This window comes from Oncorhynchus tshawytscha, linkage group LG04, assembly GCF_018296145.1.
Source record: "Oncorhynchus tshawytscha isolate Ot180627B linkage group LG04, Otsh_v2.0, whole genome shotgun sequence".
NCBI lineage: Eukaryota > Metazoa > Chordata > Actinopteri > Salmoniformes > Salmonidae > Oncorhynchus > Oncorhynchus tshawytscha.
The window spans coordinates 63,961,671-64,205,463 of NC_056432.1; the positions used below are offsets into that span (position 1 = coordinate 63,961,671).

At 43.5% G+C, this 243,793-nt stretch overlaps 7 protein-coding genes across 19 annotated transcripts; 3 read left to right on the forward strand and 4 right to left on the reverse strand.

The window, feature by feature from the left end:
- The first annotated feature begins 16,574 nt into the window (after positions 1–16,574).
- Positions 16,575–42,982, forward strand: LOC112249170 (hepatocyte nuclear factor 4-beta). Of its 3 annotated transcripts, none has more exons than XM_042321048.1 (11): positions 16,575–16,924; positions 17,027–17,170; positions 20,316–20,481; positions 30,829–30,923; positions 33,453–33,559; positions 34,342–34,497; positions 34,703–34,790; positions 35,025–35,177; positions 40,776–41,066; positions 41,358–41,480; positions 42,208–42,982. In XM_042321048.1, coding segments are annotated over exons 1-11 (1,452 nt in total). In that variant the 5' UTR covers positions 16,575–16,923; the 3' UTR covers positions 42,336–42,982. The 3 variants fall into 3 exon arrangements, with proteins under 3 accessions (XP_042176982.1, XP_042176984.1, XP_042176983.1); XM_042321049.1 differs by having other exon boundaries at positions 16,577–16,924; positions 40,776–41,039; XM_042321050.1 differs by having other exon boundaries at positions 16,576–17,170.
- A 28,444-nt stretch (positions 42,983–71,426) lies between these two features.
- Positions 71,427–88,682, reverse strand: LOC121846378 (cysteine-rich secretory protein LCCL domain-containing 2-like). The gene is made up of 13 exons (XM_042321051.1): positions 88,482–88,682; positions 86,136–86,521; positions 83,118–83,236; positions 80,053–80,185; positions 78,132–78,247; positions 77,386–77,648; positions 77,138–77,265; positions 76,919–77,049; positions 76,748–76,791; positions 76,562–76,634; positions 76,088–76,163; positions 74,378–74,508; positions 71,427–73,266 (listed from the first exon to the last, which is right to left on the reverse strand). Exons 2-13 carry the CDS (start codon positions 86,409–86,411, stop codon positions 73,215–73,217), a joined length of 1,542 nt encoding a protein of 513 aa, XP_042176985.1. The 5' UTR covers positions 86,412–86,521; positions 88,482–88,682; the 3' UTR covers positions 71,427–73,214.
- A 7,975-nt stretch (positions 88,683–96,657) lies between these two features.
- On the reverse strand, positions 96,658–132,257 carry LOC112249172 (ubiquitin carboxyl-terminal hydrolase 10). 2 transcript variants are annotated; one of them, XM_042321052.1, is made up of 15 exons: positions 131,951–132,257; positions 121,307–121,375; positions 120,776–120,821; positions 120,329–120,388; positions 118,118–119,377; positions 114,632–114,723; positions 114,400–114,509; positions 114,102–114,160; positions 113,904–114,007; positions 112,166–112,265; positions 111,782–111,959; positions 110,517–110,682; positions 109,427–109,571; positions 108,361–108,426; positions 96,658–97,922 (listed from the first exon to the last, which is right to left on the reverse strand). In XM_042321052.1, exons 1-15 carry the CDS (start codon positions 131,975–131,977, stop codon positions 97,735–97,737), a joined length of 2,670 nt encoding a protein of 889 aa, XP_042176986.1. In that variant the 5' UTR covers positions 131,978–132,257; the 3' UTR covers positions 96,658–97,734. The 2 variants fall into 2 exon arrangements, with proteins under 2 accessions (XP_042176986.1, XP_024274649.2); XM_024418881.2 differs by lacking the exon at positions 120,329–120,388.
- A 5,188-nt stretch (positions 132,258–137,445) lies between these two features.
- Positions 137,446–137,937, forward strand: LOC112249574 (MARVEL domain-containing protein 3-like). The gene is given in 1 exon segment (XM_024419372.1): positions 137,446–137,937. A coding segment is annotated over 1 exon segment (492 nt).
- A 474-nt stretch (positions 137,938–138,411) lies between these two features.
- LOC112249173 (PH domain leucine-rich repeat-containing protein phosphatase 2-like) lies at positions 138,412–190,430 on the reverse strand. Its single transcript, XM_024418883.2, has 19 exons — positions 190,122–190,430; positions 184,742–185,022; positions 181,082–181,215; positions 167,300–167,490; positions 166,761–166,886; positions 161,753–161,907; positions 160,361–160,507; positions 158,053–158,283; positions 154,996–155,198; positions 154,813–154,873; positions 153,102–153,197; positions 152,217–152,372; positions 151,081–151,281; positions 150,689–150,851; positions 147,971–148,101; positions 147,688–147,801; positions 146,673–146,867; positions 145,942–146,173; positions 138,412–145,775 (listed from the first exon to the last, which is right to left on the reverse strand). Exons 1-19 carry the CDS (start codon positions 190,302–190,304, stop codon positions 144,486–144,488), a joined length of 4,290 nt encoding a protein of 1,429 aa, XP_024274651.2. The 5' UTR covers positions 190,305–190,430; the 3' UTR covers positions 138,412–144,485.
- Positions 190,431–193,933: 3,503 nt separating this feature from the next.
- On the reverse strand, positions 193,934–223,024 carry LOC112249174 (AP-1 complex subunit gamma-1). Of its 4 annotated transcripts, none has more exons than XM_024418885.2 (23): positions 222,902–223,024; positions 213,231–213,434; positions 211,749–211,873; positions 210,882–211,023; positions 209,423–209,519; positions 208,668–208,744; positions 208,191–208,199; positions 207,361–207,456; positions 207,184–207,264; positions 206,934–207,088; positions 206,714–206,827; positions 206,414–206,554; positions 205,807–205,861; positions 205,408–205,530; positions 205,094–205,183; positions 204,833–204,957; positions 204,601–204,705; positions 204,318–204,459; positions 203,534–203,660; positions 203,138–203,233; positions 202,300–202,460; positions 199,343–199,441; positions 193,934–199,177 (listed from the first exon to the last, which is right to left on the reverse strand). In XM_024418885.2, the coding sequence occupies exons 2-23, from the start codon at positions 213,429–213,431 to the stop codon at positions 199,076–199,078; spliced, it is 2,463 nt and encodes an 820-aa protein (XP_024274653.1). In that variant the 5' UTR covers positions 213,432–213,434; positions 222,902–223,024; the 3' UTR covers positions 193,934–199,075. The 4 variants fall into 4 exon arrangements, with proteins under 4 accessions (XP_024274653.1, XP_024274654.1, XP_024274655.1 ...); XM_024418886.2 differs by having other exon boundaries at positions 222,906–222,992; XM_024418887.2 differs by lacking the exon at positions 222,902–223,024 and adding an exon at positions 222,697–222,744.
- A 15-nt stretch (positions 223,025–223,039) lies between these two features.
- LOC112249175 (zinc finger protein 821) lies at positions 223,040–242,059 on the forward strand. 7 transcript variants are annotated; one of them, XM_042321053.1, is made up of 6 exons: positions 223,040–223,183; positions 233,026–233,145; positions 233,254–233,377; positions 234,110–234,208; positions 234,726–234,892; positions 239,686–242,059. In XM_042321053.1, the coding sequence occupies exons 2-6, from the start codon at positions 233,108–233,110 to the stop codon at positions 240,605–240,607; spliced, it is 1,350 nt and encodes a 449-aa protein (XP_042176987.1). In that variant the 5' UTR covers positions 223,040–223,183; positions 233,026–233,107; the 3' UTR covers positions 240,608–242,059. The 7 variants fall into 7 exon arrangements, with proteins under 7 accessions (XP_042176987.1, XP_024274659.1, XP_042176988.1 ...); XM_024418891.2 differs by having other exon boundaries at positions 223,043–223,183; positions 233,274–233,377; XM_042321054.1 differs by lacking the exon at positions 223,040–223,183 and adding an exon at positions 225,873–226,359.
- Positions 242,060–243,793: the final 1,734 nt, after the last annotated feature.

Below are 243,793 nucleotides of genomic sequence, written 5' to 3' on the forward strand. Positions count from 1 at the left end.
GATTTGGGGAAGATTCAAGGAGGGATGCACGAATTGGGGAATCGCCGAGAGGTCAAGTGTCACGGGTCACACTAACAATCCACAATGCACACAGACCTAGCAAAGAATGCCTAACCTGATAGTGAGCCCTCGTAAGCATGCTGCCCACATTAAAGTGATTCACTGGCCAGATGATGTAATTAAACTGTTGCTTAGCACTTTTTTCCTTTTATGTCCCTCTGCCTGTTGACTTGAATTAAGGCAAAATGGTAAACATCCCACTGAATACGTCAGTTAAGAACAGCCACGGCCATGTTTAATACAGATCGTCTTTTACTGTGTGTGTGATCATGGCGCCTTTTCATAAAGGTTGACATTTCATGATAACTCTGTTTCTACTTACATTGTTTCATAACTGATGGGTCATATGGGTGGGTATCGGGGAAGTAAATGTCACCATTAATTAACACTGAAGACACAGTACTGGAAGAAAACATGAAATCTAATGGATGAAAGTGAATCATAAAGGGAAAAAAAGAAAGAAAAACTTGACTTTGCAGATAATGAGAATGGAAAAGGAGGAAACTGAAGCTTTTTCTTTTTACAAAGGATAATGTTTTAATCCTACCGCCCCTTGTCCGTGACCTAGGTAACCCTCTTTTTTTCCAGAGACAAGTCATCTTTAATTACGGAAGGAATTAGGAAACCTTGTCAATCCTAGCTAATTTTTCATAATTACTAAAGGACTGTGATGGCAATAAAACAAGCTGCATTGTTCGCACATCTGCGTTTTCCATTTAATCCTTGACTTTCATTGGAGCTGCCTGTAATCCCTCAAACATGACTAATGGGAAACATTAAGTACAAGTTTTGGAACAAGTGGTTTTAATTAAAAGGGCAGGCTCACAGAGGGCTTTGGATTGAGGGAGTTGTTTTTATCATTCTTCAGAGAAGTCAGCATATGTTTTCCCTTTTATTATTAGTTGTGGACACACAGCTCTCACAAAGGTGTTGCACATTTTCACAGGAAAGGCAGAGGAAACTTAAAAATTAGATGTGTGTGTTCATTCAAACCACATTTTTCCCGATAACTTCTTTTAAGGGCTCCACAGTAAGTAAACATGGCAGAATGAATAAAAGGAGGCCAAATTCAAGTTATTAGCACAAGATAATGAAGATAGAACACAGAAGACAAACAATAGTGTTTAGGATATTGGATTTCCTGTGGGCTTAACAAAAGAGATGGTTAAAAACACGCAGAGTGGCATATGAAAGCATCTTCAGGAGACCGCAGAAAGACCTACTTTACCACTTCCGACAGACAGAGAGGAGTGAGGGAATCTCTCCACTGGAAACATTCATGACCTTGTGCTGCCAGCAGTCTGTTCCGCCCTCATGTAGTGAACTCAAGTTTATAGGACTTAATGAACAGCACTCACAGACCTATTTTAGATATGTCTGTGACACCATGACCCTGCAACTTTAAAGCATATTACATATGGGTATAATCACTCTAACAGAACCAGTCAACATGAGAGCATACTGTGCTTTGGTTGGAGGTAGGCCTATTTGGGGGAACAATGGATTTATGTATGGAGATTGTTGCTCCTCTCTCTACCCTCTCTCATGAAGACATTTGCATGAGTGTTTGATAACTGGGGATGAACTATTTACTACCATGGCACTATCACATCAAGATGCCTATGTATTTCATGCAAATTGTATGTCCATCTGTCTTACAAAGAACACTAACAATGCTGGACTTGTGGCCCAGCTTTCTAACTCATGAAACTGGCAACAAATATTATTGTAACGCAGCCTGGTCTCATAGACTAGATGTAATATAGTAAACATAAATCTGGGACACTCAAATTAGTATGATATGTTACGTTTGGTATAATTACATAAGACAGAAGGTAGGTAGGATGGGTGGTCGGGGTGAGGTGGGGGCAGGTGGGCATATAATGTGAACGTTTAGCAATCCGACGGTTACGTGTTAGAATCTCATCACGGACAACTTTAGCATTTTAACTAATTAGCAACTTTGCAACTACTAACAAATATTTTGCTTCTTTGCTACTACTTAGCATGTTAGCTAACCCTTCCCCTAACCCTAACCTTAACCTTTTAACTTTAGCCCTAACCTTAACCCTAACTCCTAGCCTTGCTAACATTAGCCACCTTGCTAAAGTTAGCATTACCCACCCAGCCACCTAGCTAACGTTAGCCACAACAAATTGGAATTCGTAACATATCATAAATTTTGCATATTTGTGACATATTGTATGAATTGCAATTCCTAACATATCATACACATTGTTATTTGTAAAATATCATAAGAAATGGAGGATGGACATCCACAAATGAATACATACAATACGAAACTAATACATATCATACTAATTGGAGTGTATCGGATTTGCATGTACTATGTTATGTCTACCCCTGAGTCCAGGGTGTGTAACAAATTATGCACAGAATGTTCACCAGGATTGTAATCCTAGACTGAGATTGGCTAGAGTTGACTGAGAGAGATGGCACCCAGGCATGGTCACAGACACTCCACTAGGCCTACCAAGATGTTTTGCTTCCTTTCATGAGACATATACTGCAACTTGTCTTAGGTGAATATATTTACCAGCCTGTGGTTATAACCACAACAATGTAACATTAATATATGCATTAGCCTACATGTGAATGATAAGTAGCTCCTCATAATTAATAGTTTTAGCAAAACACAATGCAGCAGAAAATACTGTATTTTTTTCTGAAAATACAGTCTACATACCGTTTAATGAATGTCTAACATGTCTTTGTCATGGTTAACAAATGTAATGGTTAATAAATGTAGAGAGCTATCTAGCCTACTTTCATCACCATGTTGTTACTGAATGATAGCGAACCAGCGGCTCTTTTTGACCGGCCCTTTTTGGTGAACGTCGGGAACCGAATCGCATCTGTGAAAGAGAATTCATTCGGCCCCCTGATTTGCATAGCCAACAACTGCTTTTTGAGCTCCAGAGTCAGACAGATGAAATAATTAATACAAATAATTCTCTGAAGATTGTAAAACCTCACTGCAGGAACAATAGATAGTGAGGAGCGAGCCTTTTTTTGGTTCACACACATTTTTGCAGTACATTCATTTTTTTCGATTTTTATTTTTTTAAGTCATCTAATAATTTGGTCAGGTAAAAAAAAATATTTGAACTCACATGTCACGATTTGACATAAAGACAGGCAATTGTAAACTTTAGATAACTACTGAACGAAGAGCCGTTTGGGAGCTAAATGAATGTCTCTTTTCGCTGAACGGAGCCAAATGAGCGAGTTCACTGAAAAGACTCGAATGCCCATCACTACTGAATTAATTTTATTGCCGTCAGGTGATTACAGCGCAAGGCAATGCCTAAGCGCGGGAAAAATTAAAAGGAAAGTGCGTGCGCGCGCGCGCGCGTTTGATAAACGCTCCAGGTGCTGTTGGTTGTTCAGTATTAATTTTACATGGATGTTGTGGAGCTAAAGAGAATCGTTGAGTCATGTGTTAATTATCTTGTTAATTATCGATAGATTGCACGATGCCTCTGTCGTTAGAATTTTAGATAGGCCTGATGTTAAGAATGATCAAGGGAGAAACCAGGTAAGAAGGTTTTCCAAATGTGGATGATTATACTCTGATAGAAGCGCTAGACCTGGCAATACATTACATTCTCAGGTTTAATTTCAATCAAATATTTTTGGGGAATTCACTTGTAAGGAGATCCATTATTGAACATGTATTAGGCCACACTTCTGTATTTTCGCTCATGTGCACAGCAGTTTACATTGGTAGGTTTACAGGATTAGAGTGAGACAGGCAGCAGGTAGGTTAATCTAAATAATACATATATTCTGTCATCTCAGAAGCCCTCATTCAAATGTTTAGAGCACCAAAACACTCCAGGCTCCAACCCTATCCCGGGTTTAATCAGGAGGTACAGCTCTGATCTTGCCAGCAGAGGGCCTTTCCCCCATTCTCCCACTGCTGGCGTTGTTCCTTGTGTTATTTGGTTATATTCTGTTCATCACAATGCATTACATCTGCCCCTCTCCCTGCCTCCTCTCCTCTCTCAGCACAGTGGTGATGGCGAACAGGGCCAGGGACCCAGTACTCTCCATCCTCCGTCCATCTGTACTCATCTGGAAAAGCCATCGGGCCAAGCAGGTTTTGGGGGTGATTGGAGGCTCTGTCGGAACCGGCTCCCGGACTTGGCGTGTCTGTGACAGCCCCTCTCCCGGTGAGCTAGCCGCTATGATGAATGGCCACCTTTTCATTTTTATTGCCTCACTAAATCATATGCCTGCCATGCTTTTTATAACCCATTTTTGCTGCTTTTTTATTTCATCCCCCCTTTTTGGAATAAAACTACAAAGACTGTACTTTCATTTTTTTCTAATGGGGAACATGCTGGTCTCTGGGTATTTCTGCATGGGGTTGGTATTCAGATGGGGGGATGGGTTCTTATCAGTACAGGCAGGTTCATTTAGACAAACATCTCAACCTTTAGCTGGACAGACCACTGAAATCCTACCATCACGCCCCATTGAAATTTGTCTTCAGAATGCATCAACATAGCTGCCATTTGAACCAGTCATACCTGGCCTGCTGCATGGCCCCTCTCTCTGCTATGGGGTAATAAGTACAGGAATAACTCCATTGTAATTCAAGAATAACATTAATTATTTAGGCTAGTGCAGGTCAGACCAGGCATTGCTCAGGGAACAGAGGTCACAGTGGCAGTGACATGCAGACAGTGACGTGTGAAAGTTGTGGAGTGGGTTAGAGGGGGGCAACATGAGTGATTGGGGCTGGGGGACAGTTGTATTTTCTTCCCCTAGCTGTAATGAATGGCCAGGGAATGTCACAGTGCTTATGAATACCGAAGTCCCTACCTCAGTACCTGCACCTGCTCCCATCTCTCATATAGTCCAGTTATTCTGCTCCTATTAGAGGGCTTCAGCAGGAATTGTTGCTGTGTGCAAAGAAATATAATATCAGCCCTTGCATGGTTTAAAAATATGGTAGAAATGAATGTCTAAATGTTTTACATTTCAAATTCAGTAATTCTGAACGTATTATATGGCTGATGTGTTTGTCTATCTTGCCGGTCCTTTGAATACTAGTAGCTTAGGCCAGCTGGAGAGAGACCTCATTGATTTAGAGTCCTCTGACCCTGCCTCACCCAGGAGACGTAGGTACACTTTCCAGCCAAGTGCCCTGCTGTGCCTGTGCGTGTGTGTTTATTGTACATCTTAGCCAGCCATCCAAGTAAATGATTCAGATCAAAAGTTGATTTAATTTGACTCACCCTGACAAGGAAATTAGAAATGCACTGCTAAAAGTTTCCGACTCCCACTCAGAGGTGCCGGTGCCATTATTTATTTATGTTAGCTTAATAGTCCAACCTGCATTACTCTTCAACAGTGTGACTGACTGTGCAGAGTTGTGGCCAAGACCAATTATGCTGCTCTCCACACTTTACCCTCCCAAATCACAGGCCTGAAATGTTGCTGCCTATCGTCAATCAGACCTCTCTCCAGATAGACGGATAGGCAGAACTACCTCCAACACACATGTAGAGAGTAAATTCACAGATTTTGACAAGAGTTTCACCTCCTAGATCAGCACAGTCTGCAATAACTAATTCTCTCTAATATAACGGGAGTATGTTGAACAAGTCACTTTGGTCTTCACGTAAAGACGCTTTCTCTTAGACATAGTTCTCTGTGCTGTATAAAGCCTCAAAACCTAAAGTGTGTGAGACAGTGAGTGTCAGTGTGATTCAGCTTTAGATTCAGCCTGTGTCTGTGGCCTCTGTATAGAGCTGAGTCTTGACTGATACACTGTACTCTGTCTCTCCCTGCTGGTCAGAGTGAGGATCAGCTTTTTTTAGTCTCCTGCGCTCCATCGGACCATAACGTTGAGTTCCAATAAAAAATCTTAAACTGCATTCATTCTCTTTATAGTAAAACATTTCTGTTTGTGACATTGGGTTGTTGTGATGGATCCAAACAAATGTAGCTACTGATTTTCTATCCAGGCCTACTATAGATAACATCCCACTGTGTACACATACTTGTTGAACAAACATTGTTTACACGTCATTTAAATGAAATTACCAACGTGGAGTAGACGATGCCCAGTGGGATTACACACACATACATACAGTGTATTCAGAAAGTATTCAGACCCCTTGACTTTTTCCACATTTTGTTTTAGGTTACAGCCTTATTATAAAATTGATTGAATTGTTTTTCCCCCTCAAATTACACACAATACCACATAATGACAAATCAAAAACACATTTTTATACATTTTTGCAAATGTATATAAAATAAAATATTACATTTACATAAATATTCAGACCCTTTACTCATGCATGGTTGAAGCACCTTTAGGAGCGATTACAGCCTCGTCTTCTTGGGTATGACGCTACAAGCTTGGCACACCTGTATTTGGGGAGTGTCTCCCATTCTTCTCAGCAGATCCTCTCAAGCTCTGTCAGGTTGGATGGGGAGCTTTGCTGCACAGCTATTTTCAGGTCTCTCCAGAGATGTTCGGTCTTTCCAGAGATGTTCGGTTCTGGCTGGGCCACTCAATGATATTCAGACACTTGTCCCGAAGCCGATCCTGCGTTGTCTTGGCTGTGTGCTTAGGGTCGTTGTCCTGTTGGAAGGTGAACCTTCTCCCCAGTCTGAGGTCATGAGCACTCTGGACCAGGTTTTCACTAAGGCTCTCTCTGTATTTTGCTTTGTTCATCTGTCCCTCGATCCTGACGAGTCTCCAAGTCCCTTCCGCTGAAAAACATGGTGCCAGGTTTCCTCCAGACTTGACGCTTGGCATTCCAGACAAAGAGTTCAATCTTGGTTTCTTCAGACCAGAGAATCTTGTTTCTCATGGTCTGAGAGTCCTTAGGTGCCTTTTGGCAAACTGTCATGTATGTGCCTTTTGCTGAGGAGTGGCTTCCGTCTGGCCTCTCTACCATAAAGGCCTGATTGGTGGAGTGCGGCAGAGGTGGTTGTCCTTCTGGAAGGTTCACCCATCTCCACAGAGGAACTCTGGAGCTCTGTCAGAGTGACCATCGGCTTCTTGGTCACCTCCCTGACCAGGGCTCTTCTCCTCCGACTGCTCCGTTTGGCTGGGCAGCTAGCTCTAGGAAGAGTCTAGGTGGTTTCAAACTTCTTCCATTTTAAGAATGATGGAGGCCACTGTGTTCTTGGGGACCTTCCATGCTGTAGAGATTTTTTTTGTTAACCTTCCCGACACAATCCTGTCTCGGAGCTCTAAGGACAGTTCCTTCGACCTCATGGCTTGGTTGTCACGGCTGTTTGAAGGAGAGGACCAAGGTGCAGCATGGTGAGCATACATTATCTTTTAATGATCAAAATGATGCCGACAAAACAATAAACAATACAAAAACAAACTGTAAAGCTCAAAGACAAAGTGCCATAAAGAAAGTAAACTTCACACCAAGACAAGTGGGAAAAAAGGCACCTAAGTATGGTTCCCAATCAGAAGACAACGATAGACAGCTGTCCCTGATTGAGAACCATACCCGGCCAAAACATAGAGGTAGAAAATCAAAAATAGAAACACAACACATAGAAATGCCCACCCCAACTCATGCCCTGACCAAACCAAAATAGAGACATAGAAAGGATCTCCAAGGTCAGACGTGACTGTACCGGCCGCAAAACCTAAACCTATAGGGGAGGGTCTGGGTGGGCATCTATCCGCGGTGGCGGCTCTGGTGCGGGACGTTGACCCCGCTCCACCTCTGGCTTGGCCCACTTAGGTGGCGGATAGACCCCGGACTGGAGGACGCCTCTGGAGGCTCCGGACTGGAGGGCGCCTCTGGAGGCTCCGGACTGGAGGGCGCCTCTGGAGGCTCCGGACTGGAGGGCGACACTGGAGGCTCCGGACTGGACGCAGGCACAGGACTCACCGGGCTGGGGAGACATACAGGAGGCCTCTTCCTTGGCCGAGGCACTGGATACACTGGGCCGTGGAGGCGCACTGACGGTCTCGAGCGCAGAACTGGCATCACCCGTTCTTTCTGGATGCCCGCTTCCACCCGGCAAATGCGGGACACTGGCACCGAGCACACCGGCCTTTGAATGCTCCGCTTAGACACCGTGCTCATCACCCCATAGCACGGGGCCTGACCAGTCACATGCTTGCCACGGTAAGCACGGGTAGTGGGCTCAGGTCTACAACCTGACTCCGCCACACTCCCCGTGTGCACCCCCAAAAACTTTTTTGGGGGCTGCCTCTCGGGCTTCCTTGCCAGCCGTGTTCCCTCATAACAATGCCTCTCTGCCTCTACCTGCTCCCAGGGCAGGCGATCCTTTCCGGCCAGGATCTCCTCCCACGTGTAGGATCCCTTGCCGTCCAGGATGTCCTCCCATGTCCATTCCTCCTTACCACGCTGCTTTGTCCCGTGTTGGTGGGAAGTTCTGTCACGGCTGTTTGAAGGAGAGGACCAATGTGCAGCGTGGTGAGCGTACATTATCTTTTAATGATCAAAATGACGCCAACAAAACAATAAACAATACAAAAACAAACCGTGAAGCTCAAAGGCAAAGTGCCATAAAGAAAGTAAACTTCACACCAAGACAGGTGGGGGGAAAAGGGCACCTAAAGTATGGTTCCCAATCAGAGACAACGATAGACAGCTGTCCCTGATTGAGAACCATACCCGGCCAAAACATAGAGATAAAATCATAGAAACACAACATATAGAAATGCCCACCCCAACTCATGCCCTGACCAAACCAAAATTCAGACATAAAAAGGATCTCCAAGGTCAGGGCATGACATTGGTTTTTGCTCTGACATGCACTGTCAACTGTGGAACCTTATCGAGCCAGGTGTGTGCCTTTCCAAATTTCCTAATCAATTGAATTTACCACAGGTGGACTCCAATCAAGTTGTAGAAACATCTCAAGGATGATCAATGGTAACATCTCATAGCAAAGAGTCTAAATACTCATGTAAATTAGGTATTTCTGTTTTTTTATTTTGTATACATTTGCTAAAATTTCTACAAACCTATTTTTTTATTTGTCATTATGTGGGACTGTGTGTAGATTGATGGGAAAAAAATATTTAATCAATTGTAGAATAAGGCTGTAACTTAAAAATGTGGAAAAAGTCAAGGGGTCTGAATAATTCCCGAATTAACTGTGTGTGTGTGTATATATGTATGTGTGTATATGTATATATATGACTACTATATTACTATATGGGCATCTGCTCGTCGAACATCTCAATCCGAAATCATGGGCATTAATATGGAATTGGTCCCCCCTTTGCTGCTATAACAGCCTCCACTCCTTTGGGAAGACTTTCCACTAGGTGTTGGAACATTTCTGCTGGGATTTTCTTCCATTCAGCCACGAGCATTAGTGAGGTCGGGCACTGATGTTGCCAGTTAGGCCTGGCTCGCAGTTGGCATTCCAATTCATTCAAAGGTGTTAAATGGGGTTTAGGTCAGAGCTCTCTGCAGGCCAGTCAAGATCTTCCACACCGATCTTGACAAACCATTTCTGTATGGACCTCGCTTTTTGCACGGGAGCATTGTCATGCTTTTTGCACGGGAGCATTGTCATGCTTTTTGCACAGGAGCATTGTCATGCTTTCTGCACGGGAGCATTGTCATGCTGAAACAGGAAAGGAGCTTCCCCAAACTGTTGCCACAACATTTGAAGCACAGAATTGTCAAGAATGCAATTGTATGCTGTCGTTAAAATTTCCCTTCACTGGAACTAAGAGGCCTAGCCCGAACCATGCGTTTTACTGGCATCTTCCAAACCCAGATTTGTCCATCAAACAGCCAGATGGTGAAGCGTGATTCATCACTCCAGAGAACACGTTTCCACTGCTCCGGAGTCCAGTCGTGGCGAGCTTTACACAAAGCCATCCGATGCTTGGCATTGCGCATGGTGATCTTAGGATTGTATGTGGCTGCTCAGCCATGGAAACCCATTTCACAGAGCTCCCGACGAACAGTTATTGTGCTGACGTTGCTTCCAGAGGCAGTTTGGAACTCTGTAGTGAGTGCTGTCACCAAGGACAGACCATTTTAACCGTCCCGTTCTGTGGGCTTGTGTGACCTGCCACTTCACGGCTGAATCGTTGTTGCTCCTAAACGTTTCCACTTCACAACTTACAGTTGACCGGGGCAGCTGCAGCAGGACAGATATTTGACGAACTAACTTGTTGGAAAGGTGGCATCCTATGACTTTGCCACGTTGAGAGTCACTGAGCTCTTCAGTAAGGCCATTCTACTGCCAATATTTGTCTCTGGAGATTGCATGGTTGTGTGCTAGATTTTATACACCTGTCGGCAACGGGTGAGGCTGAAATTGCAGAATCCACAAATTTGAAGGGGTGTCCACATACTTTTGTATATGTGTGTATATACAGTGCCTTGCGAAAGTATTCGGCCCCCTTGAACTTTGCGACCTTTTGCTACATTTCAGGCTTCAAACATAAAGATATAAAACTGTATTGTTTTTGTGAAGAATCAACAACAAGTGGGACACAATCATGAAGTGGAACGACATTTATTGGATATTTCAAACTTTTTTAACAAATCAAAAACTGAAAAATTGGGCGTGCAAAATTATTCAGCCCCCTTAAGTTAATACTTTGTAGCGCCACCTTTTGCTGCGATTACAGCTGTGGGGTATGTCTCTATCAGTTTTGCACATCGAGAGACTGAAATTTTTTCCCATTCCTAATTGCGAAACAGCTCGAGCTCAGTGAGGTTGGATGGAGAGCATTTGTGAACAGCAGTTTTCAGTTCTTTCCACAGATTCTCGATTGGATTCAGGTCTGGACTTTGACTTGGCCATTCTAACACCTGGATATGTTTATTTTTGAACCATTCCATTGTAGATTTTGCTTTATGTTTTGGATCATTGTCTTGATGGAAGACAAATCTTCGTCCCAGTCTCAGGTCTTTTGCAGACTCCATCAGGTTTTCTTCCAGAATGGTCCTGTATTTGGCTCCATCCATCTTCCCATCAATTTTAACCATCTTCCCTGTCCCTGCTGAAGAAAAGCAGGCCCAAACCATGATGCTGCCACCACCATGTTTGACAGTGGGGATGGTGTGTTCAGGGTGATGAGCTGTGTTGCTTTTACGCCAAACATAACGTTTTGCATTGTTGCCAAAAAGTTCAATTTTGGTTTCATCTGACCAGAGCACCTTCTTCCACATGTTTGGTGTGTCTCCCAGGTGGCTTGTGGCAAACTTTAAACTACACTTTTTATGGATATCTTTAAGAAATGGCTTTCTTCTTGCCACTCTTCCATAAAGGCCAGATTTGTGCAATATACGACTGATTGTTGTCCTATGGACAGAGTCTCCCACCTCAGCTGTAGATCTCTGCAGTTCATCCAGAGTGATCATGGGCCTCTTGGCTGCATCTCTGATCAGTCTTCTCCTTGTATGAGCTGAAAGTTTAGAGGGACGGCCAGGTCTTGGTAGATTTGCAGTGGTCTGATACTCCTTCCATTTCAATATTATCGCTTGCACAGTGCTCCTTGGGATGTTTAAAGCTTGGGAAATCTTTTTGTATCCAAATCCGGCTTTAAACTTCTTCACAACAGTATCTCGGACCTGCCTGGTGTGTTCCTTGTTCTTCATGATGCTCTCTGCGCTTTTAACGGACCTCTGAGACTATCACAGTGCAGGTGCATTTATACGGAGACTTGATTACACACAGGTGGATTGTATTTATCGTCATTAGTCATTTAGGTCAACATTGGATCATTCAGAGATCCTCACTGAACTTCTGGAGAGAGTTTGCTGCACTGAAAGTAAAGGGGCTGAATAATTTTGCACGGACAATTTTTCAGTTTTTGATTTGTTAAAAAAGCTTGAAATATCCAATAAATGTCGTTCCACTTCATGATTGTGTCCCACTTGTTGTTGATTCTTCACAAAAAAATACAGTTTTATATCTTTATGTTTGAAGCCTGAAATGTGGCAAAATGTCGCAAAGTTCAAGGGGGCCGAATACTTTCGCAAGGCACTGTATACAGTACCAGTCAAAAGGTTGGACACACCTACTCATTTAAGGGTTTTCTTTATTTTTACAATTTTCTACATTGTAGAACAATAGTGAATACATCAAATCTATGAAATAACACATATGGAATCATGTAGTAACCAACAAAGTGTTTAAACAAGTTAACATATATTTTGGATTCTTCAAAGTAGCCACCCTTTGCCTTGATGACAGCTTTGCACACTCTTGGCATTCTCTCAACCAGCTTCACCTGGAATGCTTTTCGAAAAGTCTTGAAGGAGTTCACACATAGTGAGCACGTTTTTGCTGTTTTTACTTGACTCTGCGGTCCAACTCATCCCAAACCATCTCAATTGCGTTGAGGTCAGGTGATTGTAGAGGCCAGGTCATCTGATGCAGCACTCCATCACTCTCCTTGGTCAAATATCCCTTAAACAGTCTGGAGGTGTGTTTTGGGTCATTGTCCTGTTGAAAAACAAATGATAGTCCCACTAAGTGCAAACCAGATGGGATGGTGTATCGCTGCAGAATGCTGTGGTAGCCATGCTGGTTAAGTGTGCCATGAATTCTGAATAAATCACTGACAGTTCACCAGCGAAGCACCATCACACCTCCTCCTCCATGCTTCACAGTGGGAACCACACATGCGGAGATCATCTGTTCATCTACTCTGCATCACGCAAAGACATGGCAGTTGGAACCAAAAATAAAAAATTTGGACTCATCAGACCAAAGGACAGATTTCCACCGGTCTAATGTCCAATGCTTGTGTTTCTTGCCCCAAGCAAGTCTCTTCTTCTTATTGGTGTCCTTTAGTAGTGGTTCCTTTGCAGCAATTCGACCATGAAGGCCTGATTCATGCAGTCTCCTCTGAACAGTTGATGTTGAAATGGGTCTGTTACTTGAACTCTGAAGCATTTATTTGGGCTGAAATTTCTGAGTCTGGTAACTTATCCTCTGCAGCAGAGGTAACTCGGGGTCTTCCTTTCCTGTGGCGGTCCTCATGTAAGCCAGTTTCATCATAGCGCTTGATGGTTTTTGTGACTCCAATTGAAGAAACATTAAAAGTTCTTGAAATTTTCAGGATTGACTGACCTTCATGTCTTAAATTAATGGACTGTCGTTTCTCTTTGCTTATTTGACCTATTCTTGCCGTAATATGGATTTGGTATTTTACCAAATAGGGCTATATTCTGAATATCACCCCGACCTTGTCATAACACGACTGATTTGCTCAAATGCATTAAGAAGGAAAGAAATTCCACAAATGAACTTTTAACAAGGCACACCTCTTAATTGAAATGCATTCCAGGTGACTACCTCATGAAGCTGGTTGAGAGAATGCCAAGAGTGTGCAAAACTGTCAAGGCAAAGGGTGGCTACTTTGAAGAATATAAAATATATTTTGATTTGTTTAACACTTTTTTTGGTGACTACATGATTCCATATGTGTTATTTCATAGTTTTGATGTCTTCACTATTATTCTACAATGTAGAAAATAGTACAAATAAATTAAAACCCTCTCTACTATTATTCTGACATTTCACATTCTTAAAATAAAGTGGTGATCCTAACTGACCGAAAACAGGACATTTTTACTTGGATTAAATGTCAGAAATTGTGAAACACTGTGGCCAAATACATTTAAACACAGTTTATGTAAACTTCCGACTTCAACTATACTGTATATATACAGTCGGAAGTTAGAAGTTTACATACACCTTAGCCAAATACATTTAAACTCAGTTTTTCCACAATTCCTGAAATTTAATCCTAGTAAAAATGTCCTGTCTTAGGTCAGCTAGGATCACCACTTTATTTTAAGACTGTGAAATGTCAGAATAATAGTAGAGGGAATTATTTATTTCAGCTTTTATTTCTTTCATCACATTCCCGGTGGGTCAGAAGTTTACATACACTGAATTAGTATTTGGTAGCATTGCCTTTAAATTGTTTAACTTGGGTCAAACATTTCGGGTAGCCTTCCACAAACTTCCCACAATAAGTTGGTTGAATTCTGGCCCGTTCCTCCTGACAGAGCTGGTGTAACTGAGTCAGGTTTGTAGGCCTCCTTGCTCACGCATGCTTTTTCAGTTCTACCCACACAGGATTGAGGTCAGGGCTTTGTGATGGCCACTCCAATACCTTGACTTTGTTGTCCTTAAGCCATTTTCCACAACTTTGGAAGCTTGCTTGGAGTCATTGTCCATTTGGAAGACCCATTTGTGACATTTCCTGACTGATGTTGCTTCAATATATCCACATAATTTTTCTCCTCATGATGCCATCTATTTTGTGAAGTGCACAAGTCCCTCCTGCAGCAAAGCACCCCCACAACATGATGCTGCCACCCCCGCGCTTCACGGTTGGGATGGTGTTCTTCGGCTTGCAAGCCACCCCTCTTTTTCCTCCAAACATTACAATGGTCATTATGGCCAAACAGTTCTATTTTTGTTTCATTTTAGTGACTCAACATTTCAGATTTAAATGTTTTATACATTAGTAAACATTTTGAAAGTCATAATTACACTTTGACATGATCGGCTATTGTGAAAAATAACCTACATTTGATCCATTTTAAATTCAGGCTGTAACACAACAAATTGTGGGAAAAGTCAAGGGGTGTGATTTGTTTTGTGTAATACAAGTTGTGAACACTACAATGCTTTAGCAAGATAATCTAAATTGAAGTGTAATTTTTAATCTGGATCTGATATAATTTTACAGGGCACCAAGGACCATTCTGCCTTCATCCTGCCGTGACTGACAGGTTTTTATGAGCTATCAATCACCTTAACAAAGTTGCAGCATGAGAGAGAGCGAGCCACTGCCAGGGGAGGTCTGACCTGCGGCCTAGCGTGACATTCAGGGAAGGAGAGCTGCTCACCCAGGAAATCCCATTACACCAAAGCATGATGGATATCGCTCCTGGATAAAGCTCATATGTGGTCTGACATATAATTTGTTATAATTTGTAAAAATCATATGGCCACGTTCACATTTCTGTCTTTCATTCTTTCGAAACTCCTCACTCTCTCCTATACTTTAGCCTACACACAATGTCTCACATACTGAAGGTGCGGATCCGCAGAATATTCTGGACATCTGACTCCTCTGCAGATGGCCAGGAAGTGTCCCAGCCCAGGAAGGGTAAAATGGCCCGAGTATGACTATGGTATGTCAGTGGGGGAGCTGAGAGGTTTGCTAGTGTATTGAATGCACTGTAAACTGTATAAACTTGTCATCATCATATCATCTCTGCCATGTGGAGCAGTGGAGGCTGCTGAGGGGAGGATGGCTCATAATAATGTCTGGAATGGAGTCAATGGAATGCTATCAAACACATCAACAATGTGGTTTCCATGTGGTTGATAGCATTTGATTTACTCCATTCCAGCTATTATTATGAGCCATTCTCCCCTCAGCAGCCTCTACTGATGTGGAGGTAATGTTAACATTAGCATGCTCAATTTGTTCAGTTATAATATAAGACAGACTATTGATTATTGTTCAGTTCTAATATAATACATACTATTGATTTCTTGCACACACAGGATTTGGCTCATTTTTTTTTTTTTTTAGTTCTTCAACCCAGACGGCCATTTTTATAGATGTCTGGGAATTTACTCTATTAAAAATGAAGGACATTAATATGAGATCTCTGTCCATTTTGGGAGGCAAACTGAAAAATACATGTTGGACTTTACTGTCCACTGCTTTGTTTCACATTATGAACTCAATAGGCATTTTTTTTCCTAATTTAAAAACAATATGATATGATTGTTAATATGGTGCTTTATATTATTGTTACTCCATTACTAGAACAGTAGATAGACCACAAAGTGTCTTTGTGAAGATACTAATGTCACTATATTGTAGCTTGACATAGATGACCCTCCACTGCTTTGAACCTGTGGTTTATGTAGACAAGTCAGAGAGGCTATCTACAGTGCATTCACTATCTGTATAAAGGGGCCCAGGGGAGGTATAGTTTTATTTGCAAACACGTTATCACTCTACCTCTGATCAATACCTCCAAACAGCTGATGGCATGCTCCCCACATGGGCAAAGGTGAAGAAAGAAGCCCCTCCCCGTTGTGAAACAGAGGAGAGTGCAGACCGGTTGAACTAGCAAACTCTGCCCCCAGTGGTGAAATATGGCACTCTCTCATCCAGTTACAATAATACTCAAACTTGAGAATCTGGCATCTTTTGTCCATAGAAGTCTACTGAAATTACAAATATCAAACATTGATCAGCGGTACTGAAATACCTTGAATTCTCAACTGACCTGCAGTAACTGATAACACACTGTAATGATGACCTTTGATCTGGTCATATACTTTAGTTTTTGCTGTCCTTTTTTCCTCAGCCGTAAAAGTGATTAAGATAAGGTAGCTCCTTGACTGTTTTGGCTGTTTTTCTCTTCCCAGTGAGTCATGTTTACCTGCCTACATCTGAACCCTCACCTTTATTATACTCTACTCTGATAAGAGAGTCGCAAACAAACAGTGGGCCAAATCTCAGTCTCTCTCTCTTTCCCTCCTTTAGAAGGCCGTTTGGGATCTGTCACACTGATCTGGAACATTAGCTACCAGCTAAATACATACTGGATAACTTGTTCTGTTATACAAACTGAGTAAGAATTGCCTGCCAGGAATACTGGGATGAGAAAAGGAAGAATCTAAAAGGTACACATGATTCACTGGGCCAAGGAAAACATCAGCACAGGACAGGAACCAGGACTTTGGAGGCCTGTGACGAGTGGAGGAATAGCAGCGTCACACAGAATGACAACACATTGATTTACCTGAGCTAGACAATCAGGAAGACACAGAGGAATTAAGTGATTGCGCTGAAATAGTGAGTAATTTTGGAACAGAGTGGTGAACTGAAGAGGAAGGTCGTGCAGCAGCCTGTTCTGGTTCCTTTGCTCATATAAATCAGACTTTTGTTTGGGCCTAGTGTGGCCTCCTGAAGCAGTGACCAGAACCATGAAGCTGTCAGGGAATGTGCTGGATCTGGACTCCACAGACTACAGCACCACCCTTGATCCCTCCTACACCATGCTGGAGTTTGACAACCTCAGGGTGTTTCCTGTAGAGACAGGTACGTCTGGTATAATGACACCTTTACCTGTCTGTCTTTCACTCATAGACTGGTGCACAACAATACCAAAACACTGGTCTGACATTTTGAGGGGGTTTGTATGATATTCAAATGACATTCAAATAATATAAAATATTGAATATCCATTCATTTTTATAGGTTCAAATTCATGAGTAGATCTTGGTAACTTTTTAAAACTTCCATTCAGATGGGGGGCTTGCATAAAATACACAGTGCCCTTGGATGAACATGGTTTTAAAAAGTACTCTAAGCACTTTACAATGTACTGTGGCAAGAAAAAGTATGTGACCCCTTTGGAATTACCTGGATTTCTGCATAAATTGGTCATTACATTTGATCTGAGTCACAACAATAGACAAACACAGTCTGCTTAAACTAATAACACAAACAATTATACGTTTTCATGTCTTTATTGAACACACCGTGTAAACATTCACAGTGCAGAGTGGGAAAAGTATGTGAACCCTTGGATTTAATAACTGGTTGACCCTCCTTTGGCAGCAATGAACTCAACCAAAAGTTTTCTGTAGTTGCGGATCAGACCTGCACAATGGTCAGGAGAAATTTTGGCCCATTCATCTTTACAAAACTTTCAGTTCAGCAATATTCTTAGGATGTCTGGTGTGAACCACTCGAGGTCATGCCACAGCATTTTAAATCGGGTTGAGGTCAGGACTCTGACTGGGCCACTCCAGAAGGCATATTTTCTGTTGAAGCCATTCTATTGTTGATTGACTTCTGTGTTTTGGGTCGTTGTCCTGTTGCGTCACCCAACTTCTGAGCTTCAATTGGCAGACAGACAGCCTTGTATTCTGAAAAATGAATTCCCAAGTTTTTCGATGATAGCAAGCTGTCCAGGCCCTGAGGCAGCAAAGCAGCCCCAAACCATGATGCTCCCTCCACCATACTTTACAGTTGGGATGAGGTTTTGATGTTGGTGTGACTTGCCTTTTTTTCTCCACACAGTGTTGTGTGTTCCTTCCAAACAACTCAACTTTAGCTTAATCTGTCCACAGAATATTTTGCCAGAAGGGCTGTGGAAAATCCAGGTGTTATTTTGCAAACTTTCAACGTGCAGCATTGTTTTATTTGGACAGCAGTGGCTTCTTCCGTGGTGTCCTTTCATGAACAACATTCTTGTTTAGTGAATTACGTATCATGGACAAGTCAACAGAGACGTTAGCATGTTCCAGAGATTTCTGTAAGTCTTTAGCTGACACTAGGATTCTTCTTAACCTCATTGAGCATTCTGCACTGTGCTCTTGCAGTCATCTTTGCAGGACGGCCACTCCTAGGGAGAGTAGCAACAGTGCTGAACTTGCTCCATTTACAGACAATTTGTCTTACCGTGGACTGATGAACATCAAGGCTTTTAGAGATACTTTTGTAACCCTTTCCAGCTTTAAGCAAGTCAACAATTCTTAATCTTAGGTCTTCTGAGATCTCTTTTGTTCAAGGCATGGTTCACATCAGGCAATGCTTTTTGTGAATAGCAAACTCAAATTGTGTTTTTTTTATAGGGCAGGGCAGCTTTAACCATCATCTCCAATCTCATATTTTGTTTGTACTCCAGGTTAGCTGACTCCTGACTTAAATGAGCTTTTGGAGAAGTCATTAGCCTAGGGTTTCACATACTTTTCCCACCCTACACTGTGCATGTTAAATTATGTATTCAATATAGACAAGCACAATACATGAACTTGTGTGCTATTAGTTTAAGCAAAGTGTGTTTGTCTATTGTTGTGACTAAGATGAAGATCAGATCAAATTGTATGACTAATTTATGCAGAAATCCAGGTAATTCCAAAGGGTTCACATACTTTTTCTTGCCACTGTAGCTCTCATGCACACAGGAATTTGTAAGACCATTTTCTCATGGCATGGATACAATGACATCAGCTCTCATTCCACAAAATGCTGTGAATGCAACGGTCATTACTCCCAGCAATACTGAGAGTGATCTAAAGACCTCCCTCTTCTGCTTTCCCTTATAATCTAATTTTAATTTATCATTATCATCATTAGGAGTCTGTTCTGCTGAATCAGGTCCTTTCTTTGGCACTTTTAAGGAGATGCTTTACCAGCAGACTGCTCTCCAAGGCAGATAGCTGTGTGGCAGATGTATTCTAATCTCTTAATTCAATCGAACTGATCTTTGACCACAGAAAGCAGTCTCCATGTTAAATTGTTCTCCCTGGCTGCTCAGTCTCCCAACTCTAAGTGTGCAATTTTAAATACATTACAGCCTGGGGGCATTGTCCCTGTGACTGCACAAACACTACACCAACAAAGTATATTTGACGGTCAGTGGTTTTAAGAGAGACAATCCTGCAGCGATCGAACACTGACAGGACACAATTTAGAGCAACACTGAGGGAGATTGAATTAAAATGGAGCTCCCAGTGTAAAATTAGCCAGTGGACTTTGTCTTTGCCACTGACCTGAATCTGCTTTAATTAAATGGGGAGTTTCCTCTTCCTCTGAGTAATAAGCAGCAGTGGTCCTCTGAGGGCCTGTGAGTCTGGCAGTAACATACAGCAGTGATATCTCTACCTATAACCCTGCTTTTATTACCCCCTCCAAACCTCATCAGACCTGGGGAACAACACAACTCTGCCATTGTTCTTACAGCTCTATAAGCTCACAATCAACACATTTCTGCCTTTGAAAGTTGTGTGTTTTTATGTGCAGCACAAGGTTATTACCCTTCACAGAGGTGGAATGAACAGGGATTCATTAATCACCTTAGCTGATGATGGCGTTGATTAATTCTTTGCTCTGTAATCGTGCTTATCTGCTGTCACACAGCGTTGACAATCTCTCAGCTGAGTGATCCGCTCTCTGCAGACCCTGTTGGGGCTTATTAGCAAGGCTCGGAGATGTTTACTTATTCATCAGCAATGGGGGGCGCTCTGTAAAAGTAGAACAGTGTCCTACAAGACCCTATTCCATTGTGCATCTCCAAAGCTTTCTAATGTTAGCCTGAGGTCATCAGTAATATATATCCTCACATGTCTCTCCCCAAGTCTCAAGAGTGAATTGAACACATGCAGTAGCTACACACCAGACCTCCAGTGTGCTGTAGTGTATGAATCTCAATCATTTTCTTGTGATTGACTGACAGAGTTGATGATGCCGGAGCCTGCCCCTCTGCTGCCACAGACCAACGGGAGCGTGTGTTCCATATGTGCAGACAGGGCCACAGGTAAACACTACGGTGCTTCCAGCTGTGACGGCTGCAAGGGCTTCTTCAGGAGGAGCGTCAGGAAGAACCACGCCTACACCTGCAGGTGGGACTCATCACCACACATGTCACTGAAAAAGAGGACATCTCAAATGACACCCTATTCACAATATATTGCCCTATTTAAAAAAAAAAAGAAGTTTATTTATATATATATTTATTTATTTACAGAATAATACGAAATGCTCTGAGAACAGGTTGGATCAGATATAAATATATATTTATATATATTTTTTTATATCTGATCCAACCTGTTCTCAGAGCATTTCGTATTATTCTGTAAATAAATCCGCAGCACTCCATTTAATATGATATGTTACGGTTCGGTTCCTATGGTACAGTTGAAGTCGGAAGTTTACATACACCTTAGCCAAATACATTTAAACTCAGTTTTTCACAATTCCTGACATTTAATCCAAGTAAAAATGTCCTGTCTTAGGTTAGTTAGGATCACCACTTTATTTTAAGAATGTGAAATGTCAGAATAATAGTAGAGAGAATGATTTATTTCAGCTTTTATTTCTGACATTCCCAGTGGGTCAGAAGTTTGCATACACTCAATTAGTATTTGGTAGCATTGCTTTTAAATTGTTTAACTTGGGTCAAACGTTTCAGGTAGCCTTCCACAAGCTTTCCTCAATAAGTTGGGTGAATTTTGTCCCTTTCCTCCTGCCAGAGCTGGTGTAACTGAGTCAGGTTTGTAGGCCTCCTTGCTCACACGCTTTTTCAGTTCTGCCCACAAATTGTCTATGGGATTGAGGTCAGGGCTTTCTGATGGCCACTCCAATACCTTGACTTTGTTGTCTTTAAGCCATTTTGCCACAACTTTGGAAGTATGCTTGGGTTCATTGTCCATTTGGAAGACCCATTTGCGACCAAGCTTTAACTTCCTGACTGATGTCTTGAGATGTTGCTTCAATATATCCACATAATTTTCCGCCCTCATGATGCCATCTATTTTGTGAAGTGCACCAGTCCCTCCTGCAGCAAAGCACCCCCACAACATGATGCCGCCACCCTGTGCTTCATGGTTGGTGTTCTTCGGCTTGCAAGCCTCCCCCTTTTTCCTCCAAACATAGCAATGGTCATTATGGCCAAACAGTTCTATTTCTGTTTCATCAGACCAGAGGACATTTCTCCAAAAAGTACGATCTTTGTCCCCATGTGCAGTTGCTAACTGTAGTCTGGCTTTTTTATGGCGGTTTTGGAACAGTGGCTTCTTCCTTGCTGGGATTGATTTTCACTTTTCACACCAAAGTACGTTCATCTCTAGGAGACAGAACGCGTCTCCTTAAGCGGTATGACAGCTGCGTGGTCCCATGGTGTTTATACTTGCGTACTATTGTTTGTACAGATGAACGTGGTACCTTCAGGCATTTGGAAATTGCTCCAAAGGATGAACCAGATTTATGGAGGTCTACTGCTAGAAGGTAAGCCGTGAAATACATCTACAGGTACACCTCCAATTGACTCAAATGATGTCAATTAGCCTATCAGGAGCTTCTAAAGCCATGACATCATTTTCTGGAATTTTCCAAGATGTTTAATGGTACAGTCATCTTAGTGTATGTAAACATCTGACCCACTGGAATTGTGATACGGTGAAATAATCTGTCTGTAAACAATTGTTGGAAAAATTACTTGTGTCATGCACAAAGTAGATGTCCTAACCGACTTGCCAAAACTATAGTTTGTTAACAAGAAATTTGTGGAATGGTTGAAAAATGAGTTTTAATGACTCCAACCTAAGTGTAGGTAAACTTCTGACTTCAACTGTATGTATTCATTTGTGGATGTCCAGCACCCATTTAGTATTATATGTTATGAATTACAATTCATATTATATGTTGCGAATTTTCAAAACGAGCAATATGTTATGAAGTTGCTAAATATATGAGATGTTATGGTGGCTAATGTTAGCATAAGCTAGGGGTTGGTGGTTAGGTTTAAGAGTTTCTGTTTCTGCTGGTATCAAGCCTTGGGTTGCACGGGCCAATTACAACTTGGTGGTTAGGGTTAAATTTAGGACTAGGTTAAAGGGCTAGGTTTAGGAAAGGGTTAGCTAAAAGGATGAAGGTTAGGGGAAATGTTAGCAGAAAGGGTTACGGGAAGGGTTCGCTAACATGCTAAGTAGTTGCAAAGTAGCTAAAAAGTAGTAAGTAGTTGAAAAGTTGCTAATTAGCTCAAATGATAAAGTTGTCTGTGATGAGACTCAAACTCTCAATCTATTGGTTTCTAGACGTTTGCGTTATACACCCACCCATACACCTCGACCAACCACCCTACTTTAAGTAACCATCTGTCTTATGTAAGCATACCAAATGTAACATACTGTATCATACTAATTTCAGTGTCCCGGATTTACAATTACTCTGTTACGTCTAGTCTATGAGACCAGGCTGGATCCCCATTTAGTGCGCTACTTTTGACCTGAGACTAAATGGGAAATAGGGTGTCATTTCAAATCAAATCAAACTTTATTTGTCACATGCACCGAATACAGCAAGTGTAGACTTTACTGTGAAATGCTTACTTACAAGCCCTTAACCAAGAGTGCAGTTCAAGAAGAGTTAAGAAAATATTTACCAAGTAGACTAAAATAAAAAGTAATAATAAAAAGTAACACAATAAGAATAACAATAACGGGGCTATATATAGGGGGCACCAGCATCGAGTCAGTGTGCGGGGGTACAGGTTAGTTGAGGTAATTTGTACATGTAGGTGGGGGTGAAGTGACTATGCATAGATAATAAACAGCGAGTAGCAGCAGTGTCCAAAAGGGAGGGTGGTCAATGTAAATTGTCCAGTGGCGATTTTATTAATTGTTCAGCAGTCTTATGGCTTGGGGGTAGAAGCTGTTGAGGAGCGTTTTGGTCCTAGACTTGGTGCTCCGGTACCGCTTGACGTGCGGTAGCAGAGAAAACAGTCTAACAGTCCCTGACAATTTTATGGGCTTTCCTCTGACACCGCTTATTGTATAGGTCCTGAACGGCAGAAAGCTTGGCCCCAGTGGAGTTCTGCGCCGTTCGCACTACCCTCTGTAGTGCCTTACGGTCAGATGCCGAGAAGTTGCCATACCAGACGGTGATGCAACCGGTCAGGATGCTATCGATGGTGCAGCTGTAGAACCTTTTGAGGATCTGGGGACCCATGCCAAATCTTTTCACTCTCCTGAGGGGGAAAAGGTTTTGTCGTGCCAGCTTCATGACTGTCTTGGTATGTTTGGACCATGATAGTTCGTTGGTGGTGTGAACACCAAGGAACTTGAAACTCTCGACCCGCTCCGCTACAGCCCGGTCAATGTTAATGGGGGCCTGTTCGGCCTGCCTTTTCCTGTAGTCCACGATCAGCTCCTTTGTCTTGCTCACATTGAGGGAGAGGTTGTTGTCCTGGCACCACACTGCCAGTTCCCTGACCTCCTTCCTATAGGCCGTCGTTGTCGGTGATCAGACCTACCACTGTTGTCGTCAGCAAACTTAATGATGGTGTTAGAGTCGTGTTTAGCCACGCAGTTGTGGGTGAACAGGGGATACAGGAGGGGACTAAGTACACACCCCTGAGGGGCCCCAGTGTTAAGGATCAGCGTGGCAGATGTGTTGTTGCCTACTCTTACCACTTGGGGGTGGCCCGTCAGGAAGTCCAGGATCCAGTTGCAGAGGGAGGTGTTTAGTCCCAGGGTCCTGAGGTTGGTGATGAGCTTCATGGGCACTATGTTGTTGAACGCTGAGCTGTAGTCAATTAACTACATTCTCACATAGGTGTTCCTTTTGTCCAGGTGAAAAAGTACTTCCGGCGCCGACAGAGATGGCCGCCTCGCTTCGCGTTCCTAGGAAACTATGCAGTTTTTTGTTTTTTTACGTGTTATTTCTTACATTAGTACCCCAGGTCATCTTAGGTTTCATTACATACAGTCGAGAAGAACTACTGAATATAAGAGCAGTGTCAACTCACCACCAGTACGACCACCAGCACCACCACCAGTACGACCAAGAATATGACTTTCGCGAAGCAGATCCTGTGTTCTGCCTTTCACCCAGGACAACGGAATGGATCCCAGCCGGCGCCCCAAAAAAACGACTTTGTAAAAGAGGGAAACGTAGCGGTCTTCTGGTCAGACTCCGGAAATGGGCACATCGTGCACCACTCCCCAGTATACTTCTCGCCAATGTCCAGTCTCTTGACAACAAGGTTGATGAAATCTGAGCAAGGGTAGCATTCCAGAGGGACATCAGAGACTGTAACGTTCTTTGCTTCACGGAAACATGGCTCACTGGAGAGACGCTATCGGAGTCGGTGCAGCCAGCTGGTTTCTCCAAGCATCGTGCCGACAGAAACAAACATTTTTCTGGTAAGAAGAGGGGAGGGGGCGTATGCCTTTTGGCTAACGAGACGTGGTGTGGTCACAAAAGCATACAGGAACTCAAGTCCTTCTGTTCACCTGATTTAGAATTCCTCACGATCAAGTGTCGACCGCATCATCTACCAAGGGAATTCTCTTCGATTATAATCACAGCCGTATATATTCCCCCCCAAGCAGACACATCGATGGCTCTAAACGAACTTTATTTGACTCTTTGCAAACCATACAATCCATACATCCTGAGGCTGCATTCATTGTAGCTGGGGATTTTAACAAGGCTAATCTGAAAACAAGACTCCCTAAATTGTATCAGCATATCGATTGCGCAACCAGGGCTGGCAAAACCTTGGATCACTGCTATTCTAACTTCCGCGATGCATATAAGGCCCTGCCCCACCCTCCTTTCGGAAAAGCTGACCACGACTCCATTTAGTTGATCCCTGCCTACAGACAGAAACTAAAACAAGAAGCTCCCACGCTGAGGTCTGTTCAACGCTGGTCCGACCAATCTGATTCCACACTCCAAGACTGCTTCCATCACGTGGACTGGGATATGTTCCGTATTGCGTCAGACAACAACATTGACGAATACGCTGATTCGGTGTGCGAGTTCATTAGAACGTGCGTTGAAGAAGTCGTTCCCATAGCAACGATTAAAACATTCCCAAACCAGAAACCGTGGATTGATGGCAGCATTCGCGTGAAACTGAAAGCGCGAACCACTGCTTTTAATCAGGGCAAGGTGACCGGTAACATGACCGAATACAAACAGTGTAGCTATTCCCTCCGCAAGGCAATCAAACAAGCTAAGCGTCAGTATAGAGACAAAGTAGAATCTCAATTCAACGGCTCAGACACAAGAGGTATGTGGCAGGTCTACAGTCAATCATGGATTACAAAAAGAAAACCAGTCCTGTCACGGACCAGGATGTCTTGCTCCCAGGCAGACTAAATAACTTTTTTGCCCGCTTTGAGGACAATACAGTGCCACTGACACGGCCTGCAACCAAAACATGCGGCCTCTCCTTCACTGCAGCCGAGGTGAGTAAAACATTTAAACGTGTTAACCCTCGCAAGGCTGCAGGCCCAGACGGCATCCCCAGCCACGCCCTCAGAGCATGCGCAGACCAGCTGGCTGGTGTGTTTACAGACATATTCAATCAATCCCTATCCCAGTCTGCTGTTCCCACATGCTTTAAGAGGGCCACCATTGTTCCTGTTCCCAAGAAAGCTAAGGTAACTGAGCTAAATGACTACCGCCCCGTAGCACTCACTTCCGTCATCATGAAGTGCTTTGAGAGACTAGTCAAGGACCATATCACCTCCACCCTACCTGACACCCTAGACCCACTCCAATTTGCTTACCGCCCAAATAGGTCCACAGACGATGCAATCTCAACCACACTGCACACTGCCCTAACCCATCTGGACAAGAGGAATACCTATGTGAGAATGCTGTTCATCGACTACAGCTCGGCATTTAACACCATAGTACCCTCCAAGCTCGTCATCAAGCTTGAGACCCTGGGTCTCGACCCCGCCCTGTGCAACTGGGTACTGGACTTCCTGACGGGCCGCCCCCAGGTGGTGAGGATAGGCAACATCTCCACCCCGCTGATCCTCAACACTGGGGCCCCACAAGGGTGCGTTCTGAGCCCTCTCCTGTACTCCCTGTTCACCCACGACTGCGTGGCCACGCACGCCTCCAACTCAATCATCAAGTTTGCGGACGACACAACAGTGGTAGGCTTGATTACCAACAACGACGAGACGGCCTACAGGGAGGAGGTGAGGGCGCTCGGAGTGTGGTGTCAGGAAAATAACCTCACACTCAACGTCAACAAAACTAAGGAGATGATTGTGGACTTCAGGAAACAGCAGAGGGAACACCCCCCTATCCACATCGATGGAACAGTAGTGGAGAGGGTAGCAAGTTTTAAGTTCCTCGGCATACACATCACAGACAAACTGAATTGGTCCACCCACACAGACAGCATCGTGAAGAAGGCGCAGCAGCGCCTCTTCAACCTCAGGAGGCTGAAGAAATTCGGCTTGTCACCAAAAGCACTCACAAACTTCTACAGATGCACAATCGAGAGCATCCTGGCGGGCTGTATCACTGCCTGGTACGGCAACTGCTCCGCCCACAACCGTAAGGCTCTCCAGAGGGTAGTGAGGTCTGCACAACGCATCACGGGGGCAAACTACCTGCCCTCCAGGACATCTACACCACCCGATGTTACAGGAAGGCCATAAAGATCATCAAGGACAACAACCACCCGAGCCACTGCCTGTTCACCCCACTATCATCCAGAAGGCGAGGTCAGTACAGGTGCATCAAAGCTGGGACCGAGAGACTGAAAAACAGCTTCTATCTCAAGGCCATCAGACTGTTAAACAGCCACCACTAACTTTGAGTGGCTGCTGCCAACACACTGACTCAACTCCAGCCACTTTAATAATGGGAATTGATGGGAAATGATGTCAAATATACCACTAGCCACTTTAAACAATGCTACCTAATATAATGTTTACATACCTTACATTATTCATCTCATATGTATACGTATGTACTGTACTCTATCATCTACTGCATCTTTATGTAATACATGTATCACTAGCCACTTTAACTATGCCACTTTGTTTACATACTCATCTCATATGTATATACTGTACTCGATACCATCTACTGTATCTTGCCTATGCCGCTCTGTACCATCACTCATTCATATATCTCTATGTACATATTCTTTATCCCCTTACACTTGTGTGTATAAGACAGTAGTTTTGGAATTGTTAGTTAGATTACTTGTTGGTTATTACTGCATTGTCGAAACTAGAAGCACAAGCATTTCGCTACACTCGCATTAACATCTGCTAACCATGTGTATGTGACAAATAAAATTTGATTTGATTTGAAAGTGGAGTGTGATTGAGATTGCGTCATCTGTGTATCTGTTGGGGCGGTATGCGAATTGGAGTGGGTCTAGGGTGTCCGGGAGGATGCTGTTGATGTGAGCCATGACCAGCCTTTCAAAGCACTTCATGGCTACTGACGTGAGTGCCACAGTGTTTTAAACATATACATATTTCACCTTTATTTAACCAGGTAGGCTAGTTGAGAACAAGTTCTCATTTACAACTGCGACCTGGCCAAGATAAAGCAAAGCAGTGCGACACAAACAATAACAGAGTTACACGTGGAATAAACAAGCGCACAGTCAATAACACAGTAGACAAAAAAGAGTCTATATACAGTCTGTGCAAATGGCGTGAGGAGGTAATGCAATAAATAGGCCATAGTAGCGAAGTAATTATAATTTACACTAACACTGGAGTGATCGATGAGCAGATGATGATGGGCAAGTAGTGATACTGGTGTGCAAAAGAGCAGAAAAGTAAATAAAAACAATATGGGGATGAGGTAGGTAGATTGGGTGGGCTATTTTTAAAGTTAGTAAGGGAAATATAAGTCTCCAACTTCTGCAATTTTTGCAATTCGTTCCAGTCATTGGCAGCAGAGAATTTGAAGGAAAGGAGGCCAAAGTAGGTGTTGGCTTTGGGGATGACCAGTGAGATATACCTGCTGGAGCGCGTGCTATGGGTGGGTGTTATCATGACCAGTGAGCTGAGATAAGGCGGAGCGTTACCTAGCATAGACTTATAGATGACCTGGAGCCAGTGGGTCTGGCGACGAATATGTAGCGAGGGCCAGCCAACTAAAGCATACAGGTCGGAGTGGTGGGTGGTATAAGGGGCTTTGGTAACAAAACGGATGGCACTGTGATAGACAACATCCAGTTTGCTGAGTAGAGTATTGGAAGCTATTTTGTAGATGACATCGCCGAAGTCGAGGATCTGTAGGATAGTCAGTTTTACTAGGATAAGTTTGGCGGCATGAGTGAAGGATGCTTTGTTGCGAAATGGATTGGAGATGTTTGATATGTGTCTGGAAGGAGAGTTTACAGTCTAGCTAAACACCTAGAATATGTGGACAACTACAAATACCTATGTCAGAACCGTCCAGAGTAGTGATGCTAGTCGGACGGGCAGGTGCGCGCAGCGAACGGTTGAAAAGCATGCATCTGGTTTCACTAGCGTTTTAGAGCAGTTGGAGGCCACAGAAGGAGTGTTGCATGGCATTGAAGCTCGTTTGAAGGAACAGCTGGTGCTCTCGTGTAAGCTTCAATGTTGCTTGCCTCGAAGCGAGCATAAAAGGCATTTAGCTCGTCTGGTAGGCTCGCCTCACTGGGCAGCTCACGCCTGGGTTTTCCTTTGTCATCCGTAATAGTTTTCAAGCCCTGCACATCCGACGAGCGTCAGAGCCGGTGTAGTAGGATTCAGTCTTAATCCTGTATTGACGCTTTGCTTGTTTGATGGTTCGTCTGAGGGCATAGCGGGATTTCTTATAAGCGTCCGGGTTCGAGTCCTGCTCCTTGAAAGTGGCAACTCTAGCCTCGATGCAGATGTTGCCTGTAATCCATGGCTTCTGGTTGGGATATGTACGTACAGTCACTGTGGGGATGACGTCGTCGATGCACTTATTGATGAAGCAGATGACTGAGGTGGTGTACTCCTCAATGCCATTGGCTGAATCCCAGAACATATTCCAGGCTGTGCTAGCAAAACAGTCCTGTAGTGTAGCATCCACATCATCTGACCACTTCCGTATTGATTGAGTCACTGGTACTTCCTGCTTTTGCTTGTAAGCAGGACTCAGGAGGATAGATTTATGGTCAGATTTGCCAAATGGAGGGCGGGGGAGAGCTTTGTATGCATCTCTGTGTGTGGCGTAAAGGTGGTCTAGGAATTTTTTTTCTCTGGTTGTGCATGCGACATGCTGGTAAAAAATTGGTAAAACTGATTTAAGCTTGCCTGCATTAAAGTCCCTGGCCACTTGGAGTGCCGCCTCTGGGTGAGCATTTTCTTCTTCCTTTTTCACTTGGTTGAGAGCGGTCTTAGTGCCAGCTTCATTCTGTGGTGGTAAATAGATGGCTACGAATAACATAGATGAGAACTCTCTTGGTAGATAGTGTGGTCTACAGCTTATCATAAGGTACTCTACCTCAGGCGAGAAATACCTAGAGACTACTTTAATATTAGACATTGCGCACCAGCTGTTATTAAGAAATAGACACACACACCCACCCCTCGTCTTACCAGAGGTAGCGTCTCTGTTCTGCCGATGCATGAAAAATCCTTCTACCACTATATTGTCCGTATCATCGTTCAGCCACGTCTTGGTGAATCATAAGATGTTAGTTTTTGATGTCCCGTTGTTAGGATAATCTTAATCGTAGGTCATCAATTTTATTTCCCATTGAATGCACGTTAGCAAGAAGAACAGATGGTAGTGGGAGTTTACTCGCTCGCCTACGGATTCTCAGAAGACTGCATTTGAGATACCACCAAGGTTCTGTTAGAACTGCAGGTCATTGGAATTATTATTATGCTCACTATTGTCCACCTCCGACCCACATGACAACACAGAGACAAATTTACTGCCAACGACTAGGGCAGCTGGTCATTTTTTTTAGCTGAAATTCTGGTAAAGTACTTTCTTTTACAGTCTTCAACCCCCATCTCAATAACTGATTACTTTTTCTGGTGGTACAGTTCTCAACCACATCCATTGTGAAGTGAAAAGTATGAGAGTTGAATTGGCCAAGAATAGAAAGCCAACTTCTGTGTCATAGTCTCTGGGTTTTGTTCAGACAAAGAGAAAATAACCTTAATACAGTGGTTGAAGACTCCAAGTCAATGGTGTGATGAGTTTTACTCTTACATGTGAGAAGTCGATTTTACCACACTGTATAGACTATAGGAGTTGTCATTTCGCAGGTTTCTATGAAAGGTCTGGAACTAAGCGTTAGGAGCCTGTCTGAACATGTGTATGCCCACAGCACTGAAATTGTACAGCACTGATCTGACGCCATCACAATTACAGAAGCCCATAGTGTGAGACTTTATATCTGATTGTGCGTTACAGAATCTTACAACTGTTGTATTGAAGTGTGTGTGTGTGGTCGGCAGGTTCAGCAGGCAATGTGTTGTGGACAAAGACAAGAGGAACCAATGCCGTTACTGCAGGCTTCGGAAATGTTTCCGAGCTGGCATGAGAAAGGAAGGTGAGTTTTTTTTTGTTTAATCATGGCATAGAGTTTACATACTGTATGGCACCATACTACAAAGTAATTACACAATAAATTGCCACATTATTAATTCAAAATATATATTTTTAAAGCCTACCAGCACGCACACGCACATGCACATACACACACACACAGCATTTTGTTTTTAAAGCCATAAGCATACAAGTTGACAAATCACAATATTTACCCACATTACATAACCATGTCCAACGCCAAGGGGGGAATTGGTGTTGGCAGGCACGCCAGATGGGGGTGGGTAGTGGAGGCTCAAGCAGGGGTAGTGAGTGGGGTATAGTGTACAAGGTGCTATTCCAAATCAAATGTATTTGTCACATGCTTCATAAACAACAGAATATTCGAAAGCTAATAACACGTAGAATAAATACACGAGGTAACAGTACAGAGTCGATGTGCAGGGGTATCTTGAACCTAAAAGGGTTCTTTGGCTATCCCATAGGAGAACTCTTTGAAAACTTTTTGGTCCCCGGTAGAACCCTCTTTTTGGAACCCAAAAGGGTTCTCCTATGGGGACAGCCGAAGAACCCTTTTTTCTAAGAGTGTATTCGCCTCTTACTGTGAGGGAAATGCAACAAGATCAACATGCCGCTCTCTTGAGCAATACTGAGTGAGTGGCTGTTTGCAGTGTGCACTGTAGACCTTATCTTCCACTGGCTGCGGCAGATAACCAGGAGAGAGAGAGACGGGATTAGAGGATCCATGAATGGCTCCTCACATGAATAATTAACATGGCTGAGCATGGGCAAATATTTGCTCTGGCTTTTTCAAGAGAGATACTTCTCTTTGCTGAGCCCTCATTCCAGAGGAATGTTCCGTAAGAGAGAAACTGAAGCTGAGCTGAGCCCCCTTAGTGATAGTCAGGGAGAAAGATTCAAACATTTGCCATATTAATTTTGCAGACCAATCAATTAGCATTTAAGAAACAGCAAAGCTATGCCAGAAAATATCAGAACATGCCATTTTGAAAATTTGTATAAGCCTTTGGTTTAATGTTTTTCAATTGTACATTAATCCGGACAACAAATTCTAACAAACCATTTTTGACAACAATCATTATTTGTACTCCTATTCTCCTTGCTGAATGTCCACAGCCACTTTCAATCTATCACTTCACTTATGCTCCGTGGAGGACTAATTTGTGACATCATCACCTATGGCCATGTCTCCAAGGCAGAGGTCTCTCTCTGTCTCTGCAGCTCCAGTTTGATTAATAGGGTCCTGATTGGCTGCTGAGAGGTCAGCTGTGGTGACTGATTGCTCTCAGACTGGGGCTTGTTGTCTGACTTTGTGGAGCAGACTGAAATCAGGCTGAGGTCATCCATTGTAATGATACAGGCACAGAGGTCACTATGAGACAGTCTCCTCTGTCAGACACAATCCCAATCATCAGGCCCTGTACTGTCAGCCTTCTGATGCCTTCCTTTGCCTAATTACATAGTCAGGTTTAATATGTTGGCAAAATCAGAATCAAAATTAGAGATGTTACTTTTCATACAATGGGGAATTTGGAAATTGAATTTGCACTGAAATAGTCTCAATACAGATGAGTTTCAAAATTAAATGTATAACAAAAATTATTAACGCAATATGCAACAATTTCAAAGATTTTACTGAGTTACAGTGCATATAAGGAAGTAGTCAATTGAAATAAATTCATTAGGCCCTAATTTATGGATTTCACATGCCTGGGTATACATATATGCATCTGTTGGTCACAGATACCAACAAAAAACATTGCCTCACAATGGGCCTCAGGATCTTGTCACGGTATCTCTGTGCATTCAAATTGCCATCGATAAAATTGAATTATGTTCGATGACCTTACCTTATGCCTGCCCGTACCATAACCCCACCGCCATCATAGGGGACTCTGCTCAAAACGTTGACATCAGCAAACCGCTCGCCCACATGACACCATACATGTTGTCTGCGGTTGTGAGCCCAGTTGAACGTACTACCAAATTCTCTAAAACAATGTTGGTAGAGAAATTAACATTAAATTATCTGCCAACAGCTCTGGTGGACATTCCTGCAGTCAGCATGCCAATTGCACGCTTCCTCAACTTGAGACGTCTGTGACATTGTGTTGTGTGATAAAACTGCACATTTTAAAGTGGCCTTTTATTGTCCTCAGCACAAGGTGCACCTGTGTAATGATTATGCTGTTTAATCAGCTTCGTGATATGCCACACCTGTTAGGTGAATGGATTATCTTGGCAAAGGAGAAATGCTCACTAACAGGGATGTAAACAAATTTGTGCACAACATTTGAGAGAAATAAGCTTTTGTGCGAACTTCCTGGGATCTTATATTTCAGCTCATGAAACATAGGAACAACACCTTACGTGTTGCATTTAGATTTTTGTTCAGTGTAGGTGTATGCTATAATTACAACATTACCCTTCCATTGAGTATACTTTGTACAAGTAAAACAGTGAACACAAGAAATCCAGGGACTCTCCCTCCCTCCTATTATTTTATTTCCAGCTGTGCAGAACGAGCGGGACCGCATCAGCAGCCGCAGAGGAGAGGGACAGGGGTTGGGCACTCTGTCAATCAGTGTACTGCTACAGGCAGAGGCCAGCATGCATCAGGTAAGAGACTGTCACTATTAAACCTCTCCCTATTCAAGCCACAGAGTGCTCCAGAGGCTTCCATTTCCCATACAACCCAGAGTAGAGCCCCTTATCTGTTTCTCAGAAACACAGCAGTGGCAAGGCTAGAGATGGAGAGGATACAGGCTGCACTTTAGACAGCCGGCCATTAAGGTCCCCTGGAGATTCAAGCTACAGACTGGATTCAGTTACTCCTTAGAAATTGCCAAATTGCCCAGAGAGACTCACATCTGATCACAGCAGTCCTATGTAATGGCAGTGCCTGGGCTTGGATTGTGTGCCAGCATTCAATTGGCTTCAAATACATAATAACAACCAGATATCCTCTTTATGTGCGAAAGGAATGCGGCAGAAATTTAATTGGATGATTGACAAATGAACCACAATTTGGCCAGGCTGTTTTCCATTTGGGTCAAGTTTTCATGCAATGTCTCCTTCAATGTGAGTTGTGTGCTGAAGGGGCTCTGATCACCATCCAACAGCATCGTTCCAGAGACAGACCCACCAACAACACACATCCAAAATCCATTTCTCATCTTACACCCTTATATTCTCTATTACCACCATTCTCTGAAGTGACCTTTCCCCCACCCAATACCCTACCTGCCTCTGCTTGCTCTGCCCTTCACGATTGTCCAAGCACCCATCATCTAACCCCTGCACCCTGCCCCATCCATCTCCTCCAACCCTCTCTTCATTCTCACATTACACTGACACCTAGGGCCAATATGGAACCTCTCATTATTGTGTGCCACTCTCAGTTTCCAGCCCTGACCTCCCCTATGAGCTGTGAGTTCAACACCAAGAAGATAGCGCTCGTGGGGGACGTGTGTGAGTCCATGAAGCAGCAGCTCCTCCTGCTGGTGCAGTGGGCCAAGCGCATCCCAGAGTTCTGCAGCCTCCCCGTTGACGACAGGGTTTGGAACTTTGGATGTTATCCTACTTAATGTGTCTGTATGAACATGTGAGCTGCACCTGTCTAAGCAGGCGGTCACATTCAGCCCAGCTGTCTTTGTGTTGGGTTTTGGATCACTAGCTGTTGGAATACTCATGTTGCAGGGAGGGCTGTCTGTGTAATGGCTGCTGTGTGTTGTCTCTGTGCTGTGTCTTGTCTATGTGCAGGTATCCCTGTTACGAGCCCACTCTGCTGAACACCTCATCCTAGGGGTGGCTCGACGCTCCCTGCCTTACAATGACATTATCCTTCTGGGTAAAATATATATATATATATATCTCAGCTGAGTCTGGGATGTGCTCTCATCTTTGTTTTATAATGAAAAAATAATTTACCCAATGTTTGATACTAGTAAGGTCGACAAGCTATGCTGCTTTTACCATATGTGTATATTGATAAAGGAAGCAGACTTACCTAATGTATAAAGTTATACTTACAGTTTTACTTAATTTATATTATAAGTATTTCATATGTGGATTGTGTTTGCAGGTAATTACTTTGTGATCCCAGTGAGCGGTCCTGAGGTGGAGGTGTCCAGGGTGGCTGCCCGGATCCTGGAGGAGCTGGTCAAGCCTCTGAGAGAGCTGGACATCACCGACAGCGAGTTTGCCTGCCTTAAAACCATAGTCTTCTTCAGTCCTGGTCAGTCAGTCCTTTGGTCACCACCAGCCACCCCCCTGCCCCTCCTCACCTCTTCTCACCTCTCCTCTGTCCTCAGACAAAGGAAGAGACTTTCGCCAGGAATCTTTTTATTTCACAGTTGTTCTCTCCTGGGACTGTCTCGTCTCTCTCTGTGCTCTGTCCTTGGCCCCCTCTTGGTTTGTCTTGGCCTGGCGGTCTGGTTTCATCGTGTTCTGGGAAGAAACTATTCATATCTGGGCAAGGTTTTGGCAGGGAGAGGTGACTGGCTGCTGGACTTTACAGCCTGTTGGCCTGAGGTGGTGATTACAGCAGCAGAGCCAGGCCACCGGTCTGACAGACTGACTGGCCAAACTGGCACAGCAGTGCACAGCAGTACACAGCAGCATCAGGCCAAGTCTGACACAGATGACTGACTACCTACAGAAATAAACACACCGCATGTGTGCTCAGCTCTGTCCTGTGTGACCCTGCCCTACTACCTTTACCTAACCTTTCTCTAATAATATCAGTTTAGTTTATTACACATAATGCATTTCAATTAGTAAAGAAGTGTATTGTATAATATCCCCACAGCAATCCCATCTCTCTCTATTCTCATAGGGCCGCAGCTTGAGGATTTGTCTCTCTTAATCTCCCATTCTCTCTGTCTCAGGGCTGTGTTATAGGAATTGTTTATCTCAGTGGTTTCACTCTGTCTCTCAGTATAAGCATACTGTACATGTATGTGTCTCTCATGTTCTCTATGTAAAGATGGCGCCGTACTGTATTGCTGCTGTCTTACGTGCTCTGACCCAACTTTTCTATTTTGTGATTTTGGCGTTTATCATTTTCCTATGATCGAACGGAATCTTTTGGACATCAGATCGGTAGTTAATAACCTCAATTCTGACTTCAACTTTGATTCATCTGCCCCGGGCTCTTTGTGTACCTACAACTGTTACCGTGACTGCTGAATACACTAAGTGTACAAAACATTAAGTGACATCAATAGGGGACCATAGGTTCCACCTGGATTCACCTGGTCAGTCTATGTCATGGAAAGAGCAGGTGTTCTTAATGTTTTGTACACTCAGTGTATATTCCACCTCAGGATAACAACATCAAGCTGGCACTTGACAAACTGTACAAGACTATAAACAAGCAAGAAACAATGCACCCGGAGGCTGCTTTTCTTGTTGCCAGTGATTTTAATTTCGCATCACTAAGACTGGTGATGCTCAACTTCTATCAACACATCTCCTTCGCCACTTGGGGCGTTAAAGTCCCAGACCACTGTTACTCAACCCGCCATGCAGACCCTCAACACATGGGCCCACCAGCCGTGTGTGCTTATACTCCCTGTTCTCCCATGATTGCGTGGCCACGCACGACTCCAACTCCATCGTCAAGTTTGTCCGATGACACGACGGTGGTAGGCCTGATCACCAACAGCCATGAGACGGCCTACAGGGAGGAGGCCAGAGACCTGGAAGTGTGGTGCTAGGATTACAACCTCTCCCTCAAGAACTAGAACAGGGGGCAGGCAAAACAACAGGTCAAGGGCAGGCAGAGATCAGTAATCCAGATCAGAGTCCAAAAGGTACAGAATGGCAGGCAGTCTCGGGGTCAGGGAAGGCAGAGGTCAATAATTCAGGGTGGTGTGACAAGGTACAGAAACGGCAGTCAGGGTCAGGGCAGGCAGAATGGTCAAACTAGAAAACAGGAACTAGAAACAGACAGGAGCAGGGGGAAAAACGCTGGTTGGCTTGACGAACAAAACAAACTGGCAACAGACAAACAGATGACACAGGTATTAATACACTGGGGATAATGAGGAAGATGGACGACACCTGGGCGGGGAGTGGAGACAAGCACAAAGACAGGTGAAACAGATAAGGATGTGACAGTGCATGCCACAAATTGCCAAAGACTACAGCCACCCGAGACATGGACTGTTCTCAATGCTCGTGTCCGTCAGACGATACCTTTGCAACAAGGCTCAAACCAAAAGACTCCTAAACAGCTTCCATCCCATGGCCATAAGACTGTTAAATGGCTAACAACTACTGCTTCCCCTGAAACCTACGCTGCTGCTAAAATTAGTATTGATTTGATTTATTACTACCATTACGCTGCTGTTCAATGATTATTGATTGCCATTACCATTAGTATCTATCTACAGTTGAAGTCGGAAGTTTACATACACTTAGGTTGGAGTCATTAAAACTCCTTTTTCAACCACTCCACAAAATTCTTGTTAACAAACTATAGTTTTGGCAAGTCGGTTAGGACATCTACTTTGTGTATGACACAAGTAATTTTCCCAACAACTGTTTACAGACAGATTATTTCACTTATATTTCACTGTATCACAATTCCAGTGTGTCAAGTTTACATACACTAAGTTGACTGTGTCTTTAAACAGTGAATTAGGTGTACATGTGGATATATGTAATGGATTTCTTCATCTGAACGAGAGGCGGACCAAAGCGCAGCGTGGTTGTTTTGATTCATGTTTTAATAAATCCCTTTACATGAACAAACTAACAAAAACAAGAAATGTGAAAAACTCAAAACAGTCCCATCTGGTGCAAAACACAAAGACAGGAACAATCACCCACAAACACACAGTGAAACCCAGGCTACCTAAGTATGATTCTCAATCAGAGACAACTAATGACACCTGCCTCTGATTGAGAACCATACTAGGCCGAAACATAGAAATAACCAAATTATAGAAAAACAAACAGACTGCCCACCCAACTCACGCCCTGACCATACTAAATAAATACAAAACAAAGGAAATAAAGGTCAGAACGTGACAGTACCCCCAAAGGTGCGGACTCCGGCCGCAAAACCTTGACCTATAGGGGAGGGTCTGGGTGGGCGTCTGTCCGCGGTGGCGGCTCTGGGGCGGGACGCGGACCCCACCTCACCATTGTCTTAGTCCGCCTTATTGTCCGCCTCCGTGGCTCTCTCACCATGGCCACCCTTCTCAATGACCCCACTGGACAGAGGTGGGGCAGCTCCTCGGGACAGAGGTGGGGCAGCTCCTCGGGACAGAGGTGGGGCAGCTCCTCGGGACAGAGGTGGGGCAGCTGCTCGGGACAGAGGGGCAGAAGCTCTGGACAGAGGGGCAGAAGCTCTGGCTCCTCTGGGCTGAGGGGCTCTGGCGCCTGGGCTGAGGGGCTCTGGCGCCTCTGGGCTGAGGGGCTCTGGCGCCTCTGGGCTGAGGGGCTCTGGCGCCTCTGGGCTGAGGGGCTCTGGCGCCTCTGGGCTGAGGGGCTCTGGCGCCTCTGGGCTGAGGGGCTCTGGCGCCTCTGGGCTGAGGGGCTCTGGCGCCTCTGGGCTGAGGGGCTCTGGCGCCTCTGGGCTGAGGGGCTCTGGCGCCTCAGACTCCGGCAGCGGCGCCGGACAGGCGGGAGGCTCCGGCAGCGGCGCCGGACAGGCGGGAGGCTCCGGCAGCGGCGCCGGACAGGCGGGAGGCTCCGGCAGCGGCGCCGGACAGGCGGGAGGCTCCGGCAGCGGCGCCGGACAGGCGGGAGGCTCCGGCAGCGGCGCCGGACAGGCGGGAGGCTCCGGACAGGCGGGAGGCTCCGGCAGCGGCGCCGGACAGGCGGGAGGCTCCGGCAGCGGAGCCGGAGAGACAGCCTGGTGCGTGGGGCTGCCACAGGAACCACCAGGCTGGGGAGACCTTCAGGAGGCTTGGTGTTAGGAGGAGGCACCTGAAGGACCGGGCTGTGGGGGAGCACTGGAGCTCTGGTGCGCAACCTTGGCACCACTTCCCCAGGCTGGACAACTACTCTAGCCCGGACCCCCCAGAGTGCAGGCACAGGTTGAACCGGGCTGTGGATAAGCACGGGAGATCTAGTGCTCACTACACGCATCTCTCCCCTAGGCTCCACTCCCACATTTGCCCGGCACGAGCGGAGCGCAGGCAGAGGATGCACTGCACCCTCCCAGCGCCCCGGAGACACAGCACGCAGAGCCGGCGCAGGATAACCTGGACCAAAACTGCGTACCGGCGACCAAACCCGCTGAGCAGGCACCATACGCCCTGGCTCAATGCCCACACTCACATGGCACTTTTGGGGGCTGCCCTATAGCGCACCGGGCTATGGGCACGCACTGGCAACACCGTGCGCTTAACCGCATAACACGATGCCTGACCAGTAATGCGCTGCTTATAATAAGCACGAGGAGTGAGCTCAGGTCTGCTACCTGGCTTAGTACCACACCTCGTCTGCCCCCCCCAAAAAAATTTTTGGGGCTGCCTCTCGTACCTGTCGCACTGCCGTGCTGCCTCCTCATATCGCCGGCTCCTCTCTCCGGCTGCCTCTGTTCTCCTAGCTGCCTCCACCTGTTCCCATGGAAGGCGATCCTTTCCCGCCAGGATCTCCTCCCAGGTGTAGCAACTCTTGCCATCCAATACATCCTCCCATGTCCAGGAGTCCTGTGATGCTGGCCGCTGTTGTTGCCGCTGCTGCTGCTGTCGTCGCTGCTGTTTACCACGCCGCTTGGTCCGAGTTGGGTGGGTGATTCTGTCATGGATTTCTTCATCTGAACGAGAGGCGGACCAAAGCGCAGCGTGGTTGTTTTGATTCATGTTTTAATAAATCCCTTTACATGAACAAACTAACAAAAACAAGAAATGTGAAAACTCAAAACAGTCCTATCTGGTGCAAAACACAAAGACCGGAACAATCACCCACAAACACACAGTGAAACCCAGGCTACCTAAGTATGATTCTCAATCAGAGACAACTAATGACACCTGCCTCTGATTGAGAACCATACTAGGCCGAAACATAGAAATAACCAAATTATAGAAAAACAAACATAGACTGCCCACCCAACTCACGCCCTGACCATACTAAATAAATACAAAACAAAGGAAATAAAGGTCAGAACGTGACAATATATTTCAAGGCCTACCTTCAAACTGTGCCTCTTTGCTTGACATCATGGGAAAAACAAAAGAAATCAGTCAAGACCTCAGAAGAAAATTATAGATCCCCACAAGTCTGGTCCATCCTTGAGAGTAATTTTCAAATGCCTGAAGGTACCACGTTCATCTGTACAAACAATAGCACGCAAGTATAAACACCATGGGACCACGCAGCCGTCATACCGCTAAGGAAGGAGACGTGTTCTGTCTCCTAGAGATGAACGTACTTTGGTGCGAAAAGTGCAAATCAATCCCAGAACAACAGCAAAGGACCTTGTGAAGATCCTGGAGGAAACGGGTACAAAAGTATCTATATCCACAGTAAAACGAGTCCTATATCGACACAACCTGATAGGCCGCTCAGCAAGGAAGAAGCCACTGCTCCAAAACCGCCATAAAAAAGCCAGACTACGGTTTGCAACTGCACAAATTACTTGTGCCATGTACAAAGTAGATGTCCTAACCGACTTGCCAAAACTATAGATTGTTGACAAGAAATTTGTGGAGTGGTTGAAAAACAAGTTTTAATGACTCCAACCTAAGTGTATTTAAACTTCCGACTTCAACCTGTTTTTGCTTTGTCATTATGGAGTATTGTGTATAGATTGATGTCTCTCTCTCTCTGTGTGTGTGTGTAGTATTAACTCAACCTCTCTCTCCCTGTCTCTCAGACTGCCCAGGGCTGGAGGCCCCTCAGACAGTGCGTCGGCTGCGTTTCCAGGCCCAGGTGCTGCTGGACGAGGCCACCTGTGAACAGCGGGGGCGTTTTGGAGAGCTGCTGCTGATGCTGCCCCCCCTGCAGAGTGTGGCCTGGCAGATGGTGGAGACCCTGCAGCTGGCCAGGCTCCTGGGGGAGCCCAGCGTGGACAGCCTGCTGCAGGAGATGCTGCTGGGGGAGGGGGCCACTGGGGGCCTGAGACAACGCACAGGGCACGGTACACTCCAGAGGGGAGATACTTACAGTAAAAACCCTCAAACTGAATACCACTAACTTTCACTAGGTTGCCTTACAGATCAACAACAGAGTTCAATAACAATTAAAACCTAAAATAGGTCAACTTTCAATTCCCACAATCTAATCTGTCCACTGTGCATTGTGTCTTCACTTATGTTGTTATCATACTGTTTCATTGTGAACTTGCTTACTGACTTGAGAGTATTCGTAATGAGGGTAACCTTTGAGCTCTTATGGTAACTGGATCAGTGTAGTAGTGTAGTAGTATACAGCTCTTCTCTTCTCTGGTCCTCCTCAGGTCCTAACTCAAATGTAATGGTGTTCCCCCAACCCCAAGATCACACCTTGTCTCAGGACCTACTAGGAGGCCATGTTGGGTTGCCTAGCAACTTCACATCAGTCATCCTACCTGTTCCTAGCTGTGAGTACCCCAAAATGCGTCTATGGACAAGTAAATATATGTTGTGTACTAGTATGTATTAGCTAGCTAGAGCAAACAAATACATCATAGTCACCTTGCATGACACCTTTATATACACACACACACCTGTATTTAGCTGTGCAGCAGGTGCGTGAAACCTCAGATGCTGGTTTCCTACCTGTGTCCAGACTGAGTCAACACGTTTGCTTCACTGAAATCTCCTCACAACACCAAGCAGCATGGTGCTCCTAAGTAAAAGTCTGTCTCGCCAGCCTCATGGTGCTCCACAGTAGCTGTGGGAAAAGACTACCTGAGTAATGCCCCCACGCTGTCAAACAGAGGAATAAAACACAGTGATCTCACCGTCCCCAGTGTTTTATCACCCTCACAGAGCCAGCCTGGCCCCACAGGAGGCACATGGCCCAGACTGCTCCCCTTGTTTCAGGCCCTCTAACCCAGCCTCGCTTTACAGGAACCTGGGCCCTCTCACCAGCCCTGGTCTTCAGGCTCAGTCCCTACAGCTCTGACCTCACCTGAGGGATGTTGATGTCTGTCTCCCATCATTAATATTCCTATAATTACTACCTTAGTGTCTTTTTTAGGGGATTAGCTCACCAACGGTAACTTAACGTCCTGAAAGAGTACTGTTACTGACCTGTAGTAAAAGCCATGCAATTTCAGTCTCAGTGTGTGTAATGCCAATCTGATGCCTGTCTCTCTCCAACAGCTCTGCCAGTGGTGCCTCTGGTGCCCACACAGACTGGCACTGAGGTGTACAGACATGGAGAGGGGGCAGACATGCCCATAGAGTCTGCCCACAGCATGCCCATGGCTCCTGTCCACACCTGCCTCTGAGAAGCAGACCAAGCAGCAGCAGCTACTATACAGAGAGGAGAAAAAAGCTGTGTGGTCTAAACATGCACGCGCACACACACATCTAATCCGGCCCGCGTTTGGTTTGAGTAAAATGTTTGTTTTTGTTAATAACCACTTCGAGGAAATACAACACAGGGCAAAATGAGTTGCACACACCTGACCTGGTGTTGGTGCATCCAGGCCGTACTACTATATGAACACAACATGAAGTAGAGGCTGTTACATGGACACTACTAACCCAAAAATGGACTTTGACTCAACCAGCCAGTCCTCTCCCGTATCCACCTTTGCACAATGCACATTACACACAGGGAATATGATGCACACAATTAATAATTGATCAGGAATGGTTCTTTATGTTAACCATTCACTGACAATTAAAATCAATAACGACCACAGCTCGATAGTATGTTATCTTTATTAGATCATGGTTGGGTGAGTGAGTTGTGTTGTCATGTTAATTAAAGACAGTGAGGTCGCAGTGGTGAAGTAAGAACAATTTCATGTTTTTTATATTCAGGATCATTGTCCATGCAGATGTTGGTACTGTTAAACATTTTAAAGTTACTCATAAAAATGTTTTTTTTTTTAAAGGAAATAAATGAAAAATAAATTTGTAGAGCCTGCTAAATGTGTTGTGTGTCTCTTGCTTTGGATATATGTTAGGTTTCATTCTGTAAGGGTGTAGGCCTAATGTGTGAAGTGATACTTTGTAACAGGCTACATACTGATAATTCAGTGATGACTGTGAGTGTAGGATATGTAATGTAACTGCAGAGGGCGCACTTAGCCTGTTCAGAAAATCTGACTGTTCCACTTCCCCTTTGAGCACTTGAGGCAAACCTTCTGACTGAGATACCTTGGATTACCAACTCTTGGCAGGTTATCCAAGGCAACTCACTGACTGTCCAGGGTCAGATATTTCATGGGGTATAGACAGAAATGGTGAAAGGAGGAAAATCTATTAGACTTTCTCTTCCCTCGCCCAGACTTGAAGTGGTGTTTTTGGAGTTATTTTCACATCTCTCTGTACATGAGAAAGTATGCATGTCGGTGTGAAGTAGCGACACCTATTGAGCCCAAGGTACATGGTTAAGTAATCTATAAGCTATGCTTTCCAAGTTGGTATGTAATGTATGTCTGAGTGCTATGTGTATTGCATGTCTATTATATTATAAAGGCTGACCTCTCTCTAGCTGGAGTGGGGCTTCAGGTCAGATTCCAGCATCTGCATCTTAATCAGTCGCTTAGGGTCTTAAACATAAGCATCTTAAATGTTTGCTTAGGGCCCCTGGCCACTAGGTGGACCCCAACCAAAACATTATATACAGTGGGTATAGAAAGTCACCACCACCTTTCAAAATGTTCACCTTTTGTTGCCTTACAGCCTGAAATGTACACACAGTAACCCACAATATCCAATATCCAAAAATATTTTAAAATATGCTGAAAATGTATTACAAGTAAAACAGTAAAATACCCTGTCTGGATAAGTAAACATGGTGGAACCACCTTTTGCTTGAATTACAACCACGAGTGTCTTTGAATATGTCTCTACTAACTTTACACACCAACTGTTCAATATTTGCCCATTCTTCCTTGCAGAATTGTTCAAGCTCAGTCAAATTGCATGGTGGCCACTCATGGACTACACTCTTCAAGTCATTCAACAGATTATTGATGGGATTTAAGTCGGGGCTCTGACTAGGCCACTCAAGGACATTCATCTTCTTGTGCTTCAGCCACTGTACCATTGCTTTGGCGGTGTGCTTTGGGTCATTGTCATGTTGAAACGCGAACCATCTTCCTATTTTCAACTTCCTGGCAGAGGGCTGCAGGTTCTCCTCAATAATCTGTCGGTATTTTGCACTGTCCGCTGTGCTCCAGTCCCTGCTGAAGAGAAACACCCCCACAACAGGATGCTGCCACCACCGTGCTTTACTGTAGACATGGTGTTCTTTGGGTGGAAAGATGTATTGGGTTTTCACCAGACATATCATTTGGCGTTCCGGCTAAAAAGTTACATTTTGGTCTCATCTGACCACAGCACCTTTTGCCACTTGGCCTCGGAATCTACAATGTGCTTTTTGGCAAAGCTCAAACGAGACTTGATGTGGCTTTTTTTGAGGAGTAGTTATTTTCTTGCCACACTCCCATAGAGGCCAGATTTGTGGAGCACTTGTGATCGCATGCACACATTGACCAGTCTTTGCCATGAAGGCCTGAATCTCCTTCAAAGTCGCCATTGGCTTCTTGGTAGCCTCTCCGATCAGTCTCCTCCTTGCCCGGTCATCCAGTTTGGAGGGACGGCCTGATCTCTGCAGGGTCTGGGTGGTGCCATACGCCTTCCAATTCTTAATAATGGTCTTAACTGTGCTCCGAGGGACAAAGCCTTTGAAATCTTTATCTCGTAGATCTTTTGAAAGTACCTTTCCGCCCATAGTGGATTCTTTACTTTGAATTGCACTGCTAAGCAGTGGAGTCCTCTATGAATAACTGCTTTTATTCTGATTTAGTTAAAGTCACAATTGATCACAGATGGAAGCCAATTAGCTTGATTTGTGACCTGGAAGGGGGTTGGTTATAACTCAGCAAGTTTGCAATTGAAAGGGGGGGGGAGTGTTCACTTATCCAAATACGGTATTTTACTGTTTTACTTTTAATTAATTTTCAGAGTTTCACTTGGATATTGTGGGTTACTGTGTGTAAATAGAGCTGGAAAAAGGCAAAAAAATATGAATGTTTTGAAAGGTGGTGGTGACTCTATACCCACTGTATTTTTTTCTGTTGAAAGTTAGAATAGTAGATACACAAGGTGCCATTTCGAAATTTGGCTGTGCATCAGCAGTTTTTCTCTTGTTCATCAGTCACTGAGAGTCACTCATAACCATGTCAGCTAACAATTTTTAGATTGGTAAAATAGTCTAGCTAGCTATCTAAACTTGTAGTAATCATGGCCAAATACCAACCGGGCATGTAGGGCATGTGCCCAGGAGCCCTGACCTCCATGGGGCCTCCACTGATTTTGTTCGTCACTCTCACTCAGATATCATTAACATGGTATAAGTCTTGGCTACGACCGACCCTGGATGTCAGTTAAAGTTAATGGGATCAGTGGCCTGGTCAGATGGGTGATGATGAAGAGTCGAGGGAGGGGAATAGTAGAACGAAAGGCCCGCTCCCTAACCGTCCCCAGCCTGCGTGTTTATTTTCTAACCCAAAATACAAAATCAATACAGAAATAGAGCACAGAGTTTCGTCTACTTCTCTCTGGGGACAACAGCACCCGTTACTACAGGGGGTATATTCTAAGCAGATAGTTGGTAGTTAACCCCTCATTCAAAAGACCCATTTACCTGTTTTAGACACACACACACACACACACACACACACACACACACACACACACACACACACACACACACACACACACACACACACACACACACACACACACACACACACACACACACACACACACACACACACACACACACACACACACACACACACACACACACACACAGGAGTTATTATTGAGGCGCTTAATGGGTAATCTCTCTCCATGTGTGGCAGTGCCAAAGTCAGCCGCTCCCACATTGCCGCCCTGTATGCCCACCTGGGGCTGACATTAAATCCTGTAAGACTGTGTTATTCACACTTATACAAGATTATATAATATTTGTTCCATTTGATGTCTATCAGTGCTTGTTACCCAATATGCTGTAATAGGAAACATGAAACAGCCATTTTCTCACAGAGGGTGGAGGTTTCCATGGAGTTTACATTTCAGCGAGAGAATATGTATGTGTTACGCCTGTGCTCTAGTCGGCCACTATAACTCTGTATGATTCATTTCAATAATAAACCATTAGTTTGTTGATGTAGCTAGCAGCCACGGAGGACATTGGACTAGCCTAACTGCTGCTGAGGGCAGCATAGCTAGGGGGACATTGGACTAGCCTAACTGCTGCTGAGGGCAGCATAGCTAGGGGGGCATTGGACTAGCCTAACTGCTGCTGAGGGCAGCATAGCTAGGGGGCATTGGACTAGCCTAACTGCTGCTGAGGGCAGCATAGCTAGGGGGGCATTGGACTAGCCTAACTGCTGCTGAGGGCAGCATAGCTAGGGGGGCATTGGGAATGGTGGTTCCCTGCAAAGTTAAGACTACAAATGAATGATGCATCATTCTTGGTAATATTGTTTTACAGTGGCAATATGAACAAAGTACAAAGTCCTCAAAAATATGACTAATGGTAAACAAATTCAATTATTATAGAAAATATTTTGGGACTACGACTGAGACTGAGACCAAGGTAGGTCATCATAACTGTATAAACAGAATTCTCAAAACAAGTCACAGCAAATGTCAGTGTTGGTGTGAATTGCTAGATGGATGTCGATTTTCTCAGTAAAAGGGCTTAGTATTTTGTGTGCCTATGTTTTCCTTCATGACTGGACTGTTGACTGGTGAAGAAAAGCCATTTTTCAGCTTGCTGGGAGACGTTTTAGAGCAGCTCTCTCTCTTCCAGCTGGCTCCTCGGCCCCGACCCTGCAGCCTGCCTGCCTGCCTGCCCAATGTGTTACAGCTGGGCTTTTCCACACCACTTCAGTCCTGTCCTCAAACCCGTCCTATTGGGAAAAAGAGAGGGAGACATCAAACCATCAGGCAGCCCACACAGCGCAAACTGGGTCTTTCAGCTTGCTGACCCAAAGCCTGCCTCTCCTTTCCTTTCCAGGCTCTGTACAGATAGTCAGGTCCCCCTGTACCTTCCTGCTGCTCCAGACTTGGCTCTGCATCTCACCTCCAGGTGAAGTTATTTGGGAGGACCTAGATTTATCTCCAGTGGGAGAGAGAAGAGTTGAGGAGTTAACTCAACTATTTCCGCAGTGATGGGATTCAGGGAAATAGCAATGACCAATGACTGAAAATATTTCATAACGAGCATCCCTTATGTAAACAAACTTGCAGTTCACAGAGGCACTTTCTCAGACACACACACACACACACACACACACTCACACACACGGAAACCCCAATCTTGTGAACTAATAGATACTTATTTGGGGACGATAATCCCATGATCCACTGTGTTACTTCCACTGAAACACTAGTTCTGGGATGAGTTTCCAGAAAGCTCCATTGAACTAAGGTCATCTTTGAGAAGACATGACTAGTGTCTTACACTGATAAAGCCCTCAGACCAGAGAGAGAGAGCAGTACATCCATTCAATCAGCCTATTAAACAAGACTATTCATTTAAACAGGGCCCAGGAGACAGGCCTCATTAGGTCCCCTCTCCTCCTCAAGTTTCATTGTTACTGTTCAGCAGCAGGAGGAGAGGACAGATCCTCCTGTTCAGCAAAGTGACATTACTACTATACTGCTATATCCTCTTCTCCCAGGGGCCCACTCTGACTGCAGTGAGTCTATTGATCTGTCCAGTCAGCCAGCCAGCCAGCACAGTGATCTGTGTTAAAGTGAACCGTCACGCTCAGCAGTCAGTAGCCCAGCTCCTCAGTGTGAAAAGATCAGAGCCAGAAGGTTCTGACGGGAGGGATGCATAAACTAACAGCACGTGGCAAAGCACCTCAGCCCATCACAATGCATCACAGTGGAGATCAAACCCAGAGCAGACACTTGGGCTGTCCTCTCCCACTGTTCTGGTTCTATTTAAGAAAGGGTTCTGGGTTATGTGGATTCAGGCAAAGTCCAGAACCTGTTCCAAGAAGCCAGGATGTGGAGCAGTTCTTCAAAACTAGACACACTCTTTATGTCAATCACTCCTGCAAGAACTCAAACCAGCTGTCTTAGTACTATGCTGTTTGGAACCACGACCAGCCAGATATTTTGGACCAGGCCCACTTGTTGTGCAATAGGTTAGCAGCTCCTTCAGCTGATTCATGAATCACAAACATCCAAGGCCTTACTACTATAGTGCACTCTGACTGAGCTTGGATGCCAAGTGACAGGGAGTGTGCAGAAGAAGTGGAAAAACAAAGAGCGTCACTAGACAGGATGATCCCGGACTTCAACATTGTCCCGAACAAGTCAGGAACGATTAATCTCAAACGACCCCCTCTCAAGTTATGAAACCTCTCCAGATGCTTTACATTTGTGGCATAAAGACAAACCTAAATAGAGTAAGTCATTACACCCTTATATGCACCAAAAATAACACATTTAAACCCCATAGAAATACCATACAAATGACTTGTAATGCCATAAGACACCTTTCTAAAAATGAAAGATCATCATTAAGATGGGTCTCATTTTCTAATCATGGGAAAGAGTGGGAAATTCCCCTGTATCCCATAGTAACAGCAGTAAACACAGAGACAGAAGAGTTAGCCAATGGGAGAGGAGCCTGTAATCCTACCACAGCCAAGCAGGAACGGGGAAAAAGAGAACGTAAGACTGGCGAAACTAGGAGAGAGTGATGAAACAGACAAACAGAAACAGACGAGGAGAAAGAGAGAGAGGGAGAGAGAGAGGGATGAAACAGACAAACAGAAACAGACGAGGAGAAAGAGACAGAGGGATGGATAAAGAAAACGAGAGAGAGAGAGAGAATGAGGGAAGAGGATGAGAAGGGTGGAGAATAAGGGTGGGTCAACTATTGGCAGCCAGGCGACTGAAAACCCCAGAAACCAAGATGGAATCAAAGAAAGTTGGCCGGTGTGACAGCGCTTCTCTGGCGCCTGGGAGGGCAGGGAGCACAGCATCACAGACACAGGACTTCAAACACTAAGCCAGTGGGGCAGGACCTACTGCTGCGTGACTTCAATTAAGCACTGCTGAGCAATGGCATAAACAGCTTCCCCTCTCCCTCTCTTTCAGAATCAGGCTTTTTCCACACTGGCATTTCATCTCACCCTCCCTAACCCAACCCCCCTCTGAGAAGGCCCAACTATATCAAAGCAGGACGAAAATTAGCTACCAGAGTCTGATAACATGGCAACACAACATCTGGTTGTGACTGGCACATTTAGGTCAAAATCAACAGTGGTGCTGCTCTGGCATGTATTCTTTTGTGGGACTTTTTACCAAGTCATCATCTGTTCACATGATGCCAAATTGAGGGGAAATTCAGAATGAATCCAACAAATAAGCTTTTAGGTTATAACAGGATATTAATCATCCATATTCCTGTCAGTAAACGCCAGTCTTTAGCCAGAGAGAGAGAGAGAGAGAGAACACCAGTCTTTAGCCAGAGAGAGAGAGAGAGAGAGAACACCAGTCTTTAGCCAGAGAGAGAGAGAGAGAGAACACCAGTCTTTAGCCAGAGAGAGAGAGAGAGAGAGAACACCAGTCTTTAGCCAGAGAGAGAGAGAGAGAGAGAACACCAGTCTTTAGCCAGAGAGAGAGAGAGAGAGAGAGAGAGAGAGAGAGAGAGAGAGAGAGAGAACACCAGTCTTTAGCCCGAGAGAGAGAGAGAGAGAGAGAGAGAGAGAACACCAGTCTTTAGCAAGAGAGAGAGAGAGAAACACCAGTCTTTAGCCAGAGAGAGAGAGAGAGAACACCAGTCTTTAGCCAGAGAGAGAGAGAGAGAGAGAGAGAGAGAACACCAGTCTTTAGCCTGAGAGAGAGAGAGAGAGAGAGAGAGAGAACACCAGTCTTTAGCAAGAGAGAGAGAGAGAGAACACCAGTCTTTAGCCCGAAGAGAGAGAGAACACCAGTCTTTAGCCAGAGAGAGAGAGAGAGAGAGAGAACACCAGTCTTTAGCCTGAGAGAGAGAGAGAGAGAGAGAGAGAGAGAGAGAGAACACCAGTCTTTAGCCAGAGAGAGAGAGAGAGAGAGACACCAGTCTTTAGCCAGAGAGAGAGAGAGAGAGAGAGAACACCAGTCTTTAGCCCGAGAGAGAGAGAGAGAGAGAGAGAGAGAGAGAACACCAGTCTTTAGCAAGAGAGAGAGAGAGAGAGAACACCAGTCTTTAGCCAGAGAGAGAGAGAGAACACCAGTCTTTAGCCAGAGAGAGAGAGAGAGAGAGAGAGAGAGAGAGAACACCAGTCTTTAGCCCGAGAGAGAGAGAGAGAGAGAGAGAGAACACCAGTCTTTAGCAAGAGAGAGAGAGAGAGAAACACCAGTCTTTAGCCAGAGAGAGAGAGAGAGAGAACACCAGTCTTTAGCCAGAGAGAGAGAGAGAGAGAGAGAGAGAGAACACCAGTCTTTAGGCTGAGAGAGAGAGAGAGAGAGAGAGAACACCAGTCTTTAGCCCGAGAGAGAGAGAACACCAGTCTTTAGCCAGAGAGAGAGAGAGAGAGAGAGAGAGAGAGAGAGAGAGAGAACACCAGTCTTTAGCCTGAGAGAGAGAGAGAGAGAGAGAGAGAGAGAGAGAACACCAGTCTTTAGCCCGAGAGAGAAAGAGAGAGAACACCTCTTTCCCTCTCTCTGGTCAGGCCAGAGCAGAGAAGTCAGCCATCCAGATGTTTTTACTGCTCTCTCAGGTAGTGCTAGGCTAGCTAACCGACAGCAGTCTCCTCTGTGTTATGGATTTATGACAGGAAACCAGCCTGCCTAAATATAGCCAGGGAGAGGGCCTCTCTTTTTCTGTGGCCTGAATTTCAATCCGGGAATTTTTTTATGAGAGATGACCACAGGTAGCGCTCAGAGTGAACAGGCTGCTGCCATCGGCAAATTGGTCTAGTTCGAAAAATATATAAAAAAGGTGTGACTTTGTTTCACAGCCACGGTAATTAACATTACATGAGTAAGAGGACGAGTGTGTACTGCTAGATGTCAGTCATCTTCTCTCACCTCAGTTAACGTACTGAGAAGGTGACTTTTATAATGACTGAGAAACACTATAACTACAATGAGCTCCTTTAATATTGCTGGTAATTCCATGAGGGGACTAAATGTCACTATTATGGACCACAGACTAGAGGATTGTGGGCAAATGATGCATGATAATAATAGATAATACTGACAATAAATAATAATATACTCTGTCACGTGTATTCATGTTTTTACTTTCCCTGCTTTAACCAAAGGCAATACTGAAGGAGACGACACGTTCTTTGCTATTGGGATTTGTTGTGGTTTCTTGGGTCATGGTTTCATTTCTGAGTAACAGCAGAGGGTGAAGCGACAGCAACAGTACCATCACTGAGCCCTGAGTCAGTGGTTACCCATTGTAAAGACATTGTTTGAGAATTCACAGGGGAATTTCCCCCTCCTCTCTTGTGTAATTGCAGATAAAACATTCATTAAAACCCAAGCTTCAATAAAACAAAGGCCTTTTGTAGGCATTAGATGCTTTCAGTCAAAGTGGTTTGGACCTGTCATTAAGCAGATAGTGAATGGGATCTTGTGTACAGTGAGCAACACTGTTTTAGTGGTCACCATTCATCAACCATTGTGGTTGGAAACAGGAGGGAACCAGTCTGGGCCCCGGCCCCTCAGTGTAATCCCCGCTCATTAATATGCATCTCTGGGTCTAGAGGAAGGATAGGAGAGCGGGGCGGCAACATCAGTCACCATAGAGGGCTTTGTCCCCCCTTTATAGTGCCCCCTGTGCCTTTGAGGGGGGCTCTAGTACCCTCTGTCCATGGTTGAGCATAAGTACCTCTCACTCTGGGGGCGAGATGCCACTAAGGGCACTGAGTGCATCTTTGTTTTGTTTACGAGCATTACTGACCTGTCCGTCACAGTTTAGCATCAGATGAAGACTGCTGCTGGAATCTGCATTTCGGCTCGGTCCCAGTTTTTGTTTGTCCTGGGGAACATAATAGAGCCAAACTAGGAGAGGTGACATGGGGACACGGTGGCAAGCAGCTGTGTTTAATCAGACAGGGCAGGAATGTGTGTTCAGACCTCTTCCTTATTTACTCTTTTACTCTTCAACAAATATTTCTAAAACTAAAAGCATTGTATTTGGAACAAAACACTCACTAAACCCTAAACCTCAACTAAATTGTATAATAAATAATGTGGAAATTGAGCAAGTTGAGATGACTAAACTGCTTGGAGTAACACTAGATTGTAAACTGTCATGGTGAAAACATATTGATGCATTAGTAGCTAAGATGGGAGAAGTCTGTCTACAATAATGCGACGCTCTGCCTTCTTAACAAAACTCTCAACCAGGCTGGTCCTACAGGCCCTAGTTTTGTCACACCTTGACTACTGTTCAGTCGTGGGGTCAGGTGCCACAAAAAAGGACTTAGGAAAGTTGCAATTGGCTCAGAACAGGGCAGCACGGCTGGCCCTTGGATGTACACAGAGAGCTAATATTAATAATATACATGTCAATCTCTCCTGGCTGAAAGTGGAGGAGAGATTGACTTCATCACTACTTTTATTTATGAGAGGTATTGACATGCTGAATGAACCGTGCTGTCTGTCTAAACTACTGGCACACAGCTCAGACACCCATGCATACCCCACAAGACATGCCACAAGAGGTCTCTTCACAGTCCCCATGTCCAGAACAGACTATGGGAGGCACACAGTACTACATAGAGACAAGACTACATGGAACTCTATTCCACATCAAGTAACTGATGCAAGCAGTAAAATTAGATTAAAAAACAAATAAAAAAACACCTTATGGAATAGCAGAGACTGTGAAGCAACACAAACATTGACACAGACACACAGTGTGTTGTGAAATCTGTGAATGTATTGTAATGTTTTTAAAATGGTATAAACTGCCTTCATTTCGCTGGACCCCAGGAAGAGTAGCTACTGCTTTGGCTAAAACGAAATGCGAATACAAATGCAAGGGTTTAGACAGGCTATTTATCTCACCAATGAATGCACTGTATACTCTTCGAAAAAGGGTTCCAAAAGGGTTCTTTGGCTGCCCCCATAGGAGAACCATCTGTGGAAAGGGTACTATGTGGAGCCCAAAAGGGTTCTGCCTGGAACCAAGAAGGGTTCTCCTATAGGGACAGACAAAGAACCCTTTTAGGTTTCTAGATAGCATCTTTTTTTACGAGTGCATCATCATGTCATCCACAAGGCAGTCCTCGAATACTCTATCAATAGATAGTCTGTTGTGATGGTGGTGGTGGAGGTGATGGTGGTGAAGGGGGTGGTGGTGGTAGTGGAGATGGTGGTGGAGGTGATGGTGGTGGAGGTGGTGGAGATGGTGATGGTGGAGGTGGTGGTGGTGGTGGTTGTGGTGGTGGAGATGATGGTGGAGGTGAAGGGGGTGGTGGTGGAGATGGTGGAGATGGGTGAGGTGGAGATGGTGGTAGTGGAGGTGAAGGGGGTGGTGGTGAAGATGGGGTGGAGGTGAAGGGGGTAGTGGAGATGGTGGTAGAGGTGAAGGGGTGGAGGTGGAGATGGTGGTGGAGGTGAAGAAGATGGGGTGGAGGTGAAGGAGGTGGTGGTGGAGATGGTGGTGGAGGTGAAGGGGTGGTGGTGAAGATGGGGGTGGAGGTGAAGGGGTGGTGGTGAAGATGTGGGTGGGGGTGAAAGGGTGCTGGTGGAGATGGTGGAGGTGGAGATGGTGGTAGTGGAGGTGAAGGGGTGGTGGTGAAGATGGGGTGGAGGTGAAGGGGGGGGTAGTGGAGATGGTGGTAGAGGTGAAGGGGGTAGTGGTGGAGATGGTGGTGGAGATGGTGGTGGAGGTTAAGATGGGGGTGGAGGTGAAGGGGGTGGTGGTGAAGATGGGGTGGAGGTGAAGCGGGTGGTAGTGGAGATGGTGGAGGTGGAAGGGGGTGGTGGTGAAGATGGGGGTGGAGGTGAAGGGGTGGTGGTGGTGGTGGTGGTGGTGGTGGAGATGGTGGAGGTAGAGATGGTGGTAGTGGAGGTGAAGGGGGTGGTAGTGGAGATGGTGGTGGAGGTGAAGGGGGTGATGGTGAAGATGTGGGTGGAGGTGAAGGGGTGGTGGTGGAGGTGAAGGGGTGGTGGTGGTGAAGATGGGGGTGGAGGTGAAGGGGTGGTGGTGGTGGAGAGGGTGGAGGTGGAGATGGTGGTAGTGGAGGTGAAGGGGGTAGTGGTGGTGGTAGAGATGATGGCGGTAGAGGTGAAGATGGTGGTGGTGGAGATGGTGGTGGAGATGGTGGTGGAGGTGGAGATGGTGGTGGTGGAGGACGTATCCCACTATTACCTTTATTCACTGATGTCATGCCACTATTCTTAGGTCACACTGCATATTTAGTTTCATGATCAGATTAAGGTAAACCAGTTGAATCAGGAGTCCATCTCTTATCAACAGTACTGGGTTAACTTACATAGTCTTCATGTTCTTCTGCCTTACAGTGCTCATACAGCAGGTCTCCAGATGCACGTTGATGACCCTGTGTCGAATCTTTGTGTATAGAATAAAGCTCTGAAGTGGGTCAACTCTCTTTGGCGTCCAAACTCCCTGCCTCACACAAACACACGTCTGCACGTACAAACTACCACACAAACACACACACACACAGAGAGAGAGAGACCTGTGGAAATGCAGTATAAAAAGGGGAGTCTAGTTGCGCGGCGACAGCCACTTGGCAGGAGAGACAGTGTGGTGTGTTGTAGGGGGGGAGCCCTCTGTGCACCTGATCACATAGACAGTCCACAGGGACAAACCCACACAGGCTGAGCTCTACTCCTCACAGCAGGCCTCCGTCCACACACTGCACAGGGTTTTTCCACTCATGGAAAGCGCTCTATGGCAGGTACTGTACTATACAGTATAGCTGTGGAGAACTCAGAGGAAAGGAAACATGGCCTTTTCTGTATGGGACATAGAGCAGAAGTGCCCTTTAGTACTTAGAATAAAGTATTCCGATGTACACTCATCTTTTCCAAAAATCAATTAACATGTATGTTTACGTCAAGCTAAACAGGCATTCCGTTTTGGTCAGCGCCCCCGGAGTTTCTTTACTGTGAAATATGGCAGAGTATTAAAACAGTGTGGTTTGGGCTCTTTAGCAGTACAGCTGGATACCAGACGTGGAGTCTCACTGGGAGTGAAGTGAAGGGTCAAATTAGTCCCTGGAAAGGTGGAGAAGGGGAATACTAATATTTTTTCTTCTTTTTCTTTTTTTATGTTTTTTTTGTAGCAAACTTTAAGCTGTGATTTGCATTCATGTATATGTATGAGCATTACAAAACAACAACCTTCATACAAGAAAACAGATATGACAAATGATCCTGTTTCAGCTCTAGTATATTCAGGTATTTTTAAGAGTAGCATAAATAACATGAATCTATAACCTCCTTCGACCTACCATACCATAACCATGTCAGATGTAAACAACACCCCCTGCATCAGATCGTGTCTTGGTCAACCTCAGCTTTTGGCTATAACCCTCCCCTGACCCAGACTGGCAGAAAGGCCTGATTCGTTGAAAGGCCTGATTTAGCCAGGCGACTGTCCACCATTTCTCAGCAGCCAGCACTGCCAACGCAGGATGATCACATTTGGCTCAGAGCAGCTCACAGGGGAGAGAACTGTACCTTCAAGAGAAAACAGCCTCCAGTGAATTCCAGGTGGAAATACAGTACCTTAAATAGTGTAGTCTTCTCATGCAGGTCTCTGTTTCCTTATGAAAGTACAGCAGAACTAGTCCAATTAGATTTGGATTATTTGACAGTTAATAGCCGGTGGAGCATCTTGGCAAGTGAAAACATTTGATTTATAAAGGGAAGGAAAGGTCTCATCTTATTGCGTTCAAAATCTGTCAGTGTAATTTCCTTAGTTCGCCCTACATAGGAAGACATATGACCCAGATTTCTGTGAGATTAATTGGACATACATTGGCTACAATTGGTAAGAAAGTCAATCAACCCATTCATCCTTGTTTACAGACCACACAAGTAGCAAAAAACATTCTAAGGAATCAATAGAAGTTTAAGTGGACATGTTACCTGGATGGGGCAAAGCCATCCCAAGCTGTTAACAGTCTTATGCAGGTTGACGTTTATTGGGATAAATCTTGTTCTGGAAGCAGAGCTGAGTGATTTCCACTAGATGGGACAGCTGCAAAGTCAAAAGTGACTTTACTATATATTCCAACATTTCATGAAAACACAACAAACATTAGCTTTTTATTCTTAGGTTAAGGTTAGGCATAAGGTTAGCAGTGTGGTTAAGGTTATGGTCAGGCATAAGGTTAGCAGTGTGGTTAAGGTTAGGGTTTAGTTTATGTTTAAAATCAGATTTTATGACTTTGTGGCTGTGCCAGCTAGTGAATGCCAACCTAAATATTATGACAGAATCACTAATGAGACTCTTCTACTTGGTAGAGGAATTTGATATGGTACTAACATTCAGTACATTTATGTGCCAAAACCAACAATTGCTTTAGTTATAGGCTCTTTACGGCGAACAAGGGAAGTCTTTCGACCCATATTTCATACAGATTTATAGAACATATTGGCTCCAATTTGGAAACAATAGAAGTCAATCAACCCATTCGCCCTAGTTTATAGGCCACACAAGCCAACAACCATTATTCAACCAAATGGTTCTTTGGCGAGGAAATATGAATTAATCTAAAACATAAATATTAGATCCTTATGTTATATGCATTGAGTGTACGAAACATTATGAACACCTGCTCTTTCCCTGACATAGACGACCAGGTGAATCCAGGTGAAAGCTATGATTCCTTATTGATGTCACTTGTTAAATCCACTTCATTCAGTGTAGATGAAGGGGAGGAGACAGGTTAAAGAAGGATTTTTAAGCCTTGAGATAATTGAGACATGGATTGTATATGTGTGCCATTCAGAGGGTGAATGGGCAAGACAAAAGATTTAAGTGCTTTTGAACAGGGTCTGGTAGTAGGAGCCAGGTGCACTGGTTTGTGTCAAGAACTACAATGCTGCTAGGTTTTATCAAGCTCAACAGTTTCCACTGTGTATCAGGAATGGTCCACCACCCAAAGGACATGCAGCCAACATGACACAACTGTGGGAAGCATTTGAGTCAACATGGGCCAGCATCCCTGTGGAACGCTTTCGACACTGTAGAGTCTATGCCCCGACAAATTGAGGCTGTTCTGAGGGTAAAATGCGTGGTGCAACATAATATTAGGAAGGTGTTCTTAATGTTTTGTACACTCAGTGTATGTTATCTGTCCTGAGCTGTATATTGTCTTATTATGGCAGAGGGTCGTTATATAGAGCTGACACATAGAACATCCTCCGGACACTGAGATATGATGTGCAAGAGTGGACAATGCTTAAGTTATGGGCTTTTTCAGAGAGTACTATGGAGAGAGGAAAATGGAAAAGGGGAGTTGAGGCTTGAGTAAATCAAGTCTGATCAGTGGATCAGGGGAGGGAGAGGAGGAAAATTAGGTGGAGAGAGAGACAGAGAAGAAGAAAATTAAGGGAACATTTTTTTTTTAAAGAAAAAAAGAGACAAACAGTAAGAATGTATTATCCAGATCTGGAGTGTATAGATCTGTACCAGGATGGTAGACACATAATCAGAGCAACATAATGTGCACCTCTCTTCAGCAGTTCTGTTTTGTCTGTCTGTCTAACTGAACCCGTCTGTTCCAGGAACACTCATCTCTCTTGGCTGCAGTAGTAGTGGCAACAAAGCAGTACAAGCAGCCGAAGCCACCAGTCCCTGTGCTGTTGACCTACGTCAGCAGTCCGCCGTGACGCCTCTGCACTCGTGTCAGTCCGTGTTTTTCTCTCCCTAGGAAATATAAAATGATTCAACACTGACTTGCCACTACAACTCCTCAACGGCTAGAGAAGACAACCACTACCACCATCAGTGAGTGGGCTCAGACGTCAAAGTCAACCACACCAACCCAAAATATAATTGATGGTTCGGACTCAAAAGACACAAGGGTTTCTTCACCTCCCCCTCAGGCTCCAGTTGTCTTGGGCTAATTTGATATATAACTATGTACTGTAGAGAAAATAAAGCCATCCACCACTTTCATGATTAGTGATTGTAAATTACAGTCCGGGAAAAATAGAAAAAAAATCTGTTTGTGTTTTATACCATGATAACTTATTGGCTCGCTCTAGCAACAAAAACAGTGCACATTTAAAATTTGATCCAGATACGCTATATAGTTCAAAATCAGTTGGGAAAACATTTTCTTTGTGATGAAAACTCAAAATTGTCCATATACAATAATAAGACATAATTGCACAGGCAACTGTATAAATGACGTACATTCATCACAATCTGTACACCCTGATGGGAAGATGTGTCAGAGTGTAAGACCTCAATGAGAACATGACATTTCAGACACGTCAGTGCTATTCTCCTGTGAACCACAAGGACATCATCTGAGCTGCAGTTTGCTTGTAAAGGCTTTGGGACATATAGCATGGTAAGTGGTTCAGGGAGAGAGACAGAGAGGAATGGGAACACTCCGCTAACCCAGAGTCAGGAGAGAGGGTGGTCTCTCGCTCTCTCTCCCACATTCCCATCGTCCCGCTGCTCCAGGCTCCCGGGACGAGGCCTCCAGTGGGCCTGGAAAACACATCTCACACCCAGTCTGTCCCTCTCTGCCTGGGAACCCAACCTTTCCCAGAGCCCCACCCCTGGACAGCAGGAAGGGACCCTGCTACATGGTCTGAGTAAGGATTTTCAGAGCTTGATATAACACATCCATCACAAAGCTAACTAAAATACCACGGGACAGTGGGACCCAGACTGACTGACATTTTGTGTTGGCATGGGCAGCTAGTGCCAACACTCCGCAGGCATCAGCGTCACAGGCCTCAGTGAGTAATATGGGAAATGTGGCCTCACTGCTCCCATTCTGATGCTGATTACCATCAGCCTCCTTAAGCCAAGCTGATAAGGGATCATTCCCATGAGAGCCTACGTTAATGAGACAACAAGGCTAAGGAACTAAATCTGTCATGGTACGGTTAGGCAAGTATTACATACAACACCAGCCTGTTAGTGTCTCATCTGACTGACGAAGTATATAAACATTGGTTCACATGGTAAAAAAAAACTTTAAAAAACATATGACATGATTTATAAAAGCTTTAGTCCAATAAACACTTAGATGACAACACATTAAAGTGGTAATTTTTTCTTAGAAGATTATACCTATAAAATATCCTGACTATTATTAGTTAGTTGAGGCTAGTTTGGCCAGAACTTCAACCCTCAAATCACACAGACATGATTCATATTGCAGGTGTAGATAGAGTATTAAAGGCCCAGTGCAGTCAAAAATGTGATTTTTCCCTGTGTTTTATATATATATATATTCACACTATGAGGTTGAAATAATACTGCGAAATTGTGAAAATGATGATAATGCCCTTTTAGTGTAAGAGCTGTTTGAAAAGGTTGCCTGCTATTTCAGCTTGTTTTAGTGGGAGGAAGTTTTGGCCTGCCTGGTGACATCACCAGTCAGTAAATTAGATAAGAGACCAATAAGAAAGAGAGTTCCAAACCTTTCTGCCAATAACAGCACATTTTCCGTTTTCCCCTCCCCACTCAGATAGTTCTAGCAAAATACTTGCTTGAGAAAATTGCTCTTTGCTAAGAAACCATTTGTGTTTCTTTTTGATTATTTCAATTGAAAACAATCACAGTAAGATACTTCATTTATACCCAGAAATGATTTGATATTGAGATAAAAATGGATGCATTGGACCTTAAAGGAGTATTGTCATGCACAGACTCAGATAAGCAAAGGGCTGTACTTGTGTATGTGAGCCAATACTGGCACTTCAGACATGTTTTTTTTTTTTTGTGAATTTTACCCCCAATTTCATGGTATCCAATTGTTAGTAGCTACTATCTTGTCTCATCGCTACAACTCCCATACGGGCTCGGGAGAGACGAAGGTTGAAAGTTATGCGTCCTCCGATACACAACCCAACCAAGTCGCACTGCTTCTTAATACAGCGCGCATCCAACCCGGAAGCCAGCCGCACTAATGTGTCGGAGGAAACACCGTGCACCTGGCAACCTTGGTTAGCGCGCACTGCACCCGGCCCGCCACAGGAGTCGCTGGTGCGCGATGAGACAAGGATATCCCTCCCGGCCAATCCCTAACCTAACCCGGACGACACTATGCCAATTGTGCATCGCCCCACAGTCGCGGCCGGGTTACGACAGAGCCTGGGCGTGAACCCAGAGTCTCTGGTGGCACAGCCCTTAACCACTGCGCCACCCGGGAGTCCTCTTCAGACATGTTTAAGTCTAATTCAATGAGAAAATATAGTAATCAACAATATTTTTTTTATTTAACTAGGCAAGTCAGTTAAGAACAAATTCTTATTTTCAATGACAGCCTAGGAACAGTGCCTTGCTAAGGGGCAGAATGACAGATTTGTACCTTGTCAGCTCAGGGATTTGAACTTCTATCAATACATGAGGGACTTGGTCTGTACTGTATGTGCTGTACCTCATACATTATTCTGAATTGGTGTTCCTATGTAAGGATGAATTACAAGGGACAATTCAAATGTTGCCTTGTATGGTAAATAAAAGAAACCCAGGAATGGTTGACTGACATGGGAGCAAACTTTAGAGAACAACGAGATCTCCAAAACAGAACATCAAAGCTGGGAGCCTGATGAGACTTCATCTTCTTGGAAGACGGATCCACAGCCCCCTTCAACTGACATTTAATCTGCCATGAGAGGACAGTGAAACATATACCCTGTGTGGTTGAGGTCTAACGTATTACTTGCCCCACAGGTAGTTTAAATACAACCCATATCTGGAGTGGAAAACATTGGGTTGCATTTTACGATCCGGTTTGAAAAAAAGGAACATAATGGTCCCCACTGCCATTCCAGAGGGTTAGCCCATCATAAGGGCTGCATCAACATCTTAACACAACCTGTTACATAAGAAGCCATGTAAACTTTATCACTCTAAGCCTATCCTCTAACGTAATGGAAACAACACATTTATGCAATGACTTTTATTGAGTACTCTCAGAATTCATGGTGGTGATATAAGGGGAGGATAGTGGTTTCAGAGTAAGGGGTGTTTTTTCTCTGAATGTGAGAGGGGTAAGGGGCTTTGCGGTTGTTTTTGACAGAGAGTTTTACCTTGTGGAGATGTATCTCCCCATTTGAACCCCATTTCTTTTAGCTCCTGAGAGGAATCTGACAGACACAGAGACAGAGGGAGGGTGCCAGAGGGGAGATTTATCACCAATCCTTCCATGATCCAATTCATATTGTACTCTGCATGACACAAGGTCCTCAGTTCTGAGGGGCCCAGCTCATCTAGCACACTAGAGATAGTAGACTTACATTAGGAAAATTGGAAAAACACATCTATATTAAACCGCTGACAACACAAGGACACCTGGAAAAAATGTGGGATTTCTCTGCGTCATGAGCGCAGCCACACTTTATGGAAATGTCCCTCGAAACACTAATGCATTTATAAACCAAGGCTGGAGACTAAAAAGTCAGGTTAAAATGTAAATGTTTATTTTATCATTGATTTTGTGAGGGCCAAGGGTACTTTCTAAGGCCTGGTACCTGTCTGTGGAGAGTATTGTTTACCAGTCCAGAGCCAGTCCCACATGGAGATAACTGGAACCAGACCTGGTACAGTAACGACCCCCCCCCTCCCCTCTGCACCGCAAACCAAGCCCCTACACACCAAACCAATGAGCAGAGTCATCAGTCAGCCCTGCACCTCGACCCATAATTCCACTCCTTTGCTTTGACACCCCCGTTATCTAAACAGCGGAACAGCGTCACATGGAACTGATTCCGAGGCCTGCCCCGAGGCCAGGCGGTGGTGCCAGGGGCTCCAGGTGTGCGCGACACCACCCGTCTATCGCCTCTCCTGCGAATTTGTGTTATTCGCAGGGATGACTACTGTACAGTCATTACAGTTACAGTCCAAGCAGTAGTAGAGTCATTGTACTCCACTCTATTCCATTAGGACCTATTGTCATAAGCAGAGAGCTTGTTTCAACAGGATCAGGAAACTGTTTATGTGTTGTTTTAATCATTGAGTTTATAGTCTTGTCAGGAAACAAGACTCAAGTGATGAGAGACCATCTGGTATGCCAGGCTGGGGTCAGGAATGTCCCACCTCTCAGTACCTCTCACAGGCTACATCCTCCTCACCCAAACAGCTTGTCACCCTCTCAGCCTCTGGCGCTGTCCCAGCTCATCTCCACTAAAGCACAGAGTTGTTTAAACACACCATAACACTGCCTCAAAGCCTTGTTTACCCCTGCTTAACTTTCCACTATTCCTTCTGCTTCTCTCAGAGCATCCCAGTAACAACAAATGATACTGCTACAGCACCAGACAGATTCATAGAGGAGAGCAATAAGCAGTCAATATATACAAACCAGCAGGAGACCAATTTACCCAGGGCCTTAACCCTGAATCAGCTCCTGTGTATGATGTTAGAAAATAACACAGTGATGACGTGTGTGTATGAGTGTGCGCTTTGATTTGCTTTTGATAAAGATGCTCCCTGTGAGTCTCTACACTGTTTAGACTGAGCTGAGAGGATGGTTATACAACACTGATGCATAGAGTCTTCATTAGCCAAATATGCCAGTGATGGGTAGGAGACAGAGTCCTTTGAGGAGGAGGAGAACCATGTTAGGGAGTGCTGCTGTGGTCACAGCCCATCTCTCAGGTCTCACCTTGGGCTATGGCTAGCTCCCAAATATTCCTAGAGCCAAAGACACATATGGCAACAATTAAGGAGAAGTAACATACCTCCTCCAAACACACCATCAACTCATCAGACGACCCAGTGTGGATGACAGTCAACTGATTATGTGAAACCTGTAGATGTTTTCCATGGATGAGCCCTGGTGCTCACTGTCCAATCAGAGAGCTTCTAGTAAACAGGCGAAGTCTCATTTCTCCTGAGTCAATCTGGTGATACAACAAGTTTTAGTCCCTCAGGACACACCAATATGGATAACTTGTAAATCAATCTATTCACAATTACATATATTCATCCACATGAAAACACGGCTGGTTGATGGGTGTTTCCAAAAACACTGATTTAGGGGTTTTACTCCAGATTCCAAAACTGGCACCACAGCATCCCCCTGCCATTGGTTGAAGCTTAAACCTCTTAGATGTAAAGTCCCCTGTTTTGGGGACCTGCATGGTTCTGACCGACATTTTCGCTTAGATATCGATCGGTGGACACCATAGATCGAAATGGCTTGCATTAAGTGGTAGCTCTGATTTTCACGGACAGAGTATGTATGTCTCTATTGCCTGTGTGAAGCAGGATGTGAAATCTGACACAATTTGAGAGCACTGGGATGTTCCTCCTACCATTTAATTCACTCTTCCGATTGTCCATCAACTCCTGGTTGAACCTTACGTCACAGCCACTAACAACGCAGTTGGAATCTACACCGTAGCGCAGCAAGAGAGCGCGGTTTCGTCTCTGTAGCACATTCAGAGATCGATTTATAGCCAGTCATCTAAAATAATTCATAGATTTTAAACAAAAAACACTTTCTGTTCATCGTAGATGGGCAATATTAATGAAAGGCGAGTTCCTAACGAGTTCAGGAAGCCAAGTCAGAGCTCTGAGATGTTCACAGCGATGGGGACAGACGTTTTGATCAAGAGAGACCTTTAGAAAATCTGGACATTTTCTCTAACACTAAACATATAAACATGTATTTTACAGTTGTAAGGAAGGCGAAATCTTATAGTTTGACATTTTATAATTTGATTATACTATGTTTAGAAAGCATATCAATCATTTCAAGCCTTATGCATACAGTTTTGTTGAGTAGGAAATACAAAATATCATATATTTCATATTTTTATAATTTGTACTGTGTACTTGAGCTTGTGTCCTGAGTGACTACACTTCAGCAATTTATAACTATTTTTACCAGAAAGGTGAGATGTTAACCTTGGAGAATGCAGCATTACTAGTCGTTGTTTATGACCCTCTCATTATAAATAATTGCTTTTGGGGATGACTGTTACGCACGCCTCTATGAAGAGGGAACGCAACACCCTGCTACAACTAAACTCTCTGTGAAGCGAAAAAGGTATGGACTGTAGGTGCGAGTAAAAATGACAACAAGCAGAATGTGGTACCGTTTACAAGGACTTTATTCCTTTACACGGTAATATGGGGAAAAGGGGCTGGACGGAACCAAAGCAAAGAAAGTAAATCTCAAAGCCCCCCCCCTCTCCTATCTTACCTGCCTACCCACTACTTACCTAATTTAGCACCACCTGGTGCCCTAACCAAAATACAAGGGGTGGTCCGCCCAGGTCTTACCTAGTGTGCCTAGACAGCGAATATGCTACGGGTATATGTATGCCCGCGGGCCTCTTGCCTAAGCACTCCCTAGGTGCCTTCCCGTTCCCCCCTGGGAACAAATGAAACAGAATATTAAACAATTTCACAAACAAACTAAGAGACAAAGGACATCAAATAAGTTCTATCTGAGCAACAAACTCACAAAACATACCAACTCCCAGCAAAACCGAACTCCCAGCAAAATCTCTCTAGCAAAATCTCTCTCTAGCAAAATCTCTCTCTAGCAAAATCTCTCTCTAGCAAAATCTCTCTCTAGCAAAATCTCTCTAGCAAAATCTCTCTCTAGCAAAATCTCTCTCTAGCAAAATCTCTCTCTAGCAAAATCTCTCTCTAGCAAAATCTCTCTCTAGCAAAATCTCTCTCTAGCAAAATCTCTCTCTAGCAAAATCTCTCTCTAGCAAAATCTCTCTCTAGCAAAATCTCTCTCTAGCAAAATCTCTCTCTAGCAAAATCTCTCTCTAGCAAAATCTCTACAATGACCTCCCAGCAAATCTCTCTAGCAAATCTACCTCCAGCAAAATCCTCTACAAAAAGATCTCCCTCCTGAACAGAACACTGGCTTTTATATCGCGTCAGAAGGAATGGGTAATTGGAGACAGCTGCGTCTTGACGAGGGGGCGGGGTCAGCTCTCCAATTAGCCCTGGAGTCGACCAATCAGCTGCTTGAGGGATTTCAGGAAGCCATTTCCTGAAATAAACACATGCAAATACACAAACTACAACACATAATCTGGGGAACGTAACAATGACGCAGATTACATTTTCGATTACATTTAGTTACATTTAGTTACATTTAACTGATTCTAACATTCACAGGATCCCATGTTTGATTTGATTATGTAATTCTGTAGAGAAGTGGTTTCCATGAATGAGTCCCGGTTCTCACTATTCAATCAGAGGACTTCTAGTGACTGTGCGATGTCATTTTTTAAAACAGAGTCAACCTGGTGGCGCAGCAGGTTTCTGGTCAGTCACACTCAGACACAGATCAAATCACATTTTATTGGTCACAAACACATGTTTAGCAGATGTTATTGCGGGTGTAGCGAAATGCTTGTCTTTCTAGCCCCAACAGTGCAGTAATATCTAACAAGTGATATCTAACCATTTCACAACACTACACACAAATCTAAACTTTTAAATTAATCTATCCACATGTTCATCTCTTCTTCAACATGGAATCACTGCTGGTTGACAAGTTTGTTTTCAAAAACAACTTGGATTTACGATTTTTACTAGACATTTCAGGATTCCAAAGCTGGCACCAGTGAGTCCCTGCTCATTGGTTGAACTATGTATCCACAGGCGACCATGTTTGATCACTAGGCTGTGAATCTTCAAGACACTTCCCAGCATGGAAGTGCGTCACTGAAAAAATAAACTTGGGGGCTGTTTCACTGTCAGTGTGATAAAACAGAACAATTTATCTCTCAGTCCTCATCCTCATATACAGTGAGCTCTAAAAGTATTGGGACAGTGACATATTGTTTGGTGGGGGGCTCTGTACTCCAGCACTTTGGATTTGAAGTTATACAATGACTATGAGGTTAAAATGCAGACTGTCAGCTTTACTTGGAGGGTATTTTCATCCATATTGAGTGAACAGTTTAGAAACTACAGCACTTTTTGTACGTAGTCCAATCATTTTAGGGGACCAAAAGTATCGGGACAAATTCACTTATATGTTTATTAAAGTACTCAAAAGTTTAGTATTTGGTCCCATAGTCATAGCATAAAATGACTACATCAAGCTTGAGACTCTACACATTTGTTGGATGCATTTGCTGTTTGTTTTGGTTGTGTTTCAGATTATTTTGTGCCCAATAGAAATGAATGGTAAATAATGTATTGTGTCATTTTGGAGTCACTTTTATTGTAAATAAGAATATAATATGTCTATAAACACTTCTACATTGATGTGTTAACTACCATGATTATGGACAATCCTGAATGAATCGTGAATAATGATGAGTGAGAAAGATACACAAATATCATAACCCAAGACATGCTAACCTTTCATCATTTTTGGGGGGGTATGATATTTGTGCGTCTGTAACTTTCTCTCTCATCATTATTCACGGTTCATTCAGGATTATCTGTAATCATGGTAGTATCCACATTCATGTAGAAGTGTTTAGAAACATGTTCTATTTTTATTTACAATAAAAACTGTCCCAATACTTTTGGTGCTCACTGTACGTCTCTAGTCCCTACTACAGTGTGGGTTTGATGTTCCAGTCAGAACGGTCTGTCTAACTAAGTAGTATACAGCATTGCCACAGATTCCCCATCAGCCCTGTGAAAGACACTCTTTGTTTCTCTGCTCTGAGTGGCTTCGCTTTGTGCCAGTATTCTACTCCACTCCCCAGGGGGACCTAGTCAATGAATCAATGAGAGCTGTTTTTATACTGAAACAATAAAGAGCCTGAATCAAACACAAATAAAGGAGGGGTGAGTCAATCAAACAACAAAGTGTAATTGTGTTAGTTTGCAGTAGTTTGGAAGCATTTGAAACGTTGCATTATGATTTGTATTGTGTAAGACTACTTGCTAGAAGTCCTTCACAGTTTAAACCTTCACGCTACAGTGTAGACACCACCTTAAGGGTAATACCAGAGTGTGTGTATGTTGGTAGGTTTGTGTTTATCGTGTCTTCGCCTGATCAGACCGGCTGAATAAACCGGAGAGAAATTAAGATGGATTATACACTGTACAGTATAAAATGTAGAATGTGTTCACTGATGTCTCTGGCTCATGTAACTGTATTGTACTGTACTGTATTCTCAGATTGCAGTGTTGGAGATGGCTGCCACACCATGTTGTGTTTGGGTAGTGTGCCAGTGATTACTTCCACAGATTGCAGGTGATTTACTGCCTCCACTCTACACCCCAGAGCCCTCAGGGGCTACCCCAGGTTTCCTCTGCTCATGTTATTTAGGGGCCCCTGACACCTCAACCCCCACAGCAGTGAGGAGTGAGAAGGTTGGGTGAATGGGACCCTGTGGGGCCAAGCCTACCCCTAACCCTAGCTTAATGTCCTCACCCCGGCTCAACCATAACCCTAACCATAGCTTAATGTCCTCACCCCGGCTCAACCATAACCCTAACCATAGCTTAATGTCCTCACCCCGGCTCAACCATAACCCTAACCATAGCTTAATGTCCTTACCCCGGCTCAACCATAACCCTAACCATAGCTTAATGTCCTCACCCCGCCTCAACCATAACCCTAACCATAGCTTAATGTCCTCACCCCGGCTCAACCATAACCCTAACCATAGCTTCATGTCCTCACCCCGGCTCAACCATAACCCTAACCATAGCTTAATGTCCTCACCCCGGCTCAACCATAACCCTAACCATAGCTTAATGTCCTCACCCCGCCTCAACCATAACCCTAACCATAGCTTAATGTCCTCACCCCGGCTCAACCATAACCCTAACCATAGCTTAATGTCCTCACCCCGGCTCAACCATAACCCTAACCATAGCTTCATGTCCTCACCCAATCACCCTCTTGCAGTGACTTCTGATATGCTGCCAGGGGATACTGTGTAGATAAGTCAGGGATGCACCATCCTCCTCCATCAATCTGATCACACCTCAAACACTTGTCAAATGGGTCCTTCCCGTGACCTTTGTCCTCCCTCTTGCACGTCATCTCCTGCTGCCTTTTTTGGGAGTTGAATAAATAACATTAGCTGATCCATACACCTTTGCTAAAGGAAGCGCATTGATTTTTAATATTGATGTATTAGAATTTCGGAAACATCACCCCATAGTGTTGCTAAGCAGCAGGCCAATGAGGCCATGCAAGCATCCTCCCTAACATCACAGCAGTATCAGCCACCTTTGCACATAGCTCCATTTGGATCAAAATCCAGTCCTTTATCCTGCATCCTCCCACACCACTAACCCAGTAGACCCCATGTGTCCCTTCAGAGCACATGCTGCATCACTATCAATCCCCCCGGATGGAAAAACACACTCAATTTACCTAGTCTGTCATATTAGTTTGAAAATGGAGTCCTCTTTTTCTTTTGGTGCAGTCTTCTTAACATCCTGGTCCGCCCCCAGTGAGTGCAGGGCATGTGTGCTATGTTAACCTAGTTTGAACAAAAACTCCCTAACAGATGCAAATACAGCAATAACTCAACATCCATGGATCCACAGCCGGAGAACCCAGATGGATCTCCTCACATGGCCTGGGGAAATACTGTATGATGTATTAGAATATTTTCCTCTAATGCATTTATATCGATGCTGTCCACAACCTGTACATCTCATTAATGCTGTGTTAATCTTGAGGAGCCTTGAGGTCTGCAGGAATGTTTTCAACATACAGTGTAAACCAGCCAAGGGTCAGCAGCTGATAAACAACAGATTAATTTATTCACTTGGACGCAGACGCTAATAGCTGTAGGTCACAGTGTCCAAGTGGTTTCCCCAACTCTGGTACTGTTGACTGTGAACATGACCATGTTGATCATCTCTCTGTTTGAGTAGAGTGGACAGTGTTTTTCATCATGAACTGTAGACCGTTGGCCAAGCAGCATGGAGAGTGGTGGACACAGTCCAGTGGAATGTTACAGAGGTGTTCAAGGCCCCCAGAAAGGGGACCCATGTTAGTAGGTCAGCAGTCCTGGCCTGTGAAGCCTCATTAAATTAAGCCAACAAACAGGAGGTTGATAACATGCAGCATATCCTGGAAGCCCTGCGGTGCTTCCTCCAGGACGCTCAGCTACGGCCACTTCCCCCAAAGGACTTCACTACAGTAATTACTGTACGGTCTTCCTCAGAAATGACTTCCAGCCCCCACACAGATGTTTATTAAACGATGTGTGAAGGTGAGATGCAGGAATTGTCAAGCACATCAGAAGGATGGAAAGGAAATGGAGCTGCCAGGCCTTGACTTAAAGACCACAGTTTTAGAAGGATCTACTGTATGAATTAAAGGGTTAATGAGTTGTTTAATGTAATTTGTGCAACATGTCCTCTTTCATTTCACTCAAATTTCAGGGGAAAACAAGGCAAGCACAAAGTCCCTCTGAATTAGTCTCCGACTGTAGTCTTTGACATTGTGGTTGAAAATGGCACCCAATAACAGCAGAGAGATCTTCAACCAAAAGTCCCTGAAGGTTAAATTCAGCTGCTCACTAGCATACTGTAAATGCTTGTAAGGAGTGCAAAGTCCTAGATACAGGGACTTCAGCCAGATACCTTGCTTTTAAGATCCCCTCCAACACACACACACACACACACACACACTGAGGTCAGTGCGTAGCACATAACCCCATCAGAGGAGACAGGGCTCTTCTCCAGCAGCTGGTCGATACAGTGTGTTGCTCCTGCTGCTGCTGCAGTGGGGCAGGATAAGGGCTGAGGCTGCATGTTCTCCACTGAAGGCCCTGCTGTTTGTTGTGCATTAATGGCTGGGTTACAAGACAAGTGAGGCCTATTTGTTTATCCATCCCCTGCTGCTTCCCACTACTACAGTAACCCAACCAAACAGTCTGCAGCACGCGGCAAGGTCACCTTAAGCAGAAACAGGGAGATGGAGAGGAGCAGCTGGCTGCTGGATGGGCGAGCCTGCTGGAGTTGTTATGCCAAGATATAGTGTTCTGGAGATAACAGACACACATACAGACACACAAACAGCCGTTCAGAGCCTCAGCTTCAACATAGCAGGGAGGAAATGAAAAACGTGCATCTGTATGACATTCAAACGGATGTGGCGTGTGCCAAGAGCGCCGAAAGAGCAAACTGGAACAAACCTGCATAACACTTGGTCCTCTCTCTCTGCACTTTGAGGGTCGTTAAAGGTTGAGTGGAGAGCGACAATCCATCTTCATCATCACTGGGAGTAGAACAGTCATCAGGCTGGCCTATAACAGCTGTTTATCAGCAGACCTAGCTTCTAGCTCCGAGCTTCAGCCAGGGTTCATCCCTTGCTGATCTCCCTCTTTTTTTTCTCTCCTCTCTCTCTCTCATTAAACACAGCCTCTTGCCAGTGTTAGACTGAGGTGTTTTTCAGATGGCTCTCTACTCTCAACATCAGGTCAATAACAAAGGCCCAGTCTGGGTTTGTGTGCTGAAGTAACACCACATGACCTTACTACTGTATGTCTTTCTAAATGACAGAATCAGAACGTACCACTGCTTAAAGAGTGTATCTCAAACTTAGACATTCTTCCAATGGTTCATGAGTCCTTATTTCCAATGCGTCTCCATTTGTCTGTTCTCAATGTGGAAAGCTGCAAAGTACAAAGAGCAAGAAACCCTGATGAAATGTCGAACGTTATTATTTTACATCTATTGAGTAGCATACTTGTGTCATTACTGTGCTAACTCAGATGTACAGGACTATAGTATCAGCATACCATCTCTGTACTGTGCTAACTCAGATGTACAGGACTACAGTATCAGCATACCATCTATGTACTGTGCTAACTCAGATGTACAGGACTATAGTATCAGCATACCATCTCTGTGCTTCCTAAAGATGAGTGATTGTTTGAACTGAGTGGGAATCTGTTCCACCCCATTCCTGCATGTCTGTACCCACCAGAGGCAGACCAAGGTCAGTTCAGATCGTGTCTGTGGTCAGGGAAGTTGTTCCAAAGATAATGGGCCTAACCTGGGTGGCCTCGGTCTCTATTCCATTCATGCCTGCTGTGGACCTCAGCATGCCTGTCATGTCACCTGACTGCTCCAGTCATATGATCTGGCTCAAGCTGTGTTGCTGTACAAGATGTGTTGCTGTAGTTGGATTGTTGAGAAATCAGTATTTATGCTAAATTGCTGTAGGAACATCTTCCTACTACCTTGGCAAATGTAGCCATTGTATCCTACTATATCCAGTGTACAAAATAAACAAACATTCTAACTATTTCAAACTTTAATTATTTTCAAATTGTACAAAAAAAAAATTATACAAAACCCCATCCAATGCCTATAAACACCATACAAACTAGACAAACAAACGAAAATAACACAACACATATATTTAGAAAGAAGGCTTTACAGCAGAGAGAACAGTTCAGAAAAGACAAATCAAAGTATTACACTCCATTTCCAAAGCTGTACAAACCATTACCATTTCCTTTAAGATTGCCCATGTACTATAAGACTGAGGTAGCCTAAAAAAACATAGAAATATGAAAACTAAAACAAAGACAGAATGGCTACACTGCTGTCCAGTCTAGCCTAGGGATAGATAGAGGATACCTAATGTCCTTCTTTAGGAGACCCTAAACCTCCAGCATCAATTTACATAGATTTACTCTGCTCTCACGACAAAGTCTCAGCATTTAAGAGGATATTCCCCAACTGAAGCCTGCCTCTGCCTCTGTGTGCCTTCCTTCTGGATAAGTAACTGGGTATGAGTGGTTTAAACAGATCCATGTTCTGCATCCTCTGTGTAATTTACAAATCATTACCTAGTGCATGAATCCTAACTGAAGCTAAGCCTGCTGATAGGAACACTTGGCACACCTTTCTTACACTGGACTGTATAAGACCCTCTTTCTACAAAACCTACAACATTCAACTGTCTTAAGTGGGGACAAATTCAACCTATCTTGGAGTATTTCTCTTATTCAATCAAAACACATGGCATCAAGAGAGGAAAGGGGAGAATAAAGCAGTGAGCTATTATAAATACAGAATCATTTATCAAACAAGAACATTGTTCATCTGTGAATGTCCTCGGATGAAGCCAGATATGCCACCATTTTGAAAGCCCTGCCCACACAGGCTCCCATTGCCTTCCTGAGCTCACAGTGGACAGAATATTGCTACAATGTTTTTGTACCTTTACCAGATCGTCTGAACATTATTGACACTGGAAGTCGTACAAGCTGTATTCAGGAAAGGTTTCTTTTCCTTGGAGGTATGCCTTCCCCTCCTCCTCATTCCCTTTCCCTTCCTACGCAACCCCTAAGTCTGTCTGTCTCTGTCTGCCTGTCTGTCCACTGTGAGCTCGTCCAGCATGCCAAACACAGATCCTCTCCTAACTCCAGCACCATGGCCTATCCGCCAAAGGTAAAGACCACGATGAAAGCATAAATGGGTTAGGAAAGCAGAGACAAGCTACAAAATACATTATAAACACATAAAACTGTCAATATACACCCATTTAAGAAGGAAAAAATTAATTAATTAAATCTGTACAGAATGATTAAATACAGTGATCAATATACATTCCTGTGCATGGAGACCAATGATTCACTTTTGTATTAAGAACATAAAATATAAACAAATATGACATATTTGATTTGAAATCTAACTACATGTCAAGACGCAGAGTTCCAGCACCAGCTGTTCTATTGGTCTTTGATGTTACACATCATTTTGCATTAACGTTTGTGTATCTTACAAAAATATCCACATCTGGGGTTTAAAGGTGAGAAGGGTAGGAGAAGGCAGAAGGGTTCTTTGTGATGTTAGCCACCGAATTGAGCAGTCAGCTACTGTTTATTAGCTAAGAGGGAGAAGTGTCTGTTGGTCCAATGGGAAGTTCTGCTTCCTCCCAGAGTGGGGGACAGAGACAGATGGGAGGAGTTGCCATGGCATCGAACCTGTGGGCACTTCCTGCCCCTTGAGAGCAGATGGGGGGACCCTGTTAGTCCCTGAACCAATGAGTGGGAGGCCCTGAGATGGAGGAGACTCACTCCCTCACAGCAAAAACACGGAACGAGCCACCCTCTGGATTGCTCTTACTGCAAATGAGAAGTGAGAGAGACGGTTACATCGAGAATTCATTCATGAACTCAAACAGTTAACCAGTGTCCTTTCAACTCATTACTAAGATAAAGTGACATAAATCTAAAGATAACTAAAATAATATAAACCATATTGCTGTCAAGTCAGTCAGTTGTTTTGTAGACCAAATGTATTTGTGTCATTGATCGTGTGTGGCTCCAATTCAAGTCAGCCTGTTGCTCATGACATCCTACAGTAAGAGTAGCGTAATCACAGTGGTCGTACCTGGAAACATTACTCAAACACTGGCTCATTGTTAGCCATGCTGTTATAGTGACTGAGTGATCTTTCCAACAACCACTATTGACTACTGTGCTGGGCCTGACGGCTTTGTTATTAATTCATTAGTGGAGAGGCCTTGAAGGCCTGCCAATCTCAGTAATCACAGGATGATGCCCGTCCCATTGGCATCAGATTGGCTGCAATTATCTGCAGAGGGAAGCACTGAGTCAGCCGCCGACAGCTTTTCCATCTCCGGGTAAATGGATAGGCTGTGATTATTTCCTCCTTATTAAAGAACCGTCCACCCAACCAGCTACGTGTACGCCCCACTTCCTAACAGCTGGGTCATCACTTGGACAGAAGTCAATCTCTGGATCAGTCTCTATCACACCGGGGGCTGACTGTTGATGGCAATGGTTGTAATACCATACTGCCATACTGTTCCCTGTCACTGACAGCCTATGTCCTCACTCACACTAAGGTTAAGGTGAGGCTCCCAGTGAGGGGGCCCTTGATTTCAGCATTAGATTTCACTGTACTCTAGCTCAGCTGATTTTGGCCATGCAGCACTTTGCACACTCCATTGAATGTCCGGGTAAAGTAAGCAAAGAGTTCATGTGTGGGCCGTCCGCACACCAAACCACACCATTACTCTTGCACGCCTGTGTGCCAAACATGGACTTGGCGCCAATGGCTTCCGGGCTTGAGCCCTAGACCTCTGTCTGACAGGAGAGGGGTGTGCGAGGGAAGGGTGTGCGAGGGAAGGGTATGCAAGGGAAGGGTATGCGAGGGGAGGGCAGGGAAGGGTATTTTACAGGGGAAGAGGAGGATAGAGCAGGCACCCACCTCTCTGACTGGATGCCGTTCTTCAGGACACCAACATAACTCTTCTTCTTATCCAGGGCCAGGACGTCCACGTAGCCCCCGCCGGCTTGGATCACCCCGGCATGGATGGCTGCCCGGCAGATACTGGAGCGCTGAGGGAGGGGAGATCAGAAGAGAGGGTTCATTATACCTCTCATGATATCAGATACAGCACTCATGGCTTATTATTCCATTTCACTATATCAGTAAAGCTTCTTGTATTCGGTACAGTACAGGCACATACAGTGCACAGAGCCACACCAAATACAGTCAATGTACTCGTTTCCAGAGCATTCAATATGTACAAATCCTGTACATGTACATTAGCAAGGCCGAAGCCAGGCACATTATTATCAGGATGTAAACTGCTGCCCCACTCTGGATTACAGATGACAGACAGCAGCAGAGAGCTGTACACTCCACACATGGTTCTGAGGCAGGGCATGGTGCCTCCTGTCCCCCAGTCCGAAGCACTGAGTCTGGCTCCAGTGTGTCAGACCCTGGGTCCTTATCACTAACCTGGAAGCTCATTCATCATACGCCATCACACTGGTCTAGCCTAACACAGGCCACATTCCCTGGTGTCTGGTGAACCGTACAGGTGTCTGGGGACTTCTGTCATGTCAATATAGGCCTGTACTTCTCCTTCTGCTGTGTTTTGCTCAGTGTTAGTTGGCGCTGTGAGTGTTTAAGTGTTAGAATCAGGCTCTGCCCTGACAAAATACAGTCATTGGGCTCTGTTTGAGATCTCTGGGAAACTGCTGTGTCCAGTTGGACTACATCTAAGTGAAATAATGTTGGTGGAAAACAAGAGTCGTCAAGTTCGTTCGAGGCAAGAACACGTAAAACATCAACTTCATGTAACTGGGTCAATTTAGGTCCAAAATGGTTCCCAGGGGAGCACCATTATTTGTTTCACTCCTTTCACCCACTGCAGTCTCACATTAGCTTACACATTCAATTTGCAACTTAGGCCAGAGGTGATTTTAGAATGACATATGGCGTCTCTCCAATGGCATATTATTCTCTATATAGTGCATTCCTTGTCACTAGAGCCGTATGTGTCTCTGGCCAAAGGTAGCGCTCTGTATGGAGTATAGTGTATCACTTGATATTTGTCCTCGGGTCATTAGGAAGTGATAGAGGTGATCTGACAGGAACTGAGGTGATGTGACAATAATGGAGGTGACAGTGTGTCCCACTGCTCCTCCCTCTCTGAGACTGGTCCTAAAGCCCTCTCCTGACACAGTCCCATGCCTCAGGCCTCAGGCATGCAATCTCTGGGCCAGTTATGAGTCAGTTAGTCAGCCAGCCAGGACTGAGCAGCTGTGTGTGGTCGAACTCAGCACTGGGAGAGACATTACTGGCGACCATTACAAGGCCTGCATCACCAGTGCTCCCATTCCAACTATGTTCACACCGCTATTCAGAAGTTGCTTGTGGTCGCCTCAGGCCACAGCCTCTTAAGTGCTCAACGGGGCTAGACCGCACTCATCTGCTGTCCAACATAAATCAGCTCAGTGTTCCAGTCAGATACAGTTCTCTGGGGAGCAGACACACTGAGGTGTATCTGTCTGGCAGGCCCAGTGGGGACAAACGTTTTGTCAGTATGACCTCTCAGCATGGTCAGGAGGATAGGAGAGGCATGGTGAGGCCCTTCTGGTATACCCAGTGACTAGGTCCAGTACCTACCTCTGTGTAGAAGCTGTTCCCAACCACCGGAGCCCAGTAGGATGGCTCATTCTTGCAGTTGGCCGGACAGAACACTCTGAGGGAGAGACACATTGAGATTGCACTATTATTGACAAATACAATTGAATGGGCAGACCCATGGTTTATGTTGCAACAATGAGAAATGCAGGATTTATGCACAAATTTGCCATTTAGCTAAATGTAATGTATGTCATGTTATGAATAAACCCCGACACATTTTCCATAGAACTTCTGTAGAACAGAGGAAAGACTGGCGCTTCCTTCTAGCAGAGTCTGCATGTTTAGGAGATTCCACTGGTTTGGTACTGAAGGTTTAAAGCATTTGGCCCAGAGCAGGAATCTGACTCTAATTAGACTCTAATTAGATTTTGCTTACAAAGCAAAGCCCTTAATTCACAAGTCATCACTTCTTGTTGTGCGTGTGAAACATGGTGGGGGAGAGGAGCTGGGCACCTTGGGCAGTTGGAGTAGGGCTTCTTGAAGGGGCAGATCTCCGCCACTGTTGCATAGCAGTCCACTGATTGTCCTGTGGTACAGAGAGGAGACATACGCCATCAACAGCTGCAAAAGTCATCAGGTGAAGAAGATAAAAACAAGGGTGTGCATGCTCCACTTATTCTGGAAAAAAGTTTGACTTACTTTCCACTTTGGACACCACAAATGCATTGCCGGCTTTGTATTTACTGTGAAGAGATCAAAGCCAGGCATTAGAAGACCATTACATTTCAGGAAATCATTCATTTCACAAACCATGAACGAGCATAGCAGGCAGAATGACGACAGAAAATAAAGACTGTCAGAAATATCTACCTGAATGACTCAATGCCGTTCTTTGTTGCCTTGACGAAGAATGGCAACTTGTCTTTCCTCGTAGTGTCCACCAGACCACCATTGTTATTGATGATGCCATAGTGCATAGCAGCACGACAGATACTTGATTGCTGGAAAAATAGAAACAGAATCCTTAGAAACACATTCAGGCATACTAACTGTATAGTGTGAAATATTGGACTTCAGTGTGAGACTCACCACATCATAGAAGAGCGTCCCCCACACTTTCCCTTTCTTGTTCTGGCAGTTAGCAGGGCAGTTGAATCTGTTGCAGGTTGCTCCCTTGCACTTGTCACGCATTTTGGTCTCACACTTGATGTTTTGGGCTGTGGGAGACAAATCAATTACTGGTCAATTATGGATTTCAGTGGCATTCCTTCCCAAACAGTACATTCAAATAGTCAACTCTGAAAGTCCCCACCACGATTCCCACTAGTCAAACTCACCCAGGAAAGTGCTGGTGGGAGCCTTGTGAGTGGAGGGCTTCTTGGGAGCAGCAGGCTTGGGTTGGGGTCTGGGGACAGGCTTGGTGGTGGTGCGGGGTGACATGGGAATCTGAGCTTTCTCCACCTCGTTCATGTCCTCAGTCTCAGAACGCCGAGAATCCCCCTTGAAGCAAAGGTTGTCCCTGCAGCTTCCTCCATAGCTAGGAGGGCACTGGGAGCATGGGCGGCCATGTTGGTAAGGGGCCTCTCCGATCCAGTTTCCCCTGGGGAGGAGGAAGGAGCACAGTGGTCAGGATGACTGGCTGGAAACTAATCAGCACTCAGCCGTCACGGCACATGGCCTAGTAATTATTCACGTGTTCTTTGCACATTATCACACACTCTTAGAGACTTGAGTCCAGCTGGATAATGAAAACACACACGCTGTCCCTCTGGAAATGAAACGAGGTCTGTCTGGAACATTCTGCTTAGGACCTGTTTCTCTTTCCCCTTCCTTTATTATTTTTATATTTGAACTTCTGCTGGAATTTCAGAATTGGCCTCGATGTGTCATGAAATACTTCTTAGACAGACACTTTAACTGTAACATTAGACAGAACAATTCATACCCTGACATGTGCCCTCAAAAGCGTTTGGTATTAGGTAAACACCCCATGTGGTGGTAAGAAGTATGTAAAACAGAACACTGGAGACATGATGTGTGATTGAGTGGGGAAATGAGAGTAACGTTAGTGAGTTGGTCTTACTTGGGGGAGTAGTTACAGACGAGGTAAACAGCGTTCTCCCAGATCTCCCCCCACACGTTCATCCTGGGACACACGTGCACTGCACACCCCACACGACTAGTGGTGGCCCAGACCAGCTGCAGAGAAGACAACACTTCCATTAACATTGTTATTATAAAAGGATATTCGCATTGCTGACTCATTGTTCTTTCTATGACCACACATCCATCTCCACTGACACAGTTCCTCAGCTCCACATAAAAGTGCAGACAACTGTTTGAGCTGAAACTATTTGACCTGGAGCCCTGCAGCCTTTGAAAGGGCCTGACATGGGTGGCTATGGAGGTCAGAGAAAGAGCCTCACAGACACATTAGTAGGAAGCACCATGTCACTGTAGACCTCTCTCCTTTTCTCACTCATCTCTCTCGACCCTCATAGATCCCGCATTCCTGCCACAGGAAGTGGCTCCCATGCTGGGGTGTTGGAGGCAGATTGATGGGGCCACAGGGGCCCTTAGAAGAGGCTGCTCTTTCATTCGGCCCCAGTCAGAGGGAGATAGAAGTCGAATGTGACCACAGTTTGTTTCCTGCGACATTCTGTGATCATTCTCACGATCCAGTTTAATAATGTAAATAAATGATACTGGCAGTGGCTCAGACTGAACAAAGACAACTCTGGACAGGCCCTCTTCCTCTGTCAATATGGAGAGGTAGTTAAATCAAATCAAAGTTTATTGGTCACATGCACAAGGTACAGTGAAATGCTTGCTAGGTAACTCTCCTCAACAATGCAGTACAATAACAGTATCAATCAAAATTCAAACACCAACTACAAAAGTGAAAAATAACAAGCATTATAGTAATACAGTTTTTTTTAACTACTTAAATGTAAAGCTACAGGCATCCCCTATGGATTTGACAGCCAGGCAGTCCTACTACTGAGAGCTTGTTACATGACTCCAATACCACACTTTCCCCCTGTACCCCTAATTCTCCTTCCTCCTTCTCTCTCTCTGACTCTCACTCCTCTCCCCTCTCTTTCAGGAATGTGTTTCCCTTTCCTGGGCCAGTGAGAGGCCACAGGCAGTATTGACTTAGAGACAATGACTCAGCATAGACACCGCACTGCTACACCACTACAGCATACACAGAGATATGATGATGAGGGCTGGAGCCTGTGGTAAAGCTCTGTGTCATCCCAGAGAGAGACTATGAGGATACTGACCCGGAGGGGCTAGCATAACCTAGCTTAGCAGTGTTATGGTAGGGATTGGACCCCAACTATGCTACGCTACACTAGTATGTCTAGAAAATGAAAGGCAGAAACAAGGAGAGGGTGTTCAGACTTGGCATTGTTCCCCGCATTCCATCTTCAAAGGAATCCAGGTCAAGCACAGAGACGATTGGTGTGTCTGGGAAGTGTTTCCAGATGCTAGTGACCTGGTTTCCCGTGTGAAGTATGCAGATGCAGGAGGATGTGTCGGGCTGTTTTCACAAACCCATCCCAGCTACAAAGTAAAGTCTATGAGGAGAAGAGGCCAATTCTCCCTCTTTATCCCCCTCTTGTCCCTCTCTTCCCCTCTGTTTATTCCTCTTTCTACCACTTTGTTGCATCCTTTCTGATGTGATGGTTTAATGGTCCTGAGGCAAGCACATATCTTCCCCTGTCACTACACTACTGTGCCCCCATGTGGTCCTATGGTAACCACACTGTTTAAGGCACTCCCCCTGTTTTTAGTTCATGGACACCCATTGAAGAGGCTGCAGGTAACGCGTTGTTTTTACACAGGACCTGAATACCTGCAGCAGCATCACATTTAAAAGTCATGTGCTGTCCATTATATACTGATGGTAGAAAGGAGACTTATGATCTTGAACACTGCACAGGCTCATGAACTCAAAGCTCCAAATTCACCCCCTTTCTCCCCCAGCCAAGACTCACCTGGGTGTAGTGGGTGCACATGGGCCCTGAGCAGCGGTCGGGACACCAGGGATTGCACTCATGTTGGTAGGGGTAGGTGTAGTCCTTCACCTCATCATACCAGGCCTGGACGTGGTATGCCGGGGACCGGTACCTGCAGACACAGAGGGAGCAGCATCAGCCTTAGCAGCACAGAGAGCTCATACACGAGGACCTCCAGCTGCCAGGGCCACATGAGGGATATCTGAGGGGACTGCCAGGTGCTTTGGCTGGGCTTGAGACGCACTGCAACAGCCTCCCCTCAGGCCTCCACTGATTAGTCCGGTTCTGACCCAGCAGACACACAGACACACTCACAGTCTGTTTCCCTCCAACATCGGGGAACATGAGCCATGCTGAGAAAAAAATTACAAAAACTAAACACGGCTCCACAGCCTGTCGAATCAATTATGGCCCTTTATTGTAAACATCTCTTTTTACGGTATTGAAAAGTGCTGAGACTACAAAATCGCAGTGGAGAAGGAGAAAAACAGCCCTAGCCGGTGCTGGCATCAGAAGAGAGAGGGAGAGAGAGGGAGAGAGAGGGAGAGAAAGGGAGGGAGAGAGGGAGAGAGAGAGTGAGGGAGAGAGAGAGGGAGAGAAGGAGAGAGAGAGAGAAGGAGAGAGAGAGAGAAGGAGAGAGAGAGAGAGAGGGAGAGAGAGAGAGGGGAGAGAGAGAGAGAGAGAGAGAGAGAGGGAGAGAGAGAGAGAGGGAGAGAGAGAGAGAGAGAGAGAGAGGGGGGCTGCGAGAGCTCAAGTGAGCGGATTCCCGGAATGGCACCTGCTGAGGGAGCCCTCCACTGTCATACACAAAGAGCCCCACTGTCAGGCTGCAATGCTCTGAATACCCTAACAAACACACAGCACAAATACATACACTGAGTATACCCAACATTATGAATACCTTCCTAATATTAAGTTGCACTCCACCCCACCTTTGCCCTCAGAACAGCCTCAATTTGTCTGGGCATGAATTCTACAAGGTGTTGAAAGCTTTTCACAAGGATGCTGGCCCATGTTTTTAAATGTTTAATTTTAGTCATTTAGCAGACGCTCTTGTCCAGAGCAACATACAGTTAATGCATTCATCTTAAGATAGTTACTGTAGATGGGACAGCCACATTTCACACAAATAGAAAGTACATTTTTCTTCAATAACGGTTATCAGTAGAGTCAGAGCTAGAAGGAGAGGTGGAGTGTGTATGTGTGTGTGTGTGGGGGAATCAAGGTGAGGAGGAGGATTATTTAAGATAGTGTTTGGAGAGCCTAAAATAATATTTTGTGTCAGCCCAATTGAGACCTAGACAACATCAGTGGATTTATTTCTCTCTTAAGACATGGTTTAAGGTAGTTAAGCAAAATCATTTAGACAGAGGTCAAATTGCTGAGTTGGCCCACATACGACCCCAGCTTCATCCCTGCAACTCAGGACAGCAGATTTAAACAGTGGATGCAGAATGGCATCACCTCATTCAATAAAATTATAAGGAATGGGAACCTAGAGAACTTCCAGGACATAAGTAAAAAAAACATGGCTTGGATAAACAATATTTTTACAGATATCTACAAGTTCGGCACTATTTCTTACGGGAGATAAAAGTGATTGAACCTCGAACACCTCAAAACTGTATTCACGTATTCACTAACGCATACAAATTGGGGAGTATCAAAAAAACTATTTCCAATCTTTACTTGGGTAATCAATCCTCAAAGAAACAATCTACAAACTCTATTAAACAGAAATGAGAGGAGGAACTTAACATTGAAATAACTGATGAAACATGGTTGAACATATTAGAGACTCAACAAAGCTCCACCAACTCAAGGTCATGGAGAGAATTCTGTTGGAAGAATGTTATACATTTCTTCATAACACCTAGACTGAAATCAAAACAGACTGGTTCCCTACACACTTGGAGAGAATGCGGACTAGGGTGGATCACTCTCATAGATTTTGGTCCTGCCCCGCAATCGAAACAAACTGGGGAGAGATAAGATCTAACATTGGAAAGATAATGGGTTTTGACATAGAACAAACATTCATTTCTTTGTACTTGGGTGAAATATCTGATAACTTACATACTAGAGAAAAGTACCTCTTGAAGGTCCTACTGGCAGCCAGTAAAAAGGCTATCACTAGGAAATGGCTGCAAAAAGACTCTCCCACTGTGACACAATGGATAGATATGGTAAAAGAAATACACCACATGGAGCATATGACCTTTGCTTTAAGAACTCAACAGGAGAGAGGTCAGGAATACTGGGAAAAATGGGTTTCGTTCTTGAAAATGGTCTAATTCAAAGATGATGTCAATGTAACTACTCTGATGAACATATGATGCGCTGTAACTGACAGATCTTTTTTGTTGTTCTTTTACTTCGTTTGTACTTTCTTTGTGTTCCTCAATAAAAACAAAATAACATTTTAAAAAATATACTGTTTGAAGAGGTAGGGTTTCAGATGTTTTCGGAAGATGGGCAGGGACTCCACCATTGGGGTGCCAAGACAGAGAAGAGCTTGGACTGGGCTGAGCGGGAGATGCCCTCCCGTAGGCATCCAAAAGTTGGCTAGATGTGATTTGGGTGATAGACCATTCTTGATACACACAAGAAACTGTTGAGCATGAAAAAAACAGCAGTGATGCAGTTCTTGACACAAACCGGTGCGCCTGGCACCTACTACCCTACCCCTTTCAAAGTCACTTAAACCTTTTGCCTTGCTCATTCACCCTCTGAATGGCACACATACACAATCTATGTCTTAATTGTCTCAAGGCTTAAAAATACTTCTTTAACTTGTCTTCTCCCCTTCATCTACGCCGATTGAAGTGGATTTAACAAGTGACATAATAAATAAGGGATCATAGTTTTCACCTGGTCAGTCTATCATGGACAGAGCAGATGTTCATAATGTTTTGTTCACTCAGTGTACATCCACACACAACAGCCACACTACAGACTCACATAGACTCAGTAGCAGACAGCATAAATCACACAGAGTGTGTGTGTGTGTGAAGTGTGCATTCGTGTGTGTCACATTGTCTTACCTGCCCCAATGAACGGCGAGGTTCTGACCGATGGACATGAGCAGGTCATTAGGTCCATGTTCCCACTGGCATGCCTCTGCCCAGTGAGTGGCTGACCTCTCCAGCTCATCATCCCAGACCTGGAAACACACAAATAACACTGGTAGAACAAAGTTGTAACACTAAAACGCACACATTTCAGTAACATTAATGACAGCAAAGGGGTCCACACTGTGACACACTCCAACATATGATCAGTGAACAGTGAGACAGACCCATCAAAACTACCTGCATCCATGACCATCTCCACAGCTAGACTTACCCCAGATGCTTTAATATCAGGCCACCAGGTAGATCCCCTTCAAATAATAACTGCTCCTCCTGTCTCCTCATAGCTACCTACCTAACCACTAGCTACCTTTGTAGGCCTCTGCTCTCACTCATCCTTCCCAGGGAGCTGAAATTGATCTGGATACAAGTAAAACATTAGCTTTAGCCCAGGAAATGTGAGTGGAGCAGCGCCTGGCCCCACTCCACTACAAATCCCCAGCAATCACAGCTGAATTAGGCATATTTCCTGAGCGAGTTTCTCTCTCTACCCGTGGAAAAGAGGGCGGAAAGGGGGGGATGCACCTCATCTCTGCCACCACTCTCACCACTAGGATATGGGGGAGGAGGGGACTGGTACAGTGTGGCGCCTCACAGTGTCTCTCCTCAGTACATTTCCAGGCCCTTGGTGGTCACCACCACCACACATACAAATACACACACATACATATGCATGCCCATGACTATGCCAGCTCGGCTATACCCCCAGTCCTGTCCTCAGAACCAAGCTTGTTGGCTGAGGCCTGGCAGAGAACAGAAGAGCAGGGCAGAGGGAGACTTCATGGCCCTTCCTCTCCTGCCAGACCACACCACAGTCACACAGACAAGACATCCCACCGTCAGTACTACATCTGTACTACCCCCCCCCGAGTCTGTCCATCTAAACTATATTAACCTTAAACTCAGCACACCCTCTTACCCAGTCACCACATTCCTTAAACACTATCCCTCTCAATAACATTCAGTGCTCTCTCTTCTCCACAGTCCCCTTCCCACTCTATCCATCCCTCCTTCATGTAGGTAGCACTCCGTTTCTCCTCCACTGGCCACTCTGGCCTCCCTCATTCTCTCTGTCCTCCCCTGGCCTACCCTGTCCTCATTCACCCCTCTCTGCAGTGTCTGACTCCCAGCAGGTAGTGTAGTCAGTGTAATTATCCTCCCAGTAAGCCAGCTCCTCTCCAGGCTGCCAGCAGTTGACTACCATGAGCTCATCTTTTCCAAGAGAGAAGATTGTTGTCGTGTTGGGCTCTAGCTTGAAAAATACTTATTCATGTTACCATACTAGAACTTATTGATGACTTTACATGTATAATGAATGTATATGTTGGGGATCAATATAAGGTGGATAGAACCTAGGAGTAGGGGAAGTTACTGAGTGAGACAAGGGGGAGTGCAGAAAGTTTACATTCTGTCAAAACATGGTATTGTTAAATATCATGGAGCCTAAGGAGGGAGGCAAAGGGAAAACAGTCTGGTTTCAGTCACTGATAAGGTAGGACAGTTGCGGACCAGGGTGAGGAAGACGGCCCGAGGTCAGGTCAGATGAAGTGAGAAGGAAACAGTCCTATTACACACACACACACACACACACACATATACTTCCACACCCAGGAAGGTTCTTGCATCAGGCAGGGCCATGGCTACATCAGTGAGAGGAACCAATTAAGTTCCTGACTAGCAACAGAGATGTATTGGCTGTCTAGATGTGCAAGGAGTTGACTGCGCCTAGTAGGAAAGCATAAATATTTGTTCTTGTGTAATCATGTCTTTGTCTTTGCAGCTGTATGAACCAGTGGGCGAATAAACTTGGTTTGAGCTTTTTCTAGATGTCCATGAGTTTTTACTCTGTTTGTTCAGAACCTAACAGTAGTAAAAACCAAAACCCTCCCACTGAAAGCGAAGCCTATAAACACTCACCTACATTATATCCCTGTCGCATAAACATAAGACCTTGGTATTTCCTGAGCAACAGAGACTGATGCTGATGTTTACCTCCATCTCTCTGTACTATCTAGTAATAACACATTGGTGTGAATTGGAAATGTGCTTTTTGCCTTTCCCAACTGGGGGGGTCACGGCCAGGGTCAGCCAATATCAATGGCAACCCTAGAGCTTTTTCACCTTAGTACCCGCAAAACACCAGTCTCAACGTCAACAGTGAAGAGGTGACTCTTGGATGCTGGCCTTCTAGGTAGAGTTCCTCTGTCCAGTGTCAGTGTTCTTCTGTCCATCTTAATCTTTTATTGGCCAGTCTGAGACATGGCTTTTTCTTTGCAACTCTGCTTAGAAGGCCATCATTCCTGAGTCGCCTCTTCACTGTTGACGTTGAGACGGGTGTTTTGCAGATACTATTTAATGAAGCTGCCAGTTAAGGGCTTGTTCTGTGAAGGGAGTAGTACACAGCGTTGTACGAGATCTTCAGTTTCTTGGCAATTTCTCGCATGGAATAGCCTTACTTTCTCAGAACATGAATAGACTGACGAGTTTCAGAAGAAAGTCCTTTGTTTCTGGCCATTTTGAGCCTGTAATTGAACCCACAAATGCTGATGCTTCAGATACTCAACTAGTCTAAAGGACAGTTTTATTGCTTCTTTAATTAGAACAACAGTTTTCAGCTGTGCTAACATAATTGCAAAAGGCTTTAGTAATGATCAATTAGCCTTTTCAAATGATAAACTTGGATTAGCTAACACAATGTGCCATTGGAACACAGGTGCGATGGTTGCTGATAATGGGCCTCTGTACACCTATGTAGATATTGCATAAAAAATCTGCAATTTCCAGCTACAACAGTCATTTACAACATTAACAATATCTACACTGTATTTCTGATCAATTTGATGTTATTTTAAATTTTAAAAACAAAAGGACATTTCTAAGTGACCCCAAACTTTTGAACGGTAGTGTACATTTCAGGATTGCATGTCTCACCATGTACTCCATGTTGGATGCGGTGGGGTAGACTTGTCCTCTCAGTTTGTTGTGCAGTTGTAGAATCTCCCCGCGGTCTGTCCACTGGATGGCCCGTCGGGTCCTACTACCCGCTGTGTTATCAGTGCTGTTCTGGTCATCCTGGTACCGGCTCAGTAGCTGCCGCAGCTCATTGGAGTCGGGCAGGAAGAGGGCAGCTCCTTCCCTGACAGAGAGGACCAGGAGGTTGAGGGCAAGGGTAAGGGCTGAGAGCCAGAAGGGCATGGCAGCAGTCATCTCCGGTCTCTGGGACGGGTCTCTGGGCGTCTGTGTCTAGGGCTCTGGGTAGGCAGACTACAGTGGGCAGCCTTGTGTGAGCTCTGGTTCTGAGCGCAGCAGAGACAATGCTGTTGGGAGAAAACACATTGTGAGCCGGCCAGCCAACAAAGCAGGCTACAGAGCAAAGCACATGGCCAGACAGACGACTGAGCTAACGCAAGAGAACCCTGGGTTTTGCAATAGAAAACTGTACTAGAGGTATTGATCCATTTTAATTGAGGCATTTTCACTGGTTGCAATCAGTCCGGAAATGATATCACAGCAGATCTCACCACATTGAGAACAAGTTGCATAACTATTACCACAAGAACAAGGTGGAGTCCCGAGAGATTTTGCAACAATTATCCACAGTACTGTAGTATTCACATGTGAGGCAATTAAATGAGTGGTATTACTCCATATCCAAGGATACACTCTCTCTACAAGGCTTTCAGTAGTCAAACAATATCTCATCAGTTTAATCTTGTACCTGATCATCTTCAGCTTGGCCAAATCCTTTCAAAGCTCTTTTCAGCTCTATCATATTTCAGCAATTAGCTGGGGATATCCTTTCAGATCCATAATAATGACAAATTGTAATCTTACATCGATTGCTCAACACAGTGACTAAGGAAATTCACATTGTTAATTAGTTTCTTCTTTTGTCGGAGTCTTACTCAGCCCCTTTGGAACTATGATCTATCGGTAAACATGACTGCAGATATTTCATTAAAGCCATCAATTGTCCTGAATGACCCTGTATTCCAGAGTGATATATAATCTGGGTGGAAAGAGAGTAATCAGTCAGGTTCACTCTCCCAGGCAAAGAAGTCCATCATCTCAGTGACCTTTCTCTGATCCTCCTCTGGCTGACCTGCAAAATCACAATCTAAAACAGTAGAGGGAGAGAGGGAGTAGGGAAGAACTACAGCAGAAAAGGTTATTAGTTAATGAGAAAATGATGGATAGAGAGATGAAAATAGAGGGAGAGAAAGCCAAATAAAGAGAGAGGGGGGAAGAGTCAGATGCAGAGTTGCAGAGAACATTTTAGTATGAATATGAGGTAGTGTGTGGTTCTCATCCTCCTTTGCCACAGCACACAGGGCAGGCTCCCAGCCTCAGCCACAACCCCATTGGCCAGGAGAAGACAAACAGCAGGGCTACTAAATCAGCCGGCAGGAGAAGGCATGGCAGAGAGGGAGAGAAGTAAAGAGAGAGCAGTCATACCACTGCTCCATGCATCCTTCAATTCCTCCTCTCTCTCTCTCAGCCTGGAACGGCGGCTTGAGGTCTGACGGCCGGTCTGTGTCAACACACTGTCACAGAGCCAAGCAGCCACAGCCAGCGATGGGAGCCAGCCGGCTGGCCTGAGGCAGCCCAACCATCCCACCACACCCCTCCTCTGGCCCTCTCTTTGTGTCCCTGCCTACCTTCTCACACCAAACCTACACCAGCCTTTATTTCTGGGCCTTTCTCATCATTCTCATGAATGTTATACCTGAGTGACAGACAGACAGAGAAGGTAGCCACACACACACGCCACCCTGCCTACATATACAGGAGCTGGTGAGCTTCCACATGGTGGCTCTGCAGCAGCTCTTCTGTCCTATACTGCCCCCAATGTCAAACCTAGAAGTCTCACACATCAATACAACTCCCATTGGACAGGTTGACAACACATGCTCTGAGGTAAACCTGACTCAAAACAGCTATATTGTTGATATAAGCCATGTTGCACAGTTTTCATTTGACACCTGGGATGACATTATAGCACAGAAGCAGAAATGTGGACAGTGATGGCTGGAGCACTGCATGTGTTATAACAATGTTCAAGACAATATTGAAACGTTTAGTATTTCATGACCGGCTAATTCATTTACAACAGCATTGATGAAAGAAAATCTATTTAAACAAACAAATGTTAACATATTCTTATCAAATCTGAACATTATAAAAACGTTTGAACTCAGTGGCACACAAAATCATAGAATTACATGGTGAATAGATGGTGCAGAATGCATGTGATTAAATGTAGAAAAACATGCTAACCTCAATCACTGGCAATTATCGGCAATTATCCAAAAGCTTCTGCGCCGGTTGAGTATTTCCCGTTTGCTAAATTGGTGCTGAAGTGGAGCTGTACTCGTTGGCTGCGGTCCTAGAGGGCAGAGTAACTTTGTGACTTTTGATTAACTTTACCACGGCATCGCAGTGCTTTATATAGAGACCCCGCTGAACGGGCGATGAGGGAAACAAATCTTAACTCTTCTTTCTTTAGTCACTCCCACAGCTCCCTCCTCAAGAAGGCTATGTTCTTGGCAAGCATCCTGCGCTCTGACGATTGATGTCGAAAGGAAAACACAAAGTATGTAATTCACTACGAACCAGAGCAATCGAAATGCGTAATAGAGTTTTGTATAACTTTTCTGTTTCTTTACCAATCCAAAAGCTTTGCCAGAGTTTCTTCAAGACAGTTCATCGATAATTACCATTAGCCTATCAAAGATTATTGCATGATTGTATATCATTATGAGTCAGATACATGCAAATATAATCAATAATTCCACATACGAAATTATAATTTGGTTTATTTTGACAGTGATAATGTAATATGTGTAGAACTATTAGTATTAATAATTCTCTATAGCTGTATTATAATATATCCTTCATATGATAGCTGGTATGATATCAGTTTATGGTTGAACAACTATTCACTTGTTGGCTTTTTATTTTGATGCCTTGCTTTGATGCCACGACAGAATGTCCTATTTGCATAGCAGCGTGGAGGGGCAGGTTGGTTCTGAAACAGAACAGTTGTAAATCAAACAGGAATAAAGAATAGGTGGTGCTCTTACTACGCTCTTCTCTCTTCACTGTCCTCACATGTGCAAACACTCTGTACCAAGTACCCAGTTTGTCAGAGCAGTCTCTTTATCTCCCTCCGGTACAGCTCAGCATGGTCTCCGTGATGATGACTTAACCCATGGGGAACTCACATTTCTACCCCCAGGTATGGAGACCAAGCCTCCCGTCAGAGTGGGAATCCAAGGTGGAACTTTACACACACTGTGATTCACACACTGCATCACTGGCACACCAACCTCTACATCACGCTCCACTTGTGAAGTATAACATTCATGCCTACATCTTCTGTACTGACCCAGACCTGTGGATGTAAAGGCATGGCACTTGGCATGGTAGTACTCCATCATGATCTGACTATCATCTAAACACACAACCACATGGGACCACAGAGGGAGATGAAAAAGAGATGTCAGCTGGCCTTCATTTGACTCAGCAGCAGCACATGAAAGATGCACTAACAAACATGTTACATAGAAGAAACACAAGTTTATGACAATTGGCACGGGGGGACATGAAGGGTGTTGACCTGCCAGACATGGATTAGGGTTGGCACGGTAACACAGAGAAGCAGAGATTTCATGTGCTGCTGAGAAGATGGTCCATCATGTTGTCTCTGTTATTTACCTAGCAGAAGAAAAGCCAGCTGCACAGTGACCTAAATAGATAAAAATGTTCTACCCATAATTTCTCCATTAAGTTGATATTGCTCTGAAAATTTAGGTTGTGAATTTCACAAGGAATGAATCTTCTCAAAAGGGATTTGGAAATGACTTGAGAATTCTGCTCCATTTAACAAAGTCTCTCTCCAATCCTCCACCAGAGCCAAGACAAAGCAAAAGTCTCATCAGATCAAACCCAGACCACTGATAGAGATCATTTACAAATGGTAGTTTGACTGAGAAACGATTTGTTCAAAAGACTTTTACCAGAATCCACATTGTATTGCATACAGGTATAATAAACCAGTGAGAGACATCAGAAAGCTGTTGCAGTGGCTTTTGTGCGTTTCTGGCCTTGTCAGTCTTGCACATACACTGAGTAGACAAAACATTAAGAACACCTTCCTAATGTTGAGTGGCACCCCCTTTTGCCACCAGAACAGCCTTAATTCGTCAGGGCATGGACTCTACAAGGGGTAGAAAGCGTTCCACAGGGATGCTGGCCCATGTCGACTCCAATGCTTACCACAGCTGTTTAGTTGGCTGGATGTTCTTTGGGTGGTGGACCATTCTTGATACACACGAGAAACTGTTGAGCGTTTAAAAAAAACAGCAGCATTGTAGTTCTTTACACAAATCAGTGTGCCTGGCTCCTACTACCCTACCCCTTTCAAAAGGCACTTAAATATTTTGTCTTGCTCATTCACCCTCTGAATGGCACACAATCCGTCTCAATTATCTCAATGCTTAAAAACGCTTCTTTAACTTGTCTCCTCCCCTTCATGTACACCGATGGAAGTGGATTTAACAAGTGACATCAATAAGGGGTTATAGCTTCCACCTAGATTCACCTGGTCATTCTATGTCATGGAAAGAGCAGGTGTTCTTAGTGTTTTGTATACTCAATGTACATGTAAGTATTATGCCCATATGAACAAATCTCCCGTCATTATAGTAGTTCTGGGACACTTGCCTATAATAAAAGTCATGGGTTTCAGGTGTTCCATGTTTGATGTAGGAGCTCCATGGACTAATATTCTGTCTGGAGACGAACCTGCTTTCATTTCCTATGGTTTTTAAAAACAACAAATAATTCCTTCACCTGTCCTGAAAGAATTTCCCAAAGAGGGTACCCTGTCCTACCTCTTCTACCCTTCAGAGTGAAGCCTCGACCCCCTAGCCTCCCATGATTGGCCTGCAGTGCCAGTGCTGCAAAGCTGGAAATATCTACATCCTCCACCACCCTCTTGCTAAGAAACCAGCACATATACTGTATTTACATTACTCCTCAATCATACAAATGTTTGCTTTACCGCTCTGATAAGGCCAAAATAAACAACATTAAGGTAACCACAGTAACATTACTGGTTAGCAGCAGTGAGAGACGGGAACGCTTAATCCGGTGATTTACTTTTTTCTGTGTGAAACCCCTCTGTTGGCCTTTAAGAGGCCACAGTGTGTGCAACTGGCTGAAGGCCTCTTCTTTTTTACTCAAATCACCCGAGAAACCCTCAATGAAACTCAGTAGTTTAAACACTGTGCCCAGGTGCCCAAGCACTACCACTCGTGTCAACAGACAGCTAGGACAGAGTATGAGAAAATCTCTCCCCGCCCCCCCTTCTCTCAGGCATGGGTCCAGTGCTTGGTAAAGATACCAACATGCTACAGGAAATACAGTTAGGATTAATATAATTTATAGTCCTGAGAATAGGCTCACATGTTATGAGAGGCAGAACAACCATTTACACTCAAACCCTGTGTCAGAGGGTTCTTTTTACCATAATGAATGGTGGCATGAAGAAGGCAAAGGCTAAACCTGTTGAAACAATCTCTACAGGCTTGATGGTTGTGTGATATGTCCACCAGAGGGCACTGTTCCCTGAGACCTGTGGACAGAGGAAGATCACTTTCAGAATCAAACTTCAGATAGAATTTAGAATTTACAGATTTAATTTGGGGGGTTATTCACATCCTAGACTATCTGGGGGTTTGAAGCAAAATGAGAAAGGTGACTCAAACATCCTCCCATCTGTTCGAGCATTGCTCATTATCATGCAATCCACCATGGACCAGGAGATGTCCAGCGTTTCCTAAAACTCAGGTAACAGGATGCCAACCACAACCTTGACTGAGTGGGGCCTTTGTCCAGGTGCCACGCTACACTGAGGAGCACAGGGGGGCGGTCTTCACATTTACCAAAGCAGTATTTCAGAACACCCTCCCTGCTCCGCTCATACACCTACTTTGGAGTTTATTTGGGGGTGAATGAGGGTAATGGGGTACAGACAGTGACTGAAGCCAGTGAGACTGGGTGAATATGGGTTGTTCTAATAGAACATGAAAAATGCTCCACATACAGTAAAATAGGAAATAAGACATCCATGATAGTTTAGGCTGGGAAATGTAGAACTGGAGCATATAGGACTTGATGGTGAACAAGAGGGTGGGAGTATCACAGAGGGCAAAGTGGCAAGTCTCCTGGGGCTCAGCCATTGGAGAAAGGAGCCAAGGGGGTAATAGGGTGAGGTTTGCATAGCTGGAGGGCACAGGGACCATCACAGTACCAGAGGGAGTGCATGCCTGGGATTCCAGTCAAGGGCTACAGTTTGTTTGACTGGGCCAGGATAGTCCTGTGCCAACAGTGGAGGGGGTGGAAGTAACTGTTACTGCTCATTACCATTCTAACGCGAACTACTGAATTGTGTTTGCTAAACCACAGAAAATTTTGTAAGGGAAACTATGTGATTCCCCCTCTGAGTGAGTTCGCTGGTTACTACAGACAGGAAATGGTTCTCTCAAATTGCATAGTTTTCGAGAGCCAAGAAAATTGATTCTGAAAATAAGGATTGAGGTGGTTTTGGGAGGCTATGGTGATGATATGGATGTATGTAACCACACACATTTTGTCTAGGGGTAGATCAGGTTTCTCTCCTGTAGTGAATCTCTCCATTCACATGCTTCATAAAGAATGGGGGAGTTTGCACTCCGCTGCCATATAGGAGAGTTCTGAACTTCATGTTCACAATGTTCTAAGCACTTCTGATTCAACCATCCCTCACTAGACCATCTCTCCCTGACACATCAAACCTCTGTGGCACAGGCAATGGTGCAAGTTTTCAAATCGTCACAGGTAATATTAAAGTATCTCCTAGAAGGTTGAAACGTTACTTTAAAACCTCTACCGACATGTTAAGAGTAGCCTCTGTTTTCAGTGTACATTCATGCCAGGGTTTGCACAGCAACATGCTCATTACAAATTACTGGCTTTTAAAAAATGTGTTCTGGCTATAAACATTCACTCATGCCTTAAAAATGGAAGAAGTAAAACAAGCTCCCTTACAACCTATAATTTTCTCAGTGTGGCTAAAAGAGACACTTCTCTGAGTATATAGGTGGTCCATCACTGGGTGCCCCGGGCTGTAATTATCCCCCCAGGCCACGGGCCTATAAAGAGGATCTTTAGTTGTGCTGTGATATTAACAAGAAAAATACCACACCTAATTACATGTTCAAGTCTGAGAGCAAAACCTGCACCCCGCATCCCTGCAAAAGGCCAAATTATAGCAAGAAATACAGAGGGGGGAAAATCCATCACTGGCAAAAATCTGAAATGATGGGCCTGCTTGCATAAATCAAACAGAAGCAAGCTCACTTCCCTGAACCAGACTGTAGTCCCGACACAGAGGCAGCCAGCTTAACCACAGTCCTGGTCAGGGAGAGAACAGCTACAGCATACTGTAAATACAGCACATCATATACTGTAGGTGAAAACTAAATGAGGAATGAGACCACGGGTGGTTATTTCTAGATACTGGTAGGCTACAATACAGGTGATTATTTCTAGATACTGGTAGGCTACAATACAGGTGATTATTTCTAGATTGGCTACAATACATGCAATATATACTGTGAGGATCGGTTTCTACTTTATTTCATGTTTTTGTTTGTCCACCTGATCTCAGAGGACTTTGTTTTATTCTGTACTTGAATCCGAGACAATCAATTTAGATGAATGTTACGTTAGATATGGTACATAATAATTTGTGGATGTCCATCACTAATTTCATATGATATGTTACAAATTTGCAAAATGTTCAATATGCTACACATTTGCAAAACTTGTTCTAGCTAGGTGGCTAACGTTAGCTAGGCTAGGGGTTAGAGTTAGGTTTAGAAGTTAAGGTTAGGGTTGGTTAAAGGGTTAAGGTTAGCTAAAAGAGTTACATTACGGGTAGGGTTAGCTAACATGCTGAGTAGTTGAAAAGTTGCTTATTAGCTAAATTGAAAAAGTTGTCCATGATGACATTCAAAATCGCAACCTTTGGGTTACTAGACGTACGCGTTACATGCCCACCTATCCACACCGACCAAGCACCCTATTTTCGTTTTTGCCTTAAGTAAACCATCTGTCTTACATAACCATACCAAACATAACATACTAATTTGAGTGTCCCGGATTCACATTTACGATGTTACGTCTAGTCTGTGAGAGCAGGCTGTTACTGTGACATTGTCTGTACTAGGGAAGTTAAAGGTGTGTAGGAGTACTAGAAGAAAGCTAAGCGGTCTTCTGACTACACCATTGGCAAACGGCTTCGGTTTAACACAATCATTTATTTGAACAATAAACAAAAAGAGTAGAATGCTGGAGGATTGAGATTAAAAGACAGCATATAGTTTTCAGCTTGATATCCCAACACAAGCCCTCAGCAGACAACCGTGTTAGGAAGCACAAACGAAACAGAAGGACATCATTGAAGCGATTTGCCAGCACATATCCTGACCATAATCATAAAAAAAGACTCAGGGATAAAATGTGTACAACAGAAAGCTTTGACGGCTTTAGTGTCTGTTTCAAACCATCTTCAAAACATTCTTCGGGGTCTGTTTCAAACCAACATTGTCACAATGAGTGTATCAGATATGACCACATAGCCATCAACACAATTGAACTAACACTTATAAGGAGTTTTATAATGATCTGTACAGATCAGCTCAATTTCCTCATATGGAATGACTGAGCCATGCTGATTGAATGAATCATGAGCTGTGGCAACGGAACTTATGATGCAGAGGTGAAACCAAAATTAGACAGAAGCATTAGCGCAATTATGAAAGGCAACAGGGTCAATGTGAAGTATCCTTTGGTTTCACTTGGGGATAAAAAATTTTAAAAACTTTACATACCCATAAGTAATAAGCAAATGACTTGAGGGAACCAAATTCTGCATGGTTTAGACTACGAAATTGCAGTCACTTTTACATAACACATTTTCAGGACAAAATATACAACACTAATTCATGGAAGGGAATTGTATGGGCAATTAAATGACATTGCTCCAAACTCAAAGTATGCAACACAGAAAATGCACATGGTAAGATAACTGAGTAATGGACAAAGTTTCCAGTCACTTTAAATAAAAGGGGATACAGGTATATTGAATAAGTCTCTGCTACCATCAGTGAGAGAACTACAAAGTGAGAAATGGGATAAAATAAGCTCTTCCTGTAAGATCTAAAAATGCATGCCCTGCTATTCTGATGTGGGAAAAATGATTTCACACTGCCCCAACCTTCCAGTGGTCAGAAATGGGAAAGTGTGAGAGCCGCCTTACAAAAGGACCCATTCCCAGTTGTGTACCTCGCTTTATCCAATGGCCAAGTGTGTGTGCACGTGAGAAAGTGTATACTTTATGTGAAATATCTTTAGAAAATAGTCTGCTTTGCCCATTAAGGACAGAGTATACAAAGGTAAACCACAATGCACCAAGCTTTCAGCAAAGTAATGTACCAGTTATGTTATTTTTGTAAAGGATTAAATACTGACAGATTTTGACATTGGTTTGTTTGAAATGACCCTTAAGATTAGACTACGGATCAAACTTAGTGGAGGAAAAATAAAAAAATAACGAGAAAAGAAAATATGATCAAGCAAACAACTTGTCCAATTTTATTCATTGGTGTGCTTTACCTTGGGTAATTTCACTCAAATAGCAATTTAGATGCCATATAGTATAATTCTGGGGAAACGGTCATGGTGTTATTGAACAAATTAAAAACTACAAAATAACATTTAAGCGAAACTCAAAAACACAATCAATGAATAATAATGACACAAAAAGCAAGGTCTCAAACAAAACATGATTTCCTTTTGTGCGCATTTATTGTGGGGGATTTCATTTCTAGAGCCAAGCAGCAGATGTGATCCCACTTCCCCTCAACATGTACAGTCTCTCTCACTGGAGAGGAACTGCACTCAGCCACAAAAGACGAAATGCAAAGGTAAGGTACATTCCCATAAAACTTTACAGACATTTGACTTACAGTTGTCACACTCACTGGGTTGGACTCGTACATTGAGTGGAGATTTGGATTAGAAAGCCTCGCATAGCGAACCTAAGGCAGCCCCCTTTTTCTGGTGAGTTGGGGGAGGTAAGGGGTCATGTGGCTGTTGTAACTCTACAAAGGCAGGCCGCCTATACATAGATGGAACACTTAGACCAGAACAGGGAAAAAATGATAAATGAAGGATGAGGGGGGAAAGGATCAAATTAACACGGGCCGGTGCTTGCGGTGGAATCTCAGTCTTCATTGGCATCTCTCCAGTGCTCCAGAGTACTCAAAAAAGCCTTAGAACTAACAGCCACCCAGGGAGCCAAACAAGGTGACACTCAACTAGATTCAGATGTCATGTTTTTTTACAGTTTTAAATCTTAAAATATCTGCAAGTGTGCATTAGCACATCCACATCTTGTTATTGATCAGATATATTATACGTGCACAGAAGCTTTATTTTTTTTTTTTTAAATCATCATTTAAATCCTAAAGCACATTAAAATTGTTTTAGATCGTCATTCTAATTCCACACCCAGAAACCACAAGGTTCTTTCAAACAAAGCTGTTTAGTTTCAGCACACTGTAGCAGCATCTCTTCTCCTGTCATTTTTTCTATTTTTTGATGGCTCAAGTTTTACCTAGATTTAAAAGCATCAGAAAAGTGAGGAAGGTGGAGAAGTAAGAAGAGATGGTGGCCATGAAGAGCATCTTGCCTCTGGAGTTAGAGACTCATCCAATAACGTTTTGTCGTTTGCTGGTGCTGGGCCTTTTTCCGACGAACTCCGGCAAAATTTCAACAGGTGTTTAAACTGCTGCAAATTCATTAGGACAACAACTCCCCTTGCTAAAAGGCAAAACTGATTATTTTATGCCATTTTCAAAAAAAACAAAAAAACATTTGAGTAGATAAACAAAATTACAACTTCTCTCCAGCAGGCCAACCGTCCATCTGCAGCCTCGTTTTGTAGATAGATACTTTACCCACAGGACGAACTACCCACTGTTCCCAGTCTGAACGAGGCTGTAGGTTCAGAGGCGAGTCTCAAAGTCCCCTCCCCTCAGTCCATTCAACAGTCTCTCCTCGCAGCATTAAAAAAACAGCAGTGGCGCACAGAGAAGAGGAAGCCATCACAGGGAAATTATTTTACAACGCGTCCTTTTCCCCCTAATTCTTTCAAAAAAGAGAAGGAAAAAAGGCATTGTTGGAAAAGCTGGCTCTCTGGAAAAGCAGGGATGAGGGGGAGGAAGAAGAAAATCTTGCAATAGAAGAAGTTGGGCAGTGTTCCTGTTCATTAGTTTGTGTGTGTGTGTGGGTGTGTTTGAATGTATGCATGTGTATGTGCACTTGAGTGTGTATGTCTGTAGTGGGAGTGTGTATGTGTAGTTGAATGTGTAAAATGAGTGTTCCTCTGTGTGCGTGTGCATGTACGCGTGTGTGGTGTCTACAGCAGGTCGACGCGACGGTAGTACAGCAGGTAGGCAGTGCGCTCAGCAGTCTGCTTCACCACCTGGTACTGGTTGATGACCTTCACTGCCTGGTCGTCAATGCGCAGCCAGCCGTTCAGACCGATGTGGAAGACATCCGTGGTGTAATGGCCGCCTGTAGCGCTGTTCCCATGGTGATAGACAACTGCGAGGGAGACATAAAATAGAAGCTTTTCAGAGGCGGAATTCTGAAATTTGAGGGAAACTGTGAGAGACAACCACATGTGCATTTATCTTAAGAGGAATGCACAAACTGGATAAGAGTGTCTGCTAAATGACTAAAATGTCCAAATGAAAAGGCCATTCTGTTATCTGGTTCTGGCTACACAAGGTCAGAGCCAGTAACTAACTACTGATATTAGCAACTTTCTGGAGCAACCTAGGCATGTAGACCAGGGTTGCTAGCCTTACAGAGAGGCCTCCATTTCAGTGTGTTATTGATGTAGGCATTGAATATCATGTTGTAAGCATTTGGTTCAAACTTATATTACACTTTCACATATCTGATCAAGTGTCATAAGAATTCTTGGCAATGCATCAATCATGACCAAATGTAAAAACCTAAGTAACTACAGCAGGAGAATGTGAAAAGAAAATAACATTGTCCATTCTGTGCCCGTATTTACAAGCTGGCAACACGTATTCCAAATGGACTTAATGCCCTTAAAGTGAAACACTACAATACCATGAAGACCACGTTTAAAAGTGGGCTTCGGATTTAAGCCACAGTGACAGTTATTACCAGGCAGAAATAAATCTTTAAGTTGAGTAAACATGGCAATCTTGTTAGATCCGTTTGATTTGGACACAGAACTAGATTCAGGCGATAACTCATTCTTTGTACGGAAACCATAAGCTACTATAGGCAAGGAGTAACATCATTACCCCCTCATCTGACAACAGATATGTGCAACCACAACTGAATGGTTGGTTTAACTGGAGGGAAACAAGAAATACCAGTGTGTAGTTGAGACGACTTTTTCCCTAAGTGCTTGATTGCATAGGTTCGTTCACCTTTTCACTGGCGCCAGAACATTAAAATTGCATGATTGAAGCTTCCAAAAGCGCTTGCTTATATTACATATTTACTAAACTGTTATGTTATCACATTACACGCTGAGTAGCAAGTGTAGCATCAAGACTTTCTCCATCCCATGGGCCAGATGGTCAAAGAGAATTTGAAAACTTCGACCTTCAGGATCTTACAGTAAAAGATTAACTGCAACGCTATAGCAACAGTTGCCAGGGGTTACTCTACTAACAGATTTTTGAAAAGTGAGGAAAGCCTTTTTCTGCTCTGAAAGGAAAATAAACGGCTGAAGACAATTTACTTCCAAACTACGGGGAGATTAACAGGACCCCCATATCCAGTGGAGGTTGTCTTTGTTTGAACTTGTCAATCAGGCGTGAAGGGAGGGGAGGAGGGGGCAGGAGAACTACATGCTGAATGAGCTGCTGGAAATAACAGTTAGCCGAACACTGGCCACTCACACCTACACCAGCACAGTGGAGATGTTTTCATTGAGCAGGCAGAGCTTCCTAATGAAGGCCCACTTTTATTCCCTTTGGCCCTGCCAGGGAGGAGGTTATAGGGGTGGAGGGGAGGGGGTAGGGCTGTGGTAAAGTCTGGGGTAATGCTCTTGTCTAGAAAGACTTCCTGGGTCTAGGAGGAAAAGAGTGGGAGAACGTGGTTTTACCGATGCATGGTTACCACAGAGAATGAAACTCTTGCGTCATTTCACAGCTGAGATCAACACTAGCTACCTCAGGCATCATTCCACAAGGAGCCCACTGGAATCATAGCAACTGAACTCTTCACTGTGCTTTTCCACTGTACCTTTCTCCATAGACAAGTCATAATATTGTCCAGTACATTAAACAGGTATGTTCACACTCTAGAATTTGGTAGGGAATAGAGAAGTTCGCAGAAACAGCATTTTGCACCCACTAAAAGTTTCAAAAACATGATTTGACCAGTTGCTAAGCCCCGCGCCCCTTGTTTACAGGATAACCTCGGATAACATTTTCCCAGGAAGCCCAATTCCCCATTAAACCACTGGTGAAATCCCCTCACAATGATCTCAAACTGTGTTTCAATGAAATGTAAAAAAACAGACTACCCCTTGCTAGTCAGGAAACTCTTGGGTCGGCTATGTTGTGGTGGACTGTCATTACAATTTCTTCACAGGAACCTGGTAAAATTATGTTTGTAGTGTAGCTTGCCACTAAATGGCTCTGAATTCACTGTCAGCATGTAGTCAAAGCTATAACCATTTTTGGAGCTAACTAGTGATTTCAAATCTTATCCTGATATCGACAGCAGATTAGAGGTCGACCGATTTTGAGTTTTCAATGCCGATACCGATTATTTGAGGACCAAAAAAGCCGATACCGATTAAATTGGCCGATTTTGTTTATTTATTTGTAATAATGACAATTACAACAATAAACACTTATTTTAACTTAATATAATACATCAATAAAATCAATTTAGCCTCAAATAAATAATGAAACATGTTCAATTTGTTTTAAATAATGCAAAAACAAAGTGTTGGAGAAGAAAGTAAAAGTGCAATATGTGCCACGTAAAAAAAGCTACCGTTTAAGTTCCTTGCTCAGAACATGAGAACATATGAAAGCTGGTGGTTCCTTTTAACTTGAGTCTTCAATATTCCAAGGTAAGACGTTTTAGGTTGTAGTTAAAGGAATTATAGGACTATTTCCCTCTATACCATTTGTATTTCATTAACCTTTGACTATTGGATGTTCTTATAGGCACTTTAGTATTGCTAGTAATAGTATAGCTTCCGTCCCTCTCCTCGCTCCTCCCTGGGCTTGAACCAGGAACACAATGTCAACAGCCACCCTCGAAGCAGCGTTACCCATGCAGAGCAAGGGGAACAACCACTCCAAGTCTAAGAGCGAGTGACGTTTAAAACGCTATTAGCGCACATCCCGCTAATTAGCTAGCCATTTCACATCGGTTACACCAGCCTCATCTCGGGAGTTGATAGGCTTGAAATCATAAACAGCGCAATGCTTGACGCACAACGAAGAGCTGCTGGCAAAACGCACGAAAGTGCTGTTTGAATGAATGCTTACGAGCCTGCTGCTGCCTACCACCGCTCAGTCAGATACTTGTATGCTCAGTCAGATTATATGCAACGCCGGACACGCTTGATAAACCAGTAATATCATCAACCATGTGTAGTTAACTAGTGATTATGATTGATAGTTTTTTCATAAGATAAGTTTAATACTAGCTAGCAACTTACCTTGGCTTACTGAATTCGCGTAACAGGCATTCTCCTTGGAGTGCAACGAGAGGCAGGTGGTTATAGCGTTGGACTAGTTAACTGTAAGGTTGCAAGATTCGATCCCCCGAGCTGACATGGTGAAAATCTGTCGTTATGCCCCTGAACGAGGCAGTTAACCCACCGTTCCTAGGCTGTCATTGAAAATAAGAATGTGTTCTTAACTGACTTGCTTAGTTAAATAAAGGTGTACATTTTTTTTTTATTTTTTTTAAATCGGCCAAATCGTTGTCCAAAAATACCGGTTTCCGATTGTTATGAAAACTTGAAATCGGCCCTAATTAATCGGTTGACCTCTACAGCAGATTCATAACATTGCTAACAAATATACATTAAGTGCCTAACTAGCTAGCATTAGCAATGTTTGGTGGTCAATGAGACAGAGCTACCCAACCAGCTGAACTAGCAAACAATGTATCAAAAGCATAATTTCAGATTTGAAAAATAGGCTCTGTATTTCAGGAATCAAAGTCCCAAGTATTACTGGTGAACTGATCTATTATTTAGCCATTGTATAAAATAATTAAAAATTAAAACTGAATTTTTGCTCTAGCACTCACTGGTTTCATGAGATTTAAGCGTGAACTTGTCCAAGGAGTCGGATTTGACAACAATTGCTTTCCAATGGAGTGCTGCAATTGGTTGCTGAAAATTCTGGGGTGCAGCTCAGCGAAGGGTCAATTGAGATTTGTCCAGGATTGAGAATTGTTCCAGGACGAAAGTCATGGCTCTGAGAAGTTCAATCGGCTTCTTTTCAAAAACACAGTTGCCGAAGCAAGCCTTCCAAGGTAGCTCAACTCAAGAGTATCAATTTTAATAGTCACTGAGATAGCATGTGGAGTAAACAGTATGAAAGGAAACTAGAGGTCGACCGATTAATTAGGGCCGATTTCAAGTTTTCATAAATCTGTCATATTAGTAGATGAGGATAGAAAATACTGAAGTTTCTAAAACTGTTTGAATCATGTCGGTGAATATAACAGAGCTTATGTAGCAGGCAAAACCCTGAGGACTAACTGTTCAGAATTATTATTATTTTTGCCTCTGACTGCTCCCTCAGTTGTCTTTGCCAAGGGATATTTGAAAGGAACTATTTTTCAGTTCCTACCACTTCCACTGGATGTCACCAGTCTTTGGAATTTGGTTGAAGTTAATCATTTGTGCAACGAAGCAGCACATCCTGGAACAACGTTACACTATTGAGAGATGCGCAAGACGTAAAAAGGAGCATGGTTTGTTTACGTGCTGTATTGAATACAGATTGCCCCGTCTACAATTTGATCGATTATTAACGTTTAAAAATACCTAAAGTTGTATTACAAAAGTAGTTTGAAATACTTTGGCAAAGTTTATATGCAACTTTTGAAATGTTTTGTAGTGACGTTGTGTTTTTGTAAGCTGTTTTTTTTCTGGATCAAACGCGCTTCATAAATGGACACTTTGGGTATATAGATGGAATTAATCGGAAAAAAGGACCAATTGTGATGTTTATGGGAGATATTGGAGTGCCAACAAAAGAAGCTTGTCAAAGGCAATGCATGTTTTATATTTTATTTCAGTGTTTTGTGTAGCGCCTGCAGGTTTGAAATATGCTACCCTCTTTATTGACATTGTGCTATCATCAGATAATAGCTTCTTAATGCTTTCGCCGAAAAGCTTTTTTAAATCTGACATGTAGGCTGGATTCACAACGAGTGTAGCTTTAATTGAGTATCTTATGTGTGATTTAATGAATGTTTGATTTGACATCATTATTTGATTTTGCCACGCTGCATGTCTCCTGTTTTTCCCCTTGTGGGACGCAAGCGTCCCCAAAGACTCACATTTCTGTGTTTATTATATTATAATTCATCGATGATTTGATATTTGATAGAGCAGTCTGACTGAGCGGTGGTGGGCAGAAGCAGGCTCGTAAACATTCATTCAAACAGCAATTTACTACGTTTTGCCAGCAGCTCTGTACAATGCTTGAAGCACAGCGCTGTTTATGAATTCATGCCGATCAACTCCCAAGATTAGGCTGGCAATACTAAAGTGCCTATAAGAACATCCAATAGTCAAAGGTCTATGTAATACAAATGGTATAGGAAGAAGTAGTCGACACGTCATAATTCCTATAATAACGACATCCTAAAACAAATTAACTGGGAATGTTGAAGAATCGTGTTAAAAGGAACCACCAGCGTTCATATGTTCTCATGTTTTGAGCAAGGAACTTAAAAACGTTAGCTTTTATTTTTTACATGGCACATATTGCACTTTTACTTCCACTGTTTTTGCATTACTTAAAACCTCTTGGTGTTAGGGGGCAGTATTTTCATTTTTGGAGAAAAAAAACGTTCCCGTTTTAAACGGGATATTTTGTCAGGAAAAGATGCTAGAATATGCATATAATTGACAGCTTTGGATAGAAAACACTAACGTTTCCAAAACTGTAAAGATATTGTCTGTGAGTATAACAGAACTGATGTTGCAGGCGAAAGCCTGAGAAAAATCCAATCCGGAAAAGCCCCAGGTTTTGAAAGCGCTGCGTTCCAATGACTCCCTATTCAGCTGTGAATGTACCATCAACGAGCTTACGCTTTCTACGTATTCCCCCAAGGTGTCTACAGCATTGTGACGTAGTTTTATGCATTTCTGTTGAAGAATAGCCATAGGCGGCCACATTGCGTAAGTGGTCACATGGTGGCTCAGAGAGATTCTCGGGGAAAATACAGAGGTAGCCATTATTCCAATCGGTCCTAATGAAAAACGAATTGTCCCGACGGATATATTATCGAATAGATATTAGAAAAACACCTTGAGGATGGATTCTAAACAACGTTTGCCATGTTTCTGTTGATATTATAGAGCTAATTTGGAATATTTTTCAGCGTTGTGGTGACCGCAATTTCCGGGCGATTTCTCAGCCAAACGTGAAGAACAAACGGAGCTATTTCGCCTACAAAAATAATCTTCTGGGGAAAATGAACTTTGGCTGTTTACCTGGGAGTCTCGTGAGTGAAAACACCCGAAGTTCAAAGGTAAACAATTTAATTTGATTGCTTTTCTGATTTCCGTGACAAGGTTGCCTGCTGCTAGCAAGGCATAATGCTATGCTAGGCTATGATAAACTTCCACAAATGCTTGTCTAGCGTTGGCTGTAAAGCATATTTTGAAAATCTGAGATGACAGGGTGATTAACAAAAGGCTAAGCTGTGTTCCAATATATTTCACTTGTGATTTTCATGAATAGGAATATTTTCTAGGAAGATTTATGTCCGTTGCTTTATGCTAATTAGTGTCAGATGATGACACCGGTCCCGTTCACGGGATGGGGTGTCACAGGTTAAACCAAATTGAACATGTTTCATTATTTAGTTTGTTTATCCATTATATTAAGATGAAACATTTTTAAAAGTGTTCATTGTTCATTTAGTATTGTTGTAATTGTCATTATTACACACACACACACACACACAGTTGAAGTCGGAAGTTTACATACACCTTAGCCAAATACATTTAAACTCAGTTTTTCACAATTCCTGACATGTAATCCTAGTAAAAATTCCCTGTTTTAGGTTAGTTAGAATCACCACTTTATTTTAAGAATGTGAAATGTCAGAACAATAGTAGAGGGAATGACTTATTTCAGCTTTTATTTCTTTCATCACATTCCCAGTGGGTCAGAGGTTTACATGCACTCAATTAGTATTTGGTAGCATTTCCTTTAAATTGTTTAACATTTTGGGTAGCCTTCCACAAGCTTCCCACAATAAGTTGGGTGAATTTTGGCCCATTCCTCCTGACAGAGCTGGTGTAACTGAGTCAGGTTTGTAGGCCTCCTTGCTCGCACATGCTTTTTTAGTTCTGCCCTCAAATTTTCTATAGATTGAGGTCAGGGCTTTGTTATGGCCACTCCAATACCTTGACTTTGTTGTCTTTAAGCCATTTTGCCACAACTTTGGAAGTATGCTTGGGGTCATTGTGCATTTGGAAGACCCATTTGCGACCAAGCTTTAACTTCCTGACTGATGTCTTGAGATGTTGTTTCAATAAAACCACAATGTTCCTGCCTCATGATGTCATCTATTTTGTTAACCTCTTGAGCTTACTTGAGACGCAGACGTCCCACCTAGAGCTCTAGAAATGCACATGCGCGACGCTACACGCTAATAGTATTAGTTAAAACGCAAACGTTCATTAAAATACACATGTTTGGTATTGAAATAAAGCTACAGTCATTGTGAATCTAGCCACCGTGTCAGATTTTTAAAATGCTTTTCGGCGAAAGCATGAGAAGCTATTATCTGATAGCATGCAACACCCCAAAAGACCCGTAGGGGATGTAAACAAAAGAATTAGCATAGTCGGCGCTACACAAACCGCACAATAAAATATAAAACATTAATTACCTTTGACCATCTTCTTTCTTTGCACACCTTGATGTCCCATAATCAATACTGGGTCTTTTTTTGGATTAAATCGGTCCATATATAGCCTAGATATCGATCTATGAAGACTGTGTGAAAAACGGAAAAAAGAGCGTTTCATAACGTAACGTCATTTTTAAAAGTTAAAAATTCGACGATAAACTTTCACAAAACACTTCGAAATACCTTTCTAATGCAACTTTAGGTATAACTACACGTTAATAAGCTATAAAAATCATCAGGAGGCGATGTAAATTCGATAGCCTGCCGTGTGGAAAAATGTCCGGAAAAAAGGCAGACAATGCCTCGGGTCGGTGGTCGGAGAGAATCGGTTCCCTTTGGTCGGATCTACCAAGAATCAATTCAGATTCAAATGAGGAGACTCTATACACCCTGTGGAAGCTGTAGGTACTGCAAGCTTGGCCTCATATATTACGGTTCACCTTTAACAATTCATGGGAGTGGCGCATGGATATTTTTTCCCATCTCCAGTGATCAGATTTTCCTGCGCTTTTCGATGAAACAGACGTTCTGTTATAGTCACAGCCGTGATTTAAACAGTTTTGGAAACGTCTGAGTGTTTTCTATCCACACATACTAATCATATGCATATACTATATTCCTGGCCTGAGTAGCAGGACGCCAAAATGTTGCGCGATTTTTAACAGAATTTCCGAAAAGTAGGGGGAAGCTTAACAGGTTTTAAGTGCACCAGTCCCTCCTGCAGTAAAGCACCCCACAACATGATGCTGCCACCCCCGTGCTTCACGGTTGGGATGGTGTTCTTCGGCTTGCAAGCCTCCCCCTTTTTACTCCAAACACAACGATGGTCATTATGGACAAACAGTTCTATTTTTGTTTCATCAGACCATAGGACATTTCTCCAAAATGTACAATCTTCGTCCCCATGTGCAGTTGCAAACCGTAGCCTGACTTTTTTTTAATGGCGGTTTTGGAGCAGTGGCTTCTTCCTTGCTGAGCAGCCTTTCAGGTTATGTCAATATAGGACTCGTTTTACTGTGGATATAGATACCTTGTACCTGTTTCCTCCAGCATCTTCACAAGGTCCTTTTCTGTTGTTCTGGGATTGATTTGCACTTTCGCACTAAAGTACATTCATCTCTTGGAGACAGAATGTGCCTCCTTCCTGAGCAGTTTGACGGCTGCGTGGTCCCATGGTGTTTATACTTGCATACTATTGTTTTTACAGATGAACGTGGTACCTTCATGCATTTGGAAATTGCTCCAAATGATGAACCAGACTTGGTCTACAATTTATTGTCTGGAGTATTTTGATATTCCCATGATGTTAAGCAAATAGGCACTGAGTTTGAAGGTAGGTCTTGCAATACATCCACAAATAGACATATAATTGACTCAAATTATGTCAGTTAGCAGAAGCTTCAGAAGTTTATAAAGCCATGACATTTTCTGGAATTTTACAAGCTGTTTAACTTCTTGTGGCTGGGGGCAGTATTGAGTAGCTTGGATGAAAAAGGTGCCCAGAGTAAACTGCCTGCTACTCAGTCCCAGTTGCTAATATATGCATTTTATTAGTATATTTGGATAGAAAACACTCTGAAGTTTCTAAAACTGTTTGAATGATGTATAACAGTATAACAGAACTCATATGGCAGGCAAAAACCTGAGAAAAAAATCCAACCAGGAAGTGGGAAATCTGAGGTTGGTCGATTTTCAACTCATTCCCTATTGAAGATACAGTGGGATATTGGTCATGTGGCACTTCCTAAGGCTTCCACTAGATGTCAACCATCTTTAGAAACTTGTTTGAGGCTTCTACTGTAAAGGAGGGGCTCATAAGGGCTCTGAGTCAGTGGTCTGGCAGAGTACCACAAACTCGTGACGCTCGTTCATGAGAGAGGTAGCTCCCGTTCCATTGCTTTTCTGAAGACAAAGGAATTTTCCGGTTGGAACGTTATTGAAGATTTATGTTAAAAACATCCTAAAGATTGATTCTATACATCGTTTTACATGTTTCTAAGGACTGTAACGGAACTTATTGACGTTTTGTCTGCTCCTAGTAAACGCGCTTCGTGATTTTGGATTTGTTTACAAAACACGCTAACAAAAGTAGCTATTTGGACATAAATGATGGACATTATCGAACAAAACAAACATTTATTGTGGAACTGGGATTCCTGGGAGTGCATTCTGATGAAGATAAGGTAAGAAAGGTAAGTGAATATTCAATGTTATTTCTGACTTCTGTTGACTGCACAATATATATTTTTAGCTTGTTGGGTATCCGAGCGCCGTACTCAGAATATTGCATGGTTTGCTTTTTGAAATCTGACACAGCGATTTCATTAAAGGCACAGTCAACTTAGTGTATGTAAACGTCAGACCCACTGGAATTGTGATACAGTGAATAATAAGTGAAATAATCTGTCTGTAAACAATTGTTGGAAAAATGACTTGTGTCATGCACAAAGTAGATGTCCTAACTAACTTGCCAAAACTATAGTTTGTTAACAATAAATTTGTGGAGTGGTTGAAAAACAAGTTTTAGTTACTCCAACTGCACGCACACACAAAATTGGCCGATTAATCGGTATCGGCTTTTTTGGTTATCCAATAAATCGGTATCAGTGTTCAAAAATCATAATTAGGTCGACCTCTAAAGGAAACCTCAGTGCGAGTCTGAGCACATCGAAAGAGAGTCCTATGAACGATTGAACTTAATGTTTGAATACATCTTATGCTTGACTATATATGTTGTTGCCTGTAGCATAGGGCCAATGCCCTATTACTGCATATAATTGAATGATTATGACCGTTTGTGTAATACTGTGGGTGTAGGAGATGTGTGTAGTTGATCATAAATCGATAAACATACCTGCAAAGAGCCTGTAGGTTCTTTGGCCTTTGAAAATTTTGCTCCGCACCCCTGAAGAGAGGAGATCTGAGAAGAGACACATTAATAAAGTACAGCCACATCACAGAGAGAAACAAAATGTATAAGATATCCCTCAGAGCACCATCAATTATAGTTATTTGGGTCTGTGTGCCATGAAAGCCAGCCCGTCTAAATAAAAGGTGGCTTTAAAAACACACCAGTGTAGCATTTGGTAAATCGTACGCAGAATGCTGCTCATGCCAAACCAAAATAAAATGTAGCCTACTTTCTATAATTTATACACCGCAGGAGACCCAACACACTGGACCCAGTTTACATTGGAACGAGCCAGGGATTCTCTCCACATTCTGATGCTTATTCTGTAAATCTACAGTACTAATATCCTCAAGCTGCTGGGACTTTGTCTGTGGGGATTTGGAAGACGTGCCTTTTAGGACTAGTTACAGAAATCCCATATGGGAGAGATGGATACAGAGACTCCCTCAGATATTATGGACATGTTGACCTACCTGGCAGAGGAAATCATTATTTTTTTTTTGTGTGTGTGTGTGTGTGTGGGGGGGGTCTCTAAATATTTCCTCTGTGTGCTGCTGGTTCAGGGCTTGTAGAGTAGGCTGAGCAGAGCAGTAAACATAGGTAGGCTGGCTGGCCAGCTCAGGACTGATGAGTTGTAAAGCTGTGTGAGGTCGGGTGTTGGGGCTGGATGAGGAGGCCTTTAACAGTATGAGGTCGACCAACAAATCATCTCTCCCTGCTACTGATGGTGACCTCCCAGCATTTTGCCGGCACCCTCGTTTAAGTGATGTCGGACAAGTGAGCTACACCTGTGTGTCTGTCTAACTAGGACCCAGACTGTGGAAAGACTAGTCCGTACTGGAATATGATCAGATGCTGACTGTGTGAGAAGTGTGTTATGAATGATTATCTTTCTCACCCAGGATTCAGAGAGCTTAACACACATTCAATTGAGTTAATTTAATAATTGGGGCATGCGTGTGGGGACTTCACCCAATGGTTTGTGGAAGCGTTTCTGTGATTCACGTACCTTTGCTGATCTCCAGGTCTACAGGGTAATCAATGTTCTTGATCAGTTTCTGACAGCCTCCAGTCTTCTCAAACACAAATCTCTTGAGATGGAGCACTAGCACTGGAGGGAGCTCCTCTAGGGTCACTCTCCGGCTGATCTCAATCTGCAAACACAAGAGAGATTATCAAACTGAGCCAGTGGACTATTGGACACAGTGGCACCACATCAAACAGCTAATATAAACCAGAACAGGATCTCCCAATTTACTCAGGGATTAGACTCTGAACAAAACCAGCACACACTGTCACATAGGCCTACACTAAGAGCCCGCTGTGAGCTTTGATCTAGTCACTTGTGAATCACTGGGGTTTTACACCTTCACTGTCAGAACCAGACTGTGACCCCCAACTACCAGCTACTTCTAAAACGATATCAAGGTACTGTAACAACTGTCTTGTAAAATAAAAGCTGATGGGGTTGGTAAACAACACAGCTGTCCAACAGATGATGCCCTCACCAGATTTGTCTCCATATAGAGGAAGCAGGCAAGGCACATTTGTCTTCATATACTGTGGATTTAAAACAATGTGTTTTCACCAGGCAACGCAGCCAGAGAGGACATGAAGCATAAACAATGCTTTAGAGTCCACACGCACAACACAGCCCTCAGTCTGTTAAGAGAAACAAGGCCAATGGGAAGACTATCTGTTAGAGTCTGACAACTTCAGCCCATTAGAAGGGGCCCATCAAGGGGAGAGTGCATTGTGTACTAGAGAGTGCTGCTGAGCATCCCAAATACTCCATTGAAAGAAACGAGACACCACAGTAACAAATATTCTCACTGTCTAAAAACTACATTACATTTTTTTTACTTTTAACTGCCAACATTCCCACATCCTTGTTTCAGATTGCAGAAGAAAAACAACGAAAATCAATTGAGGTTTTCAAAGCAGCATTCAAGTTTGGATCAACATACTTTAACTAATTCCATGTTGGGGGAAAAAAACCAAGCAACTGAGCATGAAATCAGAATGACCGATATGCAAACACATCCAAGACTTGTAATTGTTTAGTAATAGCATAGGTGTACTGTGTGTAAGATCCTTACCTCCTGCTTGGTTTTAGTGGTGTAGCCCTGAACTGACTCCCGTGCCACCAGGGTCTCCAGGGCCTCCTGAACGGTGCGGATCTTCTCTGACTGGATGTCCAGCTGCAGGGTGAAGAAGGGCTGCAGGGTGGCTGACTCCTTAGAGTTCTGCTGGTACACCACCGACCTGCATAGGACAGAAAGACAAATATACCTCACTTCAGACAATGAAATACAGTAATGGGTTTTGAGTGTGTCTCAACGACATCTTGACCTCAGAAAACAGCATCACAGCTTTGAAGGAAAGTGGATGGGTCATACTAGTGATTCTCTCTACACATCTCTCCAAACAACACCTTCATGAATCATCTCCTCTCCTTGGCAGAAACTGATCCAAAATGTTCAAATGGTAAAAACACCAACATTCATATAATCTCTTTAAAATGGTGAAAATAATTTCAAACTTGCTCCAATGATTCCTCTCAGCCAAACCAATTACCCAGGCTCGAGTAGCTGAAAACGTGACTGTAGCTGGGTATGCATAGTTCAACCCAGACCTTCCTGAAGATCTGCCCTTATGTTCCATTTACTACTGATTCGGGGAAAAATTATCCTCTGAAGTGATCTGTAACCCAGTCAGGCCAGGCGTGTGCCATAACAGAACCTCAGAGAGCACGTCATTTGGCCCAGTCACACCCTCATAGGTCCTACACTTTCAAAGTTGTTTTGTGATTCTTTCTTTGCGAGTGTTCCCCCCCACACCTGGCTGTCCAGGCCACCAACCACAGGCCGGGCCACAATGGCTGTTATTCCAAAGAGAACTTCTGGAGCAGAGAAAGCCCCGAGCCAGCTGGTGGCAGGCCTGTTTGGGATGGCATTCTGGGGGCCAGAGGCAGTGCCAAGGCAACCAGCCCAAGAGGGCCCAGATAAAGATGGCACTATACTCTCTCAGTTCTCCTGTTATACCAGGCAACTGTGCCACAGCCAATAAAAAGAAGGGCAAGGACATCACTGGTGCCACAGTTCTACTGCTGGGCTTTAAGAAAAATAAGCTCTGGGCAGGGAGAAAAGAAACTCAGCGGCTGACCATCACTCTGGCTTCATTTGGGAGAAGTCAGGTGTCTAGTGAAGTAGTAAAGGCTTTGGGTACACCAAAACATTGACTTGACTATATCTTCGTGAACAACAATAAGTTTCCATTATAAGCAACACCTCACATGTAAAGAAACTATATGTGAGTTTCCTGACACCTCACAAGTCAACACAAGTCATCGGTGTTACCCTACCGGATGTGCCCTCCGAATATGTCAGTGATAGGGGTGCGGACAAAGTCAGCTTGACGGGTAATGGAGGTCTTGTTTCGGGGGCCCACTTGCTCCCATTCGTCCTCGCTCCCCTCCTCCTTATCAGCAGCAGCATCATCCACACCTGACTGGGACTCTGGGCCGTTGGGTGTGGGGGCTTCTGATCAAGACAGGAGAAGAGACAACCGATTTAGAACCACAGCCAATGGCAATCATAGAGCAGATACACCTTGAGCAGTGAGGCCAAAGAACATAAGGAAATTATGTGAAATGAACAGGGACTAGATCAGTTCAGAAGCAGAGAGTACGTGTAAACAGATAACCGTATGACCTCATGCATCAGATTTAGACCACTGCACTACTTACTCTCTTCCTGAGGGGAGATTAGCTTTTTCAAAGCCAGCATCTCCTCATGCAGTCCGTTGAGGGTGAAACCCAGGTACTCCTCTGCATCCTCCTGTCGACCCTGACAGAGAATGCACAACCATCAGCACTAATGAGACCCCGGTGCCAAGAGAGCCTGCGCTCTAATGCAACACCACTGACTCAGCAGACACAGGTCCTGTCCACTGTTACTGAGCTTCAGGACAGGACAGGTGAGATACAATCTAAACCACATAGGGAATGCCTGAGTCAGGAGCTAACTACCTCATTCCATTTGGAATGGCTTTTTTAATTGCACCTTATCTGGTTATGAAATCAGTAATGAGTCAGCATGTCTCATGCACCAACAGATGGATATTTGTACATGTATCCATGTACTGTACCATCAGACAGGTACAGACTGAATGTCTCTGGTGCATAGACTCAAGTGTACTGATGAGAATGTGGAATTTTACATAAAACCAATGTCAGGAAACAGGTGATACAAAGTGTTTCAGTTTATTTGCTCCAAGTCCCTGAACACCTGAAAGTGTGGAATGTCTGGATGGTTCAACATTCTAAATAAAAACCCAGCTGAAATGTAAAGAACAAATTCTTTTTTATTGATGTTATTGATAGTAAGGCCGGGCGATACGGCCTAAAAAAAATAAATAATCACCTTTAGATTATTATTTTAAAAACTTCTCGGCAATTCAAGATATACATCTCAATATAGTTTCCTTTCATTTGCTTTGTTGTACAATTAAAAGGTCAAATGCACTGCATTCAGTGCAAACAGTCTGCAATAATCTAATCCAGGGCTTGTAAAATTATACCTACACTAAATATATAAGCCTTCCACAAGGCTAAGACCCACTAATGAATTATTTTATCAAAATGGTTTGATCTGCTTTTTGTTGTTGTTTGTTGCAATAATCACTGATCTGGCTTTAAGTCTATGAAAATAACCTGTGTTACAAATTTAACCAGAACCATGTATAATGCACATTCAATAATAATGACGAACTTGTAGCAAGCATTATAGAAAATGAACACAGGTCTCAATCAGTCAAGCAAAAGCGCTAGTGAGTAGCCAGCTAATCTTTAGATTTCAAGTTTAGCCAACTTGGGCCTATTTGCAGGCTAACAAGGTAAAACAGTTAAATTGTTATGAACACACCATTTTGTCTGTCTCCAGCTGTCTGAAAAGCATGCAAGCCGGTCCACTTGGTTCAGATGTTGAAATCATGCAGCCAACCTTATTTCTCATAATTCCTTATATTTGTGTTTTATGCTTATTGCACATTTATAAAACACAGAATAGACAGCTAGTATAACAGTCTTCGGCTAATATGCTGAGCATTAATTTTCCAGAACCAATGATCATTGATATTCCTGTTTTAGTAGTGTCCGCTCTGCGAGCAACTTGAGTTGACAGAAAAAGGGAATCGTTAGAAAGGTTGACTTCCTCTAATACAGTAAAATAATGTCGCAATGTGTTTCAGTGTCCATATGACCCCTTCTTTGGACCAAACCACAAATGGAAGTTGAAGCCACTTGTCAAGAGAGGAAGTGATCTCTCATCTTTGTTGTTGTGAGTGGCTGAGGGAGGGGCTTGGTGTGTGTGTGTGTAAATGGGAGCAAAGGAAAACATGACAAGCAGACATAAAAAAGATTGTTACGATATTCCGCTCTAAAACATTCAAATGAAATCAATACACTGGATGCCCAATGGTTTTACCTTCTCCGAGAGACTCGACTTGATGAGGGTGAGGAGTCTGTAGATGTAGTTGGGTTCAAAAGGAGCACCTGGTCGAATGTCTTTTATTATCTTTTCACCAGCAGCTACGGAAAAAGCAACAAGGAACACATCAAATGAACATCAACAGGAAATAAAAGAAACTCCAGCTCTTTTAGAAGATGCTGACAGACAGCTTACCTTGCTGCTTGGCTTTGGATGGCACAGGCATATTGTTGAACTCATTGACAAGCCTTACACTGGAGGGAGTGGAACAAGGTCAGGGAGTTGTAATTAGCAAAGGAAGTACACACCCAACCCAATGCAGTGAGCACACATTTAACACCTACTCTCAATACCCGTAACACAGTTTTACCAATTTAGCTCAGGCAGGAATTTGTCATCGCTGCTTATTTGCACACAAACAAGACCTCCATTGATTGTGAGATCTGAATTTTAAAAAACAGCCAGTCAGCTCCCAGGGAGAGAGGCTACTTACAAGTTGTCCATCATGGGTGTGGAAGTACAGGGTCTCTGGGTGTCATTGAACAGGGGAATGGACTTAAACAGGTGATACATGGGGGGGCAAGCAATCAGGGCCTGCAATGTCTTGGGGGTGGCAGTCAAGGGTAAAATCACCTCATTGGAACACGAAATACAGACATTTAATGTAACTCTGTTTATGACATGGTGTGATTAAAGTATTTCGCATGCAGCTGAGAAAAGGATACAGCGTTGATATAGCACCAGTTTCCCCTGTTGATCAGTCCTCTTGGTTGCAAAGACACTGGTTTGTGTATCAACTTCACATTCTCAATTAGTTCTGGGGATTCAAACAAGTGCACATGATTTTGAACACAAATCCCTTACTAAATCAAACAAAAAGTTAGTTTGTAAACCTCAGGCAAAAAAAATATATATATATACACTCCATACTGTGCTATATAGACTGTGTCCCTTCTACCAACTCTGCATCATGACAGTGGCACACAAGGCTGGTTTGTCAGAACAAGGAGATACTGTGCCACGCCTAGGAAGGAAGACTGTCACTGGCAACACAGCTTCCATGGTAACGTGGACAGACATTCCAACAAAGAAAATATAATAAAACAATAGTACATAATCACAATTTGAAAACAATGGGTTATAAATCGCCAATTTTTTTTGATAGTTCCGCCTACATACATAGCATATTATGAACAACCTCCAAATTACAGAAACATTGTTTTTATAGATAACAGGTTTGCTAAAAATGAAACAGGTCATTCCAGGAGAAGAGAAATATAGTTTGGCAAAACAGTAAATGCACACTCCAGATAAAATCAGGTCCAGAGATAAGATAGTATACGGGGTTGTAATCAAAATGAGACGTGGTAGCGGTGACACCAGGGTCCTATAAATAGCTTCCTGTTAATTTCCTGACAGAAGCGTGAAAGTCTGAGCACTGTATTGTGGGTACAAAATAAGCTTTTCTACTGGACAGTGAAGGAAACCACGTGGAGCCTGGTTGAATTATTTACAGCCGTTGAGCACAGGAAACCATCAGGTTTATCTAGACAGAAGCACATTAGGCTGCCCATAACCCCTCTCTCTCATAAATACTTCATACGGGTGCCGAATAGATGAAAATCAAGTTTACTAAAAGGATGACAAAAATCTAGTGTCAACCACAATTTACAAGGAGGCTTAAGTAACCCACTGAGATAAGGCCTCTCTGTATATTTCCTCCAGACACAGGACTATATCCATGAGGCCTGAGGAATCCCAGGGTCATAGCACTGAGTGAGACAAGCAATAATCCCATCAAGACAATAACCACACATTACCCAGACATGGCAATCCTCCCTGTCACAGGCTGTTTAAAACCGCCAGTGTACCCTGTGTGGTCCCAACACCTGGAGGCTGTTGTTGGGAAGTGAGTAATCAGGATATGATCCTACATATCCCCTTTAATTAGGCAGCTTACAAGATCAACTCATTATGCAACCTTAGAATTTTATTTTATATTCTGTGTGTGTGTTAGGAGAAAGGGGTGAGATCTATCCTGCTCTAGTCTACTGCATCTGAAAATCCATAAGGTTGATGTCATGGTAATGGAATTAATTAGTGCTGCTCATACATTATTGGTAAAGCAGTAGCTCCAGCCCACCCTCTGCCTGTATTCTCATGAATGCAGTTTGGAATAGAGGCCTTCAACATGTATTAGTATTACTGCTATATACAATGACTCTGACGCCAGCAAGGCCACATGAGTCTCCCTGGGGTCACATGGCCTGACATTCATTCCCCAGCTCTATTCATTGGAGAATTATTGGGGAAAATAGGGTGGTGAGGTAAAGCATATCATGGAGATGTGTCATAGCAATCTGGGCCTTCCCAAGCATTGAGTGTTAGCACCATCTGGTGCTCATGTGTATCAGTCTAACTAAATGTCCCAATGTTGACACCAAGTGGACGGTAGGGTGTACTTCAGCACATGCATACAGAACATTTAATGTGCACAAATGAATTACTATTATAATAATCAATGGGTATAATTTTGTCAACACACTCTAGGACTGACCACAATTACTCGACTGGTGAATAGGCTGTTGGACAACCGAGATTTGTTTTAGAGCAGTAGCAAATATATGCCACACGAGACACCCGTCTTATTCGCGGCCATCTCAGTGAACTAATCCATTGCGGATGCCGCGGGAATGGCACAGTCCAAGAAGGCGAGTGTGGCTGCACAATGCACGTCTCTCTCCATAATGCGCTCTCTCCCGGTAATTTGTGCACATTCATTGTTTCATAACTTTATTGTGTGAATTGTTTGCTTTTGATTGTTAGTGTCTATCAATTCCCCATTACATATATCACCAGTAGTACACACACGGCTAATTCCTAATCTATAATGTTTGTTTGGTTACAGTAAAGTCTTGATGCATTCAATATTATTATTATTATTCCAGTCTTTTACTGTTTTCACTGTCAGAGTGGACATGTTATTTGCAGAGCGCACAACCTATGCTACACCTGTGAGAAACAAGTTTTGGTTTATTTTATTCCATTTACGAGTTGTCAATTTAGTCATTGTCTTTTGTTTGGAGCGCTCCTGTCAATGTTGAGAAAGGATGCGCACCTGATTACGCATAGAAGTAGGCCTATAGGCTACCTGGCCTGTGCGCAAATGTAGGAATATAAATGTGCCCATTTGGGGATCTGATAGTATTTCTGATTTTCTTAACGCACCACCACTAATGAGTCGTGGAGCTTCTCAAAGTAATGTTTTCTTCATTTCAAACAGCAAGCAAACAGAGTCTGTTTTTACATCCATTGAGAATGAGAAACCATTGTCAATGTATTTGAAAAATGATAAATGTCATACTCTGATCCGTCATAAAATAGGCCTACCTGATTACTTCCTATCCCTAGCACAAATAGCCTACAGCTGTGTGTCCAGAGTTCACTGGCAAGGGAAACTGAGGGCCCAGAATATTTTATACAATGTTGCAAGGAGCTTCAGGCTGATACAACATTTCAAGTTCATTACAGACAGGCCATGCGTAGACAACGTGATTTAAAATCAGGATATCTACTACCTGTTGGATGCATTGTTTTCATTTGTTGGCTTTATAGGCTATTTTTACATAGTTACTTTTAGGTTTGTATCATTTTGATTTTTGATTAACCACATGACAAGGATTTTGAGAACCGAAGATATTATTCTAAATTAAACAAAACTGTTCCACAAAAATAAATTGGCATTCCACATGAGAAAGGTTGCCGAAACACCTTATGTAGCCTATTGCTTGCATCTTCAGGAGAGTAATGGCAGAATCTGCAAAAGCCAGTGGGAGCAGGGGGAGGATGTTCAGGACAGGTTAAGATTTTTGTCTTCTGACTCCCTGAGGCCATGTGTTTTATTTAATCAAACAGTGAGCTTAAAGCATCAGATAAACTCAATGCATATATAGATACTTTTATTAAAACACACAGGGTGTGTCTATATATGGAAAAATAAACTTTAAAAATGTAGACCAATCGATCGGTTGAAAGAACATGACTTTCGGTCAACCATGATTAATTATTTATTTATTTATTTATATATATATATATAAATATATATATATATAAATTGTGGTCGGGACAGCCCTAACACACTCCAAAGGAAATAAGGGTTAACCGGTGAGCTCTACTTCCTCACACTGTGGGGCTGTCTGTGAGTACACTACCTGCAAGTTTAGGGGCCATGGGATCCTCTGATACATGGACAGGGCTTTCCTTCACCTCCCCAGCCTTCTCATGCTGCTCCACAGCAGCCAAGGAGGGAGCCACGACCTCCACCACATTCTTCACCTCCACATAGGCCTGAGGGCTTCCAGGCAGAGGCTTGGAGTTGTGGAAGAGGCTAGCCCAGGATTTGAGGGGGTTAGCAGCGGGCGCAGCCGGAGGGGCAGACGACTTAGGCTGCTCTGCCACCGCCGGCTGGGCCTCAGAGTCTGGGGAGGAAGCAGGCTCCACTGAGGGAGCTGGGGACTGCTGCTGGGGCTGTTCCAACATCTCAGAGGCCTCCTTGTGTCTGTCTGCACTGATGCCAGCATGGGGCTCAGCCAGCCCATTAGCCACCCCACTGTCCCTAGTCTCCTCCTCTTCTTCTTCAGTAGTAGCAGTAGCAATGGTGGCAGGAGGGCTGGCCACAGCAACCGAGGGGGGAGGAGGGGAGGTGGGGCAGGGGCTGTGCCCACCGCTGCCCAGCAGTTCAGGGCTCTCTGGAGCCATGTTCTCAGGCTGCTGCTTTGCAGTTCTGCCTCCCTCTGCCACCCCACTGCTCTGAGAGGAGGAGGAAGAAGAGGAGGAGGCCGCGTCTTTACCATCTGATAAAGAGGCAGCTCCACTCGTGAAGTCTAAAGACGATTCATCAGGGCTATCACAAGTCCTCTGATTCGCTGCTGCCGTAGCGACAGGGGCTGAGGTGGAAAGTCCACCCCCTGACAACCCCTTACCAACCATGTCCTGCGAACCGAGGTGAGGGCCGCTAAGAACATGTCCATTCACCAACCCCTTTCCAGGAGGCCCGTCCACTCCCATGCCACCGCTATTGGGACCTGAGCCCTCCAAGTAGTTGTAGTATCCTGGCGGGCGCTTTTTCTTTTTCTTCCTCTCCCGCTGGCCCAGGCTGCCCGGGCCCCCGTCCCCATCCTGGCAGTTCTGGTTGCCGTCCATGGCAGAGGGCTCAGAGTCTGGGCCATCAGGTCCGTCCGGGCCGTCGGGTTCGTCCAGTGAGTTGTATTGTGCTCCGTCTGGGACGTCTGCTGCCAGAGAGAGGGCTGTGGCTGTCTGCGGGACCTTCTGAGATGGCTGGCATCCAAGGATGAACTCTGGAGCCTGGGGGTTCAGAGTGCTGGACACCTTGAAGAGAGGATCCTTCACTCCCACAGGCTCCAAGTCCATCACCTCGTCCACACCAAACTCTATGCGCTGGTAGTCTTCGCCTGCAGAGGAGGATATGTCAGTCAGCTTGGGAACATAAGTTCTGTTCGGCACTACAGTTCTGCCCTGAAGACAAAGGTTCATAAGGTTTACACAACACAAAATACTGTTTTGACCAATTATTCATCATTACTACTTGGCCAATATCTGGCATCCAAAACAAAATTGGCATCATGAAATACACAACAATTTACAACTTTATTAACTGCCACAAACTCAATTGAATATATCAAACACTGACCTTGAGTACTACACAAATAAAAAGTATCAAGCAATGAAGAGAGTAAGTTCAATATCGTTTAGATTTAACAAGTTTCTAACATTTCAAATTGAAAGATAGGCAGTGAGAGAAACAGCTGAAGGTGAACATGAGGAAAACGTTAGTAAATTCAGATCATCCCAACACTGAAAATGGCAAGGCCAGGCTATATAAGACACAACTGGTCATCCATACAAACCAGACACCGGAAACCCTAAGGGGGAATGTAAGGTATGGTTAGAGTACGGTCGAGATTTGCTCTTCTCTGTGGATTAGAGTGTCCTTTGTTAGTGTTTTTACCAAAGGGATTTCATTCCAGAGTCATAATGATGAATTGAGAGTGATAAACCCTAGCAAAACAAAATACCTATTGTAATTGTTAGCTTCCATATAAGACCATTACTATGCCCTTATAAGTCCAATAAAAAAGGGTTCTCTCAATCCATCCAGTTAAGTGACGGAGGAGGTATACAAGTCAATCACAAGTCAACTTAAAGCACTGCTGCGGTGCCAATGTGTTTAATGCAATAGAGAAGAGATATTTAACGGCATCTAAGCATGCAAAGCCTCACAGATCGTACGGACAAGAATGAGTGTAAATAGGGGCAAGGTTTAGAAAGCCACCAGTTTTTAAGATCTGGGTTTGAGTGCTTCAGCAACAAGTAATAAGCACAGTGTCGGACCCAAAACTCACCGCAAACCTGCCGTCTCATAGACTCCGTAATGTAAGGCACAGCAGGAGTGCAGTAACTTCCTGAATAATTCATACAAATCAGAGTAAAAATCAAGTGTTATGAGCAGGGGAGGGGTATGTTTGACAGACTTTAACTTGGTGGCTCCAAAATCCCTGTTCTGCAGGTATGTTTGGACATATTTTTACAAGTAAAATCTTATCTTAAAACAATGTCAATTCAGACTCTCTTCAGTCACTCTCTTACATGCAGTTCAGTCAGGTAGGTCTGGATCCAACTAGCACAGACGGGTGGGCTTATGTTTGACTTTGGTCATAACCATTACATCATGTGTGGGGGGCAAGAGTGAGGTCAACCCAGAGAGCACTGGCCGGCCTCATGCGGATGACGTTCGGAATGTCTACAAGACAAACTTAAATAAATCAGAGCGATCCAGTAGACGTTCTTACCTGAAGACTGACTGACGCAGGAGACTTTGTCCTTGAAGGGGGGAAGCTGTCAAAGAGCAGAGAGATTAGATTACAAATTAAAAAGACACTTCTAGTTAAAGTAAATAATCAAACAGTGTTAACCTCAGACCACGACTGTTGTCAGTCTGGGCCTTCCTGCTTGATGTGAATCACATCTGTGTAATGTGCACTTCGGAGGGGGGTAGATGACAGTATTGGTGATAAAAACATGTTATTTTGTGCTGTCTTATATTGTTCACACTCACTAAACTGAGAACATGAGAAATAAACCATTGTCTTCTGTGTTTTAGACAATGACAGAGTAAATACACACACTGGACTAAATCTATAAACTCAGCGGTTTTTGGTGTTAATGAGCTTCCAAAAGGCCATTCTTAAGAATGACCCAGTTAACATTAAGAGCCACCGGCACTCCAACACTTAACACCGTAGACTATATGTTGTCAAAACAGCCATGAGCTGGAGTAAACGTATGTGAATAAATGTTTCATTCAAAACTCATTGTCTTACCTCAACATAACATCGTGGAGTCACGAAGAACTGATTGATCTCATCAGGGCTGAACTCCCCGAAGATGTACTACAGAGAGAGAAAATATATATTTACATAAAACACATGATTCAACATACTGAGGATAATCACATGCAACCTTTTAAAATCAATATATTATTCTTTAAATGACTATATATATATATATATTACATGGCATCTTCAATATTAACATGTGTAGGAAACATAAGTGTGAAATATCGCTCAAACATCCAAGACCCCATGAGAAATACACTTTGAAAAAAGTCTGCTTTAGTCCTCCATTTTTCTACTGAGAATTTTACAGACAAGTACACCTCTTACTGATGAACTGGCACAGTTGTGACTAGAGGTAGACCGATTAATTAGGGCCGATTTCAAGTTTTCATAACAACCGGAAATTGGTATTTTTGGCGCCGATTTGCCGTTTTTTTATACCTTTATTTAACTAGGCAAGTCAGTTAAGAACACATTCTTATTTTCAATAACGGCCTAGGAACGGTGGGTTAACTGCCTCGTTCAGGGGCAGAACGACAGATTTTCACTGTGTCAGCGCGGGGAACCAATCTTGCAACCTTACAGTTAACTAGTCCAACGCTATAACCACCTGCCTCTCTCTCGTTGCACTCCACAATGCGAATGCAGTAAGCCAAGGTAAGTTGCTAGCTAGCATTACAATTATCTTATAAAAATATAAAAAAATCAATCATAAACACTAGTTAACTACACATGGTTGATGATATTACTAGATATTATCTAGCGTGTCCTGCGTTGCATATAATCTGACTGAGCATACAAGCATCTCAGTATCTGACTGAGCGGTGGTAGGCAGAAGCGTAAACATTCATTCAAACAGCACTTTGTGCGTTTTGCCAGCAGCTCTTCGTTGTGTGTCAAGCATTGCGCTGTTTATGACTTCAAGCCTATCAACTCCAGAGATGAGGCTGGTGTAACTGAAGTGAAATGGCTAGCTAGTTAGCGCGCACTAATAGCGTTTCAAACGTCACTCGCTCTGAGCCTTCTAGTAGTTGTTCCCCTTGCTCTGCATGGGCAACGCTGCTTCGATGGTGGCTGTTGTCGTTGTGTTGCTGGTTTGAGCCCAGGGAGGAGCGAGGAGAGGGACGGAAGCTATACTGTTACACAGGAAATACTGAAGTGCCTATAAGAACATCTAATAGTCAAAGGTTAATGAAATACAAATGGTATAGAGGGAAATAGTCCTATAATTCCTTTAATAACTACAACCTAAAACTTCTTACCTGGGAATATTGAAGACTCATGTTAAAAGGAACCACCAGCTTTCATATTTTCTCATGTTCTGAGCAAGGAACTGAAACGTTAGCTTTCTTACATAGCACATATTGCACTTTTACTTTCTTCTCCAACACTTTGTTTTTGCATTATTTAAACCAAATTGAACATGTTTCATTATTTACTTGAGGCTAAATTGATTTTATTGATGTATTATATTAAATTAAGATAAGTGTTCATTCACTATTGTTGTAATTGCCATTATTACAAATCAAAAATAATAATAATTCTAATTGGTACAATTTGTATTTATATATATATATTTTTTTTAATAAATAAAAATCGGCCGATTAATCGGTATCGCTTTTTTGGTCCTCCAATAATCGGTATTGGCTTTGAAAAGTCATTATCGGTCGACCTCTAGTTGTGACAGACCCGTTGGAGAGGCTACTGGGAGAGGCCTTTCTTATCAGTCTGCCCAGATTGCGCCATAGGTTTGGCTAAAAGGGGCAACGTGGAAAAGTGACGAGTCATGCAGCATTAGAATGGCAAAATGGCTCCCGGCAGCCCACTTCCCAGAGAACTGAGCCAAATAGAGAGACCTGGCTCACTGGCTTCCGCCAATATGTAGCACATTCTAAGGCGGGAATGAACTTCAAACAACTGTACTGTAGGCCATTTTTTGTAATTTCTTCACAAGTGGAGTAAAACAGCACTGCTGAACATTTAGCTGACATTTGGCTACAATGCATTATTTGATCAATCTTATGTCCCCAAATGTAACAAATTCAAAAATGTTCACACAATGTTCTGGGGAAGGAAAATGTTAATGGCAGTGAAGTATCATTATGTGGTATGCTGGTTTGGACTCAAATCCCATGGGTTCATCCAGCTGGGCTTGATATTAATGCTTGCTGGACAATAAAAAAAATTAAATCACAATATCAAACAATTACTCCAAATCAGAATTGGATCATTGGCCAACATTGGAAAAATAATGCACATAGATAAAAAAAAGCCTACATGACAAAGTGTATGTGATATGCATATTGGCTACAAGCCTCATGTCCAAACCGATGCCGACATGGAGGCGCCAGAAAATGTAGCCAAACTTTAATGAGAATTACATAAATATAGGCTTTGTTTGACAAATATAATGAAGGATAACTAACATTAACGTCTGAAGGCTTGATTCTGTCGGCATACTCAAAGCATTTTGTTCAGATCAAATGGTCACAAGACTGGAGAGTGAAGGATAGTGCATGGTGCACATCACCCACCTTGAATCCGAGAAGAGGTGGCCAACATTTTGAAACTATTTAATAATTAATGGTCTTTTTTATTGAGCTTATAATATGAAGAAATAAAAATTGATCAACATTTTAAGCAAAACGGTCTGATAAGATTACAAAAAAAGTTAGTTTCATTGTTTTTTATTTATTTATCTGCAGTGGTTATGAATTTAGGATCTGTTGTCTCAGAACTGTCCCAGAGTGTTTTAATCTGTAGACATACTAAAGTACAAGGTTGTCATTTTAATGTTGCAGTAATTCATAGGCTACCAAAAGGAGGCCAAACATCCTTCAGGAAAGCCTTAAAGGGGCAGTGTTTTATTTTGAGACAGATATCCAGCCGTCAATAAGGAGTGCAGACAATGCCGTCTGATTTTCTTTTCTATGGTAAAAAAAATACAGTAATGCATTTTATTTTGGAAAGTGGTTCCTTGTAACATACAACGATGTAAAAATTGCATTAAGACAATTTTTCTATTTTTGGACAAGTGACATGTGGTTTTGGACAAGTGACAAAAAAAGGTTACTCTCAAACCCTGTCCAGGGATTACGCCTTCTAGCTGCACCTTTTACACAAGGCCCCACACTAATGTGATTAAGCAAATTGAGTTGAGTACTGGCAACACTTTTCACACTACACACAACCAAATTCCCCATAATAATAATTGGAAGTGGGGTGGTCATTCTTATTGTTTGCAGAACCATGCAGTAATAAGAAGTCCATTTTGTTAATTTTCAATGACCCACATCTGAGGTTTCAAATACTCATAAATATAGGAATCTCCAAATCTCACACACACACACACACACACACACCAAACCCTTCTACCATCATCAATCAGTTTGTAACCCAACTGGACCACGGCCAATCAATGTGTGTTCATCTAAACAGGAATCTTTAGGGAAGGCGTTAAAATGTCGGTACAAACCTGACAAGGCAATCCCCCTCCAGACCAGACACTAACAGTGGGATAGTACTCTAGCCAGCCACGTGCTGGCCACAGCCATACACTACTTTGTAAAGATAATTATAGCCAGCATGGGGAAGGCAGGTCATCCTAATCCCAGTCGCACTGCGTAACTGAAGGTCTCTTGCTGCACACCGACAGCCCTGCATAGTGGGGTGAATTGGTCCTTCAATCGCCTGGCGACATTTCTTGGTTTGGCTCATTACAGAATAGCAGGGGCCAAAAACATATCTGCATAACATTACAGCCTGAAAATACATTTTTGAAGTCTTTCATTAGGCAACAAATAAAAAATTATTTCTAAACAAAACAAGTGTTGGTGGTGCATGGTGAGGGGAAGGTGTCCAATGATATGGAGCAGTAATGAAAAAGGTTGAAACAAGCTTGCTAACCATACAGAATCCTCCCAGCGCATTTAACTGTGGGACATGAAAGGGGCGGCACAGAGAAAAGAAAGTGCAGTTCAAGCATATGTAACTCTTTGCAAATGAGGGCCCAACATTGCTGAAATGGCACTACAAGCGACAAACAGCCAGCTATAATCCAACGGCCTCAGGACAGCTAATACAATCACAACAGAAAGAACTCCCTTTGCCTCTTTCTACAGGCGTGCCACACGTACCACACTAAGCTTCCCTCGCTGTTCATTTGGATTGAGGATTACCACAAAATGGCCATCTGTATAACTTCAACATGCTCCAGTGAGACGGCATGCACACACACTTTTAATGAATGTGGTTACAGATCAGGGAGCGGGGCTTACATTCTAAGGTGGGATCCATATGAAATATAAAGCATGATGACATTGTCGCTGATAAAAGGAGCTAAACCAGGTAAACTGAACACATGCTCATTTCTAATGTTTATATACACTTTACGTCAATAGAGTAGAATGGTAATCATATATTGCAGATAGCATTCAATGAGGCAGTGGATGGCTTTGAGGAGTGGGGGTGTATTAGAACATATGTCAAACAAGAGCCAGTCAAATTGGGGTGGCAGGGTAGCCTAGTGGTTAGAGTGTTGGACTAGTAACCGTTCGAATCCCCGAGCTGACATGGTACACATTTGTCGTCCTGCCCCTGAACAGGCAGTTAACCCACTGTTCCTAGGCCGTCATTGAAAATAAGAATTTGTTCGCAACTGACTTGCCTGGTAAAGTAAAAAACAAGATGTTCCACTGGAATTTCAAGTTACCAGACATTACCAACTCCCACCTGAGGCATAGAATAACAATCCACAACCCCCTATACCTACAAGGACTGGGACGCCCTCATCACTACTACCCAGTGTTCCTTATTGGACTGGGACTCAGCCAGCCCGGCTCTGCAATTCCTCACAAATTGGAATGCAAAGAGTCACTATTAGTAAACTTGGCATAGCATGAATATGCAACACTACAAATAAGGTCAAACACGTTTTGAATAAACCGATGATGCATGCCGGGGCTTGCGTATTACATTCTTATGAAGAAAAGTATGATGAGCAAGAAGTGAGGAGAAAACATTAACTAAACACTGAGCAGAGACATGACAGAGAAGAACAATATAATGTATTCATGTAAGAGACACTTTAATACAGGGCGATGTCATTCAAACACTACCAGCAGCTGATTGGATTCTCTGAGGCCATGGTGTTGCAGGACCTTTCAAGGGTAAGACAAATGGGAGGCAGCTCTGCTCTCTAAACACTGCTCCACCCTGCTGTTCAGGAAAATACCTAACTAGCCAGGCAACTCTGAGCCTCATGATCCATTTCCATAATGTTGAATCAGGAGCCCACCATTCAAAAAAATGAAGGCCACCACAAACATATCAGATTGTACTTGGAAATGAACCATAATCCTTTCCATTGTTTTTTTAAAAATGTATTTTTACTTTAACACATCAGATCTTCACTGTGATAAGAGGTTGCCATCTTTTTCAGTTACAAACCTGTAATTACCCACTCCTAACCCACACATTTGTCATGTGACACTGAGACAATCCACCATTCCCATATCCATGCTGTTCACCAACTGACGAAACTGTGAAAAACTCAAATATGGGCAAATACACAGTACAATACACTTAGGTAGAAACTATACAGGCCCATGAACCATTTTATGCTTGACATCCACAATACGTGGAAGCATTTACTCAGCTGAAGATTCCTAGCACTCATTTACTAACTTAGAAAATGTTGTGATGATACTTTGGTACGCAACTCTCAGACAACCCACTGCTGTGGTGTGGAACGGTGTCCAACAGCTACCATTCCTCTGCCCTTTGGTTCAATCTAGCAACCCTGAGTCATAAAGCAAAGATGTGGCTTCTGCTGCTCCTTGTGCACAACCCATACATCGCAGGTACATTCAATTCTCTGCAATGGGCATTGTCATTCAATCAATTATCTTCTATGGCCCGAGACATTTTATAGTGAATCATAAAATGAATGTCTCCCTTATGTGCATTCAATGCCACTTCGCTCAATCCCTGATACTAGAGCCTTATATTAAGAATATAAAACGGTAGGGCAGTGGACACATGACCTCAGGTGCAAAAACAACCCTCTCAGAATGACTCAGAACAAAAACCTCCCTTAGATCAATGGTTTACTATTTAGGCCTTCAGTGAGATATACACAGTTTCACACATGCACCTAATCTTCAACCCCTAGCCAGCCAGCTATCTTACGTTCACCAGCCCTGGTTGGGTGGACACTATGGCACAATGGGAATTTGATATCTAGCTTAGGCCGACTCTGTATTGATGTAATTGTCTGTTGATGGGCAAGCATGCTAGTTAGGTAGTAAGCTAGTTATGAAGCTTGGCCATAGCTATAAACCATAATTGTTGAAAATAGTTGAATAGGATTAAAAACACTTAGTAGTTGGACAAACATGGACATTGACGCATGACTTTCAACCTTCGTCTCTCCCGAGCCCGTACGGGAGTTGTAGCGATGAGACAAGATAGTAGCTACTAAACAATTGGATACCACGAAATCGGGGAGAAAACGGGGTAAAATTTAAAAAACTTTTAAAAAACATGGACATTGACAGATTTCTAATAGTTAATTTCTTGTTGGCCTAACTAGTTGGCTAGTATTCACACCCCTTGACTTTATCCTCATTTTGTTGTTTCAAAAACGGGATTAAAATTGATGTAAATGATCGACACAAAATACTCTGTCGAAGTGGAAGAAAAATGTGAACATTTATAAAACATAGTGATTAGATAAGTATTCAACACCCTAAGTCAATGCATGGAAAGTATTAACTTAAAGTATCAACTTAAGGGGGCTGAATAATTTTGCACGCCCAATTTTTCAGTTTTTGATTTGTTAAAAAAGTTTGAAATATCCAATAAATGTCATTCCACTTCATGATTGTGTCCCACTTGTTGTTGATTCTTCACAAAAAAATACAGTTTTATATCTTTATGTTTGAAGCCTGAAATGTGGCAAAAGGTCGCAAAGTTCAAGGGGGCCGAATACTTTCGCAAGGCACTGTATACGTCTGTGTATTGATTTTAAGGCATTGTGGTTTATGGTTAGGTACAGTCGTGCAACAATTGTGCTTTTTTCGCAAATGCGCTTTTGTTAAATCATCCCCCGTTTGGTGAAGTTGGCTGTCTTTGTTAGGAAGAAATAGTCTTCACACAGTTCGCAACGAGCCAGGCAGCCCAAACTGCTGCATATACCCTGACTCTGTTGCAAGAGAAGTGAAACCTATTCCCTAGTTAAAATAAATTAATGTTAGCAGGCAATATTAACTAAATATGCAGGTTTAAAAATATATACTTGTGCATTGATTTTAAGAAAGACATTGATGTTTATGGTTAGGTACGCGTTGGAGCAACGACAGTCCTTTTTCGCAAATGCGCACCGCATAGATTATATGCAACGCAGGACACGCTAGATAAACTAGCAATATCATCAACCATGTGTAGTTAACTAGTGATTATGATTGATTGATTGTTTTTCATAAGATAAGTTTAATGCTAGCTAGCAACTTACCGTGGCTTCTTACTGCATTCGCGTAACAGGCAGGCATCTCGTGAGGCAGGTGGCTAGAGCATTGGACTAGTTAACTGTAAGTTTGCAAGATTGAATCCCCGAGCTGACATGGTAAAAGTCTGTCGTTCTGCAATTAACCCACCGTTCCTAGGCCTTCATTGAAAATAAGAATGTGTTCTTAATAACGGACTCGCCTAGTTAAATAAAGGTGCAAAAAATAAAAGCCCAAAATCGGCATCCAAAAATACCGATTTCCGATTGTTATGAAAACTTGAAATCGGCCCTAATTAATTGGCCCTTCCGATTAATCGGTCTACCTCTAGTTAGGACAGCTGTATCTTTACAGTGACTGGGTGTATTGATGCAACAGCCAAAGTGTAATAATAACTTCACCATACTTGACTCAAGACATTTCAGCTTTTCATTTAATGAATGTAAAAACATAGTTCCACTTTGACATTATGGGGTATTGTGTGTAGGCCAGTGAAATCTCAATACATTTTATTTTCAGGCTGTAACACAACAAAATGCAGAACAAGTCAAGGGGTATAAATACTTTCTGAAGGCACTGTATATTATACCCTCAAATTTGAAACGTCTGCCATTCCTTGTATTGTAAACCAGGGGTTCTAAAACTTTTTGCAGCCGGGGCACCATTTTGTGATAGTAAATTAATGCAGTACTCCCTCAAACAGAACACAACTCAAATTTGATAAAAATAGCTAATAGTAAAAATAGTATAAAAATAGTTTAAGACTTCGGTATTGCATGGTCAGATGAAACAAGTCTTGGGCCCTAGGAAAGAAGATTTTTAAAGGACCGTCTCTTGGCATTGAAGAGAATTTGTCAGTTTAAGCTCATTTCCAGCAATCAACATATTTTGTCATGTGGCAGAGATGTTTGTTGTTGCAACTTGAAAACTAATATCTTAGAGGACCCCACTTTGAGAACCCCTGTTGCAAACTAACAAGCTGCTAGCCAACACTAGTTAGCAAGCAGACATTACCAACAGAAGGTTATAATAGTTATGATAGAATATTAGCTCGAAGCAAAACTGTTAGTTTGCTCTTATATTTATAACATAGCTAGCTAGTAGTGCTGCGCGATTAGTGCGGAGGTCAGTTTTGATTATTAAAAAACTCACGATCTTCGATAATTCTTTGGGACATTAAATGCACTTTGAATTTTGCAGGTCGAATGCTGTGACAGAATAATATAACCAATTAATGGAAGTGACTGTCCATTACTACTTATCAAACGGGAAGGTTGCAAGTTCAAACCCCTGAGCTGACATGGTACAAATCTGTCGTTCTGCCCCTGAACAGGCAGTTAAACCCACTGTTCCTAGGCCGTCATTGAAAATAAGAATATGTTCTTAACTGACTTGCCTAGTTAAATAAAAGGTAACATAAATAAAAATGTATTCAATAAAATACTCAATCCAAGTCATCAATCTCATAGATCATGTATTTTCAGGTAGATACCCGTTGAAAAAAACACTTTCCGTGTCTGCTCCACATTGTTTTTATTATAGCTCAGTGCTCCAAACAGACCGGAAAAGTAGGCTGGCATGCAATAGATTGTCATTGTAGTCAATCAGCACGTTTTCAGAGCCAAAGTATGTAGAATATTAGCCTATTGAAAACTACAACTCCCTACTATGTCACACAGTTCAGACTTGAACTGATTTCTCTACAGAAACTGAGCATTGAGCTAAAAAAAAACTAAAATTTGAATTAAAATAATTGAACAGACATCAGTCAATTAGTTTAAAAAATGAAGTGCTGGTGATGTGTTCAGATTTCTATCCCCTGAAACATGCGCAAAACCATGTAAACAAGAGCACGAGCTTGGCAAGTATACATGCGTGGCGTGCATGTATATGCATTGTGTTCATGCTTCATGTGAGAAATCTAACACTACCTGCACTTTGAAAAGTTGGTTTAATAATAATTTATTGTGGATATATTATAGTCTCATTCTTGCCCACGCAGACAACTGGTAGAGTAGGTTCAAATGTAATTTTATTGGACATTCCAGCTTGTAATTAGATGACCATTTCCTGAATTAAAAACAGCTGTTCCATAGGTTGGTGGATTTTGAAATTCACCAGTCTGGCTGGTCCCCAGCAGGCAAGCTAGCTACATGGATGTATACAGCCATATCTAGCTAGTTGACTAATGTTATTATACCTGGACAGAAGATATAGCTAGCTACCTTTCAATGTAGGATAGATAGCTAGCTTAGTTAGACTTTATAAGGCCGTGACAAGTCATTACATCTAAACAGATCATGGAAGTCTGTCCACATGAGTCAGCTTCCCTTGAAAGAAGCACAACTAGCTACGTGCTCTAAAGGGGATATCAAAAACGGAGTGCACAATGCACAAGTTCCGAACCGTTTGCAGAATCATGAATGGTTCAGATTCGGAAATATACCTAAACCGCCTCTGATCAGGCCCACTGTAGCTAGTAGCTAAGTCATTAGCCACACCACCTGCGTCCGCACGAACTCTGGCTAGTTATCCAGCTAGCTATATTAAGCTAGGTAGCTAGCTGGCCAGACAAATCAATTACAAAGTTTACGTTTGACCATATACAATTTGATTAATACCTTGCTTATAACTCGTCGGCACTTTTACAATTCACTCATATCTAAATGCTAAGCTAGCTAGCAAACAGGCCTGTCGCATCAGCCAGAGCAGGTGGGCCATGCATATACACGCAGCAATTTAACAACTACAAATTGTCAAAGGAAAATTACACTTGTTGGGAGTCTCTTGAATGTGTCATTTTCTCAACACAACGTGCACACACGATTTTTGCCAATTTTTTTATTTTCAACTAACCCTACTTCGAGTACTGTTGGCCAATTTGTATGGAGGCTCCTCGGGCCTGTACCATGCTGGTGTTTCAATGGAGAAATAGGCTATTTAGGGCAGCATTAGCAAGCAATTTCATCACACTTTTCAATGACACGAGTTACCACTATATTCGGCCAAGAAACATCTACAAATGTAACATTATTTAAGACTACTTTTACATTAATCTTATGTCACAATGTGAAACATTTAAAAATCCTAGACGTATCAGCGGCGTGAAGAGTTCTAACGTTACCTGGTTAACGTTACTCTGAGAAGCCATGCTCCCTGTGAGATTCTCTTTTCCAATCAGAAGATGGACGTTCTCCGGGGAAGGTGTTAGTTTTTTTTGTAATGATTATTACAAAATACGGCCTAATTCGACATCTTTTTCATTTTCTCGACAATGGACTGACATTTGTATTTTTAGGTTGTTTTATTGCTCCATCATATCACGCTGCTTCCCCCGCCGTCGCCGCCATTTCTGTCTCGCCTCCTTGCTTCTGGCCTGCGCGCGCCGCGGATGGCTAGTGTGCTCTGGGAACGCGTGCGTTTACGTCCGGGTAGGAGGGTATAGTAGTGAACGTTTGACAGCTTGAGTAGGAGCTAAAAGAGCTGTCAGCTATGTATTATTTAGGACAGACCGATTGTGTTGTTAGAACTAAGATTTACTGCTATTTCAACATTCCATCCATGCACATGTGTTTAAAAAAAGGGGGAAATGTGGGGGGGAAAGGAAATTACAAAGGAAAAAGGAAACACCCCTTCCCACTACTTTGGCACCAACGGAGCCATTGGCCTGGGAACCTGGAACATTTTCTCTTAAAACCACCTGTAGTTATTCTGCAATAAAATCTAACATACAAAAACTTCTCTGCTGCAGCTACTACAAATTCAATCTTCTGTGATTTACTTTCCATCTGTGCGGCTATGTTATGACCATAACAATAAACGCAGAGAAGCCAACCTTACTAAAGCATAAACTGTTCGAATCCCTACTACTCACAGGGATAGATCCCAGGTGGCGCAGGTGGTCTAAGATACTGCGTCATTGCAGCAGTACCTGGTTCAAATCCAGGCTACAACACATCCGGCCGTGATTGGGAGTCCCAGTTGTGACGCACAATTGGCCCAGCGTTGGCTGGGGTAGGCCGTCATTGTAAATAATAATTTGTTCTTAACTGACTTGCCTAGTTATTAAATAAAAAATAAATACATTGAAAAATACTCTCAGGCTCCCTCACCATCTGCCCACATCCTATCCTCTACTTTCATCACAGCATCAGCATAAGACACTTGCTGCGCTCCCGGAACAGTCAACCTGTCTCACTTGCACAGGACATGTCTGATCCCCAGCAACATGGCCACTTCCTCCACCAACACTACACTCCCCTTTGTCCCATGCTCTCAAAATGCTGTTTTGGTAGGAGGGGTGGAGTTCTATAGGGCGTACAGGTGAGAGGGAGGAGCTTGGAAATAAAAAGAAGTGCCAAGATACAGGAAAAGTAGAAGACATAAAGAATACAATCATTCGCACAAATGAATCAAGATAAGAACCAGAATTAAGAAGTATTGTTAATTTCTTTATTCTATGATTCTTCATTCATCAATTCATTATCTCAATGTTTGGTTCACTTCAACCAACAGCATACATGTGAGCCTTATCATTCGTCACAGGTAACATGAAAATGCATGTATTTTTTTTATCTTCAGCAAATATACTAACACACGTTATTGCCTGGTGCCTTACTGCCCTCGAGTCACAACCTGGTCTCAGAGCATTTAGTATTTTTCTGTACGTAAATCCGAGACACACCAGTTAGTATGTTATGTTTTGTATGGTATTAAATTGTGGATGTCCATTTCGTATGATATGTTATGACCTTTGGGTTGCTAGACGCTCACGTCATACTTTCGGTTTTGCCATAAGTAACCATCTGTTTTTATGTAACCATACCAAACGTCATACTAAATGGAGTACCTCAGATTTACGTACAGAATAATACGAAATGCTCGGAGACCAGGTTGCGAGTCAGTGTCAGCATTTTTGTTTGACGTTTTAAACCATTATCAGTTTTTCAATGTGTATTCAGTTATGTGCAGAATCATCACAGTATCATTAGAGTTGGGTCTGACAGTGATCCGCATCCTGGGCGGTTCTTACCTGACCAGGTTGGAAACATCCAGGGAAAACACCCCCAAAACCTGCCCCGCTTTCATTTGGCTCCTGGATGCATCTCTTCCTATTGGCTCCAGGCTGCTTCCTCATTCTATGGGTCGCAGTGAGTCATGGGAAATGCTTCCCACTGGGCAGCTGTATCACAGTGTCGCCGGGCGGTGCTGCGCCCCGTAGAATGACGAAATAGCCACGAGACAATAAGAAGATATGCATCCAGGAGCCAATTGAAAGAAAGGTGGGTTTTTGGCGGGTTGCTCCTGGGCAGTTTTTGCCTGGTAAGGTAAGAACCGCCCAGGACGTGGGTCACAGTCAGACTATATTGTATAATTTGGGTTTCATCCCTGCCCCAGGGCTCCTTAAGAAGAGATACCCCTTACTGCTGCTGTTAGATTGCCCCCATCTTTACTCAGTAGTCATTTCTGAATCGGAGGAATGCCACATGGTAACTGTCACTAGTGCCAACAAGCATTGCCACCAATGATTAGTAGGGCTACATGCACAAACAAAATAGATTGGGATTGTCATCTGATCTCCCTGAGATATCTGTATGACACCTTTACACAAATACTCAATTGATCATGGCAATGTTCATTCTAATAATTTTTCAGAGAAGTGGCCAAGAGACCAGACAATGCCAGAGGAGCAGATACCTGGAGAGGGATGAGTATGACGAGATGCACAACAGCAGGGAGAGGGACTGCACTCATGACAGAGGAAGCTCCTCACATGAAGAGAGAGACCGGGAAAGGCAAAGAGAGAGAGCGGCAGAAGAGAGACAAAATGGATGAGAGATACAGGGATGAGAAGGGCTCTGGAGATGACAGGAGGGACAGAGAGAAGGACTACTCTGACCGACAGCGGGATATGACACCCTGCTCTCACAAGGACCCACCACCTGACCACAGAGGCGGTAGTCAAGGACAACAGAGAGCGTAAGAGACCATCTGACTGTCACAGAGTTGCTTCCACTGTTACCATCTTGGGCATGGGCAATTCCACAGTAACAGAATGATGCAGAAACTCAGATTTTTCACTTTAGAATATATGCAAAACAAAAACCAATCATTGTAAAATCACAAAACCTTACTGTACAACTATGCACAAGGACTACTTAATTTCCACCTTTACATTTTTTTAAATACAAAAACACTTTTACAGTTTGTGCTGTCATTCTGTTACCAAATTTTGCATCTGCACTGTTCTTCAAATAAATGTATTTTTGTCCAACGCAGCCATTTTTATCTCAACATCAAATTTCTGGGTAACAATTTAGTATGTTACTGTGATTGTTTTCAATTCAAATGAAAATAGATTAGCAAAGAGGGGAAAACTGACAGCTAGCTGTAATACTGTAAACAGGTTTGCTGACAACATTACGGAAATTATACACACGCATCGGTGTAGCCGCATGTTATGACTCTGAATGGTCAGACAGCTGGCAACAATGACAAGAAGCTGCATTGTGGGGAATCGTCGGTGGCTTGTTTCAGCTCATTGTATCTTGTTATTGATACCATGTCTTTTTTAAGGTGTTTTGACTGATTTTATGTCTATGCTAATTTGGTCAAATTTGCTAGCTAGCTAACCAACAAATGTAATAATGTGTGAGACAAGTTGTAATAATGTGTGAGACAACCTCCCCCCACTCATTGTGAAAACGTATTTGTTTTCAATAAACATTTGGAGAAGAAATATAGTTTACATGTTGTCAGCAATCTAAGCCAACCTTGTCAGTTTTGCCCCATAGTTGAGCACATTTAAAGGACATTTTATCATAATTTTCACAATTTCACAGTATTATTCCAACCTCAGTGTGGAAATTTACACAGTGTACAAAACAATAGGGACACCTTCCTAATATTGAGTTGCACCCCCTCTATTCATCAGGGCATGGATTCTAGAAGGTGTCTAAAGCATTCCACAGGAAGGCTGGCCCATGTGGACTCCAATGCTTCCCACAGTTGTGTCAAGTTGGCTGGATGTCCTTTGGGTGGTGGATCATTATTGATACACATGGGAAACTTTTGAGCTTGAGAAACCCTGCAGCATTTATTTGACTTTCCAATCATTGGTTTTTGTTAGGCATACATTTTAAAGTGAAAAATCTCTGTCTGCATCATTCTGTTACAGTCTAATTGCCCGCATATACTGTACAGCTTGAGAAGGCTCCGGTTTCACTGGTGTCATGAAGTTGGTCTGGGGGTAGGTTTATGACAGTGATAAATACCCCCCCCTTTTTCCTCTCTCTACCCTACTGATGTTACATTTGCAAAACCCTTGGTTAACATAGAGATTCTGGGAACATCAGAAGGTGGGGGGAAAGGAACTATATTCTGGTAATCCGAACAATTCAACATATGCGGTGGTACTTAATGAATATGATGTCAGTTCGGTTGTCATCTGAGACAGACATTCTCATCAATGATAAGATGACAAACTCTACAGTGGAAAGTCTACACATCAGAGTTACCGGATTGACATGGAATTGTTGTTGAATTTAAATGTTTGAATATGAAATTATTCGTGATGGGATGAAATGTGATTTTAGCTTCTAAAATGTGAGATTTGGGTTTTCATAAAGGTAGGGCTCTGCTCAATCAGTGGCCCACCCCTGTGAAGGGACATGGGCTATAAAGCCTTTTAAACACACCCCCTCTGCCTTCCTATATAAATCCTTGACAACAATATAACCTCCTGTTCCGAGGATGTGAGGACGACAGTCTGATGTCAGAATGGTTCAGATAACTACAGAACGAAGCAAACATCAGCGTGAGCTTTGGTTGCGAAAGGTATGAACTTTGAACTCTTATTCACTACAGAAGTGATACCTCCTAGCCGTTGAGTTAGCAACTGCAAATGCAGGTTAGGAAGGAACAGACAGAGTATCCTGTCCACCACATAATGACGTTACTACAACGTATTCAATTGACCACCAGAGACATTCTTCAAAGGACTCGGTTTGGCAACACGGCCTTCCATCTACCACCAACCTACCGAAGCGCAGCTCAGAGTAAATATTTATTGCAGTTTCCTTTTCCAAATGGGTGATAATTTAGAATGCATAAGATATTGTGTTTACGCTAGCACAGCTTCGCCCTTTGTTCCTCAGTCTTCCCGCTCTTTCACCCAAACCCAGCCCCTTTTCTTTTGTGTAACAAGCTGTCATATCTGTTCTGCCCGCTAGGGACGTTTTCCTTTATGACGTAATTTGTAATCAAATTATGATTAATTATGTGTATGTGTAATGAGTTAGGTATTTAGTAAATAAATAATTAAACCCAATTTAGTATTGCTGATTCAACTTGTTAGCCAGGGTTCGTGCAGATAACCAAGAATTTAGGGCGTAAACGATTGTCGTTGCAAAACGTTTTGGGACTAATGATTGCACCCCTGTAGTAGGAATGTAGTTGGGTAGGTTACGAATGACCTAACCAACCACATGACCACCCTCTCGGAGGGTACAGGGTATTTATGAGGGGATTGGAGTTTTGAGTTATATCTGTATTACTTAACGTTTAGTTTAGTTTTTGTATTTGGTTTCTTTCTCCAAATTGGTTGTTCATCCATGATGTATGTTTAATTCACACTATGGCATACTGTATGTTCTAACTCCCTCCGTCAAGGAGCTGGACAAACTGTTCCACCAGCTCAAGCTACCTCCATACATCTTCAGCATGGCCTGTGGAGGGGCTCTGATGGTTTATGCCTGCATCACTCTAGGTTTAGGGGTCCTGAGAGTCCCTTACCGCTAGACCCCTATGCTGCTGGGTGAGGCCCTGGTGAACCTCCTGATCGGCCTGGGCTACATCCCTGCCCTGGTCTTCTACTTCATCAAGCTGCAGGAGACCTATGACAAGCCCATCTGTACGGAGAAGGAAGTGCTCTACAAGAGCAAAGGGCATCAGGGCTTTGCGTGTGCACTCAATGGAGCAGACAGCACTGGAGGCCTCTTCGGGGTGCTTGGAGTCAATGATTTCATCTTCGGAATGGTCTTGGCCATCTGTGCTTTCAGGGCAGTGTGTGAGATGAAGAGACAGAGAGCAATGGAAGATGGTAACTTATAACAGGTTTGCTAAGTTTTATCAACTTTAAAAACACGCACACTTGTTTTACTAAATGTTACAGATGTGAGACATCTACAGTGTCAAAAACATTCTTTACTAATAAAAATCTTAAACAGATATTTCTCTTCCTCATGAACCCTCTTGCCTAGAATATCTCCATCTTACCTTGAAGAATAGTTATTGTCTGTGGGACTGAAAACAAATCTTTATTGGTGTGGAGTAAAGCAAAGAGATCAGGTGTGTATTCATTCCACCGATTCTGTTGCAAAAAGCTTAAACGGAAGCGAACGGGATCTACCTGAATTGATCCAATAAAGATCTCATTTTTCTTCCATTTGGTTTTGAATCGGTTTCCATAGTGCAGCTCAGAAGCAAATCCATGGTGTTTCTGAGGACAGTGTCTGGCCAACGCTATCATCAGAAAGACAACGGAGGGGAACAGAAGGTAGGGAAACGATAGAAATGCACCAAGGCCCAGGTTTTTCACAGTATAAATTTTTATTGCTACTTGGCTGAAAGTTAATTAAAAATACAGCTTTTCTGCTCAAAACTAGTCATAGCAGCATCTCAAATGAAATAATAAACCATCGCCCACTCAATTTTAAGGAGTACAATTTTGGCAGACAAACAGCAAATGTGCTCATGGTTAGTTCTTTTCCTAAATTATAAAACACAAGGTATCCTGAAACTATGTAGCAGTTTTCTGCATGCTAAAATATAAACAAAAATATTAGATATGCTCCAGATATTCAAAACAATGCCTTGGCTTACAAACATAATGTTAACATTATGTACAAAGTAAACACATAGGACTGTATATATTTTATATGCATTTATATATGGCATGCTTCAGACATTAAATACATGAATTATTATCTTAAATAAAAATACAATAATCTGTGACAGTATACTATAGAATCCCTTTATTCTAGATTCTGTAGTGGAGAAGGACCTATACATTTGCATGAAACAATGTACAAAAATAAACCTCAGCTTCTTGGCATTGAGAGAAAATATTCAAGCATCTCTAGAAAAGAAAGTACAGAAAGAAAGGTGAGCTCAAACAATGTTTACTTTGGTCACATGTTAAACAATTGGAACGTCCTCAATATCAGATTCTTTCCAGAGTTCACCATAATCATTCAACAGAATGGAGATTCATTCTGTTAAATATAATGGCAACACATGCATGCACGTGTGCATACTTTCTCACTCAGACCACAATGACAAACAGGCAGGCAGCATGTTCTCCCTCTGTGAAGAGAAATAAAACCTATAATGTGTTTACAGAGATTGGATTAACTGAATCAGAAAAGCATTGACACCATAACCTACTTAAATATGCATACCGTCACACACACACTCCGCTGTATTTACAGAGGATTATGGTGCACTCAGATCATGAACAGTAGTTGATCTCCTCTACTAAATAATTAAAGGGAATACTTTGCCATCCTTGTGATGTCACCTTGATCTGTTACTCTGTGCCCCATCTTCCTGTAGCAATACGTACGGTTTGCATATGTACAGGCACATTTATTTCTCGATCTAGGTTAATGACCTTCTCAATCAATATTGTTTCTAGCTCTTGTTAGCAGGAGTCCATTTTTTGGTTCTTTACAAAAACAAGGGAGAGTTGACTAAATAAAATGGCAAATAATACTTGGCTAAGGATCTGCAGATGCATGTTCTGACATACGGAATGCATTTTTGGCTGCTAGAGCACGTAGCATGGGTGCATTTGGGACGCACAGAGCTTAGTAGTGTTTTGCTGGCCCTCACTTGGCAAACTAGGGCCCAATTATGGAGCCTCTTGATCAACTTTTCTACATGGATCACTGCGCAGAAAGAGAGTTGACAAAAGGTCAAAACGCACACGATGGCAGAACACTGCACTTCGTGATTCACACACACATGCATACACACAGACAAGAATGTTCAGTTTACTACTCATTTTCATAGTTAAGAAAAAAGGATCCTCCTATTTTTAGGTCAGGTGTGTAACCTGTTAGTAATATGTACAGGTGACACTTTGCATATTTGATGTGATCGAATTCATGTTCATAATCATCTACATTGTGTAGTGTATTTGAAGTCCAACTTCCTGTTCATTAAAAGGATTATGAGAACTTTGAATTCTCTTGTTCCACCAACCACATCAAAGACAATCACCTCTTCATACTGTTCTTATGTTCTCAACTTAAATCCCATATGAAAATGTCAAATGTGTGCAAGCTCAAATCTGTTTCTTTAGTCTGTCCTGAAATGCTATTTTTGTTTTCAGGGTGGAGGGCAAACCCACACCTGTGGTGCTGACATGTACCTGTTTTGCCACCTGAGGCACAGCAGGTGGCTTCCATTAGCAAACAAAGCAATATTCAAATGGCCTGCTTTCTGCCACTTATCATCCCTAGAATGAGCCAACCTTTTACCCCTCAACACCAGCTGCTGTTCCTCTCGTGGAAGCAGAATGACTCAATACAAAAAAAGCCTTAAGACTTGAACAAGGAAGAACAATGCCTATCTTTGTGCTAAAAGACAAACTTGCATCCACCAGAAAAAGCAGTTTTGTAATTCTCTCACACTTCACAATTATTAGCACTTCTATTGGATACTTTCTCTTAGAGAAGACATGATACATTTGGCTGACAGAAGCCACAACAATGACAACTCAAGCCCTATGAGTTAATGTGCATTTTTGATAAATATCTCACATAATACTCAAATATCAATCTTTGAATATATTCATCTCCCTATGTACGAAGTGCTTTACACAGTGTTTGATCCTTTGAAGAACAGATTTTGTTTGAAGTTGGGACAAAATAAGTGAATTAGACTTACGTAATACATCTCATATTATAAGCACGCAGGCTTTAGAAAGGCAAATTCACCAATCATTCCAGTTGATAACGTTAAGAATGTAAATAGCCATTTCGAAGCCGCTGTGAGGTTTTTGAGCATCTAAAATACTGCCAATTCTACTAAACCTTTAGAATCCACCCCTCTGGTCCCAAGCCTTGTTCTACTGGACTGAAATTTTGCCTTGCTCCCTCTACAATTCGGAGAAAAGAATGCAAAATATTGGATTTTTAGGTGTTCTATGCTCCTGACCTTGCCACGTAAGGTCAAAGGGCAAAACCAGCTCCACTAAAGGAAATAAAACCAACAGAAAGACAGTCCCCATCATCATTAGGACTGGCAGCACTGCAATAAGGCTATGAACAAGCATAGAGAGGGTTGTAGCTAGCTAAGCAGCTATGGTAAGTACAACACTAGAACCATGCCACTAGCCTTTTCACAGTGGCATCTAGGAACACATCCTGGTCATTCTTTAGTCAGACCACAAGCCCCCTCTTACTAAGTCAGACTGTTGTCCTCTCTAGAATGGGTTAGGCAGTTTGGCACAAGGGGGAAGGGGGATAGATTTTGGTCTGCAGCTTTGTAAAATCAATGACGAGTCAATTAGCAGTATCTTATCCTCTAACATCACCGGAGCACAAGTGCAACTTTATAGAAATGTCATATTCACAGTCTACTGACCCATATTATGCAGATGCCTTTATTCAAAGCTGGGCGGCAGGGTAGCCTAGTGGTTAGAGCGTTGGACTAGTAACCGGAAGGTTGCAAGTTCAAATCCCCGAGCTGACAAGATACAAATCTGTCGTTCTGCCCCTGAACAGGGAGTTAACCCACTGTTCCTAGGCCGTCATTGAAAATAAGAATTTGTTCTTAACTGACTTGCCTAGTAAAATAAAGGTTAAAAAAAAAAAGCAATGTCTCTGACTGACATATTTCACCATGTCTGTGACAGATAAAAGCCAGGGCCATACTGTGGACCACTCCATAGCTCAGCAACACTAAAACCATTAGCAAATGCCACAAATAAAGTCTGAACTCAAATTCTGATGCAAAATGAATGGCTTACACGCAATACTTTTTTTCACTCTTCTCATGACACAAAAGTGCTTTGCTCATTGTGATGTCATCACTTCATTATCCAGTGAGGTGGATATGTAATGTCTAAGTTAATGTCTCATTGACCCAATACATAAGAATACCTGTGTTTTGATTTTGTGTGTCAAAATAGTCAATACTTGAACCCACATCTGCATTATCCCAGGACACAAATTTGAGATGGATGCAATCATTAGCTCCGGTGAGTTGATTTGTAGATTAGAGTATTGTATATTGTAGATTTTTGCTAAAATTCCACATAAAATGGGTTTATCAGATAATGTTTCTCATTGGTTGGATGGTATTAACCAAAGGTCCTCTGACAGCTATGGAACATATGGAGCAGACAAAGGCTTGTCTCCACAATTTGAAAGAAGAGTAAGATAACGTCCTCCTCAGCATTAGGTCAGGTGTCCTACATGCCCCTTGAACCGTTGTTCCTTCACAATACCCCATCTACTTGCCTCTAGCATACACCTGTTGAATTGATTTGGTGTTGCCACTCATGTGAGCTTCACACCACCCCCTCTTACTCAAACCAGCACTTATTGTCACCAACACAACAATGAGCTTTTCTGTCCTGCCAACCAAAACACACTGTGCTTGTTCTGAATCTGTTATACAGTAGGTGGTAGTGGTAGTACAGTACACTGGTGATATTCACTGATCTATAACTAACATCTGAGGCAAATCATAGTTATCACCACCAGATGTCCCACAAACCCTTATTGAATCTGTCACTAGATCTATGAGAATGAAATATCTAATTATTTCAATGAGAAAATCATTCTTTTTACTCTCTCTCTCTGGTCACTGACTTAAATTGAAGAGCATCAACCAGATATATCTATAGGCTCCAAAGGAATTATGCAAACTATCTTCGTATCAAATAGTACACATACATTTCACAACATACATACTTTAAATATACATGTAAAATAATATACCATGTTACATCCTCATTTTAGTACACTACTCATGGATATTTTGTTCAGTTGACTGTGAAGCTAATGGAATGAAGGGAACAGAATGATTCCCAAACCTTAAAAAACACTTTCGATATGTTGGTCGCTGCAGAGATTTTGCACAATTTCCTGGGTACAACAAACATGAAACTAGAAAAACTAAAGAAAAAAGGGGCTACACACCTCACAGTATCTGGACACCTTAATGATGGCACTCTATATGCGAAGAACATGTTTTTTCACCCATCATATGTAATGATTACTGTACAGTATCTAGTGTGCATTGTAGCGTCTGAGATATGAACACTGTAAACGATTGTTTTGCCTTTGTCGTTTACCACTCATGTTGCCCATAAAACATAATTAATATAACCTTTTCTGTTCAAATTTGTGGACCATGCACTGTCACCGATACAGTGTTACAATAAGGGTTTTGAAGCAGTATCCCATATTGGTTCTGTACAGGTGAGCAATGCACTGTCATGTTATTTTGAGTTAGCCTTTTTATGAGAGCTTGATGCTATTTTTGAACATTATTTTCTGTATTATTCCTCCCAGCAAGGCTTCAATGGTTTCCAAATGGATACGCATCCTGATGCTGGGACTAGGCCAAGCTGGCCTTGTGATTACACCACTATGTGGTTCTGCACTACACTGCTCAGACTAAATGTGTATATAGATACTAACTGTATTTCCCATATAGAGGATTATGGTGTAGATAGAAAGGGTCACATCTTAGTTTTTTTAGTAAATGAAAATTCTGTTAGTTTTTTTATCATCTGCTGTTATGTTCCTACTTGCCTCTAGCATACAGTCTGAATCCTCGTACCAGAGTAAGGCCAGTCAGCCCAGTTTCCAGTCCTGACAGCCATGTCGGCTGCCATTGTGCAGTCAGATAGCGAGAGCAAGCGCAAGAGAGCGAGATAGAGAGAGATATATAAATATATATATATAGAGAGAAGTGGCTGTACCATTGGTGGCCCCTGGAGGACGCTGTCACACAGTGATGTCCTCCTCCAGGGTTAATACTGATGTCCCCACCCCAACCCCCCTCCCCTCCATACACACACACACACACACACACAGGCAGGGAGGCAGGGACATCTGGGGCTGAGTCATCTACAGTAGGCACTTTTTCACCTTTTGGTCGCAGGACTTGTCCCTGGGATCTAGGAGCCCCTGCAGCCCCCAGCAATGGAATGATAACACTCAAAGGGATTCTTCTACTGTTTCATTACTTGACCTTCCTTCCAAGTAAAGGGAAATGTTGCAAACAAGTTCTGCAGTCTAAAACGCATGAGGTATTCTAGTTCAGGCTGGGGTATTTTGGCCTCCGGTGGCCGCCTTCTTTTCACAACCTCTTCATGGGTGGTGATTTCAGTGCCTGTTCAGCTCTGATACTCAGACAGTTCCACCAGGTTCATCAGACAGTTAGCTAAGCACCTCTCTACGTCTAACGTGACGTAACGCATTCATGTGTGAACAGTCAAGGCCCCACATGTCTTCATGACAGAGCTGAATGGAAACTTGAACTGGAATATCCCACCTGTGCCAGAGAGACCTCCTCTGCCCCCCTGGTATGGCACTGTCACAGGACTACCACAGGGTTGCACTGTGATCTGGCCCCCTCTAGAGGGCAGTATCATAGACTTCCTGCTGTAGGGCAGGGATAGGGTTGGGGGCGAGGTCCCGCTGGGGCAGCATGGGAGCAGGGGGGTGGGGGTGGTCCCACACAGGGTCTCTGATGGAGGGTGGTGTGAAAGGAGGTGGAGGTCCAGGGACCATAGGGCTCTGGCCCCTCAGCTGTTCCCTAACATCCTGCTCTAGACTGGGAGGCACTACCAGCTGGTCCTCGGGGTCCTGCTGGGCAGGGGCAGTGAAGTAACCCGACTTCTTCTTAGGGGCCTCCACGGCTACCTCGATGAGGTTGTGGCTATCTTCCGGGGCCACCACGGAGCCGTTGGAGAGCTTCTTCCCAAAGAGGCTGGAGGTGGAGGGGGACTTCTTCAGGTCTGAGATCTCCCTGCCACACACGGCCAGCAGGCAGCCGTTAGTGGCTGACACCACCACACTGTTCTGACGACGCATCTTTCCGTTGGGGTAGTCTGAGCGTGTCTTGTCCAGGTTGTGGTCCTTTGGGCTCGCGGCTGGCCCAGAACGGATCTGGAAAGCACAGCAGTGGATGTCCACCTCCACCTCCAGCTTGCTCCCGTTGGAGATGACCCCCTCTAGTGGAGCCTCGTCATCACTGTCCAGCCCGTTGTCAGACTGGTTACTGGAGAAGGGGGTACAGGAGGGCTGGCGCTGGAACAGGACTTGGTGGGGCCCCCCTACCCCAGCTGAGCCAGGTCCCGCAGGGGCACAGAGCGTGGCTGCAGGGTGGAGGCTACAGCGCCTCTCAGGTCGGACCGTGGGGCCAGAGGGGTGCTCGTCAGAGGCCGTGGAGCCCGCCTCACTCCCCACCTCAGAGGCCGAAGTCTCGCTGTTGAACTCTGAGGCAATGCCACTGCTGGAGGAGGGTGTGGCCGGGTCCCCAGGGGGAGCAGTGACGGGGAGGGGTGTTGGAGGGGGTCCCCGGGGTTCAGTACCAGTACTGGCGTGAGGGGGCTCACAGGTACAGCTGTCCTCCCCGATGTTCAGGGACACCACCACCGCCCCCACATTGTCCCGGCAGCCGTAGCTCTGGGCCAGCGTGCAGAGCTTCTTGGCAGCTGCGCGGGGGTCCCTCACGGCCTGCACGGTGCACACGGCCTCCTGGTAGGACACCTTCTCAAACAGCGCCCGGTTCCCCAGGATCAGGAAGTCATCTTGGGAACACAGGGGCTCGGTGCACACCCATGGCTTGGGCAGCACCCAGGGAGACAGATAAGAGCATCCCAACAGGCGAGAGCAGCATGTCACTCCACTCACCTTGTTATCCTGCAACACAATAACACAGGAGGGGACTCAGCTCTGCACTTTGAATACAAATGAATACCTCTGAGCACAAGGCATCACATCAAACGTTAACTAACAAGTAGATCTTAATGAACACAAAGGCCCTCACAAAGATGTGCATTCACACACGCCTGACTCCCCACAGTACCTCAGTGATGATCGCTTTGCTGAGTTTGACCCTGTCCATCTCTTCAGTGCTCTGCTCCAGGCTGAAGACCTTGGAGAGGGGCAGGGGCTGGCCATCTCGACACAGCACCGCCTGGCAGCTGCCCACGTTGGCCACCGTCAGGCTGAAGTAGCTGCCCAGCTCCGACGGCTCGTGGTGGATGTAGCAGAGCAGGGCAGATGCACCCAGCTTCTGACCAGCCATGCCCAGTTTCCTGCATCATACAACATACATCACAGAATGCAACTATCAGCACATGCCCTGCAATTAGCTAGCTTCTTTGTTAAATAAACATTAAAAGTAGACCATTATGAATATTCATTACGTTGTTATTTGCATATGTTAATTACTAGCTAATCAAATGTAAATGAACACGGGATAGTACAATTGTAGGCTTGTCTTCCCTAAGAGCCAACAGTAATTTATAGCACGGGCACAACTTTCATTGGGACAGAGGAGGACATGTTAAGAAAGAGGCAATAGTGTGCTTTAGGACCATGCGGACGCCTGGAGCGGTCGGGTAGGTTGTTTGGAGTGTTTATCCAACTGGATAATTTTTAAAAGTATTAATAATAACAATAATGCCCCCCCCCACTTCAAAAACCAAAGTTACGCCGCTGATTCATAGAATACTGAAATTTGCCTACATTTGGCTTGTATTAGAGTAATACAAGCAAAATGGGTGTGTGTCTGTGTATGCATGATGCTCATACCTGTGTGAGGTGAGGAAGGTGTTACTCATGTACACACTGTCTACACTGGAATGCAGCAGCTCCTCCGACAGCACATCTCCCATGGTACACTGCAGCAGACGAGGAACTTCCTCATTGCGGTCTCCGTCGAAGACGCCATAGGCCGCCTCAACACTATCCCCAAAGCGGTCCACTGCCAGCACAGACACACACAACCTGTCCCCAAGGAAGAGAAAATACCGTATGTATAGATAAGATAAACACAAAAAGTGGAAACAAAATGTGGTTACATTTTTTGTGTGTAAATCCCGTTATACAATCTTGCTCAAATTCAAGCCAAACAGGAATAACTCATCTATACTTGAACACAGTGAGACAGAGCCTTTTCCTACGGAGGCAGCAGGGGCTGAGTGTGACACCAGACACGGCCCCCTGTGACACTGTGGTGGTCATGACCCTGTGAGGCCCTGTTAGGGCAGCAGCCAGGCAAACTGGGCCCCCATCAATGATGCAGGGGACACTGCTTTATACCCATTGTATCCACAGGAAGTATTAGGCTTCCCCGCCTTCCCTACTATTAAACAAGATCCGCTGCCCAGGGGCCTAGATGCCAGGCCCAACAGACGTTCACCCAGGCAGTGGAAGCTGTGCTGGGGCTGTACAGTTAGATAACTAAGTAACTCCTCCATAGATGCATATGATAGCCCCGGGTAGGGTTTAAAATAGGATGCCAGCCAAGAGGCAGAGCAGAAAAGAAACAGGCTGATATGGACTATGAGAAGCACATCCTCTTCTCAGACCATTTAATGTAGTGCTGCTCACAGCGATTCCCTGAAAAAGGAAATGCTTCTTAAAGACGCTCTAAAACCACACGTGATCTCATAATCCCATTTATACCCTCTCATCAGATTGTCATGAATTAGAGCTTCACTCAGGCAAAATACACTTTATGATGCTCTCTCGCATACATGCTCACTCACTGTCTCATAATGTAATTCTCTCCCTCAGCCCTCCTCCCTCCCTCCCTCCTGCTCACTTGTTCCTCTGTCCGCTCATCTCAGAGTAGCCATGGTTCCACAGGGTGGAGGAGCCCAAGGAGTCCCCGGCCGTCATGGCTGGCTTCTGGTCCAGCTTCAGGGTGGTGATATGACTGAGGAGAGACACACAAAGAGATGGGGGGCATTACCTCATTACGCACTGAACCAAACCATAATTCACACCGTAGCACAGGTAATATTATTTATCACATATCTTATCTAAGTACACCAGCGGTCTGATACTATATTGTGCAGTGTGACACTGTGGTCTCTGTGTGTCACCTGAACAGGTTGAGTGTTTTGTGCTCCAGCAAGAGGCTGCTGTTGCCAGTCAGGTCCAGTTCGTGCAGGGTGGCCGTTAGAGAGTCTGGCAGTAGGATCTCAGTCAGCTCATTACAGCTCAAGTCCACCAGCTACACACACACACACACACGAGGGAGAAGATAACACACTGTTACATGGTATAACATTGTAAAAAAGACATACACATCTAAAAGACATATGCATAAACAAAACACAAACTAGGACTGACGCCGTTTAGTCGACTGGTCGATTGTTCGTTGACCGAGATTTCTTTAGTCGAACAGTGCACAAGACACCTGTCTCAGTGGACTAATCCATTGCGGAGGCCACGGGGATGGCACAGTCCATCACTCTAAGACATGTGATACTGAAATTGTATATGGTTATAGTATGTAAAAATAACGGTACAACACTAATAAATCGAATATTATTTCAGAACAAATGCGCTTTATCCCGCATTGGATATGGTCGCTGTCCGCGGTTCTGAAACATAACCTTTAGTGTGCCATAGAATTGACACCTTTCCCTATGTTGCTATGTGCATAATAGCAAAGTTAACCTGCATATTGGGATTGAAAACAATGCGGCGGAGCCAGCAGAAGCAGAGATAAGGAAACAGCCCTTGCCTAAGCCTAATTGTCAAAAAACTATTTGAGGAGAGAGGAAACCACATCTTACCTGTCAAATCTCTTTACAAATCATCCATATACACTACCGTTCAAAATTTGGGATCACTTAGAAATGTCCTTGTTTTTTAAAGAAAAGCTACTTTTTTGTTGACTCTGGGATGCTGGCCTTCTAGGCAGAGTTGTAAAGAAAAGCCATATCTAAGACTGGCCAATAAAAAGAAAAGATTAAGATGGGCAAAAGAACAGACACTGGACAGAGGAACTCTGACTAGAAGGCCAGCATCCCAGAGTCGCCTCTTCACTGTTGACGTTGAGACTGGTGTTTTGCAGGTACTATTTAATGAAGCTGCCAGTTGAGGACTTGTGAGGCGTCTGTTTCTCAAACTAGACACTAATTCACTTGTCCTCTTGCTCAGTTGTGCACAGGGGCCTCCCACTCCTCTTTCTATTCTGGTTACAGCCAGTTTGTGCTGTTCTGTGAAGGGAGTAGTACACAGGTCTTCAGTTTCTTGGCTATTTCTTGCATGGAATAGCCTTCATTTCTCAGAACAAAAATAGACTGACGAGTTTCAGAAGAAAGGTCTTTGTTTCTCATCTAGTCTAAAGAAGGCCAGTTGTATTGCTTCTTTAATCAGCTGTGCTAACAATTGCTAAATGGTTTTCTAATGATCAATTAGTCTTTTAAAATGATAAACTTGGATTAGCTAACACAACGTGCCATTGGAACACAGGAGTGATGGTTGCTGATAATGGGCCTATGTACGCATATGTAGATATTCCAGCTACAATAGACATTTACAACATTAACAAATGTCTACACTGTATTTCTGATCAATTTGATGTTATTTTAAATTGACAAAAAAGTTGCTTTTCTTTCAAAAGCAAGGACATTTCTAAGTGACCCCAAACTTTTGAACGGTAGTGTATATCTACAGAAATAAGACAGATCCTGCTTCTGTTGCCTGTTTGAGTGTTTAACAGCCTACTGATTCTGTGAACACCAAGCCTCATGCAACAGCAAAATGTCTGATAAAGCAATTTCACAGATTCGCCTGTTTTTAATCTTTGCTATGCTGTAATTTAGGCTTTACAATTTTGTGGGGTTAGTACAGACCGGTATTACTTAATGTATTTAGTGTTGTTTACACTGTTCCAAACAGGCAGAAAAATTATATTGTAAAACTAACAGCACCTGTTTGTTACACACAATATGCACCTAGCTCTCGCTCCTATACCCTCCTTGATTTCCTTCTTATTGTTATAATTATCATTATGATCATCATTATAAAAACAAGTAATGTCGTTGTCATTAGTAGACTTGGTATAGTATCCTTGTATAACCACCATCGAGCTGTAGGCCTAAGAGTCCTGGTTAGTCTTAATACCGTAACTTACTTAGGTAGCCTATATTTCAATATAAAGGCTACTGTACCAATAAATCCATCATCAATTCGTTCATGCCATCACACAGCATATGTGATCACACAGCAAATATTGTAATTTAAACAGCAACTGTTTGGCACACAACCAGTAATAACCAATTTATTGATGTGATTATGATAGGCTATCGGTCAGGCCCTATTGGTCACATGTGATGAATGCATGTTTCACGTAAAGAGAGAAGGGTTGAAGGAATAGGGAATGTTTTTCCTAAACAAATTAGAAATCTCAGTAACAGATCATTTCAGTCAGAAACAGATAATGGCTGTAATTATGTTGCAGCTTCAGCATGGACAGGGCAATAAACACTTGCTGTGCTGTGGTGCCTTTTTTCTGCACCAGTCGCACAGGTACTCGCGGTCATTTCTTTTTGACACATTGTGACCATCGGGATCTTTCGAGTCATTTGTGTGTCTTAATTATTTAATCAAACAGTGGGCTTAAAGCAACATACAAGCTCAGTGCAAATGTAGTTGATTTTATTAGGGTGTGTCTGTCTATATATGGAAAAATACATTTAAATATTTCAACCAATTGATTGGTTGAAAGAACAGGAAGACTCTCGGGCAACCAATATTTTTTTTAGTCGGGGACAGCCCTAATATAAACAGATATGAGTGAAACTGACCTTGATCTCTGGCAGGTTGAGGATCTCGGGGAACACACTGATGTGGTTGGAGTGTGCTATGAGGGTGTGTAGCCTCTTACAGCTGGAAACAGTGGAGGGGATGGTCTTCAGCTTGTTGCCACTCAGATTCAGCTCCTCTAGCAGCTCCAGTTTACTCAGTTTACTGCACACACAGAGCAGTAGAGACGTCTCCACCACAGAACAATAGCTCATATCAGATCTAGAGAATAGCTACAGTATATTAGGAGCAATAGAGAACATTTTATGTCTAGAGACGCATTCTCTAAAGCAGTGGTTAACTCCCTGTGTAGAATATGTCCACTGATTTAAGGCATTTACATTCTTGATAGGTACTGTATGAAGGCAGTATACCTGGGTTTGGAATTGGTTACCTGGCAGGGAAAGAGAGCAGCTGGTTGTAGGCCATGTGCAGGACTCTGAGGTTCTGGTGTCCCACCAGCAGGGCAGCACAGTTCTCATTCAGTTTGTTCCCCGTCAGGTACAGTTCCTGGAGAGTGCTGAGGCTCTCCTCTGATTGGCTGCTGGGGGGAATTATCTCCAGGGCATTGGCTGACACGTTCAGGTACTTTAGGCTAGGAGGAGGAGCAGAGAGCGATGTATGTAAATAGGAAATAACCCAGAATTAATTGCCAGTGATACAAGTGATGTAAATGTGTAATATCAAGACAACATCAGATGATTTAGACAGAACTTCCTCTTAAAGCTGTTATGACAGAGGATAGTTAAATGCTCTTGTTACCAACACTCTGTCTATAAATTTCCTTTAACAAAACAGATTCAGATAAAGGATGACAGGGAGAAAATCAATAAGAATACATCTTCTAGTGGTGGCTCTTCTAAAAACACTGAGAAACAAAATGTTGTTGACCAATGAGGCACTTTACAGCCGTCATACTGGCGCTCGATGTCTCAGCACGGGAGACAGAGTAGAGTAGCCCAGGCCTAATGGGTGCCCAGGAAACGGTAGAGCGTCAGACTGTTGGTGGAGGGGGGGGGGCTCATGTTACAGCCCGACTGACTGGTCCACAGAACCACACCCTCCAGAGCCTGGCAGACACAGCCCAGGGGACCCAGTCAGTCCACCTCTACTGGAGCAGCTAACCAGGGCCATCACATGCCTACGTGAAGTAAGACATCTCTTACAGACTGCAAACCAATTTAAGCTAGATACATCAACCCCATCAAATATTTATACTGTATTTCTACTGCATGATGTAAGGAGGATGTACTGTAGGGCAGTGTTTCATTTCAATATGCCCAATCCTGTTTTGTCCTTTAAATTGGTTGTTGTGGTTGAATAGAGGCACAGGGCCACTGCTGCTCCGGGGTTTAAAGCAGCAGTAGTAGCGTCCTCGGGCCCAGGGGAGACGGAGCATCAGCTGCAGCCTTCAAAACACCTGTCAGGAATGGAGAGAGAGGCAGAGAGAGGGAGAGAGAGGACAAGCACCAAAGAGAAGGGTAGGAGAGAGGGTGGTGTGAAGAGAGAGAGGAAGGGGGATTGACCCACTTTAAGGCCTTGTAGAAGAGGCTCTCCGGGAGCTCGCCTAGCTTGTTGTGCTGGAGGTCGAGTACTTCCAGTGGGACGTGGTCAAGTAGGTCAGGCAGTCTCTGGAGCCCATTGTTCCCAGCCAGCAGCTTCCTCAGACTCAGGCTGCTGAGTAGTCTAACGGAGAGGGAGATGGAAAAAAGAGAGAAAGAGCTAAAGAGAGAGAGAACATCTTCTGCTGTGAATTTGATCACTTCTGAAACTGGGGGAAATCTTGAGGTAGAGAAACTCCACAGCCAACAAATCCATCAACGTCTTTTTCAACTTGGCAGCCTAAAGATACCAACACAGCACAATTTACTCCAGAAAGAATAACAGAGGTCTCATCTGCAGCTACGCCGTCAAGACGAATATTATCTTGTTTGCGACGGCTTTGGTCTATTCAAATGCAAATATAGTTGTGTTAAAGGGTAACGTTAAATGATGGTTGCTTTGAGCAGAGTGCTCCAGCATCACCATACTGAGATCACAGTCTGCTGACAGAAAGACGACAAGCCGTACGTTGGCTTCACACAGACAATTCAATCCTCTCATCAGCTGACTGTCAACACATCTGCTGATGTTTTAGGGACAGTTATGTCTGGCTGGACATTGGCTAAATGATGCCCAATGTTAATCAGATTAATATGGTGCTCATCCTAATAATAATTTCAGAATGTTTAAAAGCCAAATCCGGATGATACGAGGTGGACAGGTTAAACATATAGCACAACATGATGGACAAAGTAACAGCCTTTAATCTACCTTAACAAATATGCATGTTGAGAACATCTTTATATGAATAACTAGACGAGTTGGAAGTGAGGAGTTTGAGAAGGATGAACTAGTCCTCGTAGGGAGACTAACCTGGCTGGTAGTTCAGACAGGAAGTTGTGTGTAACGTCCAGCACCTCCACCTTCCTACTGTCACACACCCAGTCTGGAAGGTACTCCAGCAGGTTCCTTTTCACAGAGGTCACAGTCAACACAGTGGTCAGAGGGGATAAGACCTTTTTACCTCCAACTGTACACATACAGTGCATTTGGAAAGTATTCAGACCCCTTGACTTTTTCCACATTTTGTTACGTTACAGCCTTATTCTAAAATTGTTTAAATTGTTTTGTTCCCCCTCATCAATATGCACGCAACACCCCATAAAGACAGCAAAAAACTGAAATATCACATTTACAAGTATTCAGACCTTTTACTCAGTACTTTTGGCAGCGATTACAGCTTCAAGTCTTCTTAGGTATGACGCTACAAGCTTGGCACACCTGTATTTGCAGAGTTTCTCCCATTCTTCTCTGCAGATCCTCTCAAGCTCTGTCAGGTTGGGTGTGGAGCGTTGCTGCACAGCTATTTTCAGGTTTCTCCAGAGATGTTTGATCGGGTTCAAGTGTGTGCTCTGGCTGGGCCACTCAAGGACATTTATAGACTTATCCGAAGCCACACCTGTGTTGCCTTGGCTGTGTGCTTAGTGTCATTGTCCTGTTGGAAGGTGAACCTTCACCCCAGCCTGTGGTCCAGATTGCTGTGGAGCAGGTTTTCATCAAGGATCTCTCTGTACTTTGCTCCGTTCATCTTTCCCTCGATCTTGACTAGTGTCCAAGTCCCTGACGCTGAAAAACATCAACACAGCATGATGCTGCCACCACGCTTCACCGTAGGGATGGTGCCGGGTTACCTCCTGACATGATGCTTGGCATTCAGGCTAATTTTTTTTAAATCTTGGTTTCATCAGACAAGAGAATCTTGTTTTTAATGGTCTGAGAGTCCTTTAGGTTCCTTTTGGCAAACTCCAAGCGGGCTGTCATGTTCCTTTTACTAAGGAGTGGCTTCCATCTGGCCACTCTACCATAAAGGCCTGATGGGTGGAGTGCTGCAGGGATGATTGCCCTTCTGGAAGGTTCTCTCATCTCTACAGAGGAACTCCGGAGCACGTTCAGAGTGACCATTGGGTTATTGGTCACCTCCCTGACCAAGGCCCTTCTCCCCAGATTGCTCAGATTGGTCAGGCAGCCAGCTCTAGGGAGAGTCTTGGTGGTTCCAAACTTCTTCCATTTAAGAATGATAGAGGCCACTGTGTTCTTGGGGAAATTCAATGCTGCAGAAATGTTTTGGTACCCTTCCCCCTCGACACAATCCTGTCTCGGAGCTCTATCTATAATTCTTTCGACCTCACAGCTTGGTTTTTGCTATGACATGCACTGTCAACTGTGGGACGTTATATAGACAGGTGTGCCTTTCCAAATCATGTCCAATAAATTGAATTTACAAATAAGGTATTTGTTTATTTTGTATACATTTGCTAAAATTGCTAAAAACCTGCTTTTGCTTTGTCATTATGGGGTATTGTGTGTAGATTGATGACGAAAAATGTTTTATTTAATCAATTTTAGAATTATGGCTATAATGTAACCAAATGTGGAAAAGTGAAAAGGAGTCTGGAAACTTCCCGAAAGCACTGTATATGAAAAAAGGTACCAATATACCAAGTTCATGACAAGAAGAATGTTAATGGATTAATAACATTAACACCTCTTCCTTACTGATTGGCCCTGGGCAGACAGCACTCACCGTGATAAGTCCATCTGTGTCAGCTGGTTGGGTACTGGGTAGATGTTGACTGTGGTCAGGCCTGTGAGTAGAGGAAAAGCAGTGATCAGCAGCCAAGCTAGTGATGGCTATATGCATTATGTAACAGTAACAGTGGTAGAGGGCCTGGAGAGACAGGACCAGGGAGGGAGTTGCTCCACTCACGGTTGCTGCTGGCGTGGAGCGTGCGCAGGGTGAAGCCACTCAGCGTTAGCGCCCTCAGCTGGTTTCTCTGACAGTGCAGGATTTCCAGGCTGCAGATGGAGCTCAGGTCCAGGGTGGCCAAGTGGTTGTCCCTCAGGTCTAGCTGGGTCACCTGCTTCACTGCCTCCAGGGCCTCACTCTTCACCCAGCGCAGACCGTTCAGCCTGCTTACAGTACACAACATTAACACCCAGGGCCTCATACGGAACACAGCATTAACATCCAGGCCTCATACGGTACACAGCATTAACACCCAGGGCCTCATACGGTACACAGCATTAACACCCAGGGCCTCATACGGTACACAGCATTAACACCCAGGGCCTCATACGGTACACAGCATTAACACCCAGGGCCTCATACGGTACACAGCATTAACACCCAGGGCCTCATACTGTAACGGTTTTGACTTGAGGTTATTATTTATAGGGGTGCCAGGTAGGTTGTGCCTACCAGAGAAAACATTGGTTTCTCCTTTTAGTTTGGGTGGGAATGAGTCCCATCTGGTCCGTCAAGTCTACACCAATACAAAGGACTTATGTAAAAGTCAGGATGGAAATAAACTTTTCATAAACCCTTAAAACATTGGAAAGAACTTCAAAAACAAGTATATTCTTTTGCGTGGGTTGTATTAGCAACAACAATGATTACACACACACACACACACACACACACACACACACACACACACACACACACACATATATAATAATATCACAATGAGTTCTGGTTCCTCCAGAAATGTCCTGTACCTCGGGCCTAAAAAGAGTCCAGCCCGGTAAAGGAGTTCAGTGAACTCAAGTGACTTTTGTCACGCAATGTTTGTACATTCATTCCGTGTAGCGTAAACCCAGTATTAAACATACAATCAATATAACAATTATTTTACCACAGAACTTTAAAGCGTATCAACTCTTACTAAGTCCTCAACTACAACTAACTACATAAATCACAGTATACATCACATCAAAACAAATGAAATACCGTATACAAAAAGGTGGTAGTCAGTCGGTCAGTCAGACAATCCAATCCGCCAATAGATCTCCAGCGGAGAAAGGCCACGAAGAACGGAGAGGTGTAGTCCACGGACGCAAAGAGTGGATCCGATCCTGGGTAAACTCTCTTAGGCTACAAAACACACGTTTAACGGCAACAAAGCAAACGGAATAGAGAAGCTTCGGCACTGAGGGTTGAACACATCCTCATTCACGTCTCCATCACAACCCCACCTTTGCGCAGCTGATGCTGGCTATTTAATTGGGAATTAAAGGGAAAGCGCCCTATTGGAAGGAGCTGCACTGAGACGGTTCAGAATAATTCAGGGCCGTCACAATACGGTACACAGCATTAACACCCAGGCCTCATTCGGTACACAGCATTAACACCCAGGGCCTCATACGGTACACAGCATTAACACCCAGGCCTCATTCGGAACACAGCATTAACACCCAGGGCCTCATACGGTACACAGCATTAACACCCAGGCCTCATTCGGAACACAGCATTAACACCCAAGCCTCATACAGTACGTAAGGGAAAATCAACAAGGGGCTATGCATTCACGACGTGAAAGGTGTGTTCCAACTGACCGTCCACGGAGTTGCATTTTCCAGAGAACACAGAGCCCTGAGTTTATTATCCCTTTTATACCACAATAATACTATAATTTAACACATTTACCACTAGAAGTGTTCATTACTGACATTGTTACATTTTCTCAATTTGACTTTGCTTTCAAAAGCAGCTCAAACATAGAACATGTATGAACTTTAGCCATTGAATTCTACCCTGCCGATATACCGTGCGTTATATGGAAATTATGCACACTTTAGAATGCCCTTCAAGCCAATCAGAAATGAGTATTCACCAATACCATGGTATAAACAGCATTATAAACTGGGTGGTTTGAACCCTGAATGCTGATTGGTTGACAGAGGTGGAATACCACGGGTATGACAAAACATTTTTCCTGCTTTAACTATGATCGTAACCAGTTTATAATAGCAATAAGGCACCTCGGGATTTGTAGTATATGGCCAATATACCAAGGCTAAGGTCTGTATCCAATGAGTCGTGCCTAAGAACAGCCCTTAGCTGTGGTATATTGGCCATATATACCCCCTCGGACCTTATTGCTTAATTAACACACAGGACTCAGACACATAGAATTGAGATATTAGCCACAAAATTATGTTAAAGCACTGGCTTCAGACAAACAGAACACTGGGTTAGAATGTTGACCGCAGACAGACAAGACAGAATATAGTCAGCAACTAGAAAAAAGGTATTGGTGCTCTTCCTCCAAACCAGAGGCCAGTTCAGGTGAGGAGTGGAGCAGAGCAGTAGTCCATCCTCTTTGCCTGGCTGATGAGTTCCAGACTGGCCCTGTGTGTCTCCCTTATCTGATCTCACTCTGCAGTACCTCTCCTCTCCCTTTTATGAACCCAACTGGCCTCCTAATCCTGCAAGCACCCAGCCCCCATAAATCCAGCCCATCCCTCCACCCAATAACTCATTCTCAAGGTGAGGCAGAGAAAGAGAGAGGGCGCAAGAGAGAGGGAGGGAGTGAGAGAGGGAGGAAGCGAGAGAGGCAGAAAGATGGGAGAAGAGATGAATAACGACTAAACTTTAAAACAGTGACAGGGAATTAAGGGGGTGACATTGCAGGTTTTTAGGGGATCAACCTCACTATCAATGGCTGCATGAGACCTGGATAGAGAGATGAGAAGGCATTTTATATGAAAATGGCTAGGTGAGGCAGGGTCAGGCATCGGGGTGTGGGGAATTTGGGGGGGCGGACGGACATTGAACTGCTGCTGCCAACTCTGAGATTTACTAACAGGGGAGCTCATGTTACCATTGTGTACTGATCCTGCATTATGCATGCTGTGACTGATGAGTAGAGTGTATACTGAGGGAGAGAGTAAGAAAGAGAGACCGTGAGCGAGAAATAGGAATAGAAAGAAAGACGGGGGGCCCGTTCGATGGCAGAGAGTACAGACTGGTCTAGTTCCTCACCGCAGGTCGATGTTCTTGAGGTGGCTCATTCTGGCAAGGATCCCCAGCTCCAGGGTCTCCACCCTGTTCCCAGCCATGGCTAGCCTGTCCATGCCACTCAGCCTATCCAGCACACCAGGGATGTGGGGGAAGTTGTTGAAGGAAAGCCCCAGGCTGCTGAGCTGAGCTAGGCCGCCAAGCTCTTCGGGAAGGAAGTTCAACTGATTCCCATCCAGAGACAGGGTCTGCAGACTGGGGGACAGAAACAGACATATACATTTCTTTCATCTCTGTTTTCTGAGGATACACAACTGTTTGGCATTCCATAATAAGAGGTGAAAACATCAGTGTTTGTATATTTGAAAATCATGCTGCAGTAAGTGAGCTGAGAGCATGAAAACTGGCCTGATTTTAAATCTTTATTTAATCTCATTGCATAACAACAAACAGCTGAACTTAATGCATTGGTTCAATAAATTCAAAACACACACACAGCTCTAACATGCTCAATAATGATTCATTGCTAAGAGGAGCATGTGGGCTCATGTGGCCAGAAAGGGGCTAATGTGGAGAGGCGAGCAGCGGGGTGAGTGGAGTGTACTGCACCTAACAGCACAAAATGTCCAACCCAACATCCAGTACATAGAGGAACTGATACTCATACTCATATTGACCACCATGGAATTACACCCTACCTAACACAGCTAGAGAGGGAATGTTAGAATGTACTCTATACCAAACTGAATAGAAGATACAGTTCAAGTCAGAAGTTTACATACAACTTAGACAAATACATTTAAACAATTCCTGACATTTAATCCTAGTAAAAATTCCCTGTCTTAGGTCAGTTAGGATCACCACTTTATTTTAAGAATGTGAAATGTCAGAATAATAGTAGAGAGAATGATTTATTTCAGCGTTTATTTATTTCATCACATTCCCAGTGGGTCAGAAGATTACATACACTCAATTAGTATTTGGTAGAATTGCCATTAAATTGTTTAACTTGGGTCAAACGTTTCAGGTAGCCTTCCACAAGCTTCCCACAATAAGTTGGGTGAATTTTGGCCTATTCTTCCTGACAAAGCTGGTGTAACTGAGTCAGGTTTGTAGGCCTCCTTGCTCACACACACTTTTTCAGTTCTCACAAATTGTCTATGGGATTCAGGTCAGGGATTTGTGAAGGCCACACCAATACCTTGACTTTGTTGTCCTTAAGATATTTTGCCACAACTTTGTTAATATGCTTGGGGTCATTGTCCATTTGGAAGACCCATTTGCGACCAAGCTTTTAACTTCCTGACTGACGTCTTGAGATGTTGCTTCAATATATCAACATAATTTTCCTCCCCCATGATGTCATCTATTTTGTGAAGTGCACCAGTCCCTCCTGCAAACATAACGAGGGTCATTATGGCCAAACAGTTCTATTTTTGTTTCATAAGACCAGAGAACATTTCTCTAAAAAGTACAATCTTTCTCCCCATGTGCAGTTGCAAACCGTAGTTTGGCTTTTTATGGCGGATTTGGAGCAGTGGGTTCTTCCTTGCTGAGCGGCCTTTCAGGTCATGTCGATATAGGACTCGTTTTACTGTGGATATAGATACTTTTGTACCCGTTTCCTCCAGCATCTTCACAAGGTCCTTAGTTGTAGTTCTGGGATTGATTTACACTCGTATCAAAGTACTTTAATCTCTAGGAGACAGAACGCGTCTCCTTCCTGAGCGATATGACAGCTGAGTGGTCCCATGGTGTTTATACTTGTGTACTATTTTTTGGGCAGATGAACGTGGTACCGTCAGGCGTTTGGAAATTGCTCCCAAGGATGAACCTGACTTGGAGGTCTTTTTTTCCCCTGAGGTCTATTCTGAGGTTTGATTTCTTTTGATTTTCCCATGATGTCAAGCAAATAGGCACTGAGTTTGAAGGTAGGCCTAGAAATACATCTACAGGTCACCTCCAATTGACTCACATTATGTCAATTAGCCTATCAGAAGCTTCTAAAGTCATGACATAATTTTCTGGAATTTTCCAAGCTGTTTAAAGGCACAGTCAATTTAGTGTGTGTAAACTTCTGACCCACTGGAATTGTGATAGTGAATTATAAGTGAAATAATCTGTCTGTAAACAATTGCTGGAAAGATGACTTGTGTCATGCACAAAGTAGATGTCCTAACCGACTTAACAAACTATAGTTTTGGCAACAAGAAATTTGCGGACTGGTTGAAAAACAAGTTTTAATGACTCCAACCTAAGTGTATGTAAACTTCCGATTTCAACTGTAGATTTTTGGCGGACTGATATAGGGTTATATGTGTGACTGTCTTACCTCTGGAGGTTGCCTATCTGTGCAGGGACAGTATTCATGCCGTTACAGGAGAGGTTGAGCTCTGTCAGGGTGAGGATCTCACAGACAGACTCTGGAAACACTCCCAGGCGGTTATGTGAAAGGTTCAGGCTCTTCAGCTGGGAAAACCTGGAGAGAAGGAGAGGGTTTGAAAGACTGGACCTGGCTTTTCTGACATGTTCATTGAATGACCAAAAATAAATATTTTCTTCTTGTTGCAACGCTTTGATGATTGCGACAAGTCTGATTATAAAAAGAGAGTATTTTGTGGGCTCATTGCGTTGGTTCAGGTAGTCTCGTTCATCTTAATCGCTTCATTGGAATTTGTGTCCTCGTTACTACAGGCTGCTGACATTTTACATTTTCGCATCGAGTCCTCTTCATGGACCGGTGGGTATCATATCCTTATCAAACCAAAATCCCACCTCTCACACACATGCACGCACACATACACACACATAAAGTAGCAATACAAGCATTTTTGTGAATGACGTGATGCAGAACGGATGGGGGATGGAGGTGGCAGTTGTGAGTCAGACCACATCCGAGAAGAACCACCCCACCCCCTCCTCCGCAGGCTCCCTCACTCTCCAAGCCCTGCTCTGACTCTAAATATACAGATAGAGGGAGTGACAGAAACACACACAGAGAGAGACAGAGACAGATAGACAAAGACAGACAAGACACAGAGAGAGAGATGCATTGATGTGTACATTTTATTCCTCTCAGCTACCCGGCACAGTAGATCCTCTAGAATGTGTTCATTCCACAGCCCTTCACACACGTACACCACTTATTCCATCTCGGCCCTTCCTGCTTGCCTTACAACAGGAAATACTACAGAGTGTAGTAGATCATTAACATTTAATAGCATTATCTCTTTTGAGAATGCCAGCTTGTTCAAATATGCTCCAGTTGTACCATAGGAGTGGACACTGAGCTAAGCGCCCCTCCACAAGACGATATGCAGGCTGTACCACGGTCTCTGAGCATCGACCACAAACGAGATACAGTCAGGACAACTTTTCAGCACCGACTAGACCATAAAACAAGATCTGTGATAAACAACATACGTACTTGTAGAACATCATATGACATGCTTACATAATGCATTTGGGTAAAACGGTCAGACTGTGTTGTAACACTACCACACATTGCACTGTAACAGTGAGGACAAGTTGATCTGCCGACGGATTATGATTTAGTATTGAGGTAAGGGTGTTACTGGGCAGGTTGAGTTGGGAGATTTGGCAGGATTGGTATTGGGCTACAGGTTTTGCGTGGCATGTTTGGACTTAGTATTCGGTAGGGTTTTCCTGAGTAATGTGTGTCAGTGGCTGGGTACTGCCCTGCCTGGTGACAGAGTGTATTTACCTGGGGAGGTTGAGCAGTCCTCCAGGGCCCTGCAGGGACATGAAGTTGTGTCGGAGGTTGAGATGGGTGAGGTCCTGGCTGTAGAACAGGTACTCTGGCACCTCCTCCAGACTGTAGCATGACAGATCCACCAGGCTGATGGTCTGAGAAACCACCTGCAAACACAGGACATGTCTGTTTACTGCTCCCAAATTGTTTTTTTAAATTAAGCTTTTTGATAATAGAACAAGGTTTTGACCAGCATGGTCATAAATCAGGTTGACCAGAAACCACCTGCATGGAGCAAATGAGGTTTGCACACAAAAACACACAGAGTAACGGGCAACTTCAATTTTAAAAAGGTTGAGTCGGTTCAATCACAGAAGGGAAGTCAGAATCATACACTGTCTTCAGCATTACAGAATGATTTATGGAGCATTATAAACAAAGGAATACTGATAAGGTCATGCTGTGAGTCCATAACAAAACAGGATGTTCACACAGCTCGAGTGTTGTGGTCTAGTAGAGTTGGCAGCATGAACTCCACAGAGGTGTGTGGTACTTAATCATGATCCTCACAGTGAGTGCTGTGTATATCCAGAGGTGAAAGTAGATTTAATTTCTTCCCGGAATGGACCTTCTATGTGTGCAAGTGCTTTTATAAATTGTTTATAGTCCTAATCATAGAATTACATAGAATCCCTATTCTTTTTTTACCTGCACACTTTATTCCGGAATGGTGTAATCATTTTTGAAAGGGGGGTGTGGAAATAAACTATTTAAGCCTCAATTTAGATATTTTTCTGCTTATAATTTCCTACATTTGGTCGGCTACTTTTGGTAAGCTACGGTGTCTATAATTAGATACATGCAGCTTCTCGTCATTACTTGATGATTGTCTAGAAGACTAAATAAAGACTTGCTCACCAGAATGATGTCATAAATCATCAACAATCTACACTGAACAGAAATATATACGCAACAAGTGTTGGTACCATGTTTCACAAGTCGAAATAAAAGATCCCAGAAATATTCCATACGCACAAATAGCGCATCTCTCAAATTTTATGCACAAATTGGTTTACATCCCTGTTAGTGAGCATTTTATCCTGTGTCAAGATAATGCATCCACCTGACAGGTGTGGCATATCAAGAAGCTGATTGGACAGCATGATCATTACACAGGTGCGCCTTGTGCTAGGGACAATAAAAGGCCATTCTAAAATGTGCAGTTGTGTCAAATAACACAATGGCATAGATGTCTCAAGTTGAGGGAGCGTGCAATTGCAGGAATGTCCACCAGAGAATTGAATGTTCATTTCTCTACTATAAGCCGCCTCCACCATCATTTCAGAGAATTTGGCAGTACATCTTACTGGCCTCAACTGCAGACCACGTGTAACCATGCCAGCTCAGGACCTCCACATCTGGCTTCTTCACCTGCAGGATCATCAGATAGTCAACAAAATCTTTGAAAATAATTGAAAAGCTGTCAAAGGATCCAACATGTTTCTGAGAGTATTTCAATGAGTCTTTGATGGATATTTTGTATGGTTGAATATTGAATACTGACCACCTGTTACGCGAGTGCAGCAACAAGCCATGGTAAGTTGCTAGCTAGCATTAAACTTACCTTATAACAACAAAAGAAAAATCTATCTTCACATTATCACTAGTTAACTACACGTGATGATATTACTAGGTTAACTAGCTTGTCCTGCGTTGCATATAATCAATGCAGTGCCTGTTAATTTATCGTCGAATCACAGCCTACTTCGCCAAACGGGGATGATTTAAGCGCATTCGCGAAAGAAGCACAATCGTTGCACGAATGTACCTAACCATAAACATCAATGCCTTTCTTAAAATCAATACACGGAAGTATATTCTTTTTAACCCAAATATTGAGTTAAGAAATTAATGTTAGCTGGCAATATTCACAAAGGAAATTGTGTCACTTCTCTTGCGTTCATTGCACGCTGAGTCAGGGTATATGCAACCTTTTGGGCCACCTGGCTCGTTGCAAACTAATTTGCCAGAATTCCACATAATTATGACATAACATTGGTTGTGCAATGTAACATCAATATTTTAACTTAGGGTTGCCACCCGTTCGATAAAATACGGAATGGTTCTGTACTTCACTGAAAGAATAAACGTTTTGTTTTCAAAATGATCGTTTCTGGATTTGACCATATTAATGACCAAAGGCTCATATATCTGTGTTTATTATATTATAATTAAGTATATGATTTGATATTTGATAGAGCAGTCTGACTGAGCGGTGGTTGGTGGCAGCAGGCTCAAACTTTACTGCGTTTTGCCTCTTAGCAATGCTTGATTCAAGCCTATCAACTCCTGAGATTAGGCTGGCAATACTAAAGTGCCTATAAGAGCATCCAATTGTCAAAGGTATATGAAATACAAATGGTATAGAGAGAAATAGTCAATGCATAATTCCTATAATAACTACAACCTTAAACTTCTTAACTGGGAATATTGAACCACCAGCTTTCATATGTTCTCGTGTTCTGAGCAAGGAACCAAAACGTTAGCTTTTTTACATGGAACATATTGCACTTTTACTTTCTTCTCCAACACTGTTTTTGCATTACTTAAACCAAATTGAGCATATTTCATTATTTGAGACTAAGTAGATTTTATTAATGTAATATATTAAGTTAAAATAAAAGTGTTCATTCAGTATTGTTGTAATTGTCATTATTACACATATATATGTAAATGTGGGTACACACACACACACACACACACACACACACACACACATTATAGTAGGCTGCATATGAAGCCTACATTCAGTGTCCAGACTTCAGTTACTATTCCAAATATTCTGGCATCCATACAGTGTACTGTGCACCCGCCATTTGATAAATGCCAAGAGACATCAGTTATAAAACACTAAAGTGTTTGTCCTTCATTAGGCCTACAAGTCTTGTAACCTGAATTGATGTGTCCACTCTGTCCGTGCGCGTCTCGGTCTTGGCCACTCATCCCTGCCTTGGCAACATTTCAGTGCTATCGTCGAACCAAACGGCACTATTCCACACCTCTTCAAGTCTATTTCGCAAATCTTTCACATGACTAATGATAAATAGTGTAATAGCCTACAGTTTTAATTAATTATTATGACAGGCTCATGTTTTACTGGTACGGTGTACCCTTCCTATTTATTTTGCCAGGACTCCACTCTGGCTTACTTTCACCCCCGACTATATCGGATTTCAGTCTAGATTTTTTGCATTGTTCAGCACTCCCTGTCCCGACACTGCGTTTCATTGGCTGTGCTCATACAGTCATTGCTCACTTATCTACATGTGCAGAATGCAGCTGAACAGCATTTCCTTCAGCTCTGAAAAGATAGACTGTATAGTTGTCAGCACAGGGAGGACACTGTCTGTCTGGGGGTTGTAGCTTAATACATTTCTCAGTCTGAAAACATGCTCGCTTCAATCCACCACAGGACTGCATACTGTGCAACACCCCAGAAAATAGATTGGTTGCTCAGCAGAGCATGTCGTCACATCATTGCTTTTAGGGATAAACAAACACAAAATCTTAGAGTACTCATCATCTAGCTTTTAAAAAGGCCATCGAGCGCTGGTCAGAGAGAGACAGATGAAGACAGAGTTGAGAGAAGAGAGAGAAAGAGAGATTTGCAGAAATGAGAGAGAATAGAAATTGAAATAGACAGAGAGAAAGGCAGGGGAAGTGACCTGCATGTTGACTGGCCTGAGAGAGGAGAGCAGCCTGTGGGGTAGAGGCTAGCTAGGCAGCAGTGGGAGCCCTTGATGCCCAGTGTGTGTGGCTGTGGAAGATGACCCCCTCCTCCCTGTATGCATTCAGACAGCCTGCAAGCCTTTCTGTCTGGGAGGAACTGGGCATGCCACAAGGCCACTCACCAGGCTCACCTACAGGCCACTGTGAGAGCAAGGAGCCATTAGCCAGCCAGCACAGCCCCCATCACACAGCAAACACCACAACAACCCCCTCTCCGATTCAGAAACGCACACAAACACCAAAACAAGAGTTTGATTGTGTCCAGCCTGGCATGAGGATTGCCCCAAATCCACCATCGCATCCACCCTTCCTCTAATTCTTCTCCCCTCATCTCTCTCTGCCCCTCCAGTTCTCTCCTCCATCTGAAGCACCACCCCTCTCTGCTTCTCCATACCAGTCTTCTCTCTCACTCCTACATCTCTCTCTATTTCTCCCTCTCTTCTTCAGCCTGCCCTCCCCTCTCTCTCTGTCTTCATCTCCAGGCAATCATGTCGCCATAGGAACCTCTGATGTCTAACTCCCCTAAACTGCTCCCGTAGTAACAGGGCCACTCCAGCTCAGTGATCCGCACCACAGTGGTAGGTAGGTAGGAGAGAGAGAGAGGGAGAGAAAGCTCCTTGACTTAGCATGGATCTACTACTAATTGGATTTTCAGTTGCCTTTTTTTCTCCACGGCTCATTGTGTGCCTGCTCTGCCTGGATGGAGGCATTCACAGAGCTCGTTAGGGCCCAGTAAGGGGCTGGGATACAATGGCCATTAATTCAGAAATTAGAGGCACAGCAAGAGGAGCAGAGGAGCCAAGAGGAACAGAGAAAGGGGCTGAGGATACTAATTTCATATAGTTGTACTGAGACCCATGTTCAAGCACACAGACAGTACACACAGACACGCAGTACACACAGACACAATCAATGACCCATGCACCCTCCTAGACAGTTATTTAATCAAAGCCAGACACTGCTGGTTCTCTGTCGCTGCAGAGCCAATCACCGAGGTCACCTGTGTTCCACAGCAGGACTATGATTGGATGATAGACCAGGTAGTGGGCACTGTGTAACTCTGCCCTCTCAGCATACTGTACACTGATTCCCAGCCCAGAGGAACCAACCAGGACCACCCCTCACTGTGTTTCCTGACAGAGACCTTGCATAATTGATCAGAGAAAACATACACAAAGCTTTGGCACACAGATTGTCCTACATATCAACTCTGACAGGTAAACACACTTACCTTTGAAGCCTGCCGATGCCACCTCTGATAGTCTGCCAGTGTGTCGAAGTTAACAAAGTATGTCTGGGCCTGAGGTCCGGCTGAGCTGAACATCAGACAGTGCTGTCTCCTCTTCACCTCCTCCACCTGAACGTACAGAACAGAGATGTTGAGGAGGACAGACACAGCCACTGATGTTCCCAAGAAACTACTATAAGGCATTATGGTGCCTACTGGCTCCATCCATATAAGGCAGAGACACATGTGCTTAAGTGTGCATGTCTATGGCAGCACAATTCTGATATTTTTTAAACAAATTGGTTGTTTGACCAATCAAATCAGCTCTTTTGCCAATAATTGGGCAAAAGATCAGAATTGAGCTGTCTGTGTAAGCACAGTGTGTATTTACGCCATTCTCATTGTGCTGTACAGTGCATCCCCTCTGTCCGTCTGTCAGTCCCAGCTGTGTTGTTGTATCTGTGATCTGCTGTCATCTCTGTCTCTCTTTGACCCCTGGGGAATGTGTGGGTTTGGAAAACAACATCTCTCCAACCCCTCACCTTTCCCCCCACCAGGGGCAGGATGTGCATCTTCCCCGTCAGGCTGTCTTTGACGGAGGCCACAATCAGACAGGTGCCACACAGGAGGACCTGGCGCTCTGCCCACTTGTGCAGCTGGGTCTTCCCCTTCCTGACGCTGAACACGCCCGTCAGCAGGGTTCGCTCCTGCTGGTCCGCGTTCATTGGACACTCTGGGGAGGAGAGGGGTTAGTTAAAGAACATGGTCACATACACTGCATTCAGGAAGTATTCAGACCTAGACTTTTCCCACATTTTGTTACGTTACAGCCTTATTCTAAAATGTATAAAATTGTCTTCATCAATCTACACACAATACCCCATAATGACAAAATTAAAACAGGTTTAGACATTTTTGCAAATGTATTCAAAAGAAAAAACAGAAATACCGTATTTACATAAGTTCAGACCCTCTGCTATGAGACTTGAAATTGGGCTCAGGTACATCCTGTTTCCATTGATCATCATTGAGATGTTTCTACAGCTGTATTGGAGTCCACCTGTGATAAATTCAATTGATTGGACGTGATTTGGAAAGGCACACACACCTGTCTATATAAGGTCCCACAGTTGACAGTGCATGTCAGAGCAAAAAAAACGAGATAGAAGGAATTGTAGATGGAGCTCCGAGACAGGGTTGTGTGGAGGGGGAAGGGTACCAAAACATTACTGCTGCATTGAATGTCCCCAAGAACACAGTGGCCTCCATCATTCTTAAATGGAAGAAGTTTGGAACCACCAAGACTCTTCCTAGAGCAGGCTGCTCGGCCAAACTGAGCCACCAGGGGAGAATGACCTTGGTCAGGGAGATCCTTAATGAAAACCTGCACCAGAGTGCCCAGGACCTCAGACTGGGGCGAAGGTTCACCTTCCAACAGGACAACGACCCTAAGCACACTGCCAAGAAAAGGAAGAAGTGGCTTCTGCACAAGTCCCTGAATGTCCTTCTGGCCCAGCCAGAACCCAGACTTGAACCCGAATGAACATTTCTGACACTCCCCATCCAACCTAACAGAGCTTGAGAGGATCTGGAGACAAGAATGGGAGAAACTCCAAATACCGGTGTGCTAAGCTTGTAGCCTCATACCCAAGAAGACTTGAGACAGTAATCACTGCCAAAGGTGCTTCAACAAAGTACTGAGTAAAGGGTCTGAATACTTATGTAAATATGGTATTTCAGTATTTTTTAAACATTTTTATACAACGTCTAAAAATGTGTTCTTGCTTTGTCATTATTGGGTATTGTGTGCAGATTGGTGAGGGGGGGAAAACAATTCAATCGATTTTAGAATAAGGCTGTAACGTAACAAAATGTGGAAAATGTCAAGGGGTCTGAAAACTTTCCGAATACACCGTATCACACACATACTGTACGTACACAGTGCACATACATCCCACGCACACCCTGTACACAATCATTACATTACGTTCATTAATACCATATGTTCTCAAAAGGGGTAGTGTGATCAAGAGACAAAGACAAGGAGAGGGCTAGACGCTGCCAGAACATGAAGTCACACTGATATCAACAGTTCACGATGATGTCACCTATGCATTAGTCAATGAATAGGACATCTCTTCCTGGAAGTGTTCTTATGTCAGCAGATCAACCCAGCCTATAGTCTCATTATCCTCCACATAGAGAGCTGATATCTCTAGAGCATGCTTAACATCTGCTATGACACACTGTAATAACGTATCAAAACCAATTTATTCGCTGGATGGAATCTAAAGATAGTTTGAAGGCTTTATAATCTATGGCTCATCCATGGTAGATATCAACAGTGTGAGTGTCACTCCCTCTAACATCTGATCAGAGATCACGGGGCTCTGCATATCTAGGCTGCTGACAAGGTTGATCAAAACACCAGGTGATACAGGTGAGCATTCAGTGGCCCAACTCGAGTTGTCCCTAGCTTTTGATCAGTCTCCCCTTTCATTAACACACACAACTTTGCGATTGTTCTCAGAGATGCTCTAACCCAGATGCATCAGTCAGGTTGATGAATGAGTCAGGCTTTTGTCACATTAAAACCCTCGTTCAATCTAATTATGTAGCAGGGAGGTGAGGCTAGTGTTGCAGCCTGAGTATGCTGCTTCTGAAGGACACAAACAGCAGGCCTCCCTCCCTCTGCTCCGCCAGGCATCAAGTACACTCAGGTTAAAGGCCGGTCAAATAAGCACAAAGGGCACAGAACAGCTTTTCTTTCTCCTCTGTTGTCAATTTCCCTTGAAATAACAAGGTCTGCGTTTTTCTTAATACCGCCTCCTTGTCTCCAACTCCCAGAGGCAGGCAGACATGTCCTCGCTCTCTCTGCCCTTTTCTTCTCTTTCACGTCTAAGGAGTGGCGGCCAGGGATCAAAATGAAGTCAGGCTGCTTGACTTTGTGCTGTCTGGAAAACCCATAATGAACAAGACAAGGGCATTTGACAGCAAAACTGGGCCGCTGGCGCTGGCTGGGGATCAATAGAGGTTTCTGATCCCCAGGCTTCCCCTCTGTCAGAGAGAAGAGGACCAGAGTACCTCACTTCCAGCACAAAGGCCCTAGGGGCCAAGGGCAGCCAGCCTTAGAAGGAGAGGGAGAGGGGAAGAGCAATCGATAGGGAAAGAGGGATAGGGAAAGAGGGAGAGAGAGAGGGGGGGGAGAGCTGCATCATTGCCCTGTCCTCCATGTGTCGGTGTCAGTGAGGTTGAAGGAGGCTGACCTGTCAAAGACAGACTTGTAGCCCTGTAGGGGCTCCACATACAGCCAGGAAGACACGGGCAGACAGGACGCTCTCTCCCACTGGCCCCACAGCAAATACATCACAAACAGCCACATTCCTCCCTCAACCACACACTCATCCCATTCTATCCCCCAATGAACTGCTGGTTACCAGCTCCCTCCCCACAAATCTCTTTCTCACTTTCATATCTCGCCTTCCAACTGAATTAAACACCTAATAATCACCTCCCTGTTCTTTCCACCTCTCCGTGAAATGATGCAAGAACACAGCACGCCAATACAATCTCAGACTACTGACTCAGAGTCCCACTGAGCATTCTCACCTCCAACATCACACACAGGAAAAACACTGCCTCATTATTATAAATAGTGTTGACTATGGTGCAGTGGGTTGTGAGAGGGAATGGTTGATAGTGTTTGTAGCTAGTGCACAGTGATGACCCAAGCTGGAACAACCCCCAGAAACACTACAGATATAAGCCCTCTCTGAACAATGGAGCCAGAGGGCCAGACTGAAAATGCCACATCTAACCAGAGTTAACGTTTTCTACAGCAATAAGAGGAATGTGAAAGTCACTCAATATTTGGGGGTTTGATTGCATTTTGAGAGACGGCAGCAGAATGTAGCTCAAGGACAATACAGTGCTATTTTAAACAAAGCGTAGCCCTAAAAAGCCCTTCAAATCAAATCTACTTCGAGATCTTCTGACTATTATGCAAGATGTCAACAAGCGTTTCTAAATTGGACATCCCCCTGGACTCAACTCCAAATCTGAGGAGCAGGCGTCTGCACAGAGCAGCATCAAGCTGAAAAAATTTAACGCACAGAGACACTGAGCTGTGCTCTGCTCTGCTCTCCCTGCTCTGGCCATGGAAAAATGCCACCCCCATTAACATGGTTGTGTGTAAATACCCACAGCCTATACTGTTGCATTGCTACACGGTGATGGCAAGATCATACTTTATGGATCTCATGCTATCAGAATGACGGGGAATACAAGATCATACTTTATGGATCTCATGCTATCAGAATGACGGGGAATACAAGATCATACTTTATGGATCTCATGCTTTCAGAATGACGGGGAATACAAGATCATACTTTATGGATCTCATGCTTTCAGAATGACGGGGAATACAAGATCATACTTTATGGATCTCATGCTATCAGAATGACGGGGAATACAAGATCATACTTTATGGATCTCATGCTATCAGAATGACGGGGAATACAAGATCATACTTTATGGATCTCATGCTATCAGAATGACGGGGAATACAAGATCATACTTTATGGATCTCATGCTTTCAGAATGACGGGGAATACAAGATCATACTTTATGGATCTCATGCTTTCAGAATGACGGGGAATACAAGATCATACTATCAGAATGACGGGGAATACAAGATCATACTTCCGCAATAAGGCCTGAGGGGGGGGTATATGGCCAATATACAACAGCTAAGGGCTGTTTCTTTTTTTTTTACCCCCTTTTTCTCCCCAATTTCGTGGTATCCAATTGGTAGTAGTTACAGTCTTGTCTCATCGCTGCAACTCCCGTACGGACTCGGGAGAGACGAAGGTCGAAAGCCATGCATCCTCCGAAACACAACCCAGCCAAGCCGCACTGCTTCTTAACACAGCGCGCATCCGCCCCGGAAGCCAGCTGCACCAATGTGTCGGAGGATTAGCGCGCACTGCCCCAGAGGTGCTTTATTGCGATTATAAACTGGTTACCATCTTAATTAGCAGTAAAAATAAATGTTTGGCCATACCCATGGTATGCGGTCTGATATACCACAGCTGTCAGCCAATCAGAATTCAGGGCTCAAACTACCCAGTTTATAATGGATAATATAGGCTAATGACATTCGCAGTATCTCAAATGTGGCCTCATCCCCAATGGTACACAATTACCACACAACTTTCTCCCACTGTTACATTAGGCTCTAATGTGCAACAATTTACAGCAGTCAGCACAGCTCAAACACCCAGCCAACAGACCTGAAATGGTCACAAAAACATACTCAAAGATTCTTCGTTCATTTTTAATGAAAGACAACCCCACTAATGTTTGCAGTGTGCCCGGGATAGCGAGAACACGCTGACACTTCAACTTCCAACACAACAATAACACTTTCTGCCAATCACTCTCTCATTCAATCACAATGAAAACAAGTCTTAGCCATTCACGACAAACTGCTGCACCCAAAACAAACACGCATGCTTTCCCACCATGTCAGAGTTGCCAGGGAAACGTTGAGTACCTTGGAACACAAGTCTGCTCCAGGCTGGTACATCTGCACCACCTACAATCCCCTGCATATTTATTTGAATAGTGAAGCTATAACTTTAAGTTTGGCTCTATACTCCAGCATTTTGGATTTGAAATGACTTTTTTCATTTCAGGTAACAGTACAGAATGTTACCTTTTATTCGAGGGTATTTTCATACAGATCTGTTTTACTGTTTAGAAATGAAAGCAATCTATGTGTCTAGTCCCCTCATTTGAAGGTGTTAAGTATTTGGAAAAATGTACTTGTGAATTAAAGTAGTCAGTCAAAAGCTTAGTATTTGGTTTATTCCTAGCACACAATGATAGCGTCACACTAGATACGATAATCTTGTTGGATGCATTTTCAGTTTGTTTTCATTCGGTCACAGATTATGTTGCTCCCAATAGAGATGGTAAATAATGTATTGTGTGTCATTTGAGTCTCTTTTATTGTAAATAAGAACAAAATATGTTTCTAAACACTTCTACATTAATGTGGAAGCTACCATGATTACGGACAATCATGAATGAATCGGGATTAATGATGAGTGAGAAAGTTGGGCACAAAGATCATACCCCCAAGACATGCTAACCTCTCATCATTACCATTTACAGGGGAGGTTAGCATTTGAGTGGTATGAACCAAATTAAAAGTTTGAGCTTCATTGTCCAAATAAATACCGGTATGTCGGGGAGTGTATAATTACCCCTTCACCCCTGAGCATTAGTCAGCCACTCCCACACCAGTAATTTATGATATGGACCAATCTCATTGGTCATAAAATGTGTACAGGTCTGGCAGAGCGGCAGATGTTGTTTAACTCTGTTCTCTCTCTCAGGCTGGACTCAAGCAGCAGTTCCAATAGCAGCAGGGTGGGAGTCCTCGGCAGCAGGGGTAGAGGGAGGACATGCCTAGTCACTAAACCTAGTCCCACTTCCGCTGCTCAGTCACTGCCAAGCCACAGGGACAGTGACAAATCACAGTGCATGTCCTGGGTGAACCCCCCTCACACCCCTGCCCTCTGTCCCTCAGCTCTAATGTCCCTGTCTCCTGTTGCCGGCAGTCTTGGCGACAGTGGTCAAGTCTTTCTTCAACAGTCACCAGATGAGCAGGGGAGTGAGGTAGGTCAAACTGCGTCCCCTGTGGCATTGAAACTACCGTACAGAGACACAGAATAAGAGAGAGAGCGAGAGTCAAAGGAGGTGGCAATGGGCCAAATGCATTCTGTATACCCAACACTTGTACATCAACTTTCCCTATGGAGTATCAGCACCTGACTATTAGAGGTCGACCGATTAATCGGAATGGCCGATTTCAAGTTTTCATAACAATCGGAAAATCGGTATTTCTGGACACCGATTTTGCCTTTTTTGTTTTTTACACCCTTATTTTACCTTGAACTAGGCAAGTGAATTAAGAACACATTCTTATTTTCAAAGACGGCCTCGTTCAGGGGCAGAATGACAGATTTTCACCTTGTCAGCTCGGGGGACCCAATCTTACAGCCTTAGTTTTTTAAATTTTATTTTACCTTTATTTTACTAGGCAAGTCAGTTAAGAACAAATTCTTATTTTCAATGATGGCCTAGGAACAGTGGGTTAACTGCCTGTTCAGGGGCAGAACGGCAGATTTTTTACCTTGTCAGCTCGGGGATTTGAACTTGCAACCTTTCGGTTACTAGTCCAATGCACTAACCACTAGGCTACCCTGCCGCCCCCAAGTAGCCCAACGCTTCAACCACCTGCCTCTCATTGCACTCCACAAGGAGTTACGTGAATGCAGTAAGTCAAGGTAAGTTGCTAGCTAGCATTAAACTTATCTTGTAAAAAACAATCAATTATAATCACTAGTTAACTACACGTTTGATGATATTACTAGTTTATCTAGCGTGTCCTGTGTTGCATATAATCTGACTGAGCATACAAGCATACAAGTATCTGACTGAGCGGTGGTAGGCAGCATCAGGCTCGTAAGCATTCATTCAAACAGCACCTTCGTGCATTTTGCCAGCAGCTCTTCGTTGTGTGTCAAGCATTGCGCTGTTTATGACTTCAAGCCTATCAACTCCCGAGATGAGGCTGGTGTAACCAAAGTGAAATGGCTAGCTAGTTAGCGCACGCTAGTAGCAGTTCAAATGTCACTCGCTCTGAGTCTTCTAGTAGTTGTTCCCCTTGCTCTGCATGGGTAACGCTGCTTTGATGGTGGCTGTTGTCGTTGTGTTGCTGGTTCGAGCCCAGGGAAGAGCGAGGAGAGGGATGGAAGCTATACTGCTACACAGGCAATACTAAAGTGCCTATAAGAACATCCAATAATCAAAGGTATATGAAATACAAAATGGTATAGAGGGAAATAGTCCTATAATAACTACAACCTAAAACTTCTTACCTGGGAATATTGAAGACTCATGTTAAAAGGAACCACCAGCTTTCATATTTTCTCATGTTCTGAGCAAGGAACTGAAACGTTAGCTTTCTTACATAGCACATATTGCACTTTTACTTTCTTCTCCAACACTTTGTTTTTGCATTATTTAAACCAAATTGAACATGTTTCATTATTTATTTGAGGCTAAATTGATTTTATTGATGTATTATATTAGGTTAAAATAAAAGTGTTAATTCAGTATTGTTGTAATTGTTATTATTACAAATAAAAATAATCAGATTTAAAATCGGTATCGGCTTTTTTGGTCCTCCAATAAATCGGTATCGGCATTGAAAAATCATAAAAATCGGTCGACCTCTACTGAGAATCCCCCAAACCAGACCACGTTTCAGCTGTCAGCCAGACATGACTCCAGACAGCCCCGTCCGTCCATCCAGACTGAACAACTGCCTTGATGTTCTGTCTCCAACAGGGAGAACTAGAAGAATATTGCATAGATTAGGTTAGTTTTCAGTGGGGGGCCAGTGGAGGCAGAAACACAGGCTTACTGCAGCCCAGGATCAGAACAGCAGGTCATTTTTGGCAATAACATCAAATCAGAGCCGCACAGGCCCCCTCCGTGACCTATTCTTACTGTGAGAAATGCAATTCATAAAGTCCTTTAAGCTTGCTTCCATACTAGGGAAATCAAATAAAATGAAAACTGCTTCAGCAGAATAATGCAGACAAGTCAGACAGGACAGAACTATGGGACAGGGGCAGTGCTTACTGGATACTGAACAATGGGAAGGTAGAAAGTCCAGCAAGCATCTTTCCGATATGCACATCTTCTCCATCCCTCTACGGTTCAGCAATAGGATGGAGGGGTAATTTCCCAATAAAGATTGCATTGAAATAGACCAATCTAAACTTCCGAGACACCCAGCTCTTCAAGGCACAGATTTGCGCGACTCAAGGATGAGGAGCCAGTGTCTGTCCCTGGAAAATCTCCAGCAGTTGATTGCTGACTCACATTTAGAATCTGCATATAATATTGAGAAGAGAAGGTAGAGAGATGCAAAGACACTGCTCGGGGGGGGAGTCATGTCTCATGAGTAGGAGCACTATTCCTCTCCCCCTGGTCGTGCCATCCCACTCTTACCCCCTCCTTCTCTCCCTCCCTGTTATTCAGTTTATCAGTTAGTGACACCAAGAAGTAGTGTACTGTAATCCCGCTCAGTCTGCTCTCTGCTGACCTGTCCCTCCAGGCACTGACAATTACAGATGGTTCAGTCTGTAATAGGGGCCCAGCAGACCCCTGTGTGAGCAGCAGCCCAGTGGTCTCTATGGCCTGGCTGCTGGACCCCCTACGGTTTGCTCTGGCCCCAGTCAGCGCAGCTTAGGGCCTCCATGCTGTTTACTTCGTTTTCATTGGTATTTTCTGATAAGATCCTGGCAGATCAATAACTCATTAGTTGACTAAACTTGGTCAGCCCTCATATGATTAACTCCCCTCTGCTGAGACACTAAGGCTCCCAGGCTGGATACGAACTCCAGAGCAGAACCAGGTCCAGACCGGCCGAGGTGAAGCCAGACCCAGTGGACCAGCGCCAGGACTCACATGCCCCCTCAGAGCTGCAGCTGTACGTCCCCCCCAGGTCTCTGGAGCGCTGTTTTCATAGAGGGCTTTATTAAGTCAGCATTTATTCATGTTTACTCCCCCCTCCATGTTTGTTTTCATCTCATTGGAGCGCCACAGCAGGCTGTTGTGAGTGGGCAACAGGGCTGTGGTTCGGGGGGGTTCGGAGATTAGATTCCTGTACAAATAGAGCCGTGTGTATTTTAATAACTCACACAATGTTCCCTTATCAACACCTCTCGGACATGGAAAGAGAGAAGGAAGTCATAAACCTGCGCTTAGCAAAACCCTTCAACACCTCTGCAGTGTGAATACCAACACATTTTAGAAAGGTGTGCACAGCGCAGCCCTTGCACAGGCATGTGCACCAACATACAGCACAGTGAATGCAGGATTCATGGTCACACCTTAACAGCAACACACTATATTACGTATAAAGGTGAACTATTTAAGGGTGATAAGAAGTGCTTTGTCATGTGTCAACTGATCACCCTTATTCCACCCTCCATATAGAATGGCATATGCTTATAACGACTGATTTGTGAAGCCTTTACGTAGGCCTTAGAAAGGGTTTACAAAGACATGATTAAGTGTGAACATACTGACAAACCCTTCCTATGATGGCTGTACTGTTTACAGCTGCGGCAGAGATCCCCTCATCAGCTCAATCAGGAGGTTAGGTTACCCCTGACAACAGCTGCCAGGCACCTGAGAAAGAGCTATGTACAGCACAGGGCTGTTATGGAGTTCTCCAACTAACACAGCCCCATCTATTTCATCACCACTGTGTGGGTGGAGAGCTCTTTAACAACCCCTTAGATGTGTGGGTGGAAAGACGTGTTACCCCATGACTGTATGGGTTGAGAGTGGAGACATTTTACCATAGTTCTGTATGAGTCCTCATCTGATCCAATCCAGCCACCCTGCTAGCCTAGATAGGTTGCCAGGGTGCCAGTGTTCCCTGTGTTTTCCCACAAGCAGCTAATAAAAGGTGAGGGAGATCTCTCCCAGGGCTTGGCCAACCTCCGGGCCACAGGTCTGCTCTGCTCAATAACACCACGGCAGAGCACAGCCAGCTCTCACAGGACTGGGCCGAGCAGGGGAGAGACCAGCGCTGTTCTGTTCCCACTGTAGCCTATGCACTGTGACTGAGAATGAGGCCTGAACCGCGCTGGAGAGCCGACAGCAAGACAGAGTGACAGCACTGAGAACCAACCAGACAGACAAGAGGGGCATGCTTTATTCTCAATACAAAATACACATCCACTAACTGTAGTTTTAGTCTATTTTAGTCTATAGTGACAGTACATGCACTGAAACAGCCTGAGTATGTTCAGAAGGATTTCTCTGGGAGGTATCGCGAGGCCGTGTGGTGAATGCCTGAGCACGTGCAGTCAGTGGATGGGGAGGGAGGGGCTCTTTCACTGCGTGTGCGTGTGACAGGGTGTGAGAAGGCTTTGCCAGCCAGAGATTGTGGTCATGCTTTCTTCCCCTCTCGCTCTAGTTCCCTCTAGTTTTCGTTCTCTCGCTCTTTCATTCTCACTGTCTCTCACCACAGCATGGGCGCGGCCACAGCCCCAGCCAGTGACACTGACTCAGCAACACAGTGCTAGGCCCAGCCAGTCTCAGCCTGGTTATTAATAGGAGAGACATCACAGAACATCAGGTCCTCGCTCCTCTTCCCCTTACAGCAAAGCCTATCAAGACTGATAAGAGGATCATTAGACCTGCCACTACCACACAGGATCACAAAGAGGGAGGAGTGTGAGAGAGAGAGACTGACTCAATGATATGGACACATCACACCATTGTAAATACATCTCCCAGTGTGTTAAAATGAACCAGCCACATCCATCCTGTATCTGGTGCCAAACATCACAGTGACTCAGGGATAGTTAGTTACTGTTGGGGCTGTGACAGAGCAGTGACGCTGCCAGCCAGGCCCGCAGGTTGACGTTTAGTGTCATGAGTCTTGTCCTGGGGGGCTAAACTGAGCAATTGCCCCTTAGTTTGGCCAGCTGCAAAGTCAAAATTGGCTATATTGAAAAATTCATGAAACAAAAATGTGATTTTTGTTCTTAAATAAAGGTTAATAAAACATTAACTAGGCAAGTCAGTTAAGAACAAATTCTTATTTACAATGATTGCCTAGGAACAGTGGGTTAACCGCCTTGTTCAGGGGCAGAACGACAGATTTGTACCTTGTCAGCTTAGAGATTCGATCTAGCAACCTTTCGGTTACTGGCCCAATACTAACCACTAGGCTACCTGCTGCCCCAAAATTTCATTTATTTAATTTAAAATCTGATTTTATGACTTTTTGGCTGTGCCAGCAAGTAACCACTGCAGAGTTGCCTAAAGAACAAGATGAATTGCAAACAACACTAACCTGCACCAGGCCCAGGGACGAAGGTTGGTCAGTCTGGGACCACGCAACCCTGATGTATGGCTGTTTGGGCTGCGTCCTGGCCTCAGAGTAATGAAGGTTACCCACGCCCAGGGTCGCATCTGACACACATCACTCACAGGCCTGAACTTAAAACCCCTTCCGAGGGGAGAAGGCAGCCACTTATGGGCCCTCATCTTGAGGATGTTGGATTGAACTGTTGTAGTAGCAACCCAAACCACAATACAACCCGGTTCAAACAACATTAAACAGAGGTCACCTCAGCCCTATACTACAAACCCAGTTTGAGGACTTAGCAAGGTATCTTTGGTCAACTTGAGTAACTTGGGATAACTGGTACCACAAACATGGCTCACCTTTTACCCAGATGAATTTCTATGGCAACAAATCCTTCAGATCTAACCTTCACCAGGCAGGCTATCTCCGGGCTAACTACATTGATCCTGAGTGTCTGAGCCATAAGTTGAGGACCAATGAAAGCAGATTCCTGCCCTCTCGCAAAGATTGAGTCATCACTCCAGTTCATTTGAAGACAAACTGATTAAATCTTTTATTAATCAAATGTGTTGTGTGTTAAAAAATAGTCATGTTAAAATACCGATCACATTACGCATTTCGTAATGACAAATGCATATGAAACTTCACGCACAGTAAAGCTTTTGTATGACCCAATACCACTATTTTATAATTGGAGGGAAAAGGTGCTTGTGCATTGATAACCGTAATAAAATAAAGACAGCACTTCTAAAAGTCTATTTCATATGATAGCCTGCTGAATTTTCAAGTTAACTATACTTTCACTGGGTGGCGTAATAGGCACTGTATCGCAGAGCTAGAGGCGTCACTACAGCCCCGAGTTCGATCCGGGGAGACCCATGAGGTAGTGCACAATTGCCCAGCGTCGTCCGGCTCGGAGAGGGTTTGGCTGGCTGGATGTCCTTGACCAATCGCACTCTAGCGAGTCCTTATGGCGGGCCGGGCGCATGCACGCTGACTTGGGTCGCCACCAGCTGTACGGTGTTTCCTCCGACACATTGGCGTGGCTGGCTTCCGGGCTAAGCGAGCCGTGTGTCAAGAAGCAGTGCGACTGGACAGGGTTGTGTTTCGGAGGACGCATGGCTCTTGACCTTCACCTCTCCCGAGTCCGTACGGGAGTTTCAGCGATGGGAAAGACTAACTACCAATTGGATATCACGAAATTGGGGAGAAAATGGGTAAGTACAAAAAAATCTATAAATACAAAAATAAATGTGGCACTGACTTGCCCATGGATTGATGTTTCAGCATTGTCTTGTGCGACAGGTAGCCTAGTGGTTAGAGCATTGGACTAGTAACTGGTTGCTAGATCGAATCCCCGAGCTGACCAGGTAAAAATCTGTCGTTCTGCCCCTGAACAAGGCAGTTAACCCACTGTTCCTAGGCCGTCATTGAAAAAAATAATTTGTTCTTAACTGACTTGCCTAGTTAAATAAAAGGTTAAAAAAAAATTAAAAAAAATTAAATGAAGAGTTTGAGACAAGCCACGTGCTAGAGTTAACGGCAGGCAGACGAGCAGTATTCATTGTTGAAGTACGGATGACGCCTGAGCTGGAATGGAAAGCTAACTGAATGAAGCTGGCTACCTTTAGAAAACCCTGAGTAGATCTAGCTTGCTTTGTAGTTTACCACTCGGGCCCTGATAAACCAGCCTGATTCCTCTTAAAGTACTAGACAGATTGAAACTAGCTGGGTGCTGAAGCTAGGACCGAGTCTTCACTCAGGTGGTAGTATAGAGAGGCGCAGACAGAGAAAGCATAATATTTTAAGTGGAAAACATGAATTCTTCTAAGTACAAAATGCTGCTCCACAATCTCCGCCAGCGTGATCAGAGGTGTGTCTTGCTGCCATTATGAAAGCTAAAGTACAACAAGCCCAGGCTGCTTGGCTCCTGCAAACAGACAGACAGTATACAGACCCAGACACACTAGAAAGAGTACAATTTAGAGAGCACAAATACTAGAACGAGTAAAAATTTTCCCCGTAGTTACAAAGACTGTTATATGCATAAAAAGGTTACGCAAAAATAAACCCCAATCCAGGTGAGTGAAGCCTACTTCATTAAGTCAGGGTAGCGCTAACAGCCCTGCAGCCGGGAGAGTAGTGGAAAGACACACGGCGTCACAAACACTGACACACACACTATGGACCAGAAAAACAAGCCCCATCCCAGAAGCTGACAGTTTAGACTGCTCCATAACCAACAGAGCCAGGTCCATTGACAGGGCTCCAGGCCTGGTTCCAGCAGAACAGGCTGAGCCCAGTCAGAGCCCAGTGAAGGAGAGCCTTGACAGGCCCCTGGGTCACTACTCACCACTGTAGAAGCGGATCATGCAGCTGAGGTCCGAGTTGGCCGCCTCTCTCTGAACCCGCAGAGGGTCCTGGTAGCCTATAGCAGCCAGGTAGTCATACACCATCTGGAGAGGGCGCTCAGAGGGGTCCAGCCTCCTACAGTGACAGAAATAGAAACCCTCAGGATATATGCCAATCATCAATCAATACCCTTAACAGGCCCCCAGATTCTCCTCGACACGTATAATTACATTTGAACATCTTTGCCTCCAAGCTTGGAATCCAACCAAAGGGGCATCGTTCATCAACCATTTCTGGCACACATTTGCATGCGCGCAAGCACACACACACACACACACACAAGCAGAGACATTCCAAACCATCATTCCCTGTGTTATGACAGGTAAGGTCCAGAGGACAGTTGTCATGCCAATCAGCAGAGCTGGACACAGGTGTTTCACTTTCAGACTTGGGGAATTGATGAGGCTCCTCTATCAAAACATTTACAGAGTCCGACTCTGTGCCGGATGTCACTCAAGCAGAGAGAGAAACTATATCCTCACAGGTATCAGGTCCAAAGTTCATAGTCAGATATGGAGGAAGAACATCATTAATCATATGAAGCACCTGCTAATGACCAAAATGCACTCTAATAACAATAGCCCATCTAAATTATGCGTCTGAATGGTATGGTGATGGAACCCCTTTCTTTTTATGCCCTGTGTGAGTCCTCTGCCTTATTGCCCGAATGAAATCATCAGCTCATTCCATGGCTAATCCTGTTAAGGGCCTCTCATGCTACTATCAAACATGAGGTCTGCTGTGCCCGCAATCTGTGACCCCCAGCCTGTCACTGGCAATGGCACACCTACAACAACTCTGATCTGCACCTGAACACACCAAAGATATCTGCGACAGAACCACCGTGAAGACATTACAGCCAGAACCACTGTGAACCACTCAATAAAATGTGTGAGGGTATTTTTCACAATGACCCAGTAGTGTAAGCACTAGTTCTTTTCATTTGCCCGGGCTAGTTATTGTTCAGTCCACGTGAGCCTAGTGCTGTAGTTAGTGTAAAGCATTTTGACTAAGTTTTATGTTCTTATTCCTGTAAGAGATTAAAGCTAAGCACTATATTAATGGTTATATGAAAAGGTACTCATGGTATATATATCTTGTGGGATCCTGTTTGTAAAACAGGTCAGGTTTGTTGAGTATTGATTCAGTTCCACCAAGGATGCCTGAACCCAGGACATCAATACGATTTGCATGCAAAGATTTATTTTCCTTGGAAAACAATGAATCTACACAGCCATACTATGGTGTGGTAGGAGTTTTCTTACAAGGCATCATTCATTGCATTGGGATTGTTATACGCACATGCTACACTTAAACACCTTTCAGTGTTTTTTGATAGGCACAGTCACTCACATTCGATTCCATGTCATAGTGGTTTATAAGTCAGTATTTGTGAATTGAGTGGATTCATGTTTATTGTATTGCTATTGAACTTTGAAATCGGAGAGACCCTCAGATTAAGACAGAGACCATTCACACAAGCTCTGAGAGCATGTACATTTATTCACAAATCCACTTGCCTCGTGGCCACGAGTACAGGAGGCTCTAAAATCTACAGTTGCTTAATCTCTGTCAAAAGACACCAAAAAGCTCCTTTCCTTCATTTGGGTGGCTAGATACTTCCCTTAATGTGTTGTGTATCCGTGGGTGATCTGTTAGACATTATCCAGAATTTTGGTGAAGTATATATCTATTTTAAACGTGTCAAAGGTGTAGACGTGAAGGTGTAGACGTGTCAAAGTGTAGTTCACACATGTATAATCTATGAGCAGAATTACCTCAATTAGCTACAAAATTTGACTGGAAGCTGTGCAACGCCATTCCCCCCAAATTTTCCCCCACGTATGGCCAGCCCCCTAGCAATTTGAGTTTCAGCCAATGAGCTTTACTTCCTCTGCATTTGAGTGACAGCTAGCAAGATGCACACACAGCAGAGAGAGAAGAGAGCAAGAAATAACGTGAAGCACACATCTACACATTTTCTGGGACTATTTTTGGCTTCTGAGAACTACTGGCTAAAAAGTTTACAAAGTACTGGAAAATCTCTTACTATGGGCCTTGAAATTGTAATAACAAGGATACAACAAACACTAATAATAAAATCAAAAGGTACATGACATGACTCAGTGTTGACACTTCCCCCAGGCAGCACAGTTATCCAACAGTCTTCAGGGTGTGGGAGTAGACAAAATGGCACTACCGAGATAAATCTGACATTGTATCACCTGTATGTGAAATGACTTTGATCAGAGTTCCCTTAAGGGGAGAGAGGAGAAGTCTAGGTGGTTACAGAACCAAACCTGAGAGGGTTTCAGGCTCAAATAAGAAAGACATGCCTGTGCTGATCCAGTCTTTTCAGAAAAGCACTTTACCAGCATAGTGCTAAACTGCCAGTGCATATCCAGCTGTATTAATAGAATGTAGAAATGTAATTCACGTGGTAGAGGGCTCCAGCTGGTAAAATCAATACCATGGGGGGAGGTAAAGAGCATCCTACAGCAAGGTGTGTAATTCACTACAAATCTCAGTCATGTTATACCTTGTTTTTCTTCTGTACAACACTGAACCACATGACCCATTTAGTGCATCCCGCTGAGCGTTTAACCAAAAATAGTCTTAGAGGGAGTAAAAAGGATTCCCTTGCCTGGCCTGACCAAAAAAAGCCAAGAGGAGAACAAGTGGGCGTAACCAGATTATAGCCTGTGTCAGAGGCATCATCATGAGGAGTGAAAATGGAAAAGTGCTGTCATGTCACTGTACGTGTCTGAATACCCGTACTTGTAGGCGTTTAGGGTATGCGAAACAATGTTTTATAGTATGTGCATTTTCGAAAATGTTGTATGCTTGAAATGTCAGGATGTCATTCTCATTTTGACTTTTCATCTAGTAGAATTCGCTGCACACTATTGAGGAAGAGAATGGTCTTTCGAGACTCACATGTGTTTGACAAAAGCTGATAAATCAGGTGAGGGGACGTGCTGTATCAAAATGAACAAATAGCGGTAATCAATGCAATTGTGCATTACATGACGCATTCTAATTAGAAGGAGCCTAATACACTGATATTTGTTGCTTACTGCATTCTTTTTTACTAAACAATACGTTCTAAATAGCATGTAGTACGATTATTACACAGCATGCAGTTTAAATAAGTTGTAGGCAAGACAGATTTCGGACACGGCCACCGGGAACTTGCAGAATTGTGGGCCACATAGGTCAGTCAAAGTCTAGATCTATGAGCCTACTCCTGTTCTAGACAAGCAGTATAGTTCTCATAAGCACTCAAGAAAACAGAGTACAAACCTGGCCCAATGTGTAAAAATAGAATGGAGGAATCGGCAATGCCAGAATGAGATAATTTGTAACTACAACAGTATGAATAGGTTTGAGACTGATGTAACTTTGAGGCTAGGTGAATAAAGCACAAAGATGTGATATTGAACATGAACGAGATAATTTAGAATTGTAATATAACACTGTCTTGCTATAAATAGAACCAATGTCACTATGAGAATGCCATCTAACATCTTCAAGAGTTGTGAACACAACACCGTGGTACTAGACGTGAGTGGGAGAGGAGAGTTGTGGAGGTGAGTATTACCTGAGCAGGTCTCCATGGAGCTGCAGGTATAGTCCCTCTACTTCTCTCTGGGCACACAGCTCCTCCACCGTGGTAGTGGTGGAGCATAGCACCAGCCGCAGGTCTGCCTGGAGGGTGGAGGAGGCCTGTGGGCCCGAGGCTGGGGGCTGGGGGTCAACTGTTCCCCCGTACAGACACACACAGCCCCGCTGGGGATCCCCCTTCAGCCAGTCCCGCTCCCGCGATCCAAAGCGGGTCTTCCTGGTAACACAGCCTCTGCTCCCATTCCTCTTCATGTTCCGCTGGAGAAACAAACATTAGATGAAAAGACTGCCACCACTGATACACTGTAAATGTATTGGGCGTTTAAGAGAAGATGACTCGTCTTGCAGCAGTCTAGCTCTGACTAAAGAATATCTCAAGCTGCATCATGTTCCAACACATCCAGAGGACAAATTCAATTAAGTCAATTTGTCAGGTTGGCAAAACTGAAAGTTCAAATGAGATTACCTGCAGAAAGCTCATGGCCGAATCACTGGCCTTATTTTCAAATCTGGAGAAGCTCGGAACAAATATTTACACAGGGCAAGAACGGCGCTGTGTGAACTGGAGCCTGGCTTTTGAGACTGGTGACCAGGCATTAGGTCATTAGTCAGACACTGATGAAGTCATCCTTCCACGATACCGTGCATCCCCACAGCTGCTCGGTACAGGCAGGCAGCTGCTGGCATCCACACTACACTGAACCGCAGCGCACACACACACATAGAGAGAGGCAACAGAGACGACAGCAGGGCCCCGAGCCGCAGCTCTTCAGCACGACAGCTCCAAAGATGCACACAACAGGCCTCAATGTGCAATGACAACACACACAGCTCAATGGGTGACAGGCAACATATGCACACACTCTCTCCCAAAAGCAGAGAACCTCACTATGTGCAATGACAACATACACATCAATGGCGACAGGCGACAAAGGCACACACCACAGGTCTCTCTGAGTCTACAAGACGGGCAAACTCATTCACAGAGAGGCTGCCACGGCCCTGAGCATCGACCATTGCCCAGACAGTCATTGCCCTCATTTCACTCCGTCACCCCGACAACCGTCCAAGGCCAGAGGGCAAAAAAAAAAATCTGTCAAATGAAGCTCCAACAACTCAGAGTGATCAGAAGATCAATTAACAAACCATGTTCTGAGATGTCAAACAGGGATAAACATACAGTGCAGACTAGAGGTTGACCGATTATGATTTGTCAACGCCGATACAGATTATTGGAGGACCAAAAAAGCCGATACCAATTAAATCGGACGATTTTTTAAAATGTATTTGTAATAATGACAATTACAACAATACTGAATGAACACTTATTTTAATGTAATATAATACAACCATAAAATCAATTTAGTCTCAAGTAAATAATGAAACATGTTCAATTTGGTTTAAATAATGCAAAAACAAAGTTCTGGAGAAGAAAGTAAAAGTGCAATATGTGCCATGTAAGAAAGCTAACATTTAAGTTCCTTGCTCAGAACATGAGAAAATATGAAAGCTGGTGGTTCCTTTTAACATGAGTCTTTAATATTCCCAGGTAAGAAGTTTTAGGTTGTAGTTATTATAGGAATTATAGGACTATTTCCCTCTGTACCATTTGTATTTCATTAACCTTTGATTATTGGATGTTCTTATCGGCACTTTAGTATTGCCTGTGTAACAGTATAGCTTCCGTCCCTATCCTCGCTCCTCCCTGGGCTCAAACCAGAAACCCAACGACAACAGCCACCCTCGAAGCAGCGTTACCCATGCAGAGCAAGGGGAACAACTACTAGAAGGCTCAGAGCGAGTGACGTTTGAAACGCTATTAGCGCACGCTAAATAGCTAGCCATTTCACTTCGGTTACACCAGCATCATCTCGGGAGTTGATAGGCTTGAAGTCATAAACAGCGCAATGCTTGACACACAACGAAGAGCTGCTGGCAAAACACACAAAAGTGCTGTTTGAATGAATGTTTACGCTTCTGCCTACCACCGCTCAGTCAGATACTTAGATGCTTGTATGCTCAGTCAGATTATATGCAACGCAGGACACGCTAGATAATACCTAGTAATATCATCAACCATGTGTAGTTAACTAGTGATTATGATTATTTTTTATAAGATAAGTTTAATGCTAGCTAGCAACTTACCTTGGCTTACTGCATTCGCGTGTAACAGGCAGTCTCCTTGTGGAGTGCAACGAGAGAGAGGCAGGTCGTTATTGCATTGGACTAGTTAACTGTAAGGTTGCAAGATTGGATCCCCGAGCTGACAAGGTGAAAATCTGTCGTTCTGCCCCTGAACGAGGCAGTTAACCCACCGTTCCTAGGCCGTCATTGAAAATAAGAATGTGTTCTTAACTGACTTGCCTAGTTAAATAAAAGGTCAAAAAATAAAATAATAAAAAAATAATTACAAAAATTTAAAAACGGCAAATCGGCGCCCCAAAAATACCAATTTCCAATTGTTTTGAAAACTTGAAATCGGCCCTAATTAAAAATCGGCCATTCCAATTAATCGGTCTACCTCTAGTGCAGACCCCTCGACTTTCCACATTTTGTTATGTTACCGCCTTATTCTAAAATACAGCCTCATCAATCTACACACACACACACACACACACACGCACACACGCACACACACACAAACAATACTCCATAATCACAAAACAGGTTTAGAATTATTTGCAAATTTATACATAACATTCAGACCCTTTGCTATGAAACTTGAAATTGAGCTCAGGTGCATCCTGTTTCCACTGATCATCCTTGAGATGTTTCTACAACTTGGAGTCCACCTGTGGTAAATTCAATTGATTGAACATGATTTGGAAAGGCACATGTGTCTATAGAAAGGTCCCACAGTTGACAGTGAAGGTCAGAGCAAAAACCAAGCCATGAAGTCAAAAGAATTGTCCAGCTCTGAGACAGGATTGTGTCGAGGCACAGATCTGGAGAAGGGTACAAAAAAAAATGTATGCAGCATTGAAGGTCCCCAAGAACCCAGTGGCCTCCATCATTCTTAAATGGAAGAAGTTTGAAATCCCCTAGAGTTAACTCTTCCTAGAGCTGGCCACCCGGCCAAACTGAGCAATCAGGGGAGAAGGGCCATGGTCAAGGAGGTGACCAAGAACCCGATGGATACTCTGAAAGTGCTCCAGTTCCTCTGTGGAGATGGGAGAACCTTCCAAAAGGCCTACCATCTCTGCAGCACTCCACCAAATCAGGCCTTTATGACAGAGTGGCCAGACAGAAGCAACTCCTCAGTAAAAAAGGCACAACAGCCCACTTGGAGTTTGCCAAGAAGGCACCTAAAGGACTCAGACCATGAGAAACTAAATTCTCTGGTCTGATGAAACCAAGATTGAACTCTTTGGCCTGAATACCAAGCGTCACATCTGGAGGAAATTGGGCACCGCTCATCACCTGGCCAATACCATCCCTACGGCGAAGTATGGTGGTGGTAGCATCATGGTGTGGGGATGTTTTTCAGTGGCAGGGACTGGGAGACTAGTCAGGACCGAGGGAAATATGAACAGAGCAAAGTACAGAGATCCGTGATGAAAACCTGCTCCAGAGCGCTCAGGACCTCAGATTGGGGCGAAGGTTCACCTTCCAACAGGACAATGACCTAAGCACACAGCCAAGACAACGCAGGAGTGGCTTTGGGACAAGTCACTGAATGTTCTTGAGTGGCCCAGCCAGAGCCCGGACTTGAACCCAAGTAAAGGGTCTGAATACTTATGTAAATTGTAATATTGACAATTTTTGTTTGATAAATGTACAAATATTTAACCTGTTTTTGCTTTGTCATTAAGGGGGTATTGTGTGTGGATTGAGGGAAATAAACTATTTAATCAATTTTATAATAAGGCTGTAACGCAACAAAATTTAGAAAAAGTCAAGGGGTCTGAATACTTTGAGAATGCACTATACCTGAATTTGTCCAATAGAAACTCTCATTTGCAACTGTTGGACTAAAGATTACACCCTAGATCAGCTAAATGCAGGCAAGAGTGTGCAAGGCGGTTTTGGATGTGTCACGGTCACCTTGATTACTGAAAAGTATCTCGACATGTGCACCTGCCATGTAAACTTAGTTAGTTTAGCTAGTTTAACGAACCTCATGGTGGGTAGGTACAGGGAAAGTATCATGGAGTAGCTTAAACCTATTGAGGTTACATTGAGCTGGGTGAATAGAATATGAATGACAGTCATCCAATATGCTGTAATAGAAATAGGGCCATGCTTATTAAAAACAATTACCATCCTCCATCATCATAATGGCACAAACTCCCCACTCATTGGTTTACATCTTGGTTGGTTGAATATAAGGCTAATGTTAGCTGCAGCAGCAGCCATTCATGATTCAATGAACATAAAATGTAATGGTCCTTCCAATGAAGTTGTCTTTTGGATATTTATTAATTAGAGCAATTGTAACTGGAATGTGTCATTCTCCATGACAATATCACATGAGAGATTGGTGAGGTAAGCAGTCTATCCATAGAAACATGGATGAGTTGTCAGCCTATGACATTTATTTTCTAAATTATTATGCATGGGGTTAATTGGCACAAGCCATTATGTTTTATGTAAATGGACCGAATGGGTTCATGAGTGACATAATGGCGGAAGAACTGCACACGGATGAGTAAGGAAACAGTTAATCACGTCTTGTCAATTGTGCTTGCTAACTGAGGGCTCGAAACTACTGAACAATCTCAGTCCAAGATTTCGATGGGGCCTACCGGTGGTCCGTTAGCCTATGCAAAACCGAGGCAATAGGCCATTTAAGAATTTCAATGTGGATTTTATCCAATGACAAACATGTAGCCTAAATAGCGAAACACATTGATAAGTTTACAAATGTTACTCTATCCATAATAGTTTAAGCTATTCATTTTCAGCAATAAACAGCAAGTTAAAACATGTGTTTTGACATGTTCTGATCTATAGCCTAGGCTATACTGTTGTTATATTTGCAAATGATACACAACAGCAAATATAGCATATGAAACATTTACAGTAGGATAGACTAACAGCTTAGCACGGCAATATGTAGCAACATCTCGAACGACTGCCTGCCTACTGGATCAGTTCAGTCAATTGTTTTTGTTACAATCTAGAAAGAGCTACAGTGAAAGGAAGCCGCTCTCTGGCGATGTGGTTCGACACATTGTTGCACTCAACGCTATACTTTCATAGCAAACATAATTATCACTATATAAAAGAGATCAATGATGCTCAAACTGTATGACGCGTGAGTATAATTTCACACGCACTTCGGCCCTGTTAGAACCGAGAACTGTGCGATTGAAGTATTTTGATAAACCTTCAAATTTGACCTGCTTGATAGTTACCTTTAGAACGCGTATCCCTGTTCCGACACGGTTTCCTGTACCATTGCGGTCGCCACGACCTGCTGCTTGGTTAGATCCCGCTTCGTAGACCAGTGTGTCCATACAACCCCTGCTATCTTCGACACCACCTTTTTTTGGCTCCATGACGGTGCCCGGTATATTATCTTCTTCCTTCATTTGCATGTGTATATTTAACTAGAAAACCCCCAAAAGAACGTGGAACATGACTGGTAAATTCCAATACATGCGGCAACTGAAAAATACCATTCTCGTTCGGTGCGACGCCATAACGACTCTGAACTTCACCGCTGTCAGATAGACCCAATCAATAAACATTAGAGAGGCAGGGTAACATATTATTCATAAGGCACTGCCCATTTCAGAGTAGAGGCGTACTGAATTATTCATTGGGTTTCCTATACACCTATTACACGTGTGCTTTACCGCATTAACTCTCTTGCGATTTTGATTTAAATGAATGACATTGTAATTTCACTCAATGTACAGTCGTGGCCAAAAGTTGAGAATGACACAAATATTAATTTCCAAAGTTTGCTGCTTCAGTGTCTTTAGAAATGTTTGTCAGGTGCTACTTTGGAATACTGAAGTATAATTACAAGCATTTCATAAGTGTCAAATGCTTTTATTTACAATTACATGAAGTTGATGCAGAGAGTCAATATTTGCAGTGTTGACCCTTCTTTTTCAAGACCTCTGCAATCCACCCTGGCATGCTGTCAATTATCTTCTGGGCCACATCCTGACTGATGGCAGACTATTCTTGCATAATCAATGCTTGGAGTTTGTCAGAATTTGTGGGTTTTTGTTTGTCCACCCACCTCTTGAGGATTGACCACAAGTTCTCAATGGGATTAAGGTCTGGGGAGTTTCCTGGCCATGAACCCAAAATATCGATGTTTTGTTCCCTGAGCCACTTAGTTATCACTTTTGCCTTATGGCAAGGTGCTCCATCATGCTGGAAAAGGCATTGTTCGTCACCAAACTGTTCCTGGATGGTTGGGAGAAGTTGCTCTCGGAGGATGTGTTGGTTCCATTCTTTATTCATGGCTGTGTTCTTAGGCCAAATTGTGAGTGAGCCCACTCCCTTGGCTGAGAAGCAACCCCACACATGAATGGTCTCAGGATGTTTTACTGTTGGCATGACACAGGACTGATGGTAGCGCTCACCATGTCTTCTCCGGACAAGCTTTTTTCCGGATGCCCCAAACAATTGGAAAGGGGATTCATCAGAGAAAATGATCATCAGAGAAAATGACTTTACCCCAGTCCTCAGCAGTCCAATCCCTGTACCTTTTGCAGAATATCAGTCTGTCCCTGATCTTTTTCCTGGAGAGAAGTGGGTTCTTTGCTGCCATTCTTGACACCAGGCCATCCTCCAAAAGTCTTCACCTCTCTGTATGTGCAGATGCACTCACACCTGCCTGCTGCCATTCCTGAGCAAGCTCTGTACTGGTGGTGCTCCGATCCCGCAGCTGAAGCAACTTTAGGAGACGGTCCTGGCACTTGCTGGACTTTCTTTGGCGCCCTGAAGCCTTCTTCACAACAATTGAACCGAAGTTCTTGATGGTCTGATAAATGGTTGATTTAGGTGCAATCTTACTGGCAGCAATATCCTTGCCTGTGAAGCCCTCTTTGTGCAAAGTAATGATGATGGCACGTGTTTCCTTGCAGGTAACCATGGTTGACAGAGGAAGAACATGATTCCAAGCTCCACCCTCCTTTTGAAGCTTCCAGTCTGTTATTCAAACTCAATCAGCATGACAGAGTGATCTCCAGCCTCGTCAACACTCACACCTGTGTTAACGAGAGAATCACTGACATGATGTCAGCTGGTACTTCTGTGGCAGGGCTGAAATGCAGTGGAATGTTTTTTGGGGATTCAGTTCATGTGCATGGCAAAGAGGGACTTTGCAATTAATTGCAATTCATCTGATCACTCTTCATAACATTCTGGAGTATATGCAAATTGCCATCATACAAACTGAGGCAGCAGACTTGGTGAAAATTAATATTTGTGTCATTGTCAAAACATTTGGCCACGACTGTAGGCTGTTTCTTATAATTGCCCTAGAGGCTCATGATACTTACATTTTGTAAAATGGTACATCTTTACATAAACACTCATCAAATTATTCCTCATAGGGAATCAGAGCAGCCAATATCACATTTCATTATGGTCTAAATTGGAACAAGTAAGTTAATGACAAAAATACCCTGTTAAAAAGCATGTCAAGATATGTCAATAAGGCAGGCCTGGGCTAGGGGTATGCGGTTAAATAAAGGCTAGAGGTTAAATAAACATAACATTAAAAAAAAGAGTGAATGAGAGGTAACCAAGGCACTAGTCTCTCTTCAGGGTCATGGAAAAGCAGTATAGGGGGTGGGTCTGAAACAGCAAATTCAGCCTGGTATCTTTCAAGCACCACTTGCCTTTTCCTTCATGAGTTCTCCCTCGAGTTGTCCTCTTAAGTACTGAACTTATAGCAATGTTCAGCCAATGGGTTCATCATCAGACATCAATATACCACAACTGTAAAAGCAAACAGATGTGTTAAAGTGGTGCATGAGAGAATCCTGTCACTTCTATTCCACCTGGATCACTGTTAATTGACTGTCATGACTTGGCTTCTTCCACTACTGTAGTTTGTTTGGCTCACAGAAAATCAATCCTCAACTACCAGCCCATACAGAGGAGCTTTTAACAGCTTGGACTTGATCATGTTCCTCAAAAGCGGATCAAGAATCACTGACCGAAGAAACTACTCTCGTGGAAACAGATACTGGAACTTTGATCGGAATTCTCCTTGTTTGTACGCTGCTCCAACCTCACTGTGACTCAATCTTGTTTAGTAGGACAAGTAGCCTATGCTAAGCTGAAAACATCTGTGTAGGCCTGTTCTAAATCAGTTATGTAGGTGAACCCCATGTCACTATACTGAACAAAAATATAAATGCAACAATTTCAAAGATTTTACAGAGTTATAGTTTATAAAAGGAAAGTCAATTGAAATAAATTATTTAGACCCCAATCTATGGATTTCACATGACTGGGAATACAGATATGCATCCGTTGGTCACAGATACCTTAAAAAAAAAAGGTAGGGGCGTGGATCAGAAAACCAGTCAGTATTTGGTGTGACCACCATTTGCCTCATGCAGTGCGACATCTCCTTCGCAAAGAGTTGATCAGGCTGTTGATTGTGACCTGTGGAATGTTGTCACACTCCTCTTCACTGGCTCTGAAATTTCTGGATATTGGCGGAAACTGGAACACACTGATCCAGAGCATCCCAAACATCAATGGGTGACATGTCTGGTGAGTGTGCAGGCCATGGAAGAACGGAGACATTTTCAGCATCCAGGAATTGTGTACAGATCCTTGTGACATGTGGCTGTGCATTATGCTGAAACATGAGGTGATGGCAGCCGATTAATGGCACGACAATGGGCCTCAGGATCTCATCACCTCTGTCCATTCAAACCGTCATCGATAAAATGCAATTGTGTTCGTTGTGTTTAGCTTATGCCTGCCCATAGCATAATCCCACCATGGGGCACTCTGTTCACAACAATGAGATCAGCAAACCACTCGCCCACATGACACCATACACGTGGTCTGCGGTTGAGGCCGGTTGGACGTACTGCCAAATAATCTAAAACGGTGTTGGAAGCAGCTTATGGTAGAGAAATGAACACTCAATTCTACGGCAACAGCTCTGGTGGGCATCCCTGCAGTCAGCATGCCAATTGCACTCCCTAAGAGTTGATAAATTAATGAGTCCGGTCAACAATTTTGTTTGACTTTTTATTTATACTCTTGATCATCATTTCCTCCAACCCAAAGACAATATTACACAGCATAAGTCTAAAATATAGTTTACAGCCTCTCAGCTTTAAATCATCATTATTCATATCTTCAGTCCATTCACACCCACCTTGAAGACATGGGACTCTGATTCAGTTCAAAATGTTAAACCTGTCTGGAAAAGTGAATTTCAAAAAATGTTTTTTTTCCCCCTCCCTTCTCAAATCAGATATGTTGTTGTATAGTCGGGATAAATCTGAGGGTTACATATTCAGATTCTCTTTCAAAAGCACAATGGACGCTTTATGATTTCACAGGGAAAGGGATAATAGTGGCTAAAGTCAGATGTGCCTTCAAACCCCTTTACACACAGAAGTCACCTGGCCAAATATAGAAGTAAAAAACAATTACATCCGAATGAGTGGTGTGCACTTTTAACCACTTCCAAAAAAACAAAAAAAAATACATTTTCAAATGTTCAACCCAACAAGGTGGTGTGTTGAATTTGTTGAAAAAATGTGAACTTTTCTTGCATTTCCAAAAAGAGGATTACATAAAGAGTAGAAATGACACTATTTACATTGGCTCTCACATGCAGCTCAGAAGTTGTGAATTGAAATCATTGCAGCTAATTTCATGTCCTACCTGGTGACTGTAGCAAGACATGCCAACACACTGAGATATTTACACACACGTATACTGGCTGATTACACAAACGAAACGCTTCAAAAGCTGCTCAGAACTCTGAGGGGTTATTTTCTTTACAAATGTCCTTTTTAAGATGCAGTGTCCAAACCAATGGAATTTCACCTTCATAAGCATTTCTCATTTAAAACTATATGGGGGCACTGTATCCTTAAAAGAGTTAACTGGTCAAACATAATTGACAGAGGGTCATGCTGACGGAATCGAACCGATAAAAACAAAAAACATTCAAGACAAGGTACAAGTATGAGATGTCTTTCCTTTCCCTATAGCCTTATATATCTTGACCAGCTCCCCCTTGTGGAAATGAGCTCACAGCACAGCTAACATGCAGCTTTAGCTCAGTGTTATAGTTGTGTCATATCACAATGACAGGTTAAGCAGCACTGCATTAAGATCACAGGTCTTCTGAAAAAAAAATGTAGACACCAAAAGGCCATACACACAGCAGAGATCAGCCTCACACTTCAGTCCTGATTTTTTAAATGTATTTCAATAAATAGAAAGGACCACATTTCATCTTAGAGAGCCTGAACATCAACTACCCCGCTGGCCGGTTCCCTGTAACAGAACCAGGCCTATTCTCTGCTCTCTCCACAAACCAGTCCATAAGACGGGTTCCTTAATGCAGTCATCAGGAGCGATGAACAGACCCAGTAATAGAGTGGATGATGACAGGCAGCCAAGAGCACCTTGTATCTGTCAACCAAGAGAAGACAAGCACTTAACTACTTAATGACTCATACACCACACACAGATTAAACCTCTCATAGCCTGATAATACTCAGGATATTCAATCTCCACCTTACAATAAAAGGTATGTGCAACAGCATCACAAGGCTAAAAAATTAAGAAAAAAGACCAACACTTCAGAGAAACTCTGGGCCCATTCTCATGTCTCTGAAATCCAATACAATTAACTTGGGGAGGTGAGATGCCAGATGAATGGGGAGAGAATCTATAGGACCGAAAAAAGAAGAAAAAAAGAATGACCTGCGAATAGGAGACTTAAAAGGGGTCCAACAATGAGAATCGCTCTCTTAGAAGGACCATGTGCACTGTAGGTAGGTCATCCATCCATTAATTAGATTTCATGTCTGACAACATACATTTTCTCCAATTACTTTTGCTGGGAAAGAAAAAACCGATAAAGCACATTACAGGCCAAAGGAGGCATTACAGCATCTTAGCAAGAGGCCTACTCCTCTTAAGGAGCATATGAAAATAGATTAGGCCTTTCTGAGGACCCCGAATACCGACAAGGTGCCACCTCGGTCACTGTGCACAGCTCACAGACCTCTCAGTAGTACAGTACATCACTCATAGACAACACCAGTTCTGCCCAACCAAACCTTAAGAGGACATTATAAGAAACCAACAGCAGCAACCTACTCACCCACTAAATCATCAGAAAATAGATACGTCCAAACCTCAACATTATGAAGAGAATGCAGCTCATTTGCATCGTTTCAAGAGGATTCTTTTGTACATATATGTATACAATTATAGTCCTTCGCTAATCTGTATAAGTCTTCAAATGGGGTTTTATTTCATTTGATCATCTTTTGTTGTTTCGGTTTACAATAATATACAATGTACAGGCAGCCGATTACACATATTTTGCGATGACTGATGGAATAGGGAAGTCTTTTCTTTAGACCATATTGTTGACTAAGATCTATTAAGACAATATACACCGTGAGTAATTGGAAGTCTTAGAAAATGGTTGGTATCTAAAAAAAAGGGATGAAAGAAAGGATATTTGACAAATCTTAAAAGCCCTCAATATATACAGAAAAAGCCAATATAGCATTGTCAAAAACAGAAAAAAAGTTAATAGAATGAAATCATTTTCTCCATATACACATATCATTGCTCAAAAATATTTCCAAAGCTTATTTCCAAAGCTAATAGCATCTCCGATTTGGTCACAAATGTTTGATAGTGTAGCATAGGGAATATCAATAAGCATATAGTGCGATTGAACATCTGACGGTCTGAACACATACAGCATCATGGGGCAGCTAAGCGTGTTAGTAATGAGATGTCCTACAGGTGCCCACTTGATTGCAGATCATACAGAAGACTAAATACAGCTATCCAGGTACTGTACTGTTGATAGTTAACAGGAAGAGAAAACATTGTGAGGTATTTAGGTTAATGTTTCCGACAGCTTGGTCGGGATTCTGATTTGGAGAAGTATGACAGCCAAGGAATCACACCAAGCTACACTGATGTCCGACTACATCATTTCCACTCTAAATGCCAGAAAATCAGAGTGAGATGTCTTCAAAATAAAAGGTCACATTCTTCTTCGACTCCTTCCTTCCATCCAGCCTGTCCATCTTGCCTGCTCTCTAGTCAGGATATTACCCACAATAAGCACTCCGACACTCAAACCCTCTTCACACAGATCAGATGAGACCAGTTTAGGGACTTCCCATCTAGTTATGTCAAAAGGCACATCATTTTGATATCAGGCAATATTGTTTAAGTCAAATCACTGCAAAAAAAACTATCATAATACCACAAAAATAGTGCCAACAAAATGGCCAGCGCCCTCAGAGAGGACAGCCACAGAAAAAGACTGCAAAGAAAAATAATTCAGTGCATATAACTACATTCAAAATAGACTTAATGTACATCTACGTATGTGTTGTCTCTAGGCCGGCTATGTCCAGCCAGGTTAATAGTCTAAAAAGAGACAGACGTTTTGACGTCCCAAAGCTGTGAATCTTACATTTCAGGCTGTTTGTTCAGATGCGTGGAAGATTCAAATACTTAAAGTTAATATTCAATGAATCTCTGTTTAAGGATTTGCCTATAACTAAGATGTCTCAGACCCGCACTAATATACAATAGCCATATTGCTTCAATAACCTCAGCTTGATCGAAGCAATTAACTGTTGAATTTAACAAGATGGCTTGAATAAACTGTAAATAGTGCCCATCTATGTGGAGGAAACAGTGCTATACAGGGCAGTCAAACAAAGCAGAAATGTCCATCCTCTAGAGTCCACCTCAGAAAATAAACTTTTTCAAGATACTGTGGCTACCAAACTGCTGACCAAACTAAAGAAAATAGAACCATACTTTGTGTTTACCAGTCTATGACAAACGAACACACTCCAGCCTTTGAAATATGCACTTTATCCATTTACAGTATCTCAACCCTGCGGAAAGGCCTCTCTGGCCAACCAAGGTGAATGGGATTCAAACAACTATCAAACTGATGGAATTCAAAATGACTCCACACATCTTTTGCCTTTTAAATCACTCATGAGATGGAGGGTCAAATTAAGTTTCCCACAAAATGAATGAGTGCTCTGGGTCTTTAAAACCTTTCTGCTGCCAAAGTTAATGGATGTAAAAGAGGGGAAAAGTCATAATGTGAAAGTTTGTATAATCTCAGTTACCCCAGAACTAAAATCTCACATAATGTGATCAGCTGCGTGATGTAGTTGTGGGTCCATACGTATTAGAAATTGGGAGTTCCGGTTTGCGAAGTCTCTACCCTCCCAAAACAAAACTCGTAGCCAAAGCCCCACCCCCACTTCCACCAATTTCCCCACACAAGTGAAGCAGTCGAAGTTTAAGCACCGCCTTCAGCCAATCCCGATACATCCAGATAATTAATCAGTGACGAAAACTGATCCTACGCATTCCATCCCGTCCCGACAGATTCTTCGGTTTACACCCAGAATCTGTCCACGAGAGATTAACCTTTGTATTGCAACTGAAGACCTTGCATTTGAAGTATAGAGCTGGAGATCTTTAGAACAGAATGTGTTATAGTCACTTTGGAGACCAAACTAGATTAAATACTTAGAGCCGAAGTACTCCAAGTTTTCAAATCCATTTGGGAAAGCAGTGAATGGACAGTGTGCAAATTTCATAAGAGTTAATTAAGTTGCATCTCATTCAGGCTTGAAAATAGGGAGAAAAAAAAATACCCATGTTAAATTCCTGTAAGATTAAAAACATGAAAAAGAAAAAAAACAGACTGCTCATTAAACAAGTGCATAGCCAACAGCTATTTTCTATGGCGGCTTAGATGGGTGGGCGTACCACAGAGAGTGCAATGTGGGCGTACGTGTATTGAGAGGGCAAGGAGATGGAAAGAATGGCAACTGCAAAGCAGATTGGTTTCACCACAATCAAGGAAAAGAAGGGTTAGTAAACTCATATGTTTTCACATATTTCTGGTGATTTCTATCGTCGTTGCCATCATTGTTGCGGTTGTCGTCATCATGGTCTTCATACCATCTTTTTTTGTGTGTTTGCCATTTCGCTACTTCCCATGCAACCCCAGGGCAGCAATCTGCAGTGATGTCACAGGGGGATCAGTCGGGGTAAAGGGGGAGGGGAGAATCTTTCCCATAGTCCCCTTGGCAAGGTCTTTAAGAGCGAGAGGGCACGGTCATCATTGCCAGGACTGAGGAGGAAAGTTGTTGACCTCGGCCAGGTCTTGGACAGGTGAGCCTTTGTGGGTGTACGTCAGCTTGACCCTCATGCGGAGTTGTTGCTGTAAATCATGAGAAAGACATGTATATTAAAGCAATATGAGCTACTCAATGTAGAGCTGAACTCTATAGGAGCCCTCTGCACTAAATTCCTCTGATAGCACCAATAGATCAGGAAACTGAATAAGAATGTGAGGAAGATGAGGACAGACAGGAACATCTCTTACCTTCTGTGGGTTGAGAACTCTGATGACCTGTGTGACACTTCCCTGGTTGAGTGCTGGGACAATATTACTGCTAGGGGACAAGAGCTGCAGCTGGAATGTCTGAAGGAGAGGGACACAGAGCTTAAAAGTCTGCTTCGTAGGACATGCGCCTGCATACAGTGGGGCAAGAAAGTATTGTCAGCCACCAATTGTGCAAGTTCTCCCACTTAAAAAGATGAGGCCTGTAATTTTCATCATTGGTACACTTCAACTATGACAGACAAAATGAGAGAGAAAAAAAAAAAATCCAGAAAACCACATTGTAGGATTTTTTATGAATTTAATTAGCAAATTATGGTGGAAAATAAGTATTTGGTCAATAACAAAAGTTTCTCAATACTTTGTTATATACCGTAATTTCCGGACTATAAACTGCTACTTTATTCCCACGCTTTGAACCTCGCGGTTTATACAATGACGCGGCTAATTTATGGATTTTTCCCGCTTTCACAAGATTCATGCCGCCAAAAAAACTGAGCACCGTCACATAATGTGACGTAAATCGAGTGCGCTCAAACTTCCCATCATTCTGATTACGGTAGTAATTTTGTCACCCTCATCATGGCAAAGACACAGAGAAATGCATATGATGCAGCTTTCAAGTTGAAGGCGATCGATCTGGCTGTTGGAAAAGGAAATAGAGCTGCTGCACGGGAGCTTGGCCTTAATGAGTCGATGATAAGACGTTGGAAACAGCAGCGTGAGGAACTGACTCAGTGGAAAAAGACAACAAAAGCTTTCAGAGGGAAGAAAAGCAGATGGCCCAAAGTATTTGCAGCCACTCGACATCAGTGTACATCATGCATTTAAGGTGGCGCACCGTGTTCAGTGGGAGGATTGGATGACAAGTGGGGAGAAATCCTTCACTAAAAACGGGCCACATGCGAAGAGCCACTTATGGTCAAGCCTGCCAGTGGGTCCTGACAGCGTGGAGCATTGTCAAAAAATCCACTATCATCAACGGGTTTCGAAAGGCTGGACTGCTGCGTGTTGAAGGGGCAGCATGAGCTCAGCGGGGAATTTGCCTCCGGATGAAAGTGATTAGAGCGACAATGAAAACGATCCAACATCGGATGAAGCAATTCTGAGGCTATTCAACTCTGACACCGAAGGAGATGACTTCAGTGGTTTCAGTGCACAGGAGGAGGAAGATAGTGACCAATGACTTTCTTGGTAGGCTACCGTTTAATTTTTGTTACGAGCCGTGTTTCGTTTAAAGGCTGTGTAAAGTTCATTTGTTTCAATGTACCGGTAGGCACCTGCGGCTTATATACATGTGCAGCTTATTTATGTACAAAATACATATTTTTTAATAATTCAGTGGGAGGGGTTTATAAAAAAAAAATTACGGAACCCTTTGTTGTCAATGACAGACGTCAAACATTTTTTGTAAGTCTTCACAAGGTTTTCACACACTGTTGCTGGTATTTTGGCCCATTCCTCCATGCAGATCTCCTCTAGAGCAGTGATGTTTTGGGGCTGTTGCTGGGCAACACGGACTTTCAACTCCCTCCAAAGATTTTCTATGGGGTTGAGATCTGGAGACTGGCCAGGACCTTGAAATGCTTCTTTTTTTGTTGTTGAATTTTTACCCCGTTTTCTCCCCAATTTCGTGGTATCCAATTGTTGTAGTAGCTACTATCTTGTCTCATCGCTACAACTCCCGTACGGGCTCGGGAGAGACGAAGGTTGAAAGTCATGCGTCCTCCGATACACAACCCAACCAGCCGCACTGCTTCTTAACACAGCGCACATCCAACCCGGAAGCCAGCCGCACCAATGTGCCGGAGGAAACACTGTGTACCTGGCAACCTTGGTTAGCGCGCACTGCGCCCATCCCGCCACAGGAGTCGCTGGTGCACGATGAGACAAGGACATCCCTACCGACCAAGCCCTCCCTAACCCGGACGACGCTAGGCCAATTGTGCGTCGCCCCACGGACCTCCCGGTCGCGGCCGGTTACGACAGAGCCTGGGCGCGAACCCAGAGTCTCTGATGGCACAGCTGGCGCTGCAGTACAGCGCCCTTAACCACTGCGCCACTTACGAAGCCACTCCTTCTTTGCCTGGGCGGTGTGTTTGGGATCATTGTCATACTGAAAGACCCAGCCACGTTTCATCTTCATTGCCCTTGCTGATGGTAGGCTTTGTTACTTTGGTCCCAGCTCTCTGCAGGTCATTCACTAGGTCCCCACGTGTGGTTCTGTGATTTTTGCTCACCGTTCTTGTGATCATTTTGACCCCACGGGGTGAGATCTTGCGTGGAGCCCCAGATCGAGGGAGATTATCAGTGGTCTTGTATGTCTTCCATTTCCTAATAATTGCTCCCACAGTTGATTTCTTCAAACCAAGCTGCTTACCTATTGTAGATTCAGTCTTCCCAGCCTGGTGCAGGTCTACAATTTTGTTTCTGGTGTCCTTTGACAGCTCTTTAGTCTTGGCCATAGTGGAGTTTGGAGTGTGACTGTTTGAGGTTGTGGACAGGTGTCTTTTATACTGATAACAAGTTCAAACAGGTGCCATTAATACAGGTAACGATTGGAGGACAGAGGAGCCTCTTAAAGAAGAAGTTACAGGTCTGTGAGAGCCAGAAATCTTGCTTGTTTGTAGGTGACCAAATACTTATTTTCCACCATAATTTGCAAATAAATTCATTAAAAATCCTAGTGTGATTTTCTGGATTTTTTTTCTCATTTTGTCTGTCATAGTTGAAGTGTACCTATGATGAAAATTACAGGCCTCTCATCTTTTTAAGTGGGAGAACTTGCACAATTGGTGGCTGACTAAATACTTTTTTGCCCCACTGTATTCCCAACGTTTACAAAGCAGTACATTGCTACAGAGGTCAATCATAGAACCACACATATATTTCGTAATATTATATAGTTATACAAATGTGACTGACAAGTCATGGCTCACCTTTGGTACTGCAGCCTGGAAAACAAATTCTGTCATGTCAGCCTCAGTGGTGTTGGTGGCGTGGATAGTGATGACTGCTATGTTCGGATTCGGGTTGGCCCTCTCAAAGGTGAACTCTATTTTCAGGCCATTCTTGCTATACGCTGTCATGGGGGGAATAGCTGAAGACAAGAACGCACAATTCAGAGTGAAAAAGTAGTACCAAACATAACCCCCAAAAAACATTGTAAGAACTTGTATACGGCTGCATTGTTTTGAAAGCGATACATAGGGACACAGTACTTTACTTGCAGCCCTCATCCTCCACATACAACACCTGTTCTGCCAGTTACATTCTGTTAAAGGTCCCCAAAGTACACACATCCCTGGGTCGCTCCTCTTTTCAGTTCGCTGCAGCTAGCGACTGGAAAGAGCTGCAACAAAACACTCAAACTGGACAGTTTTATCTCAATCTCTTCATTCAAAGACTCAATCATGGACACTCTTACTGACAGTTGTGGCTGCTTTGTGTGACATATTGTTCTCTACCTTCTTGACCTTTGTGCTGTTGACTGTGCCCAATTTTTGTACCATGATTTGGGCTGCAACCATGTTGTGTTGCTACCATGTTGTTGTTATGCTGTGTTGCTACCATGCTATGTTGTGATGTTTGTTTTGTCCTGTTTATATTGTAAATATATTTCCTTTAAATCCCAGCTAGGCAGTCATTGTAAATAAGAATATCTTAACTGACTTGCCTAGTAAAATAATAAATCAAATAAAAAAATAAACATGGCGGGAGAGGGGTTTGGATCAAATGACAAATTTGAAAGCTTCCCTGATGAGAGCTAGCTCTCACCTGCTGAAGTATCATTAAACAGGGGCTGTGAGGAGAGACCATCCAGGAGGAAGGGGGGCTGGGAGACGGGCACAGAGGGAGCAGGAGCTAGACCACCTAGGGAGGGGGGAGACAACACAGGGGGTTCCAACAGGGTACAGGGAATCACACACAGACATAACAGTGATACCACTGGTGATAGTTCACAAGACAAGTTGATTCCTGACCAAGTCAAGCAGGATGTGGAGTGACTAATGTGGTTTATTGATGAAGGAAGGTACAGGGCAGGTGACAGAGAGAATAGGTGAAAGAGAAAAGAAGAAACCAATCAAGTTGCCCTAACCAGGGACCACGGTTGGTCCACCTGTGCTTTGGGCTGGAGGGAAATAAAAGGGGAAAGAGCAACTGTGGTCCTACCAGACAGTGAGAGGTCCCCCAGTAGGTCGAGCAGCTCTCCTCCAGCCGAGGCAGGCTTGGTGGGCAGGGTGGTTTGGATCACAGGCACCACATCATTACCTCCCAGCAGGTCTAACAAGTCATTAGCCTGGAACAGAAGAGAAACTAAATCATAAAGCACATGTAGATTAAACCTGTAATACAGAGAGGATTTGTAGATTAAACCTGTAATAGAAAGGATTTGTAGATTAAACCTGTAATAGAGAGGATTTGGACAAAACATCAGTGCTCTGAATAAAAATATTTATAACTCAAAGGAAAATGTAGACTACTTTATATTAATCTATAGATGGACATGCCCAGCGCAGTTTAATCTTCCTACCAGCAGGGGTCCTCGTTGGACCAGTTTGTAAAAGCATTAGCAGACTTACTCTGATTTGTCGACTTTCACCACATGAATAGAAATAAAAAAACTAAAAGAATGTGTGCGAGTGTACGTGTATTCGTGCATTTTAAAGAATTTAAGGGCTCAATTCAATCCGTATCGCTGAAGAGCTGCGCTACAGCACAATCTACATTTTTTTTTAAATGTTCCCACATCAGCAAAGACCGCATTCACAGTAAAAGCTGCTACATATGTCAGCTCAAACAGGAATTACCTTTACATTTAATTTGTGTATAACGCTGAACTTCAGTGATACGGATTGAATGAGATGTTTATCCACTGATTCAGCTACACATCTTCTGTGACAGAAAACCTCCCAGCAATGGTTAGTACAGATATGTCATGTGACCTTGCCCTCACCTGGTTGGCTGGCTGGGTGACTAGGGGCAGGTGTTTTGTGTCAGGCACCGAGGGCTCTGTCTCCCCATTGGTCTGCATGATCTCTGTAGGGCCATTGGAGGCCGTTTTCTCCATGATGGGCATTCGCTCCAGTAAGGCAGGCCTTTATAGAGGAAGAGAATGAGAGGGGGAGGGGGGGGGTACATTTCCTTGACTTAAATGGTAACTAAACAAGGGGAAGGACCAATAATTTCTACAGAAAAGTGCTTGTAATGAATGGGAATACATTTTGGAGCATACTCACCTCATGTGATCATATTTCTTGAAAAGTGCATTGTACTCCACAGCTCTCTGTTGCAGTTCCACGTCGATGCTGCTGCTGTATATTGACACCACCTTCTTGATTCGGCTGGAGATTTTAAGACAAAAATGTTAACCTTGAGTGTCCGTCCTTCCATTCATTTCAGAGCTAAGGAGGGGAACAAAATCATCATAACCTGTTGGATATTCTCTCTTCTCAACACAGATGGACTTACTTGACACTGCTGAAGCGAGTAGACAGCTTCATGATGGCAGTGAGGGAGTAACCACGGGTTACAGGGGTGGACAAGTTGGACACAAGAAGACCTTCCAAAACATCCAGGACTTCATCCTCTGTCACCTGTTATATATATATATATATATATATATATATACACACACACACTTCAACTTGAGGTCGGCAGTGCACATAGACGTGTTGTGTGTAACGTTCTAGATTAAATAGTTGAGGTGATTGAGTGCTTCAGGAGATCTACCTGGATGGGCTCCTCCTCCTCACACTGTCCAGATACCAGCAGGTCTCCATACTCCCCTATACACCAGGATGACACCTGGACCAGTGGTTGCTATGGGAGACAAACACTTATACTTCAGAAAGATCAGATTCACTGTAAACAGTCCTCCTCAGAGAGGAAGGGAAACATCCGCACACTGTTTGCTACTTCCAAAAGTGATCCAATAACGTTTCAATCAACATATTCATTGTCAGGTTCCTCTTATTTGTCTGGTTACTGGGCTGTGTTTTCCTCTTATCACACAAAACGTGTGTGTGACCAGAAATGTCTCGGACCTGTGAGATGTCATCCAGCAGGGCTTTGTAGAGTCTCTGCACCGTGTAGGCATGCATCTCCACACTGTTGGTGATGAGCTGGATGAGGTTGGGGACAGAGTCGTCTCGGACATAGCTCCCCGCCTGGACACAAAAAGGTGTTGTTAAAAATAAAAACATCTCAAATTGCACAATGAGACAAATTATAATTTTGTATGGGGTCAGCGACAAAAACAATTTCAAGCCTAGACACCAAGAGTCTAAGATGGTAAAAAGCAGCTGTTGTCAGACATGATGAGATCATCATTTGCAGTTCAGTCGATGGATCACTCAAGGATTCATCACTCAACAGTCAAGCATAATTATTTATTTTACCATCATCTGTGCAGAGAAAAGTATTTGATGAAATTATACATATACCGTTGTCAGGACTCTCATGATGGTGTCAATGTGCCATCTTTTTGAAGGCGCATATCTGTGAAACAGAACACGCATCAGTCACATCTGCATTACCCTGAGTGAAGGATCATATAACCATGAACTGAAAAAAGTTGGCCTGAGGTTGATGCTGTCAGAAAATATATGGTATCAACAATGTCATGCTCTGACGATGGATCACTCATTTTTTCATCACACAGCATTTTAGTAAGTAAGCCACACACACACATTAACCGGAGGATGCAGAAACAATAGTTAATCATTGGAGGTGCTTGAGGCCACTGGCTGTAATCTATTCTCTGAGCCTACATTCCTAATGCAAGGAAACTGAGGCATTCAGTCTGTGTGAACAGCCCACATGCAAAAACGACTGCTGCCACGGCCTCTCATGCAACCACTACTAATCCTTCTATTACTTCTCGAACCACGACTACAACTGCTGAGCAACGGCCAATACAAACTGAATGAGGTGGTAAAGACCTACAAGCCACGGGATAATGTTGAGAACGGTTTCACATGGTCCTTCTGATTGGCAAAGACTGATCTCTACAGATCTTCCAGCTCTAACTGGACCACACCCGAGCCTTACTTCTCTGCAGCCAGGAAGACGCCGGACGCACAGTCCGCTTTGAATTCTGGGTCACAGGAGTCCAAGAAGTAGAGCAGCTCCTTCATCATGCCTCGGATGTTGTTCCCATTCACCAGGGCGAAGCTCAGCTCCATCGCACGCCTAGGGAGGAAAATGGGATGACGATAAGACAAGGAAATCTCTACATCTTCTGACCCTAACTTTGTGCAGAAATGTATGTACAGTGACTAGCAGTGTGTTATGTACTAATGTCTATACTGTATGTCACTCATGTTCTCCTCATTTGGGTGTAGGTCTCACCTCTTGATGGACACATCCAGGTCTTTTAGACAGTCCACAATGGTGCTCCGATGCCTCTGCACTGCATTGTGGTCCGTCTGTACAGTCTTCAGTAGGGATGTCAGTGCCACATATCTTGAGGGTGGACAAAAAGACACCATAAAAGTATTATATTACCTGGGACTTTGATGACCTATGTTCAGATCATTCAATGAATTAGTTCCCCAAGTGTGTTACTTACCTAATATTTTTGTCGTTGTTGAGAAGGAAGCGTCCCAGTATGTTGATAGCCAACACCCTCAATCCACTTTCTGACTTGATGTCCATTATGGTCAGTACTGTCTCGTAGAGGATTGCATTGCCTACATTTTTACTTGTCTCGGTGTTGGTTGCCACCTACAAGGGCGAAAGAAAACATTAGTCTGATTGTATAAGGCCATATCTCTAGGGGTAGTAAGCCTAGAGTACTATTGATTAACCTATATTCTCACCTGTGCAAGAATGTCATTCATTGCTTCACTTGAGTCGTCATCACTCCTGCCCAGAATTCGCAATAGTCTCAATATCCGCACCTGCAATGAGGTCAAGGGGTATCACTGACTGGCCTAGCCAAGTTTGTTACAGAAGATCAAATGATTGGAACAAAAACACAAGGTTAAAGGTCTCACCTGCAGGAAGGGGTCACTGATGCCAGACACGTCATGCTCAGGAGAGTAACCAGACATGATCAGGTTCTTCAGGATTCTCACCAGCTGTGGAACCAACTACAAAAGACCAACAGGAGAGGAGGGGTACCATCAAGGGTCAAGGTCTTTATTTCTGAGGAATCAGTGTCCAACCGTGTTACTGAAATAACTTGACAAAGTATTTTGTAGAATGTGCAGTTATTCTTTACATTCTCTTGATTTAATCATCAATGTAACTTACATTTCTGGGTTATGGTAATCAAGACAGGATTGATTGTATGAAAACATTCAGTTAGGATGTTGGGTTTTAAAAAGCTAATCGAATTGTGATGTCACATTCAATCACATCTGGATGAATTGAAATTGAATCATAATTCTCACCAGGAATGCTAGGCAAGAATATTCATAGACAATTTGCACCAATGCAAATATATGTTTCTGAAATATATATTTGTACGCATACAGACACATATATACCCCCCTTTAACAGACATAAAACCATCAGTGTCTAGTGAAAACACCTGAGGTCATTAATTGAAAACAGACCCATCATGTTGTTTTCAACATATGGTGATCAGATGAGTTACACATTAGGTTGATGATGGCACATTGACAATAGTGAGAGATGTCTAAGAAACATTTTTTAAATCCTGTCATGATATCAAGAGAACACCAACGTATAACCGCTGTAAAAGTCTAAATCAAAATGACAAAAAGGAACTTTACGGAACACAGGTTTGATTACATCTACAGTGACCGTGTGATTACTAGTTACAGCATGCACCAGCTATGAAACCAGAATGTACTCTTACCTTCTCATTCTAACACAATGCAGGAATTGTAACAGACAAATGACAGAAAAAATATGAGGTAGATGTTAGGGAAGATTCACTTTTAGAGAGCTCAAAGTCATGTTCTGGTCATGAACATGAGGGGTGGGAGACTGGCTCAAGGTTGTTATGGCTAAGGGAAAGAGGTACAGAGCCACTAGAGATACAGCGAGGAAAAAAGCGAGGCAAGGAGATACGACTGAGACATAGGCCTACTATGAATGTAGAGCAAACCTTAAGGGAAAATGTAATCCAAGGATTCAAAAGGCAAAATATGTTTGAAGTATATCCAAAACAGTCATAGTGAAAGGAAAATGAGTACTAAGAGAGAATGAAATGTAGAGTGAGCTTAGGACAAATGCTTAATTAACTCCCTAAAGATTTGATGACGTGTTACGCTGTTACCCAAAAACTCTTGATAGCAGTAATTTCACTAAATTAGATTGTGGCTAGACATACCTTTCTGAAGTGTAAGAGCATGTCAGGACTTCTTTCACACATTTCAGTGAGGAGGACAACAGAAGTGTGGAGAACACCTTAAGGAGACAAAGAGAAACTAGTTATTTGAAAAAAGGTCAACAAACAGCATCCCTGAAGGACAGTAGAAGCTCACAAAATGTGCACAAATTTCCTTGCCAATTCCCTGGGAGTCAATGTCTTAGCAATGTCACAGCATTGTTACTAAAATAAGGAACATAGTCTATGGGGAAGCTGTTTGCTGGTTCCGTTGTGGTGGTTTATAATCTGGATTCTCACTCTTAGTAAGTGTCAGTTTAACGTCATTAAGCCCAAAATTTAGCAATACAAAGACAACTACAGGTATGTATCTAGCATCAACTTACCCTCCCCAAATCCTTACCTTGACCATTGAGGGGAAAAACACAAAACTGAACTTGGTTTTCTATGGGCAACTTCATCTATCAAACTCATTTAGAAACATATTCGTAGCCATAACATTGGTTCTGACAAGAGCATCACTTTAGAAAGCTGTAGGAACATCAGCCATTGTACTATGACAAGCATCAGTGTCTAGTGAAAACACCCGAGGTGATCAATTGAAAACTGAAGGACGCAGCAGCTCCACAGCTCATCAGGAAACAGTCATTAATCCAGCTCTGTTTACTGAAGGACATTTCAACTGTATAGAGGGCACCAGTCCAATTTTCCCTTTGAAGGACACAGCATCTCCATTTCAGCATCTCCTGTTGTCTCACCGTGGTTCTTCTCGCTCAGCAGGTTTTTTGTGGCTGGGAGGAACATCTCCATCAACTCTGGGACCTTCCTGATGACGTGGACTGCACACAACGCCGCCTGGGGAGAAAACTCTAATGTTTTCCAAAGTGCTCAACTATGACATGCTAACACAGACCTGCCAACCTTAAATTATTTTTATGAGGCAACACCCACACTGCTCAAATCATAAGAAAATGCACTTTGTTGTTGTTGTGCCTAACAATGATTTTGGCAGAAGACAGTCTCAGTAGGAATGTTAGGCTATAGACTTATGGGTACATGGCTGCTCTTCAGTATCTAAACAGAAATGTGTTTACATTTCTGGGGGGAGTATAGGGGAGATCAGAAAGTTGGAGCATTTTGCATTTTTGAAAAACATTTAACTGACATTTCCTGAACAAAAATATAAAATGCAACATATAAAGTGCTGGTCCCATGATCTGAAATTAAAAAATGTTCCATACGCACAAAAAGCTTTTTCTCTCAAATGTTCTGCACAAATTTGTTTACATCCCTGTTAGTGAGCATTTCTCCTTTGTCAATGTAATCCATCCACCTGACAGGTGAAGCATATCAAGAAGCGGATTAAACAGCACGATCATTACACAGGTGCACCTTGTGCTGGGTACAATGAAAGGCCACTAAAATGTGCAGTTGTGTCACAACACAATGCCACAGATGTCTCAAGTTGAAGGCGCATGCAATTGGCATGCTGATTACAGGAATGTGTACCAGAGCTGTTGCCAGATAATTTTATGTTCATTTCTCTACCATAAGCCACCTCCATTGTTTTAGAGAATTTGGCAGTACATCCAACCAGCCTCACAACCACAGACCAAGTGTAACCGTAACACCTCCACATCCGGCTTCTTCACCTGCGGGATCGTCTGAAACCAGTCACCCGGACAGATGATGAAACTGAGGAGTATTTCTGTCTGTGATAAAGCTCTTTTGTGGGGAAAAACATATTCTAATTGGCTGGGCCTAGCTCCCTAGTGGGTGGGCCTAGCTCTCAAGTGGGTGGGCCTAGCTAACTACGAAATAGTGGTTGTGTGCTTGACTAACACATATACATTTTCCAAAGTTGTCCGTTGAATAGTTGGTTCTCCATTTTCCCTACCCTTTGTCGTCACACATCAGCGGTATCAATGGACAAAGCGGAGAGCTGCCATTCAGCTCGAGGGAGGAAAATAGTAGACTACTACGACTATGGGGGGCGAGCCAGAGTGGAGAGCTTGAGATTGATTGACTCAGCTCCAACTTCAGACAATTGTACCAATAGAAGCGTATTTTGGGGTACCAGCACACTTTTACCTCAAATTGTGTGCATGTTATGTAAAACGAGTGCAGGTTGGCAGGTCTGCTCACAAACTTTAAACTGATCACCTGACTAACACTTCTTTGTAAAGAGTAGATGTGGGCTAGGTGAGAATGAGGTACCTTTTTCCTCAGGTAGGAGTTGGAGGTTTTGAGCAGCTTCTCCACCTCTCCAGCCAGGTCTCGACACATCTCTGAGGAGCCCATGCAGCCCAGGGTGCACAAGGCCAGGCCCTGGACATACTGTGTGCTGTGATTCAGATCACTGAGGAAGGACAGGGGGAAGAATGAGTGGACAGCAGATAATAATAACTTTATTTATATAGCGTATAAAGTAAGTGCTTCACAATATAAAATAAAAGTACTAGCAAAGAAATAAAGACAGGAGGAAGGAGAATGAAAAAAGATAACCAATTAAAATCATACACTTTTATAAAGATGCTTTTAATGAGTGTTTAAAAAGGGATTTAAAAACAGACTTCAAGCCTGATCTCTGGCAGTCAATTCCAAAGTCTAAGGGTCTTACTGGCAAATGCCTTTTGTTTTCAATCTAGACTTTGGAATGTGTCTGTATCCCCGTTCATAGGGAGATAATAGATCAGAAATATAGTATGGCACTGGTATGTAGAAGAGAAAGAGGAAAGACGTAGAGAAAAAATATAAGGAAGAGGTGGGTAAAATGGAAGACGAAGGATAGAGCAGGGTTTACAGGAAAGAAGAAAAATGTGCACGAGAGCAAGAGATTGAGAAAAAGGTGCAACAGCTGGTCCGGCAGGTTATGGGGCTGTTTCCGTATCCAACATCAGAAGCACACGCTGCTGGCAAAGGCACCACTCATGAGTAAAATTTCTGGCAGTAACAGAACACTGGTGTTGGTGCACATCACCACCTCCTGCAACACAGCTCTTATCTCTACTCCCACACTACAAATAAGCAGCTGTTCCTGTCAGGATAGTGTGTTAGAGCCAATGCGGTTCTGGCCTGCCTTACTTCTTGATGCAGTTTGTCATTAGTAGATGGACGTCCTGCCTCTCGTCCAACAGTAGCATGGCTCCCAAGTACCCTATCCGTTTGTCAGTGAACTTCTGGGACGCAATCAACTTCAGGCACTCCAGCTGGAAAACAAAACTCATCAAATCAAATTCTATTTGTCACATGTGCCGAATACAACAGGTAGACCTTACAGTGAAATGCTTACTTACAAGCCCTTAACCAACAATGCTTTAAAAAATATACAAAGTGTTAAGTAAAAAAAATTGAAAATAAAAGTAACAAATAATTAAAATAGCAGCAGTAAAATAACAAGAGAGGCTATATACAGGGGGCACCGGTTAGTCAAGGTAATATGTACATGTAGGTAGAGTTAGTGACTCTGCATAGATAATAAACAGAGTAGCAGCAGCGTAAAAGAGGGGTCTGGGTAGCCCTTTGATTAGCTGTTCAGGAGTCTTATGGCTTGGAGGAAGAAGCTGTTAAGAAGCCTTTTGGACCTTGACTGGGTGCTCCGGTACCGCTTGCCGTGAGGTAGCAGAAAGAACAGTCTATTACTGGGGTAGCTGGAGTCCTTGACAATTTTTAGGTCCTTCCTCTGACACCGCCTGATATAGGGGTCCTGGATGGCAGGAAGCTTGGCCCCGGTGATGTACTGGGCCGTATGTACTACCCTCTGTAGTGCCTTGAGGTCGGAGGCCGAGCAGTTGCCATACCAGGCAGTGATGCAACCAGTCAGGATGCTCTCGATGGTGCAGCTGTAGAACCTTTTGAGGATCTCAGGACCCATGCCAAATCGTTTCAGGCTCCTGAGGGGGAATAGGCTTTGCCGTGCCCTCTTCACGACTGTCTTAGTGTGTTTGGACCATAATAGTTTGTTGTTGATGTGGAAACCAAGGAACTTGAAACTCTCAACCTGCTCCACTACAGCCCCGTCGATGAGAAAGGGGGCGTGCTTGTTCCTCCTTTTCCTGTAGTTCACAATTTGTCTTGATCATGTTGAGGGAGAGGTTGTTGTCCTGGCACCACACGACCAGGTCTCTGACCTCCTCCCTATAGGCTGTCTCATCGTTGTCGGTGATCAGGCCTACCACTGTTGTGTCATCGGCAAACTTGATGATGGTGTTGGAGTCATGCCTGGCCATGCAGTCATGAGTGAACAGGGAGCACAGGAAGGTATTGAGCATGCACCCCTGAAGGGTCCCCGTGTTGAGGATCAGCGTGGCGGATGGGTTGTTCCCTACCCTTACCACCTGGGGCAGCCCGTCAGGAAGTCCAGGATCCAGTTGCAGAGGGAGACGTTTAGTCCCAGAGTTCTTAGCTTAGTGATGAGCTTTGAGGGCACTATGGTGTTGAACGCTGAGCTGTAGTCATCCGTTCACAAAACTGTGCTCTTCGGCGAGACACATTCACTGCCAGAAACAACAAGACATTCACAGATGTAGGTTAATAAATTAAGAACAGTGTTATTTTTAAACATACCTGCCCAAAGTGCGCTGGGTAGCCCAGCATGTGCATGTAGAGTAGCTTAGCCACATTTCTACAGCGGTAAGTGTTGTCTTCCTCTCTGAAGGACGAGCGTATAGCAGCACACTCTTTCTGGATCATCTCACGCTCCTCTGCCTGGGTCCGAGCCGTCCGGATGGTCCGGATCAGCTCCCGCAGTCTGATCGGCGCTGGCATCCTCTGGAAAACACAGAGAAACTAAACATTTGGCACAGGTGGCCTTACTGCAAAGTCATATTCTAATCTGACAGCCGGTAGGTGAAAATAGGCCTACGTCATTATGAAAGTATGGGGGGGAATGATAATGATATGAGTAACTTATTTGTTTCTCCAACATTTATATTGCTTAAGGCGTTAATACAGACATAAATAAAGAGGACAAATCCATTAAGACAAATGAAAGAAAAATGCCTGGGGTGATGGTGGGTCCACAGTGTGTCTGTCTGTATGCATTTCTGAGTTAAAGTGCATGTAGCTGGGGGGCTAGTAAACTCACCTGACCACCACTTCTGTCTAGCTCATTATGGTTATCATTAGGAAGCCATGGGTACTCATTCATTCTATAAGATAAATGCATACTCCTGTAATGGTATTTTTTGGTAGCCTATGTGATGAAAAATATTTGAATAGCAAATTAGCATTGTTCTGTGAGTACAGCCTCAAATGTGACAAGTAAATGGAGAATGCCTTGCTCAGAAGCTTGTGAAGAGAGCACTAAGGTTTCAAACCAGTGGAGGGTGATTAAATATTGAAGGGGCACATGCTTGGAGGCGAGATTACATTCTCCAGTATTAACATGCAGCCACACAGAGGAATAATAACAGGAGCACAGTGCCCCAGTTCTAAAACATCAGCCAGGTACAGACCTGACAAACACAAGAGAACTCACAGTACCGTGCCTCTACGATGTTACTAATGTACTCCCATTCTAACAAGAACGCTGCTCCATGAGAGGATGCATTCAGAATTAAATGATTAGACACAAGCATATAATCTCTCACCCCATTAATGATATGCATCTGATTCAGAGACAGAGGGATTTGATTTGTTTTTATAGGTAGGCAGCAAGATGATAATGACAAATACACCGTACTACTTCCTATTTGATAAGTAGACTTCCTGTGTGGTATAACATTCACCACAGCCTGTGGTCTCAGAGGCCAGCAAGGTACAGCAGGTTGACCACCTAGTCTGTATGTGCACACAACTACCACAATCCAATGGCCTCTGGTCAAGAAGAGGAAGCCTGCATGTTGGATCTATACACTAGCTGACTAAATCGGTCTCATGCCCATTTCAGAGGATCAAATATACAAACAGGTAAATGAGACCTTGACTAAGTCAAGAGTACAGTATGAAGACAGGTTAAAACTGCTTCTCCCCGATCACACTTGTAGGCGATGTCATGGAAAATTTGGCTAGCTAAACTCATGCGCAGAAACACGTCATGGGGTCTAACGGTCATCTCGCACCGAACTGCACATGTGCAGGCCATTAAATCGAAGGCACCCCTTCGATCTAAAGTAGTTTTTGACAAAAATTAAAACGTGTCAGTTTGTCACTTTCACGAGGTTGAAGTAATAACATGTTCAACTAATTAGGACATTTTCTATAATCTAGGATGCCTTTCGACTTCGAGAAATTAACAACAAAGGAAGAATTTCACTTCCCTCATTGAATTCTCAAACCACGGCCTGGTCTGTTTGCTCTGTTTTGCAAACGTTCCCGAAGTCTCACGATGTTGCGCCTCTGGGTTTGGAAACTCTGCGTTAAAACCCTGCAGGAATTCGTTGGGTAAATGGTGCATGAACACTGAGCTGCATCACAATCCTTCATGAACTGTCTGCTCTTGAGGATGAGCCCAGCGGTGGTGTGAGAGCAATCCGGAAACACAAAGGATTGCTCTCTTGGGAGTTAAGAGATAGTGTGAAAAAATTGCTCAATAGGCTTTAAGCTTTAAAATTCAGTAGAGAAAGAAGTAACAAACTGGCACAATGAGAGCCATGGATATGCGGTCTCCCTTGAGAGGGGAAACTACAAATGTGTAATAACTACACATGAAATACAGATGCCAAGTCATATGAAGTGACTCGTACGACAAAAGGCCAACAGATCTCGGCATTCCAAAGGCACGTCGTCATTGGGTGCGCTAAACAAACCCTACTTCCTGCTTTCAGAAACCCCTATAGCAATGACACGTTTGACTTTCAACACCTGAGTTAAAGCAATTAACACTGCGGCCTACCCTCTAGTGTAGTACATTCAGAAAGTGTACACTTACAGTACTACAGCCAGACACAGCAGAGTGACAGAGGATGTAAGAGAAACCCTGGGCAGGCTGGAGTGAGCAGAACAAGGTCAAGGGTCTGGCACCAGCAGTGGGTCTGGAGGAGGCCTTGTTTATTGCAGTGAAGGGCCTGGTGAGAGGGGTGTGTGTTAATGCACCACCGCCACAACAGGGGATCCATCACGTGCACTATGCCAGGGACAAACAGGGAAAGTTATTACTGCTGGCTCCTGCATGCAGAGAAGAGGTGTTTTATGGCTTCCCATCTCAAAAGAAGCATGGCTCTTATCTGTTAGCATGGATAATGTAATGAAGCAGTTACAGCAAGAGGGATGACAGTAATTAGTTGCTGAACAAAGCCATTTTCTGCATCTAGCCGCCTCAGAGCTGACGCTGTTAGTGAAAAAAGAATGCACAGAGCAGAGACCTTCTTAGAACTAGGGAAAATATAAAGGCTGTACACACAAAAAGGTCCAACAGATTACAGACAATCCAATAATAACACCAGTTATGTTATCACATCAAAGACTTTTTCCAATACCAGGGTATATGGTATTACCGGAAGTGCACACAGATGGTGCTATTTCTTTAAAGAAAAAAAAATATATATATTTTTTTAGGCAACTTGGATCCAGGAGGGAATTGATTGTCTCTGCTGTAACCAACAAGCATTATCTTGACATCATATATCCACCCTGAGCTGGACATAATTATCTAAGATGTGCCAAATTTAAGTTAACTTACACTCACTGGCAGGTTTATTAGGTACACCAATCCAGAAAAGCCTGAATTCTTTGGTGTATTCTACAAGGTGTCAAAAGTTCCACAGGGATGTGGATGCTAATGCAATGGTGCTAGACACAGCAGAGTGACAGGCGAAAGTGATGGCATCACACAGATGCTGCAGATGGACGACGGTCCAGTCATGCTGCGTACAGCCCATTCCATCTCATCCCAAACATGCTCTATTGGGTTGAGGTCTGGGGACTGTGCAGGGCACTCAAGTAAACTAAACTTGCAGTCATGTTCCAGGCAATGTTTTTCCAGTCATCAATTGTCCAGTGTTGGTGATAGTTTGCCCACTGGATCCACTTCTTGTTTTTAGTGTATAGGAGTGGAATACGCTGTAGTCGTCTGCTGAAATTGCCCATCCGTGACGAGGATTAACCAGTTGTGCTTTCCGAGATACCGTTCTGAACACCACGATTGTACTGCGCTGCTATTTGTCTGTTTGTGGCCTGCCTGAGCCTGCATGATTCTTGCCATTCTCCTTTGACCCCTCTCATCAACAAGCGGTTTTACCCCACAAGACTACCGCTGACTGGATGTTTTTTTGTTTGTCACACCATTCTCGGAAATCCCTTGACACTGCCTTGCGTGAAAAGTCCAGGAGGGCAGCTGTTTCTGAGATACTGGATCGGGCGCGCCTGGCACCGACGATCACACAACGCTCAAGTCACTCTCAAGTCACTCGTTTTGCCCATTCTAACGTTTTATCGAACAGTAACTGAATGCCTCGATGCCTGCTTTATATAGGAAGCCACGGCCACGTGACTCACTGTCTGTAGGATCGATCCATTTCCGGGAACAGGGTGGTGTACCTAAAACTGGCAGGTGAGCGTATAGTTTTCCATGTATTGAAGTATGCATCCATGCAGCCCCTGACAAAAATGTCAGGTCGAGTTAGCAGCACCATGGAGTAAGGCTGGGTGACCAAATTCATTTGCATGCATGTTTTTGTGCGATATTCCAAATGCCTTTATCACAAGAATCAAGTTCTTATGAATTATTATTAATTTTTATGATCGTTTGTCCGCTTGTTCTCATGTCTTTTTGGTCTCTGCTGTTTCCATCCTTCTCTGCTGTGTGCAATGACTATAGACTGTATGCACCTTCCCATTCTCTCTCTCACACACACACAAATATTAGAGATCACTTCTTCCTCTGATAAGCGGTTTCAATTCAAGGTTTGGTCCAACAGAATTGGTCAATTCCGCTTTAACGATACACTTTGTAATTGCGCGCAGAGCAGACACTAAAATGGGAGTAGCCATTATCATTGATTCTGGAAAATTAACGCTCAATTTGTCACGCGCAGCATGGCTGTACCGCTAGCAGCAATTTTGCAGAACGTCATACTAGCAGTCTAGTATGCGTTTTATAAATGTGCAATAAACGCAAATTATATAAAGAATTGGCAAACTCATTCTCATTGAGAAAAAACAACAGTTGATTAACACATCTGAACAAAGTGGACAGGCTAGCAAACTGTCCAAACAGCTAGAGATGGACAGAAGGGTGTGTTCATAACAATTCAACTGTCCTACCTTGTTAACTAGCAAATAGATCCAATCTGGCTAAACTTCAAATAGAAATTAGCTGGCACATGAGCTTGAGAGATTGTTAATTTCCTATAATGCTTGCTACAAGAAGTGTCATTATTAGTGATTTGTGCATTATAATTGTTTCAAGTTCAATTTGTAAAAGAATAATAAAAAAGGGCATTTTCATAGACTTGAAAGCCAGTTTAGTGATTATTGCAAAAAAGCAGGTTAAACTACTGTAACAAAATAATTAGTGGGTCTTGTGGAAGGCTTAAATTTATCCTAGGTAACTTCACAAGCCCTCAATTAATTAGATTATTGCTGACTGTTTGACCTTAAATTGTATAGCAAAGCTTATTTAGATTTTTTAAAAACATATATATAAAAAAAAAATGGAGATATACACACACACAAAAGCATGTGGACACCCCTTCAAATTAAAGGATTCGGCTATTTTAAGCACATGTTGCTGACATGTGTATAAAATCAAGCACGCAGCCTGCAATCTCCTAGACAAACATTGCCAGTAGAATGGCCTGTACTGAAAGCTCCGTGACTTTCAACATGGCAACATCATAAGCTGCCACCTTTCCAACAAGTCAGTTTGTAAAATGTTCTGCCCTGCTAGACTGCTCCGGTCAACTGTAAGTGCTGTTTATTGCGAAGTGGTAATGTCTAGGAGCATCAACGCCTCAGCCGCAAAGGGGTAGGCCACACAAGCTCACAGAACGAGACCACAAGTATCACATACAGCCCATCTGTCCTCAGCTGCAACACTCACTATTGAGTTCCAAATTGCCACTGGAAGCAACGTCAGCACAATAACTGTTCATCGGGAGCTTCATGAAGTGGGTTTCCATGGCCGAGCAGCCGCACACAAGGCTAAGATCACCATGCGCAGTGGTTTCATAATTGGTAATCTGCATTTTTGGACGCCGATTACATTGCAATCCACGAGAAGACTGCGTGGCAGGCTGACCACCTGTTACGCTAGTGCAGGTTGCGAGGAGACATGGTAAGTTGCTAGCTAGCATTAAACTTCTTATATATATATATATATATATATATATTATTTTTTAAAAATCTATCTTAACATATTCACTAGTTAACTACACGTAGTTGATAATATTACTAGGTTAACTAGCTTGTCCTACGTTGTATATAATCAATGCAGTACCTGAAATTGTGTCACTTCTCTTGCGTTCAGTGTAAGCAGAGTCAGGGTATATGCAACAGTTTGGGGTCGCCTGGCTCGTTGCAAACTGTGTGAAGACTATTTCTTCCTAACAAAGACCATAATTAATTTGCCAGAATTGTACATAATTATGACATAACATTGGCAGTTGTGCAATGTAACAGCAATATTTAGACTTAGGGTTGCCACCCGTTCGATAAATTACGGAACGGTTCCGTATATCACTGAATGAATAAACATTTTGTTTTCAAAATTATAATTTACAGATTTGACCATATTAATGACCAAAGGCTTGTATTTCTGTGTTTATTATAATTAAGTCTGATTTGATGTAGCAGTCTGACTGAGCGGTGGTAGGCAGCAGCAGGCTTGTAAACGTGAATTCAAACAGCACATTCCTGCATTTGCCAGCAGCTCTTCACAATACATGAAGCACAGCGCTGTTTATGACTTCAAGCCTATCAACACCCGAGATTAGGCTGGTAATACTAAAGTGCCTATAAGAACATCCAATAGTCAAAGGTCTATGAAATACAAATGGTATAGAGAGAAATAGTCCTATAATAACTACAACCTAAAACTTCTTAACTGGAACCACCAGCTTTCATATGTTCTCATGTTCTGAGCAAGGAACTTAAACGTTAGCTTTCTTACATGGCACATATTGCACTTTTACTTTCTTCTCCAACACTGTGTTTTTGCATTATTTACACCAAATTACTTATTTGAGACTAAGTAGATTTGATGTATTAAGTTAAAATAAGTGTTCATTGTTCATTCAGTATTGTTGGAATTGTCATTATTACAAATATATATAGATACAATTACAAGTAATTCACACCCTATAGTCCAGCAATCTGTTTAAATGCATGAATCATGACAACACACATTCAGTACCTAGGCTTAATGAATCGAGCAAAACTAATGCTTATATTTCCTGTGACTGACATCTGACAAGTAAACAAAGCCCCAATCAGCCTCTGTGCTCATAAGTGTGCGCACACAACAGATATGGAAAATCCAGTCTGCTGGACTAACAAAGACTGAGGAAATGTTGGTTCTACTACAACGTTGCAATAGCTTTTATTGGCACACATTATTTTATTGATTACAACATGAAAGACATTACTTTCTTTATTATGTCCACAAAAGCTGGCACAAAAGATGCGTTTGGTCTGGACAGAGAGGACGGGTTGAGCACAATAGATGGATTAGGAAGACCATATGTGGAGAAGGTTTGCACTTGCTGAACTGTTGGGCAGCTACCACCAAAGAAGCACTCAACAACATTCGCTTTGCTCAGCCTTACTTACTCACCCAGGACAAAAACAGTACTGTTCAGCTGTATGGCCACGCTACAGATTTTAGTTCCACTATATTTCACAGGAGCTTGGACAGCCAACACTGTCATTTGGTCAAGCCAAGTGACGCAAACATTGCTGTCAAATGGAATGACTGACGTGAGGCATTATCCTGATCAATTAGAGGGGGTGGATCTCAAACACCCCTGAACTTATTCCTGTCCCAGTTGAATTAGGCCCTTGTCCTCCACATGCATACTGATGCATTTGATCATGCTATTTAAGACTGCTTTGGGAATAATTTGGGCATAAAGGAAAAAATAATAATGATACAGTGATTGTTATCAACACCCGCATATAGCCACAAAAGGGATCATATCTGACAACAGCTGTGGCAGATTTCCTGAGCGAATGGAATTGCCCATTCCTCTCCTGAGACTCTAGAAGATATACAAGCCTGCTGAGCCTAGCAACCAGTGGTAAGAGAAAACAACCTCAACACATGGTTGAGTCCACTGGGGACATAGGCTACTAAATTTCCATTGTCCAGACTCCAGAGACAACGCACACCATCAATGAAGCTCTTTCCAATTGAGAACCCCGATGCTATACAATAATACAGCAACTGTATAGGAGTATGTGCCACAATTGACTTCCTCCTTACACAAAGTTATGCCGATGAAGTTCATTACGTTATAGAAACAATTCAAAGCCACCATTGTAGAGGGAGCGCTCCTTTCAACACAATATCCCAGCATATTGTTCTCTTTGACACTCATTTTGCCATCACTGCTCAGCCAAGCTCTCACCAGGATATTTAATTGGTAGTGTTACAGCAGGCTGCTACCTCCATTCCAACCTAAAAACAATTCTGCAAGTAGTATGACAGTACATTTATACAAAACATTGACCTACATGGTTTAGCCAAGTATTGGCCTACCAATACAAGTGTGTACTGTCAGAAAGCCTTCATTGAATAGGCTGAAAATGCAGATAAAACATGGGCACTTGTCAGCTGGTTTAATGCAAATACAAAGAACATGCAATGAAAAAGCTTTGCAATATATGACACTGATGTTGACTTCAGGAGAATCAACTGACAGGAGAGGTGGCAAAAGGGAAGCAGGAAATAACAATAATAAAAATAAGAGTTAAATATTTTAAGAACTTTTCTACACAGATTCAAGCCAGCTCAAATAAAAAAAACTGTAATACCACATAAATAGCCTAATAATCACAAGTGAAGCAGGTGGCATAATAACCCACTTCTTTAAAAAGTCTGGGGATGGCACAACTGAAGAAATGAAAGGTTTGCTACAACTAACTAACACACTTGAGAATTGACACTTTTCGAGGTGTGTAAACAACTTACATAATAACGTTAGTATATTAACATTTAATTCAACTTCCCCACACAACCAGTATGTGAGTATTGTAGCTAGCTAGTTAACGTTAGGTAGCAACAAAAACAAACAAATAAACGAACAAAAAAGTAGCAACAATACCATAGTAGCTAGCTAGTTTAAGTAACGTTAGTCACTTTAAATTCATTGCAACCACGTAGAAACAGCCAAAGCTAACGTTACAACAGTTACACCCAAGCTAGGTATAACACACATCTTATTTGAAGCGTGGGTATACGTTAGAGTTGAACTTGAACACATCAAGGTATTGCGCTAACTAAGTTAACTATAGCCAACTACTTAGCTAACATAATTGGCAAACTACAGTAGTTAGCTAGGTAACTTCCACGTCCGTACATATCTACATTCTGCATACCAAGTAGCTGGCTAGCCAGTAACGTTAGCTGGGTAGGGTGGTTAGCTTGCTATGGTAGATCACAAGCCCACAGAAAGATAGTTCAATTGCTAATCATCTCTTGAACGCAATACTTTACGAATCTTTAACCACACCTGTCAAATATATTATGCATTGTCACGTTACCACTAGTTAGCATTAGCACTAACAAGCTAACAAACCAACGTCCGAGCAGAGGCCATTTCAGGGAGAACATAGCACAATTACAGCCTTCTAATTTCTCAGACATAAGTAAACCCTTTTAGCAAGTGAACATACAGATCATATCTAAATAGCTACGCAATCGCGAAGAGGCCTTCATCGCACTGACTTAGCTAGCAAGTTAGCTAGCTAGTAGGATTAGTTAACTAGATAGCTGCCTTTCCTACATACCTACCGGTACATCTCGTTTGAGTAACACAGCAAATAACCAAATGCAATATTGACATACATTGAAGGCGTATAAGCAAGTAAAAGTTAAGTATAAAAAACAGATTTAAGGTTAAAGATCGCACAAGTACATATCAGGTAAGCATACCAGTTAGCCGACACCAGGCTACCGCTTCTCTGACAGACAACCCCCCCCCGGTACACTGGCAGGTTAGCGCAGCCTCACTTCCGATCATGTAGCGCCAACATGGATTATTGTCACCGCGGTTTAAGACAAAGTCGTGCTGATTTTTCAGCTATAATCAAATAAACACATCTGTTTAACTGACATAGGTGTATAAAGTTATACTCACCAACCGTATTGATACCAGAAAATAGCTGGAATCTTCTCTATTTGCGACGGAGGGAGGAACAGACCAGACATTCAAAATGGTGGCTCTCCTAGCCTCAGCACTTCTACCGCAGGCGGAGGGTTACACCGAAAAAAACAAAACTTCAACGTTTGTGGAATGAGAACGGAACGAAGACCTCAAACAGGCGAGCGTGCAAATTATTTGCAGAATTCTCAATTGGCTAGCAAATCCACCAGCTTCGATACTGCTATGTGATATTTGATTGAGTAACATGGGATGCTGGTATGTATGTAAGCATTACGGTAATACGAACATGTTTATTTTAACCACTGCAATAATGCTATAGCTTCTAGTAACTAGCTAAAGAACCCCTTATAGCTAACTAACACATGCATGCCTTTCTAGCTACACTTGTGAGCCGTTTAGATATATTAATGCACTCTTCGAGTATTGTTATTATATCACGCCACAATCTGATTATGTTGCTTGGCTGGTGTTCTACCTAGCTAGGTAGCTATTTGATGTATCTTATTTAGATGTGTCCGAAATGTGCGGATGAGTAAATAATGTGTCTGTAAACGTCGTGCTGCGGTTCGCACACCTCACCTCGTGGCAGTCAGTGATGACGTCAACATGTAATGTTATGACATTTGTAATTTTGTGAGGTTTGTGGGCTCCATCTAGTGTACTTTACAGACAATGCCGCACTAAGTTCAATCAGGACATGCGCTGCATAGCTTCTTTATACTTTTAAAAATATATTATACATTTCTTTCCGCCATCAGAAAATATACTGTATAGGAACAACTGGGGCGGTGTTTCAACCAGCGTCACCAGGTTTCGGGCCATGCACACTACTACATGGGTTATAAAGGTCCAGACCTCTTACCAGCTAGCCATTTCACATCGGTTACAGAGGCACTTATATTCCCCTTCTTCCGAAAGTATCCCATGCACAAACCAGAATGTGAACAGTGAAAAACGTCCATTAAAGGCCAGGAAAAACCATGGGTTTCCCACTGCTGGTACCAGTAGTATAGCTGCCCTAACCCAACACCTAGCAACCTCCTCAAAAGAGTCAGGACTACCACTCCGACTTCACTACACTGGTGTCAGAAATGGGATGGCCCCTGATTGTGCCTGTGCCCCAAGGGTGCAGGCACAGGGAACTAGAGAAATGCGAGCCGGACTCCTCTAAGGAAGTGTGTAGTGACCTTAAGATTCGGATCTCTTAGTGTAACAGCTAATGTGTTTGACGGTCACAAACACCCGGCTTCAAACCCTGCCAGTTGTGACTTCCCTCTGATTTCTCCAAAATAAGAGTGAACCGCTGGAGCAGGTTTTGAACCAGCAATGCTGTGGTTATGGGGTGAATTGAGTGCAGTACCACCTGTACCATAAAGGTACCTCTTGGTAGAGGCTGTAGTGCGCAACGTGCCACGTACAACAGGTAAGCTATGTGACTGTGATGTTGGAGAGCAGACTGAATTTTGCAACCATGTCATTGAATCAGTTGGTATAAATTGTTTTGTTACTTTTGGGGGGCTTTGTGAATATAGGCCTATTTCAAATTTACAATATTAAAATTGTCAGTGTGATTTTAAAAATACCTACAGCCTAAAATCCTTTAAAAAAATGCAATATTCAAATATTATAATACATGAAATGAGGAGAGAAAGAAGTAGGCTCAATGTATTATTGTGTGCATTGTTGACGGTAGTCCACTGCTCCTATGTCATCACAGGTTATCTACCCTCAAATGATTTGAACATCCCACAATGCATTGCTGTGCGCATGTTGTGAACAGATATCAGCTGTGCCTGTGGGATGAAAATTAAGACCATATCAAGGTCAGAGATGCAGTCCGAGATTGTTTGCTAAGATGGATGATGAGGAGGAGACTTGGCTGACGATTGTGGCACGTTTTGGGAGCATGGAGAAGCCAGAGATAAACAGACTACTAAATTGGGCTAAGCAGGCAGCACTGCACATGAAGCCATGGCATGAGCGTGGTGAACGGTTAGACATGGTTATGGAGGAAGAAGAGCCGAGTGCAGTGGGAAGATGTGTGTTGAGGAAAAATGGCACCAAGTACAAACCGTATTCTGCTGTGTCTGATGGCTCAGAAAATGAACCCAAGGATGAATTACCTGTGGTGGCATGTGAGGTGAAGACCTCAGATCCTCGCTCCAATGGTCATGCAAAGGAGGATTCTGGCCCAGTGGGAGTGAGATTTTAGGAGAAAGCGGATCCTGCCTTTTGGCTGGGCCATGTGTAGTCTCAGGCTGGGTAGAAAATAAGTTGGGTAATGTTAAAATCGGTGAAGGTATTATCGGTGGGGAAAAACGGTCAATTGTGGGGGTGCCTGTGTTGCTGGGGATCAGAAGTGCCTGGTGCGAGAGAGACAGGCTGAAGATGCCAGGGTCAGAGTAGAACAGAAGGTGTCACGCTGAGGCAGGGAAGAGAGTAGAGGATGATGGATCAAGGGTGAGTAGTAGGCTTAGGCCAATACAGACTGATTTGAATTTGTGCTTCAGTAAGGTTGGCTTCTTAGCATTTATTGCCATGGTTATCAATTTGTACCGCAGAAATGGAATGTAAATCACAGAAGGTAGAGGTTGTGGTGGCAGTACTTGGGTGTATAAGGTTTTACTGCCGAAGAGATACAAGGTGTGTTGAACCAGAGTCCGGTCCTCCCAGGCCGTCGGACTGGTGTAGGATCAGTTAGGGTCAAAGTAGTGGAATGAGCTGGTGATAATTATATATATATATATATTTTTTTTATTAAATAGGTGTAGGGTTAGTTGGTGGTGCATCTTTTTTTTCTCCCCTTTTTTTGTGTTACAAAAATTGACATGATGACCACACACTACCGCACAATAGGTGGCAGCATGCACAAAATGTGCGAACTTCATTATACCGAAGAAGAAGCTGTGCCTGTGTATCGCTGCAGTGCATTGGCAAAGCGACAGCAACGCAGGATTGTAGCTGCTCGGGGCTGCTGAGCAAATACCATCTCAGGCCGGGTTGGATAGGACCCCATCGCATTTTCTATCCTTTGGAAATTATATATAGGTCGACAGGAGAGTGTTTTCAATTTAAGTGGATCAGATTGTAACCAAGCCATTTGGGCTTATTTAAACATTTTATATAGGCTATTTGTTTTGTATTCATTCAAATGACCCCGACTCTCACCAATGGTGTAAACTGTGTTCATCTCTACATGGGTAAACAATTTTGATCATCGGGCATCTTGTTATTTATTTTAAATAATTTTTTAAGTGATATTTTGTACTCTCGAAAGGGAGTCCCTTTACGGAATACAGCTGGATTGCATAGGGGAATCTTCAAATCTGTCTGGGCTAGGAGGAGATTCCATTTTCCCATCCGGGAGTGGGGGATAATATGTCCAGGCGAAAACAGAACAACCCCTTCAAAGTTCATTGTAGGTATCTCAGGTATTGTAAATGCCATTTTTACTTGTTGAAAAGTAGTGAGGAGTATCATTTCCATCCATCTAACTAGACGATTGTTTTCACCACCTTTGCAATTGTGTATTGTAAGACAATGTGTCAATCACCATCGTTGATACAAGCGCCTGATACAATGTTTTAGTTCAACCTATGTGGCGCGTAGACGTCAATATTTGTATAATTTTGATGATACATTGAATCAACGCGCGTGACACCGACGACTGTCTGTATCTTCGAACCCCAAAAAATTATCAGGAACCATTATTAGGCTACTAATACTATGATATTAATATTTGTATGGAGATGACAACCTCACAATTGCATGCGCAGGTCGTTTTCTCCGAGGGAAACTATTCAGATAGTTATTTCCATGTGTTTACCGGCGCTTATGTTGGTGGTTTTTAATTAGATTCTTTGTTTGAGACAGCAGGAAAACCTGCTGTGGCATGCTGGTCCCTGTTTTCAACTCTTGTTTTGAGAGTACGATATAGCCTACCAATGTCAATTAAAATAAATAATGTTCGTCTTGAGATTAGGACAGATTTCACCCTTCTTGGTCTCAGAATCCATGTAAGCTGTTGTCCCTCATAAAATGTCAGTTTAAACTAGGTACAACATGCTTTTGCATTGACTGTACTTTCTGTTTCTCTGGATAAGCTCTCACATTGACATTTCAGATACAGAACCAGTACAGCCAGTGGAGAATAGCAATGTCGGTCATACCACTAGCATTGTCAATGCCTGGGGCCAAAATAAGAGACCATATCTTTTTTTTTTATGGAAAGGTGCACTGCTTGGTTTCTGTAATCAGAGCCCACTGAAACACGTTTCGTTAAACATTTCTGTTCCATGAGTGCTGTTGTGTCTGTCATAGTCACCAGCTTAGGGGAGGATGTTTTTCAGTGTCACTGACTACGTTGGCTATCTGCAAGCAACATTCCTCCAATTCCAATGGGAATATACTCCAGAGCAGGTATAGTCTAGGTACTACAGGTTTGGTAGCTGTGTAGTTGCCTGACAAACATTTCTACCGATGATGATGATGTCCTTTTCCTATGCATGCTAAAAGGTCAAACTGAGTGCATGATGAATTGGCCTGCTGATCCTTCACAGTGTAGGCTACTGGATGCCTGGGGACTCATAAGTCCATGTAGCCTTTAGGGTCCTTTTCTAAACATAGGCGAGGCTAGTTTGTTTAAATATGGTGTTGAAATACGTATTGCTCTAATGGCCTCAATAATCCCTATATGCTAACAACATCTGTCACGGGAAACAGTAACACAGTAAGGATGCGTGATCTGCTGGTAGACGTATTGGTCCATAGAACTCTGTTGTTCAAACACAGTATAGTAAAACAACAACATACATTAACAATCTTAAGGTGTTTTTTGGGGGGCTTCTAAAGTGACGTCTCCCAGCGTCACGTACTACTTTCTGACTGATAGTTATTAAATAACAAGTCTTTTTTTATTACCCTCAGAATGAATCAGACTTTCACACTTTCCTATGACCACATACAGTTGGTCCAAGACCAATTCACACATGCACACACACATACCACATAGTTTATAAAATGATAATAGGCCATTTTCTTAACTCACCATCTAATGAAAAATTATAATAATCCTTAAAAGTGGTGTGTGTGTCCTGAACTGATGTGAAATGTCCCTCGATGTAGCGCACAGACATTACCAGCATGGGAAAACTAGTCAGCTAGCCTGTCTGAGCCAATCATGGCTGGGGTAAAGGGAAAGCATAGCAGGGGAAACGGCAGCTGTTTTAGAAGTCTCATTAGCCCTGAAAGGGTTAGTGACGATAAACGGGTCTGTTTTGATAGCATGCATTCCGGTTGTATCAAAATAGTTTTCATTGTGGATCTATAAAGCCATACAGATGGGTCATTTTGTGTTGATTTGTCTGAGAGCAGAGTTGGGATCATTTCAGACACTTCACTGGGGAGGAGGGCTCCACAGAGAGGGAGGGATTCTGGAGAAAGGGGTGATGGCGGTTACTTCCGTTTTTCCTTAATTAAATACCAGGCTGCCAATTAGGCGAAGTGAGAAATGATCTGGGAGTCTGGGATTATCTGATGTCTGTGTTTCACCATTCCCATGGTCCTGAACACCACAGTGCCTGTACATGGATGGAAGGCAGGGGCCCCAGCACTTCCTAGAGATTCAGACAGTATTTTGTGTGTGTGTGTGGCGTCTGTCTGTGTGTGTTGGAACAGAGGGTGGGTAAAAAAAGAGAGGAGCTTGAATTCAACAGGAGCCCCATTGCTTAGTGTTTGAGTAGAGTTTTGGCATTCTCTCTTTTGTCTGTTTTGTTTTGTCCCCCCTTCCTCCTCCTCTTTCCCTCTGTGTCTGTTGGCTGATGAGTTTGTCTTTGTCTGGATTCAGTCAGACACTGCGTCACCTCCTGCCTACAGACACGCAGACTCAGAGATAACATCAGAGTGGCAGAGACATGGGGAGGGAGGGCCGGTGGGAGAAGAGAGACAGATGTACAGACAGAGCCTAGCAGTGGGGGATGGGTAGCTCTCACATCAATCATTGGCTGTGTGCCGTGGAGCCAGTCTGTAGCAGTTCATAGTTCAACAATCAGACCCACTCTACCAATGCTAATGAGTGCCTGGATCACTATGGGACATGTGCCCAAACTATTTTCACATACTACACTCTGCTAAAAAGTTAATGCAGGAATGACAGCCCTGTGAATATTAGAGGGGAGTTTTTTTTAAATGATAGATTTTATTCCTCAACCCTCTCGCACACAGACCATGCTCCTCAGTGGTGTGTTGCTCCAGGATTAGAACAGAGGCTGTAATTACCTCTGCCAGCCTCAGGTAACTGGATGAAAGATGTTCCTTCCATCACACTGAATGGAAAGACTGGACAGGAAGGGGAGGGTAATAACTGGAGGGCTATGGAACCTATATTTTTCCATTCGAGAGATATTAAAATGATCAAAATAAAACCTCCCGTTAACGTATACTGATGACATTAATGAGTGTACTGTCACTAACAACTGGAGAGGCCCTGTGCTCCCATTCCAACCCTGTCAAGCTTGGGTGTAGATCGGAGGGGAAATGGGATACTAATGCAATGAGCAGAGATGCTGTAAAATGCTGAGCGCCATGTGAGGGATTTAAGCAGACACATATGGGCTCCTTGGTATGAGGCATTGGCCTCCCCCTCAGAGCTGCTGGTATGGATATAGAACAGTCAGAGCTGCGTATGAGCAGGGAGGACAGAGGGTGAGCCAGGCTGTGCAGTGTGTGGGTGGTACTGAGAGAGGGAGATACAGTGCCTTGCAGGCTGCTAGTGGAAAAGAGTGCAGGCTGCTTCCCCCTGGGACTGCAGCATGCTTGGATAAGCGTGTGTGTTCGTTCTGCTTCTGTGAAAAGTGGGGGTCTGGTTGTGTGTGAGTACATGTGTCAATGTGCGTTTCTGCGATGTGTTGATGCAGCATTATATTGGCATGTCAGTGAATATGAAAGCATCCATGTCAACTGCATATAGGCTCGAGGAATGATTTTGTTTAAAGGTTTAGGCCTTTCATGTATTCTATGTTGTGTTTCTATAACCATCTTGGGGCTAGTATATTATGGCAGCTATGATGGGTTTATGTGTGTAGCTACGACTCCTTTAATGCTGGATAGGCTTGGTATTCTAATCTGAAGCACTTTCTTCAATATGCTAAGTGTAGTAGATTGCTTGGATTTTGTGGCTAGTCAGCACCTACACCAGGTAACTGAAGTGCAGGCTACACACCAGGCTCTCTGGTGTTTATGCCCTCCATGTTAAATATTACAGGTCTGTGCTCTAGAAATGTCTTCCCCCGACTTCATGATCACGCTCCGCCTTGCACTACTGACCTGTCAATCTTCTGTTCCAGGGCTGTCATTCCTATGCCTAGCACGTTTTACCTCCAAGGCTTTGTCTGCTGGCTGTATTTTCTTACATTGTCTTGTAATATATCAACTGTCTTTTCATACACACCTGACTCTCTCAAATGAATACAAATATATTTGTTCTATGTCATTGAGGATTGCCTCAATCAGGAATCCGATGGGAAAGTGACCGCCCATTTTGCCTTGGTTCTTCGATCTTCCGGTTTTTGAATGGGCTTCAAGGTTATATAACCAAATTCCCAAATGCTGTCATTTAAGATATACAATTATATTCTTATTTGTGTATTAATTTACTTGTACCTGATACCTTTTTAAGATGTTCAATTGCATCCTGTTTGCGTCTGTGTGTTGCGTTTTCAAGAACGTTAAAAAAAACTAAAGTCGACATGTAGTGATCACACTTTCCCATAGTATCCACTCTTATTTTTGAACGTTGCTATGTGCACAGCCAAACAACGGAAGTGATGGATTCGACTTCCGCTTTACTTCTCTACTGCAGCTCGCCGGTGGCAATTTAGCCAATGTCAATTATTTGAAGGAGAGATTTTATAGTATACAGTATAAAAGTTAAGTAAACGAGTGCATAATTTTACACTGATTTCATCCACATTCTCCGTTAGCTAGACCTACGAGAATAGTTCTGTTGTGATAATTGAAATTGAAAATAAGAATGTGTTCTTAACTAACTTGCCTGGTTAAATAAAGGTAAAATAAAATAATAATGTTAGTTGTGTTGTCAGAGTTAAGGGCCAGGCACCAAGCCAATAACTATAAAGATAAACTATAGGCTACATAACTATAACACGCTGGTGAGCATCCACACTAGAGAAAAGTCCTACACCTGTCCATCAACTGATCAACGCATCCTACTGCACGCTGTCTATTGATAAGGTGACCATGCGTTCTCTAACACACAGATACTGGTTCAGACTATTCAGTGCTTTCAGGGTGTGTTCATTGTCATAGTGACAACTGCAAATAATACATCAATGTAGGCCTAATGTAAAACAATATACTAACTCCTACTGTATTTAAATGTATCATTTCAGCAACAAACACCATATTGCCTGCATATCTATTACACCATTGCTCAAGTGGTTTGCAGATGACTTCCATTTTTCTAATGGTTGTCAATTTCTTTGGGTCTTATTTTTCACTGTGCTCATTTAAAATATTTAACAGGCAAGTCCGTTAAGAACACATTCTTATTTTCAATGACGGCCTGGGAACAGTGGGTTAACTGCCTGTTCAGGGGCAGAACGACAGATTTGTACCTTGTCAGCTCGGGGTTTTGAACTAGTCCAACGCTCTAACCACTAGGCTACCCTGCCGCCCCATCTCTCTGTCTGGACCTTGCAGGCTCATCTCTCTGTCCCGTGCAACTATTTGCAATGCAACAGTGTTATCATAATAAGTGGTCAAAAGTAATCACACCAATGCACTTTCTCTCCTCAACAATCCATAGGTACTGCAGGATTTTGTTCCAACTAGGCACCACACCTGACCAACTGAGCTAATTGGTCAGTTCAATGTTTGTCTAAATTCAACACACCTGATCCTCCAGGTCAATTAAATAAAAAACATGAAGTGCGGCACTCCAGGACCGCCTGTTGTGAATGGGAACAGCTGGGAACAGCTGGAAAGAGAGGCTGGTAATGTGTAGCTGATGTAATAAGCTAAATATTTACCAGTCGGAGTGCAATAAAAAAAAGTTTTGCTGGTATCATTTGAGTGCACAGTTATTGTCCATTTGATGTAGGCTAATTTAAATAACACCTCAAACGTCCGATTTTGTAAAAAGATAACTGCATATGCCTAGGCCTGGTTAGGCAACCATTTGGATCAGTTTGGGACTATTCTCAACAGTTAAGAAGGTCCAGAAAGGTACATAAGCAGGCCACGCGTGTGTTCTGTCAGGATGTAGCCCAGTGTTAAGATACTATAGGAAAATATGGGCTTCTCCTTTCCAACTCCCTGCCTGTTCTTAATGCCGTAGCCTATTTTACATTCAGCAAGCATGTATCTCCTCTAATAGGCTATTAGTAGGCTAAAGAAAATAAGTCAAAATAAGTGTCCAACAAGCTTTTGTGGTCTGGCTTTTTCTGGGACTCCACAAGATTTAAGAGGAAGAGACCCCAGGTGCGTAATTGCGCAACAGACAGACAGGCATGGGATGTGGACTGTCTCCTAAATTAGAAACGTATGCATATTAACCCATAATTCATAAGCTCAATGTTAGGCTTTATACTGCAGTGAATAAATGTATCCTACCTAGGCTACAACAGCACAATGTAATGAAGAATTTTGTTTTCAATTGAGTACAAAACTCTAGTCTAGGCTGTAGTATTTTCACTGTAGTTTGTCTTTTGAATAATGCTCAAAATCCTAGCGTTTTTAAATGTTCATTTAGAAATGGCTGCATCTAGCTTGCCTGATTGGGCAACCATTTGGATCAGTTCTGGGGTTTTACTCAGCTGTTAGCCTACAAGGTCCAGGCACATTAGCAGGCCAGTAATATGGTGTATTTCTTTTCAGGATTTATCAGCGAAAAGAAACATGCTAATGCAGGGATTTCTAGTGGCTCGAATATGAATTATGATAAGGAAGTTGTATCTGTAGTTTCTGCATTTGGCTTCCGTGTTTTAAGAGTTTGAAAATCAGGTGGATATGCCTAGTTAAATTGGGCCACCCCTCCCTCTGATGGTCCTATCATCTCCCTGTGACTCCTCTGTTCACAGGGCCCTTCCACAGCACCGGCTTTGCAGGCCCCCTCCACATTATTAACATGGATGGCAGGGACGATTTCATTGAGGACAGCGAATGCCACAGCAACAATTCCCAACAGGACAGCATTTCAGGTAGGCATTTAGGGCATTTCCCTGACCCTAATGTGACATACTCTCTGTAGGGGGTGTCGTGAGAGAATATGACTAGGTCTGTGTTCTGTTGTCTGTCTATATTGATAGGGCTGTGTTTGCCTCCATAGAAGACAGTGATAGCGACCTGGACAACCACGACTCATCCTCCAACACCTCAGCTGACGACCACATGACCTCCACCAAGAGAACACACCACAGGGGAGTTAAAGAAGTGAGTGTCACTGTCAGGGTTACCCATGAAGGGGTGTTCTCTCCTAGTACTGTTATCATGTGTGTCCACTGAGTGTGGGCCTGCCTGGTTGCTGATTCACACATGCATTTCCTTCCTGATTTGATAGTGTTCTACAGATCTCAGGGTCATCTGGCCCTCTAGACATATGTGGAAAGGTTATTGCCCCACCCCGCACTGTCCTTTTCCAGAATTATGTTATTCAATAATCCTACAAAAAGAGATGCAGCACAAGAATACGTCTGAATACATTGCATTTGTAAATTGTAAACTGGCGATTACAGAATATCCTCACATCTTCAGACCCCAGAAACAGAAAGCATCTCGGGTTGTGTGGTGTGATTCACAACCATGGCAGCGTCATACAGTGTGTCATAGTGACAGTCAATTAGTCACTGGGGGCCTGAGGGTAATTATCTCTCATACATACACACAACCTTATGACCTACCATTCAGGATTCCTGCTCCCAGGACCAGCCATAGAGGTACTGTAGAGAGGATGAGCATATCCACCCTTTAGATGTACATATTAAATCCTCTTCTAATATTTGCCCTACATTCTCAGTTTAGGCAGAACCACCATTACATAACTTACTGTATTATTACACAATCATTAGCATACATCTTACTGATGAAACAGATCTGTATGGTAGCTCCACATAGCATCCACAGTATCTGAGGGTACAGTAGTACTGACGCCTCTGTGTTTCTCAGGAGAGCGAGGAGGGGGCCGACCTGATGAGCAGCTGTGTGTGTCCTCTGTGCACCCTGGAGTTCAGCAGCCCCGAGCAGCTCATCACACACGTCTACCAGGTGAGGACAGTACAGTACCAGACAGCCCACCATGGCACCAAGTATTCAGACGGGGCCAAAGCCTCCTTAGCTTCAGCGGTTGGATCAGGGGGATAATGGGCTAGGGGTAGAGAATCACCATTGAACCTCCTAGGAGCTACTGTCATCACTACACTAAAGACGGAAGGATAATTATGATCCAGTCATGTGATCAGTCTCTGGGTTATGTGTCCTACCTAAGGTTTGGATGTTTCAACTTGTTTTAAGTTATCAGTATCTTCTAACTGAGCCAGAATTACACGTTTACCACCAAACCACTTCCTCCTTCCATTCGTGTTCTTTCTCACATGATGGTCTAGTGCTATAACCACATACGTTTATGCCACAATTGTAGATATGTGTATTTTTAGATATGCACTGTTGTGGTTTGTCCTCACTTTTAGGTTGCTTATAAAATACACTGACAAACAAAGAGAACCATTGTGCTTTACCTAATTAAATAACTATAACTCTGTCTCTCTCTGTCTGTCTGGAGCAGCACACATCGTTGATGGGCAGCAGTAAGAACTACGTGTGCCCAGTGTGTGGGCGCACGCTCAGCTCGCCAGGCTCCCTGGGGCGCCACCTTCTCATCCACTCTGAGGACCGCCTCTCCAACTGTGCTGTGTGTGGGACACGCTTCACCGACACCAACAACTTCAACAGGTCTGTGCCTCCTCTACCACTGTAACTGACAATTAACCTGTAAGTCTGTCGTTGTTTTTTTATTGTTTACGTGTTTGCTATGCAGGGGAAATGATAAGACAAGTGGAACTATGTGGCTAAGAACTGTTGTAACTGGGATTATTATCTTAGCAACAGACCTTTTATGAGTGAAGGCAATCCCCAAGTTTCCATGTCTTCGGGTATAGTTCGTAAAGGTGGAATTGTGTATGTTAGGATGGTAACGTTGTTATAATAATTAAGGATGAAGCGTGAATTTATACCAGGAATAATAAGTGGGAAGTTTTTGATTTCCTCCCTTCTGTAATAAGCAGACAATGAGGTATTTGTTCCTTTATTCATGTGTTTAATCTGACACTGTTATAGCTCCGGCTAAACTGTTTATGTACAGTCGTGGACAAAGGTTTTGAGAATGACACAAATATGAATTTTCACAAAGTCTGCTGCCTCAGTTTATATGATGGCAATTTGCATATACTTTAGAATGTTATGAAGAGTGATCAAATGAATTGCAATTAATTGCAAAGTCCCTCTTTGCCATGCAAATGAACTGAATCCCAAAAAACATTTCCACTGCATTTTAGCCCTGCCACAATAGGACCAGCTGACATCATGTCAGTAATTCTCTCGTTAACACAGGTGTGAGTGTTGACGAGGCTGGAGATCACTCTGTCATGCTGATTGAGTTTGAATAACAGACTGGAAGCTTCAAAAGGAGGGTGGGTGCTTGGAATCATTGTTCTTCCTCTGTCAATCATGGTTACCTGCAGGGAAACACATGCTGTCATCATTGCTTTGCACAAAAAGGGCTTCACAGGCAAGGATATTGCTGCCAGTAAGATTGCACCTAAATCAACCATTTATCAGACCATCAAGAACTTCGGTTCAATTGTTGTGAATAAGGCTTCAGGGCGCCCAAAAAAGTCCAGTAAGCAAATCAAATCAAATTTATTTATATAGCCCTTCATACATCAGCTGATATCTCAAAGTGCTGTACAGAAACCCAGCCTAAAACCCCAAACAGCAAGCATTGCAGGTGTAGAAGCACGGTGGCTAGGAAAAACTCCCTAGAAAGGCCAAAACCTAGGAAGAAACCTAGAGAGGAACCAGGCTATGTGGGGTGGCCAGTCCTCTTCTGGCTGTGCCGGGTGGAGATTATAACAGAACATGGCCAAGATGTTCAAATGTTCATAAATGACCAGCATGGTCCAATAATAAGGCAGAACAGTTGAAACTGGAGCAGCAGCACGGCCAGGTGGACTGGGGACAGCAAGGAGTCATGTCAGGTAGTCCTGGGGCATGGTCCTAGGGCTCAGGTCCTGAGAGAGAGAGAGAGAGAGAGAGAGAGAGAGAGAGAGAGAGAGAGAGAGAGAGAGAGAGAGAGAGAGAGAGAGAGAGAGAGAGAGAGAGAGAGAGAGAGAGACTTAGATTCACATAGGACAGGAGAAGTACTCCAGATATAACAAACTGACCCTAGCCCCCCACACATAAACTACTGCAGCATAAATACTGGAGGCTGAGACATGAGGGGTCTGGAGACACTGTGGCCCCATCCGAGGACACCCCCAGACAGGGCCAAACAGGAAGGATATAACCCCACCCACTTTGCCAAAGCACAGCCCCCACACCACTAGAGGGATATCTTCAACCACCAACTTACCATCCTGAGACAAGGCTGAGTATAGCCCACAAAGATCTCCGCCATGGCACAACCCAATTGGGGGCGCCAACCCAGACAGGATGACCACATCAGTGAATCAACCCACTCAGGTGACGCACCCCTTCCAGGGACGGCATGAGAGAGCCCCAGTGACTCAGCCCCTGTAATAGGGTTAGAGGCAGAGAATCCCAGTTGGAAGAGGGGAACCGGCCAGGCAGAGACAACAAGGGCGGTCCGTTGCTCCAGAGCCTTTCCGTTCACCTTCCCACTCCTGGGCCAGACTACACTCAATCATATGACCCACTGAAGAGATAGGTCTTCAAAGGTTGAGACCGAGTTTGCGGGTAGGCAGACCGTCCATAAAAATGGAGCTCTATAGGAGAAAGCCCTGCCTCCAGCTGTTTGCTTAGAAATTCTAGGGACAATTAGGAGGCCTGCGTCTTGTGACCGTAGCGTACGTGTAGGTATGTACGGCAGGACCAAATCAGAGAGATAGGTAGGAGCAAGCCCATGTAATGCTTTGTAGGTTAGCAGTAAAACCTTGAAATCAGCCCTTGCTTTGACAGGAAGCCAGTGTAGAGGCTAGCACTGGAGTAATATGATCAAATTTTTTGGTTCTAGTCAGGATTCTAGCAGCCGTATTTGGCACCAACTGAAGTTTATTTAGTGCTTTATCCGGGTAGCCGGAAAGTAGAGCATTGCAGTAGTCTAACCTAGAAGTGACAAAAGCATGGATTAATTTTTCTGCATCATTTTTGGACAGAAAGTTTCTGATTTTTGCAATGTTACGTAGATGGAAAAAAGCTGTCCTTGAAATGGTCTTGATATGTTCTTCAAAAGAGAGATCAGGGTCCAGAGTAACGCCGAGGTCCTTCACAGTTTTATTTGAGACGACTGTACAACCATTAAGATTAATTGTCAGATTCAACAGAAGATCTCTTTGTTTCTTGGGACCTAGAACAAGCATCTCTGTTTTGTCCGAGTTTAAAAGTAGAAAGTTTGCAGCCATCCACTTCCTTATGTCTGAAACACATGCTTCTAGCAAGGGCAATTTTGGGGCTTCACCATGTTTCATTGAAATGTACAGCTGTGTGTCATCCGCATAGCAGTGAAAGTTAACATTATGTTTTCGAATAACATCCCCAAGAGGTAAAATATATAGTGAAAACAATAGTGGTCCCAAAACGGAACCTTGAAGAACACAGAAATTTACAGTTGAGCGCTAAAGTTGATTCAACTGTGGGATCGGGGCAACACCAGTACAGAGCTCGCTCAGGAATGGCAGCAGGCAGGTGTGAGTGCATCTCCACGCACAGTGAGCCGAAGACTTTCGGAGGATGGTCTAGTGTCAAGAAGGGCAGCAAAGAAGCCACTTCTCTCCAGGAAAGACACCAGGGACAGACTGATATTCTGCAAAAGGTACAGGGATTGGACTGCTGAGGACTGGGGTAAAGTCATTTTCTCTGATGAACCCCCTTTCCAATTGTTTGGGGCATTGTTAAGGGATTTTTTTTTAATCAATAATGACTAATTATGTATACATTTCAATCAGGACTGACTAATCAGAACTATTATGTTACTGTATAGATGTATGAATTTTCTTTTAACCTTAGTACTGAATATAATGTGTGTAAATATAATCAAGAATTAGAACAATGACTGTCTGTTCCTTGGTAGAAATGAATGAACTTATAGCCAGACTGGATAGAATGCTCATCTACACAGGCAGACCTTGGCTTGTAAATTATCTTAGTAGGGAGAGACGATGTGGGAAGGCTTGAGAACGATACAGCCATTGTACTGCTGGTTGATTAGACCGGGTAGTACGTAAACTAATGACGTCATTTTCAGTTTATAATCTGTGGTAAACTGTATCATGTTAAGTACTCTCGAGAATAAACGCAGCTGGTTGATTTTTGAGACTGGTCTCTGTCCATTTTATGCAAATAAGAGTCTTACAAATTCTTAGGAATTGACAGTGTTTAATTTTAATCTGGTATTAAAACATACAGGAATTATATTCCTCTAACAGGCATCCGTAAAAAAGCTTGTCCGGAGAAGACAAGGTGAGCGCTACCATCAGTCCTGTGTCATGCCAACAGTAAAGCATCCTGAGACCATTCATGTGTGGGGTTGCTTCTCAGCCAAGGGAGTGGGCTCACTCACAATTTGGCCTAAGAATACAGCCATGAATAAAGAATGGAACCAACACATCCTCCGAGAGCAACTTCTCCCAACCATCCAGGAACAGTTTGGTGACGAACAATGCCTTTTCAGCATGATGGAGCACCTTGCCATAAGGCAAAAGTGATAACTAAGTGGCTCAGAGAACAAAACATCAATATTTTGGGTCCATGGCCAGGAAACTCCCCAGACCTTAATCCCATTGAGAGCTTCTGGTCAATCCTCAAGAGGTGGGTGGACAAACAAAAACCCACAAATTCTGACAAACTCCAAGCATTGATTATGCAAGAATGGGCTGCCATCAGTCAGGATGTGGCCCAGAAGATAATTGAAAGCATGCCAGGGCAGATTGCAGAGGTCTGGAAAAAGGGTCAACACTGCAAATATTGACTCTTTGCATCAACTTCATGTAATTGTCAATAAAAGCCTTTGCCACTTATGAAATGCTTGTAATTATACTTCAGTATTCCATAGTAATATCTGACAAAAATATCTAAAGACACTGAGGCAGCAAACTTTGTGAAAATTAATATTTGTGTCATTCTCAACTTTTGGCCACGACTGTATGTAAGCACTTCAGAGTTATATCAAGGTAATCACTCATAAGTCAAAGTCAAACATAAGGCAAGAAAGTTGTAAGAGTGTGCTTAACTGTATTTTCATTTACTTTAGTTCTCACAGAAGGTGATAATTCTGACTAAAACTACAGAATAAAGCCGCCAGTTAAGATCAAGGAAAGGTTGTGCTCGTGGTTACTGGAGTGAGCTACAACCACTACCTCATTTCAGTCCTATACCCTAGTATAGTGCTTCAGCCTTTCACACACAATGACATGGGTTATCTACAGAGTTTAGCGAGTTAGGCTGTTTGTCTGCGCTAGCCTGTAACAGCTGTGTCCTGTAACTCCTCACATCTCTGCCCCCCTACACAGGGAGAAGCTCAGAGAGGTCCTGAACACAGGCAGCAGTATGGAATGCAGCAGTGGAGATGAGAACTGTTCCATGTCCCGGTCTCTCTCCAGCAGCCCCATGGGCAACCCTGGTCATGGCCTGGGACACGGCCACGGGCCCAGCCACAACCAAGGACACAACCCTGGCCGTGGCACAGGCCACATCCCGGGACACAGCCACGGCCCGGGATACAACCCCGGCCACAACCAAGGACATGGCCCAGGACACAACCATGGCCAAGGTCTCGGACACCTCCCAGGCCACCCACTCCCTTCACTGCACCACAGCCTCCTCTCTTCACCCCCCTCCTTCCCTGACGCCCTCAGCCCCTCACCCGGCCTACCCATGCTGCCAGACATCCTGAGCCCCATGCCTGTGCACCCGGCCGGAGTGCTGCTGGTGTGCAACAGCTGTGTGGCCTACCAGCAGCTGGTGGACGCCCAGTCTCCCATGAGGAAGTGGGCCATGCGCAGGAAGAACGAGCCGGTGGAGGCACGCATGCACCGTCTAGAGCGTGAGCGTTCCGCCAAGAAGACCAAGCGGGAGCACGAGTCACCCGAGGAGCGGGAGCTGCGGAGGCTGCGGGACCGCGAAGCCAAGCGGATGCAGAGGCTGCAGGAGACAGAGGAGCAACGGACACGGAGGCTTCTGCGCGACAGGGAGGCCATGCGGATGAAGAGGGCCAACGAGACTCCAGATAAGAGGCAGGCCAGGCTGATCCGTGAGAGAGAGGCCAAGAGACTGAAACGGCGGCTAGAGAAGATTGACCCCTCCCTGAGAGGTCAGATAGAGCATGACCCAGCTGCTATGGCTGCCCTGACGGCAGACATGAGCCTGTTCCAGTTCCCCTGCCCCATGCCTGTCCCCTCTCTGGACAACAGCCTCTTCATGAAGCTGCCCTAGCAGGACCAGGTCACTGGGGGCAGCACACTGGGAAACTAACAGTTATAATGGCCTCTCCACTACGCCTGTGGGTTGCCATGGCCACAGATGGAACCATTCCATGCTTGTTGAAATTCCAGCAGCTTCTGTGTCCAACGACTTGATACCCGAACTCCTGTGTCAGCAAATAACATTAATTTATTACAGACTAGCAGGAAAAAAGAGCAGGTTCAAGAATGTTTCACTTAATGGTAGGTATTGATAAAGCATGTTGTAAAGAGATTTTATCTGTTCTGTTTTGGGGGCAAGCAGACTTTGACATACCAGCCCATTGTGACAGGAGGAGTTACACCCTTCCATCTTTTGCACATGGACCTTCAGTGGTGGGAATGAGTCACGTAGCCCATAGCTCTCTCCCTCGCCTCTTGTCCCTTCTGCTAGCAAAGTCGCTGGAGTTTACCGGTAGCTACACCTCTCTCACGCTGCCAACGTGGGTCTCTGCTCTGGCTAGCTCATATCCACCCAATCAACTACCTCAGTAAGGGGCTGAGGCCGAGCCCTCTGTGGCCTACGTTCTGACTCCAAGCTTCTTTACACGTTACACTACAGAAGAGAATGCAGGTTTTTCCTTAGTTTGAGGGTGTGTTTATATCTTTAGGACGTATTCACAGCTCACCAGGAGAATATTCAACAGGACAGAACATTCAGTTAGACATAGTCAGAAATGTACTGTATAAAACGGGAACGATAGAAAACGGGCCTGTTCTATACATCACATTTCTATCCGCTATGCTCTGAATATGCTGTACTATTTAATGAGCCCTGTTTTGAGCAACATTATCCTCCATTCCAGCATATTCTCTTCAACTCAAAATATACTGCCACTACTGTAGGTCTCTTTGCCTTTTAATTAGTCACATTGACCTTCCTCAATCGGTTTTTCCCTCGTACCTTCAACACTCAACCTTTGCCAAGTAGTTGGTAATAATTTCCTTTTTACATCTTCTGTTGCATTGACATTTTTGGCTCATCAAACCACAATCTTTGCTGCTGTTACTGTTCTGTATATGTTAGTTACCTCTAGGACATTTAGGACTCAACATGTGAACTGAGAGTGCTAATTTACTTGCATTTTTCTAAATGCCCCAAACTGTCATATTTCCTTCCTCACTTAGCCAACGTATTGAAATATGCTCATACAGTTGAAGTCAGAACTTTACATACACTTAGGTTGGAGTCATTAAAACTAGTTTTTCAACCACTCCACAAATGACTTGTTAACAAACTATAGTTTTGGCAAGTCTGTTAGGACATCTACTTTGTGCATGACACAAGTCATTTTTCCAACACTTGTTTCCAGATTATTTCCCTTTTAATTCACTGTATCACAATTCCAGCGGGTCAGACATTTACATACACTAAGTTGACTGTGCCTGGAAAATTCCAGAAAATTATGTCATTGTTTTAGATGCTTCTGATAGACTAATTTACATAATTTGAGACAATTGGAGGTGTACCTGTGGATGTATTTCAAGGCCTACCTTCAAACTCAGTGCCTCTTTGCTTGACATCATGGGGAGATCAGCCAAGACTTCAGAAAATAATTCCACAAGTCTGGTTCATCCTTGGGAGCAATTTCCAAACGCATGACGGTACCACGTTCATCTGTACAAACAATAGTACACAAGTATAAACACCATGGGACCACGCAGCTGTCATACCGCTGAGGAAGGAGACACTTTCTGTCTCCTAGAGATGAACGTCCTTTGGTGCGAAAATCAATCTCAGAACAACAGCAAAGGACCTTGTGAAGATGCTGGAGGAAACAGGTACAAAAGTATCTATATCCACAGTAAAACAAGTTCTATATCGACATAACCTGAAAGGCCGCTCAGCAAGGAAGAAGCCACTGCTCCAAAACCGTCATAAAAAAGCTAGACTACGGTTTGCAACTGCACATGGGGACAAAGACCGTATTTTTTGGAGAAATATCCTCTGGTCTGATGAAACAAAAATAGAACTGTTTGGCCATAAGGACCATCATTATGTTTGGAGGAAAAAGGGGGAGGCTTGCAAGCTGAAGAACACCATCCCAACCGTGAAGCAGGGGGGTGGCAGCATCATGTTGTGGGGTGCTTTGCTGCAGGAGGGATTGATGCACTTCACAAAATAGATGGCATCATGAGGCAGGAAAATGTTGCTTCAATATATCCACATCTCAAGACATCAGTCAGGAAGTTAAAGCTTGGTGGCAAATGGGTCTTCCAAATGGACAATGACCCCAAGCATACTAACAAAGTTGTGGCAAAATGGCTTAAGGACAACAAAGTCAATGTATTGGAGTGGCCATCACAAAGCCCTGACCTCAATCCTATAGAATATTTGTGGGCAGAACTGAAAAAGCGTGTGCGAGCAAGGAGGCCTACAAACCTGACTCGGTTACACCAGCTCTGTCAGGAGGAATGGGCCAAAATTCACCCAACTTATTCGGGGAAGCTTGTGGAAGGCTACCCGAAACGTTTGACCCATGTTAAACAATTTAAAGGCAATGCTACCAAATACTGAGGGCATGTAAACGTCTAACCCACTGGGAATGTGATGAACGAAATAAAAGCTGAAATAAATCATTCCCTCTATTATTCTGACATTTCACATTCTTAAATAAAATTGATCTTAACTGGCCTAAGACAGGGAATTTTTACTAGGATTAAATGTCAGGAATTGTGAAGCACCGAGTTTAAATGTTTTTGGATAAGGTGTATGTAAACTTCCGACTTCAACTGCTTGTGTCAGGGTAAAAGCTATATTTTGAATAACTCATCTTTGCATTTTACCAGTGATCTCACTTTGCAGAGTTCCACTCTCCAATGAGCATGTTCTAGACTCATTATTAAACCTGTTGACCCTCGCCCAATTGGGAGAGATCTCTGGTCTTATCTGTTTCATTGACCTCATTCCAATTGATATTTATGCAACATGTGAATATATATTTTGTAAAGAAAATTGGGGGATATTTTTTTTTGGTTTGGTATATAATAGATGAAAGTAGACATTTTGCCATGTTTGGTTCTATACTGTATGTATTTTTTCCCTTCTCTTTGGTCATATGTTCTCAATTTCTTGCCACAAAGGTTACCTCCGATACACAATGTTTCACAACTGAGCTCTGCAGACACATATTGACAATGTTACAGTACATGATTAGTT

Bases quoted from the DNA above. Each gene is read 5' to 3' on its own strand.
- LOC112249174 (XM_024418885.2), bottom strand. From the start codon at position 213,431: ATGCCAGCGCCGATCAGACTGCGGGAGCTGATCCGGACCATCCGGACG. The intron at 211,874-213,230 runs GTATGTTTAAAA...TTTGTTTTCCAG, and splicing joins ACCCAGCGCACTTTGGGCAG to CTGGAGTGCCTGAAGTTGAT. The intron at 203,661-204,317 runs GTGAGGGCAAGG...CTTCTGTTCCAG, and splicing joins TCACCCAGCCAGCCAACCAG to GCTAATGACTTGTTAGACCT.
- LOC112249175 (XM_024418889.2), top strand. From the start codon at position 226,307: ATGTCCAGGCGAAAACAGAACAACCCCTTCAAAGTTCATT. The intron at 233,146-233,273 runs GTAGGCATTTAG...TTGCCTCCATAG, and splicing joins CCAACAGGACAGCATTTCAG to AAGACAGTGATAGCGACCTG. The intron at 233,378-234,109 runs GTGAGTGTCACT...TGTGTTTCTCAG, and splicing joins ACCACAGGGGAGTTAAAGAA to GAGAGCGAGGAGGGGGCCGA.
- LOC112249170 (XM_042321048.1), top strand. The intron at 20,482-30,828 runs GTGGGACTCATC...TGTGGTCGGCAG, and splicing joins AACCACGCCTACACCTGCAG to GTTCAGCAGGCAATGTGTTG. The intron at 34,498-34,702 runs GTTTGGAACTTT...GTCTATGTGCAG, and splicing joins GCCTCCCCGTTGACGACAGG to GTATCCCTGTTACGAGCCCA.
- LOC112249172 (XM_042321052.1), bottom strand. From the start codon at position 131,977: ATGGCTTCTCAGAGTAACGTTAACCAG. The intron at 114,008-114,101 runs GTAAGCTGTCTG...CTTTTTCCGTAG, and splicing joins ATCCAAAGCCAAGCAGCAAG to CTGCTGGTGAAAAGATAATA. The intron at 110,683-111,781 runs GTAGGGTAACAC...TGTCCTATGCAG, and splicing joins ATATTCGGAGGGCACATCCG to GTCGGTGGTGTACCAGCAGA.
- LOC112249173 (XM_024418883.2), bottom strand. From the start codon at position 190,304: ATGCAAATGAAGGAAGAAGATAATATACCGGGCACCGTCATGGAGCCA. The intron at 161,908-166,760 runs GTAAGTGTGTTT...CTGTGTTTGCAG, and splicing joins GGCATCGGCAGGCTTCAAAG to GTGGTTTCTCAGACCATCAG. The intron at 145,776-145,941 runs GTACTGTGGGGA...ATTGTGTTGCAG, and splicing joins GCAAAGCGATCATCACTGAG to GATAACAAGGTGAGTGGAGT.
- LOC121846378 (XM_042321051.1), bottom strand. From the start codon at position 86,411: ATGACTGCTGCCATGCCCTTCTGGCTCTCAGCCCTTACCCTTGCCCTC. The intron at 76,792-76,918 runs GTAGATATTTCT...ATCTCTTCACAG, and splicing joins AACGGCATTGAGTCATTCAG to TAAATACAAAGCCGGCAATG. The intron at 74,509-76,087 runs GTAGGTACTGGA...CCCCTCCCTCAG, and splicing joins GGAACAGCTTCTACACAGAG to CGCTCCAGTATCTGCCGGGC.